This window comes from Aegilops tauschii, chromosome 3 (assembly GCF_002575655.3).
Source record: "Aegilops tauschii subsp. strangulata cultivar AL8/78 chromosome 3, Aet v6.0, whole genome shotgun sequence".
Lineage (NCBI taxonomy): Eukaryota > Viridiplantae > Streptophyta > Magnoliopsida > Poales > Poaceae > Aegilops > Aegilops tauschii.
In genome coordinates this window covers 362,586,589-362,874,946 of record NC_053037.3, presented here as the reverse complement: position 1 = coordinate 362,874,946, position 288,358 = coordinate 362,586,589, and the positions used below count along the sequence as shown (strand labels likewise).

At 45.3% G+C, this 288,358-nt stretch overlaps 3 protein-coding genes across 5 annotated transcripts in view; 1 reads left to right on the top strand and 2 right to left on the bottom strand.

Moving 5' to 3' along the window:
* The window catches only part of LOC109763890 (casein kinase 1-like protein 2), a 4,968-nt gene extending 2,507 nt beyond the window's left edge, over positions 1 to 2,461 (top strand). Inside the window, exons 8-15 of one of the 2 annotated variants that reach the window (XM_020322759.4) lie at positions 60 to 123; positions 204 to 288; positions 375 to 501; positions 698 to 780; positions 870 to 930; positions 1,149 to 1,285; positions 1,714 to 1,963; positions 2,106 to 2,461. In XM_020322759.4, coding sequence (XP_020178348.1) covers positions 60 to 123; positions 204 to 288; positions 375 to 501; positions 698 to 780; positions 870 to 930; positions 1,149 to 1,285; positions 1,714 to 1,963; positions 2,106 to 2,128 — 830 coding nt within the window. In that variant the 3' untranslated portion in view covers positions 2,129 to 2,461. Of the gene's footprint in view, positions 1 to 59; positions 124 to 203; positions 289 to 374; positions 502 to 697; positions 781 to 869; positions 931 to 1,148; positions 1,286 to 1,713 lie in introns of both variants that reach the window. The other variant, XM_020322758.4, reaches the window with a different exon arrangement.
* A 671-nt stretch (positions 2,462 to 3,132) lies between these two features.
* Positions 3,133 to 5,535, bottom strand: LOC109763887 (probable cytokinin riboside 5'-monophosphate phosphoribohydrolase LOGL1). Its single transcript, XM_020322754.4, has 7 exons — positions 5,225 to 5,535; positions 5,026 to 5,123; positions 4,895 to 4,925; positions 4,001 to 4,100; positions 3,828 to 3,898; positions 3,526 to 3,669; positions 3,133 to 3,409 (listed from the first exon to the last, which is right to left on the bottom strand). The coding sequence occupies exons 1-7, from the start codon at positions 5,351 to 5,353 to the stop codon at positions 3,302 to 3,304; spliced, it is 681 nt and encodes a 226-aa protein (XP_020178343.1). The 5' UTR covers positions 5,354 to 5,535; the 3' UTR covers positions 3,133 to 3,301.
* Positions 5,536 to 164,315: 158,780 nt separating this feature from the next.
* Positions 164,316 to 166,793, bottom strand: LOC109763888 (protein IQ-DOMAIN 6). Of its 2 annotated transcripts, none has more exons than XM_020322755.4 (4): positions 166,326 to 166,793; positions 166,009 to 166,236; positions 165,239 to 165,388; positions 164,316 to 165,155 (listed from the first exon to the last, which is right to left on the bottom strand). In XM_020322755.4, the coding sequence occupies exons 1-4, from the start codon at positions 166,623 to 166,625 to the stop codon at positions 164,502 to 164,504; spliced, it is 1,332 nt and encodes a 443-aa protein (XP_020178344.1). In that variant the 5' UTR covers positions 166,626 to 166,793; the 3' UTR covers positions 164,316 to 164,501. The 2 variants fall into 2 exon arrangements, with proteins under 2 accessions (XP_020178344.1, XP_020178345.1); XM_020322756.3 differs by having other exon boundaries at positions 165,275 to 165,388; positions 166,326 to 166,787.
* Positions 166,794 to 288,358: the final 121,565 nt, after the last annotated feature.

Here is a 288,358-nt window from a genome sequence, read left to right as displayed (position 1 = left end):
TTGCTCTGCGTATCTTGTTTTCTGACTATTTACTTCTATTCTTTTTTTGTGTTGGTCAGAACAAAGTCGAAGAGATGACTTGGAATCTCTTGGATATGTACTTATGTACTTCCTACGGGGAAGGTTGGTTTATTTTCTGGATTCTTATTGTGTGCCACACAAGATATATCAATGAATCAGATGTAACATTGTTTTCTTTTCAGCCTTCCTTGGCAAGGTCTGAAAGCAGGAACGAAGAAGCAAAAGTATGAGAAGATCAGTGAGAAAAAAGTTGCAACATCAATTGAGGTACTTGGTAGTTATGATGTCTCTACTGGTTGTTGGCACTCCACCCTGTATATCATGTTGGTTATAATGTTCTCATTCTATTTCAGGCTCTGTGTCGTGGGTATCCTACTGAGTTCACATCATATTTCCATTATTGCCGCTCGCTTCGGTTTGATGACAAGCCTGATTATTCCTACCTTAAGCGACTGTTCCGTGACCTCTTTATCCGCGAAGGTTTGATTTTGTTTTCATTCTTGAAGAGGATTAGTAAATATCGTTTTCCTTTTCATACTTGAATCTATGAGATATTAACTTGCCCCCTCCATACTTCATGGAAACCTGTTGCATTCTGTGTATTATTGAAGTGCCAACATCTAAAATGCTTTGAAGGTTACAGGCGGATGGTTGATATCAGAATAATGCCTTGCAGGTTTTCAGTTTGACTATGTATTTGACTGGACAATACTGAAGTACCAGCAATCTCAAATTGCTAGTGCCCCGCCTCGTGTTGCAGTAAGTCTTTCGTGCACTCACCAACCAAATATGTGTATTTTTACGTAGCCATCCATGTGAAATTGTGATGTCTTACATATATTTTACAGGGCCATGGTGCAGGACCTTCTGGGTTGACACCACCTGTATTGCAGAATGATAGTCAATCTGGTAATTGGTTTATTTTGATCGTTCCTCGTTCCTCGTTCTTTACGAGTATTACTATTACTGTTTTCAGGCAATATTGATGAGTAATTGGCTTATAATGAAGTTGCCAAAAAGTTCCTTTGCTTCTATGGCTAATTTGAACCAGATTGGATTTCTATAGTGGAACAATGAATTGTATGACCTTCTTAGCCATGTTTATTTATCCATTTGTTATGATGTAGGTGCTGTTGAAGGGAGGATTAGTGGTTGGTCAGCAATGGACCGACGTCGTGCCCCACCCCCCATTGCAAGCGTGGGGACTTCAAATAAGCAGAAAGCCCCTGTAGGAAATGATGCTCCTATTTCTAAAGACCCTGCGGTGTGTACTCTCCCCATTTCCCTTTGTCGTATAGGACTTGGATATTGTGATTGGAAGATTAGGGCGCCAGACACTGTTTTTCAATTTCTAGTGCAAGAGAGGAACAATGTGCTCACTAGTCAAATTTTCTTAGTCAACCTTGCATTCATGACTTGTTCTTATAAACTGGTGCTCTTATTTGCAGAAGTACTTCCAGCTTTGTGCAAGTGTCATGTAGGCTTGTATTATCACTCTGTAATCTTTGTATCTCTTGTTTTTCAGTTGGTTGTGAATGTTCTGTTTTCCTCGTCGAGGACTCCAATCATAATTTTTTATTTTCTTGTATCTGGGCATCATGATTCATAATCTGCAATGTGGAAATTTAAAACACCAAAACCGTTGCTCATTGTTTCAAGCTTCTTACTCTGGCTGTTGTTGCTGTTGTTTAGATATCCGGCTCGAATTTTTTGGGGCGGTCAAGTGGATCGTCAAGGAGAGCTGCTGTTTCAAGTAGCCGGGATGCTGTGGCAAGTGACACTTTTGAGCCTTCACGATCACGCACGACTGATGCAAGCCCTGGTGCATTCCGTAGAACCTCAGGTGCTCAGAGAAGCCCACCGGTTGATTCTGCAGAACCACAGCGTTCCTCTTCGGCTCGGCATTCATCTAACCCGAAGAACTACGAGTCTGCCCTCAAAGGTATTGAAGGTCTTAATTTCGATGGCGATGAGAGGGCTCAGTACTAGTAGCACTGAGAAAACGATTCTACTTCTACGTGTGCTGTGTATAAATTATAATCTGAAGATAAGCACAGCATTTCCTGTTGAGTTTTGGATCACAGGAGATGTTACGAGGAGGATGTGAAGTGCTATTGCCAGATGATGGTGGTGGTCTTCTGGACACGGTAAATAAGTGGTCAGCCCGAGGCACAAGGAATGTAGCTCTCATAATTTAATGTGATTGGGGTGGTTCTGTAAATGTCTTTAATCTTTATAGTTTTTTATGTGGCGCTTGTGAGTCTGTTGTATTATTTCTATTCCTTCCGGTGCACCTTGTCCAGTTGCCATTGTCTTGGCACAGCCAAGTGCAGCTTGTAGGACTTTGTCTTTGGAAACTGGAACTTGACCATGTAGAATTTTTTCGAACAAATTTGGCTGGTAACGTTTCCTGACTATTAATGTGCCTTCAAGGAACAAATGTCGTGTGGCCTTTTAGAAATATTTTCTGTAAGGTGATAAATTTATTTTAATGTCTGCCGTGCATGTTTTTGCACTTCGGTTTGATTGCAAACCCATAAGTATGCATGTTTGTTTTTTGGCCTGTTTGGGATGGAAATTTTTGTGGTTGATGTTGTTGCATGAGTTGAGATGTTCTCTTTGGAACTGTTGTATTGCAGACCCCGCCCTTCATTTAGCAACGCGGGGATGTGTCCTAATTGACCAAATTTGGTGGATAAGAACACTGAAAGCAGTGCAGGCGCAGCAGCCCAGGCAGCCGACATAGTACTGCAAGGGAACATGTACAGCCACATGTCTCAACTGGGTGCCTGCAGGTGTCAGGAAACGCATGCCTAACGGGCGGTGGGACCGTGGGAGCCATGGCCAGGGACCACATCGAGCCTATGTGGAGAGGCTGGCCATCGGGCCATGGTTGAACATGCCATTATTGACAAGATGGTTGTGAAAGGAACTTGTAGATTAATGATGTTCCGTCAGCCCGTTATTAACGTCATTCCTGGCGGTACTGATGCTAGCAAGATGCATGCACAATCATTCATTCACACCCAAGAAAACGACTGCCCGATCGGTTCACTTCACCAGAGTTCTGACGTTGGTGGTTATCAGTCAGCATTTGCTCACGCCGCTGCATTCATTCCGATACACAATCTTAGGCTTCTTCGCCAGACCAAGTCGCAGTCCAACGTACAGGGTTACATGAAAGGCAACCAACAACGGAAAACCACAACACACTACGATTATTGCAATTGCAATCCCAGTGGCCAGTTGAGCAACCAGGGACGACGACGCCTGCCACACATCAGCACGATGCCTCCTCCTCTGGCTCCGGCGCAGCTTTCCCGTAGCCCAGCTCGGTCATCTCCCAGCTCGTCCGCGACGCCACCTCCCGGTGTGAACGGGTGTATTGCTGAGCACAATCGAGAGAATCATTCAACACAATAACAATGCTGTTTGTCAACGAGGCCAGGCGTTTTAAACTCAAGGACGCGTATTAAAGTGTAGTGGGCAGTGAGGTCAGTTCACCTCCATTTTCGTCAGCAGTTCGTGGGCAGTTGGCGCCGACACGATTATCTGCCTGCAATCGGCCTTAATAAAACCTTCTGCCGCGCCCTTGTCGAACAGCGCGAGTAACGGATCATAGTACCCGTCGACGTTTAGCAAGCCAACCTGTTCAAGTCAATCATCAGTGCGCCTGGATTATTAGTTTTTTATATGAAGAGCACGGTGTCTGTAGCAGACTCTCATTTGTCAACTGCCATAGCCCACAATGCACTCATTCAAGGCTATGGCAATGTATTACTAGTACTAGGAGTCATAATACTCACTGGTTTGTCATGGATTCCGAGCTGCGACCATGTGATCATCTCTAACAACTCCTCCATTGTTCCATACCCTCCTGGTGTCCACAAAGTAATAATCATGTAAGCATTGTCAGGTTGACGCATTAGCCCATTCAAAAAGGGTCAGGGAAGAACATGTAGAATCGGGTCGTGCATACCCGGGAGAGCAATGAACGCATCGGCTTGTCGCGCCATCTCAGCTTTCCTCTCATGCATGTCAGAGACTATCTTTACTTCTCCAACACTTGCACCAGATATCTGAAACACAAGTTTTTGTGTTTCATTACGCAAAGAAATGAAATAGGCTACATATACATCATTTTCAGATTTCTCCTATCACCATCCTACAAAGTTGAGAGATGTTTGGACAGTAGCACTTCCACATCAATTCAATATATACATACTATAGGCATAATGGTGCAATTCAAACTCCACTGCTTGCGTACTTTTCTCACTCAACTTGTGACGACCGACCTCATGGCAGGCAAATTGAACACTATTATTACATCCACCGAGCGGCCAACTTTACAACTCCAAGTTGTACCGCCCAAAAGTCCAAGCTGACGGTTCATTTTTGCGTGTATGGAAATTGGAAACAGGCCTGAAACGGACGGTCGGGAATTTCAGCCCTATTCTAGTCCAATTCCTCAATGATCACATACCTATTTGTAACCCCACAAGCAAAGGTGAATCGGTCTGGACCCAACAGAAAACGGGAATCAAATGGTGAGTGGGTGACCAACAGAGATAGATAGCACTAGTATATATTTGCTAGGTGATCGCGAAAAGTCGTGAGACCGACAGGTGGGGCCAAACAAAAGGATAGGATTCAGATGGCCCATCCATCGGCAAGTGTTCCGAAATTCCGTGCCAAATTTCTAGGCAGAGAGACGAGTCGTGCGGCTACTACTTCACTGCGTAGCAGAAACTTATTTCTCTCTCTAACGAACCGATTAGGCAATTAACAATGACGTATCAATCTGTATTTCTACGCATATATACGCATAATAAGAACAATAAGAAAACCTAGAAGGAAAGAGATTGGTACGCACCTCAAGGGGCATGAGTGCTCTTGGAATCACCCTGTAAAACAATCGAACGGATAGATACATACCCCATTAGGAAGGTTGCAGAGTACTACTACTATATAAGGGACTGTAAACAGAGGCGGCCGGCGAGGTACCCGAGGACGCGGCAGCCGCCATCCAGAACCGTCTGGGCGATCAGGCCCATCAAGCCGATGCTGCCGCCGCCATAGACCAGATCGACCCCCCTCGTCACCTGCAAGGAAAGGAAATCCCACCGTGAACGTCGGATTCTGGGGCGCCCGGCCGCCCGGGAACAGGGCGCGCGCAGCCTCGGCATTCCAGCGCATTACTCACCAGCCCCTGGCCGAGCTCGAGCGCCGCGTCGCCGAACACCGCGCGATTGCCGGAGTTGCTGCCGCAGAAGACGCAGATCCTGCCGAACTTCCTCGGTGGCGCGGGCGCGGCCGCGGTGGTGTCGCCCATGGCCTGGCTTGTTTCCTCTCGGGTCCGGGGCGGGAGGATGGGGTTAAGAGCCGTCGTGGAGGAGGAGAGGAGAGGAGAGGGAGGTGTTTGGGTTCGGCTCGTTCTTCTACCCGGTGCCGTGTGTTATCTCTCGTATCGTATCTGGGGGAGAAGCTTCAAATGAAGGCGGCATTAAGGATTCTGACGCGACTGTCCTTTTATTATGTCGTGATCAATTTGGTGGGTCATTCGAGCGGCCCATGTTGCGCCAGAAGAGCCCAAGTGTCCGATGGCTTTCCTTTTGCAGTTTGACCCTCTCAATCTACGTCACATAGCAACGAAGCCCTTTTAATTGGGAAAATGGTCTATTCCAAGGTGGCGTGCTCTGTTGAAGATCACAATTCCTTACTTTCCTGGCATGTTTTTTTCCCGATGTAATTACGCACGATGTTAACATTCTGTGATAAAAAAAAGGGTGTGCACGATGACCTTGACCTTGTGCAATGACAAAAATGCCAATTCGACATTTATGGAGTAGGTTAGGTCTTTTCTCTTTTGAAAAGCACCGATTACAATGCAGGCACACACGCACACCCTCACACCAACACGCAAGAACTGGGTTGAAGTTGCGGGGTTTTAAGATTGACAAATTCGTCACGGGCGCCTCGTCATCAATGGAAACATCGCTTCTCATTGAAAGAAATAATCCGCATTAATAAAACACCAAAACGTCAATTTGGGGTTTGATCTGTCGTGGACTGAGGATATAATAGTCCTCTTAACCATCCAATCACTAGTTTGTTGACCTAATCCTATGTTAGAAAGACGTTGAGGCTTACATTAACTTTGCACTATAATTTAATCGAAGAAATTGTAGAAGACTAAACTTGTACAAGCTAGGCTAACCTCGAAGGTTTTTAAAAGCTACTCCCTCCATCCCACAATATAAGATCGTTTTTTAAATCATGTTAGCTTGAAAGATGATCTTATATTGTGGGACGAAGGGAGTACATGAAGCATACACCCTAATGCATGATAATCGAGTATTATTGAAGACATTGTGGCCATGTGTACACCTGTTCAGATTTATTGAACTGTTGTTTTGACGCCGTAGTATCTGGAAAAAAACAACAAGAGCAAGGTAGTACTAACAGTCGTGATTCTGTTATGCGATTGTACTACTTTTTTAGATACTCTCTCTCTCTCTCTCTCTCTCTCTCTCTCTCTCTCTCTCCTAAACTATGATGCATATTTGTTTTAGAACTCAATATTAGTAAGGTTGGATGGTTGGATCAAGTTCATAGGCAAAATTATGTACATTTATAATATCAAAATAAGTATCATTAGATATACCACGAAACATGTATTGTATTATATTGTATTTATTTGGTATAACTAGTGTTGATTTTCTCTCAATAAAATTGGCCAAACTTAAAAAAAATTAACTTTGAAAATACATATACACATACATTTTTTATTATCAAAAAACCGCTTTTTAGTGTTTCAACCGATGCGTGTGGAACCATGTTCCAAAAATTCCTGCCTGAGAAGCCGGACGCTTGTTGCGCCTTCGCACTAAAAAATAATGTAGAAGAAAAAGGAGTATTTGTCGAGGTTTTAGTTCAGAACAAGTATTAAAAAGTATTTTTATTTCAAAATACTTGTCATGGTTTTAGTTCACAACCAATATTTTGGTACTGATCCTAAAAAAAACAATTTTTTGGAACTGACGTGGTAGAAGAAAAAAAAAGCTTAGAGAAAGCGGCAGTTCACACTGTAAAGATAAGACCCTAGACCTGTTCACGCAAAATTTGCTTTGTTTGGAAGATCTAGTTATACTATAAATGAACCCGTGGGGTGGTTGAAACAGATGCGAAAAGATTTCCTTTGCAAGATTCGAACTTTTGAACACGCCAAACAGGTGCTGTGTGCTGAACTGCTGAGCTATGTGACTACATCACCTGTCGTGGCGATGGAGTTGTGTGTGCCGAGTCTGCTTAGAGCAACTCTACCAGACCCCGAAAAAAACCCCGACCCGCAAAATAACCATCAAAATGCGGGTCGGCGCGGAAAATCCCGCCCGAACAGACGCAGCAAACGCGGTCGGCCCGTAATTTTTTTTGAGGTGCGCGGTAAAATCTCGGCCCAAACCGTGAATACGCGGGTTTCCTCCTCGCCCCTGCGGTGCCTCGTATCTCAGTGAAGCGGTTAGCGGGAGGGACATTTCAGTCCGCGCGCCTTTCCCCATCTCCTTCGCCGCCGCCCGCCTTTGGTTCCGCCCGTCTGCCGCCGGCGATTCCGGCCAAATCTGCGGGCGGAATCGCGCCGCGGGGGCGCCCCCACCCTCCAGCACCGATAAGCTGCACCGCCCCCCGATCCGGCGAGAAGAGCCGCCCCTCGTCGCTGTCGCCGCCGGGGATCGACCGCCGTCGAGCCCGCCCCTCGTTGCCGCCCGGGATCACCCGCCACACGAGCCGCCGATTAGTGTTTGTTTTGTGCTTTGTGACGAGCGGTATGCCTAGTTGATTGACGCGGCGTGTGATTCTTGTCCATGTAGAAGGAATTGAGCCCATGCGAGAAGTTCTTGCTCTCCGATTCGTCCGATTTGGACGACTCGGATGTTGAGACGATGCTTGCGACCTCTCGGCAACAGACATTAGTGATGGCACTTGCAGATGGTATATACCCTCCTTGGTGCACCTTTGTCAAGAGCATCAAAGATCCCAAAACTAGAAAACATTGTGAATTCGCAAGGGTGCAAGAGGCAGCCCGAAAAGACATTGAAAGAGCATTCGGGGTTTTGTCTAGGTTTGCCATTGTTCGTGGTCCTGCTCGTTTTTGGGACAAGAGGACCTTGAAAAATATCATGACATGCTGTGTTATCCTTCACAATATGATTCTCGAAGATTAAGACGAATGAACTTGGAGTTCTTCTACGACAATGTGGGTAGTCATGTCAAACCAGCTAGAGACCCTAACCTCATTAGAGCTTTTCTTAAGACCTACAAAGAGATTGAAAATGCAAACACCCACTTTCAACTTCAGGAGGATCTCATTGAGCACCATTGGCAAAGGGCTGGACAGTAACAAACTCAAAATTTCTATTCATTTGTATTTGTATTCGGGACAAGTTTTGTATTGCATTATTTAGTTTGCTTTGGTGATTTGAATAATTATTTTTAATCTGGATGATTGTTGTATTATGTTGGTATTGAATAATTATTTAGTTTGCTTCCGTGATTTGAATAATTATTTTGTAGTGTGGATGTTTGTTTTATTTTTGTGCTATGGATTTGATATTTGTGGGCTGGTGGGATGCGGGATGCAGTGGCGCAAGAGCAGACCCCGCAAAGCCGACCCGTAAAAAAGTATATTCCATGAATATCCTTTTATACGGGTCCATTTGGGGGGTCTGCCTCTGCGTCCGTCCGCGCCGGCCCGGAAAGCCGTTTTTCCGCGAACTGCAAACGCGTTTTGCGGGCCGGCAGGATGCGGGGTCTGCTAGAGTTGCTCTTAATTAGAGCATCTATAACTACATATGGCAAATCCGACCTCTCAAACGCCGCGGACAGTGATCGGGAACACCAAATTTGCCGTCCTACATCCGCGTATCTCATATCCGGCGTCTCATATCCATACTACCCATGCACGCGTTGATCTATCCTATGTGATCAGACGACGGACAACAAAATTGAGTTGTAAAGGAACACAAGATCAGCTGCAAATGGACATAAACATACCTCACCACATCCAAAAGATCACAGGTCATCTACGGAAAAGTTCATAAACTTCTACAACTAAAACGATATAAACATCGAGGAAGAGGGGGCTGGAATCACCACTTCCTTGCCGGGCCTTTGCCCTTCCGGTCGCCGGCGCAGCTGTAGGTGTCGGAGCCTGGTGGAGGGTCTTGGTCGTCAGACGACGAGGTGCCGCTGTCGCCGCCGTCAGAGTCGGAGAGGACAATGAGCCCCTTCATCCGACAGACCCCCTGTCCTGCTCCCGCTTCAACCTTGCCACCCGAGCCTTCTCCGCCGTTGCCTCCTTTGCCTCGCGCTCCGACTGCTCAATGTCTAGCCGGAGCGCCTTGGCGTTCTTCCGTCGGAGGCGGCGAGCGTCCGTCTCCGCCGTCGTGAGGGAGCAATGGTACACCCATGCGAGGAGACACGCGTCCTTGTCGGTGTCCGGCTCCGTCCCGCGGCGGCGGCGGGCGAATTGCTCCACCGCCTCCCTGTCCCGTGCACGCTGCCTCTCGCGGCGCGCGGTGCGTGCCTCCGACTTTGAAGTGCGCGGGCGAGCCGGAGGCGCGGGCACATGCACCTAGCGCTGGCCGCGTGCAGGAGCGGACGTCGGGGGAAGGAGACGACGCGGGGTCGACGCGGACTATGCTGACCGGGCGTTGCTGCGCGCGGGCCGGGAGGGTCCAGCAGCGTCCGCGCTGCGCCGGCGCGGGAGGTGCGGCAACGCTCTAGATCCGAAGCTGCCGCCGGTCTTGACCTTGGACCGCTCCAACGCAATGCGGAGGGCCATCTCGTCCTCGTAGTCGAGCTCCGAGTCGGAGTCGCTACCGGAGCTGCTCATGGTGGTGGATGGTATCGGAATCGGAGAGGGAGAGGAGTGGACGAACGGAGCCAGAGAGGGAGAGAGTGAGCTAGGGTTTGAGCTCGCCGCCCGGATTGGGGTTTTTTGTGGGGTCCATGGTGGGCCGGACTTGTCAGGCGGACGTGCTCGGGCATGCCCGGGCTGCCCCATAACTGCCCTATATTTGGGTTGGATATGAGGGGTGCCGGCCAGCCCGAGCGTTTGACGCCGGTTTGAGAGGTCCGGTTGGGTTGAATTTTTGTGACCGGGCAGTGACCGGACGGCCTGCCCGGGCGTTGGAGACGGGTATGAGAGCATCTACAGCCGGACTTGGCAAATCCGGCCCCTCAAACGCCCGCGGCTGTGCCCGGGCGCGTCCGCGGGCACTGATCGGGCACTCCTCAAAAAATGCAATCCACATTCGGACACCTCAATTACCATATCTCAAATCCATACAAACTCATGCAACTACATCGACGCACACACATCGTCCGGCTACTCCATCACACTACACTAAACATGCCATTGGACTACCAAAATTTGGCATGTTTGGCTATGATGGAGTTCATCTACGGCTGCCCTTTCCCTTCCCGGCGCCCTTGCCGTCCTTCCCATGGAAGTACCGGTCGAAGACTGTAAGTGCATCTAGTGCCCCTTAGTGATTTTGGTGTATTGAAGACTTATAGGTTATATAAGTCTGAGGAGTTTGATATTTACAGAGAAAGTCGACCCCTAAAAATGAATGTCTTCGACTGAAGACTTTGGATTTCTGAAGACTTTGAAAGTGAAGAAATTGGTGTGCACTTGAAGACTTGGTATTCATACGAGGAACATGAAGCGTGAAGACTTTTGTTTTCGTAGTTTCATTTTCTCTTTCTTGAGTCATAGGAAACACCGTACTGTTAAAGGGGGTCGAGGAAATACTAAGGAAAAATTTCCAAGTGATGCTCAACTCAAAATCCTACACCTACCAATCCCTTCGAGTGAAGCCATTGGAAATCTCATACAGTTCAGTCAATTTCTTCAGTGACAGAGACAAAGCTCTTCTGGTCTCTGAGGAATTTGTTCTGACTGAGGAGTTAGGAATTCGCCAGTGCGGGTTGCCTACAAGTAAGGAACATGATAGCCCTGAGGAATTTGATAGTCAAATTTCCAACCATTGCTGTGCTACATGCAAGCTGTCCCAAAATATCTTATCCACCTAACGGTCATATCATTGAAGGGCATTTATGTCTTATCATGTCGGGCTGCTCCCTAGGCTATAAATAGCCGCCCCTACAACCACTAGCTGGTTGGATGCTCCAAGGGAAACTGACACTTGTCATTTGAGAGCATCCCATCCTCCGAGGACTTTGAGCGAAAATCATCAAGTGAGGAAAACCCAAACCACCTACAGACCCAAAGTGATTGAGCATCACTGAAGAGATTGATCCTGCGTGGATCCGACGCTTGTTACCTTTGAAGACTGTGCATCTTCCAGACGGTTAGGCGTCATGGTCTAGAGCATCCAAGATGAAATTGTGGATCGCTGAGTGACCGAGTTTGTGAAGGTTTGGAAGTCACCTGAAGACTTACCACGAGTGATTGGGCGAGGTCTGTGTGACCTTAGCTCAAGGAGAATATGGTGAGGACTGTGTGTCCTCATGTTTAAATACCTAGCCGCTCCAACCAGACGTACAACTATCACAACAGTTGGAACTGGTCTACCAAATCATTGTCTTCACCAAGCCTACTGGTTCTATTTCCTCAACTCTTTCATTTCCTCATTACTGTGTTGTGTGCTTGTTCATATCTGTTCGAAGACTTTGACTGAAGACTTTCTCAATTTCCTCAGTTCAATTTCTTCAGTCTGTTTGTCTTCATCCTGTTTATCCTGTGTTTACGCTTTCTGTACTCTGTATGTGTTTTCATTTCATCATGATGATCATGCTTATGCTCTGATTATGTCTGCATCTGAGTACTTATTCCGCTGCAAGTAGTTCTTCTCTTAGGAATTTCCTCACCCTGAAATTCCTCAGTGAAGAATTCATAAAATCGCCTATTCACACCCCTCTAGTCGACTTAACGCACTTTCAATTGGTATCAGAGAAAGGTACTCCCTTGTTCTGTGTGATTTTGGTTTAACCGCCTAGAGTTTTAGTTATGTCGACCGCAGGTATGATCAAGGTCTCTGCTAGGTGTCCTACCTTCGATGGGACGGACTACCCCTACTGGAAGAATAAGATGCGAATGCATCTTGAGGCAATTGACAACAATCTCTGGTATGTTGTGGAAAATGGTGTTCCCTCTGTCACACCTTCTGTGAATGCTGCTGATGTGAAGAGATTCAAGCAACTCGATTCTCAAGCGAAGAACATCATATGTGGCCATCTGAGTAAAGGACAGCATGGCAAAGTGAGTGCTTTGGAAACTGCTAAGCTTATCTGGGATAGGCTGTCTAAAGTAAATGAAGGAGTCTCGACACAGCGTGACTCTCGAGTTGACGTTCTTCGCAATCTCTTCAACCGCTTCAAAAGACTCGACAATGAAAATTTTCAGCAAACCTTCGATCGCCTCACTGACATCTCAAATGAGCTTCAAGCACTTGGTGCCACCGACATCACCGACCATGAGGTGGTGAAGAAATTGCTGAGATCGCTTGATTCCTCATTTGACACTCTGGCACTGATGATACAAGAACGTGGAGATTACAAGGCACTTGATCCCACTGATATCCTCGAGAGGCTAAACACTCATGAGTTCCAGCTTGCTGAGAAGAGAGATCTCTATGGTTCGAGCTATGGTAGATCACGCGCCCTGAAGGCCAAGGCAGTCTCTGAATCTGAAGGTGAAGATTCTGGTAGCAGCCTTGGCGATCCTGAAGAACTGAGCCAGGAGCTAGCATTGCTCATGAAGAAATTTCAGAAATTCTCAAGGCATGGTCGCTTTGGAAAATCCTCAAGGAATGATGATTCCTCACCCCGTGACTACAAGAAGAGGCTATGCCACAAATGCAAGAAACCTGGTCACTACATTCAAGATTGTCCTCAGTGGGAAAAGGAATCAAAGAAGAAGAAATACAAGGATTACAGTTCTGATGACTCAAAGAAGAAGAAGAAATCTTAAAAGTCTTCATCATCAAAATCCTCAAAGTCTTCATCTCACAAGAAGAGCAGCTCTAAGAAGGCTCGGGCATTCATTGGCAAGGAAATGGACTCTGAAGCCGAATCTGAGGAACATGAGGAAGAGGAGCCATCTGAGGAGTCAGAATCTCGTGTGGCGAGCCTAGCCCTCGCTACTGCGTTCGTCAGCAAGTCCATCTTTAACACTGAAGAAAATGGCTTCCACAACAAGGCTGATGACGCTGATGACTACGGTCCCACCTATTGCTTCATGGCAAAGGGTGCCAAGCTACTCAAATATCCCTCCTCTGAATTAAGTGAGGATGAATCTGATGAAAACCTCAAGCCTAGCTACTCTAAACTTGCTAAGATTGCTGTGAAACAACAAAAGGCTTTTGAAAAGGTTCAAAACATGCTAGACAAAAGTGATGATATGTTGGGTGAAGAAATGGATCACACTAAAACTTTGACTGAAAATCTTCAGAGACTTCAGACTAAGTTTGACAACCTTCAAAGTCATCATGACACTCTCTTATCTGAATGAGAAGCTTTCTTATGAATTTCTTAAAAGAAAGCAAGATCTTGAAAAGCTAAGGGTGAGTTATGAAGATCTTCAGAAGGAGCGTGATTCATTACTAGCTCAACAAATCAGCGCTGCTCAGGAAGAATTTATTCCTCCATGTTTGAAGTGCATTGAACGTGAATCTGCTAATTCTTCACTTGAATGTTCAAATGCTTCTACTGCTACAAATTCTTCACCTGTCTCTGCTATCACTAATTCCTCATCTGAGGATATTGCTAGTATCACTGACGATGCAAGGCTGAAGGAATTGTATATGACAGGCATGTACAAAAGCCTCAAAGGGCATCAGGCTCTTTGTGATGTGCTTAAAAAGCAGATCCTCAACAGGAACCCTAGGAAAGAGGGTATTGCCTTTGAGAGGAAACTCAATGCTGATGGAACATACTGGAAGCCTGAGTAGTACCCCAAAACCTCATGGGTTGCTGCAAATGTAGATCCATCTACTCTATCTGGCTTTACATGTGAATCTCCTCATTCTTCTGATGAGTCATTTGACTCAAACTATAAACTGTTCAAAAATCAGAATGGTGAAGTATTTGCTAGGTATGTTGGCACTAACTGCAGGAACGGTTCTCCTATGAAGAAAATCTGGGTTCCCAAAAGGTGCCTTGAAAGTCTTCAGGTGAATGTCATCATGACACCAACCTGTGAAGAATAGGAACCCCAGATCAAATTCTTCATATGGACCAAATGTTGGGGAACGTAGTAATTTCAAAAAATTCCTACGCACACACAGGATCATGGTGATGCATAGCGACGAGAGGGAAGAGTGTGTCCACGTACCCTCATAGACCGAAAGCGGAAGCGTTAGCACAACGCAGTTGATGTAGTCGTACGTCTTCACGATTCGACCGATCCAAGTACCGAACGTACGGCACCTCCGAGTTCAGCACACGTTCAGCTTGATGACGTCCCGCGAACTCCGATCCAGCAGAGCTTCACGGGATAGTTTCGTCAGCATGACGGCGTGATGACGGTGATGATGATGCTACCGACGCAGGGCTTCACCTAAGCACCGCTACGATACAATCGAGGTGGATTATGGTGGAGGGGGGCACCGCACACGGCCTGGAACAATCAACTTGTGTGTCTTTGGGTGCCCTCCGCCCCCGTATATAAAGGAGCAAGGGGGGAGGCCGGCCAGCCTTGGTGCACCCCAAGGAGAGGAGGAATCCTCTTCCTACTAGGAAGAGGATTCATACTTTCCTAGTCCAACTAGGAAGAGGGAAGGGGGAAGGAAAGAGAGGGAGAGGGAGAGGGAAAGAGGGGCCGCGCCCCCTCCCCTATTCCAATTCGGACTCCTCATGGGAGGGGGCGCGCCACCTCCTGGGCTGCTGCCCTCTTTCTCCCCTCAGGCCCACTAAGGCCCAATACGTCCCCGGGGGGTTCCCGTAACCCCTCCGGCACTCCGGTTTTCTCCGAAATCACTCAGAACACTTCCGGTGTCTGAATATAGTCGTCCAATATATCGATCTTTACGTCTCGACCATTTCGAGACTCTTCGTCATGTCTGTGATCATATCTGGGACTCCGAACTACCTTCGGTACATCAAAAACAAAAACTCATAATACCGATCATCACCGAACTTTAAGCGTGCGGACCCTACGGGTTTGAGAACTATGTAGACATGACCGAGACACGTCTCCGGTCAATAACCAATAGCGGAACCTGGATGCTCATATTGGCTCCCACATATTCTATGAAGATCTTTATCGGTCAAACCACATAACAACATACGTTGTTCCCTTTGTCATCGGTATGTTACTTGCCCGAGGTTCGATCGTCGGTATCTCAATACCTAGTTCAATCTCGTTACCGGCAAGTCTCTTTACTTGTTCTGTAATACATCATCCCGCAACTAACTCATTAGTTACAATGCTTGCAATGCTTATAGTGATGTGTATTACCGAGTGGGCCCAGAGATACCTCTCCGACAATCGGAGTGACAAATCCTAATCTCGAAATATGCCAACTCAACAAGTACCTTCGGAGACACCTGTAGAGCACCTTTATAATCACCCAGTTATGTTGTGACATTTGGTAGCACACAAAGTGTTCCTCCGGTAAACGGGAGTTGCATAATCTTATAGTCATAGGAACATGTATAAGTCATGAAGAAAGCAATAGCAACATACTAAACGATCAAGTGCTAAGCTAACGGAATGGGTCAAGTCAATCACATCATTCTCCTAATGATGTGATCCCATTAATCAAATGACAACTCATGTCTATGGCTAGGAAACATAACCATCTTTGATCAACGAGCTAGTCAAGTAGAGGCATACTAGTGACACTCTGTTTGTCTATGTATTCACACATGTATCATGTTTCCGGTTAATACAACTCTAGCATGAATAATAAACATTTATCATGATATAAGGAAATAAATAATAACTTTATTATTGCCTCTAGGGCATATTTCCTTCAGTCTCCCACTTGCACTAGAGTCAATAATCTAGATTACACAGTAATGATTCTAACACCCATGGAGCCTTGGTGCTGATCATGTTTTGCTCGTGGAAGAGGCTTAGTCAATGGGTCTGCAACATTCAGATCCATATGTATCTTGCAAATCTCTATGTCTCCCACCTGGACTTGATCCCGGATGGAGTTGAAGCGTCTCTTGATGTGTTTGGTTCTCTTGTGAAATCTGGATTCCTTTGCCAAGGCAATTGCACCAGTATTGTCACAAAAGATTTTCATTGGACCCGATGCACTAGGTATGACACCTAGATCGGATATGAACTCCTTCATCAAGACTCCTTCATTCGCTACTTCTGAAGCAGCAATGTACTCCGCTACACACGTAGATCCTGCCACGACGCTTTCTTTAGAACTGCTCCAACTGACAGCTCCACCGTTCAATATAAATACGTATCCGGTTTGCGATTTAGAATCGTCCGGATCAGTGTCAAAGCTTGCATCAACGTAACCATTTATGATGAGCTCTTTGTCACCTCCATAAACGAGAAACATATCCTTAGTCCTTTTCAGGTATTTCAGGATGTTCTTGACCGCTATCAAGTGATCCACTCCTGGATTACTTTGGTACCTCCCTGCTAAACTAATAGCAAGGCACACATCAGGTCTGGTACACAGCATTGCATACATGATAGAGCCTATGGCTGAAGCATAGGGAACATCTTTCATTTTCTCTCTATCTTCTGCAGTGGTCGGGCATTGAGTCTTACTCAACTTCACACCTTGTAACACAGGAAAGAACCCTTTCTTTGCCTGATCCATTTTGAACTTCTTCAAAACTTTGTCAAGGTATGTGCTTTGTGAAAGTCCAATTAAGCGTCTTGATCTATCTCTATAGATCTTGATGCCCAATATGTAAGCAGCTTCACCGAGGTCTTTCATTGAAAAACTCTTATTCAAGTATCCTTTTATGCTATCCAGAAATTCTACATCATTTCCAATCTACAATATGTCATCCACATATAATATTAGAAATGCTAGAGAGCTTCCACTCACTTTCTTGTAAATACAGGCTTCTCCAAAAGTCTGTATAAAACCATATGCTTTGATCACACTATCAAAAATTTTATTCCAACTCCGAGAGGCTTGCACCAGTCCATAAATGGATCGCTGGAGCTTGCACACTTTGTTAGCACCCTTTGGATCGATAAAACCTTCAGGTTGCATCATATACAACTCTTCTTCCAAAAATCCATTCAGGAATGCAGTCTTTACATCCATTTGCCAAATTTCATAATCATAAAATGCGGCAATTGCTAACATGATTCGGACGGACTTAAGCATCGCTACGGGTGAGAATGTCTCATCGTAGTCAACTCCTTGAACTTGTCGAAAACCTTTCGCAACCAGTCGAGCTTTGTAGACAGTAACATTACCATCAGCGTATGTCTTCTTCTTGAAGATCCATTTATTTTCGATGGCTTGCCGATCATCCGGCAAGTCAACCAAAGTCCATACTTTGTTCTCATACATGGATCCCATCTCAGATTTCATGGCCTCAAGCCATTTTGCGGAAGCTGGGCTCATCATTGCTTCCTCATAGTTCGTAGTTTCGTCATGGTCTAGTAACATGACCTCCAGAACAGGATTACCGTACCACTCTAGTGCGGATCTTACTCTGGATGACCTACGAGGTTCGGTAGTAACTTGATCTGAAGTTATATGATCATCATCATTTACTTCCTCACTAATCGGTGTAGGTGTCACAGGAACCGGTTTCTGTGATGAACTACTTTCCAATAAGGGAGCAGGTACAGTTACCTCATCAAGTTCTACTTTCCTCCCACTCACTTCTTTCGAGAGAAACTCCTTCTCTAGAAAGGATCCAAATTTAGCAACAAAAGTCTTTCCTTCGGATCTGTGATAGCAGGTGCACCCAACAGTCTCCTTTGGGTATCCTATGAAGACACATTTCTCCGATTTGGGTTCGAGCTTATCAGGTTGAAGCTTTTTCACATAAGCATCGCAGCCCCAAACTTTAAGAAATGACAACTTTGGTTTCTTGCCAAACTATAGTTCATAAGGCGTCGTCTCAATGGATTTAGATGGTGCCCTATTTAACGTGAATGCAGCCGTCTCTAAAGCATAACCCCAAAATGATAGCGGTAAATCAGTAAGAGACATCATAGATCGCACCATATCTAGTAAAGTACGATAACGACGTTCGGACACACCATTACGCTGTGGTGTTCCGGTTGGCGTGAGTTGCGAAACTATTCCGCATTGTTTCAAATGAAGACCAAACTCGTAACTCAAATATTCTCCTCCACGATCAGATCGTAGAAACTTTATTTTCTTGTTACGATGATTTTCTACTTCACTCTGAAATTCTTTGAACTTTTCAAATGTTTCAGACTTATGTTTCACTAAGTAGATATACCCATATCTGCTCAAATCATCTGTGAAGGTGAGAAAATAACGATACCCGCCGCGAGCCTCAACATTCATTGGACCACATACATCAGTATGTATGATTTCCAACAAATCTGTTGCTCGCTCCATAGTTCTGGAGAACGGCGTTTTAGTCATCTTGCCAATGAGGCATGGTTCGCAAGTACCAAGTGATTCATAATCAAGTGATTCCAAAAGTCCATCGGAATGGAGTTTCTTCATGCGCTTTACACCAATATGACCTAAACGGCAGTGCCACAAATAAGTTGCACTATCATTATCAACTCTGCATCTTTTGGCTTCAATATTATGAATATGTGTATCACTACTATCGAGATTTAATATAAATAGACCACTCCTCAAGGGTGCATGACCATAAAAGATATTACTCATATAAATAGAACAACCATTATTCTCTGATTTAAATGAATAGCCGTCTTGCATCAAACAAGATCCAGATATAATGTTCATGCTCAACGTTGGCACCAAATAACAATTATTTAGGTCTAAAACTAATCCCGAAAGTAGATGTAGAGGTAGCGTGCCGACCGCGATCACATCGACTTTGGAACCATTTCCCACGCGCATCGTCACCTCGTCCTTAGCCAATCCTCGCTTAATCCATAGCCCCTGTTTCGAGTTGCAAATATTAGCAACAGAACGAGTATCAAATACCCAGGTGCTACTGCGAGCATTAGTAAGGTACACATCAATAACATGTATATCACAGATACCTTTGTTCACCTTGCCATCCTTCTTATCCGCCAAATACTTGGGGCAGTTCCGCTTCCAGTGACCAGTTTGCTTGCAGTAGAAGCACTCAGTCTCAGGCTTAGGTCCAGATTTGGGTTTCTTCTCCTGAACAGCAACTTGTTTGCCATTCTTCTTGAAGTTCCCCTTCTTCTTCCCTTTGTCCTTTTTCTTGAAACTGGTGGTCTTGTTGACCATCAACACTTGATGTCCCTTCTTGATTTCTACCACCGCAGCCTTTAGCATCGCGAAGAGCTCGGGAATCATCTTATCCATCCCTTGCATATTATAGTTCATCACAAAGCTCTTGTAGCTTGGTGGCAGTGATTGAAGAATTATGTCAATAACACTATCATCCGGAAGATTAACTCCCAATTGAATCAAGTGATTATTATACCCAGACATTTTGAGTATATGTTCACTGACAGAACTATTCTCCTCCATCTTGCAGCTGTAGAACTTATTGGAGACTTCATATCTCTCAGTCCGGGCATTTGCTTGAAATATTAACTTCAACTCCTGGAACATCTCATATGCTCCATGACGTTCAAAACGTCGTTGAAGTCCCGGTTCTAAGCCGTAAAGCATGGCACACTGAATTATCGATTAGTCATCAGCTTTGCTTTGCCAGACATTCACAACATCTGGTTCAGCTCCTGCAGCAGGTTTGGCACCTAGCGGTGCTTCCAGGACGTAATTCTTCTGTGCAGCAATGAGGATAATCCTCAAGTTACGGACCCAGTCCGTGTAATTGCTACCATCATATTTCAACTTTCCTTTCTCAAGGAACGCATTAAAATTCAACGGAACAACAGCACGGGCCATCTATCTACAACAACATAGACATGCAAAATACTATCAGGTACTAAGTTCATGATAAATTAAAGTTCAGTTAATCAAATTATTAAAGAACTCCCACTTAGATAGACATCCCTCTAATTATCTAAGTGATCACGTGATCCATATCAACTAAACCATGTCCGATCATCACGTGAGATGGAGTAGTTTTCAATGTTGAACATCACTATGTTGATCATATCTTCTATATGATGCACGCTCGACCTTTCGGTCTCAGTGTTCCGAGGCCATATCTGCATATGCTAGGCTTGTCAAGTTTAACCTGAGTATTCCGCGTGTGCAAAACTGTCTTGCACCCGTTGTATTTGAACGTAGAGCTTATCACACCCGATCATCACGTGGTGTCTCAGCACGAAGAACTTTAGCAACGGTGCATACTCAGGGAGAACACTTATACCTTGAAATTTAGTGAGAGATCATCTGATAATGCTACCGTCGAACTAAGAAAAATAAGATGCATAAAATATAAACATCACATGCAATCAATATAAGTGATATGATATGGCCATCATCATCTTGTGCTTGTGATCTCCATCTCCGAAGCACCGTCATGATCACCATCATCACCGGCGCGACACCTTGATCTCCATCGTAGCATTGTTGTCGTATCGCCAACTATTGCTTCTACGACTATCGCTACCGCTTAGTGATAAAGTAAAGCATTACAGGGCGATTGCATTGCATACAATAAAGCGACAACCATATGGCTCCTGCCAGTTGCCAATAACTCGGTTACAAAACATGATCATCTCATACAATAAAATATATCATCATGTCTTGACCATATCACATCACAACATGCCGTGCAAAAACAAGTTAGACGTCCTCTACTTTGTTGTTGCAAGTTTTACGTGGCTGCTACGGGCTGAGCAAGAATCGTTCTTACTTACGCATCAAAACCACAATGATAGTTCGTCAAGTTAGTGCTGTTTTAACCTTCTCAAGGACCGGGCGTAGCCACACTCGGTTCAACTAAAGTTGGAGAAACTGACACCCGCCAGCCACTTGTGTGCAAGGCATGTCGGTAGAACCAGTCTCGCGTAAGCGTACGCGTAATGTCGGTCCGGGCCGCTTCATCCAACAATACCGCCGAACCAAAGTATGACATGCTGGTAAGCAGTATGACTTGTATCACCCACAACTCACTTGTGTTCTACTCGTGCATATAACATCTACGCATAAAACCTGGCTTGGATGCCACTGTTGGGGAACGTAGTAATTTCAAAAAAATTCCTACACACACACAGGATCATGGTGATGCATATCAACGAGAGGGGAGAGTGTGTCCACGTACCCTCGTAGACCGAAAGCGGAAGTGTTAGCACAACTCGGATTATGTAGTCGTACGTCTTCATGATCCGACGATCCAAGTACCGAACGTACGGCACCTCCGAGTTCAGCACACGTTCAGCTCGATGACGTCCCGCGAACTCTGATCCAGCAGAGCTTCATGGGAGAGTTTCGTCAGCACGACGGCGTGATGACGGTGATGATGATGCTACCGACACAGGGCTTCACCTAAGCACCGCTACGATATAATCGAGGTGGATTATGGTGGAGGGGGGCACCGCACACGGCCTGGAACAATCAACTTGTGTGTCTTTGGGTGCCCCCCACCCCCGTATATAAAGGAGCAAGGGGGGAGGCCGGCCAGCCTTGGTGTGCCCCAAGGAGAGGAGGAATCCTCTTCCTACTAGGAAGAGGATTCATCCTTTCCTAGTCCAACTAGGAAGAGGGAAGGGGGAAGGAAAGAGAGGGAGAGGGAGAGGGAAAGAGGGGCCGCGCCCCCTCCCCTAGTCCAATTCGGACTCCTCGTGGGAGGGGCTGCGCCACCTCCTGGGCTGCTGCCCTCTCTCTCCCCTCAGGCCCACTAAGGCCCAATACTTCCCCGGGGGGTTCCCGTAACCCCTCCGGCACTCCGGTTTTCTCCGAAATCACTCGGAACACTTCCGGTGTCCGAATATAGTCGTCCAATATATCGATCTTTATGTCTCGACCATTTCGAGACTCCTCGTCATGTCCGTGATCATATCCGGGACTCCAAACTACCTTCGGTACATCAAAACACAAAAACTCATAATACCGATTGTCACCGAACTTTAAGCGTGCGGACCCTACGGGTTCGAGAACTATGTAGACATGACCGAGACACGTCTCCGGTCAATAACCAATAGCGGAACCTGGATGCTCATATTGGCTCCCACATATTCTACGAAGATCTTTATCGGTCAAGCCGCATAACAACATACGTTGTTCCCTTTGTCATCGGTATGTTACTTGCCCGAGGTTCGATCGTCGGTATCTCAATACCTAGTTCAATATCGTTACCGGCAAGTCTCTTTACTCGTTCCGTAATACATCATCCCGCAACTAACTCATTAGTTACAATGCTTGCAAGGCTTATAGTGATGTGTATTACCGAGTGGGCCCAGAGATACCTCTCCGACAATCGGAGTGACAAATCCTAATCTCAAAATCGCCAACTCAACAAGTACCTTCGGAGACACCTGTAGAGCACCTTTATAATCACTCAGTTACGTTGTGACGTTTGGTAGCACACAAAGTGTTCCTCCGGTAAACGGGAGTTGCATAATCTCATAGTCATAGGAACATGTATAAGTCATGAAGAAAGCAATAACAACATACTAAACGATCAAGTGCTAATCTAACGGAATGGGTCAAGTCAATCACATCATTCTCCTAATGATGTGATCCCATTAATCAAATGACAACTCATGTCTATGGCTAGGAAACATAACCATCTTTGATCAACGAGCTAGTCAAGTAGAGGCATACTAGGGACACTCTGTTTGTCTATGTATTCACACATGTATCATGTTTCCGGTTAATACAATTCTAGCATGAATAATAAACATTTATGATGATATAAGGAAATAAATAATAACTTTATTATTGCCTCTAGGGCATATTTCCTTCACTAAATTCTTCATATGGATCCAAGTCCTCATATGGACCAAATTCCTCATGTGGATCAAATTCCTCAAGAGGATCAAAGTCCTCACATGAATATCATCATGCTAACACTTCTGCCTCGCAGGGATGATCTAAGGGCTATGAATATGAGCATTATTCTTCAAATCATTATGTTCATAAGTCCTTGAAGAATTTCTCTACTTATTCATATGCTTATCCTAACTCCTCCTATGTGAAACGAAGTGGACTGGCTTCTATGCCACCTTTCTCTTATGGAGCTCGCAGAATGATGAACTCTTTGCCACCCCTTCAGATGTGGGTGGTGAAGAAAAAGAACTAATCTCTTATGCAGGGTCAGGTCTCCAGACGTACTTAAACGTCTGAAGAATTTGCTGGAGACCTGAATTTGCCTGAAAGGACGCAGGCTAATCATGAAGAAATGAATCCTCATTTCTCACGTCCTCATACCGCTTTATTTGTTCTATTGATCTGATGAAATTGATGTCATATTCTTCACTAATGAAGTATATGAGTTCGTAAGTTGCACTAATTCATATGCAGGATGATCTACCCAAAGCCACTGAGTGGGTCCTCGATAGTGGATGTACGAATCACATGACTGGTGACAAGAATCTATTGATGGATTTTCCCTTATCTCCATCACATCTGAAGCATATCATGTTCGTTGACAAAGGCAAAAGCAAGGTATTGGGTCTAGGTAAGGTTGCGATCTCAAAGGATCGACACATGGACAAAGTCATGCTTGTCGAGTCCTTAGGATACAACCTCATGTCAGTCTCAATGCTTTGTGATCTTTATATGGTTGTTATCTTTGGCAAGTATCGTTGTGTTGTGATCATGGAAGTTGACAATTACAAAGTCTTTGAAGGCTTTAGGAGAGGAGATCTGTATATTGTTGATTTCTCTACAGGACCACAACCAGCTATATGTCTACTTGCAAAAGCTTCAGAAGGCTGGCTATGGCATCGATGACTTGGTCATGCTGGCATGAGGAATTTGCACACGTTCGCGAAGAAGAAGCATGTCATTGGCATTGAGAATGTCAAATTCCTCAAGGATCACTTGTGCGGAGCCTGTGAAGCTGGAAAGATGACCAAGGCCAAGCATCCAGCAAAGACTATCAGGACTACCACTCGACCATTTGAATTACTTCACATGAATCTCTTTGGTCCTAACCATTACTCTGCATTCACTAATGAAGCATCTCTATATGGCTTAGTTATTGTTGATGATTACTCTCGTTACACATGGGTGCATATTGTCACTTACAAACGTGAAGTGCAGAAAGTCTTCAAACGATTTTCCTCGAGGGCTTCAACCAACTTTGGTGTGAAGATAAAGCACATCAGAAGTGACAATAGAACTGAGTTCAAGAATACTAGTCTTCATGACTATCTTGATGAACTTGGTATTACTCATGAGTTATCTGCTCCTTATACTCCTCAGCAGAATGGCGTCGTGGAGCGCAAGAACAGGACTCTTGTTGAGATGGCTCGCACTATGCTTGATGAATACAAGACGCCTTGTCATTTCTGGATTGAGGCAATTGATACTGTGTGCCACATCATCAACAGGGTATATCTTCACAAATTCTTCAAGAAGACTGCATATGAACTCCTCACTGACAAGAAACCCAATGTGAGTTATTTCAAAGTCTTTGGTGCTAAATGTTGGATTAGAGATCCTCATCACAATTCTAAATTTGCACCGAAAGCACATGAGGGTTTTATGCTTGGTTACGGAAAGGACTCACACACCTACAGAGTCTTCAACAACATTCACCACAAAGTTGTGGAAACTGTAGATGTGCAGTTCGATGAAACTAATGGCTCACAAAGAGAGCACCTACCTCCTGAGCTAGATGAACAGTCACCTGAGGAATCCATCAAGTTCAAGGCCACTGAGGATGTCATTCCTACCAAAGAATCTGCTGAAGAAGTCATTCCAGAACGTGAAGAACATCACGCTGATGCACCTGAGAAAAATGGTGCTGATGAAAATGCTGATCCAATTCCTCGACGACAACCCGCTCATCCTCGCGTTGCAAATGAAGTGTAGATTGAGAAAATCATTAGCGACATCAACATACCAGGTCCTCTCACACGCTCAAAAGCTTCACATTTATCTAACTTTTGTGGGCACTTTGCTTTCATCTCTATCACAGAGCCCACTAAGGTAGATGAAGCATTTCTGGAGCCTGAGTGGATTCAAGCTATGCAAGAGGAATTACATCAATTCGAGCTCAACAACGTCTGGGAACTGGTCAAACGTCCAGATCACCGCAAGCACAATATCATTGGCACAAAGTGGATCTACCGCAACAAGCAAGATGAAAATGGCCTTGTGGTGAGGAATAAGGCACGGCTTGTAGCTCAAGGCTACACACAGGTTGAAGGAATTGATTTTGATGAAACTTTTGCACCTGTTGCTAGACTTGAGGCTATTCGCACATTACTTGCTTATGCTAACCATCATGATATTATCTTATATCAAATGGATGTGAAAAGTGCATTCCTCAATGGTAAGCTTGAGGAAGAAGTATATGTTGCTCAACCCCTAGGTTTTGAAGATCCAAAGCATCCTGACAAGGTCTTCAGACTCAATAAGGCCCTCTATGGCATCAAGCAGGCCCCTCGGGCGTGGTATGATACTTTGAAGGAATTCCTCATGAAGAAAGGCTTCAAACCTAGTTCACTTGACCCAACTCTTTTCACTAAATCCTATGATGGTGAATTGTTTGTGTGCCAAATATATGTTGATGATACCATTTTTGGCTGTACTGACCAACTTTACAGTGATGAATTTGCCTATATGATGAGTGAAGAATATCAAATGTCTATGATGGGAGAATTGAAATTCTTCTTAGGTCTTCAAATTCGTCAACAGCGCAATGGCATATTCATATCTCAGGAGAAATACCTCAAGGATGTACTGAGGAAGTTCGGCATGCAAGATTGCAAAGGACTCAAAATCCCTATGCCCACAAATGGCCATCTATGCACTGATGAAAATGGTATTGACTTCGATCAAAAGGTATACCGCTCCATGATTGGTTCTTTATTGTATTTATGTGCATCTAGACCAGATATTATGCTTAGTGTTTGCATGTGTGCCCGATTTCAAGCTACACCGAAGGAATCACACCATAAGGCTGTGAAGCATATTCTTCGATATCTAGCTCACACACCAACACTTGGATTATGGTATCCCAAGGGCTCGGCTTTTGATCTCATTGGATATTCAGACTCTGACTATGCTGGTGATTGTGTGGACCGCAAGTCAACATCAGGCACATGCCATTTCCTCGGACGATCCTTGGTCCGTTGGTCCTCGAAGAAACAGAACTGCCTATCACTGTCTACTGCTGAAGCTGAGTACATCGTTGCTGGTTCTTGCTGTGCTCAATTGCTATGGATGAAGCAAACCCTCAAGGACTATGACGTCAACATGAAGAATGTGCCTTTCTACTGTGACAATGAGAGTGCTATCAAGATTGCTCATAACCCAGTTCAGCACTCGAAGACAAAGCACATCCAGATTCGTCATCATTTTCTTCGTGATCATGTGTTGAAGGGCGACATCTCTATTGAGCATGTGAAGACTGAAGAACAGCTAGCCGATATCTTCACAAAGCCCTTGGATGAGAAGAGATTTAGCAAGTTGCGGTGTGATCTAAATATCCTAGAATCTTCGAATGTCCTTTGAAAAGGACACACATCCTAACACTTATGCAAAATTGATGACTTAGATGTGCAACACACGAAGGGACATTTTTCTTCAATCAATGAAGACTAGCCCTCTAAGTGTGAAGAAATTAATGAAGAATTTGATTCTCAGAACCCTACGACAATTGTACGCGGTGTCTGAAATCATCATTCTTGTACGGTGGGTCACGCCACCACCAAAAGTTGAAAATCTTCAATTTGAATTTTTCTTCATTTTTGAATTTCCTCAGTTGTTCAATTTCTTCAAATTTTAGATGTCTTCACTCCTTCCGTTGTTGTTCTTCATTGGCTTCTACAGCATTCACTTATATATGAGTTTATGTCCTCTACAACATTCACTTATAGCTATTTATTCAAGTTGCCTTTTCTGCTAAGTGAATGTGATCGGACCCTTCCCCCTCTATGCTAAACTCAACCCAGTCTATTCACAAATTCTTCATGTGCGTTCTATTTGAATCTCGTTCAAAATCTTCACAGTGTCCTTGTCAGCTGAAGATTCTGCGAACGAAACTTTAAAATTATCTTATCTGAATTTTCGGCTTTTGCCGCTCAAACCGTTCCACATTCCATGATGGATTTATCTATTCACCCACGATTTCACACGATCGTCACCTCTCAGTACGTGGGTGACACATGTCATGCGAATGAGAAGGGTCAGGGGCACGTTCGTCTAATTTCCTCGGGCAAGCAGTTTTTCACCTCGGCTATAAATACCCCTCCCTTCCTATCTTCGTTTTTACTCCGCTCGACCTCGCTCCCTCACTAAAGCTCTCAAAACCTAGCGCCGCCGCTACTTCTATTGTCGCCGGTGAGGAAGAGCTTCACTGCCTCGACCTTGTCGCCGTCGTACTCGCGCCGGCCGCAGATTTCTTTACTCCGCCGCCGCCGTAGCTGTCTTCCTCTGCCAAGTTAGGGCGTGGAAGACCTGAACTGACGAACTTCTAAATCTACACTTCACAGTTCGTCGTGGTCTTTGTCAAGGGTAATTAAAAGTTACTTTTACTGCCCTTGTTGATTTTGATGTTTTCTACAAAACTTCAAAAGGTGTTTATTCTTCAAATCTTCACACACTAAACACCTCACACATCTGTTCTTGATCTGTTTCCCTAAGCAACATTTTTCTTCAAGATTCCAAATTCTTCGCAACTATATTCTGTTCACAGGTACACATGTCCGCTGCTGAATCACTAGGTTCTCATCAACTTAACTCATTTGCAGCGTTCCTCAAAGAAAAGTTGCACACCTCTTCAGAGAATTCTATCATTAAAATTCCTCAGCTGAAGAAAATGGCTGACGGCAAGAAACCTCAGAAGGGAGGAAAGAAATTGGAAGTCAACACAGCGTTTGAAATCCCTGAGGATATCTATGATGAATATTGCACTCTTGATGAGGCCAAACATGGCAAGGAGACCAAGAATGAGCGCAAAGTGCGCATACAAAGGATAGAGAGGAGATGGGCCAGAGAATGGGGGGAGTACAAATATGTCACTCCTAAGTACATGAAGAAATTAGCTCTTCACCCTCCATGCCCAGGACCTCCATTGGCACCAGGCCAAGAAGCTGATCCTACTAGCCTCAAGCGTGGTGAGGACTATCATGATGAATGGGCTAAACGGCAAGCCAATCTAGCCAAAGTGGCTAAGGAAGCAGTGAGGAAATTCAATGAAGACTCTGCTGCTGCTACCACTGCTGAGGCCTCTGCTAGCAAGCCTAAGAAGGCCATGCCCAAGAATCCTGCACACAAGCCCAATGCCTCTGCTTCAATGCCCTCACGGCCAAGCTCCTCAGCAATGCCCGCATGGCCCAGCTCTTCAAAGCCCTCACGGCCAATTCCTCAAGCTGCTCCAGCTCCTCAAGTTCCAAAGAACTCAGCTCCTCCTTCCAAATCCTCAGCACCTGCGCATCACGCCTCGTGCCAAAGGACAACTGGCATCTCTATTGCCTCAGGAGCCTCTGCAAGTTCTTCAGCTCCTCCGCACTCCTCAACAGACCCCACTCTGCTGAAGACAAAGGCCACTGCTGGACGAAGTTCTCGACCAAGTCCTCACAAGAAGCAGGTCGCCTTCCAAGTACCGTCTGATGACGACGAAGCTGATGATGAAGAACTCGCTGAAATCATCAGAGATAGGCAGCACAGGCCCGCTAGAGCCAAAGGCAGTAATGTGCCATTGATGCTGGATCCAAAGTTGATCCTCGACTTCACCGACTTGTGGTATAAGGACCCCAACACACCTCTGCCTGAGATGAACCTCACTCCTGGTCAAAGTCATGTGTTGATTGCCTTCATCGATGAAGAGAAATGGAAGTAGGAATAGGGGAGGAAGGTGAAGAAAGCACAGTACAAGAAAGAGCGCTTTCTGAAGCAAAATGTTTTGAAGCTTTCACCTGAAGAACTTGTAGCTCTGCAATCAGAGATCAAGAAATTAAATGATGAATTTGATCGCTACTATGCTGACTGGCTTGGAGCCAAGGTCAGATTTGTAAAGCTAACTGAGAAATTCACTACCAATGTTGTAGCCCCAACGCACATTGAAATTCTTAGGCTGAAGCATCTGCCCAGCCTACAGAAGAACATGCCAGCATCGCTGATGAAAATCAGGTTGCTGATGAAACTGCTAGTACCAGGGCTGCTGAAGAGATTCCAGCCGCTAATGAAACTGCTAGTACCAGGGCTGCTGAAGAGATTCCAGCCGCTGATGAAACTGCCAGGGTAACCACTAGTGTTACGCCTGAAGAACAAGTCAGGTCAGCTGAAGCTTCAACCGCTGTGCCTGAAGCAACTGACCATGCCAGGACAACTGCATCAGTTGTGCTTGAAGAAAATGAACCAATTTCCTCTGCTCCTCCTGCACCTACACCAAGTCCAATTCTTCCTTCTACATCAGATGCGAAGAAGACCAAGGATGCGGAGCGTGCAGCTGTGAAGAAAAGGAAAGCATCAACTTCATCAAAATCTTCAGCTCCTAAGAAGATGAAGAAATTGACAAGCTCTTTTGAGAATCCAATTGATGCTATTCCAGTCTCATGCATGCCATCAAAGGAACTCATTCCCTTTGGTGAAGACTATGCGATCCCAAGCGGATCCGATGAAGATATTCCTTCTGCTGCTATTTCAGAGCAGTTGGATGAAGAAATTGAAGTGGATATAATCCCTTCAACCCCAGGTATCTCATTGCCCGTGCCTCAGTTCATAGCTGAAGAGGCAGGCGTTGAAGAAATGAGTGAAGAAGATGAGGATGTGGACATTGGGAGCACGACACCAGTGATGAATGATGACTTTTGGGAAAGCCAGCACCCCAATTCTCCCTTGTTCACTCCTCTGCAACAAGTTCCTCAGTCCCCAGTGCTTACTGAAGTTCAAATGGGCTCTACCGAACCTCACTCCACTCCTCCCATTCATGAAGAGATTCCAGTCACTAGTGCTGATGAAATTGCTGCTGAAGAATTGAAGACCCAGGCTACAACTGAAGAAGAAACTGAAATTCCTCAGCCTGTGGATCCTGAGATTGTGATTCCTGAGGTTGTGATGCAATTGACAGACACTCCTCAGCCCAAGCCAACGGATCCTTTCTCAAAGAAGCAAAAATTCAAGGCTGATGACTTCTTTCACGAGCACGTGTTCTTCACGGATTACAGCCCATATGACTCTGCTCGTCTTAGAAGGAAGCGTTTCTGGACTGCCAGCCAAGCCAACTTCTATTCTTCACTGCTTTTCAACAAAGACAAAGTCTTTGACCATGAGCATATTCCTCACGTGGACATGGAATCACTGCCTTGCTTCGCGCCAATCCTCAGTTTTCTTCATGACGCTGGACTGCTCAACTTTTGCACTGATATTGTTGATTGGAATGAAGAGCTCATTCTTCAGTTCTATGCAACGCTGCACATCACAGGAAATGCTAAAGATGTGAACTCTTGGGTGTTGGATTGGATGACAGAGAATACTCATTACAAAGCACCGGCCTCTAAATTGCTTCATGCCCTGCTTGTCAGTCCTCCCCTTGAAGGTGCTCGTTGTATATACCATGAACCTGAGCTTACAGATCATTACATGCAAGTGTTTATGAAGTCACTGAAGCCCGGTCAAGCCCCAAGGACCAAATTCCTCGTCAAGGAATTGATGTATGTGCCTAGAACTGTCTATCGCATTCTGTCGAAGACATTGAGTCCAATCAAAGGCCACGACTCGAATGATGAAGAAGTCGTTGGCATCATGAAGAATCTGCTATTCAATATCATGCATGGCATTCTGGTCAACTACCATGATTTCTTCACGAGGACTCTGGCAAATGTTGCATTATCTCCATTTGAGTTGAAGCCTTATGCTCCTTGGATTATGAGATTCCTCAGAACAAGGTCTTCACTCAACTACAAGGCTGATTTTTAAAATCATCTCAACTACTTGCCCCCCATTGAAGTCCTCAAACGGACATATTCCTCAGCCGATGAAAAGGGCAAGGTCACTGCTGTTATTGATGAAGGCACTCGTCCATTGGATGGTCAATTCCGCAAAGCTGCATCCTACTCCACCAATGATGACTCTGCCACTCATGACTCTGCCGCCAATGCTTCCAAGCAAAATCCTCAAGGCACAGCTCCAAGGGTGATGACTGATCGTAAGCTTCTCCTCAGTCTTCACCAGAAGGTCGATCGCAACCACAAATGGGTTAAGCGTCAGTTTGGTTCTATTCTTCACAACATGAATGCTACACACAATGCAGTGAAGAAAAACCACTACTACCTCCATGAAGTCTTCGGTCACACCTGGGCTATTCTGTCTCATCTCTATGGTGAAGAAGATCTGAAGCAAATGGGTCTCAAGCAGGACTTTGACTGGTCTCAGCCATCGGCGAAGAAATACAAGAAAGTCAAAGTTCCCTCCTTGGTGGCCAGCTCATATTCTTCATCACGCGACATGGATGAGCATGAAGATTTGGACGACACTGCGGCAGGCCCTACTACAACAACCGACCCCAACAATGCTGGCACTCCTCCATCAACATGATATTCTTCAGGGGCGTTAGTCCTCATTTTTCGACCCTTTTGGTCATTCGATGACAAAGGGGGAGAAATTTCAGTTAGTCTTCAAGCGGGTCTCTCTATATGGGCATTTTTTTTGCTAAGTTACAACTCTCGTTCTTTTGAAAACTTTGTTGGATCGAGTTGTAAACTTAAACCCGATGGTGGTGTGATACTCTTGCTGTGTTCCCCTGCATGCTTATTCCTCATATATGTTAATGCACGCATGCTGAATTACATCAGTCTCCATATTTCATCATGCATTTCAAATTCTTTATATCATATGTTAAATGCGTGTATGAATTACAAGATATAGGGGGAGATCTCCATGATTCTACTCTTCAAGTGTGCATTGCTTCAAAAGCAAATCCCTCACTATGCACATCTTTAGGGGGAGTTCTTCTATATCTTGCAATTAAATTCCTCAATATTAGTATTTACACTCCATATGTTTTATCCCCGTTGAAAACTTAACCTATATTGTCATGAATCACCAAAAAGGGGGAGATTGTAAGTGCATCTAGTGCCCCTTAGTGATTTTGGTGTATTGAAGACTTATAGGTTAAGGAACTAATGTGTTTGTGAGTGTACATAGGTCTATAAGTCTATGAGGAGTTTGATATTTACAGAGAAAGTCGACCCGTAAAATGAATGTCTTCGACTGAAGACTTTGGATTTCTGAAGACTTTGAAAGTGAAAAAATTGGTGTGCACCTGAAGACTTGGTATTCATGCGAGGAATATGAAGCGTGAAGACTTTTGTTTTCGTAGTTTCATTTTCTCTTTCTTGAGTCAGAGGAAACACCGTACTGTTAAAGGGGGTCGAGGAAATACTAAGGTAAAATTTCCAAGTGATACTGAACTCAAAATCCTACACCTACCAATCCCTTCGAGTGAAGCCGTTGGAAATCTCATACAGTTCAGTCAATTTCTTCAGTGACAAAGACGAAGCTCTTCTGGTCTCTGAGGAATTTGTTCTGACTGAATTCACTAGTGCGGATTTCCTACAAGTGAGGAACATGATAGCCCTGAGAAATTTGATAATCAAATTTCCGACCGTTGCTGTGCTACGTGCCAGCTGTCCCAAAATATCTTATCCACCTAACGGTCATATCATTGAAGGGCATTTATGTCTTATCATGTCAGGCTGCTCCCTAGGCTATAAATATCCACCCCCTACAACCACTAGCTGGTTGGTTGCTCCAAGAGAAACTGACACTTGCCATTTGAGAGCATCCCATCCTTCGAGGACTTTGAGCGAAAATCATCAAGTGAGGAAAACCCAAACCCAAACACCTACAAACCCAAAGTGATTGAGCATCACTGAAGAGATTGATCCTGCATGGATCCGACGCTTGTTACCTTTGAAGAAAGTGCATCTTCCAGACGGTTAGGCGTCATGGTCTAGAGAATCCAAGAGGAAATTGTGGATCGCTGAGTGACCGAGTTTGTGAAGGTTTGGAAGTCACCTGAAGACTTACCACGAGTGATTCGGCGAGGTCTGTGTGACCTTAGCTCAAGGAGAATACGGTGAGGACTGTGTGTCCGGGACTGTGTGTCCTCAGGTTTAAATACCTAGCCGCTCCAACCAGACATACAACTGTCACAGCAGTTCGAACTGGACTACCAAATCATTGTCTTCACCAAGCCTACTGGTTCTATTTCCTCAACTCTTTCATTTCCTCATTACTGTGTTGTGTGCTTGTTCATATCTGTTCGAAGACTTTGACTGAAGACTTCCTCAATTTCCTCAGTTCAATTTCTTCAGTCTGTTTGTCTTCATCCTGTTTATCCTGTGTTTACGCTTTCTGTACTCTCTTTGTGTTTTCATTTCATCATGATGATCATGCTTATGCTCTGATTATGTCTGCATCTGAGTACTTATTCCGCTGCAAGTAGTTCTTCTCTTAGGAATTTCCTCACCCTGAAATTCCTCAGTGAAGAATTAACAAAAATCGCCTATTCACCCCCCTCTAGTCGACTTAACTCACTTTCAAAGACGCAGTACGGATCGAGCTGGATCTGCTCATCGCAGAGCTGTCCTCCTTCTCCTCCTTTGGTGACAGTCCGACCATGGCACGGACCGCCCGATTCCTCTCACGGGCGAGGGCGCGCGTGTTCTTCCGCTGCCGTTTCTTCACAATGCAGGCGCAGATGGCTTCCTCCTCTGCGGCCGCCCACGCCGCCGCTTCGTCTGCCTCGACCACCGCCATTTCCGTCGCGTGACGGGCCCTTATCCTCTTCTTCCCACGGCGGGCCGTCCGTTCACGGGGGACTCATACTCTGCCCGACCGGTGATGGGGAAGGAGAGGTGTTCCGGCCGGGACCGCGAGTATCCAGCACTAGAGGCCCCGAGCGCCTGGTGAGCCGACGCTATGGCGTCGCAGCGGACGGGTACGTCCGTCGGCCGGGCACTGTCCTCCCGGGAGCGGCGGAGTGCAATGCGGGCTGCCATTGCCTCCTCCAACCCACATGGGATGACACCCAGTCGACAGATCCGGATTGGTCGGAGTCCGATCCGCTGCCTGCCATGGCGGAGAAGGTCGCAAACCGCTGGAGGTGAGCTCGGGTGGCAGAGGGGAGTGGGGTGAAGTGGCTAGGGTTTGGTCCGACGAGAGGATGGGGACGAATATAAGTGGGGTCAGGTGGGCAAGCATGGGCCGGGTCCGACATGGTGGACGTGCCCGGGCGCCCCCATATCTGCCCCATATTTGGGTTGGATATGGGGGGTGCCGGTCAGCCCGGGCGTTCGAGGTGCCCGTGTGGGTCCAAATTTCATGACCGGGCGGCCTATCCGGGCGTTTGAGACGGGTTTGAGGGGTCCGGTTGTAGATGCTCTGAGAGACCCGGTTGTAGATGCTCTTACATGCCATAGTGCCACACCCGGGGCACTACTATTTCCGGTCCGAAAACCTTCTCCCGCCGTCCAACTCCAGAACGCTTCACGCATTCACGTCAGATGTAACTACCATCCGTCTACTCGCATTCATGCCGACGCGGCGACTGAGAAGCCAACTCAGACTGCCTGCATTCACATTTCCGTCGTTCCGCCTGCTTGGACTATTTAAAGTCGGTTGACCACACCCAAAACCATACCATTGAGCCCCTTCTTTCACCGTTCGACCAACCCAAGTTTGCTTCTGCATCTCAATTGTCGTAATGGTTGTCTTCGCGACCTCATGGTTCAAGCAGCTGTCGTCGGGGCGTCACGCCGCAGACGTCTGGTGGGCTAACCTTTGAGCTCTCCGGATCCGAGCTCGAAGTAGGAGTAGGGCGACCCGATGGCCATGGTGGAGGTTGCTGAGGAGAAAGAGGTTCCCATGGCGGAGGATGAGGTGATCCATGCCGTCCTGGTGTCCACATTTTGACTATTGCAGCTTGCAGGTGGGGCAGCAATACAACCTGACGCTCCTGGAGGAGCACCGATTGGAGGAGGCTCATCTAGATGTGCAACACGTGTCTACACTTGCCATCACGGCAATGGGTGAGGCGTACCCAGACATCGTTGATGTGAACCGGTAGGTACTCGCGTTCGTACATCATCCCCACATGGTCTGCTGCAAGCGCTAGCAGACCCATGTGAATGAAGCACGACACGTCCGATTGTTCAAGGAGCTGGAGGCCAACGATGATGAGGCGCCGGAGCAACACGATGACAATGCCAATGAAGCACACACTGCCAACTCCTCCTCGGTCGCGCTGGCCCCTAACCACTACAAGGCTGGACTGTGTGGCACGGGGGTCATCGACCTCACCTCCGACGACGGTGAGGACTAGACTAGAATTTTTAAAGTTGTTTTAAGGGCCTTTTACTATGTAAAATCTAATACCAAAATCAATGAAAAAACTCGGTGTCCGTGGAATTTTGATGACTGGTTGGGTGGACTTTGCCTGACCAACTGTCAGCGAACACGTCTAGTCGTGTTTATGGACATTTGGTGATGTCTATTTATGACACATTTGGTTGCTCACATTAACCTTAGTCAGGCCCGCGCGGGAAGAATTTGAGTTGTTTGGTTGGTTGGGTTGCATCCAAAAGCTGGCACGCACGAACCTTAAAGCACCTCTGGGCCTGGCTTTGGAGAACGCCGAATTGATCATTTTTCTAGAGTTAGGCCCGAGCACCGCAACCCGAGGCACGTGGGCATGGGCGGTTGCACGCTTGTAGGCGGCGTTGAGGCGTCACGTTGTTTCCCGAAACCATGACCGTCACCTTCCTTCCCTCACCGCTCTCTCTCCCCTCTTCCCCACTCACATCGGTAGTGGCGAGCACCTGAGCAACAGAGCGCAAGGCGATCCTAGGCGGCAGCAACCACCGGACCGGCCAACGCAACGCAATGGCGGTAAGCCCTTACCCCCTCCTCTCTCTTGATTTACTGCATTCAATTCATGGTAGATTTGATTTTTGGACACGGTTCAAGCGTTAGGGAGGAGATTAAATACAACGGGGTTGGGATTGGTTTGGGGGAAACACAGCCGATGAATCCTAGAATCCATTGGTTTTGCACTGATGTATTCTAGGGTTCACTGGGTCAGGAATTAGCATCATAAACTCCTCCTCCGTCACCTTTACCACAATGTCTGCCTCCTTCTACACATCTTTGATGTTGGTGAAGTTCGAGCACACTTCCATGGTGTTCTCGAACTTGGTGCTGCTACCAAGCGAGCACCCGAGGAAGAAAGCCCTCCATCCAATGCCCCAGGGGAAGAGGTTGGGCATGGGATTCATGGCAATGGAGAGGTGGTGAAACAGAGAGGTGGAAGAGGAGAGATAGAGAGGGTTTAAGTGCGGGGGGTGGGTAAGCAGAGTGGGTAAATATACAAGCTGAAAGATTGTGGATGTCGCCTAGAGAGGGTGTGTGAATGGGCGCTTTAAAATAACTATGGTTTAGGCCTGAACAAAATGCGGAGTAAAACTAGCGTTTTATTTTTCAAGCACAAAACCTAAAACAACTAGGCTCACCTATGTGCACCAACAACTTATGCTAAGCAAGATAAATAACTAAGTGATAGCAAGATATATAACATGAAACACTATGGCTATCACAAAGTAAAATGCATAAGTAAAGGGCTCGGGTAAGAGATAACCGATGCATGCAGAGACGATCATGTATCCCGAAGTTCACACCCTTGTGGATGCTAATCTCCGTTTGGAGCGGTGTGGAGGCTCAATGCTCCCCGAGAAGCCACTAGGGCCACCATAATCTCCTCACGGCCTCGCACAATGCAAGATGTCATGATTCCACTAAGGCACCCTTGAGGGCGGTCACCGAACCCGTACAATTGGCAACCCTTGGGGGCGGTCACTGGTACCCGTACACTTTGGCAACCCTTGAGGGCAGTCACCCAAACCCTACAAATCGCTCGAGGCAATCTCCACAACTTAATTGGAGACCCCGACGCTTGCCCGGAGCTTTATACCACAATGATTGACCTTCGTAACACCACCAACCGTCTAGGGCGCCCAAGCACCCAAGAGGAACAAGCTCTAGGGTACCAAGCACCCAAGAGGAACAAGCTCTAGGGTACCAAGCACCCAAGAGTAACGAGCTTCTCAACTTCACTTCCACGTATCACCGTGGAGAACTCAAACCGATGCAACTAATGCAATGACAAGAACACACGAAGTGGTCAAGTCCTTCACTCGCAAATCCCACCACCACCACAAAAGCCATGGAGGAATATGAGAGGAAGAACAAGGAGAACACCAAGAACTCCAATATCTGGATCCAAGGGGTTCCCCTCACATAGAGGAGAAAGTGATTGGTGAAAATGTGGATGTATATATCCTCTCTCTTTTCCCTCAAAAACTAGCAATAATCATTGGAGGGATTTAGAGATAGCAAGCTCAAAGAAGGTCAACCATAGGGGCAAAACACGAGCTCAAAAGATAGGGACTGATACGTCGCCTACGTATCTATAATTTTTTATTGTTCCATGCTATTATAGTATCAATCTAGGATGTTTATAATGCAATTATATATCATTTTTTATGACTAACCTATTAACGTAGTGCCCAGTGCCAGTTGCTGTTTTTTTTTGCTTTTTCTAGCTTTTCAGGAAATCAGTACCAAACGGAGTCCAAACACTATGAAGCTTTTTGATGATTTTTCTGGACCAGAAGGGACCCTAAAAGCTTCGGGAGAATACATGAAGTGCCATGAGGCAGCAATAAGCCTGCCAGGCGTGCCCGGGGGGAGGGGCAGGCTTCACTACAAAAAGAATACACATCCGTGACATTTTGGGCCGAACGAATTTTTTTTCTGTCATACATATGACACTTCTATGACGATAATTGTGACAAAACCCGGTATCATCATAGATGTGGTGGGTTCCTACTTCTATGACAAAATATAATGACAGAAAATGGGCTTTTCATCCTGGGCGGGCCGGAGACGCAGCTGCATGACATTCTTTGGGCCGTCCATGACGAAAAAACCGTGGTAGAAGCGAGGGCGAGGAAAATTTTGGGGAGTTCCCGGTTACGGTGGGAGGTCGGGGGCCGAGCGATGCGCGTTTCTCTCGTACACGTACACGTGTGTGCGAGGCGTTGGCTCTAACTGAACCCGAGCGAGGCGTTAGGCTCTAACTGAACCCGAGCGATTGCACTGCAGGCTACGCGTTACTGAACCCGAGCGATCGATCGATGGCTGTTAACTGAACCCGATCGAGCGATTCCTTCGCTACTACTGCTAACTGAAGCTGATCGATGCTGCCTCTGGATGAACGGTGAGCATTGCTGGGGGGGTTTGGATGAACAGTTCCCGGTGGGGGTGGATGAACAGGACCCCGTGGTGTTGCCTCTGGATGAACATGACCCGATCGATCGAGCCGGTTGGGGCTGGATGAACAGGACCCCGTGGAGGGCAGGATGAACAGGACCACCCCGTGGAGGGCAGAATGAACAGTAGACGGTGGAGGGCTAGATGAACAGTAGCCCGTGAGGGGTGGTTGAACAGGAGCCCGTGGAGAGGGCTGGTTGAACAGTAGCCGGTGGAGTAGCGCGTGGTGGAGGCTGGATGAACAGGAGCCCGTGGATGAACAGTCACAGGTGGAGGCTGGAGGAGATCGACAGTGGATGAACAGTAGCCCATGGAGGCTGGAGGGGGTCAACGATGGAGATGAACAGTATCCCGTGGAGTCCCGTTTTGCAGTACGCCACACCCCTCCCGATGAACAGGACCCCCATTTCGACCGTAGCGCTCCAACACAAGTCTGTTTCCTCCGTTTTGCGGTACGCCACACTCCTCCCGATCAACAGGACCCCCGTTTCGACCATAGGAGGTCCGTTTCCTCCGTTTTGCGGTATGCCAAACCCCTCCCGATGAACAGGATCCCGTTTCAAACGTGGCCGGTCGAACACAAGGCCGTTTCCTCCGTTCTGCGGTACGCCAGGCCTCGTTTCCATCGGCTGTTCCGTCCAAGCCCTCCCGATGAACACGACGACACATTCCGTTCCGACCCAGCCGGTTGGCTCCCCATGAACACGACGACGACGCTGTTTCTCCGTTCTGACCCAACCATGTACACGAGCCTTGGCCGTACGTATGCGCGAGTAGGCGTTCGAGACCCTGCCCGTATGTATGTACGTGGCCGTATTTTCTTTCTTGCACACTGGCCGTTGTACGTACGTGTACATGCTACGTGCGCGCCTCTACTACGACACGTGCGCGCCTCTACATCCACCAGTATATATGTACGTACACGTTCGCGACCAGAATGACAACGCTACGTACGCTTCGACCAGGTGGATCCCGACTGTTAGGCACTTCCTTGCCTGCGAAGATGTAGCTGGTGGGTCCAAGCAGTCAGGGGGGCGAATCGTTGTTTTTGCCCGGACGCACTTCCTTGCGTGCGAAGATGTAGCTGGTGGGTCCCAGCAGTCAGGGGGAAACGTTTTTTTCGCGAAATACAGTGGGCCGTCCGATGGGTCCCAACTATCAGGTGGAGGAATCATTATTTTCCGCGCAATAAGGAGGCACTTCCTTGCTGCGGCCGTGGACCCAGCTGTCAGCCTCTCCTTGTACAGTCCACGTCCGATGGAAGTCGTTCCTTGACCACGTTGACCACGCCGCGCCAAGAGCACCAGGGCGATGGACGATGGCCAGGCCTAGGGAGGGGACGATGGGGAGCCGGGGAAGACGCGGCAGTGGAAGCCCGCGCGGAGAGGAGTACGAGGGTTCACTGGTTCGGCTGCGGTGTGAGGCTGCCGTCGCCGCAGGGCCTGGCCAGCGGTGGGAATAGTAGGGAGCGGTGAGGCCTCCGCGGCAGCACAGTGTTGGGAAACGTAGTAATTTCAAAAAATTTCCTACGCACACGCAAGATCATGGTGATGCATAGCAAACGAGAGGGGAGAGTGTTGTCCACGTACCCTCGTAGACCGACAGCGGAAGCGTTATCACAACGCGGTTGATGTAGTCGTATGTCTTCACGATCCGACCGATCAAGTACCGAACGCACGGCACCTCCGAAGTTCTACACACGTTCAGCTCGATGACGTCCCTCGAACTCCGATTCAGCCGAGTGTTGAGGGAGAGTTTCGTCAGCACGACGGTGTGGTGACGATGATGATGTTCCACCGACGCAGGGCTTCGCCTAAGCTCCGCGACGGTATTATCGAGGTGTAATCTGGTGGAGGGGGGCACCGCACACGGCTAAAATATCGTATATCAAGTGTGTCTAGAGGTGCCCCCTGCCCCCGTATATAAAGGAGCAAGGGGGAGGCCGGCTGCCTATGGGCGCGCCAAGGAGAGGGGGGGGGAGTCCTCCTCCTAGTAGGAGTAGGACTCCCCTTTCCTAGTCCTACTAGGAAAAGAAGGGGGGAAGGAAAGAGAGGGAGAGGGAGAGGGAAAGGGGGCTGCGCCCCCCTCTCCTAGTCCAACTAGGACTCCTCCTGGGAGGGGGCGCACCACCTCCTGGCTGCTGCCCTCTCTCTCCCCTCAAGGCCCACTAAGGCCCAATACTTCCCCGGGGGGTTCCGGTAACCCTCCGGCACTCCGGTTTAATCCGAAACTTCTCCGGAACACTTTCGGTGTCCGAATATAGTCGTCCAATATATCAATCTTTACGTCTCGACCATTTCGAGACTCCTCGTCATGTCCGTGATCACATCGGGGACTCCGAACAACCTTCGGTACATCAAAACATATAAACTCATAATAAAACTGTCATCGTAACTTTAAGCGTGCGGACCCTTTGGGTTCGAGAACTATGTAGACATGACCGAGACACCTCTCCGGTCAATAACCAATAGCGGGACCTGGATGCCCATATTGGCTCCCACATATTCTACGTAGATCTTTATCGGTCAGACCGCATAACAACATACGTTGTTCCCTTTGTCATCGGTATGTTACTTGCCCGAGATTCGATCGTCGGTATCTCGATACCTAGTTCAATCTCGTTACCGGCAAGTCTCTTTACTCGTTTCGTAATACATCATCCCGCAACTAACTCATTAGTCACAATGCTTGCAAGGCTTATAGTGATGTGCATTACCGAGTGGGCCCAGAGATACCTCTCCGACAATCGGAGTGACAAATCCTAATATCGAAATACGCCAACCCAACAAGTACCTTTGGAGACACCTGTAGAGCACCTTTATAATCACCCAGTTACGTTGTGACGTTTGGTAGAACACAAAGTGTTCCTCCGGTAAACGGGAGTTGCATAATCTCATAGTCATAGGAACATGTATAAGTCATGAAGCAATAGCAACATACTAAATGATCGGGTGCTAAGCTAACGTAATGGGTCATGTCAATCACGTCATTCTCCTAATGAGGTGATCCCGTTAATCAAATGACAACTCATGTCTATGGCTAGGAAACATAACCATCTTTGATTAACGAGCTAGTCAAGCAGAGGCATACTAGTGACACTCTGTTTGTCTATGTATTCACACATGTATTATGTTTCCGGTTAATACAATTCTAGCATGAATAATAAACATTTATCATGATATAAGGAAATATATAATACTTTATTATTGCCTCTAGGGCATATTTCCTTCAGTCTCCCACTTGTACTAGAGTCAATAATCTAGTTCACATCGCCATGTGATTTAACATCAATAATTCACATCACCATGTGATTAACACCCATAGTTCACATCTCTATGTGACTAACACTCAAATGGTTTACTAGAGTCAATAATCTAGTTCACATCGCTATGTGATTAACACCCAAAGAGTACTAAGGTGTGATCATGTTTTGATTGTGAGATAATTTTAGCCAACGGGTCTGTCACATTCAGATCCGTAAGTATTTTGCAGATCTCTATGTCTACAATGCTCTGCACGGAGCTACTCTAGCTAATTGCTCCCACTTTCAATATGTATCTAGACCGAGACTTTAGAGTCATCTAGATTAGTGTCAAAACATGCATCGACGTAACCCTTTACGACGAACCTTTTGTCACTTCCATAATCGAGAAACATTTCCTTATTCCACTAAGGATAATTTTGACCGCTGTCCAGTGATCTACTCCTAGTTCACTATTGTACTCCCTTGCCAAAATCAGTGTAGGGTATACAATAGATTTGGTACACAACATGGCATACTTTATAGAACCTATGGCCAAGGCATAGGGAATGACTTTCATTCTCTTTCTATCTTCTGCCGTGGTCGGGCTTTGAGTCTTACTCAATTTCATACCTTGTAACACAGGCAAGAACTCTTTCTTTGACTGTTGTATTTTGAACTACTTCAAAATCTTGTTAAGGTATGTACTCATTGAAAAAACTTATCAAGCGTCTTGATCTATCTCTATAGATCTTGATGCTCAATATGTAAGCAGCTTCACCGAGGTCTTTCTTTGAAAAACTCCTTTCAAACACTCCTTTATGCTTTGCAGAATAATTCTACATTATTTCCGATCAACAATATGTCATTCACATATACTTATCAGAAATGCTGTAGTGCTCCCACTCACTTTCTTGTAAATACAGGCTTCACCGCAAGTCTGTATAAAACTATATCCTTTGATCAACTTATCAAAGTGTATATTCCAACTCCGAGATGCTTGCACCAGTCCATAGATGGATCGCTGGAGCTTGCATATTTTGTGAGCACCTTTAGGATTGACAAAACCTTCTGGTTGCATCATATACAACTCTTCTTTAATAAATCCATTAAGGAATGCAGTTTTGTTTATCCATTTGCCAGATTTCATAAAATGCGGCAATTGCTAACATGATTTGGACAGACTTAAGCATAGATACGAGTGAGAAACTATCATCGTAGTCAACACCTTGAACTTGTCGAAAACCTTTTTGCGACAATTCTAGCTTTGTAGACAGTAACACTACTATCATTGTCTGTCTTCCTCTTGAAGATCCATTTAATCTCAATGGCTCGCCGATCATTGGGCAAGTCAACTAAAGTCCATACTTTGTTCTTCATACATGGATCTCATCTCAGATTTCATGGCCTCAAGCCATTTCCCGGAATCTGGGCTCATCATCGCTTCCTCATAGTTCGTAGGTTCGTCATGGTCAAATAACATGACCTCCAGAACAGGATTACCGTACCACTCTGGTGTGGATCTCACTCTGGTTTACCTACGAGGTTTGGTAGTAACTTGATCTGAAGTTACATGATCATCATCCTTAACTTCCTCACTAATTGGTGTAGGAGTCACAGGAACAGATTTTTGTGATGAACTACTTTCCAATAAGGGAGCAGGTACAGTTACCTCATCAAGTTCTACTTTCCTCCCACTCACTTCTTTCGAGAGAAACTCCTTCTCTAGAAAGGATCCATACTAAGCAACGACTGTCTTGCCTTCGGATCTGTGATAGAAGGTGTACCCAACTGTCTCCTTTGGGTATCCTATGAAGACACATTTCTCCGATTTGGGTTTGAGCTTATCAGGATGAAACTTTTTCACATAAGCATCACAACCCCAAACTTTAAGAAACGACAACTTTGGTTTCTTGCCAAACCACAGTTCATAAGGCGTCGTCTCAACGGATTTTGATGGTGCCCTATTTAACGTGAATGTAGCTGTCTCTAATGCATAACCCCAAAACGATAGTGGTAAATTGGTAAGAGACATCATAGATTGCACTATATCCAATAAAGTACGGTTATGACGTTCGGACACACCATTACGCTGTGGTGTTCCGGGTGGCGTGAGTTGCGAAACTATTCCGCATTGTTTCAAATGTAGACCAAACTCGTAACTCAAATATTCTCCTCCACGATCAGATCGTAGGAATTTTATTTTCTTGTTACGATGATTTTCAACTTCACTCTGAAATTCTTTGAACTTTTCAAATGTTTCAGACTTATGTTTCATTAAGTAGATATACCCATATCTGCTCAAATCATGTGTGAAGGTGAGAAAATAACGATATCCGCCACGAGCCTCAATATTCATCGGACCACACACATCTGTATGTATGATTTCCAACAAATCTGTTGCTCTCTCCATAGTTCCGGAGAACGGTGTTTTAGTCATCTTGCCCATGAGGCACGGTTCGCAAGCATCAAGTGATTCATAATCAAGTGATTCCAAAATCCCATCAGTATGGAGTTTCTTCATGCGCTTTACACCAATATGACCTAAACGGCAGTGCCACAAATAAGTTGCACTATCATCATTAACTTTGCATCTTTTGGCTTCATTATTATGAATATGTGTATCACTACGATCGAGATCCAACAAACCATTTTCGTTGGTGTGTATGACCATAGAAGGTTTTTTATTCATGTAAACAGAACAACAATTGTTCTCTAACTTAAATGAATAACCGTATTGCAATAAACATGATCAAATCATATTCATGCTCAACGCAAACACCAAATAACACTTATTTAGTTTCAACACTAATCCCGAAAGTGTAGGGAGTGTGCGATGATGATCATATCAATCTTGGAACTACTTCGAACACACATCGTCACCTCGCCTTTTACTAGTCTCTGTTTATTCTGCAACTCCCGTTTTCGAGTTACTACTCTTTAGCAACTGAACCAGTATCAAATACTAAGGGGTTGCTATAAACACTAGTAAGTACACATCAATAACATGTATATCCAATATACTTTTGTTCACTTTGCCATCCTTCTTATCCACCAAATACTTGGGGCAGTTTCGCCTCCAGTGACCAGTCCCTTTGTAGTAGAAGCACTTAGTCTCAGGCTTAAGTACAGACTTGGGCTTCTTCACTTGAGTAGCAACTTGCTTGCCGTTCTTTTTGAAGTTCCCCTTCTTCCCTTTGCCCTTTTCTTGAAACTAGTGATCTCGTCAACCATCAACACTTGATGTTTTTCTTGATTTCTACCTTCGTCGATTTCAGCATCACGAAGAGCTCGGGAATTACTTTCGTCATCCCTTGCATACTATAGTTCATCACGAAGTTCTACTAACTTGGTGATGGTGACTAGAGAATTCTGTCAATCACTATTTTATCTGGAAGATTAACTCCCACTTGATTCAAGCGATTGTAGTACCCAGACAATCTGAGCACATGCTCACTAGTTGAGCGATTCTCCTCCATCTTTTAGCTATAGAACTTGTTGGAGATTTCATATCTCTCAACTCGGGTATTTGCTTGAAATATTAACTTCAACTCCTGGAACATCTCATATGGTCCATGACGTTCAAAACGTCTTTGAAGTCCCGATTCTAAGCCGTTAAGCATGGTGCACTAAACTATCAAGTAGTCATCATATTGAGCTAGCCAAACGTTCATAACGTCTGCATCTGCTCCTGCAATAGGTCTGTCACCTAGCGGTGCATTAAGGACATAATTCTTCTGTGCAGCAATGAGGATAATCCTCAGATCACGGATCCAATCCGCATCTTTGCTACTAACATCTTTCAACATAATTTTTCTCTAGGAACATATCAATAATAAACATAGGGAAGCAACACCGCGAGCTATTGATCTACAACATAATTTGCAAAATACTATCAGGACTAAGTTCATGATAAATTTAAGTTCAATTAATCATATTACTTAAGAACTCCCACTTAGATAGACATCCCTCTAATCATCTAAGTGATTACGTGATCCAAAGCAACTAAACCATGTCCGATTAACACGTGAGATGGAGTAGTTTCAATGGTGAACATCACTATGTTGATCATATCTACTATATGATTCACGCTCGACCTTTCGGTCTCCGTGTTCCGAGGCCATATCTGTACATATGCTAGGCTCGTCAAGTTTAACCTGAGTATTCCGCGTGTGCAACTGTTTTGCACCCGTTGTATTTGAACGTAGAGCCTATCACACCCGATTAACACGTGGTGTCTCAGCACGAAGAACTTTCGCAACGGTGCATACTCAGGGAGAACACTTTTGTCTTGAAATTTTAGTGAGAGTTCATCTTATAATGCTACCGTCAATCAAAGCAAGATAAGATGCATAAAGGATTAACATCACATGCAATCAATATATGATATGGCCATCATCATCTTGTGCTTGTGATCTCCATCTCCGAAGCACCGTGCTCGTGATCTCCATCTCCGAGGCACCGTCATGATCACCATCGTCACCGGCTCGACACCTTGATCTCCATCGTAGTATCATTGTCGTCTCGCCAACTTATTGCTTTTACGACTATCGCTACCGCTTAGTGATAAAGTAAAACTATTACATGGCGATTGCATCTCATACAATAAAGCGACAACCATATGGCTCCTGCCAGTTGCCGGTAACTCGGTTACAAAACATGATCATCTCATACAACACATTATATCACATCATGTCTTGACCATATCACATCATAACATGCCCTGCAAAAACAAGTTAGACGTCCTCTACTTTGTTGTTGCATGTTTTACGTGGCTGCTACGGGCTTAGCAAGAACCGTTCTTACCTACGCATCAAAACCACAAAGATAGTTTGTCAAGTTGGTGCTATTTTAACCTTCGCAAGGACCGGGCGTAGCCACACTCGGTTCAACTAAAGTGAGAGAGACAGACACCCGCCAGTCACCTTTAAGCAACGAGTGCTCCGAACGGTGAAACCAGTCTCGCGTAAGCGTACGCGTAATGTCGGTCCGGGCCGCTTCATCTCACAATACCGCTGAACCAAAGTATGACATGCTGGTAAGCAGTATGACTTATATCCCCCACAACTCACTTGTGTTCTACTCGTGCATAGCATCAACGCATAAAACCAGGCTCTGATACCACTGTTGGGAAACGTAGTAATTTCAAAAAAAATCCTACGCACACGCAAGATCATGGTGATGCATAGCAAACGAGAGGGGAGAGTGTTGTCCACGTACCCTCGTGGACCGACAGCGGAAGCGTTATCACAACGCGGTTGATGTAGTCGTACGTCTTCACGATCCGACCGATCAAGTACCGAACGCACGACACCTCCGAAGTTCTACACACGTTCAGCTCGATGACGTCCCTCGATCTCCGATCCAGCCGAGTGTTGAGGGAGAGTTTCGTCAGCACGACGGCGTGGTGACGATGATGATGTTCCACCGACGCAGGGCTTCGCCTAAGCTCCGCGACGGTATTATCGAGGTGTAATCTGGTGGAGGGGGGCACCGCACACGGCTAAAATATCGTATATCAAGTGTGTCTAGAGGTGCCCCCCTGCCCCCGTATATAAAGGAGCAAGGGGGAGGCCGGCTGCCTATGGGCGCGCCAAGGAGAGGGGGGGAGTCCTCCTCCTAGTAGGAGTAGGACTCCCCTTTCCTAGTCCTACTAGGAAAAGAAGGGGGGAAGGAAAGAGAGGGAGAGGGAGAGGGAGAGGGAAAGGGGGCTGCGCCCCCCTCTCCTAGTCCAACTAGGACTCCTCCTGGGAGGGGGCGCACCACCTCCTGGCTGCTGCCCTCTCTCTCCCCTCAAGGCCCACTAAGGCCCAATACTTCCCCGGGGGGTTCCGGTAACCCTCCGGCACTCCGGTTTAATCCGAAACTTCTCCGGAACACTTCCGGTGTCCGAATATAGTCGTCCAATATATCAATCTTTACGTCTCGACCATTTCGAGACTCCTCGTCATGTCCGTGATCACATCCGGGACTCCGAACAACCTTCGGTACATCAAAACATATAAACTCATAATAAAACTGTCATCGTAACTTTAAGCGTGCGGACCCTTTGGGTTCGAGAACTATGTAGACATGACCGAGACACCTCTCCGGTCAATAACCAATAGCGGGACCTGGATGCCCATATTGGCTCCCACATATTCTACGAAGATCTTTATCGGTCAGACCGCATAACAACATACGTTGTTCCCTTTGTCATCGGTATGTTACTTGCCCGAGATTCGATCGTCGGTATCTCGATACCTAGTTCAATCTCGTTACCGGCAAGTCTCTTTACTCGTTCCGTAATACATCATCCCGCAACTAACTCATTAGTCACAATGCTTGCAAGGCTTATAGTGATGTGCATTACCGAGTGGGCCCAGAGATACCTCTCCGACAATCGGAGTGACAAATCCTAATCTCGAAATACGCCAACCCAACAAGTACCTTTGGAGACACCTGTAGAGCACCTTTATAATCACCCAGTTACGTTGTGACGTTTGGTAGCACACAAAGTGTTCCTCCGGTAAACGGGAGTTGCATAATCTCATAGTCATAGGAACATGTATAAGTCATGAAGAAAGCAATAGCAACATACTAAACGATCGGGTGCTAAGCTAACGTAATGGGTCATGTCAATCACGTCATTCTCCTAATGAGGTGATCCCGTTAATCAAATGACAACTCATGTCTATGGCTAGGAAACATAACCATCTTTGATTAACGAGCTAGTCAAGCAGAGGCATACTAGTGACACTCTGTTTGTCTATGTATTCACACATGTATTATGTTTCCGGTTAATACAATTCTAGCATGAATAATAAACATTTATCAAGATATAAGGAAATATATAATACTTTATTATTGCCTCTAGGGCATATTTCCTTCACACAGCCGGCCACGGGAGGCAGGAGCATGCGGCACGACCGGCGCTGCTTTGGGCGGCTGGAGCAAGAAGACCAGAGGTTGAAGAAGCACTACGGCCGTTGGATGGACATCGTGCGGTCACTGGAGCTAGAATCGTTCATATTGACTAAAGTTGACAAAGGCCCCCGTCCCAGTCAACTTAGTAGGCTCACAAGTCAGCCTCCCACCATGGTGGGTCCCAGCTAGTAGGGGGAGTATTCATTTTTTGTGTGCGTAATAAGGAGGCACTTCCTTGCGTGCGAAGATATAGCTGGTGGGTCCGAGCTATCAGCGACGGTAACGTTTTTTTCGTGAAATACAGTGGCCCCTTCGGTGGGTCCCTGATGTGAGGTGGAGGAATCATTATTTTGCGCGTAATAAGGAGGCATTTCCTTGCGTGCGGCCGTGGACCCAGCTGTCGGCCTCTCCACGTACAGTCCACTTCAGATGCATGTCGGTCGTTGACCACGTTGACCAGGCCGCGCCGAGAGCACCAGGGTGGTGGACGACGGCGAGGCCTAGGAAGGGAATGACACGGAGGCAGGGAAGACTCAGCAGTTGTTTCCCACGCGGAGGGGAGTACGACTGTACGAGGGTTTACTGGTTCGTCTGCCGTCGCCGGAGAATAACAGCAGGTGTGGGTGAGTAGAGGGATGGCTAGGCCAACGATGGGAGTACGGTGGGGCGGTGAGGCCTGCGCGGCAGCACAGCCGGTCGCGGGGAGGAGGGAGCAGGCAGTCCCGCCGGCGCTTGTTTGAGCGGCTGGAGCAGGAAGAGCAGAGATTGAAGAAGCACGACGGCCGTTGGATGGCCATCCAACCGTCACTGCTTGTGCGTCAACCTTTTTTAGGAAAGCCTCAAATCTGTGGAAAACAGCATACGGCCCATCTGCCATTATTTCTAATAATTAACAGCCCATTTGCTAATTCTGAAGGTTTCTTTTGGAGCCCATATTCTTTTTGTTAGCATTACAGCCCATATTGTGGCCACGGTTAAAAAATTATATGAAATGTTGCATATTTCGGTGGGGTCCGAACTGTTTTTAATCCCGAAATTTCGAGTCACATTCAAACTGATTTTAAAAATAAATGTATATCAATATAAAATCCAACAAATTGTCCATGCATAAAAATTAATGCAATTTAAAATCTTGAAATGAAAAAAAAGAAATTTGAAAGTAATTGCCGGTTTGATGTGTTTTAAAAATGTACAACCCATTTCTCATTACTGATAGGCCATTTTCTCGTCTAGCCGAATGAAGCTCTCCTCGTCTTGAAAGATTTGCAGACCAATAGGCCTGACAAAGCGACTTACTTGGCAAATCACAAAAAAACTGGGCTAGCCATTTTCAGAAAGAAAAAAAAACTACTGGGCTTGTCTGTGGTAAACATAAAAGAGAAGGCTGTCTAGACATGCTAGAGTGCCCCGCACAGCCCAGTTGACACCCTGCTTCCGTCTCAAAAAAAAATTAGATAAATGCCACAACAAATATGGCGATTCATAAAAATGCCACTGCAATTTCCAAACTTTGAAAAATGCCACTACAATTTTTGCAAACTTTGGAAAACGCCACTGCAATTTGCAAACTTTGAAAAACGCCACTCCAGACTTCGAAAAATGCCACTGGGGATGGCATGAAATGGCATTTTTCAAAGTTTGGAAATTGCAATGGCATTTCTTAGAAACACCAGATTTGGAGTGGCATTTATCAAATTAACCCAAAACAAAAATAACTGGGCGAGCTGCTGGGTCCCTGATGTCAGCCGCTCGTTGTGCAACTCTCTCATTTATTGACTACGTTGACAATGGCATGGGACCCAGATGTCAGAAATCCATTACGAGGAGCCATTTTTTATTGGATTGAAATAAGGAGGCACTTTGCTTGCGTACTGCCATGACCTTGGCGGGTCCTTGCTGTCATCCTCTCCAGGTACAATCATCTCCTGGTTGTGTATGCATCAACTTGGTAGGCCCACAAGTCAGCCTCTAAACCCGTGGAGGACAAATACAACCCATTTAAAAAAATAACAGCCCATTCCATATGCTCAAACGGAAAGTTCAACATTCAGAGCAAAGTAACAGGTCTGATCCACATATAGAGTACTGAACTTCCACGTTGACAACCATCATAGCCAAGTTAACTATCTACTTCCACTAATACTCTAGTAGCGTACAAGTACTAACTTACTCTTAGCTAACTAGACGATGCCGGCCGCCATCTGCGGTACACGCTAAATGCCGGCACCGGCGTCCTCCGCCTCGCCTCGGACTTGCCAGAGGTGCGATAGGGCGCGTTGCTCGCGCGCGTTGGCCCTTTCCATGCCGGCGTGGTCCACCGAAGCTTCGGCTTCTAAGCGGGAAACCCACTTGACGAGCTGGTAGTAAAAATCAGCGCCGCAAACGCGTGCGTGCCCGACAGCCTCCAGGGCTATTTGCCGGGCGCCGACCTCCATGTAGTCGGCCCACATGCGGGCGCTCTGCTCGCGACTCAAAGCGTCGGTGCGCTGCTGCTCCATGTCCCGCTGGCGGCGCAAATCGGCGATACGCTGCTCATCCGCCAAGCGGTCGCGCTCCAACAACTCCTGCTCCTCCGCCAGGCGGTCGCACTCCAACAAGTCCTCGATCTCCGCATTGCCATCTAAAGACCGATAGAATGCCTCCTCCCTCCGTCTGCCTTCCGGTGAAAAACCGAACACTAGTTCCGGCGGTGACCGCCTCCGGCCACGCCTATCACGGATGGGCGGGGGCATGGCGGACGTGGCGAGAGCGAGGATAAGTGGCGAGCAACGTCGGGCCGGTGGGGGCTTATGAGGATAGGGCGAGTTGGGTCACGGTGCCACCATAGAAGGCCGAGAAACAGTACTTATAAGCGGCAGGTAGCGCGACGGTCATCGAAATTCAATGCATAATGAAGCAGGCATGGCTTAGCGCGCCAGCTTGCCGTGGAAAACTAGAGAAACTGAAATTCTGACTGTGCCGTCCCGTCCCGTCCGTGCTGGGTCGCACGCCGGCCTTACGGTCAAACAAGTGCACTCGAATCATCTCCCTCCTTGTCAATAATGATTCCACGGATTTAAAAGGCCCACAACAATTAAAGCACATCTTTTTTCGCATCAGTTAGCTGCCTTAATTACGGCCGGCTGCACGCGGGCACTCAAAATCGCTCGCAGCCAGTACGCGGAGCAGCATGCAACGAGTCGCAGCCGAGGGCATTAATTGATGAACTTTAGCTGGGAGATAAGGCATTTGCGAACATTTTTGCTAGCAGTTTCTTCAGATTCGCATGGCATTTTCTTCAGAGCAGCTTGTCAGCTTCTTCAGAGGTAGGCATTTCTATTCAAAAAACTGCCACTTCGGATCTTGCGTCGCAACTAAAATAGCCAGGAGCGCATTAGTAGGCTAGCTAGTGATCGATCGGTAACTTGTAAACACTGAGCGAACAGATATAAGGAACCGTTAATGCATCTCAATGATTCACAGATCATATACAAATATGTAGCTCCAAAAGCAAAGATCAGCCACAACTAAAACCAACTAGTACGATTCCCATACATAAGATCAACATGTTAATGCATCTCAATGATTCACAGATCATATACAAATATGTAGCTCCAAAAGCAAAGATCTAGAAAAAACATATGTTCTTCCTACTAACATGGATGCTTCTCTTGGCCAACAATCAGTACAAACTGATTGACAAATTTGTTTGTGAAGTCTACAATTCCTCTTGCAAACGTAAGTGGTTTCAACAACAGCTGGAACCATGGAAATGAACCACACATGATGGAGGAACATTCACTGCAATATGATTTGGTCTTCTCTTGATCACACGGCGAGACTATTTTCGGAATACAAACTTTAACTTAGGCAAAATGATGCCCATTGTATAATCAGACCAAAGCAATGAAGCACCTAGTGTTGGCCAAAAAATTGCTATCCCAATCTTGATAATCGATCAAACATAAAAACTTGATCGAACGAATCAAGAGAACAGCCGGAGGAGGAGGTGCCCACTCTTAACCTTTCCTCTTGTCTTCATAAATTTTTGTGCAGTTTAACCAAAATAAAATGACATCAGCGCCTTGGCATTTTGGTGACACTGTACAAAAAAAATTAACTTATCTCATGAAAGTGAGGTATGTAATCTATAAGCATTAACAGTGCAAAAATCTGAAGGTAGTAACAAGTTTCATCGTTGGTATACTGGCTGTGCAACATCATTAGAATGCCTTAGTTGAAAAATCTTTAATACATCCACAATCAACAGCTAACCCTGAAATAATCCAGTGACATTAAATGGCATTGCTTAAATTTATCGGTGGCATTAGACTGAGTGCGGCATTAGTTAAATGTGGCATCACTTTAGCAGTAGCATTGCTTGACTTGACTGCTGGCGTTATACTAAGAGCAAAAAACTTAGACTAAGAGCATGCGAGGCCCATTCGGACAGTGGGCGCACCAGTACGATGTGCCTCCACGGATGCATAGAGTGGTGAGGGAGGTATGGCTGTCCAGAGCAACAAATATCCAGGCAGCATATGTGGATTACGTCCCATTTTTGTTATGTTTAGCCACCTTTTTCCTATGTGAGGACAACAAACCGATCGACCTGGTCATTCTCTATTGCGTTGTCATGCCTTTCTACCCTTCTTCAACCAAGAGACACGAGACTCGTTCCTTAGCTACTGATTTCCCCTTCTCAACCCAGATGCGGGTTCGATGCCTACTCTCTTGGACAGTACGGTCTCCCTTCCTTTCCTTATTCAACCCAAACATGGATTAGTCTGCATGAAGTAGGGTTTCCTTTAATAGTGAAATTAAGGTTTTCATCTGCGTGACCAGCAGAGCAGAGGATAGCAAATTGGGAAGATGGTGGAGTGGAAAAACATCCACATGCAGCGACATGGTAGATGGGGCAATAGAACAAGGGTATGGTTCGAAAAGAGGTAGCATACCTGAGGGTCGGCGGGAAGTGGCTTCGCTCGTGGTCATCGTCCTCCACACGCACTACGACAGCGAGCTTGGGGACGGAGGCCATCCCGCGCGGGCGCTAGGTCTGAGAGGACGGCCTTGTCGTCAGTGTGTGACCTCGCTCGCCGACGACGAGTGCGTCAACACTGCACGTCCTTTTCTTCCCCGGCGGATCTGTGACCACAGGTGAGGAGGGAGAGAGAGGTCGTCTTTTTTAGATCTGGAGAGAGGGTGATAGTGTGAGAAGCAAGTGGGCAGCCCTTAGCAAGAAAGCTCTGAAGCTCCAGCCTATATATCTTTTTTATACTACTAGTACTAGAGGTGGAGTAGTGGTAGAGTAGTTTATATTTTCTCTGCAAACAGTACCAGTTAGTCGTGCTTCAAAACTGAACGACATGCCATTAAAAAAATAAAGTAGATAAATAATGCGAACCTCGGGCCAACGCGGCCAGATCGCATTTTGCACGAGAAATTACACACGATGTTTCGTTGACATGTGGTCCCGTTCCAACATGTCAGTGAGACGACGGTGAGTCCTTTTGTACAATTTCCGAAAGGACGTGTAGGCCGGGGCGCCTCTTCGTGTACCGTGGCAAACTGGCAACCGTCCACCGACTCTTCGCCTTTCCCTCTCGATTTGGAACTGCTGTTGCACGCTCTTCCTCCCTCCTCCATTTGCCTTCACCCTTCCTTCTGCCATTGTTCGATCGTCTTCTCCATGGAGGGAACAAGCCGGAAACGACCCTGTTATTCTTGCCCCGATCTGAAAGATGACGTGGTGGGGGAACTCATTGATCGGTGCGACGTCATCACCTCGGCTAGCATGGCAGGTTCGTTCAAGCCCATTCTCGACTCAACTAATAACATCATTACAAGGAACCCAAGTGTAACGCCCACGATGCGGCTATATCTCCCACGTGTCGAGGCACGACTTAGAGGCATAACCGCATAGTGGTTTTGTCGCAAGAAGGGTCATCTTCACACAATCCCATGTAATGAACAAGAATGGGATAAAGAGTTGGCTTACAATCGCCACTTCACACAATACATAAATATAATTCATACATCATCCAAGATACACACATATAGACCGACTACGGTCAAAATCCAGATGAAAATAAGATAACCCCAAATGCTAGATCCCCGATCGTCCCAACTGGGCTCCACTACTGATCATCAGGAAAAGACACATAGTAACGACCACGTTCCTCGTCGAACTCCCACTTGAGATCGACCCCATCATCTGCACTGGCATCGTCGGCACCTGCAACTGTTTTGGTAGAATCTGTGAGTCACGAGGACTCAGCAATCTCACACCCGCGAGATCAAGACTATTTAAGCTAGTAGGAAATGATGGAGTAATGAGGTGGAGCTGCAGCGGCAATAAGCATATATGGTGGCTAACATACGCAAATGAGAGCGAGGAGAGAAGCAACGGAACGGTCGTCATCTAGCAATGACCAAGAAGGGATCCTGAACTCCTACTTACGTCATACATAACTCAGACCGTGTTCACTTCCCGGACTACGCCGAGAAGAGACCATCACGGCTACACACGCAGTTGATGTATTTTAACTGGGTCAAGTGACAAGTTTTCTACAACCGGACATTAACAAATTCCCATCTGCCTCATAACCGCGGGCACGGCTTTCGAAAGATAATACCCTGCAGGGGTGTCCCAACTTAGCCCATCATAAGCTCTCACGGTCAACGAAGGATAAACCTTCTCCCGAAAAGACCCGATCAGTCTCGGAATCCCGGTCTACAAGACATTTCGACAATGGTAAAACAAAACCAGCAAAGACGCCCGAATATGCCGACAAATCCCGATAGGAGCTGCACATATCTCGTTCTCAGGGCACACTGGATGAACACTACGTACAGCTAAAACCAATCCTCGAGTTTCCCCAAGGTGGCGCTGTAAGTGGCTCTAGTTTGGACCAGCACTCAGAGGAACACTGGCCCGGGGGTTTAAATAAAGATGACCCTCGGGCTCGCGAAAACCCGGGGGAAAAGGCTTAGGTGGAAAATGGTAAAACCAAGGTTGGGCCTTGCTGGAGGAGTTTTATTCAAGGCGATCTGTCAAGGGGGTCCCATAAATCACCCGACCGTGTAAGGAACGCAAACTCAAGGAACATAATCCCGGTATAACAGTAACTAGGGCGGCAAGAGTGGAACAAAACACCAGGCATAAGGCGAGCCTTCCACCCTTTACCAAATATATATATGCATTAATTAAATAAGAGATATTGTGATATCCCAACAATCCATGTTCCAACATGGAACCAACTTCAACTTCACCTGCAACTAGCAACGCTATAAGAAGGGCTGAGCAAAAGCGGTAACTTAGCCAAACAACGGTTTGCTAGGAAAGGATGGTTAGGGGCTGACATGGCAAAATGGGAGACATGATATAGCAAGTGGTAGGCAGCGCATCATGGCAATAGAGCGAACAACTAGCAAAGCAAAGATAGAAGTGATTGCGAGGGGTGGTCATCTTGCCTGCAAGGTTCTCAGAGTTGTCGAAAGCTTGATCCTCGTAAGCGTACTCAACAGGTTCCTCGTTCACGAACTCGTCTTCCGGCTCTACCCAAGACAAGAACACAAACAAACGGAACCACAATCAACCACGAGAAATGCACAAGCAACATGATGCAAAACATGTATGATATGCAAGATATGATATGCGATGCATATGCGTGCTTCGGAAGGAAAATGATGAACAAGGCAGTAACTTGGCAAATCAAGCATGCCACTGGAAAGATGAGATGATTTTGGTCGAAATCGATATAAAGATCACCGGAAACGGATCCACGGTTTGCAAATGGCAAGCAAAACAAGAATGACACGAATCTGCAATTAACAGCATGATAGCACTGAAAATGCAACAAGTAACAATGCTACAGCACTCCAACATAGCAACAAAGCATATGAAAGTAATCTACAGGAGATGCTTGACAAAAGATGAACACTGAGCTACGGCTAGATCACAACATATCAAGCTCAAACAAGCATGGCAAAAGTGCAAAAGATAACAGGTTCACAGACTTGGTGAAAAACTGGACATGGCAGAAAACAGCATCAGGTAGCAATGTTCAGAGCACGAAATCAACATGCTACAGGAACTTAACATGGCAAAACAAGGCATGGAAGTATTCTACTAAAAGCACATGAAAAAAGTCACTTACTGACCATAAGCCAAAAAGGACCAGAAGATATGATGGCAACCTTGTAAAAATAGCAAGTTTCGTTATCAGGTTTCAGACTTGGCAGAAAACAGAGCATGGCAGAAACAATAATATGTAGGCATGTTGGTGAGCTTGATGCGGTCACCACAAAGCAATTCATGACAAAACAAGCATACCTACAGAAAGATGGCATGTTTATGAAGCTAACCATGGCAAGAACAAATGCATAGCATGTATGGATCAACTACAATAAGCTTGGCAAAATTGCATATCATGATAAGAATCTGCCAGAAATATTTTATAGCAAAAGTAGAGAAAGAATGAGTCATGCTATGGCACTCCATAAATGCAAACAAGGGCAGGCATGGATCAATTACAACTACAGCTACAAAATATCCTTACTGAACATCTCCAAAATATGCATGGATCTCTCTGTAGCATCAAGTTTACATGGCAACAAAATAACAGCAGACAAAGACAGAGAAATCACTAAGTCCCTGAAATCAGAAACATTATGGAGCCCACTTTGCATGCTTGTGCTAGTCACCACAGAGATCACAAAAATACATGGCATACACCACTGGAAAGATGGCATGGCATACTTCAAAACACATGTAGAGCTCATGCCCATAAGATGCACAGATTAAATGATACAAAAATGACAAATCTCCAAGTTCTGTTAAGAATCTCCAAGTTCTGTTAAGAACCAGCAGATAACAGCAACTAGCCCTCTTGCAACAGATATTTGGGCATCAAGATGACCTCTAATGAACATGGTGCAATTGAACAAAATGAATAGCACCACGAGACGAACAATTTGACATATTACACGCGCGAATCAGAGCTACATGCAAGAAGTTATGCAAAGAGGAACAGGGGCATATACTGTGAAATGTCAAAGACTTGGAGAAATTTAGGGTTTCGGGAAAGTCAACCGTAGGCTGTTCTCAGATCCGATCGAGCTCGAGCTCCTTTGACGGCGACGGCGCGACCACCGGAGAAGAGGACGGCGAGGCGACAGGCCGGAGGAGAGGAGGAGGGAGGCCGGGGCGCGGGACGCGGTGGCGCACGGCGGCGGGGCCCCCGAGAGGCGCGGCGGCGGCAGTGGGCGAGCTCGCCGGTGAGCGGTCGCCGGCGCGGCGGCGGGACGGCGGCGGGTCGCGCGGAGGCGGCGGGAGGAAGGAGACGGCGGGGCGCTCGGGGCCGGGAGGCGACGGCGCGGGCCGGGAGGGCCGGCGCTGGGCCCTCGCGGGCTTCGGCGGCGCGCGGGGTACGGGGCGACGTGGCGGCGCGAGAGTGGCTGGAGGCGGCGGCGGCTTTGTCCGGCCGGCGTACGGACACGTCCGGCGCGGCGCGAGGGATTTTTCTTGGGTTTGACTGCGTTTCGTTTTCGGGAGGGGATGCTCTTTTATAGCTAGAGGGAGCTAGGAGGCTCCAAATGAGGTGCGGTTTTCGCCCACACGATCGTGATCGAACGACCTAGAGCATGGAAGAGAGTTTGGTGGGTTTTGGCTGGTTTTTAGGGGGGTTTTGCTGCACACACAAATGGACTTTGCGGATGCCCGGTTAACCGTTGGAGTACCAAACGACCTCCAAATGGAACGAAACTTGACCGGTGGTCTCCGGGTGGTATACTAAGGCCACTTGACAAGCCTCGGTCCATTCCGAGAATGTTTGACACCCGCACACGAAAGAAAACAAGAGGGGTGCACCGGAGGAGATAGGAGCGCCAGATTGCAAAACGGACAACGGGGAAAATGCTTGGATGCAAGAGACGAACACGTATGCAAATGCAATGCACATGATGACATGATATGATATGCATGACATGAACAAAATGCAAAACGAAAGACAAAACCCGACCACGAAGGGAATATCATAACACATAGCCGAAAATGGCAAGAGTCGGAGCTACGAATATGGCAAGTTACATGCGGGGTGTTACACCAAGGGTCCAGGAGCGGTTTGGTCTCCCTTATCTTCTTCGCTATAAGCCTGCTTGCATGGGCGCGGACGACGGAGGCCTCGCCTTGTGCAAGTTGATGCCGCTTGATAATGATACGTGTGATGTCAAGATGCCATCGCTTAAGGGTAAGTCCTGGGCTGGCACAAATGGAGATTGGGTTATTTATATTGGGTACAATTGCGACTGGGAACTTGTGAATGTGTACACTCGTCAGCGGATTCCACTTCCAAAAATCTCCGAGTGCCCTGAGGTTGAGCACACAGATGATCTACGCACGTTCAAATACGATCATGGTGACTGTCGTCTACTGAAGATAGCAATTTGTCGAGTTCCCAACCGCTCTTGGAATTACAAGAACTGTCAAGTTGTTGCTATCTTCGACAAGCTTGTTGCCGTCCTTCATGGTTCGACTGGATGGATATTGCTCAAAAATCAGTTTCTATACACGGATGTGTACTGTGATGCAATTGAATACGAGGATCTTGTGTTTGCTGCCACCACTCGTGGAACTGTTTTTGCATGGGATCCTCGTAGTTTTGGTACGTTTGTCGTCCACCGTAATTATAATTGTTTCATCCACATGCATGCGGGTTAGCAAGTTTCCCTTTACTAATTAACCTTCTTCTTGTGTTTCCAAGGTCCTGTGAACATTCCACCACCTATACTTGAAAAAAATTATAAGCAAGGGGGAGATGAGGATGGTGATGATCACGAGCATGAGGAGGAGCAGAACTTATATACTCAGTGGCGCCTGGCAACTAATTCCGATGGATCACCTCTTCTTGTCTGTATACAGTGCACTCAGACTGTTACTACTGAGGAAGCAGGTGTTGTCTCCCATGGTCGCCCTCTCCTGACCTATTCCAACACCCGTTGTATGGTATTCAGGACGGGTACTAGTGTGCTAGCGCAAACACCTTCTCCCTGGTTCAGTATTGATAGTCTTGGAACAAACACGCTCTTCCTTGGACCAAACTATCCAATGATGGTGAAAGGCGATCCAGCTGATGTTGACACAACGTTACTACCATTTATGAGAAGCAACTGTATCTATACCTCGGACATTTCGGTGGTTCCCTACCCTGGTCCTGATATATGCCGCTTCAGCCTGGATGATCAGTCATGCGTTGCTCTCGATATTGACAATAGCTGGCCCTTCCTAGAGCACCTATGGTTCAAAGCAAGCGTTTCCAACGCCGAGGATTGGTTGAGTTGAAGTTCATTTCATTGCTTGTTATTTGTTGTGTGATGAAAACTTTAGTATTTGCTAGAATGTTTTGTTGGAAATAATCTATAATCCAACATGTATCCTCGTTGTCGTTGTGTGGTTGATGACTTGTTGTATTTAATGAATGGTACATTTCAGTTGCGAATGCATGTCATAGACTCAATTTATGAATGGTTTTCGAGTCACTTCTTGGAGTGTGAGTACCGTAGTAGTATAGCCAGCATCCGGTTAGTATATGAAGTTGCCACATCACATAGAGCCAACCTAATATTGGAGTATGCTAGCCCTCCACCGGCGTGCCGCTTCATATGGCGGAGGAAGTGAGAGGTCGCGTCACCTTGTGTCCAGATCTGAGATGCCACGTGTACCAGATGAATGACTCCAAGTTCGACCACCGTCATGTTAGGTGCGAGCCCAGGAACACTGTTGGAGAGACCCCCCTCATAATTTTCCTACATTGGTCATTTGATTCATATGATAGAATGCTATAGGATTTTTTCCCTATGTAATCATATTTTAATTGGCAATCTAGCATCCACTCCAACTTTTGTTTCACTTCCTTTGTTCCTACGAAGAGAGTACTTGCTCTAAATGATGTGCCGCTGCAAGAGCCGCCTATATTTATTAACCATGCTCTAAAAAGGTGGACCAGCTTTGGCTATAGTAGTACTGTACTAGGTTAGTAGGTGACCTTCGCTTGGCTCTTCTTCTCTTCTAGAAGTCGAACAATAATGATGGTACTACAGTAGTACTTCTGGCAATCTGACACCAAATGAACTGCTGCACGTCCACCGCTTGTAAGCAAAAGTTTCTCCTCGTGCTGCGAGCCACCGCGCACGCGTTGGCGAGGGAGAAGGCGTAGTAAGCAAGCTTCTCGTCGTTCTGCGAGTTGACGGGACACGTCAAAGTTATTTATTAGTACTCTCTTCAAAAAGGGCCGACCATGTCCATGGCTACCATCCCGTGCTCTGTCATTGAGTACATGCACTATTCACATATCCTTTTTTCATCATTGATTTTTTGGTACATGGAAATACATCACCAAAATTTTGACTAGAAAAGCAAGACCAAAGAAAACAAGAACCACAAGAATACATTTTAGAAGATATCCAACTTCCATAACTGCTCCTGTAAGTTGGATTAGTGCCTTCTCGATGCATTCATTGTTGATCTGCGGAGGCTTGATCTTGCGTGCTTCTTTCTTCTTCGAGTGTAAAGAAGTAGACGTGTCTAGCCTCTATTCTATCAACAAGTGCACTAGTCTCATCTCTAGCCTCTATGCTAGCTAAAAGTGCTAGAACATCTACTAAATTGTGCTCTATCAATATATCATTGTACTCTTCTTCCCAATACCAAAACTTGCATCCATTCTACACAATAAAATTTTAAGTTAGCACAACTAGTCTAATCCGAGAGCACAACCGAAGATTTGGTCGAGTTCTTCCTCCTTTTGCCGACACGTGGGACATCCAGCATCCAGGTCGTGTCATGCAAGAAAATAGAGTGGTAGGTGAAGCTACATGATGTGCATCTTGGGTTAAACTGTAAATAGAATCTTACTACTCTTGAGTAACTCCAAAAGCGGCCATCGAAGATCTTTATTGGTTTTGTTTTTCATCACCAGCACGTCGAGGTGAAAGATGTGCAGGTTCAGTGGGTCCTCTTGCGTTTTCACTGACATGTGGGACCGCATATGAGCAAACAGACGATGGGCTCCGCGCGTCTGCTGGCTGGCTGAGAAGAGAGATAGAGGAGGGCCGAGCACGGACTCCAGGAAATTTGTTCTACGTACTCGATATAGTGGAGTAACCAGCACCTCGATATGGTGGGGTGGCATGGGCCATAACTAGCATTCATGTCTAGCAGTACGGCACACGCCACCCACACGAGTCCCATCCGACACCAATTTTCTTGGAGTCCGTGCTAGCTACAGCCATCTCTTCTCCCTCCTGTTTTCTCAGCCATCGCGCGGTGGGCGGGGTGGGGGTTTGCCGATAGTCGGTTTGCTCAACTGCGGTCCCACTTGTAAGTGAAAATGCAACACAACACGCATTCCCCATTGAGCGGCATGCCGGACAAACCGTGTGGGAGTGCGACGCGAACACGGCAGGCTTTTCCTTTTGAACTTGTAACTTGTAAAATTTGGTTCTGCTCCATGGGGCGACCGATAGATAGAAATAACGATTTTCCCTAGAGTAATGAGAAGTTTGGTTCTGGCACAGTTCATGCATGGAGTACGTAGGAAAATTATGAAGTTGATGCGAAAGGTAAGATAATTACTAGTAGTACCATATACTACTACATGGATTTGACGGAAAGATAAAGATACATACGGATCCATCAACGACATCCTCACGCCCTAGTGCACCGGGTCACCAACCGACGTGTGAGGAGCAGCGGCGTTGGCGGCAAGCTCAACGTGCTTCTAAACAATGCCGTCCAAGGTTGCCCTGCGGTCCAAGAAGGCCAGCGTCCTATCGTCCTCCTCTTGCATGTAGTAGTCCTTGTGGACGATTTGCGCGTAGACGTGGGTGATTATGTCGATGGTGTCTTGCTGCGCCAGGCGCTGCGCGACGAGCGCGACCTCGAGGCGGACATTCTCCGGCGCGACGGTGGGCAGTCGCAGGGCCACCAGTGCGTCGAAGAGGTTGTCACCATAGAGGCTGTTGAGGGTGGCAGGCATCACAGAGCCTGGCCGCATGGGCTGGAGGCGTACGTCAAGGTCGTCCGCGAGCTTCTTGACGACGGTGAACTTGTCGAGGAAGCCGACGAGGACCTCGTCGAACAAGGAGACGAAGCTGTCGTCCAAGCGGCCCCTCGCCCTGGCGGCCTCAAGCACTACCTGGAGACATTCCTCGGTGCCAGGATGCAGGCCGACGTCGTGGACCATCTGGCACAGCCGGCTGATGCTCGCGCTCATCGCCTCCATGGGTCTAGCTTCTAGTCAACTGATCTTGCGATTGGAGTGATCACTCTTGCCCTTAGGTGCGTAGGTGCGTAGGATTTAGTAGATTGGACTGGCGGGAGCCTTTATATGAGAAGTCCAGACCATGTTGAATTCACGTGCGCGTTGGCCATCTACTCCTCGCCCCTCTACTGCACCTGCCTTTGGCTGTATGACAGGTTGGCCAGCCACCCGTTGGACCCACGAGTCATACACCCAAAGGCAGGTGCACTAAGAATACGGCGAGTCCTTTTGTACAATTTCCGAAAGGACGTGTAGGCCGGGGCGCCTCTTCGTGTACCATGCAAACTGGCAACCGTCCACCGACTCTTCGCCTTTCCCTCTCGATTTGGAACTGTTGTCGCACGGTTGATCGTATTTGAACGTACGTAGATCATCTGTGTGCTCAACCTCAGGGCACTCTACACCGTCGAGGCGTAGACGTGGATGTGCAGGCCGACGGTTTCTTGCATGGCGAGGCGCTGCGCGGCGAGCGCGGCCTCGAGGTGCACATTCTTCGTCGCGACCTCCGGCACCTGCAGGGCCACCAGGGCTTGAAAGAGTTCGTCACCATGGAGGCCGATGAGGGTGGCAGGCAATGAGGAGCCTGGGCGCGCGGGCTGGAGCAGTACGACAAGGACGTCCGCGCGCTTCTTGACGGCGGTGAACTTGCGGATGGAGTTGACCATCATGTCGTCCATGCGAGAGGCGAAGCCGGCGTTGGCGAGGGCTATGATGCCTGCGGTCGCCAGCACCGTCTGGAAACGCTGCGCGGTGCGGGGCTGCAGGCCGGCGCCTTGGATGATTTGGCACAGCCGACTGCCGCTCGCGTCCATCGCCTCCATAGGTGCTTGTGGCTTCTGGTCACTTGGTCTTGGATTGGAGTGAGCAGTGTTGGCAGAGACTTGGGAGTAGATGGATTGGAGTGGTGGGGCGCCTTTATTATATGAGAGTCCAAACTCTGTTGCATTCACATCGTGCTGGCTCTATTCTGCTTCTCCAATAATTCTCTCTGCATGTAATTGAGGATGCATCATTGACCGTTCAATGTCTCGGGAACCGCTACCCTCTCCCTCCTTGGCATTCAAGCACCTATGGACCCGTCGACGACGAGGTGCCTATGGTGACTTCGTAAATTTCAAGATGATAGTGCCGTGCGTGTGTGCGTTCATAGGGGTGAGTGTATGCGCGTGTATATGAGCGCTTGCGTCTGTACTGTGTAAAAAAACGTAAATGCGTGTCAAAAAGAGACTAGTCAGTATACTCAATATTATGCACCTCGGAGAGGAAAACGATAGAACTAGTACGTATTTATTTACGGTGCAGATTCACTCATTTTGCTCCATATGTACTCCGTCTCGGTGTAGTCTAGTCACTTGTTGAAATCTCTAGAAGGGCAAATACTCCTTTCTGGTTTACAAGGCTATACTAGCAAGTAGTTGTACATACTAGTACAATAGTGGGCTCACATAGCAATTTTGTCTCATGCAAGAGCCTGGCTATATGCGTGCTCCAATGTTCGCAACTGCAACATTCGGTTTGCGCTTGGCTCTTCGCCTCTTCGAGAAGACGAAAAATGATGTTACTACTACTGCTTCTACAGTGTCGAATCCATTGCTGCATGTCCGTCCACCGCGAGCGGGACGGATAGCTTGTTGTAGATGTACTACTAAGCAAAAGCCTGTCCTCGTTTGCGAGCAACCGCGTGCATGGGTGAGGGAGAAGGCGTGTAGTAAAATCAAGCTTCTCCTCGTTGTACGAGTTGACGCGACACATCATAGCACTGGCCCCACATGCTTGCCTCTAAACTTGGCTGCAAGACCCGCAGTGTACAATATATTTGCTGCAACCTCTAACATTTACCCACCACAAATTAAAATATATGTGGCCGTATGCATCGTTCTGATGCAGAGGCCGGGGAGTCCCCCCTTTTCGAAAAAAACAAATTAAAATATATATTCCTGTCTTGACCAGATGAGCGTGCAAACTACAATCACCAGGGTGTTAGGTAGGGCCAGAAGACTATTTTTTTTTAAACTTCGAGACGGCCACATAGCATGGAGCCAACCCCAACGATTTTAAGCTTACAGGCACGATACACGCTATCCTAGACTACTCTACACATGAAACTGCCACACGAGCGTCCGGGCTGCGCTTGGCTCTTCGCCTCTTCGGGAAGTCGAACAATGATGGAGTACTACTGCACTGGAGGAGTACTACAGTACGCTTCTGGCCATCTGACACCGATTGAACTGCTGCATGTCCACCGCGTGCGGGAGGGAGAGCGTGTAGCGAAAGCTTCTCCTAGTCTTGCCAGCCACCACGCTCATGGGCGAGGGAGGGATGCTCCTGCCTTTGCGTGTATGACAGGTGGGCCCGACAGGTGTGTGGACAACCTGTCATACAGCCAAAGGCAGGTGCAGTTAAGTCCGCGAGGGAGAGGATAATCAAACTTCTCGTTGATGTACGAGTTGACGCGACACATCAAAGCACTACACTAGATATATTTCAATAATTTGTGTTTACCGATGCATTAATTACAACGCATGCATGCATGCCGTGACTCTCCTTTTGATACTTGCATGTGTTGATTTAATGCACCTTGAAGTAGTATAAAATATGTGACGGTAAAGCTTTGTAATACCCCGGCCCAAGTCGAGAGATGGTTGTGCACGAGGAGGGCGAGATCATGCAGACCGAACAGGACCCGACGATGGAGCTCTCTAAGGTCTCGATGGACCTCACCGTGCTCCACTGCCCCTTGTGCCTCCGCCCCTTGACGCCTCCAGTGTATGAGGTTCGAATACACCTCGTCCGTTCGGCTGATTGAGCAAGGTGCAGGTTTCTTGATTGATGTGCTGTTCGATTGATTTCTGCAGTGCAAGGGAGGGCACCTGGCCTGCGCGGACTGCCGCGTCCTTATATATTCATCAGTCTTGCTATAAGTCGCAGTAGATGCTATATAGGTCCGTTGGATCTTACATCAAGATCCGTGCTTTCAGATTTTCTTTTTTCTCTCTTAAATCTCAGTCGAGTGAGACATAGCCACGCCATTAAACAGAGGCTCGGGCGCCATTAATGGAGACCTTGGGAGAGAGGTGGACGACAGATGGAGGTCAAAGGGCTCTCCTCCCGATAAGCACACGTAGGGGTCTGATCGCACGCCTCTCGTACTCAAATAGCTACCCTGCACGGCGCCTCCTAGCTAATAAAAAATGGGGACGCGTGGCGGCACGTAAATGGTACTAGTAAGTAGAACGCCCACAGTTTCAATAATACTTGTGTTTCCGATTGTAACGTGACAGCACTTGTTCCAAAATGACTTTGTTGATTGTTAATGTGTGCGCCTTCCCAAATCGGACTGCAAATGTACCACAGCATGTTGGTGCCATGTCATGTCACCAAGCCAAGTTTCATTATTTTCATGCGTGTTTTGGATTTACAGGAATTAAAAAACTAAGTTTCTCAATGTTTCCAACCCAGCCACGACGCCCAGAATTTTGAATTTCATTCCCATTTCTCGCATGGAACCTAGAAATTTACCCGAGGACACACATGTGATTTTTCAACCAACTTTGGTGCACTGGAACATGTGCTTGTATTTCAAATTTGAATTATGCACACAAAGGTGACACGTTCCCTCCCAGAACCACGAGCCTTCTTGAGAGAAGCTCCGATTTGCAAGAAGCTTATACCAAAATTTGTTCCTATTCGGCCAATTTTTTTTACCACGGCATGGTACTACCATGACATGACACCATGCCAAGTTTCATGATTTTAAAACCAAGTTTCTCAATGTTCTCGATGGAGCCACGATGCCCAGATGTTTGAATTTTATTCTCATTTTTTGCATGGGACCTACTCCCTCCTTCCATCTATATAGGGCCTAATGTGTTTTTCAAGACAGCCTTTGACTATTGACAAGATTAATAGCACATGAGATGTATACTATGAAAATTATATTATTGGAAGCTCCTTTGACATACAAATTTGAAGGTATGCTTTGTGTAAGTTGCATGTCATATATTATTGCTCTAATGTTTGGTCAAAGTTAGCCTCGAAAAACGCATTAGGACCTATATAGATGGAAGGAGGGAGTAGAAATTCACCCGAGGACACAAATGTGATTTTTCAACCAACTTTGGTGCATGGGAGCATGTGCTTGTAGTTAAAATTTGAATTATGCACATTAAATGACCAAAAACTCAATTAATGTGTAAATAAGGCCAAACGAAGCCGGAATAATTCCAAAATTTAACACGGCACTCATGTAGTTCTATGTTGCCTTTGTAAATAAACTCAAGGGGGACAACGTATATCGTTTCGCACTCAAAGGTGGCACGTTCCCTCTCAGAACCACGAGCCTTCTTGAGAGAAGCTTCGGTTTGCAAGAAGCCTATACCAAAATCTGTTCCTATTCGGCCAATTTTTTTACCACAACATGGTAGTACCATGACATGACATCCATGCCAAGTTTCATGATTTTCAGACGTGTTTTGGATTTACAAGAATTTTAAAACGAAGTTTCTCAATGTTCTCGGCCGAGCCACGATGTCCAGATGTTTTAATTTTATTCTCATTTCTTGCATGGGACCTAGAAATTCACCCGAGGACACAAATGTGATTTTTCAACCAACTTTGGTGCACGAGAGCATGTGCTTGTAGTTCAAATTTGACTTATGCACATGAAATGACCAGAAACTCAATTAATGTATAAAAAACGACAAACGAACCCGGAATAATTCCAAAATTTAACAGGGCACTAATGTAGTTCTATGTTGCCTTTGTTAAGAAACTCAAGGGGGGGGCAGCGTATATCGTTTCACACTCAAAGGTGGCACGTTCCCTCTTAGAACCACGAGCTTCCAAATCGGCCCAATTTTTTACCACAACATGTTAGTGCCATGACATGACACCATGCCAAGTTTCATGATTTCCAGGCGAGTTTTGGATTTACATGAATTTAAAATCAAAGTTTCTCGATGTTCTCGGCCGAGTCATGACGCCCAGATGTTTGAATTTCATTCTCATTTCTTCCATGGGACCTAGAAATTCAACCAAGGACACACATGTGATTTTTCAACCCACTTTGGTGCACCGGAGCATGTGCATGCAATTCATATTTAGATTATGCACATTAAAAGTCCAGAAACTCAATCAATGTATTAACGGAGATCGATCGGCATCCATGCATATGTGTAGGAGAGGAATAAGGTTGGGAGAGAGATAGGGCTAGAGTGTTGGAGGGGGTGGTAGTGGAGTTGCTTCTAACAAATGGTGGGATAGGCTTGCTAGACAAACGGAGGGCACGCCTGCAATATCAATAAGAGAGGAGATGGCTGCTTGTTGTCTGTGCACGTGCGTGTGAGAGACGGGTCAGGAGGCATGCACGAATGATGAGGGGGGACGATGTGGCTGTGGTAAGCAGACGTAACTACATAGGAAGATCAATCGCCCTTTGTTAGAGAAAGGAGAGACATAACTTGTGAGGTACGTCGATCGATGGGGGGGTAGTTAAAGTCGATCTAGGTATATGTTGGGAGATCGATCGGTATACATGCATGTGTGTGTTAGAAGCAAATGAGGCACGAGGAGAAGGATAGAGAGAGAGAGATGCATGTAGGAGGTGGTACGAGAGGCATACTATATCGAGGGGGGAGGAGTGTGCGAGTACGAGAACGATGAAAAGAGTGGTGGGAGTGAGGCATGGACGGTGACAAGAGAAGAGGGGAAGCTTGTGTTTGTGCTAGGCACACCTGGCTAGAGAGGCATATCGATCGATGTGTGCCGTAAAGAAGGAGCTGGGGGGCCTACACACACCGTGGGTGAACGACCTAAAGTGAAAATACGAATTTGCGCGATGGAGCTAGAGAATGCTGAGGGAGGGTGAGAGGGATGCGGGCGTGTGCATGCACATGAGAAAGTTAGCGCTAGCTACAAAGATAAGAGGGTTGTGTGGGTGTAAAAGACGAATAGAGATCATATATACTTCATTATAAAAAGCGAATTCGGATATTTGAAGAATTTATCATAGTGTTTCAAACCGACGCATGTGTGAATATATATAACGGTGATACACATGGTGTGGTTATGAACATGTTATACTACATTTAATATATTTTATCTCTACTCTTATAAAAAACGGAGTTGTTGATGATGGTGTGCCTGCCATCCTGCATTATAGGCCGTCCGATTTATATCTGGCGGATAGCAAGGAAACTATGATGGTTGAAGTTGGCAACAATCATGATTGTAGATTCTTATTGAAATAGAGAAACGAATTCAAATTTAGTTCGAATTGCAGCGGTAGTATAGACATTTGGAATGCACTAAAATGTTGGTATGAGTAGGTTACATGCATTATACAGCAAGCGAAAAAATTAATCGGATATAACATGGACTCATACTCCCTCCTTCCATCTATATAGGGCATAATGAGATTTTTAAGACCGCCTTTGACTATTGACAAGATTAATAGTACATGACATGCACAATGTGAAAATTATATCATTGAAAGAACCTTTCACAGACGAATTTAACAGTGTGCTTTGTGTAAGTTGCATGTCATATATCATTGCTCTAATATTTGGTCAAAGTTAGCATCGAAAAACGCATTAGGCCCTATATAGATGGAAGGAGGGAGTAGCTTTGAATAGCATTTGTATAGTAAAACGGGGCAAGACTCTCTCTTTGTGTGGTATGAATAGTTTTATTTTTTTCGTTTTCTTTTTGGTTGAGGGAAGTGCGAATTGATTTGGTACGTACAAGTACAATATTACTACACGTTAGGCTTGTCCCTAAAATTCAACCCGCGTCTTGTTATATCCCGAAAATTCAGATATCGTGCTCCCAAAACTGGCGCCTTCACAACCCGTGCCTTGCTATCTCGAAATTACAACGCGCGCGAAAACTCCCTCCAGCTGCCAAATCCCGACACGCGAAATCCCCTTCTAACCCTGAGCCGAAAGGGCCGCTAGTTCAAATCGGTGGGGGGTACTTTTGTAACACACCCTACATTTTGGACAAGCGCGTACCTAAGTCATGCTTCACCCCCTCCCATCGCCCCCTTTTCGCCATTCGAAATCCCAGGCCGCCATAACCTCTCCGCTCCAGCCGCGAAACCCCACCCTCCTCCGTCCGCCACGTCACCGCTGCCCAGCCGGAGCCTCTTCCCCGACGACGTCGTCCACCGCAACAGCTCGACGTCCCTCGTCCACCTCCCCGGATGAGGATCCGTCGTCCATCTCGCCGTCCCGCTGGTTCAGCCGCCCCGTCCTCCACCTCCAAGGACCTGCTCGGACGATCGCCTCGTCTATCGCGGCTGCTCCATCCCCACAGCGCCTCCTTAACCTGCTCCACCGGAACCGCAACATCCTCACCGACTCCTCGGACGAAGCCGAGGCCTACTCGGCGCCACCAAAGAGGTTGTGCACTCATCGCATCGCACCTTCTCCTTAACTCAACCTCCCGGCGCCGACGGTACTCCATCCTGCACCCCCATGGAGCGGCTACCTTGAAGCCGGCGCCGCGGGCGACATCTCCACGACAGCTCTCCCCCAGTGCGAGGCCCCTTCGGCGGCGGCGTCCATACCAGCCGGATCTGCTGCTGCTGCTCCGGCTCTCGCTCGCTTGCTCGCGCTGCTGCTGCTGCTCGGACTCTCGCTCGATCGCTCGCTCGCCCAGTTGCTGCTGCTGCTCCCCCCCTCGCTCGTGCTGCTGCTCTGCTCCGATTAAGCCACACTTCAGTCGACTGAATCGACTTTTGGGTCAGTCGATTTTCAGGGGTTGGGGGGGGCTCGCCGGAGTTAAGGAAGAACCACCCGCAGCGGGGATGGGGGCTCGCCGGAGAGGTACCCCACTATCTATATTAGGGTTCAGGGTGGGGGGGCGGGGGGGCTAGAGGGCTGGCCGGGGCGGCGGTGGCGAGTTGTTTCGGGGCGGCGAGGCGGTGCTGGGGCCGGCGGTTCGGCCGGTGGTGGTTGGCGGCTCAGGGGGGTGCAGGTTGAAGATGAACTGCAAGCCCTCCCTAAACTACATGTCAAGTGCCTCTCTGCTACCATTGCGTTCAGTTTTGACAGTAGCATTCAGATTCCACAGTAAATTTCAGTTTCGACAGTTAAGTTCGGAGTCAACAGTTTTTACCTCATCTGTTGTAGTCAGGTGGATTTTGGTGATGTTAATTTTACATCCATTTTACATCATCTATTGGAGATGCTATTAGAATCCCACTTGAGATTGACGATGCCTGTCTTGTGCTGCTTCAGCCTTGACGTCTTACGGCTCACCGGAGCTGCTCCAACGACAGAACGGTCCATCACAACAGAGCAGTGCCCTGGACGCCGTCTACAGATTCCTCAGATCTTCCTCCACACCTCCGGCAGCCACCTCTGCCTCAACTGCTTCAGCGACCAACCCAATGATGCTGAGGTCGACACGGCTACAACAAAGAGGTTGTACACTTGTTGCATCACTTATTACTATACATTCACGTCGATCCATTAGGGCTATTTTGGTTCAACAGAAAAACGTCGATCCACTGGTTGTTACCATCACTCTAAATTTCTGCATGCTCTCCTTACATAATCTCACCATATTTTTTTCATATGCATGTCAGATATTGTACACAGTCATGCTGAACATGTAGAGAAAAAGAGAAGAGTTTTGCGCGGCAATACAATGTCATGCAGACATCGCTCCATGGTGGGTTCAATGGCAAACCCTCCCCACCCCTCTCCAGATTGTAATCCAGAGGAAGATATCTGTTCTGAGGCGGATTCAGACGCCGCTGACCACTCCTATTTACCCCCAAGGTGTTTGCTCTACCTTGGCATGATGATGTTAGTCATATCATGCATATGTTGCCTTGCAGTGCCTACTTTTGACATCATATATGTCATCTGCTTAGTTTAGACATGTTCTGTAATGCCACCTGTTTAGTTTCTATATCATATATGGAAATTGTGCAGTCTCATGTCTTTTAGCCAGGCATAATATATGTGAAATGTGCAATGCCATCCTGTTTAACCAGGCATCATATATTTGAATGATATCTTGCCCATCCTTTTCTTCATTACATTTCCATTTGTCGACAATGTTTGTACATTAAACTACTCTTCCTGTGAATCAGCCATTTGGGTGGGAGATGGAAAAATCTGGAGTGAAAACAAGGCCTTCAGAGCAGACAGTGCTACCTGTCGAAGCAGATCTCTTGTTGGGTCCTGATAGCTCCTCAGAGATGGATTCAGAGACAGATGACCAGTCCTATTCCCCCACCGAGGTGTATGCTCTAACTTGGCACGGTTATACTGCTCATATCATGCATACGGTGTCTTGCATTGCGTAGTTTAGACATCATATACACAATATTCAACACCATGTTCTTAGTTCAGACATCATATCGAATGCCCTCTGTTTAGCATATAAATCACATATGTGAATTAAATGATGCGATCCTGATTACTTAGATAACATGTAGGTGAATTATGTCAAGCGATCTTGTTTAGTTATTCATCATATCTTTGAATTATGTTATGCTATGCTATCCAGTTTAGATAGACATCATATATGTGAAATTATGTCATGCTATCCGTTTTAGTTAAACAATATACATGTCAACTATTTCATGCCCTCTTTTTTCTACACTATCTATTGCATCTGTCTCTCATACAATGTCTGTACATTCAACTATGTTTCCTGTTTATCATCCATTTGAATTGGAGCGGGTGATGCCAGTATCTAGCGGACTAAAAACACGGTCTTCAAATAAAACAGTGCTACCTCTTGGTGGAGATAGCACCCCGGTTGTACATTCACAAGAACCAGCCCTACCACACATAACCCAAACTCTCGCAGATTGTACCCCTACTGCGATGGACAGAGAACCAGCTTCACCCAATCTAAACCCAACCCCAGCCGATAGTAACCCAGTTCCTGTTGACACAACACCATCTCCACCACAAAGCTCCCAAACAAGAGCAGTTAGTAAGGCAGCTCCAGTGCCCAAAGGGCCAGTACTATCACGTCGAACCCCAACTCCACCAGTTAGTACGCCTATTCCTGTGGAGGAAGCACAACTAGCTAGTCGTAGTTTAGCATCTATCGCATTTGATGTTGTTAAATCATATGTGCGTATCTTCCCATCTTGGAAATATTATACTGAAGATGAAGGAAAATGCCAGTTGCAGGTGTTTGTCCAGGAGTTAAGTGTAAGTAATGTTATTCATGGCAATTACTTTGCTTCGTCCCATACATCCTACCTCCATGATGGTTATAATACGGCAAATTTTCCCATTTTTCTCTATAGAGAAGGACCAATTTGGAAACTCAGGATGATGTAACCTGTGCTAATACCTCTGCTATCTTCAAGAATGCTTGGTGGCAGTATCGGAATTACCTGAAGAAAACGTACTTCACCGGCAAAGAAACTCATCAAATTCCCTTACGTTCTCCTGAGACACATTTACTGGACGATGACTGGGAACACCTTGTTCTGTACTGGTCCCGAACCAAGAATGTGGTAAGGTCTATGAGCTCATTTTCTATTTTTAAGTATTATATTCTTGTGTCTTACTGTACTCTGTTCATGTAGAACAAGTGCCTAAACCTGAAGAACAACTGTTCTAATTTAAGATTCCATTGCTATCATAGTTCATAAAAGCGCTAGGCGTTAATTGTGCGTTTTGCCACCGCCTTGCGCTTTACTGACCAAAGCGCATGCTTATGCGCAGTTATGCACAGATTATGCGTAGTTATGCGCAATGCGTTTTGCCAACGCCTAGAGCCTAGGCGCGCTTAAGCGCTCGCTTAGGCGCGCCTTTTTTAACTATGATTGCTTTGCTCTTGTATCACTGTATTTACTCATACAAACTTATTTTTAAATTGAAGGATCCAATCGAAACTCCAATGGCACAGCAGGTATGTTCACGCATGTTTCTTTAACAGGTTTGCTCTTATCAATAGCTCTGTTGATTTCAATTTCAATTGTGTATACAGTTGACTTTCATATCATGCACATTACTAGCATCACAACAGAGCCAATAGTGTTGTTGTACATGTAGACCCGTGGTACCCATCTGAAATCTTGTTGTGCCGTGTAGTTTCCCACGCTTTGTATTCTTTCACTGCTGCTTTGTCTTGAACTGATATGATTTGAACCGTGTCTCTATTTTGATTTGGCAAGACAATGTAGTGACCATAGGACATAGATATATGTTTGTTTGATGCTTTTATTATGTACTAGTACTTGGCAATAGAAGACTTGGTAGTTTAATCCTGTCCACCTTACTAATGAACTGGTTCACCGAAATGAGTTTCATATACTAGTACATGCTAAACTTGTTATGTGTCTGCTTGTTTCTTCTTTAGAATGCTGACAGAATATTGGGGAAGAGTGCCTTATTAAGCAATGGTAAAGGAAGTAATGCAGATAAGGTTCAGGATAGTGACACATCCTTGTTGGTCTCCAACAGAGCTGATAAAACAACTAAGGAAGACTATCTTGAAGACAGCGAGACAACCCCAAAGTCCTGTCTTGGTTTAGTGTTCGAGTTACTGGCCACTACCGCTTGCACAAGCAATTCAAACTCACTGTCTGAATCAGTTCGGTTTCTTGAGTCTCAACTACAAGCTGAAAGACATCGATCAGCTGTGCTGCGCCAAGAAGTGGAAGGACTGCTGAAGTCCCTGGAGCATTCAGATGCATACTTTCTGGTGCAACAGCAAGCGTTGGAGGATTTTAGCGCCAAACAGGACAAAGCTAATCAGCTTGCTAAGCTTATTGCCAGCATGGTGGATACCCAGGATAACGTTTCTTGAGCTCTTCTGAAGTTGTTTCAGTTATGCTCTTGTTTTGCTGCCGCGTTTATTTGCACTGGTGGCCAATTTTGACGGCCAGTGTATGTAATGTGCTGCTTTGTTCCCTATATTTGCACTGGTGGCGAACTTTGATGCCCAGTGGATGTAATATGTGTAATAGCGGTAATAGGCTAGCGTTAATTGCTTGCTTATTTATTTCCTTATTGTCACTGCAGTTCTTTTTCTGTTTTTTTCTAGTGGCCACAATAGCCTATTTTTGGGAACTTGGCCAAAATAATCGTGGCAACACACGGACTGTGGTAACCATGGGCCTCCTGCAGGCCGTATGATCCATGGGCCTTCGTCCGGCCGTAGGATCCATCGGCCTTCTATACGGGCCTTAGGGTCCATGGGCCTTCTACGGGCCGTAGGGTCCATGGGCCTTCTACGGGCCGTACGATCCATGGGCCTTCTACGGGCCGTACTATCCATGGGCCTCATACGGGCCGTAGGATCCATGGGCCTTCTACGGGGCGCATCATCATTTCGCCAATCATGGGCCATACTATTCGTGGACCATAATGGGCCGTTAATAGGCCATATTTGATAACTCTATGAAAACAGCCCAACGGGTTTTTTTACATGAAAACGGCCCAACGTATTAACGGTCCGCAAACGGGCCGACTGTAACGACGGGCTGAATTTGGCCCACAAGCAGAAAATGACAGTAATGGCCGTATGTAACCGAATGCTGCAAATGAGCCCAAGAATCAATGGGCCCTGAGAAAGCCGAAAGAGAACTTGGGCTGGAAACGGCCCAATGGAATAACGAGCCGTTAATGGGTATAAAGGGATACACTGTTCATTACGGACCAGTTTCACCACGGGCCGTTAATGGGCCAAGAGTTACAAAGGTCCTCATATGGGCCGAAAGAAGTCATGGGCCACACATGGCCAGAAGTTAAAACGGGCTGAATCATATTGGACGGCCCAGATGACGCTACTGGGCCTAATTCGGATAGGGCGTAACGGGCCCTGGGTTAGTGGGCTGTAAATGGGCTATATGCGAACAGGTCGTTAACAGGCTTTCCGTGGGCCGGCCCGCCACCTTTTGACCAAGTCAAACGGGCCGGCCTTTTCACAGGAATGGGCCTCTGTTTGGCCGTGCCATGTGTCGCCGTATCATAGGCGCCTTCGGTACAATGAGCGGATGACATCTGTCCCAACGGTGAGCCGACACGTGTTTCCTCCAGCCAATGATGATTTTACACATGGAAAATCCCCATTGGTTGGGGCTGTTAACGGGTTATCGGATCCAAAACCCGACCCGATAGCTTAACGGCGTTCCGTTACGGTGGATGCCACGTGTCGGTCACCCTTGACGAAAGCACTTCTGTGACGCGCAATTTATCATCATGGAAGTGGACACTTCCGTGATGATAATTTTGGTAATGTCATGGAACACTTCTACGACAGCACAGGTATGACTATCTTGATTCTGTCATAAATTTGTCATGGATGTACATGCATGACAAAAAAGTGACCTACTGTGACAAACACGTATCATCACGGAAGTGTATTTTTTTTGTAGTGCTTGTGGGCCCCTCGTGGAACCTCCTGACCTAATTCCAGCTCTATAAATTCCCAAATATTCCCAATACATCAGAGAGCCACCCGAAACACTTTCTTTTTTGCCGTCGCAAGTTTCTGTTCTTTCGAGATCCCATCTGGAGGCCTTCTCCGATACTCTGCCGGAGGGGGAATCGATCACGGAGGGCTTCTACATCATCCTTGCTACCCTTCCGAAGATGGTGAGTAGTTTACCAGAGACCTACGGGTCCATAGCTAGTTTACCTTGATGCAATTTATTTACTTTTTGTGTGTGTTTTGTTTATCTATCTACCATTATCAGACTTGATCCTTGTGATTAACCGCCAAGGGATTGACAACCCCTTGTTTGCATTGGGTGCAAGTATTTGTTCTTTTGTGTGTATGTGTTGTTCACGAGGTCTTTTGTGGTTCTGCTACTAGATTGATAACCTTGGTTCTTAACTGAGGGAAATACTTATGTCTATAGTACTGCATCATCCTCTCCTCTTCGAGGAAATCTCAACACAACTCAGAAGTAGTAGGGACCATTGGGGAAGAAGGCGCCCTTAAATAGCCCTCCTGGATCCAACCGTTATCCCCACAAGTCGTGCTCAAGTGGTACTACCACTTAGCACGGTCAAAATAGCCCAACGAGACAGAAAAAGTTATGTCAGGGAGTTACTACTTCTTATAAGAGGTACTACTGCTCAGGGAGGTAGTACCACTTATAAGAGGTACTGCCACTCAGGGAGGTACTACTGCTTATAAGAGGTACTACCGCTTATAAGAGGTAATACCGCCCTCTACTACCATGAGATACGTGACGAGTTCCAGAAACATAAATATGAGTGGAAGTAGCTACCCGATAGCACTGTTTATAAGCGGTACTACTGCTCTATTGCTGCTCTACTACCGCTCGGGGAGCAGTACTACCGCTTAGAGCTGAAAAACTGCCCTGGCAAAACACAAGGATGCTCCAATACTAAAACTACTGCAAACGGACTCATCAGCAAACTCAAGCTTGTTGCATAGAAGACTTCAAGTACTCTCCAACAACGACTGGACAAATTATGAACTAGCAATGGAGAAGAAGTGCCAATAAAATAAGGAAGAGGACCTTCCCCAATCATGAACCGGCAAACTCTCCAACACCGAAAACTCAAAGATGAAGCATATGAACTTCGTTTTCGATGAGCTTGAGTTTGATAAGAAGACAAACACAAACTCTAAAACCTCACAAAGAGAAGAGTCAAATAAGAATAAAGAAAGATAATGCAAGGATGCAATGATTTGAGCTCTCTTCGAACGATACGATCAAGCTACTTACTTGTGAGCTCCCCTTGATAGTACGGTAATTGATCCTATAATCCGGTCGCCCAACTACCGCCATGAGACCGCTAAAATAGAAAACTTGTCCTATCAAGGGCAAACCTTAGCCTTGCACATAGTCCACTTGAGCTACATGATGACGATCTTGACTTCTTTAAGTTGGATCACCTTTCTTGATTGTGTTGTCTTGATGAAGACTAGTTGATTGCTCCCCTCATACTCCACTATGGGTGAGCAAATCTTTAGCTTCAAGCATGATCTCTTCGTGATGCTCCATTGGAACTTGCACATTGCAATCTTGATGATGATCACAACTTGATGTAATCCTCCATGGGTTGTATGAGATCTTACTCTTGATGCAAGCCCATGGAAACATACCTAACCCCACACAGAACTCTCACGTAGACCATGGGTTAGTACCAAAAGCGTAATGGATAATGCTTACCATACCATGGGATCACTTGATCCCTCTCAGTATATCTTGTACGCTTTGTGTGTTGATCAACTTGATTCACTCTTCGACTTAGTCTTGATCAACCTTGTATCATGTCTTCTCCAAGACCAATCTATGGATAATTCCTTGAATAGCACCTTGGTCATCACATAATCTCCTTGAAACCAACAAATGGACATCAAGAAAAGTCTATGGACAAATCCTATGAATATAACTCAAGGCAATCATTAGTCCATAAAGATTGTCATCAATTACCAAAATCACACATGGGGGAACCATGCTCTTTCAATCTCCCCCATTTTGGTAATTGATTACACTCACTTTCAAGAGAGTTTATATAAGGAATTAAGCATCACCATGCGAAGTAACAACCTCTAATGCATGAGCATGAAATGCAAATGCTTAGGAACAAAATCGAAGCATGCAACAAAACTCTCAAAACTTCTCCCCCATTTACATCGATTGCCAAAATGGGTGAAAAAATTAGAAGGCCAGTATAATATGTGTTCCTCCATAAAGTGTGTATTTCTAAAAATATGAGTGGAATAAAATACACATATCCACATATAAATAGTAGGAGGAAGACAAACTATACTGAGGAACCAAAAGATTGCAAAAGAACGATATGTTACAAAGACATACCAAAGAGTGAAGCAAGCAATTGAAAGAAACGAATTGAACCAATCAATCAAATGATCCTACGAGCCACATAATTAAAAGATATTATGATATGAGCATATGATACATCTCCAACGCATCTATAATTTTTGATTGTTCCATGCTGTTATATTATCATTCTTGGATGTTTTATAATCATTTTATATCATTTTTGGGACTAACCTATTGACATAGTGCCAAGTGCCAGTTGCTGTTTTTTCCATGTTTTTTACATCACAGGAAATCAATATCAAACGGAGTCCAAACACCGCGAAACTTTTTGTGGATTTTTTATGGACCAGATGACCACCAATGGGCAAGAGCAGCACCTGGTGGGTGCGCCTGGGGGCCCAGGCGCGCCCAGGTGGGTTGTGCCCACCTCGGTGGCCTCCCGCACCCCCTCTTTACCCTATTAATTCCCAAATATTCTGAAAACCCTTGGGGTTAACCTAGATCAGAAGTTCCGCCGCCGCAAGGCTCTGTAGCCACCGAAAAGCAATCTAGGACCCGTTCCGGCACCCTGCCGGAGGGCGGAATCATCTCCGGTGGCCATCTTCATCATCCCGGCGGCCACCGCGATGAGGAGGGAGTAGTCCACCCTCGAGGTTGAGGGTTTGTACCAGTAGGTATGTGTTTAATCTCTCTCTCTCTCTCGTGTTCTTGAGATGTCACGATCCTGATGTATCGTGGGCTTTGTTAATATTGTCGGATCATATGGTGTCTTCCCCTCTCTATCTTGTTGTGATGAAGTGAGTTTTTCCCTTTGAGATTTCATTGTTATCAGATTGAATACTTTTATGGATTTGAGAGCACTTGATATATGTGTTGCATATGAATACTCGTGGTGACAATGGGGTATCATATTGATTCACTTGATGTATGTTTTGGCATTCAACTCGCGGATTCTCGAGGTGACATTGGGGTAATCTATGCATAGGGGTTGATGCACGTTCTTGTCTTTGTTTCTCCAGTAGAAATCTTGGGGCACTCTTTGAAGTTCTTTGTGTTGGATTGAATATTATGAATTTCAATTTGCTTTGGTGTGATTTTAGTACGAACTCTTGGTTAGATCGATCAGAAAGAATAGCTTGGTGTTATTTTAGTAGAACTCTAGGATAGATTGATCGGAAAGAATAGCTTTGAGGTGGTTTCGTACCCTACAAACAATTCCGTCTTATGTTCTCCGCTAGATAGGAACTTTGGAGTGATTCTTCATTGCACGTTGAGGGATGGTTATATGATCCAATTATATTAGCATTGTTGAGAGATTGCACTAGCGAAAGTACGGACCCTAGGCCTCATTTTCAAGCATTGCAATACCGTTTTTGTGCCTGTTTACTATTTTCTACCTTGCTATTTTATTTATTCAGATTATAAAAATATATTTCTACCATCCATATTACACTTTTATCACCATCTCTTCGCCGAACTACTGCACCTATACAATTTTCCATTGTATTGGGTGTGTTGGGGACACAAGAGATTTCTTGTATTTAGTAGCAGGATCGTTTGAGAGAGACCATCTTCATCCTACGCCTCCCACGGATTGATAAACCTTAGGTCATCCACTTGAGGGAAAATTGCTACTGTCCTACAAAACTCTGCGCTTGGAGGCCCAACACGTGTCTACAAGAATAAAGTTGTGTAGTAGACATCAAGCTCATTTCTGGCGCCGTTGTCGGGGAGGTGAGTACTTGAAGGTATATCTTTAGATTTTGCAATGGAATCTCTTAGTTTCTTGTTTTATCACTAGTTTGGTTTATAAAAGAAAACTAAAAAAATATGGAATTGAGGTTGCATCATATTATTCATCTTTATAATGTATTTCGTGAAAATGATGGAAAGGAAAATTGTGCTCAATTGATAGAAGAATAATTCAATAGAATGTTTGGTATAAATAATGAGCATGATTACAATGTTCTTAGTATGAATTTTTTGAATATCCATGATGCTAATGATATGCAAAGCCATAAGCTTGGGGATGCTATGTTTGATGAATATGATATTTTTTGTCCCCCAAGATTTGATGTGCAAATTTGTTATAATGATTGCATGCCTCCTATTTATGATGATTATATTCATGAAAGTGGATTTGGAGAGGTCATGACTTTATTTAGTGATGAAGACAACAAAGTTGCTATCTATGATGATTATGGTGAGGACATGTATGCTATAAAGAATAATGATAACCATGAAACTTGTCATCATGATTTTAATTTTCAATACCTTGATAGTTATTTTGTTGAGTTTGCTCCCACTACTATTCATGATAATAAATTTGTTTATGTGGCGAGTAATAAAAATTCTATGCTTGTGGATCGTGAAAATAATGTTTTATGTGATAGTTATATTGTTGAATTCATTCATGATGCTACTGAAAATTACTATGAGAGAGGAACATATGCTTTTACAAATTGCAATAATATCAAGTTCCCTCTCTATGTATTGAAAGTTATAAGTTGCACTTGTTTTGCCTTCCTATGCTAGTTGATTCTTGTTCCCAAAAATTGTTAGCTCACAAAATCCTTATGCATAGGAAGTATGTTAGGCTTAAATGTTCTTGCCATGTGATTCATGATGCTCTCTTTATGTTTCAATTCTTATCTTTTATGCGAGCATCATTGAAATCATCATGCCTAGATTAAAAGGCATAAAAGAAAAGCGCTTCTTGGGAGACAACCGAACACTTTTACCTACTGTTTTTTGTGTGTTCACATGATTATGCTACTATAGTAATCGTGTTTTATAGTTTTTATTTCAATAAAGTGCCAAGTAAAGGCTTTGGGATAGTGTGGATGATAGTTGACTTGATTCTGTGCAAAAACAGAAAAATTTGTTTCCCGAGACAGAATTGTTTAAATTCACTAGAGCATCGAAAAATTCTGATTTTTTACAGCTGATTGATATACAAATTGTCTGCGTTGTCCTATGTTTTCAGAATTTTTGGAGTTGCATAAGTATGACTAATATTCAGATCTTTACGTACTGTTCTGTTTTTGTCAGATTCTGTTTTCAATGCATAGTTTGCTTGTTTTCTAGTTTCTATGGCTTATATTGCTCAATATAAATTGTGGAAATGATGAGGTACACTAGGCATTGTGTGAGAAAAATTATGAATATTGTCTTTGACAGTACCAAAGTGAATGGTTTGTCTTTATCATACTAATCCATCTCACGAAGTTCCGTTAAGTTTTGTGTGATTGAAGTTTTCAAGTTTTGGGTGAGATGTCGATATGAGGAGAATAAGGAGTGACAAGACCCTAAGCTTGGGGATGCCCAAGGCACCCAAAGGTAATATTCAAGGAAGATCCAAGCAACTAAGCTTGGGGATACCCCAGAAGGCATCCCCTCTTTTGTCTCCAACATTTTTGGTAACCTCACTTGGAGCTATGTTTTCATTCGTCACATGATATGTGTTTTGATTGGAGCATCAATTTATTTTGTTAGGATTTTCTTGCTGTTATTTAGAATAATGTTTTGCATCTTTTATTTCAATAAAATTGGCATTGATAGCCTTTACTATGCTTATTTTACAAGTCTACATGCTAGAAAGAAAAGAATATGAGATGACATGTTAGGCAACATTCCACATAAAAAATTCTGTTTTTATCATCTACCTACTCGAGGACGAGCAGGAATTAAGCTTGGCGATGCTGATACGTGTCCAACGTATCTATAATTTTTGATTGTTCCATGTTGTTATATTATCATTCTTGGATGTCTTATAATCATTTTATAGTCATTTTTTGGGACTAACCTATTGACATAGTGCCAAGTGCCAATTGCTGTTTTTTGCATGTTCTTTACATCGCAGGAAATCAATATCAAACGGAGTGCAAACACTGCGAAAATTTTTGTGGATTTTTTATGGACCAGAAGACCACCAATGGGACAGAGCAGCACCTCGGGGATTCCCTGAGGGGGGGAAACCCACCAGGGAGCGCCTGGGGGGCCAGGCGCGCCCAGGTGGGTTGTGCCCACCTCGGTGGCCTCCCGCACCCCCTCTTTACCCTATAAATTCCCAAATATTCCGAAAACCCTCAGGGTTAACCTAGATCAGAAGTTCCGCTGCCGCAATGCTTTGTAGCCACCAAAAACCAATCTAAACCCCATTCCGGCACCCTGCCGGAGGGGGGAATACATCTCCGGTGGCCATCTTCATCATCCCGGCGGCCACCACAATGAGGAGGGAGTAGTCCACCCCGGGGCTGAGGGTTTGTACAAGTAGCTATGTGTTTAATCTCTCTCTCTCTCTCTCTCTCGTGTTCTTGAGATGTCACAATCTTGATGTATCGCAGGCTTTGTTAATATAGTCGGATCATATGGTGTTTTCCCCTCTCTATCTTGTTGTGATGAATTGAGTTTTTTCCTTTGAGATTTCGTTGTTATCGGATTGAATACTTTTATGTATTTGAGAGCACTTGATATATGTCTTGCATATGAATACTCGTGGTGATGATGGGGTATCATATTGATTCACTTGATGTATGTTTTGGCATTCAACTCGCGGATTCCCGAGGTGACATTGGGGTAATCTATGCATAGGGGTTGATGCACGTTCTTGTCTTTGTTTCTCCGGTAGAAATCTTGGGGCACTCTTTGAAGTTCTTTGTGTTGGATTGAATATTACGAATCTGAATTGCGTTGGTGTTATTTTAGTACGAACTCTTGGTTATATCAATCGGAAAGAATGGCTTGGTGTTATTTTAGTACGAACTCTAGGATAGATTGATCGGAAAGAATAGCTTAAAAAATAAGCTGCCTCCTCCCCAGCTTATTCCATAAGCTGCCTATGTTATTCATTGGGGCTTCTAAAATAGTTATGGGGTAACTAATTCAGAAGTCTCAACAAATTTTATGAGCGGCTTATATTTTAAGCTGGCGAGAGGCAGCTTATTTTTTAAGCCGCCTAAAAGAACTGGCCCTAAAAGACAATCCTTTCAATGTTGTTAGGGACTACGTGCATATATTCCCATCATGGGAAGATTATAGTGAAGACAAACACCATTTTTCACATCTTCCTGTCCCACTTAAGTGTAAGTGCTATTATTCATGGTGATTATTTTCCTGTTTTCTGCTGATTGAACACATCAATGATTTACATTACATTGTTGTAAGTAGGCGAGGGTCAATCTGGATAGTCATGACAATCAAAGCTTGCTTGTGCTTTTGAAGGAAGCATTGCAGTAGTATCGGTGTTACCTGAGGAAATCACACTTTGATGGCAAGTCTATAAACGAATTTCCGGTGAAGTCTCATGTGCTAAATTTATAAGGCATCGAATGGAAAAACCTTGTTATGCACTGGTCTCGTTCCCATGATGAGGTATTGCCTATTATATCACATGACAAGTTGAACTTCTACTTTTACGCATGTGCCTACGGATCTTTTTTTGCAGGAAATCTGCTCGAAGAAGAATTCCGGTTTGAAAAGGACGACAGGATATCGCAAATATGCTGCCCGCTGCTTTGCTATTGTTAGTACCTGTTGTCCTGTATCACTGTACTTGTATTCATACCTGGTTCATTATGTGACAACAGTATACATGATAGCTTGCTTATCCATTGTCCGCTCCAAATTATCTGGTCTTTATGAATGGTTACACTAGTGTAAAATATATCCAATGCAAATGAAAAAGTTTAGCTCTGCATTGTTCTTCTAATTACCTGCTGTCCTTTATCAATGTACTTATATTGATAGCTGGTTGTTCATGTACCATCACTCTGCAGCTTATTTTCCTTTTCTCTCCATTTTCTACACATCAGATCTATATTTACTCTTACCATAAGCTTGGATAACACCGATGGTACTGAAGAAGTTTAGCTCTGCATTGCTCTTGGCTGTACCTTTTGCCTGTATCGCTGTGTTACATTTATAGCTACTTGGTCATGTAGCATTACTCTTCATCTTATCTTAAATATTCTCCATTTTTTCTTATATTATCACATCTATATTTACTCTTAACAAAATGTAGAATAAAGGCAATGCTTATGAAGAAGATTTTGTGGTAAAATTCTTTAATTGCCCCCATCAACATGGACAAGGGCTTTATAGAGCCGGTCTTCACCACTAATGTAAGTTTGTCCTTCTCAAGCCTTCAAACTTTGTTGTGTATATTTGGTTAGGCATGACTGCAACACCTGTTTATTTTTTGTGCTTGCATCAAATTGCATGTTTAAAGTTTATTATGTAGTTCATAAACAAAAGTTTGTCCTTCTCAATTTAAGTTTTTAGTTGTACAACCAAGTTCCTTCTTCATACCAAGTAAATTAAACTATACAGAGCAAGTGATCTTCTTTTGCACCACATGTATGCTTCTGTTCTTGATCTGTAATCCAGTGGTGTGGTGAACCTACCCACTACAGCACAATGTCATATTCTGCAATGTCTTAACTATGAACAATGTCATATCATTCTACTATTATTTAAATCGTCTCTTTATCTGCCTATCTGAAATGGGATAAATTGACAGCACACTAACCATTGATACTTATGAGTTCTTGATCTGTAATCTAGTGGTGTCGTGAAGCTGCCAACTCCTTCACAATGTCATTTCCTGGCATGTCTTAACCTGAACAATACCATATTGTGTTGATGCTATTTTAAAATGTGTCACTTTATTCGTCAATAAGAAATGTGATGAATTTTCAGCACTGATACTTATATGTGCAAAACCTGTCATTTGTCTGCTTGTTTCTCTTTCAGAGTGAGGAAGATATAAGCGTCAAACAAGCGCAGTCTCATCAGCTTGCTCAGCTGCTTGCGCCGCAGCTCCCAAGTAGGGCTAACCTTTCTTGGACTCTATTGAAGTGATGTCGGTTTTGTATATTATTTTGTCGGCGTGTTTATTTGCACTGGTGGTGATCTTTGATGCCCAATGTATGTAATCTGCTGTCTGCTTGTGCTTTATTATCATAGTGGCAAACTTTGATGCCCAGTGGATGTAATATGCTGTAATTTATTTATTGTATAGTCTAGGTTTTTTCTTATTCACGATGCTGCAGTTATTTTACTGTATATATATCCTGTCTTCGCTCCATGAAAAGTAAACCGGCCAAACCGTAAAATTACGGTACATAGCCGAGTCGTCATGCAAATCACTATGTATGGGCCGCATCATGGGCCCAGTCATTTTGGTCTGTTAACAGGCCTAAATGTAAACTGGCCCACTAGTAGTATCGGGCCTTTAATAGGCCGAGTAAACCGCCGGTCCTATTTTTGCAAGAAAATTTAATGGGCTTTTAGTAGGCTGAAAAGTAGGTTGGGCCTGAAATGTGCCGAACAGCTCACGGGCCGACAGCAGGACGAATTAGACCCCGGCCCATGATTGTGCCAATAACAATACGGGCCGTTAGCAGGCCAAAATTGTCTCGGTCCTTGTTTGGCCCAATCAGATTATCGGTTGTGAGCAGGCCGGATGCAAAGCGGGCCATAGTTGGGCCCAACTATATGACGGGCTTTTAACAGGCCGAAATAAATATAGGCCGAAATGTTAAACGGGCCTTTAATAGGCCAAAACTAATATCAGACCATATTACTAAATGGGCCTTTAGCAAACAGAAATCCTAACCGGCCCTCAAGTGGGCCCAAAACCACAGCGTCCAGTTGACGGGCCGAATCTGATATAGGCCATAATTTAACCCAAAGGCTCTTAAAGGGCCGGATCTGATATGGGTCATAATATGGCCCAGAACGTGGTAGGCTATTAACGGGTTGGATCTCATATGGGCCCTTATTAGGCCCAGAACATGGCACATTGTTAATGGACCAGATCAAATATGGGCCGACATTTGGCCCAAAACATGGCAGCCTGTTAACGGGCCGGCCCACTAGTGTCTTCAAAATCTTGTGGGCCTTTAGCTGGGCCGACCAATTATGGTCTGCAAAATCTTGTGGGCCTTTAGCTGGGCCGGCCCATTATGGTCTGCAAAATCTTGTGGGCCTTTAGTTGGGCCGTCCCATTTAATCTTTATGGGCCACTTTTCGGCCGGTCCACATGTCAACATATCATAGGCGCATCTCGCCCATTGGATGAGTGACATCTGTGCCAACGCGGAGCTGACACGTGGTTCCGTCGGCCAATGAGAATTTTACACGTGGAAAATCGCCATTGGTCGTGGCTGTTAGCGGGTTATCGGATCCAAAACCGGACCCGATAACTTAACGGCGACCCGTTACGGTGGATGCCACATGTTGGTTACCCTTGATGAAAGCACTTCGATGACGCGCCATTTATCGTCAGGGAAGTGGACACTTCCGTGATGATAATTTTGGTAATGTCATGGAACACTTCTACGACAGCACAGGTACGACTATCTTGATTATGTCATAAAATCGTCATGGATGTACATGCATGACAAAAATCGTGACCTACTATGACAAACACGTATCATCACGGAAGTGTTTTTTTGTAGTGATCATTATCATTGCTAGGTTGAGCATCAACATGAACATCATCATTAACATTATCACTAGGTTCATGTTCATCACCAGATTGTGTCTCGGCATCAGAAATAGAAAAATCATTTGGATTCTCACGTGTGTCTACAACAAGTTCATTAGAATCATGCAAAGTCCTATCAGTTTTCTTTATCCTCTTTGAAGGACTAGGTGCATCAGTATTAATTCTCCAAGAATCTTGTTCAATTCTCTTAGGATGGCCCTCAGGATACGAAGGTTCCTGAGTCATTTTACCACCTCTAGTCATAACTCTAACAGCATTATCATTCACCTTATTATTCATCTCATTAAGTAAATCATTTTGTGCCTTGAGAACTTGTTCTACTTGAGTTTTTTTACCATGGAAGCATGTTTACTAATAATTTTGAGATCATTAATAGTTCTACACATGTAGTCACCCAAGCAGTCAAGCATATAAGCATTACATTTCAATTGTCCACTAACATATGCATTGAAGTTTACTTGTTTAACAATAGAGTTATCAAATTCATCCAAGCATTGACTAGCAGACTTATTATAAGGAATATCACCTTCATCAAATCTATAGAGATAATTTACCTCTACTACCTGTGTCAGAGTATTACGACCATGTATATCTTCAATAGGTGGTAAATTCTTAACATCTTCAGCCTTTATACCTTTTTCTTTCATAGATTTCTTTGCCTCTTGCATATCTTCAGGACTAAGAAATAGAATACCTCTTTTATTCGGAGTTGGCTTAGGATGTGGTTCGGGAAGTGTCCAATCATTATCATTACTCAGTATGTTATTCAATAATACTTTATCTTGTTCAACAGTTTGTTCCCTGAAAACACAACCAGCACAATTATCTAGGTGGCCCCTAGAAACATCGGTTAGTCCATTACAAAAGATATCAAGTATTTCATTTTTCTTGAGAGGATGATCAGGCAAAGCATTAAGTAATTGGAGAAGACTCCCCCAAGCTTGTGGGAGACTCTCTTCTCCAATTTGCACAAAGTTAAATATTTCCTGTAAAGCAGCTTTTTCTTATGAGCGGGATTTTTTTCCAGAGAAGTAATATATCATATTCTGGGGACTGCGCACACAACCAGGAGCAAGAAAATTAAACCATAACTTAGCATCACCCTTTAAAGAGAAAATAAACAACTTGGTAAGGTGTGCCACAACAATTTCAGATTCATAACCATGGAAAGGATCAGATTCAACCAAAGTAATTAACTCACGGTCGATAGAGAATTCATAATCCTTATCAGTAACAAAGATAGGTGAAGTAGCAAACTTAGGATCATATTACATTCTAACGTTCAAAATTTTTCTTTCCACTTGCATAGTAATTTCTTAAGATCACCTCTATCCTTACAAGAAAGAAAGTCCCTAGCTACCTCTCCATCCATAACATAGCCCTCAGGTATAACATGCAATTCATATCTATGAGAGCTAGGTCTATCAGGTGTTTGAGAGTGTTCAGTTTCAATGATTTCATCAGTTTTAGCATTCTCAATATCTTTAGCTCTAGCAAGTTGTTCATCAAGAAATTCACCCAGTGGCATAGTATTATCAAGCAAAGCAGTAGTATCATCATAAGCATCATGCATATCAGAAGTAGCATCATCAATTACTTGCGACATATCAGAATTAATAGCAGGTGGTGGTGTCGCAAGCTTACTCAAAACAAAAGGTGAATCAAGTGGAGACCTAGATGGCAGTTCCTTACCTCCCCTCGTAGTAGAGGGAAAAATCTTGATTTTGTTATCTTTGAGATTTCTCATAATGATAAATAGATATAAATCCCAAGTGACTCAGAGAATAGAGCTATGCTCCCCGGCAACGACGCTAGAAAAAGGTCTTGATAACCCGCAAGTATAGGGGATCGCAACAGTTTTCGAGGGTAGAGTATTCAACCCAAATTTATTGATTCGACACAAGGGGAGCCAAACAATATTCACGAGTATTAGCAGCTGAGTTGTCAATTCAACCACACCTGAAAGACTTGATATCTGCAGCAAAGTTTTTAGTAGCAAATTAGTATGGAAGTAACGGTGACAAAAGTAACAGTAGTAGTTTTGTAGTGTGATTGTAACAGTAGCAATGCAAAGTAACTTAGAAAAGATCAATATGTGAAAAGCTCGTAGGCATCGGATCAGTGATGGATAATTATGTTAGATGGCATTCATCATGCAATAGTTATAACCTAGGGTGACACAGAACTAGCTCCAATTCATCAATATAATGTAGGCATGTATTCTGTATATAGTCATACATGCTTATGGAAAAGAACTTGCATGACATATTTTGTCCTACCCTCCCGTGGCAGCGGGGTCCTAATGGAAACTAAGGGATATTAAGGCCTCCTTTTAATAGAGAACCGGAACAAAGCATTAGCACTTAGTGAATACATGAACTCCTCAAACTACGGTAATCACTGGAAAGAATCCCAATTATTGTCACCTTGTAGGTATGCGGATCATGACTCGTAATAAGTGTCTACAACTTGCAAGATAGGATCAAGAACACAAATATATTCATGAGAACATAATAGGTTCAGATTTGAAATCATGGCACTAGGGCCCTAATGACAAGCATTAAGCATAGCAAAGTCATAGCAACATCAATCTCAGAACATAGTGGATACTAGGGATCAAACCCTAACAAAACTAATTCAATTACATGATAAATCTCATCCAACCCATCATCGTCCAGCAAGCCTATGATGGAATTACTCACTCTCGGTAGTGAGCATCATGAAATTGGTGATGGAGGAAGGTTGGTGCTGATGATGGCGATGAATCCCCCTCTCCGGATCCCCGAACGGACTCCAGATCTGCCCTCCCGATGAAGAACAGGAGGTGGCGGCGGCTCCGTATCGTAAAACGCGATGAATCCTTCTCTCTGATTTTTTTTCTCCCTGAATAGGGATATATAGAGTTGGAGTTGAGGTCGGAGGAGGTCCAGGGGGCCCACAAGCCCTCTAGGCGCGAACCAAGGGGACGCCCCCCAGGCTTGTGGCCTCTGGGTGAACCCCCTCTGGATAATTATTGCGCCAGTATTTTTTATATATTCCAAAAATATTCTCCATAAATTTTCAGGTCAATCCGAGAACTTTTATTTCTGCACAAAAATAACCCCATGGAAATTCTGCTGAAAACATCGGCAGTCCGGGTTAGTTCCATTCAAATCATGCAAATTAGAGTCCAAAACAAGGGCGAAAGAGTTTGGAAAAGTAGATACGATGGAGACGTGTCATACCGCAACAATCTTAACAAGAGCCAAATAAGATCCAACAAGAGATAATTAATGGATTATTTTGAATTTTGAATTTCTCATGAGAAGATATACCACATAGAGACTAGATAATCTTCTAATATCAATACTAGGTGGTATTCCTCATGTACACACATTTATAGGATCGTGAAGTGCACAAAGCGCATCACTCCCCTAAAATGGGATGTTCCATTAATCTCGCACAAGAGCCCACTAAGATACAAACAATATGCAAAAAAGTCTCAACACAAAAATCACACGTACGATGTGCAAACCAACATATACATTTTTTATTTCTCATAATAAGATATTGGAAGCACAACATATACAAACGCATGCAAGGAACAAAAACCAAAACATGCAAAGGGGCAAGTAACTTTCAATGTAAACAATTTAAGTACAAGTTACCGCAAGTGGGCACATTGGATATAAGATAGAAACTTGGTAATCCAAATGACTTGGATTTAGACTAAATGAATGATGAAGACCCCTTAATTCTTCATAATGAAGCCAAGTCTCCAATGCCCTCCAACAACACCTATGATCAAGTTTGAGCTTGTTGGTCCCCAACCAAGTTGGGTCCTAAGAGGTTAGTCACAATAGGCTTGGCTACCCAAATGGTTCTTTTCTTGACACCACTTTGAGTACCAACAAACTTGGCAAAGACATTGCCAACCTTATCCTTCCCAAGAGAATAAATATCATCAATTAGAATAGGGTTGGATGAGGTACCATTTGTGCATGAAGAAGCGACGTGACCTTTCTCATGACATAAGTAGCAACGTCCACTCATCACTTTCTTCTCACTTGATTTTTCAACTTGAGAAGCATTAACTTGAGTCTTCTTGGGAAGTGGCCTTTCTTCAACATGTGATTGAGCATGATATTGAACTTGTGGCCACTTCCCTTGTTCCTTGTCACTATGAGGCTTCTTCTTCAATGGGCAAGAACTAACATGATGCCCTTCAATCTTGCACTTGATGTTGGGACCTATGGTAGGGTGCGTCGACTGCAAATTAAAAAAATTCCTACACGCAGAACAACCTGGAACATGCCACGGGAATGGATCACAGATCGTTACCACTAGACACGCAGTGTCATGCAGCGGAAGAGAGTTGGGGAAACGTGTCCGGAGTCATCTCCTCCTCGTCCGATCTCCCTTGAATACCCAGTCATCGGCTCCGACGTATAGGTTCGCCGGAGCGGCACAAGTGCACCGCCTCTAACGGTATCCATGAGTGCAGAAGGAACACCGTGTGGCGGAATGCTAGGTCCGATCACATAGTCGACGGCGAGTAGAGGTGGCTATTCGCAACACATGCAAAACCTAGTGACGATGCCGAAGTGATCAACCAAATGAGTGTGCCACACCTCCACTATATATAGGCATTCGTTGTGGGCTCAACACTTGGGCCTCAAACGGATCCTGAAGCCCAAAGTTTGTTCGGTCTCGATCCGAGTCCGAGTAGGATCACATCTGACTCGTGGAATCGGTTCTGGCCTCACATGTTCCTTCCCTTAAGCGCGCGACCCCTTAGGTTCAAGTCGTCTTGGTCACAAGTCGGATCACCTCCGACCTGCTCAGAATTAGTAGCGGTCTCTATCAAGACGTGGCAACCACCAAGTAGATAATGAAGCTGGTTGGTGAACCTGTACAACATGTCACACTTTTGTTCCCTTTGCCACATGATATATGTTGTCGGGCTCAAGGTGAGTCTGTCATCCTTGTGCTAGCCCGACCTCTTTCTCGTTCCAGTGATGTTGACCACAAACCAGATTATCTCATAATCCTGATCGCATGGCCATGCTTATCTTGGTCGGATCACACGAGGGGCCCAGAGTATATCTCTCCTTATCGGAGGGGCCAATCCCAACTTGCTTGACCATGTCTCGCATCATGGGTCTAGACAAGACCGAAACCTACCTTTGTAACTACCCAGTCATGGAGTAGCGTTTGGTCGGTCCAAGGCAGGTCTGTCACCATCCCGAATACATGCGTCAGCTCAGGTCCTAGGACATAGAACATTCTTTGAACTAGAGACTCACAGATGACATATCGCTGCATCTCATGGTTGGGTCTGTCCGACTCAGACCTTATCTCGACTCGGATCCGACTATGTCGCATCCAGCCAGATCCTTCTGAGTCCATATTATCCGGCTAGCATCCAATGCTCCATGACTAGTGAGACCGAGCCATCCACCATGTCATATGCTAGTCTGGTCGGTTGCGCATCCACGCATCCCTTTCGACTAGGGACCTTTTAGGACGGTCATCATACATTATATTGTCCCACAAACAAGTCACATACTTGTTGATACACATCAATGATAATGTGCAAGCTCTATATTTATTCTTAAACACATAAGAAATATCATCATATATGATTGCCTCTAGGGCATATCTCCAACACTTGAAGCAAACAATCTTGGCTGAATTCTTGACTTGTTCTTGGCCCTTCTTCTTGTTGCTCTTGGACTTCTTATTCTTATTATTGGAGTTGAATCCAAGTCCACTTTTGTCATTGGGAGATTTTTGCACACTCAAGATATTGTTGAGTGTGTACTTCCCTTCATGAATCTTTTCCAAGCCTTTTTTCAAGGAAGTGACTTGGGCCTTGAGCTCTTTGATTTGCTCTACATGGTTAGTCTCAACACATGTACTAGAGGAAGTATAAGCTTCATCGTTCGAGCAAAAAGGCAAGGAAAGTAATTCATCACAAGATGTAGCAACATTACGAGTAGATGAATTACGAGGACTAACACATGTCAATATAGCATTCTGACTTGTAGTAGTGCTAGTATCCACATGAGGCTCACTATATGTTAACTTAGTAATCATAGCCTCATGATCTATCTTTAGCCCATTATCGGATACTAGAATATCATCATGAGAGCTTGTGAGCTTTACAAGAGGAGAAGGCAACTTGGGAAGCTCTTTTCAATATGAAGCTTTAAGTTGAGCATGATACTCGGTGAGTTCACTGAGCTCACTCTTAATGACCCTTGAGCCATTTTCGAGGTGCTCAAAGTCCTCAAGGAGTTTAACATTTGCAACTTCAAGCTTATCATTTTTAGTTTTGAAATCATTGGCCACCTCAAGGGCTCTATCACTGGATTCCTTTATTTTAGATAATTCTACAGCAAAGGTCTCCTCAAGAGATTCCTTGGTGGTTTTTTCAAGTTCAAGAGATTGAGAGAGGTCCGCGATCTCATTAGAGTAATCACACTCATGACCTTCCATTTTATCAATGGTGACCTCATGCTCCTCGAGATGAGATTCGGACTCCTCAATGTATTTGTTGCCCTCAATAGCAATAGACATTATTTCCATGAAGTTGGAACGAGCAATTTATTCTTATGAAGAGATTTAAAAATGATTTCCCCTTAATTTTTAAGGAGGCGACATTATCAGTCTCTTCATCATTATCCACATCCTCATCATCATCAGCATCATCATCAAGAGATATATTGGGATCCAAAGTACGAGATACCTTTGAATCCTTAGCCATATGGCAAAAGTGAGAAACAATAGATGATGATGTTGGATCCCGTGAAGCACCAAGACCACATCTTGCTTAATGGAGTGTTGAGTTTCCTCTACATTGTTAGCACAACAACTCGAGGAAATAGATACATTTTTATCATGGCAACAAGACATAGCAAGCATATCATCACGAGATTTGGTCAAGCAATTTCTACATGATATGCATGGAAAATCAACACAAGCATGGGAAACATGTAAGGTGCTCAAACTGTTAAAGTCCAAAGATGGAGCATTGTAATAATATTGTGATGAGGGATCATCAACGATAAGCACACTATCATCATTGCAATGACCAACACTATTCACCATATCATTACCTTGTGGCAAACCACATGTAGGTCAAGTAGAAGAAGTTGAGAACACAACACAGCTGGAGGTGGAGGGAGAACAATCATCCCCACAAATCTTGGAGACGCCATATTTATGTTGAAGCTTTGTCCACAACTCATGAGCATCCCGGGACGGCACGAGTTAAAATATAACTAGATTGCTCAAAGCATTTAAAAGAACATTAGAAGATTGAGCATTGAGATAAGAGTTTTTATCATCCTCTAAAGATATGTTTTGAGGAACCTTTGGAGGAGAAAAACCCATATATACAATTCATTCTAAATTTGGGTCCATGGCCCTAAAGAGATTAAGCATGCGAATTACCCAAACATCAAAATTTGTGCCACCGAAACTAAGACTGTTAGAGAATCCTAATCCCCTAGTCGACATCTTTACTCTGTAGGTGGTTAAGCCCAGTAATGAGAGACGAGGATCTAATACCAATTGAAAGATCATGGATGTTGCGTCACTACTGCAGGATGCTGCTAACTCACACTACGATTAGAGACCCTTTGACGAAACTGTGTGCGATGCATTAATCACAAACAAGGATGTAAAAAACCATCAAAAAAGGTGCAAAACGTTTGCGATGGCGGAGCCATCAAACACGGTTCGGAATTTAGTTGCGTGTGCGATGCAGGGCACACGGTTAACCCGTTCGAACTGTTTGCGATGAGGCAGAACAACAGAAACGGGCAGCCATATCAATGTGTGTGCGATATATGGCATATAGTTTGCTCTGATGAAATGTTTGCTATTAGGGAGTGCAACAGAAATGGTTAGCCAGATCAAGGTGTGTGCGATATATGGCATACAGTTCACTCGGACGAACTATTTTCGATTAGGGAACACTACAGAAACGGTTCTACTTAACAAGATGTGTGTGATACATGGCAAACAACCGACTCGGATGAACTGTTTGCGATGAGCAATTACAACACAGACGGTTAATACAGTTAGTTCGTGTGCGATTCTGTGTGTACAAAAAACTTTGAAAAATGCAAACTAGTTGCTTGCGGTGGCTAGGAGTATCGCACACGATGCATCTGCGAGTACTCATGTGCAATGATTAGTAAGTTACACATATGTTTCCTTATGTTAACACTTGTGTGATAAATAACACGTGGCACCGGATACGGTATTCGGGTTGTGTGTGTGCTCCACTTAGTCTTCCCGCGCTCCAGCGAATGCTTCCTGCGCTCCACTTGGGTGAATTGTAAAATCCACGCCTCTTCCCTCATCGGTTTCCCGCCACCAGCTAATGGATTGCTGCATATAACCCAGGCAACAACACACCGTCGCGACACCCTGCGCAGATCTAGTCCTCACCCATCTACCATTAGTTATTCCAAGCATGCCAGGCAATGACCAAAGCTTCGACGTTGACGCCTACCTGCATTACATCTTCAGCAAGGAGAACGAGCCGGAGCAGGTCGGGAAGCAAGAGCTTCATTGGCCGGTGCAGGCACCATGGCCCATCGGCAGCAATATCGGCGTGACAGTCCTTGGGAGCACAATCGACATATTGCAGAGGAGGTGTGATGAGCAGTTTGCCATGCACCATGCAAAAGATCCAGAGCTGCTCGGCGGCATGATCGACAACCCACCCGAAGAGCCGCCGTCACCAGTGCTCATCGAAAGCCTGATACCCCGCAAGGAATGGGCAGAGGACTTCTGCGATTCAGTCAAGACACAGGCAGCCTGCGGCTTCATCATTGCCCACGGCGGCCGTGTCAACCTCGATCCCGATGATGTGTTGGCCAGGCTCGAGCGCATCCTTGGCGGAGTTGACGTCCCTGACGAAGTAGAACATCGCCAACGTGATATCTTGAGGATGCAGGTGATGGACGGAATTTGCTACTAGGCCAGAGACATGGAAATGGAGCGGTTCTGTGGAGTTGTCATGCGCGTGATTGCACGCTATCAAGCTCTTCTGGAAGAGGCCCAGCAGCCCCAAGAGCCTCCCAGCGCCAGCAGCTCCGTAGGCGGAGGCGGGTCGGGACACTTGGAGTGAACGGCCGCAAGGGTGCTATGCTAATCATGGAGTCCGAGAAAACCATCGTCGGAAGGCCACAAGCTCAGCCTTTTAGCCTATATTTTATTATAATTGTATGCATATGTAGGTCGTGAGTGTTCTGGGCCTTGCCACATGTGGCATTTTAAATTATCCTGAATATGTAAGACAATTATTAAGAATTATTAACCGTTTCCATTGTAAATTTGCCTCAATGGCGAGTAGAGCGCGCGCAGGGACGCCAGAGCGGAGCGCGCCGCGGTCACCTCAATGGTGAGCAAAATGCGCGGACAGACGTGAGCAGAGCGCGCCGCGGCCGCCTCAACAGCGAGCAACCATGTGGTCAACCTTCTGCCATCAATAAATTTTGACCTTGTTTCTCGTCACATTGCAGATTACAATGCAATAAGTAATTGCAAATCTTTCACACCTATCAAACTAATATGTGTTCACACTTAGCACCGGGCTATAAAAACTACCCACTCGAAAATTACTTCACAGTTCCTCTCCTCATCACCCACAAAACTGGTCTTTCCTATCAAGTCGTTCCGCCATGACCGGTAGGAGGAATTTCGGGTGGACATATAACCAGGCAGCAAAGACCAAGGCCGCGGAAGCACTAGAGAGGTCCCGTCGTGAAGCCGCAGCTGCAGCAGAGATGTCCCGGCGCGCCGTGGAGCCCTCGAACATGCTCTCATGGGCACGTGAGGGCTCTCACAAGCGCACTCGCCGCGTTGGCGATCGCGACGAGCTGGCGTTGCTGAAGTCCTGGGCTGGCGAAGACGACATTCTCGCTGGCCTCATTAAGCAGCAGGTGTTGGTTGACGGCTTGATGAAGCTGCTCGAGATCAGCGATGCCTCGGTTGACAGGGCGACCGGCCTCGTCGAGCAACTCATGGGTGACAATGCGAAGCTCCTCAAGGCGCTCGCCGAGAAGGAGGAGGAGGCCGCCGGCTGGAAGATGCTGCATGAGCAGAGCAGTGCCTCGGGGATGACGCTGACAACGGTCGTCGAGGAACTGATGGGTGACTTGAGGAAGCTCCGGCTCGAGCGCGAGCAGGAGGTGGAGGAATCCGTGGCTGCTTTCAAGCAAAGTCGTGAGGAATTGAAGAAGGACATGGAGGATGTCGTCGCCCGGTGATCCATCGACGAGTAGAGACAGTAGCGATCCAGATCGTTGTCTGTGATTTCCTTCTTCTCGGACTTGTCACCTGTGGCATTTTAAATTTCCGGAATATGTAGGACAATTATTATCTGCACCATTGTAAATTTTTCGTCGTATTATCCGTTGTCATTTTATTTGTGGTCGTATTATCCGTTTCCCTATGTGGAAATTTAAATTAGGCTGGAATACAAGTTTAAAACACGAAAAAAGCAAATGCTGCCATGGGATCACAAGAAAACACCCTCCATCCAGTGCTTTAATTAATCCATTAATGGAGAAGTTGTGAGCGAGGCGGGCGGCGGCTGGTGCATGGAGGTCAAAGAGCTCGCTTCCCGGTGAGCATGGGCTACCTTGCTGCTCACACGTGTCCCGTCGAGCCTGCGAGGTGGACAGGATGCATGCGTCTCGTGGAGCCTGCGCGGCGGACTGCTCGCACGCGTCCCATCGAGCCTGCACGGCGGACTTCTCGCGCTCGTCCCGTCTAATCAAACAGCTGCACGCACGCCATCGAGTATGGTTAAATTTCGACACGGTTAATATAATACAACCATTTGCGATATTAACGTGTCAACTTTTTGTTTCAAAAAGGACTTCGTTGGCTACTAATGTGTGCGCCTCTTCTCAAACTGGAAGATTTTTTTTACCACGGCATATATATGCCATGTCATGAAACCATACCAAGTTTCATGTTTTTTGGGTGAGTTTTTGATTTACTGGGATTTAAAAACCGAGATTCTCAATGTTTCAGGACGACGACAAGTTTGTAATTCATTCCCATTCCTTAAATAAGACCTAAACATGCACCCAATGACACATGTACGATTTCCCACCCATTTTGCTTCACTGGAGCATGTGCTTGTAGTTCAAATTTGAATTATGGACTACATTAAATGCATAGAAAACTTAATTAGTAATATATACAATGGCCAAACGAACCCTGAACAGTTTCAAATTTCAGCACGACACTCCTGTTATTCTATGTTGCATGTAGAAAACAAAGTTCAAGGCGAGAAGAGGCACTGATTATCGTTTCGCCCACAAGAGGGGCATGTTCCCCTACCGGAACCACGAGGGTTGCGACAGGCTCCGGTTTGTAAGAGGCTTGTAATATAGCTTCGCCCAAATTGGAGAATTATATGTACCATGTAGTGTCACCATGCCAAGTTTCATGATTTCCTGGTGAGTTTTGGATTTACAGAGATTTAAAAACCGAGATTCGCAATGTTTGTGGCCAAGCCAGGACAGCGAGACAGTTGAATTCGTTCCATGGGATCTAAACATGCACCCCAAGGAAACATGTACATTTTTCTACCATTTTGGTGCACTGGAGCATGTATTTGTAGTCTGGATTTGAATTATGGACATTAAATGCCTAGAAAACTCAATTAATGAATAAAAAAGGTCAAACGAACCCTGAAAAATTTCAAAGTTCAGCGCGAATCTCCCGTTGTTCCGTGTTGCGTGTAGAAGAAAATACGAGGCTAGAAGAGGGAGCAATTATCGTTTGGCCCACAAGGGGACACGTTTCCCTATCGAAACCACGAGGGTTCTTGCGACAGGCTCCGGTTTGTAAGAGGTTTGTAATAAAGCTTGGCCCAAATTGGCAATGTTTTTACCACGACATATATGTGCCATGACGTGACACCATGCCACCTTTGATGACTTTCTGGTGAGTTTTGGATTTATGGGGATTTAAAAACTGAGATTTGAAATGTTTGAGGACGAGCCAGGACACCGGTACGGTTGTAATTCGTTCCCATTCCTGGCATGGGACCTAAACATGCACCCAAGGACACATGTATAATTTTTCTATCCATTTTGGTGAACTGGAGCATGTATTTGTAGTTCATATTTGAATTATGGACATTAAATGCCTAGGTAACTCAATTAGTGTATAAAAAGGCCAAACGAACCATGAATAAGTTTAAATTTCAGCACAGATATCCGGTCGTTCCATGTTGCCTGTAGAAGAAAATACAAGGCGAAAAGAGGTAGTGATTATGTTTCGCCCACAAGGGGAACACGTTTCCCTATCGGAACCACAAGGCTTCTTTGAGAGAAGCTCCGGTTTGTAAGAGGTTTGTAATAAAGCTTGGCCCAAGTTGGACAATGTTTTTACCATGACATATATGTGCCATGACGTGACACCATGCCACCTTTGATGACTTTTTGGTGAGTTTAGGATTTACGGGGATTTAAAAACCGAGATTCCAAATGTTTGAGGACGAGCCAGGACGTCGGTACGGTTGTAATTTGTTCCCATTCCTGGCATGGGACCTAAACATGCACCCAAGGACACATGTATAAATTTTCTAGCCATTTTGGTGAAGTGGAGCATGTATTTGAAGTTCAGATTTGAATTATGGACAATAAATTCCTAGGAAACTCAATTAGTGTATAAAAAGGCCAAACGAACCCTGAATAAGTTTAAATTTTAGCACGGATATCTTGTCGTTCCATGTTGCCCATAGAAGAAAATACAAGGTGAAAAGAGGCAATGATTACGTTTCGCCCACAAGGGGGACACGTTTCCCTATCGGAACCACGAGGCTTCTTTGAGAGAAGCTCCGGTTTGTAAGAGGCTTGTAATAAAACTTGTGCCAAAATGGACGAAAAAAATTCCTCGACATATATGTGCCATGTTGTGACACCATGCCAAGTTTCACGATTTTCGGGTGAGTTTTGGATTTACGGGGATTTAAAAACCGAGATTCTTCTCACGAAATGTTTTCAAATAGCACACGGTTCACTCACGAAAGTCATGTGCCTACGAAACCATGGCCGATGCCCCCCTCCCCCCTTGCTGCGCGCGCGATCTGAGTCGTGCATTCTGATTGGACATAACCCAAACCCCACGGATCGTACGTGTGCACCGTTGGATGCTCCCAGATCGAACGGCAACCCTGAGCCCTTTCGACAGCACATGCAGTACATGGGTAAGCACTGTGCGCATGCGTCGTGCTAGCTCACGCTTCCTTCTCTACTAGGTTTTCTAAACAAGCTACCATTTCTTGCCACTCCTCTCATCGGTTTCCCGCCTCTTCTCCCATCGTTTTCCCGCTACCAGTGTCAGTGCTCATTGAAGGCTAGCGGTGACACCCCGGCCATGTAAATATCCCACACAGTTTCTAAAAGCACAAATGTGTGTGATAGGAGGGAGTAGGTCTCATAGGGTGACCAGCGTCAAACGCCTTAATGGCAAGGAGGCAATTCTTATCAGCAAGGGGCGGCTTCCCATCCGCTAGGCTAGTCGAATAGAACACAAAAGTTAAGCGTGCTCGGGCTAGAGTAGTCTAAGGATGGGTGACCCGGTGGGAAGTTGCATATCTCTAGCTTCATTTAAATGCCATGACACGGTCATTATGGAGATATAATATATCTCTATAGTGACTTATCATGGCAATTATATAAACCTTGGGATCCTTGTTTTGCTAATTTGTAGACTATGTTTTTATGGGTTATTTTTTTCTTTAAAAAATTAAAGAATGATTGACTTGACCTGTCATGGCAATTATATAAACCTACTATGTTTTTATGGTTTATTTTTGCTCTAAAAATTAAAGAATGATTGCATGCAGGGTATAGGGGGCAGGGTGTTCTTCTCGAGCCTGTCTCCCTTGTGCGGCTTATAGATGCGACACATTTCTGTGGGCTCCTTGAGGTATATATACTATCCTTTATCGACAATTAGGGGGGCCCACACAATCTATCCCCTTGACCCAACAACGAGAGAAGGGTTTGACCATGATGGTTTCCTATTGATACTAGTAAGGTACATGTGCATTGCACGCATGAGATTTGGTAACCAAATTATGAATAAATACCACACTATAGCATGTAAACTTTAAGTCATACATGCATGATGTAGATGTTCGTTTAATTCTTATAGTTCATCTCATCCAAAATCAATTAGTTTTATAAAAAATCTATTTTAAGATTCATGGAATTGTGCATTGTAAAGCATAAAGTAAAAACAAAAAGTGACAATTCATTTAGAAAAAAAAGTTTGGGCAATTAAGATATGGAAGATTCTAGAACAAAGGAGAAGTGCTTGTGTTTTGAGGTTTGTGCATTATGCTTAAGTTCAATCATGGAGTCTTCTAGATTGTACATGTGGCAGAATCTGGTGGAATGTAGATGATATCCAACGGCCAGTAGTGCTCGGATTTGCCATCTCTGTACCGTCGGATTGGTTATCCAACGACCAACTTTCAAAGTTATTGGCACACTATATGGGGGTATAGATATAGATGTGTCCCATGCTAGACCAAATAAAGTTTGAGCGCATGCGTGGGATGACCCCCCCCCCCCCCCCCCCCCGCCTCGAAGTTGGGAAACCGACATCGTACGTATTGAACCGGGCTTGGAGTCGGGTACGGTGTTCGGTTTGTAATGTAGTTGGTGGCCCATCGAAGTTGTGCATTCGGGATTTAAACACATCACACACCACCGTACCCATACATATTTTGGGGCCGCGTGCAGTGTATATGGGGTCTTCTAATCGACCACGTCTCCCCTGTGTAGTTTTTTTGTGACGACACGCATATCTGTGGGCTCCCCGAGTGTATATATATCAGCCCTTTGAACGATAATGAGGGGTATGTGTTAGCCATGAATGGATTCCTCCTAGTTTGTGTTAGGGCCGGTCACCGTCACATGTCGCTCAACCAAAGCTCGAGCTCATGCGTTGTCAGGATTCCCCCCCACATGCTCGGATTGCTGGGTTTGACCTACATCATACCCTGCGTATCTCGTCCTTAACTACCTTGCCTTCATGGTTGTTGTCTATATCGAGAGGTAGGCACCACATCTAAATTGTACATTATTCTATATTGAAAACACACATCACCCCTTCCCAACGTACATCATTTTGGGCTGCATGCAAGAGGTGCTCGTTTTGTGGTCCCTCTCGTGCAATTTTTATGATGGTTCAATCTATTGGGCCAAGCGGTTTATCGACAACAATAGCTGTCGTTTGACCAAACGATAGATTCATTGGTCCGTCTTATGGTAGGTCATGGCGACATGCATGTATGACCAAAGTATCGATCATTACGTGCATCCGCCCCGCTGACACGAAGTGGGAGGTGGTGGGCCAAGCATCCTAGCTAGCTATGACATTATGTCATTATAGTTATATCCAAGGGTGCTTTAGGGTTTGTGAGGCAGGTGCCACCAAAGTTATGCATTGTGTATTTAAAGTTTTAAACATCCCCAATATTCCTACATATATTTGGCCACTTTCAGGTGGTTCTTGACTTCTGGCCCCTCTCATCGATCTTCGACGACGCGCCCAACCGTGGGCCCGTGCAGTCAAAGTTGTGCATTGGAATTTTGAACATCACAGACCACCCTTTTCACTCATATATATTTGGGCCACATGCTGGTGTGGCTATCTTCTGACCCTCTCTAACTTTTTTTGCTGCAAAGACTCCGATAACGCTCAACGGACACGGGTATAATATCTTAACCGTGTGCGATACAAGTGCGTTGTGAATCACCACGCCTGCGCAAGCGCAAGCAAAGGTGGAGGTACTGGCTCAACCGTGTGCGATGCAAGTGCGCTGTAAATCACCACGACCGCGCAAGCGCGACCAATGGGTAGAGGTACTAGCTTAAACATGTGCGATGCAAGTGCGCTGTAAAAGCACCACCTGTGCAAGGTAAAGGCGGGTAAGTTTATTTGGAAATTAGGACGAACCGTGTGTGATAGACCAGCTAGCTAGACATATAAAAATAAACAACCCGCCTTGAGCATTGCAAAAATCGGCGGTTCCGCCACTTTTCCTTATTATCATACACGCATATTGTTATTGGACCGTAAGCGATCTTGGGCACTCCCGCCCCGCATCAATTCCTTTACCCAAATTTTAGTAGCCGCCGTACTTCAACCATCACCCACACTACTCCAGCACCGACCTTATAGTAAAATTGCAGTAGCCGAGGCATTTGAACTATCGCCCTCCCTCGTCCACCACCATCTCCACCCACCATTACTAAAAATTTCAGTGGTCGCGGCATATCCTCAAAACCCTCCCTCCACGACCCCTCCATAGTCCCCCACCCGCCCCCTCCCCCCTCGAACCCTAGCTCGCGGCCGCCGCCGGCGCCGCTGGCAACCCCTGCCGGTCTGCCCGTTCCTCCTAGCTTAGATAATAAAGTTCAGGTTACCCAGCGATTCCCATACCGTCACCCCACTCCCCTGAGTTTTCAGATGAGGCAGGCGGTGTCCCTCCCCGCCAGATCCACATCCCCTGCTCCAGAATGTCACAGCCTAAGCTCGACCACATATCCCGGGGAGCCCGACGAGCGTTCAGCCAAGAAGAGGTTTATCATGGCCTCTCCGGCAGACGTTGGTGAGGCACTACTGTAGGATGGTCCAAACACGGCACTACGATCAGAGACCCTTCGACGAAACTGTGTGCGATGCCATAATCACAAACGGTGGTGTAAAAAAACCGTCAAAAAAGGTGCAAAACGTTTGCGATGACAGATGCATCAAACACGGTTCAGAATTTAGTTGCGTGTGCGATGCAGGGCACACGGTTCAGCTCAATGAACTATTTGTGATGAGGAGGCACAAAAGAAACGGGAAGCCAGATGAAGGCGTGTGCGATATACAACATACAGTTCACTGGGATGAACTGTGTGTGATTAGGCAACACAATGGAAACGGTTCAACTGAACAAGATGTGTGTGATACGCGGCAAACAGGTCCGTAATCTGAAATGTGTGCGAAGACCAATAATAACACACACGATTGCTGCTAATAAGTCGTGTGAATTGCTCAGTCTACAGTAGAATAACACACACACACACACACACACACACACACACACATATATAACTGAAATAAACATCCAATTACATAAGTGACTATACAGATCATTCACACACACCTCAATAAACAATTACATGCATTCTAAAGTAGGAGAAACGATCGTCTAGTCATCTACTTCTCATGACGCTCCCGCCACTGCTATATGGCTCGATCCCTCGTCTGGGTCAGGAAGAAGACAGTTCCTCATGTCAACGATCCGCCTGTACATCTCGTAGCTTGTGTACGCGTCCATGGCCGCGTACTTGACATGTTGTTCATGCAGTCTATTATGCCACACACTATGCCAGGCGTTCTTGTCCTTATTGCTCTCTTGCTTCATCTTCGCGTAGTAGGGGTCGATGATGGCCGAGGCGAGGCCAACCAGGGAGTTCAGTTTGCTTTTTTGGTGCCCCATACCTTGTAGTGGTGCTGGATGTTGACAAGATTCGGGCATTTCAAGTCCGAAACCTTGAGCGCTTTTAGATTGTTGGTGGTGTCCACCGTAGCGAAACAGTAGTCGGAGCTCTTGATAAACCTGGAGAAATGCTTGCAAGGCCTTGTGGCAAGGTGGAAGTGGTAGACGAGGACGTTATATCGCACGCACAACTGGGCGACGGCAACCTTCTGATCATGCCCGGCACGACCGATGGTGTACTCGAGGTCGAAGCCGACCACTCGGTACTTGTCCTCGGCAAGGAGCTGCTCCATAGTTTGGATGGAGATCTCCACTGAGACCAGATCATTCATGTACACCACCGAGAGGGCCTTCCCCCTCATGTGGGTGTCCACTACGTGATGTGTGGTGAACTGCCCACCGTTGTCGTCCTTGGCCGCTGGGAGCGCCATTGGATCCACGGGGAGCGCCATTGGAACCGCTGATGTCCTCTCTGTATGTGTCCTCGTGGGTGTGCTTATTGTGACGTGTGAGACGAGAGATGAAGGTAAATGCCCGCAGGAATAAAAGGGGGCCGGGCGGCGTGGATTCTCGGCGCGTCCACATGGCAGTTTTTGCAGCGGGTAACTGCATCGTCGCGCCGCGCCCGGCGCAATCGCTTGCACACGAACGTGCGTGATCATGCGCCGGCCCAAAACACTGGTAGCGCGCGTGGAGGGACGAGGGCAGAGCACCCGGAGGGACGCGAGCAGAGCGCGTCGCGGCCGCCTGAACCGCAAGCAACCACACGCATGGAGCAGTTGAACACGCAGCAAATGGTCGCCTACAAGCGGGCCAACTGCTGCGTCGCTGCGTAGAGAGCGGCCATGTGGTACCACCTCCGTCTAGTCTATAGTCTCCTTTATATTCCGTGCCATACTTTGCCCTCAAATTTAACCAAAAAATGTTAATGCATGTTTAAAAAATTATATAATTGGAAACTATGTTCAAATACAAATCCAACTATATAATATTTGGCGACATGCATTCGTATTTTATTAGTTAAATCATAATTATAAACCTGGACGGTGGTATAGTAGGTAATTAAATCGCAAACGTTTTTTATTAACCGTATGTGTACGTGGCCGTTTGTCCTCCTCTCGCACGTCTTGTCACCCCGCTGCCGCAGACAGCTTACAATGCAAGCTTGCGCAGCGCGCGGGGGCGTTCTTTTTGCCAAACGGTGGCGCCAATGAATCGTCGGTGAGCCCGTTCCCGCGCAACCTCGCAGGTTCCCACTCAAGCTTCCCGCCCGACTCGGTGAAATGCCCCAAATCCCGATGCTATTCGGCCTGCTATAAAAACCCTCACGGCCGGCGAGTCCTGCGTCGCATTTTCCCCTCCATCCCTGTAGCTTATCTCATCTGCTTCTCCCACATTCACCAATGGCACCGGTCCCTCGTCGTCGCTCAGCTACTCCGCCGTCATCAGAGGACAGCTCTAGCTGGGAGGCTACACCGCAGCGGCGGCGCAGTCCCCGGCGTAGTGTAGTGCACGTGGCGTCCCTGTTGGGTGTGCGCGGAACACACACCACACGCTCCGCCGCCGGTGCCCATCGGCAGCTGTTGCCGGCCGCTGTTGACGCCACACCACCGTAGAAAGCCAGGGCCATCGCCCGCTCCGCCGCCGTGGCCCGAAGGCGGGAGCTGGCCGTCGTGGCCGCCACCCCACTGCCGGCCACTGTGGCCATCACCCGCTCCGCCACCGCGGCCCGAAGGCGGGAGGTGGTAGTCGTGGCCGCCACCCCGTCGTCGGCCGCCGTGGCCTCCAACCCACCGTCGACCGTCAGGGTCATCACCTGCTCCGCCACCGCCGCCCGAAGGCGGGAGGCGGAGGTGGATGCCCGCACGTGCGACAGCGACCTTGCGCGCTACACCGAGTTCCTGCGGGAGGAGCAGGAGCGCCTCGTCGAGAACGCAAAGAGCCTTACCGCCGCAGTGGCAGCGCCACACGCCGCCTCAGAGGCGAGGAATCAGGAGATCTACGAGGAGAACCACCGCTTCGAGAGGGGTCATCTGGAGCGGCAGAGGGCGTTCGAGGCGAGCGTCGCTGAAGCTGCATTAGCGGCAGGCACCGCATTGCGGTTGCCCAGCTCGTTGGTAGGCTCCTCCTCCTCCGCCTCTTACCGAGTGCGCTCGGCAGAGGAGAGGCAGCCGGAAGTAGTACAAAGCCCCTCCGCAGTAGTAGTAGTATTTAGGGGCTATTTTGTTCAGTTCATCTGACTATAGTTGTGGTGGAACTGTACAACGTACTTAAAATTAGCTAGTATATATAGTTGAACTAGCTATTTCAGTACATGGTTGGCAACAATTGGGGAAAAGTTTGGTCGGTTCAGCTGTCGAGTTGAACTGTTTGTATAAATTAAGAACGACTGCTTAATCTATGAATGAAATCTATGCTTAATTACTGAATTTTAATTGCAAAAATTAGATGCTGCTAGTGATTTTTGGCTTCATATTTTGACAAATCGCAGTGTTACAAGGATTGACAAATCTTACCAAATTGTTTGTACATGGTTCCACACGGGTCATCCAGAACAACCGTTTGCGTTGAAGGGATGCAAAAATCCTGCGCTGCTCTCACTTTGCATATGGGTGTTCTATCTAAAACTTTTGCGATCAAGAGCTGCAGAAATTCAACTCGGCACATTTTCTCTTGGCTTCCTGGGGAAGATGTCGGTTTGCATAGGGGGTTCTAACTAAAACGTTTGCGATGAGTGTTTTATATTTAAAAAGCGAATTAAACTGCGGCTTGGGTGCCATTAATAGAGAGAATGCGAGCAAGGTGGGCGGCCTTGGAAGTCAAAGGGCTCGCTTCCGAGTGAGCCTGCGCAGCGTACAGCTCGCACGCTTCTTGGTGAGCCTACGCACTCAAGGACAGCTTGCACGCCTCTCGGTTAGCCTGAGCACCGGACGACACTCGCACGCCTCCCGTTTAGTCAAGGTCAAGCAGCTATCTGCACGGCACCTCCTACAGTCATTAAAACCAAGACACGTGGCGTCACGTGAATGGTTAACAGAATTTTGGATTTACTAGAATTTAAAAACCAGGCATCTCAATGTTTTGCCGGCAATCAACGGTGCCCTGGTGTTTGAAATTCATTCCCATTTCTTGCATGGGACCTAAGCATGCACCCAAGGACACATATTTGATTTTTCAACCAATTTATATGCACTGGAGCATGTGCATGTAGTTCAAATTTGAATTATGCACATAAATGCATTGAAAACTCAGTTAATGCATAAAAATGTCCAAACGAACCCCGAAAAATCACAAAAATTCACACAACACTCCTGTTGTTCTATGTTGACACGAGAAAAAAAATTGAAAGCAATAAGAGGCAATGGATATTGTTTCGTCCATAAAGGTGGGACGTTCCCTACCAAAAACCATCATGCTTGTTGTGAGAAGCTCCGGTTTGTGAGAAGCATATACCCAAACCTGCCCCAAATGGGACAAAATTTGTACCACGGCATGTTGATGCCGCTCCATGATAGCATGCCAAGTTTCATGAATTTCAGACGAGTTTTGGATTTACTAGAATTTAAAAACCAGGCATCTCAATGTTTTGCCAGCAATCAACGGTGCCCCGGTGTTTCAAATTCATTCCCATTTCTTGCATGGGACCTAAGCATGCACCCAAGGACACAGATTTGATTTTTCAACCAATTCATATGCACTGGAGCATGTGCATGTAGTTCAAATTTGAATTATGCACATAAAATGCATTGAAAACTCGGTTAATGCATAAAAATGTCCAAACGAATCCTGAAAAATCATAAAAAAATCACACAAAACTCCTGTTGTTCTATGTCGACACGAGAAAAATATTTGAAAGCAATAAGAGGCAATGGATATCGTTTCGTCCATAAAGGTGGGACGTTCCCTACCGGAAACCATCATGCTTGTTGTTAGAAGCTCTCGTTTGTGAGAAGCATATACCCAAACCTGCCCCAAATGGGACAAAATTTGTACCACGGCATGTTGATGCCGCTCCATGATAGCATACCAAGTTTGATGAATTTCAGACGAGTTTTGGATTTCCTAGAATTTAAAAACGAGGCATCTCAATGTTTTGCCGGCAATCAACGGTGCCCCGGTGTTTGAAATTCATTCCCATTTCTTGCGTGGGACCTAAGCATGCACCCAAGGACACAGATTTGATTTTTCAACCAATTTATATGCCCTGGAGCATGTGCATGTAGTTCAAATTTGAATTATGCACATAAAATGCATTGAAAACTCAGTTAACGCATAAAAATGTCCAAACGAACCCCAAAAAATCACAAAAATTCACACAACACTCCTATTGTTCTATGTTGACACGAGAAAAAAATTTGAAAGCAATAGGAGGCAATGGATATTGTTTCGTCCCCAAAGGTGGGACGTTCCCTACCGAAAACCATCATGCTTGTTGTGAGAAGCTCCGGTTTGTGAGAAGCATATACCCAAACCTGCCCCAAATGGGATAAAATTTGTACCACGGCATGTTGATGCCGCTCCATGATAGCATGCCAAGTTTCATGAATTTCAGACGAGTTTTGGATTTACTAGAATTTAAAAACCAGGTATCTCAATGTTTTGCCGGCAATCAACGGTGCCTCGGTGTTTGAAATTCATTCGCATTTCTTGCATGGGACCTAAGCATGCACCCAAGGACGCAGATTTGATTTTCCAATCAATTTATATGCACTAGAGCATGTGCATGTAGTTCAAATTTGAATTATGCACATAAAATGCATTGAAAACTCAGTTAATGCATAAAAATGTCCAAACGAACCCCGAAAAATCATAAAAAATCACACAAAACTCCTGTTGTTCTATGTTGACACGAGAAAAAAAATTGAAAGCAATAAGAGGCAATGGATATCGTTTCGTCCACAAAGGTGGGACGTTCCCTACCGCAAACCATCATGCTTGTTGTTAGAAGCTCCGGTTTGTGAGAAGCATATACCCAAACCTGCCACAAATGGGACAAAATTTGTACCACGGCATGTTGATGCCGCTCGATGATAGCATGCCAAGTTTCATGAATTTCAGACGAGTTTTGGATTTACTAGAATTTAAAAACCAGGCATCTCAATGTTTTGCCGGCAATCAACGGTGCCCCGGTGTTTGAAATTCATTCCCATTTCTTGCATGGGACCTAAGCATGCACCCAAGGACACATATTTGATTTTTCAACCAATTTATATGCAGTTGAGCATGTGCATGTAGTTCAAATTTGAATTATGCACATAAAATGCATTGAAAACTCAGTTAATGCATACAAATGTCCAAACGAACCCCAAAAATCACAAAAAATCACACAACACTCATGTTGTTCTATGTTGACACAAGAAAAAAATTTGAAAGCAATAGGAGGCAATGGATATCGTTCCGTCCCCAAAGGTGGGACGTTCCCTACCGAAAACCATCATGCTTGTTGTGAGAAGCTCCGGTTTGTGAGAAGCATATACCCAAACCTGCCCCAAATGGGATAAATTTGTACCATGGCATGTTGATGCCGCTCCATGATGGCATGCCAAGTTTCATGAATTTCGGACGAGTTTTGGATTTACTAGAATTTAAAAACCAGGCATCTCAATGTTTTGCCGGCAATCAACGGTGCCTCGGTGTTTGAAATTCATTCCCATTTCTTGCATGGGACCTAAGCATGCACCGAAGGACACAGATTTGATTTTTCAACCAATTTATATGCACTGGAGCATGTGCATGTAGTTCAAATTTAAATTATGCACATAAAATGCATTGAAAACCCAGTTAATGCATAAAAATGTCCAAACGAACCCTGAAAAATCACAAAAAATCACACAACACTCCCGTTGTTCTATGTTGACACGAGAAAAAAATTTGAAAGCAATAAGAGGCAATGGATATCGTTTCGTCCACAAAGGTGGGACGTCCCCTACCGAAAACCATCATGCTTGTTGTGAGAAGCTCCGGATTGTGAGAAGCATATACCCAAACCTGCCCCAAATGGGACAAAATTTGTACCACGACATGTTGATGCCGGTCCATGATAGCATGCCAAGTTTCATGAATTTCAGATGAGTTTTGGATTTACTAGAATTTAAAAACCAGACATCTCAATGTTTTGCCGGCAATCATCGGTGCCCTGGTGTTTGAAATTCATTCCGATTTCTTGCATGGGACCTAAGCATGCACCCAAGGACACAGATTTGATTTTTCAACCAATTTATATGCACAGGAGCATGCGCATGTAGTTCAAATTTGAATTGTTCACCTGAAATGGCTAGAAAACCAATTTAATGTATAAAATGTTCAAACGAACCCTGAATAATTCTAATTCTTTTACGACACACATATAGTTGAATGTTCACTTCAGATAAAAGGTCTAGCAATTGAACCACCGTCCATTGCCGCTATGACCCCATTATGTAATTCAAATCAGAATGAAAAATCAAGTAGATCGCACACAGTTTATTATCAGCAACCGTGTGAGATGTAGTACAAAATATCTTGGAGCACCGTCAGTGTATAGTACACCTATGGCTTACATGAGAAGGTGCGTCGGCTACAGTCCACAGACGGCGTCTCAAGCACACTAGCTCACTCTCCAAATACCATTTCGCTGTTCAATCGCCGCCGGTGAAAGATGGGCACGTGGACCCGCGTCGTGAGGGCAACTTCGGTGGCCCACTCTGGCGAGAGCGCGGCTGTAGCCGCCATGCGCGTGCTAAAAAGGTGCATGAGCGCGGCCGCAATTTGTGACCGGGCGACAAAGGCAGCCCAAACGGCCGTTGTTGCTTCTCAGGTGGCGGCAGCAACATCTGCCTCGGGGATAGCAACTGGTGAGAGCGGCACAACAGTTGTCCGTTCCGCAGCGGCGGCCTTAGCCCCGATGGAGGCCGCCCACGACCATGTCGAGGCCGTCCACGCCTAGCTCCTGGCGGTCATCGCACAAATCGAACGAAGCTTCTCCGACAACAGTCGGCAACCCACGGCCGAAGAGCTGGCAATCGCCGAGAGCGTTCGAGCAGCCGTCCATTCCTCCGCCGCATACCTTGCGACGACGGAGCCCGTCCAAGCCCGGATCACGTCCGCCCACGCCCAGCTCGTGGCGGCCTTTTCCAAAGAGATGGCGGACGCGGATGGCGAGATGCTTGCCGAGTATGGTGCGGTGGATGCCATGGAGCCCCTTCCCCAGGAGACCGTCGGGCGCGAGCTGGACATGGAGGCGGCGGCGGAGATCGACGAGCACCAGCCGTAGTAGTACTCTATGTTTTGTTTAATTAAGAGCGCCGGTCTTTAATTTGTTAGAGTAATGTTTAGGTCAGCTCGCTCTGTTTAATTGCTGAACTTGCTCAATTAAGAAGGTTGGGTGTGCTGTAGTCTCCTTTGTGTACCCAAATTATGCAATGACGTGGATGACCATTGTAACCATGGAAATTCGAACCAAAACTTTTGACATTCAAACTCATCACACACGGGTTAAGCTATCTGAATCGTTTGTGATGTCCACATATCGTACACAGTTCTGAATAAGGCATCATGTCTGATGACACTTTGCGCGCTAGTTTTTTGGCTGAAGCGATTCCAAATTTTCGGCTTCCACGGAAATATCTACCTCCCTGCCCCATCCCCCTTACTAAAAGCCACATTTCCCCTCTTTCCACCTTCCTTTCCAAGTTGAAACCTTCACTCCTTGCTTGCAGCGCCGCCGCCTCCTCGCCGGCGACCCTCCTTCACGTTGCTCGGCCTCCTCTATCCAGGCAGGTAATCCACACCCGACCCCCATCCTCCTCCTCCTCCTTCCACATCCCACATGCATGCCCCGACCGCCAGCGTGAGCGCGACACCTTCCACCCAAATCACCGACCCCTCCACCAAATAAGCGCCGGCCTAAGCCATGGTGCACACAGTATAGCCAGGACCTCAAGGAGCATTTGGCAGCGGAGAAGCAAATCGCGGCCGCACGCGCGGATGAGGTCGCGATGGCTGCCATTCGTGCCGACCCCCAGATCTTGGAGGAGCACCTTGCCAATTGCTAGCTACGCCGGTTAAGCATGCTCGGTTTACCCCTTGCGCGTGCTGCTCCTGCCTTTCCTTCACAAAATCTAGTGAATTGTGCTATCTAATTTCACCATGCAATCTGTTGCTCTAGTGTATATGTTCTATATGTCGTGCAGTGTGGTGCTCACTTATTAACTGTTTTGTTAATTAGTTATCGTCTTCAGTTAACTGTTTGGTTCAATTCTGCAAATGTGATGTTCAATTCTTCAGGCTGCAATTTTGTATTGTCTTCCATGTGAGAAATAAATCGAATTTATCTTTACAAAATTGTGGGTGCATTAAATTATAGTATACCATGTGAGGAATAAATTGAATTTCGCTGTAGTAAATACATGAGAAACAAATACAATTGCTGCAATTGGCTGTAGTTAACTGTTTGGTTAACTCTGTGATCTTCTATTAGGAGTATGTTATATTGTGCAATGTGGTGCTCAGTTAATGTTTGGTTCATTTGTTGTGGTGTTTAGTTAACTGCTTGGTTCAATGTTATATTGTGCAGTGTGGTGCTCAGTTAATGTTTGGTTCATTTCTTGTGGTGTTTAGCTAACTGCTTGGTTCAATTCTATAATGCGATGTCCAATTGTCCTGGGTAGAATTTTGTATTGTTGTGCATGTGAGGAATAAATCGGATTTGGCTGCACTTAATACATGAGAAACATATACAAGTGCTATATTTCCTAGTTCTTAATCATGCTTGGTTTGGGTAAATGGGTTTTCCGTGTGGCTTCAATTAATTTGATGAATCTGCAATGTGCTTATTTTTCATCAACATATTTTACTGATAGCATGCGAACCCTTAACCTGATGACTAACTACCTTATATGTGTTGCAGGGAAACAATGGGAAGCACTGATGTTTACGATCGAGGTTAGCACGTGCATGGTTCATTGTCTAATAGCACATTATTATGCAATTGTAGGAACCATTCTAATATTTTGGTTTTTAACAATTTGGTCTTGCACATGTAGGTCCTGCTGTCAGAGGTTTTGACCCACTGTTTGACGCTTTTTGCATATGGGGAAATGAGTTGTCCATGAATATCAATCAAATCAAGAAAATCAGAAAGATTGTTAGGATAAAGAAATTAGTGACAAAAAACAACAAGATCTTTGTCTGCACAATGAAGAAGACATCAGTTCACTACAAGATGGTACTAACTATTATACCTTGCCTTTTTTATTCCTTTGCCCCATTTCCAATATAGAGAAGATATTTATGCACATCCTTGTTTTCAGGCCTTTCCAAAGCAGTTCACTGATGATTACCTCTCAAACCACCTCTATGGTCAGGAGGCAAGGAAGGTTTTCATACAACACCCACGGTTCAATATTGAAGTGTTCCTGAAGAGTTCGAAGGACGGACGGTCAATCATGCACAGGCACTAGCCTAAAGTTGCAAAGACCTTCAACATGAATGAAGGCTCAATATTCGCCTTCCGCTTCAGCAGTTTTCCAGATGAGATGCATCTGTCTATATATCGTCTATGATGCTAATTTCGAAAGGTTCTACATGTTGCATGTGGAACTTGCTGCTACTGCAGTTGTGTAATGGGGTAGCTGAGTGCTGAAGCTACATCATGTTGTACTCTGATGTATTTCAATTATGAAATTCCGCTTCCTTAATATGGAAATGAAATATATTGTGTGCTTAATATGAATGTCAATTAGATTAATAAATGGATTATTAATAATAGGGCAATTAGCCTGCTAATGGCGAATTAGCCTGCTAATTGGGTTTTGATATTGCAAACGGATGTTGAAAAAATACCGTGGGCGATGACCCTCGGGCAACGCACACAGTTTCTAGGAATAAACCGTGTTGGATCAATGAACAATCACACACGGCTTTCTCTTGAAAACTGTTTGCGTTAGGCCACCTTGCGCAAACGTTTACCACATAAAAATTGTGTGTCGTGGACAGTCTTTGTGACACAGTTTCTTCTACGGACTACATTCAATAACGCAAACGATTTAACGGGAAAAATTGTGTGTGATGTACCTGTGAACGGAAACGTTTTCCTTGGAGCGACTGTGTGGGATGTGCATATGAATGGAAACGTTTAGCGGCGACTGACTGTGTGGGATGGACTTGCGACCGGAAACAATTTCACCGTATAATTGTATTTTTTTAGCTCTACTGTACGTATTTCCATATTTGAGTGCTCTTCGGTCGCACATGACCTCATTTTGCCGAACGTGTGTGTGCCAGGAGGGCATATCCCCGACGGTTTCTGGGTCGTGTGGGAAGGACCCCCCTATCGCCCACACTCACTTGGCGACGGTTCCAAATGCTACCGCAGAAAGGGGTAAAAAAACTGTTTGTTTAAGACCGACGCGCACCAGTGAGGTGGCCGCCGTTCGCCCCGACCTGTCGATCCTGGAGCAACACGTCGCCGCGGAAGTCGGCGAAGACATTGACTACGTTGCCATGCCGAAGGCTTCATGTCAGCGGGCTAGCGTATTACTGTATCTCGGGAAAGCTGGCTACGACATCAAGCTCGTCCACAGTGAAAGCTTCACGCGGGCCATGTCATAGGTTAAGTGGTCCATCCCCAACCTCTCTGGTTCAACCACCGTCGATCTCTTCGACGGCCCTGCCACTGATCTCCTCTACCAAGCGGTCAAGGATTTGCGATCTTTATATGCCATCGAGCCCATTTTGTCATTTCTGAAGGACACGTTCTACGGCGGTGGCTTGGGATCCTCAATTGCCAAGTCAGATCTCATCGACCACGACCACGACCACGAGGAGGGCACCCACGAAGGTTCTTCCAAGGTGAAACAGCCCATCTGTGACATCAGAGAGCGCACCATGGGTCTGTGCTCTTCCAACTGGAAGGATCCCATCCATGAAATGTGAGGCAACATCCTATCAACTAATCTTACCTTTTCTAGCTTGCCAACCCGTACCCTTTGTTGTAGTAGCATTTGACGTGCGGTGCTTTAACTGTGCCGTGTCTAATTATTTCAGTTATGCAAAAATGTATTGTTCAATAGGGCTATGTGATGTTTAAGTATGAATTGTCCACTTCAGTTTCACGAATGGCTATATTTGGTTGTTTATAGTGAGCAGATGCCTTGTTTATCTGTATTTGGTTGTTAGGTTGGTTGGAGCGAGCATATTTGCGAGCAGATGCCTTGTTTATATGTATTTGGTTCTTAGTTTGGTTGCAGTGAGCATTTGTCCAGTTATTAAGCAGATGCATTGTTTATCTGTATTTGGTTGTTAGGTTGCTTTTTTTAGCATTTGTCCAGTTATCAAGCAGATGCCTTGTTTATCTGTATCTGCTTGTTAGGTTGGTTGCAGTGACCATCTGTCCAGTTTTCAAGCATATGCCCTATTTATCTGTATTTGCTTGTTAGGTTGGTTGCGGTGAGACTGTGTCCAGTTTTCAATGGCTATATTTGGTTGTTATACTGGTCATTTATGCCTTGTTTATTTCAGTCATTCACAATGTGTTGTTCATTATGTGCAAGTCGGAACTGTGCCGCTCGAATACATCAATACAAGTTTGAACGGCTATATTTGGTTCTAGTTATTCCTGGTGTAGTTAACACATGCCCTTTATTTCAGTTTTACACATTTATCCAGTGTGATGTTTAAGCATTACCTACGTTCTATTCATTTTGAACAATACCAGTTTGAATTGCAATATTTGATGGCTATTAAGCCTGCTGTCGGTAACATTGCCTTCCATTTTATATCTGCTTTAACAGCATGCTAAAACCAACACATTCAAGCTATCATTTGGAGATGATGTTGTTTACCTTTGCTATATTTGTTTGATGTTAAGGTTGTTGTACTTATCATGCCTTTCCACTACTTATGCAGGACAACAACGGGAGTGGCCACCATTTTCCGCCGAGGTTAGCTTCATCCCTCGGCTTGTACTCCCCCCGTCGTTCCATAATGTAGTGCATATAGATCCAGGCCTGGACACTTGTTAGCTTCTAATATTGACTTGTTGCTTGTAGGTACATATGCCCTTGGCAAGGATCCACGCATCGACCCTTTTTGCGTATGGAGCACTGAGATATTCATGAACAAGCATCAAGTGAGGAAGCTGGTAAGGATTATTAGCAAAAAGATACGAATGGTGGCAAGCAAATTATTTGTTTATGCTCTATCCAACACAACAGTGAGTTGTAGGATGGTAATTACAAACTCTACAACCTTCTCTTTTTACTGCCCATAATGAGTTGTTAGACAACAATGTCTGAATCTTTTTCGTTCGCAGTGGTTCCCGAAGTAGTTCACTCAAGATTACCTCGCAAAGTACATGATTGGTGGACACACAATGAAGGTTAAAGTATTTCATCCAGACTACAATGAGCATCGAGAGGTCGTAATGAAGATAGTGAAGGATGGACAGGAAGCCATCACAAGGGGTTGGCCTAGAGTCGTGCGCGCATTATGCATGGAGGAGGGCACAATATGGGCATTCCGCTTCACCTTCTCCAACAACCAGAATGTCTTTCGCCTCTCTCTTTACAATATTTAGTACAACTATGGTTCATCATTCTTTACTTGGTGCTTCTGTATTTCTTCAGTATATGTACTTGTGCATCGAATTATGCATTCATGGTTGAACCTATATTTGTAATAAACATGGTTGGATATGAAATAAGTGATTGCCTACTTTCAAATTCAAAACATGTGATTTTTAAATTAAGGATTAATTAGGTATTACACTGCACACAGTTTGCGAAAGCGAAACGTCTGCGATAGACGTGGAGATCAGAAACATTTCTAGGATCCACTACATGCGCGATCAATCTCCACTGCACACAAGACATCCTCTTGAAAACTGTTTGCGTTAAGCCACCTTGTGCAAAGGTTTACCACATAAAAACTGTGTGTGATGGACACACTTTGCCACACAATTTCTTCTACGCACCGTGTGTGATGCATTCAATAACGCAAACGACAAAATTGTTAATATCGTGTGCAATGGCAATGCTATCACAAATGATTTAACGGGGAAAATTGTGTGTGACGTACCTGTGAATGGAAACGTTTTCCTTGGAGCGACTGTGTGGGATGTACATACGAACGGAAACGTTTAGCGGGGACTGACTGTGTGGGATGTACTTGCGAACGAAAACAATTCCACCTAAATAATTGTATTTTTTTAGTTGTACTGTATGTATTACCGTATTTGAGCACTCGCCGGTGGCACATGACCTCATTTTGCCGAGCGTGTGTGCCAGGAGGGCATATCCCCGACGGTTTCGTGTGGGAAGGACCCCCCAATCACCCACACTCACTTGGCGACGGTTCCAAACGCCATCGCGGAAAGGGGTTAAAAACCGTTTGTATAGCACCGATGCGTACCAGTGCGTAGAGGGGGGTGAATAGGCGCTTTAAAATAATTACGGTTTAGGCTTGAACAAAATGCGGAATAGAAGTAGTCTTTAATTTGTCAAGCACAAAACCTAAAACAACTAGGCTCACTGATACGTCTCCAACATATCTATATTTTTTTATTGTTCCATGCTATTATATTATCATTCTTGGATGTTTTACAATCATTTTATATCATTTTTTGGTACTAACCTATTGACATAGTGCCCAGTGCCAGTTGTTGTTTTCTGCATTTTTTTACATCGCAGGAAATCAATATCAAACAGAGTCCAAACGCAGCGAAACTTTTTGTGGATTTTTTTGGACCAGAAGACATCCAGTGGGCCGGAGAATCACCTGGGGGTGCCCGAGGGGGGCACAACCCACCAGGGCCAGGTGGGTTGTGCCCACCTCGATGGCCTCCCGAACCGCCTCTTTGCTCTATAAATACCCCAATATTCCAGAAACCCTAGGGGAGTCGACGAAAATCAATTCCAGCCGCCGCAAGTTCCAGAACCACCAGATCCAATCTAGACACCATCACGGAGGGGTTCATCATGTCCATTGGTGCCTCTCCGATGATGCGTGAGTAGTTCTTTGTAGACCTACGGGTCCGCAGTTAGTAGCTAGATGGCTTCCTCTCTCTCTCTTTTGATTCTCAATACAATGGTCTCTTGGAGATCCATATGATGTAACTCTTTTTTGCGATGTGTTTGTTGGGATCCGATGAACTTTGAGTTTATGATCAGATCTATCTTTTTCTCCATGAAAGTTATTTGGGTCTTCTTTCATCTCTTATATGCATGATTGCTTATAGCCTCGTATTTCTTCTCCGATATTTGGGTTTTGTTTGGCCAACTTGATCTATTTATCTTGCAATGGGAAGAGGTGCCTTGTGATGGGTTCGATCTTATGGTGCTTGATCCCAGTGACAGAAGGGGAACCGACACGTATGTATCATTGCTATTAAGGATAACAAGATGAGGTCTATTTCTACATAAATAGATCTTGTCTACATCATGTCATCGTTCTTATTGCATTCCTCCGTTTCTCCATGAACTTAATACACTAGATGCATGCTAGATAGCGGTCGATGTGTGGAGTAATAGTAGTAGATGCAGGTAGGAGTCGGTCTAGTAATCTTGGACGTGATGCCTATATAATGATCATTGCCTGGATATCGTCATGATTATTTGAAGTTCTATCAATTGCCCAATAGTAATTCGTTTACCCACAGTTTGCTATTTTTCTCGAGAGAAGCCACTAGTGAAATCTACGGCCCCCGGGTCTCTTCCTTATTATATTTGCCTTTGCGATCTATTTTTATTTGCTTTTATTTTCAGATCTATTAAACCAAAAATACAAAAATACCTTGCTATAATTTATTCTTATGTATTTTATCTCACGTTCCCGCGATCCAATCTATCATATTCTACTTGCCAATTTTTGGCGCCGTTACCCGAAAGGGATTGACAACCCCTTTAACACGTCGGGTTGCGAGTATTTGTTATTTGTGTGCAGGTGCCATTCACGTAGTGTTGCGTGGTTCTCCTACTGGTTCGATAACCTTGGCCTCATCACTGAGGGAAATACCTACCATCGTTGTGCTGCATCATCCCTTCCTCTTTGGGGAGATACCGACGTAGTTCTAGCAGACGTCAAAAGGAATTTCTGGCGCCGTTGCCGGGGTGAAGTCATCAACATCTACCAGGTTCCTAATCACAAATCTCATCTCCTTGCAATTTACATCATTTGCCATTTGCCTCTCGTTTTCCTCTCCCCCACTTCACAAAAATTTGCCGTTTTATTCACGCTCTTTTTCGTTCACCGTTTTCTTGCCGGATCTGTTTTTGAGTGCAATCTTGTTGCGTAGTCACAACGACTCAAGAGAACACCAAGTTGTGTGACTTCTCCAATACCAACAACAATGATTTTATTGGCACTCTGATTGCTCCTCCCGCCACTAGTGCGGAGTCTTGTGATATTAATATCGCTTTGCTGAATCTTGTTATGAAAGATCAATTTTCTGGTACTCCTAATGAGGATGCCGCATCCCATCTTAACACATTCGTGGAATTATGCGATATGCAAAAGAAAAAAGATGTGGACAATGATGCTGTGAAGACGAAATTATTTCCGTTTTCTTTGCGAGATCATGCAAAAAATTGGTTTTCTTCGTTGCCTCGCAATAGTATTGATTCTTGGAATAAGTGCAAAGGTGCTTTTATTACTAAGTATTTTCCGCCCGCAAAAATTATTTCCCTTAGAACCCAGATCATGAATTTCAAGCAACTTGAACATGAGCATGTTGCACAATCTTGGGAAAGGATGAAAATGATGCTAAGGAATTGCCCAACTCATGGGTAAAATCTTTCGATGATCATACAATTTTTTTACGCGGGGTTGAATTTTGTTTCTCGTAATCTTTTAGATTCCACCGCAGGTGGTACTTTTATGGAAATTACTTTGGGTGAAGCCACCAAATTGCTTGATGATATTATGGCAAATTATTCACAATGGCATACAGAAAGAGCTCCTACTAGTAAATAAGTTAATTCGGTTGAAGAAATTTCTTCTTTGAGTGAAAAAGTTGATGCTCTTATGAAATTGGTTGCTAATAAAAGTGCTCCTATTGATTTTAATGATATGCCTTTGTCTTCTTTGATTAAGCAAAATAGTGATGCCATAGATGTGAATTTTATCTCGCTAAACAATTTCAATAACAATGCTTATAGAGGTAATTTTAATCATAGGCCTTTTCCTAGTAATTCCTCTAATAATTATGGTAATTCCTATGGTAATCCTTCTTATAATAACAATAGGAACACCTCTGATCTTGAGAATAATATTAAAGAATTTATCAACACTCAAAAAGTTTTCAATGCTACAATGGAAGAAAAGTTGAATAAGATTGATGATTTGTCTAGAAGTGTTGATATAATTTCTCATGATGTAGAAAATCTCAAGATGAAAATTTCTGTGCCTAAGGTTGAGGAATCAATTAAAGCTCTTTACGTTTCTATGGATGAAATAAGAAAGGAACCGCTATGCTTAGAGCTAGAAGAGAACTTTTAGAAAAGCGCTTTCTAGTGATTGCTTTCATAAAAGTGATGAAGATCATAAAGTGATCGGTGTTTCTTCTATTGATTCCTTGTTTAGAAAAATTAAGATTGATGAAAAAGGGACTGAAGAAGAGTCAACTTTAGCTAGAAGGCGTCCTGATAATTCAGAGGGTCAAAATCTTGTTGAGAAAATTGATAAAAGTGGGTTTGAAGAGGTCAAAACTTTAACTAGTGATGTGCCCACTCTTTTGGATTACAAAGACTTTAATTATGAAAGTTGCTCTTTGATTGATTGTATTTCTTTGTTGCAATCCATGATAAATTCACCCCATGCCTATGAACAAAATAAAGCTTTTACTAAACATATTGTTGATGCTTTGATGAAAGCTTTGGAAGAAAAGTTGGAATTAGAAGTTTCAATTTCTAGAAAATTACATGATGAATGGGAACCTACTATCAAAGTCAAGATAAAAAATTATGAGTGTTTTGCTTTATGTGACTTGGGTGCCAGTGTTTCTACAATTCCGAAGTCTTTATGTGATGTGCTTGGTCTTACCGATATTGAAGAATGTTCTTTAAATTTGCACTTGGCAGATTCTACTATTAAAAAGCCAATGGGAAGAATTAATGATGTTCTTATTCTTGCAAATAGGAATTATGTGCCCATAGGTTTTATTGTTCTTGATATTCATTGCAATCCGTCTTGTCAATTATTCTTGGTAGACCATTTTTACGCACTGTTGGTGCCATGATTGATATGAAAGAAGGCAATATTAAATTTCAATTTCCACTAAGGAAGGTATGGAACACTTCCCTGGAACAAGAATTAGGCCACCATATAAATCAATCATGAGGGCATCTTATGGATCTCGAAATAAAGATGACAATACTTAGATCCTTGTTTTATGCCTAGTTAGGGGCGTAAAACGATAGCGCTTGTTGGGAGGCAACCCAATGAATAAAATTTATTTTTGTCTTTTGCTTTCTGTTCTTGAGTGTTTGCACAATTATGCTATTGTTATGATTGTGTATTTTGTGTTTTAGTTAGTGTTTGTGCCAAGCAAAGCCTTTAGGATCTTCTTGGGTGATAGTTGCTTTGATCTTGCTGAAAAATAGAAACTTTTGCGTACAAAGTTACAATTTTTAAAAATCACAGAAGCGACAAAAACTTCGGAATTTTTTACAGTAGATTGATATACAAATTGCTCAGGTTGTCCTAATTTTTCAAACATTTTGGAGTTACAGAGATGTTCGAAATATCCAGATTGCTACAGACTCTTCTATTTTTGACAGATTCTGTTTTCTTTGCATTGTGTGCTTGTTTTGATGATTCTATGGTTTTCTTTGAAGAGTTTTTGCCATAGAAAAGTTGGAATACAGTAGATATAATGCAAGAATAAAATATGAATGGGTTGCAACAGTACTTATAGTAGTGATTTGCTTTCTTATACTAACGGATCTCACGAAGGTTTTGTTGAGCTTTGTGTGATTGAAGTTTTCAAGTTTTGGGTGACATTACGATGGATGAAGGAATAAGGAGTAAGAAGAGCCTAAGCTTGGGGATGCCCATGGAATCCCAAGCTATTATCCAAAGAAAAGCAAGCAACTAAGCTTGGGGATGCCTGAGTGGTACCCCTCTTTCTTCTAACGACCATCGGTATTTTACTCGAAGCTATATTTTTATTTGTCACATACTATGAGTTTTGCTTGGAGCGTCTTGTATGATATGAGTTTTTTGCTTGTTTTGCTTTTTGTTTTAAGTCATGAATCCTTGCTGGACACACCTATTTGAGAGAGCCAAAATTATGCCATGACTTGTTAGAATTGCTCTCTATGCTTCACTTAAATCTTTATGAGCTATGGAATGGCTCTAGTGTTTCACTTATATCTTTTTTAGCACGGTGTGCTTTAGTATTTTCGAAGAAATGCTCTCTTGCTTCACTTAGATTTATTTGAGAGTTAGTAATTTTTTTAAGAAATTCTCTCTTGCTTCACTTAAATTAATTTGAGATAAAGAAATATTATACTCATGATCTTCACTTATATTTGTTTGAGCTTATCAAAAGCAACACATGAAACTAGTCCCAAAGTGATATATCCAAGGAGGATATAATAAAAACTTTCATGAAGATCATTGGACAAAATAAAGTTGATTCCTTGTAATAGTTTTGAGATATGGATATGTGATATGTGGGTCATGTTGATGAGTAATTATGCTTTAGTAAGAATATTGGTGTTAAGGTTTGTGATTCCCTATGCAAGCACGAAAGTCAATAGTTATGCAATGAAATTACTTCCTACTTGTGGTGCATTATTCGATGTTAATTATGATCAATGCTCGCTTATGAGATTTTATCTTTCTTGGTTGGTCGCTTCTCAATCTGTTGCTAGCCTTCATTTTGCACTAAGTATGATCACTACTTGTGCACCCAGAATCCTTTAAACCAGTTTTGCCACATGAGTCCATCATACCTACCTATATGCGGTATTATTTTGCCATTCTAAGCAAATTTGTATGTGCCATCTCTAATTTTCAAAATAAACTTCTCTTTTGTGTGCTCGTACCACTCATGAACCGGTAGGGGGTGGCTAATATATTTCCATGCTAGATATGTTATTCTCACGATTAGTGTTTATTCACTTGTCATTGCACGAGAGTAAGGCAAAAGTATTAGGGATGCCCAGTCCCGAAATGAAAAATGAATTTACTTTATGTTGTCAAATAATAAATTCCTTGGAAAGTGTTGGTATGGAAGGCACCCATGGATACGGCTAGCCATGGAAAGTGAAAGTATGGTTGAAAAGGGAATAAACTTTAATTTCTGTTTGGGAACCGCCTATGATATATCTAGCATGGAAAGTATTGGGAACTACTCGATCATTCTCATTGACAGGAAAAGCATGCCTCCCAAAATGTTTTATCTATATCTTTTTCGCTTTGAGCTCTGGCACCTCTACAAATCCCTACTTCCCTCCGCGAAGGGCCTTTATTTTACTTCACGCAATTTTTATTTTTAATTTGAGTCTCCATCTTATCTTATAAAGCACCAACTAAGGGGCACTATGATCGTACTTCAACATTGGGTGTAGCTAATATGCGAGTGTGTTTCATGAATGGATCAATGATTCAGCATGATGGGCTAGGGATAACTTATTTTAGCGTTGATATTTTGAAAGACATGGTTGCTTGTTGATATGCTTGAGTATTTAAGTCCTCATGTCAAAACTAGACTATTGCTTTGAACCATACAAAAGTCCAAATGTCCATGCTACAAAGAAAACAATATGTGATGAACATGTTAGGCAGCATTCCACATCAAAAATTCTGTATTTATCATTTACCTACTCGAGGACGAAAAGGAATTAAGCTTGGGGATGCTGATACGTCTCCAACGTATCTATAATTTTTTATTGTTCCATGGTGTTATATTATCATTCTTGGATGTTTTACAATCATTTTATAGTCATTTTATATCTTTTTTTGGTACTAACCTATTGACATAGTGCCCAGTGCCAGTTGTTGTTTTCTGCATTTTTTACATCGCAGGAAATCAATATCAAACGAAGTCATAACGCAACGAAACTTTTTGTGGATTTTTTTGGACCAGAAGACATCCAGTGGGCCGGAGAAGCACCTCGGGGGTGCCCCGAGGGGGCACAACACACCAGGGCGCGCTTGGAGGCCCAGGCGTGCCCAGGTGGGTTATGTTGTAGCGACCAGACCTCAAATGGCCTGTGCTGCTGTGCACCAGTGTCATCCCTGGATCAGTAATGCTGACACGCACAGTACAAATGGAGGATTTATAACAGAGTAGCAATCACACACTTATTACATCGAATACCTCCAAAGAGATAAGTATGATAAGCATGGCTTAAGGCCATCTAACAACGATAACAGCGGAAGACTTGGAAGATAAGTGAGTCCATCAACTCCAGCGGCATCACTGAGTATAAGACCACGACCTAAGGCACCTTACTCGTCGTCAGAAAAGTCTGCAACATGAAACGTTGCAGCCCGAAAACGGGTCAGCACATAGAATATGCTGGCAAAGTAACACATAGAGAGCAATGAACAAAATAGTGCTATACTATATGCATATATGGCTGGTGGAAAAGCTCTATGCCAATTTTATCCTACTGCAAAGGAATAACTTTTATTTAACTTTCATGGTGGTTGAAACATTGAGAAGGTACCTCCAACTCAATCCCAATTAAGTAACATCATTAACCCAACAAGATTAATTAAAAGTATCACGGTGATGAGATTCAAATGATAATCCAGATACTAGATACTCAAGTTGTCCATAACCAGGGACACGGCTAATCATGATCAGTTTGTACACTCTGCAGAGGTTTGTGCACTTTTCCCCACAAGACTCGATCGCCTCCGCTTGATTCTCGCACTACATGATGTTTGAGAAACGGATGACCGAGACACAGTCTTTCAGAAACAATCACTCTTTACTCTGGATGGACCGGTACACCTACTTTCCCCTACATCTGCTAGTCCACCTCTTCAAGAGATCATGTAACCTACTCAGCTATGCTAGAGCCCATAATAGCTTGTGGCTGCACACGGAAGTTTCTAGCATGAATAATCTTATGATCCCTTTGAGCCTGGGTGGCGGACCTTATACATACAGACAACACTGGGTTCTCCAGGTGCCTCAATCCACCCAGATGTGAGTTTTAGTTGCCACCTTAAGTTGAACCATTATTAACAATCTCACATCTGTCATGAATATCTCTCAAACCCAATCCACGTCTACGCATAGCATGGCATTGATAAAAGCAACGTAGAAGTAACTCCCAAGGGTTTGATAATTAAAACAGGTAATAGGTACTACCTCAACTACTTCCCAATACCCACAGTTTAATTAGATCCTAATCATGCAAGTGTTTGAGGAAAACAGATCTAATGCAATAAAACTGGGTATGAACGGGGTATGATCAAAGTGTTACTTGCCTTGCTGATGATCCGCAAAACCTAGCGAGTCGAAGTAACAAGCGGCACACTCCGGGTACTCTATCGCAGACAAACAAGCATACAATCAGTACTCAGCTAATGCACAGGTAAAACTCAAATGAAAGATCCAACCAGAAAGTTCAACTTAAGAACTCCGGTTTGCAAAAAGAATCAACTCGAAAGAAGCAACGAAAGTCAAACGGCGAAAGAAAGAAACTTCGTTTGCTAATCTGGATCTAGGTCAAATTTTACTGTAGCAAAAACTTGTTTGAGTAGGTTAAACGGAAAGAGAATTTCGAGACGAAACTCTAGGCGCTTGAATCACCTGATTCCGATAAACGAGCGAGAAGTTAAACAGATTCGAAAATTCGATCAGAAATCGAATCTGAGAAAATAACGAGAAAATCCGACGAAAAAGAAAAACGGACGAACGGTTAAATAACGGACGTTCGTTAACAGAGAAAAACCGACGAACGCGTTCGTTAAAACGAACGGTTCGGTGAACGCTCGCGAAATAAGAAAACCGAAAAAAAACCGATCTAGGGTTTTTTTTTAAAAAAACAAAAGGTTTTTTTTACATAAGTTCCGCGGAAAATATTGCGTAGAAAATTAAATAAAACTCAGAAAAATATGAAATAAATTTTCCCCGGCTAGTTAGAAAATCTAGAATAGGGTGAACATTTTTAAAATCAAAAATAAATATTTTGAAAACATGCAATATTTTAATGCAATAAAAATTGCAAATAAAATCCAAATAAATTTCAAATAATGATTTGAACATTTTTCCTCCAGTATTTCAATTGTTTTGGAGAAGTCATATTTTCTCCTCTCGTTTATATAAAATGAAATATTTTTCCGGAGAGAAAAATAATTAAAACCACAATCCTTGTTGGAAAAATTAATTGAAAAGAAATTCGGGAAAATCCCCAACTCTCTCCGAGGGTCCTTGAGTTGCTTAGGATTTATCGAGGATTTGTCAAAATGCAATAAAACATGATATGCAAATGGTGATCTATGTATAACATTCCAAATTGAAAATTTGGGATGTTACAGTTATGCCCACCTCGGTGGCCTCCCGAACCGCCTCTTTGCTCTATAAATACCCCAATATTCCAGAAACCCTAGGGGAGTCGAAGAAAATTAATTCCAGCCGCCGCAAGTTCCAGAACCACCAGATCCAATCTAGACACCATGATGAAGGGTTCATCATGTCCATTGGTGCCTCTCCGATGATGCGTGAGTAGTTCTTTGTTGACCTACGGGTCCGTAGTAAGTAGCTAGATGGCTTCCACTCTCTCTCTTTTGATTCTCAATACGATGGTCTCTTGGAGATCCATATGATGTAACTCTTTTTTGTGGTGTGTTTGTTGGGATCCGATGAACTTTGAGTTTATGATCAGATCTATCTTTTTATCCATGAAAGTTATTTGATTCTTCTTTGATCTCCTATATGCATGATTGCTTATAGCCTCGTATTTCTTCTCCGATATTTGGGTTTTGTTTGGCCAACTTGATCCATTTATCTTGCAATGGGAAGAGGTGCTTTGTGATGGGTTCGATCTTATGGTGCTTGATCCCAGTGACAGAAGGGGAACCGACACGTATGTATCATTGCTATTAAGGATAACAAGATGGGGTCTATTTCTACATAAATAGATCTTGTCTACATCATGTCATCGTTCTTATTGCATTACTCCGTTTCTCCATAAACTTAATACACTAAATGCATGCTGGATGGCGGTCGATGTGTGGAGTAATAGTAGTAGATGCAGGCAGGAGTCGGTCTACTAATCTTGGACGTGATGCCTATATAATGATCATTGCCTGGATATCATCACGATTATTTGAAGTTCTATCAATTGCCCAACAGTAACTCGTTTACCCACCATTTGCTATTTTTCTCGAGAGAACCTACTAGTGAAATCTAGGGCCCCGGGTCTCTTCCTTATTATATTTTCCTTTGCGATTTATTTTTATTTGCTTTTATTTTCAGATCTATTAAACCAAAAATACCATGCTGCAATCTATTCTTATTTATTTTATCTCGCGTTCCCGCGATCCAATCTATCATATTTTTATGCCGTCTACTTGCCAATTTCTTGCGCCGCTACCCGAAAGGGATTGACAACCCCTTTAACACGTCGGGTTGCGAGTATTTGTTATTTGTGTGCAGGTGTCATTCATGTAGTTTTGCGTGGTTCTCCTACTAGTTCGATAACCTTGGTCTCATCACTGAGGGAAATACCTACCGTCGCTGTGTTGCATCATCCCTTCCTCTTTCGGGAAATACCGACATAGTTCTAGCAGACATCACTCAGCTGTGTGCACCAACAACTTATGCTAAGCAAGATAAACAACCAAGTGATAGCAAGATATATAACATTGAACACTGGCTATCACAAAGTAAAGTGCATAAGTAAAGGGCCCGAGCAAGAGATAACTTAGGCAGGCAGAGACGATGATGTATCCCGAAGTTCACACCCTTGCGGATGCTAATCTCCGTTTGGAGCGGTGTGGAGGCACAATGCTCCCAAAGAAGCCACTAGGGCCACTGTAATCTCCTCACGCCCTCGCACAATGCAAGACGTCGTGATTCCACTAAGGGACCCTTGCGGGTGGTCACTGAACCTGTACAATTGGCAACCCTTGGGGGCGGTCACCGGTACCTGTACACTTTGGCAACCCTTGGGGGCGGTCACTGGAACCCATAAAAATCGCTCGAGGCAATCTCCACAACTTAATTGGAGACCTTAATGCTTGCCCGGAGCTTTACACCACAATGATTGAGCTCCGTAGCACCACCAACCATCTAGGGCACCCAAGCACCCAAGAGGAACAAGCTCTAGGGTACCAAGGACCCAAGAGTAACAAGCTTCTCAACTTCACTTCCACGTATCACTGTGGAGAACTCAAAACGTTGCAACTAATGCAATGGCAAGAACACATGAAGTGGTCAAGTACCTCACCCCCAAATCCCACCACAACAACAAAAGCTATGGAGGAATATGAGAGAAGAACAAGGAGAACACCAAGAAGTCCAAAATTTAGATCCAACGGGTTCCCCTCACAGAGAGGAGAAAGTGATTGGTGGAAACGTGAATCTAGATCTCCTCTCTCTTTTCCCTCAAAAACTACCAAGAATCATTGGAGGGATTGAGAGATAGCAAGCTCAAAGAAGGTCAACAATGGGGGCAAAACACGATCTCAAAAGATGGGGACCATTAGGGAAGAAGGCCCCCTTAAATAGGCCCCTTCGAATCCAACCGTTATGCCCACAAGTCGTGCTCAAGCGGTACTACCGCTCAGGGAAGTGGTACTACCGCTTAGCATGGTCAAAACAGCCCAATGAGACAGAAAAAGTTCTTCCAGAGAGGTACTACCGCTTATAGAGGTACTACCACTCTCTACTACCGCGAAATAGTGACGGGTTCCAGAAGCATAAATATGAGCGGAAGTAGCAGCGGAAGTAGTTGGCCGCTTATAGGAGGTACTACCGCTCGGAAAGCAGTACTACCGCTTAGAGCTGAAAAACTGCCCAAGCAAAACAGAAGGATGCTCCAATACTCAAACTACTATAACTACTGCAAACGGGCTCCGAAATCAGCAAACTCAAGCTTGTTGGATAGAAGACGACAAGTACTATCCAACAGCGACTAGAAAAATTATGAACTAGCAATGGAGAAAAAATGCCAATAGGATAAGGAAGAGGACTTTCCCCCAACATGAACCTACAAACTCTCCAACACCGAAAACTCAAAGATGAAGCATGTGAACTCCATTTTCAATGAGCTTGAGTTTGACAAGTAAACGAATACAAACTCTAAAACCTCACAAAGAGAATAGTCAAATGAGAACCAAGAAATATGATGCAAGGATGCAATGGTTTGAGCTCTCTACGAACGATATGATCAAACTACTTACTCGTGAGCCCCCCTTGATAGTATGACAATCAATCCTATAAGCAAGTCTCCCAACTACCACCATGAGACCGGTAAAATAGAAAAGCTATCCTATCAAGGGCAAAACTTAGCCTTGCACATAGTCCACTTGAGATAGATGATGAAGATCTTGACTTCCTCAAGTTGGATCACCTTTATTGATTGCGTTGGCTCGATGAAGACTAGTTGATTACTCCCCCATACTCCACTATGGGTGAGTGATACGTCTCCAACATATCTATAATTTTTAATTGTTCCATGCTATTGTAATATCTATCTTAGATGTTTTATATGCATTAATATGCTATTTTATATTATTTTTGGGACTAACCTATTAACCTAGAGCCCAGTGCTAGTTTCTGTTTTTCCTTGTTTTTGAGTTTTACAGAAAAGGAATATCAAACGGAGTCCAAACGAGCTAAAAAATTACGGTGATTTTTTATGGACCAGAAGAAGCCCCCAAAGCACAAGAGTTGGGCCAGAAGACTCCCGAGTCAACGACAAGGGTGGAGGGCGCGCCCACCCCCCTAGGGCGCACCCCTATCTTGTCGCTGCCTCGTGGACCCCCTGACTTGAAACCAATGCCAAAAATTCCTATAAATCCAAAAACCCCCAGAAAGAAACCTAGATCGGGAGTTTCGCCACCGCAAGCCTCTGTAGCCACGAAAAACCAATCGGGAGCCCGTTCCAGCACCTTGCCGGAGGGGGAAACAATCACCGTGGCCATCTTCATCATCTCGGCGCTCTCCATGATGAGGTGGGAGTAGTTCTCCCTCGGGGCTGAGGGTATGTACCAGTAGCTATGTGTTTGATCTCTCTCTCTCGTGTCCTTGATTTGGCATGATCTTGATGTACCGCGAGCTTTGTTACTATAGTTGAATCATATGGTGTTTCTCCCCCTCTACCTTCTTGTGATGAATTGAGTTTTACCTTTGAGATTTCACTATTATCGGATTGAAAACTATTATGGATTTGAGAACACTTGATGTATGTCTTGCGTGGGATACCTGTGGTGACAATGGGGTGTTCTATTGATTCACTTGATGTATGTTTTGGCACTCAACTCACGGATTCCCGAGGTGACATTGGGGTAACCTATGCATAGGGGTTGATGCACGTTTTCGTCCTTGTTTCTCCGGTAGAAATCTTGGGGCACTCTTTGAAGTTCTTTGTGTTGGATTGAATATTATGAATCTGAAGTTGTTTGATGCATATCATATGATTGGCCCACGGATACTTGTGGTGACATTGGAGTATCTAGGTGACATTAGGGTTGATTGATGTGTGTCATATGGTGTTATTTTACTACGAACTCCAGGGCTGTTTGTGACACTTATAGTAATAGCTCAATGGATTGATCGGAAAGAATAACTTTGAGGTGGTTTCATTTCCTACAAGCAATTTCATCTTACGTTCTCCGCGATAGGAACTTTGGAGTAACTTTTGTCGCACATTGAGGGATTGCCATATGATCTAATTATGTTATCATTGTTGACAGAACTTGCACTAGTGAAAGTATGAACCCTAGGCCTTGTTTCCAAGCATTGCAATACCGTTGTTTCTCCGTTTTATTACTTGCTACCTTGTTGTTTTTATATTTTCATATTACAAAAACCTATATCTACCATCCATGTTACACTTGTATCACCATCCCTTCGCCGAACTAGTGCACCTATACAATTTACCATTGTATTGGGTGTGTTGGGGACACAAGAGACTCTTTGTTATTTGGTTGCAGGGTTGTTTGAGAGAGACCATCTTCATCCTACGCCTCCCACGGATTGATAAACCTTAAGTCATCCACTTGAGGGAAATTTGCTACTGTGCTACAAAACTCTGCACTTGGAGGCCCAACAACGTCTACAAGGATAAAGTTGTGTAGTAGACATCAAGCTCTTTTCTGGCGCCGTTGCCGGGGAGGTTAGTGCTTGGAGGTATATCTTTAGATCTTGCAATCGAATCTTTTAGTTTCTTGTTTTATCACTAGTTTAGTTTATAAAAAGAAAAGTACAAAAAATGAATTGAGGTTGCCTCATATGCTTCATCTTTTTAATGTCTTTCGTGAAAATGATGGGAAGGAAAATTGTGCTCAAGTGCTAGAGGAAGAAGTCAATAAAATGTTTGGCACTAAATATTGGATTGATTAGCATGATTGCAATGTTGTTAGTATGAATTCTTTGAATATCCATGATGCTAATGATATGCAAAGCCATAAGCTTGGGGATACTATGTTTGATGAAGATGGTATTTTTTTGTCCCCCAAGTTATGATGAGGAAATTTATTATGATGATAGAATGCCTCCTATTTATGATGATTATATTGATGAAAGTGGGTTTGGAAGAGTGTCAACTCTAGGTAATGATCCCACTATTTTCTAGGGTGTGGAATCTTTTCACAATATTGATATAAGTGGATTTGGAGAGGTCATGACTTTATTTAATGATGATTCCACTATCTCGGAAGAGGTTCCAATTGATTATGAGAACAAAGTTGCTATCTATGATGATTATTGTGATGACATGTATGCTATAAAGAATAATGATAACCATGAAACTTGTCATCATGATTTTAATTTTCAATTGGATGATGCCTCACATGATAGTTATTTTGTTGAGTTTGCTCCCACTATTCCGAAGGAGAAGAATTTTGCTTATGTGGAGAGTAGTAAAAATTATATGCTTGTGCATCATGAGAATAATGCTTTATGTGATGGTTATATTGTTGAATTCATTCATGATTCTAATGAAAATTAGCATAAGAGAGGAACATATGCTTTTACATATTGCAATAATATCAAGTTCCCTCTCTATATGTTGAAAGCTTTGAAGTTTTGCTTATTTTGCCTTCCTATGCTAGTTGATTCTTGTTCCCATAAGTTGCTTGTTCACAAAATACCTATGCATAGGAAGTGGGTTAGGCTTAAATGTGCTAGTCATATTCTTCATGATGCTCGCATTATGTTTCAATTCTTATCTTTTATGTGAGCATCATTGAAATCATCATGCCTAGCTAAAAATGCATTAAAGAAAAGCGCTTGTTGGGAGACAACCCAATACTTATACCAACTATTTTTGTGTGTTCACATGATTAAGCTACTGTAGTAATCATGTTTTATAGCTTGTGTTTCAATAAAGTGCCAAGTAAGACCTTTGGGATGGTCTATGGTGATAGTTGATTTGATCTTGCTGAAAAACAGAAACTTTGGCGTCCAGTTGCAGAATTTTGAAAATTCACTGGAGCGTCATAAAATTCTGATTTTTTTACAAAAGATTGATATACAAATTGCCTCTGTTGTCCTAATTTTTTATAATTTTTGGAGTTACAGAATTATGGAAAGTTTCCAGATTACTACAGACTGTTCTGTTTTTGACAGATTCTGTTTTTTATGTGTTATTTGTTTATTTTGATGAATCTATGAGTAGTATTGGAAGGGTATGAACCATGGAGAAGTTGTAATACATTAGATACAACACCAATATAAATTTAGAATGAGTTCATAACAGTATCTAAGTGGTGATTTGCTTTATTATACTAACGGAGCTTATGAGTTTTCTGTTAAGTTTTGTGTTGTGAAGTTTTTAAGTTTTGGGTAAAGTTTTGATGGACTACGGAATAAGGAGTGGCAAGAGCCTAAGCTTGGGGATCCCCAAGGCACCCCAAGGTAATATTCAAGGACAACCAAGAGCCTAAGCTTGGGGATCCCCAAGGTAATATTCAAGGACAACCAAGAGCCTAAGCTTGGGGATGCCCCGGATGGCATCCCCTCTTTCGTCTTCGTTCATCAGTAACCTTACTTGGAGCTATATATTTTATCCACCACATGATATGAGTTTTTCTTGGAGCGTCATTTTATTTTATTAGGATTTGCTTGCTGTTATTTAGAGTAACGTTTTCCATCTTTTATTTCAATAAAAAGGTCAAGTATAGCCTTTACCATGCTTATTTTGCAAGTCTATATGTTGCTGTTTGAAAACAGAAAGTTTAATATTATGTTTTGAATATTGGTGTAGTCAGAACACGATAAAATCTTGAAATTTTTACACAATGATTAACAACAAATTATCTACAGTGTGGTATTTTCAGAAGTTTTGGAGTTAAAGAAGTATGATTCCTCTTGCATTCTTTACAGATTATCCTGTTTAGACAGATTGCTGTTATGATTGCATATGTTTGCTTGTTTAATGATTCTATTTGAGGATATGAGTGTTAAATATGCAGAGGCATTTAGTATGCAATGTCAAATTATAATTTTGGTGATTTTCTATAGTAGAGAATGATAAGGTTTAGCATGGATTTATACTACCTTATCTCACGAGTTCTTGTTGAGTTTTGTGTGGATGAAGTTTTTAAGAATTAGGGAAACCGTGATATCAGAGGAATTAAGGAGACACAAAAGCTCAACCTTGGGGATGCCCAAGGCATCCCTAGTTAATATTCCAAGAAGTCTCAAGCATCTAATCTTGGGGATGCCCCGGTAGGCATCCCACCTTTCTTCTTCAACAACTATTGGTCAGTTTTGGTTGAGCCTAAGTTTTTGATTCTTCACATGATATGTGCTATCCTTGCAATGTCATTTTTTTTGTTTTGCTTGCTGTTTGAATAAAGTACTTAAGATCTGAAATTTTATTTATGAGAAGGAGTCTTCACCTAGTTACATAATTATTCGACTACTCATTGATCTTCACTTATATCTTTTGGAGTAGTTTGTCATTCGCTCTAGTGCTTCACTTATATCTTTTTAGAGAACGACAGTGGTTTTATTTTGAAGAAATTGATGAACTCTCATGCTTCACTTATATTATTTTGAGAGTCTTTAAACAACATGGTAATTTTCTTAGGTTATGAATTTAGTCCTAATATGATGGGCATCCAAGAGGGATATAATAAAAACTTTCATATTAAGTGCATTGAATACTATGAGAAGTTTGATTCCTTATGATTGTTTTGAGATATAAAGATGGTGATATTAGAGTCATGCTAGTGAGTAATTGTGGATTGTAAAAATACTTGTGTTAAAGTTTGTGATTCCCATAGCATGCACGTATGGTGAACCGGTATGTAACGAAGTTGGAGCATGATTTATTTATTGATTGTCTTCCTTATGAGTGGCAGTCGGGGACGAGCGATGGTATTTTCCTACCAATCTATCCTCCTAGGAGCATGCTCGTAGTACTTTGTTTAAATGACTAATATATTTTTGCAATAAGTATGTGAGTTCTTTATGACTAATGTTGAGTCCATGGATTATACGCACTCTCACCCTTCCACCACTACTAGCTTCTCTAGTACCACGCTGATAGAGGCGAGGGTCCCGGTCTTTCGATGAGATGATAACTATCAATTTGGTGGAGACGACTTTGACGATCCGACTACAAACGTGCACGACGTTGCGCCTTAGCAATCGCTAAACCAACTCCGAGAGGTTATTGACCACGCCGCAGCACAATCAACCTGACCACGAAGGTCTATTCCTGCAAGCAATCGAAGAACAAGCAAGAATATGATAATGCAATCTGAATATTGCGAATATAGATGAAGTATAGATAAAGGTGGGGATCCGTAAGCGGTCTTGGTCTGGTCGTTGGACACAAACGAAGTACACGAAGTTGCAATGGCTAACTTTTAACTAAACAAATCCCAAGGAAAAGGCTACTAGATGGATCTACTTATATAGGAGCAAGGGGTGGCGGCCAAGGAGGTGGGAGGACGTCCCAAGTCAGCCTAAAACCAACCCTAGGTCGTACAAGGCTCATGGGCCCAAGTGAAGGTGATACAACACCTTTGGACTTGTTGTTTGACTCGGATTCTGCTGCAGCGTCAGATTGTTTCGTCCATATCTCAACGCTCCGGATTAATTTAAAGGTGAATCCAATTGGGTTGGAAAGAGGACGAAATCTACTTTCCAACAAAAAAAGAATCACCCAATTCGGAGTCCGTATGAAAAAGTTGTTGGCGTTTTGAGTCAGGTATGTCTGTGTAGTCCGAATCTGAATCCAGAACGTGAGAGACTTGGACTCTATCTTCTCTTGGCCCAAAAGTGACGTGAGAGGACTTTTTGAACAGAACTTAAACTTCTCCTTTTGCCTTACCTTCATATGTGGATTGTACAAATGTCCCATACACCTGCAATTGGACAAAACACAAAAGTGTGTGAATTATTTTTGTTCTGGATAACATAAATAGATTATTGAATAGTTTGCAGTAGAAATCACCTGACAAATATGCATGTATGCAATATGTTTGGTCGTATCCAAGGTAGTCATGTCCTCATCATCCTCCCCTTCTTGAAAACAAATCCGTCCTCGGGGTTGCTTAATCTGAAATGTGGCTAACAAAAGAGACAAGGTGTACATGTTGTATATGTATATGTCATCCATTTTTACTTCCCTTGATTTTTGCACATATGACACATGTATACATGACTAACTTTCATAGATCATAAAATATAAAGCCAAAATATTATCATAAGTAGAAGGCATGAAAGTATTGCAACTCAGTTTGCACATATAAGTGAAGCTCTTATTCATATGAAAAGATTGACAATATTCATCATTAAACCATCCCAACATTGGTGAATAAACCTTACTTGCATCAAATTTACATGCTACAACATGCTTAAATAAACAAACATGCAATAAGTCATTTGACACAGAATCATCACCAAGATTAGAGGTCATATCAAAATGATTAAACATTGGTTCTTTTGCATCAACAGTTAATTCATTGGGTGCACTCAAAATTATTGGTATTTCAGTTGTTTGATCACATGACGCATTCATGACAGTAACATGATTCTCTAAAATAGGTGATGCGCTCAAATCAACAGGTAACTCAACACATGATGTATTCAAGTTAACTAGGCATGCATCATTCTCATGTGAAGTTATATCATCAATACCTTTACAGTTACCTTGTCGCAAAGATGTAGCTGATGTAGGTACGGATGATGGCAATGTACCATACTCTTGAGATGATGTCGCGCTCACAATCTGAGGTGTGGCTGCTCTAGTAGGTGCAACGGTGGAGGAACCAAGCGGTGGTGGTGAGCAAGAACTAGAATAGTAGTTGTTGTAGTCGCCCAATGCATCCTCCTGTAACTGTCTCTCAAAGGTACAAGCACGAACATACATACCAGTAATGCAACGAGGAATATACTGAAATCGGGCCTGAATATCATGGTTCAAACCACCCAAAAAACTATTCATTGTATCATCCTCAGATTCTTCTATGTCACAATGATGCATATAAGATTTGAACTCTTGGTAGTAAGCATGAACAGTGTTGTTGCCTTGTTTAAATTGTTCAAATTTGCGACGCAATTCACGACGATAGTAAGGAGGGAAAAATTGTTGTCTCATTACATTTTTCAAATCTTTCCAAGTTGTGGGTTGGTTATCAATGTTTTTTCTTACAATGCACACTCCACCAAACAGAAGCAAAACCAGTAAATGCTCTAGTGGCAGCTCGTACTCGCTCAAGTTCAGAAAAGTCATGGTGACTAAAAACTTGTTCTACTTCAAGCTCCCAAGCTAGATAAATAGCAGGATTAAATCTACCCTCAAATGACGGTAAAGAGATAACCTGACCATGTGCTTGTGTGTGTTGTCCCAACTCTCGTGATGGTGAAGATGTGTCCGTCGTCCAAGAACGTCTATCTCCGGAACCTGTCATGATTAGTAGAAACAAGAAACAAAATTCGAGAATAATGTTCCTATGAACCACTAGGATGTGGTTGTAAAGTGCTCACAGTAAAGCAAATATCAATATCTTACAAGTTCTTACCAAGCAGCAGGTAGTGACAGGCAACCAGCGGTGTCAAATAACTCTGAAGGTTGTGTAAAGCGATTGCCAGGGGAACGTACGTATACACGGTGCAGAAATATGTGGAGCTGGGTTGGCTATATATGGTAGCAAAATATTAGCAATAATCAATTCAGAGATGCAATGTTGAATAAACGCTCAACGACGGTACTGTGCTGGTCCTAGGCTAAACCGGGGTCGAGACGCGAGCCTAGAACACTAATGAGGTCACGGCGTAGCTCAACTAGCATCAATGAAGGATACTAAGTAGCTCTGGACAGCAAGATATAAGTGAAGATCACAACGGCAGTAAAGATAATGATGAAAAACAACTGCCAAGCAGGATATACAACAACTCTCTCTCCAACTTTCGTCTTGAAAAGTTTGAGCCAATTTTCTGATAACTTTTTTCAAAGAATGCTACTAACTCAAGCTTTCCAATCCAAAAAGAATCACTCAATTCCGAATTGATATGAGGAGTCAAATAATTCTGAAACTGGCCTGAAAAACTGGAATAAGTTGTGTCCGCGAACTTCGGAGGGCAAAACAGACCTATTTAGAAGATGATTTTTAGGTGTCAAATATTGAACTAGCCTCAGCAACTATTTAGATGCGGCTCGTCGCTAGCTTTCATTTGAGTACTCGCGGAGCCAAAACGGACTTCGTATGAGGAAGTTATGCCTGTTTTACTGAACAGTGCACAAAACAGATTCCAATCCGAATTCAACTACGAGATTGAGTCTAGATAGATCCGAGTTTTGTTTTTTTTCTCTTCTCCCTTTTTTTTCCTCACACTTTTTTTCTTTTTATTTCTCTCTTTTTTTCTCTGATTTTTTTTCTTTTTTTCTCTCTTTTTTTTCTCTGTCTTTTTTTCTCTCCATCTTTCCAAGACAAACTAGATAAGATGCAGATTGGATCAAGCGAAGATGTGAACGACCTCAACTATGATTGTGACAATGAACTATGGGTAGAACGTGGTGAAAATTGATGGATGGTGTGGTGGAGAGCGGAAGGGATAACGATGCAGCGGCGACGTGACTAATGTGAACAGAACTCGAAACTCTAAACGAACTAGACACTAAGACCAGCAACTCGACACGACGATGCAACCGATAATTCAATAATGCAAACAATGAAAAGAAAATTGCAAAGGCTCAGACTGGCTTGGACAAAATGATGAATAGATCTAACTTTTTTGTGGCTTTTTCTTGGACAATAGGTAAGAAAATAGATCTAATCTAGTAAAAACTGGAAATTCTCACCGAGCAACCTGAAAACTGATACCACTTGATAGAGGCGAGGGTCCCGATCTTTTGATGAGATGATAACTATCGATTTGGTGGAGACGACTTTGACGATCCGACTACAAACGTGCACGACGTTGCGCCTTAGCAATCGCTAAACCAACTCCGAGAGGTTATTGACCACGCCGCAGCACAATCAACCTGACCACGAAGGTCTATTCCTGCAAGCAATCGAAGAACAAGCAAGAATATGATAATGCAATCTGAATATTGCGAATATAGATGAAGTATTGATAAAGGTGGGGATCCGTAAGCGGTCTTGGTCTGGTCGTTGGACACAAACGAAGTACACGAAGTTGCAATGGCTAACTTTTAACTAAACAAATCCCAAGGAAAAAGCTACTAGATGGATCTACTTATATAGGAGCAAGGGGTGGCGGCCAAGGAGGTGGGAGGACGTCCCAAGTCAGCCTAAAACCAACCCTAGGTCGTACAAGGCTCATGGGCCCAAGTGGAGGTGATGCAACACCTTTGGACTTGTTGTTTGACTCGGATTCTGCTGCAGCGTCAGATTGTTTCGTCCATATCTCAACGCTCCGGATTAATTTAAAGGTGAATCCAATTGGGTTGGAAAGAGGACGAAATCTACTTTCCAACAAAAAAAGAATCACCCAATTCGGAGTCCGTATGAAAAAGTTGTTGGTGTTTTGAGTCAGGTATGTCTGTGTAGTCCGAATCTGAATCCAGAACGTGAGAGACTTGGACTCTATCTTCTCTTGGCCCAAAAGTGACGTGAGAGGACTTTTTGAACAGAACTTAAACTTCTCCTTTTGCCTTACCTTCATATGTGGATTGTACAAATGTCCCATACACCTGCAATTAGACAAAACACAAAAGTGTGTGAAGTATTTTTGTTCTGGATAACATAAATAGATTATTGAATAGTTTGCACTAGAAATCACCTGACAAATATGCATGTATGCAATATTTTTGGTCGTATCCAAGGTAGTCATGTCATCATCACACGCAACTTTCGCCGGTGCATTACACCCACCATTACCCTTCCTCGAAACAGCCACCATACCTACCTATTGTGGCATTTCCATAGTCATTCCGAGATATATTGCCATGCAACTTCCACTGTTCCATTTATTATAACACGCTTCATCATTGTTATATTGCTTTGCATGATCATGTAGTTGACATAGTATTTGTGGCAAAGCCACCATTCATAATTTTTATACATGTCACCCTTGAGTCATTGCACATCCCGGTACACCGCCGGAGGCATTCATATAGAGTCATATTTTGTTCTAAATATCGAGTTGTAATTCTTGAGTTGTAAGTAAATAAAAGTGTGATGATCTTAATTATTAGAGCATTGCCCCATGTGAGGAAAAATAAAAGAGGCCAAAGAAGCCAACAAAAAAAGAGGCCAAAGAAGCCAAACAAAAAAAATGAGAGAAAAGAGAGAAGGGGCAATGTTACTATCATTTTTCCACACTTGTGCTTCAAAGTAGCACCATGATCTTCATGATAGAGAGTCTCCTATGTTATCACTTTCATATACTAGTGGCATTTTTTTTCATTATAGAACTTGGCTTGTATAATCCAACGATGGGCTTCCTCGAATTGCCCTAGGTCTTCATGAGCAAGCAAGTTAGATGCACACCCACTTAGTTTCTTTTTTAGCTTTCATAAATTTATAGCTCTATTGCATCCGTTGCATGGCAATCCCTGCTCACTCACATTGATATCTATTGATGCGCATCTCCATAGCCCGTTGATATGCCTAGTTGATGTGAGACTATCTCCTTCTTTTTGTCTTCTCCACAACAACCATATTCTATTCTACCTATAGTGCTATGTTCATGGCTCACGCTCATGTATTGCGTGAAAGTTGAAAAGGTTTGAGAACATCAAAAGTATGAAACAATTACTTGGCTTGTCATCAGAGTTGTGCATGATTTGAATATTTTCTGTGATGAAGATGGAGCATAGCCAGACTATATGATTTTGTAGGGATAACTTTCTTTGGCCATGTTATTTTGAGAAGACATGATTGCCTTATTAGTATGCTTGAAGTATTATTGTTTTTATGTCAATATTAAACTTTTGTTTTAAATCTTATGGATCTGAATATTCTTGCCACAATAGCGAAGATTACATTGATAAATATGTTAGGTAGTATTCCACATCAAAAATTCTGTTTTTATCATTTACCTACTCGAGGACGAGCAGGAATTAAGCTTGGGGAAGCTTGATACGTCTCCAGCATATCAATAATTTTTTTATTGTTCCATGCTATTATATTATCTATATTGGATGTTTAATATGCATTAATATGCTATTTTATATTATTTTTGGGACTAACCTATTAACCTAGAGCCCAGTGCCAGTTTCTGTTTTTTCCTTGTTTTTGAGTTTTACAGAAAAGGAATATCAAACGGAGTCCAAACGAGCTGAAAATTTACGGTGATTTTTTATGGACCAGAAGAAGCCCCCGAAGCACAAGAGTTGGGCCAGAAGAGTCCCGAGTCAACGACAAGGGTGGAGGGCGCGCCCACCCCCCTAGGGCATGCCCCTTACCTTGTCGCTGCCTCATGGACCCCCCCCCCCCCCGACTTGAAACCGATGCAAAAAATTCATATAAATCCAGAAACCCCCAAAAAGAAACCTAGATTGGGAGTTCCATCACCGCAAGCGTCTGTACCATGAAAAACCAATCGGGAGCCTGTTCCGGCACCCTGCCGGAGGGGGAAACCATCACCGGTGGCCATCTTCATCATCCCAGCGCTCTCCATGACGAGGAGGGAGTACTTCACCCTCGGGGCTGAGGTTATGTACCAGTAGCTATGTGTTTGATCTCTCTCTCTCTCTCGTGTTCTTGATTTGGCACGATCTTGGTGTACCGCGATCTTTGTTGCTATAGTTGAATCATATGGTGTTTCTCCCCCTCTACCTTCTTGTGATGAATTGAGTTTTACCTTTGAGATTTCACTATTATCGGATTGAATACTATTATGGATTTGAGAACACTTGATGTATGTCTTGCGTGGGATACCCGTGGTGACAATGGGGTGTTCTATTGATTCACTTGATGTATGTTTCGGCACTCAACTCGCGGATTCCTAAGGTGACATTGGGGTAATCTATGCATAGGGGTTGATGCACGTTTTCGTCCTTGTTTCTCTGGTAGAAATCTTGGGGCACTCTTTGAAGTTCTTTGTGTTGGACTGAATATTATGAATCTGAAGTTGATTGATGCATATCATATGATTGACCCACGGATACTTGTGGTGACATTGGAGTATCTAGGTGACATTAGGGTTGATTGATGTGTGTCATATGGTGTTATTTTACTACGAACTCTAGGATTGTTTGTTATTTGGTTGCAGGGTTCTTTGAGAGAGACCATCTTCATGCTACGCTTCCCACGGATTGATAAACCTTAGGTCATCCGCTTGAGGTAAATTTGCTACTGTCCTACAAAACTCTGCACTTGGAGGCCCAACAACGTCTACAAGGATAAAGTTGCGTAGTAGACATCAGTGAGCAACTCTTTGGCACATCTTTACAATTCCGTTGTCACCAAATGGACGGCAAGCTTCAAGCATGATCTCTTCCTGACGCTCCACTTGAACTTGCACACCGCAATATTGATGACGATCACAACTTGATGTCATCGTCCATGGGTTGTATGAGATCTTCGTCTTGACGCAAGCCCATGGAAACATACCTAACCCCACATAGAACTCTCACGTAGACCATGGGTTAGTACACAAAGCGTAATGGACAATGCTTACCATACCATGGGATCACTTGATCCCTCTCGGTATATCTTGTAAGTTTGTGTGTTGATCAACTTGATTCACTCTTTGACTTAGTCTTGATCAACCTTGTATCATGTCTTCTCTATGACCAATCTATGGATAATTCCTTGAATAGAACCTTGGTCATCACATAATCTCATTGAAACCAACAAATGGACATCAAGAAAAGTCTATGGACAAATCCTACGAATATAACTCAAGGCAACCATTAGTCCATAGAGATTGTCATAAATTACCAAAACCACACATGGGGGCACCATGCTATTTCAGGAGCTTTGGATGATAGGAATGAATGTTGATCTTTGAACTTTGGGTTGTTCATAATGCAAATCGGCACGGAGGTGGCGGCGCCCGAAGAGAAGGGCAAGGAGGTTGTGCTGCCCTTGGACAAGGGCATGGAGGTCGTGTCTCTATTGGAGGACGACGTGGTGCTGCAGGAGTCCCCAACGACAAGCAGAGGAATTACGACCACTACCATGAGGAGGAAGGGATAACCCACTTCTGCAAGGTGATCCTTGCCCCGAAGCCGGAGTGCCAGCCTATGGATCTAGACTTCATGAAGCACTTCCCCGTCGTCCCTATGGATATAAGGATGAAGACAAACACCGGCTGCGCACGGAGGGTCACGGTCCGGGTGATCAACAATAGGGTTAACCTTGATCAGGGTTGGGGCCCCTTTGCCGCCGTTCACCAGAGCAGAAATGGATACATTGCGACCTTCAAGTTGTTGACTCCCGACACCCTGAAGGTGATCATCTTCAACGATGACAGCGTGGAGGTGGTCACCAAGTGCAAGAAGCATGATGACACCTTCGCTGTGAGCGTCTAGAGAACTCCTGTTGTCTAGTTTGGTTTTAAGACTATTATGTGGTGCTGGTTTGTTTAAAACTTATCGTAATATGTTGAACTTGTTTTTATGCGTGGCTAAGACTATTATGTGTGCCTGGTTTGGTCTGGCTGCTCTAGTTTGTTCTTATAGCTATTTATGTGTGCCTCTCGTAACCTCACCACCTTGGTGAGGACGTTAATAAATGATAGTGTTGCATGTAACCAAACAACCGTAGTTGTGTTTCCCCCAAATAAGCCCGCAACCAAACAGGATGCCTTCCTTTTTATCACATGCAGACTAGAAGGGATGCAAGCAACCAATCAACATGCAAATATTGGTCTTTGCCCTGCATTAGCTCAACTAGGCTGACCTGGGACAAGTATGCGGAGGAAAAAAAAGATGCGTTGGAGATGCCTTTCCCCTTATCCCTCGATAGGGCTCCTGATTCGCTACCCCCCGATCTCTCTCTGCCACCTGAGACTGATGGCATTCTCAGCAAATGACTTGACTCGGTCATGCCCGTGGAGCCGCAGTAAGCTCGTCCAGTCTCGGCTTAAGAGCATCTACAGCGGGGCGCCCCAAACCCGCATAAAACGCCTGGGTAGACGGCCAGGTCACTGACCGGTCACCAAAATGCGACCCAGACGGGCATCTCAAACGGGTCTCAAACGCCCGGACTATCCGGCGCCCCTCATATCCAGCCCAAATCTAGGGCGGATATGGGGCGGCCCGGGCGCGTCCCGCCACGTCTGCCCGGCCCACCCCGACCCCACTCCGTTCCCCCAAATATCCCCAATCCAAAAACCCTACCTCTCCCCGCTCTCGCTCCTTCTCTCCTCCTCCTCCTCCTCCTCTGATTTATCCGACTCGGTCCAGTTCACCGACTCTAGCGACCATGTCGAGCTCCGGCAAACCGCTCCAACTCTGACCTCGATGCCGACGAGGAGCTGGCCCCCCACATTGCCCTCAAGAGGTCGAAGGTGGACACGTGGGCAGTTCTGGATCTCCCGTCTTGCCTCTCTCCCGCCGGCGCAGCGAGGACGCAGGCGCTGGCACCTCCTGGCCCACGCGCAGCTCCGCGAGGGTTGTGCTGTCCGTGCCTCCCACATGCCATCCCTTGCCCCTGCCAGCTGTTGCTCCCCCATGTGGGCAGTGGTGGGCGCTTGTGACCTCCCAGCCGGCCCGGATGCGCATGCTGGAATTGAAGGCGCTCGCCGCCCGCCGCGAGAGGCAGCGAGCAAGGGAGAGGGACGCGGCGGAGCCTGGCGAGGACGAGCAACTCCTCGCTTGGGTCTACCGCTGGTCGCTTATGACGGCGGAGACGAACGCTCGGCGGCTCCGCCGGAAGAATGCCAAGGCACTCCGGCTTGCCATCGAGCAGTCCGAGCGTGAGGCCAAGGAGAAAGTGATGGAGGCGGCTCGGCTGGCGAAGCTCAAGCGACAGCAGGACCGTGCCGTCCGGCGGCTCAAAGGGCTCATCATCCTCTACTCCTCCTCCTCCGAAGTCGACGGCCGTAGAACCTCGTCCGACGGCTCGGACGATCCCCCACCAGCCGCCGACGCCTACAGCTGCGCCAGTGACCGGAAGGGGAAAGAGCCGGCAAGGAAGGGGTGAAGATCCACTTTCTTCACTTTAATTTATAGTTTTTAGATGTAGTTTAAACTTGTCAGTCGTGTTATGTGCATTGTGTGAACTGTAGTGATCTTTTGAAGATCCAATTGTGATCTTTTGGTGAATGGATTGTGCATTTATATGTTTGTTTTTATGTCCGTTCATGATCCGGGTAGTTTCTTTCGACGTTGCATGGTTTAGTATGAATATAGAGAATAGAATATGAGATGCGTGAATGTGAACAACGCAATTTAAAGACTTACTGGTCAGTGCCTGCGGACGCGACCGTGGGCGTTCGAGGGCCCGAACTTGCGGGTGTCCGGCTGTAGAAGCTCTAACATCGGCCATTTCGTTGTTGCCCGTACACATCCAGTCGTTGGCTGCATCGAGCTCTGCTAAAACTCTCCGATTGTCACGGAGCTGACTGACCACGACAACCCCTGACTCCTTGCTCCGTGCTCCGCAACCTGCCGAGCGCTCATCGCTCTCGCGAGAAAGGAAGAGACGCACAGCACTCGCTCCCCAGGAGAGGACTCCACCACTCCGGACACCATCATCCCCGCGCACACCATCGGCCACCGCTGACGCTGACACGGCGGTTCGGGTCCCCGACAGCGCCTGAGGCATACACACGATGGATACGCACGGCCCCGACGAAAGCGCGGCGAGCCTTTACCTTAGCCCTGTCGACGCTCCAAGGGACACGCATCATGGATGAAAAATTCTCCGGCCGGAGCGTCGCTGTCGTCGCGGGACCGGCGCCCTGCTCGGCACGACAGGGCCCGGCCGCACGATGCTGCCGCGCTCTTTCTCGTGAGCGCACGCACAGGCGACACATCACAATTCACACACGAGCCCACACCGCACGCCCCCAGCAGGTTGTACCTAATAATACGACTACTACTACCTGCGATGTCATGGGCGTTGCAACACACACACACACCAGGGAGTAGACACCACTAATCACTAATGCCTGCCTTGCTTGGTCTCTGGGGACACCTAGGGCTTTGTTTACTCTCCAGGGATTGTATGAGACGTTGCCATTGCCAACACATGGCGCACCACGCACCTTCCGGCAGATGGACTCGTAGCAGATCCTGAGTCCAGAATGGAAGATGCTCTCTGTCTCCTTGTCCCCCATGTGTTGTTAATCTCCAACTCCAACTCCAAGGGTTCTGCAGTAGTAGTAGATTAAGAGACGGGTAGCCACACCAGATAGCCTGCCGCAGATTCTCAGAAAAAGATAGCCTGCCCTTCAGCAGATGGGAAGCTTCTGATAAACACTCCGCGCCACGTTCTTGTAACCCCCTGCAGGATATGGCCGAATTGAAGGATGGTGTGCTGTGCGCCGGTCAAGTTTATTCAAGGACGGCGGCTATTAGCTCCGACAGTAGCAGATATACGCAGGTTTAATCAAAGGAGAATATCTGTTTTGCTGATCACTCATTCAAGTGGCACAAACAATTAAGGAGCATTTGGTGTGGACTTAATCCCTCCCATCCAAAAGGGTCATGTCCCGAACTATTTGTCTTAGTGTTAGATACTGTCTCCCCTTCGATTTATAAGGCTCAAGTAAAAAATCCCATCAACCAAGGTAGATGACGACTAGTGAAATATTTTTTATAATTTATAAAAGTAGTCAATTAATAACTCTACCTATGTTGTCGCAACATAGCCGGTTTCAAGCCCAGGTAAAGAATAAGGGTTGTGATAGGCTTGGCGAGTCAATGTCAAAACTTAGCCACTCTTATTGAGATGAAATCCAAAAGATTTTCGTCGGTGCGTAACTCTCTCAGCGACGCGCCACGTCGATACCCAGGCGTGGTGTCAAATAGGCAAGCGTCGGGCCATCACCCCCCCTCCCGCCCGGTGGCGCGTCGTATCTTGATCTGGATATGGTGACAAGTGAGCGAGGATCGGGTCGTCGCATCCTGAATGGTACACTACATCGGCGTCCGGATGTAGTGGAAAATGAGTAAGGGTATTCGCATTTGACTCGACGAGTGTGAAGGGTAAGGATGCTAGCCGAGCCTAGGAGGATCGACTTAGGTAGTTGGAACATAGGGTCCCTGACAGGGAAGCTCTGGGAGTTAGTTGATGTAGCTGTGAGGAGAAGTGTTGATATCCTTTGCGTTCAAGAAACCAAATGGAAGGGACAGAAGGCGAAGGAGGTGTAGGATACCGGCTTCATGATGTGGTACACGGGGACGTCTGCAAACAGAAATGGCGTAGGCATCTTGATCAACAAGAGCCTCAAGTATGGAGTGGTAGACGTCAAGAGACGTGGAGACCGGATTATGCTAGTCAAGCTGGTAGTTGGGGACTTAGTTTTCAATGTTATCAGTGCGTATGCCCCACAAGTAGGCCACAATGAGAACACCAAAAGAGAGTTATGAGAAGGCCTGGAGGACATGGTTCGGAGTGTGCCGATTGGTGATAAGCTCTTCATATTAGGAGACCTCAATGGCCACGTGGGTACATTTAACACATGTTTGAAGGGGTGCATGTGGGCTTTGGCTATGACATCGAGAATCAAGAAGGAGAAGATGCCTTAAGTTTTCCTCTAGCCTACGACATGGTCGTAGCTAACACCCTCTTTAAAAAAAAGAATCCTAGTGAAATTTAGTAGTGGTCAACACATTAGCCAGATTGATTTCATTCTCTTGAGAAGTGAAGATAAGCGTGCGTGCCTAGACTATAAGGTGATACCTGACGAGAGTGTTGTCCCTTAGCATAAGCTTGTAGTTGCTGACTTCCGCTTTCGGATTCGTGTCCAGTGGGAAAAGCGTGCCAAAGTCGCTAGAACGAAGTGGTAGAAACTCAAGGGGGAGGTAGCTCAGGCGTTCAAGGAGAGGCTCATTAAGAAAGGCCCTTGGGAGGAAGGAGGAGATGCGAAAAATATGTGAATGAAGGAGTTTGTAGAAGCGAAGCTAAAGATACCTAGTGGTGGAATTATGATGTCCAGAAGGCTATTAAGGAGAAGGATGATTGTTTCAGGTGCCTATACCTGGATAGGAGTGCAGACAACATAGAGAAGTACAAGATTGCGAAGAAGACCGCAAAGTGAGCTGTCAGTGAAGCAAGGGGTCGGGCGTATGAGGACTTCTACCAATGGTTAGACACGAAGGAAGGCGAAAGGGGCATCTATAAGATGGCCAAGATCCGAAAGAGGAAGACGAGGGATGTTAACCAAGTCAAATGCATCAAGGACGGAGCAAACCAACTCCTGGTGAAGGGGAAGGAGATTAAGCATAGATGGTGGGAGTACTTGTTCAATGGGAGAATGAGAGTTCTACCATTGAACTGGATGACTCCTTTGATGATATCAGCAGATGTTTTGTGCGGCAAATCCATGAGCCTGAGGTCAAGGAGGCTTTAAAAGGGATGAAAGAAGGCAAGGCCATGAGCCCTAATTGTATCCCCATTGAGGTGTGGAGAGGCCTCGGGGACATAGCGATAGTATGGCTAACCAAGCTTTTCAACCTCATTTTTCGGGCAAACAAGATGCCAGAAGAATGGAGATGGAGTATATTAGTACCAATCTTCAAAAACAAAAGGGATGTTCAGAGTTGTACCAATTACCATGGAATTAAGCTGATGAGCCATACAATGAAGTTATGGGAGCGAGTCATTGAGCACCTCTGAAAGGATCGATATAGTTGACTAGAGGGGGGTGAATAGGCAACTAACAATTTTTAGCTTTTCTTTACCAATTTAAACTTTGCATCAAAGTAGGTTGTCTAGATATGCAACTAGGTGAGCAACCTATATGATGCAACAACAATAAGCACACAAGCAAGCAAGGGATTTAACACACGTAAGCTTGCGAAAGTAAAGGGACGAGATAACCAAGAGTGGAGCCGGTGAAGACGAGGATGTGTTACCGATGTTCCTTCCTTTTGAGGGGAAGTATGTCTCCGTTGGAGCGGTGTGGAGGCACAATGCTCCCCAAGAAGCCACTAGGGCCACCGTATTCTCCTCACGCCCTCACACAATGCGAGATGCCGTGATTCCACTATTGGTGCCCTTGAAGGCGGCGACCGAACCTTTACAAACAAGGTTGGGGCAATCTCCACAACTCAATTGGAGGCTCCCAACGACTCCACGAAGCTTCACCACAATGGACTATGGCTCCGCGGTGACCTCAACCGTCTAAGGTGCTCAAGCACCCAAGAGTAACAAGATCCGCTAGGGATTAGTGGGGGGAATCAAATTTCTCTTGGTGGAAGTGTAGATCGGGGCCTTCTCAACCAATCCCGAGCAAATCAACAAGTTTGATTGGCTAGGGAGAGAGATCGGGCGAAAATGGAGCTTGGAGCAACAATGGAGCTTTTGGGGGAAGAGGTAAGTCAACTTTGGAGAAGAAGAACCCCTTATATAGTGGGGGGAACAATCCAACCGTTACCCCCCAAAACAGCCCCGCAGAGGGCGGTACTACTGCAGGAGGCAACGGTACTACCGCTGCGCCCAGCGGTACTGCCGCTCCCCCAGGCGGTACTGTCGTGCAGTCTAGAGGGCAGGAGAGAGAGAAGTGGAGAGGGACCTAGTGCGGTACTGCCGCGGTGGTTGGGCGGTACTACCGCTCATGAGCGGCACTACCGCTCTACTGCCGCTGCATAGTGCCGCACAATCCGACACGAGAGCGACCCCCTCGAGTTGACGCGGTAGGAGCTTGGTACGGCAGCGGTACTACGGCTGAGGACCCACCGGCGGTACTACCACTGCGGAGCGGTACTGCCGCCTGTGACTCCTAAGCGGTACTACCGCTGGGCACCGCGGTACTACCGCTGGGACCAGACGAAGCACAAATAAAGGGGAAAGAGCTCTCCATTGAAGCGGAAAGGCTCAGAGGGTGTGAGAAGGATGTGTACGTGTTGATTCCACCCTAGCCTTACCAAAGCGGACCCCCTCTTGATAGTACGGTGACTCCTACGTAACTAGTTCACCAAAATAGAAACGAAAGAGCTACACCGTCTTGAATAACACTCCGAGGGGAAAGAAATCGTCTCGTGCCAAGGATGAATCTCTGAAAAGCTCAAAGCACACGGTTAGTCCGCAAACATGTTGTCATCAATCACTAAAACTACGTCTAGAGAGATATGCCTCAACAATCTCCCCCTTTTTGGTGGATTGATGACAACCAGGGATTTGCACAAGGATATAACATGAAAGTAAAGATACTTAGAACTACAAAATATAGACGGGCTCCCACTGAATGTGTGCACCTAGTTAGAAGTGCCTTTGGAATGCAAGACACACACATTAGGATCAACACACCCCTATATTTTATAGTCCAACAACCTAAGCATAGGATACATGAGAGCAGGGTAAATAACCGGATAAACAAGCAACTCATAAGATACTAAATGACTACTAAAGTACTAGATAGACATAGATAAAGATAGGGTAGCATATGTCTCACACCATATGTCTGGAACTTAGGTCTCACTGGCACAAAACCAAACAAAGCAAATGGCGAGAAAACACACCGACACTACAAAGAAACGACGACACCACAAAGCACAAATCCCTAAGCTCTCTCCCCCTTTGGCATCGAGACACCAAAAGGGCAAAGAGCGTTGCTACGGATCCAGGTGAAAGAAAACTGAGGAGCACACTCATCACATCCTGGCAGGGTCATCCGCACTACCATCCTCAGGCGGAAACTGCTCGGTGTCGGAATCGGTCCACGGACAGTGCTGCTTAATTCACTCCTCCTCCTCAGTGATCTGGCCCTCAGAACCGCTGGCGATGGTCGCACCCAGCTGACGCATGAGCTCCTTGTGACCCCCCCTGGCCTTCTTCTCAGCCACATGAGTCATGTACTGACCATGAGACTCCATGCAGAAGAGCTTCTTCATCTTGCGCTTGAACTGCTTTGCCCAAGAGGGCTCTGTCCCAGAAGGCTCATAGTCCTCATCGGCCTCAGTCCCGCCCTCGGTCTCCATGTCAGCAGCAGTAGATGGACCCCCGGATTTAGGAGCTGGGGTGCCCCAATTGTCCTTCTTCCTCAGACGCTTGATCTCATGAGAAACCAATTCTCCAGTTTCCAGCATAACCTTGGGATAGACACGAGCCCAAGCCTTCTCAATGGGCAGCATGATGAACGGGCCATAGATTGGGCACTTGCGCTCAGAAATGGCACTAAGAAGTTCATACCACATAACATGAGAAATGTCCAGGGACTCGCCAATGTTTGCTTCCTTCTCATGCTGGCAGAAGAGAAGCATGTCCACGAGATAGGAGTGGACCATATCCAGATTCTCGATGCGAGGGAAGAGAGTCTCTCGAAAGACACGATGAAGGATGTCCAGAAAGGTAGACAGCTCATAGGTTTCCTTCTTAGTCACAGGGTTAACCTTCACAGAACAGTAGGGCCAGAGGGCTTGCTTGTGTGTGGAGTTTGCATTGCGGTGAGGGCGGAAGCCGACAGGAGTCTCAAGCCCGTGATCTTCCACCTCAAGTAACTCCATGAAGGCCTTCCACTTGACAGAAAGCAACTTGCCATTTGTCATCCAAGTCAGAGTCCTTTCTGCATCAGTCCCAAGATGGACAGTAGCATAGAATTGAGCCACCAAATCTGCATCAAAATCCCTGTTGAACTGCATGATCTTGAGAATGTTCAGCCGAGAACACATCTGAAGAGCTTCACCAAAGTACTCAGGATCCTTTTCCATGGCATCCGTGTCGATGGAGCGAACATCAACATAGAGATTCTTCTTGGCCTTGATCACATCAAAGAAGATGGCAAACTGAAAGCGGTTCCAGAACGGGCGGTTGACCAAATTGGGTTCTTGGGCTTCCGCATAGGGGTTGCGGCGACGCCTTTCCCAGAACTCCTTGGCAGTCAACTCAGTCACAGTCTTGCCCCTTGGCTTCGGCCTGTTGGCAGGTTTCTTCTGGAGTTGAGGCGGAGGAGGCGCACTGGAGGAAGCACCTACTGACTCAGAGGTGCGGTAGCGCTTAGATGTTGCACGTCCGGGGTTGACACGGCGGACTTGCTGCTCAGGATGTTCATCACCTGGTACCAAACACACGAACAGAAGAACCAACACGAAAGAAAGAGCATGAGCCTCCAAACAAAACAACATGGATCAAAAAGTGGTAGGAAAAGGATGGAATCGGACATGCAGCGGTAGTACCGCTGGCCATAAGCGGCAGTACCGCTCCACTCGGAGCGGTAGTTCCGCTCAAGACTCGGAACGGTGGTTCCCTACTATCGTGGTCAGATCCGGCACTACCGGGGATGCCAAATTCAAAAATAAACCTACCAAACCTTAATCCAAACAGTCTAGTTGCTTTCTCCAAACTACTCAAGCCTAGATTTAGCCAAAAATCGAGAGATGCAACCACTATTGCCCCAAGACACTAGATCTGAGAACTAGACAAAAAGAGAGGAGGAACGGGGGCAATACCGGCATCCATGGCAAGAGGACGGGGTGGGGATCGACTCCACCAAAGGGAATGGAGAGGGACGGCCCGGAGACGGCGGCCCGCCGGAGCCCTCCCGCGGTGAGGCGACGCTGGAGAGAAGAAGAGGAACGAGGGGGCGGTGCGAATGGGTACGGGAGAGACGAAACCTCTCCCCCGCCCCGACATAACCCCCTGGTCCCGCCCCCATGGTAGTACCGCTCGGGTGGGCGTTAGTACCGCTTGTCAACATAAGCAGTAGTACCGCGCACCACCGGTGGTAGTACCGCCCAGCGAGACTCAACGACTAGACAAAAAACTTGGCTCAAAAAGAATGGAAAAACACACAGCAAGAGGAGGAAACTAAGGCTAACAGAGAGAAAGAAAGGCAAGAGACAACAAGGACCAACCACAAGACACAACCTCTCCAAGGAGAGGGCGGTGGCCGGAGCCACCTATGTTTGAGTCAATTGGTATGGCACCGCGAAGAATTATCCTTGGGCCCATGACCAAAACTCGTCTTTGAAGCACAAGTACCATAAAAATGGCTAATGTGAAAGAGTTGATCAATTTATGCATAATGGGGGGAGGGAGAGTTCATTGAGAGAACAACACTCCCCCTATGTCCATGCCTACACCTAAACAAGATAACAAGTTGAGTATGGTGGGGTGTACAAGGGTTCAAGCAACATTGCTCAAATCAATGATATTTAGCTCATGCCTTAACTCGCGAAATCTTGCTTCATCCAAAGGCTTCGTGAAAATATCTGCAAGGATATCATGAGTGTTGACATAGTTGAGCTCGATCTCCCCTCGCCTAATATGATCCCAGATGAAGTGATACCGAATCTCAATATGCTTCGTCTTGAAGTGTTGCACTGGGTTGAGAGAGATCTTGATGGCACTTTCATTGTCACACCAAAGAGGCACTTTGTCACAAATGACACCGTAATTCTTTAAAGTTTGCCTCATCCATAAGAGTTGTGCACAACAACTACCGGCCGCCACATACTCTGCTTCGGTGGACGAGAGAGACACACAACTTTGCTTCTTGGAAGACCAACTCATCAAAGACCAACCAAGGAATTGGCACCCTCCGGAAGTGGACTTCCTATCCACTTTGTCTCCCGCCCAATCGGAGTCCGAATATCCTACAAGCTTGAAGTTTGCTCCTCTTGGGTACCATAAGCCAAAGTTTGGGGTATGAGCCAAATATCAAAAGATTCGCTTGACCGCCACAAAGTGGCTTTCCTTAGGTGCGGCTTGAAATCGTGCACAAATTCCCACACTCAACATGATATCCGGTCTAGATGCACAAAGGTAAAGCAAGGAGCCAATCATGGAGCGATATACCTTTTGATCCACCGCTTTACCATTGGGATCAATGTCAAGTTGGCACTTGGTGGGCATTGGAGTGGAAGCCGGCTTGACATCATTTAGCTTGAATCTCTTAAGCATGTCTTGAGTGTATTTGGCTTGGTTGATGAAGGTTCCTTATCTTCTTTGTTTCACTTCAAACCCGAGGAAGAACTTCAACTCTCCCATGGAAGACATCTTGAACTTTGAGGTCATGAGTGCGGCAAACTCCTCATTGAAAGCTTTGTTAGGGGAACCAAAGATAATATCATCAACATATAGTTGGCACACAAACAACTCCCCTTTGACCTTCTTAGTAAAAAGAGTGGGGTCGATTAGCCCAACTTCAAATCCTCGATCTTGTAACAACTCGGTAAGGTGATCATACCACGCGAGTGGGGCTTGTTTAAGGCCATAGAGTGCCTTATCGAGTTGATACACATGATCGGGAAAGTAGGGATCCTCGAACCTGGGGGGTTGCTTGACATACACCAACTCATTAATAGGACCACTAAGAAAAGCTTGCAACTTAAAGTTGTGATGAGAGGCATAAGCAATCAACAAACGAATGGATTCAAGGCGAGCAACGGGAGTAAAGGTTTCACCGTAGTCGATACCCTCGACTTGGGAGTAGCCTTGTGCCACCAATCTTGCCTTGTTGTGAACGATGGTCCCGTGAGCATCTTGCTTGTTCTTGAATATCCACTTGGTTCCAATGACATTGTGGTTCCCGGTTGGTCTTGGAACCAATCTCCACACCTTGTTGTACTCGAAGTTGTTGAGTTCTTCGTGCATGGCATTAAGCCAATCCGGATCTTCGAGTGCTTCATATACCTTTTGGGGTTCAACACAAGAGACAAACGCGTGATGTTCACAATAGTTTGCCAATTGTCTACGAGTGCTTACCCCCTTTTGAATGCTTCCAAGCATATTCTTCATGAGATGACCCTTGGTGGAGAGCTTGGAAGCAATCTTGGTGGCACGACGCTCCAATTCCTCCTCGGTGGTGAGTTGAGGAGCGGTCACTTGATCATCTTAATCGATGTCTTGAGATTGTTCTTGATCTTGAGCTTGCTTGGTGGAGAGAACTTGACCTTGGGCATCATGTGGTGGTTCATCACCACCTTGAGGATGATCTTGCCCTTGATTTTGTTCACTAGGTTGAGGGCCTTCACTATGTTCTTCGGAAGCGTGTGGGCCTTGGGTTGGTGATGGCTCCACTTGAGTGGAGCATTGTCCTTCTCCTTCGGACACAAGGGGTTCCTCAATGGGTAGGATAAATCCAACACCCATTCCTCTTATGGCTTGAGGAGGAATTTCATCACCTAAATCACAAGTGCCACTTTGCTCCACTTGGGAGCCGTTATTCTCATCAAACTCCACGTTACACGTCTCCTCAATAAGCCCCGTGGACTTATTGAGGACACGGTAAGCACGAGAGTTTGTAGCATAACCAACAAATATGCCCTCATAAGCTCTAGCCTCAAATTTAGACAAACGGACACCTTTCTTGAGAATGAAACACTTACACCCGAACACCCGGAAGTACTTGAGGTTGGGCTTGTTGCCGGTGAGTATCTCATATGGAGTCTTGTTCAAGCCTTTGCGGAGGTAGAGACGGTTAGATGCATGACACGCGGTGTTGATGGCTTCGGCCCAAAAGTTGTAGGGAGACTTGAACTCCGCCATCATGGTCCTTGCCACATCCATCAACGTCCGGTTCTTCCTCTCCGCTACACCATTTTGTTGAGGGGTATATGGTGCGGAATATTGATGCTTGATCCCCTCATCACTAAGAAACTCATCCAATGTGTAGTTCTTGAACTCGGTGCCGTTGTCACTTCTTATAGTCAAGATCTTTGCATTGTGTTGACGTTGCGCTTCATTTGCAAAGTCAATGACGGTTTGTTGGGTCTCGCTCTTCCTCTTGAAGAAATACACCCAAGTGTATCTTGAATAGTCATCCACGATCACCAAGCAATACTTCCTACCCCCAAGGCTATCAAAGGATGGAGGCCCAAAGAGATCCAAATGAAGGAGCTCCAAAGGCCTCTTCGAGTAAATGATAGTCGTGGGAGGGTGAGCCTTCTCATGTAGCTTTCCTTCGATACAAGCACTGCAAGCACGGTCTTTAGCAAAACTAACATTCGTTAGTCCACGGACATGGTCCCCCTTGAGAAGACTTTGCAAAGATCTCATATTGACATGGGCTAAACGGCGATGCCAAAGCCATCCCACGTCAACTTTAGCCATTAGGCATGTCGCGGTCTTAGTGGGTCGCTTCGAAAAGTTAATCACATATAGACCGTTCTCGACATGCCCAACAAAGGCTACTTTAAGAGTCTTGCTCCACAAGAGGGCCACGGTATCGATATCAAAGAAAGTGGCAAATCCCATGATTGCAAGTTGACGAACGGAAAGTAAATTGTATGCAAGGGACTCAACAAGCATGACTTTCTCGATCGTGAGATCATGAGAAATGACAACCTTGCCGAGTCCCAATACCTTAGAAGACGAGGCATCACCCCACTCGACATTGGTGGGCATAGATGGAATATTGTGCACGTCCACCACCAAGTCCTTGCTTCCGGTCATATGATTTGTAGCTCCACTATCGAGCAACCATGATCCCCCACCGGAAGCAAACACCTACAAGAGATCAATGCTTGGTTTTAGGTACCCATTTTGTGATGGGTCCTTTGATGTTAGTAACAAGGGTCTTAGGAACCCAAATAGACCATTCAATATACTCATGAGGAGAACCAACAAATTTGGCATAAACATGCCCATCACTAGCACGGCATAACACATAAGAAGGGTTAAAGTCGCCGGCTTTGTTGGGAGGGGTGGCATTGCCCTTCTTGACACCGCCACTCTTCGCATTGTTCTTCTTCTCCTTGGAAGCACCCTCTCCCTCCTTCACAAAAGTTTGCTTTAGAGGAGGAGGTCGTTTGGTCTTGTCATTCTTCTTCTTGTTCTTGGGCTTGGGTGCGAACCCAGTCCCCTCCTTGGCCACAACTTCCTTTTGATTTCTCAAAAGGTCGTTGAGGTTCTTCTCACCTTGTATGCATGACACAAGGCCTTTCTCAAGTTGCTCCTTCAACTTAGCATTCTCCTCAACAAGATGCACATGCTCACAACAAGGGTTAGTAGCATTTGCATTATCAATTAACACCATATGAGGAAAGGTGGCTTTCTCCTTGGTTAGCTTCACTTGGAGTTGATCATGAGACTCCTTGAGGCTAGCATGAGTACCTTTCAAGACTTTGTGAGCCTTGTCAAGTAAATCAAACTCCTCCTTGAGTCTAGCAAGGTCAACCCCAAGTTTGGCTTTCTCGGAATTGAGCACACGAGAAACAACAAGAGCATGATCAAGATCTTTCTTTATCTTAACATGATCATCGTTGTGTGACTCCTCAAGAGCCAAACGAAGACCACACTCTTTCTCAAGAGCATTGGAAAGATCTAAAATCTCGTCGGCATAGTCACGACTATGCCCTTCCATCTTAGAGATGGTATCTTCGTGAGCCTCAATCATGTCATTGGCTTCACCAAGTTGTTCCAAGAGGGCAACGAAGTGCTTCTTGGATTTACCCTTGAGTTTACCCATAAAGGTCTCAAACTCATTCTCCTCCACATTTGTTCCCTCATGTTCATCAATGCTATCCGTCAAAGGAGGATGATTAATGATGGTAGTTTTGATGTTGGGGGTTACCTTGTTGGTGGCTTTAGCCATGAGGCACTTGGCGGTGATGCTCTCATTGGGTGAGTCAAAGAGAGACACCCGTGGAGTCGTCGCAATTGCAACGGAGGCCATGGCAATCGACAGACCATCTTCATCATCATCATCATCCTCATTGTACTCTTCTTGAACCACCAATGCCTTGGGAGGAGTCTTCTTGGTGAAGTTGCTCTTGTTGGGAAAAGACTTGGCCTTGTCCTTTCGAATGAGCTTGCCACCATTGTCTTCCCTCTTCTCATAAGGGCACTCCGCAACAAAGTGGCTCGCATTGCCACAATTAAAGCAAGTCCTCACTCGTTGCTTGCCCTTTGCACCACTTGAATTGTTCTTGTTGAAGTTGGGCCTTGAGTTCTTCTTGCTCCAAAATTGCCTTGAAGCAAGAGCCATGTGTTCATGATAGGCATACTTCGTATCTTCGAGGTTGCTCTCCTCTTCTTCCTCTTCATCCTCTTCCTCCAAACTAACCTTGGCCTTCAGTGCAAGGTTGGGCTTCTTTACTCTTTGAGAGCGAAGAACCGCATTGTCGGCGGTCTTGTCCAAGATGCGCATAGCAACAAACTCATCCAACACTTCACTTGAGGACAGAGTGTGGAAGTCCGGTCTCTGACGAATGACGGAGGACATGGCTTTGTGGTATGGCATCATTGCCTTGAGGAATTTGCGCTTGATCCAATTATCATCCGTGTCCTTACTTCCATGATCTCGGAGTGAGACCGCGAGTTTGGTTACCCTCCGATATAGCTCACGAGGTTCTTCATCTTCTTTTATTGCAAACTCATCGGCTTCATCTTGCACCACTTCATAGTTGGAGCGTTGAATGCTTGCACTTCCCCGGTAGAGGGAAACCACTTGGTGCCAAGCATCTTTGGCCATGGAGTAGGGCCGGAGATGAGGAAGATCTTCGGGTGGGATTGCTTCTTGGATGATGAAGAGAGCATTCTCATTGAATTGATTATCCATGGCTTCTCTAGGAGTGAAGTCGCTTCGGTCATGCGGATAAAAACCTTCTTCAATGATTCTCCAAAGGTTAGTGTTCACATGATTTAAATGACGCTTAAAACGATAGACCCAAGAATCAAATTCCACATTCTTCTCAATCTTAGGGGCCGGGCCGGCATGATTCAAATGAGTGGAAGGAAGCGGTCCACCATAGACAAGTGGAGGTTCCACATGAGCAAAGATGCCGGTGCCATTTTTACCACTAGAAGAAGGAGCTTTCTCGCTAGTAGCTTCCCCCTTGTCGGAGGTAGCATCCGTCACCTTGTTAGCGGGATCACCCACTTTCAACGGTGCGGTGGAAAGTTTAAGCCCTTCTAAGAATTTATTAAACATGCTTTCGACCTCGATCGTCATGGAGCTTTTCAATGTGTCCAACGCCACATTGAATTCCTCACGAGAGACCGAGGTTCCCCCATCTCCCGTAGACGAGACCGGATTCGCACCGGAGTGCTCCTCCACACCGTCTACGACGTCAACCATACTCTTCGGACGGTAAATTCCTTAATCAAGAGACGAGGCTCTGATACCAATTGAAAGGATCGATATAGTTGACTAGAGGGGGGTGAATAGGCAACTAACAATTTTTAGCTTTTCTTTACCTAAACTTTGCATCAAAGTAGGTTGTCTAGATATGCAACTAGGTGAGCAACCTATATGATGCAACAACAACAAGCACACAAGCAAGCAAGGGATTTAACACACGTAAGCTTGCGAAAGTAAAGGGACGAAATAACCAAGAGTGGAGCCGGTGAAGACGAGGATGTGTTACCGAAGTTCCTTCCTTTTGAGGCGAAGTACGTCTTCGTTGGAGCGGTGTGGAGGCACAATGCTCCCCAAGAAGCCACTAGGGCCACCGTATTCTCCTCACGCTCTCACACAATGCGACATGCCGTGATTCCACTATTGGTGCCCTTGAAGGCGGCGACCGAACCTTTACAAACAAGGTTGGGGCAATCTCCACAACTCAATTGGAGGCTCCCAACGACACCACGAAGCTTCACCACAATGGACTATGGCTCCGCGGTGACCTCAACCGTCTAGGGTGCTCAAGCACCCAAGAGTAACAAGATCCGCTAGGGATTAGTGGGGGGAATCAAATTTCTCTTGGTGGAAGTGTAGATCGGGGCCTTCTCAACCAATCCCGAGCAAATCAACAAGTTTGATTGGCTAGGGAGAGAGATCGGGCGAAAATGGAGCTTGGAGCAACAATGGAGCTTTTGGGGGAAGAGGTAAGTCAACTTTGGAGAAGAAGACCCCCTTATATAGTGGGGGGAACAATCCAACTGTTACCCCCCAAAACAGCCCCGTAGAGGGCGGTACTACCGCAGGAGGCAACGGTACTACCGCTGCGCCTAGCGGTACTACCGCTCCCCCAGGCGGTACTGCCGTGCAATCTGTAGGGCAGGAGAGAGAGAAGTGGAGAGGGACCTAGTGCGGTACTGCCGCGGTGGTTGGGCGGTACTACCGCTCATGAGCGGCACTACCGCTCTACTGCCGCTGCATAGTGCCGCACAATCCGACACGAGAAGCGGCCCCCTCGAGTCGACGCGGTAGGAGCCTGGTACGGCAGCAGTACTACGGCTGAGGACCCACCGGCGGTACTACCACCGCGGAGCGGTACTGCCGCCTGTGACTCCTAAGCGGTACTACCGCTGGGCACCGCGGTACTACCGCTGGGACCAGACGAAGCACAAATAAAGGGGAAAGAGCTCTCCATTGAAGCGGAAAGGCTCAGAGGGTGTGAGAAGGATGTGTACGTGTTGATTCCACCCTAGCCTTACCAAAGCGGACCCCCTCTTGATAGTACGGTGACTCCTACGTAACTAGTTCACCAAAATAGAAACGAAAGAGCTACACCGTCTTGAATAACACTCCGAGGGGAAAGAAATCGTCTCGTGCCAAGGATGAATCTCTGAAAAGCTCAAAGCACACGATTAGTCCGCAAACATGTTGTCATCAATCACCAAAACTATGTCTAGAGATATATGCCTCAACAACCTCTTAAGAAGAATGACAAGCGTGAGAAAAAATCAGTTTGGTTTCATGCCTAGGAGGTCGACCATGAAAGACATTTTCTTGGTACGACAACTTATGGAGAGATATAGGGAGTAAAAGAAGGACCTGCATATGGTGTTCATTAACTTGGAGAAGGCCTATGGTAAGATACCGCGGAATGTCATGTGGTGGGCCTTGGAGAAACACAAAGTCCCAACAAAGTACATTACCCTCATCAAGGACATGTAGGATAATGTTGTGAAAAGTGTTCGAACAAGTGATGGCAACATTGATGATTTCCAGATTAAAATGGGACTGCACCAGGGGTCAACTTTGAGCCCTTATCTTTTTTTTGGTGATGGATGAGGCCACAAGGGATATACAAGGAGATATCCCATGGTGTATTCTCTTTGTGGATAATGTGGTGCTAGTAGACGATAGTCAGACGAGGGTCAATAGGAAGTTACAGTTATGGAGACAAACCTTGGAATCGAAAGGTTTTAGGCTTAGTAGAAATAATATCGAGTACATGAGGTGCGGTTCAGTACTACTACGCATGAGGTGGAGGATGAGGTTAGCCTTGATAGGCAGGTGGTGCCTCAGAAGGACACCTTCCGATATTTTGATGTCAATGTTGTGAAGGATGGGGGGATTGATGAAGGTGTGAACCATTGAATCAAACACGGATGTATGAAGTGGCGCCAAGCTTCTAGCATTCTCTGTGATAAGAGAGTGCCACAAAAGCTAAAAGGCAAGTTCTATAGGACGGCGTTTCGACCCGCAATGTTGTATGGCGCTGAGTGTTGGCCGACTAAAAGGCAACATATTCAATAGTTAGGTGTTCGAGATAGAGTTGTGGTAGCACCGATTGAAGAGAAGCTTGTCCAACATCGTCTGAGATGGTTTGGGCATATTCGGCGCAGGTCTTCAGAAGCTCCAGTGCATAGAGGACAGCTAAAGCGTGTTGATAATGTCAAGAGAGGTTGGGGTAGACCGAACTTGACATGGGAGGAGTCCGTAAAGAGAGATCTAAAGGATTAGAGTATCACCAAAGAACTAGCCATGGGCATGGGTGCATGGAAGCTTACTATCCAGTGCGAGAACCATGAGTTTGTCACGAAATCTTATGGGTTTCACCTCTAGCCTACCCCAACTTGTCTGAGACTAAAGGCTTTGTTGTTGTTGTTGTTGTTGTTGTAGCATAAGTTCTCAATTAATGTGCTCATTTTCCTTGAAAAATTGTGTTTACCAATGCATTAATTACGATGCATACATGGGTAGCCAATGAATGACCAAAAACATTTACATGCATTGATGAGTTTTCTCTTAGTCCTTGCATGAAACGGTCTAATACACCTCAAAATCTAAACATATGATGGGAAGAAATAAAACGAGACTTATAAAACGTAAAAACAGAAATTTTAAGATAAGCCCTATAAACCGGAAGGGAAATAGTACATACTTATCAAGACAAATCTAACACAAATAGTATGGGACGGAGGGAATATTTGACACCGTGAGAAATTTAGGTGAAAGAGGTAGGCAAGGATGAGATCTATGTGCAATATCCCAACGGCCAACCGTGCGGAATTTAGGTTGATGGAGGCCTTTGGAGAGTTGGAAGAGATGGACAAGGATGAGGCCGCGGAGAAAAAGATGAAAGCTTATGTTGAAATGTACAATAAACAACTTTTTTTGCAGACGGCCGTGGTGATCCGTGCTTTGTGGGCATCGACGGAAAGAAGGAGATGGACTTGGCTAAGATGAGTTCATCGATGTCCTTGGTTGCTCTTTACTTGATAACGCTAGTTCACGATTCTTGCATGGAGAGGTGGTGGCGAGTCTCATAGAGGATTAAATCTTTTCAGAGAGTCGTTTTGGTTGCACATGAGTTGTGTCTAGCGGTTTTGGGCCTCGTTGCTCTTGTGTATGGCTCAGGCGATGTTTCTTGATGTTAGCGTATGCGTGTTTGTCTAAATACTACCCCGAAAACTGTTTTAAAAAACTAGAGTTTTCTTGTCTTCAGTTTTTGTACTTTTGTTTTCGGCCGGTTATACTAAATTAACTGAGCAATTCCTGCCCTTGCCTCGGCAAGTTCTCGAAAAACTATACGAGTACTCTGTAATACACAAACTTCGTAAGACTGCAAATCACCTCTCCCAATTTCCTCCTGTATTACAGCACACCACAAACTGGCCGCCCTTTTTTTCGAAACGGAGGCAAAAGAATTGCCTCATCGATTAATTAAGAAGAAGAGAGTTGCCTAATTAATTTACGGAAAACTAGGCGATAACCGATACAAACAACCCAAAAGAGGGCTACTCACAGAACACAGCACCACGACCACATACACTGCCCACCCAATGCTCCTAACACACAACACTCACAACCCTCAGCACTTGGTGAGAACGTCGATGCAACGACTCAGAAGATCAAAGCCACGACGACAACACGAGAATGTGAGCACTATCCATCATGAAATCACGTATGCCTTCTCTTTACCGTCACACTTCTTGCGTTTGTTTCTCTTTGATTTCACCTTCACGAGGCAACCATCTGTCTTGCCGGATGTCGAGTGATCAGTCACCAAGCGGCTCTCAAAAGTCGGTGCCAACACACCACACGCATCCACATTCTTCAGATGCACATGTGACAAAGATGAATCATGTTCCTCACATGAGGTCGCCGACGAGTCCATCTTCATATTCTCCACTGACAGACTCATACAAAGCTCCCTAAGCTCAGGCATGATCTTCAACACCGGAGCCACGACAACGGCCATGGACTTGCCCTCAGTGGAAGACAATATAGGGGGCGAGGCAGGCATCGATGCTGAAACTGGCTGCCTTTTTGGCTTCTAAAGCACATACTACTAATTCTACATTCTTTGTTCTGTTTTGAAGGCCAATCATTTTTTTTTAAATCTACCAAAATAATTTGAGGCAAACAAGGTTGAAACTCCACCCAAAAAAAAGGTTGAAACTCAATATTTGCAGAGGGACTATAATGTTGTTCACATTTGCATGCCATCGAATTTCAAAATAAAATAAATAGAGTTCCAATCAAGAATTGGTAGCAAGTACGTCGGGCCTAGTATTGAGATTTGGTGCAGACAAATCTCAGTATACAATTCAAAATTGCTGCCGTTTGCAGTAAGGAGATATACACTCGACATGTTGTGAGTAGAACAAAGCAAGGAGCAGATGATTAGTCTCCAAATAAATGTACACTCAGATTACTTCTGTTGTTCAGTACTCAATTACCATCAATTCATTTCTGGCAATCCAGCCGAACTAGCAATAACCACTAACCATCCAGCCTAAGTGGCTAACTGCAGTTAAACCCCGAAGATTTTGTAATTCAGCAGACAGAACAACAGGTTCAACCTTTGGCTGGTTTCACATTTGTACACCATAAATATGGATATCAGAATAAGCAATGAGGCATTGAACTGACAAAATACGTACATGTTAGCACTAGTAGACCTCTAATATGGGAATAATCATAGGATTCACGTCCTAGAAGAAAGAATTAGACTGATCATCGTTCTCCTTGTCCATGCTTCTTCTAGTGCCTCGACCCTTCAGAGTTAAACCGTTCAACCTCTTTGAGGTCACCGAAACCTCGGAGCCGGCGGTGCTTTGAACATCTATTGAAGAGAATGCCCCCCTGCTGTAATTGTGTTTGTCAGCAGATCCTTGTCTTTGAAGTGGTGGCTTGTGAGTGCTAGAAGAACCACTCAGCCTTGCCTTGGCTGATTTGGTCAAGCCCATATAGCTCGGTGCACCACCCTGGCCACAGTCAGATCTCCTTTCTGATGTCGTGAAATGGTTACCGGTCATCTGAGTGACTGAAGATGTTGACGGAGCACTCTCGTCGCATACCGCGATTACCGAAGGAGGCTTTGCTGACACCCTAGTTGTGACATTGTTTCTTCTGATCTTGACTGAGCTTGCTTCAGAAAGCTTTGAGCTGACCTCGTTCATTTCGTCGATACTCTCTGAACAACGTGAGTTGGTCTGTTCGCTGTGTGATTGCTCCATAAGGCGACTCTCCCAAGGTTTTGTTGCCATCCACCCGTCCAAATAGCTCCACTGATTGCTCCTGTTAGTCCCATGATTCTTAAGAGAAACAGCAGGAGAGCTAGGTCTTCCATTGTGGTTTGAGTTCCGCTGCAAAAAGAAACACGACATCATGTCAAACAGGATGAAGAACTTGTTTTTTCTCTAAAAAAATGTCAAACAGGATGAAGAACCTGTTTATATGCCCAGACTATTCGAGCAGGATGTACCTGGTGAGAAAGAGCATACGCAATTGCCCTTTCTCTCTTGATTGCGCCCTCGCGTCTCATGTGTATCTTTGATCTGACATCATCCACAGTTCCTTGGCTATCACACCATCCTGTCTGCAATGTGAACAGTGCCAGCCAAACATGGAGATATCAGCAGGATCATCCAATACTCTCTTATCGTTTGCAGCAGCATCATATGATTATTAAGAATAGGATTGTGGAGGACTATATGCTAATTGTGCTAGTAGGTAATACACTCAAACAACACAAGTCGGCAAGCCTGACATGGCAAGAACAACTTTCAAAGATGCATTATTGGTAGCATCTCCGAAGGAAGGCACACCAAACAATGCCACTGCCCAGTGCGCACTATGATAACTCACTTGGACGATCATGGTCAATAGAAAACATTATCCCAAATCATTGCTTAAAATAAAGTGAGATAAATGTCCATATGGTCATATCAATCTTTCATCATGAAGAGGGCAATCCTACCGCAACCGCAGCAAGTCTCTATCTGGTGAAAGTAACACATCGCATTCGTTTCAGAAAACCAGAAAGTAGCACATCACATCAGCTGATTAAGTATACAATACCTAATTTTACTTTCTGACAGTATGGTTATCTATTTGCACAAGCAGACCAAGCACAGTGCATATATAAATATCATACTACTACGAAGTAGGAGTAGGAGTAGTATACAACATAATTAATCCTTGAACAAAAGTATATACCTCTGCTTCCTTGACGGGATCCGCGTGGCTGCTGTGGTCGTCGAGCGTATCCTGCGAGTCTCGGCCGTCAGCCGAGAGCCGCGTGCGCCGGTCTCTCGCCCGCGCCTGCACCCTGACGAGCGCCTGCATGCACTTGACCGTGACGGCCAGCTGCTTGCGCACGCGGCGGCCGCGCACCAGCGCCTGCAGCCGCACGATCCCCCGCAGCGCCCTCAGCGCCCTCCTGGCCTGCACGAGCACCCAAAAGAAGCGCGACGCTGAAGAAGCTGAAACTTTGCCGCCGGAATCGGATTGAGGGCGCGACGCGAGCGACCTACCAGGAAGCCGCGGAAGGCGGTCTGGATGCGGACGGCCGCCCACTCCTGCCTGATGACGCGGAAGTCCTTGGGCGGCGCGCGCACGACGGCCGCGACGACGGAGCTGAGCGCGTCGGCGGCGGCGGAGGACGTCTCGGAGACCTCCGAGGCGGCCGCCGACGCGGCGGCCCTCTGCCCGCCCGACGAACTCCGCCACAGGCGGCTCCACTTCCGGCCCTTCCCACCGGCGTGCCTCTCCTTCTCCGCCGCCGCCGGCTTGAGCCCGACCAGCGTCTTGATCCACTTCCCCGACGCGCCCATCGCGTTGTCTCTGGAACTGATGAGAAGAGAGGGCGCTAGTCCGTGAATGGGGAACGCGGCGGAACGGCCAAACGGGAGGATTTGACTTGTTGGGCGACGTGCGCTTAATTCGGTTGCGGTTTACGAGGCTGGGCAGGGAGAGCCGTTCGGGCGGTTCAAATTTTGAAATGGAGGACGAGCCCGAAGCCGGGAAAGCGGCCCGGGGTAAACGGGGCCCACGGTGTCGGGGCCACTCGTGGCCGTCTCGGACGCTGGCGCGTGGTCCCTCGCTGCGGAGCGACAAAGAGGCGCGCCATTCGCGGCGGACGCCGTCACGCGGACGCTTTCTGCAGCGGCCGTGCATGGGGCTTCGCGAAAGAAGGCGAGGGCGAGGGACGACTGGCCCGGGGACGCTGCCGCGTGGGCCAGAGCGCCAGTGTTGGCCGGAGGTGCGTGTCGGGACCCGGACCGTTGGAGGAACGCCCGGCTCGTGAGTTTGAACTCGTGGCGGCATATCTCTTCGTCGTTGCTTTCGCCTTTGCGAATGGCGACGACGGGGCGCGGCGCGCGTACGGATCTCGAAGTCGTAGCCCGGGCGGGGGATGCGGGCCCGTGTGTTGCAATTTTGTTGTGGTAAACTTTTTGCATCGACCCGTTGGCTGGGCAGTTGGGTAGTTGACAGCCCACCTAAGTTCAAGCTCCGGCTTTGACGTGTGGTGCTTATGGAGTTTCTTCTATAAATGAGGATTAGTCATGGGGTTGGTCTTATTTTTTTTCTTTTTTTTTTGAGTTTTTTATAAGGGCCTTTCTCTTCCCAAATGATGAAGCCCATTGAAGCCTACGATCACGAGAAGCCAGTGGGAACACCCGACGCTTGCCGTATTTACTAAAAAAGAAAACGGCGCTTGCCGTAACAACGAAGGAGGGTGGCACATCCGCCGTGATTGCTGGCGTGCATGTCCACATCGTCGAATCCATGGACAAATTGTTAGAAATAAATTGGCTTAATTTATTAACAATTTCTGAAATCTCAAAATGCCCTATGAAAAAAAGGCTAAAGTTTAGTCTAATACCGCTGGTTGAGAAAGAGTATGACCTCTTTATATAGTATGTTTTCTTCACCACACTAAATGGTGTGTTAAGAAAAGAAAGAGGAGATCACACATGCGCGCTCGCTCGCCTGACCAGGGTGGTGCGTAAATGCGACATGCGGGTCCTTATCCGGTGAGTTTGACTTGGGAACCAAGTCGGTTTGAGATCGTGATCATGACGCGATACCACCTCTGGTCCTCCTATATATACTGTTTACCGGCCTCGTCCAAAGACACACCAAAAAACCTAGGGTTTTGCCTCGTCTCGGAACTTGCGCCATCACCATAGTCTACTCCATCCCGAACATCGCGTGCGGGAGAGCAGGTCTCCGGAACCATTTGTCCTTGCGTGACTGCTCAAGTTCATCGTCACGGATCGTCTTCCGTCCAATTCGGGCGGTGCTACTCATCGTTGTCTTCATCGCCGTCAACAACAGATTGTCACCAACATCGTCATCAACAACGTCGCTTGTGCAGCAGGCCAGCAGCTAAAAAACAGTACGTCCATCATCTTATGTTCATGTCTCTCTATGTAGATGTTGTTCCGTTTGTGATGCTACTGTGCATGTTTTCCTGTTCATCTAGTTTGCTAGATTGTTGCATGCTATCCTCTGTTTTAGTCATGAATTATTTACTGGAATTAATCATGAATTTTCCTAATATTCCAGCAATCCAAAACCCTAAATGTAGGCAATTTCCTGAGTTAACTATGGCTAGATTCACCGATGCACTGAGGCCGAATAAGTTTGTTGGTGTGCACTTTAAGAGGTAGCAGGTGAAGTCCACGCTCTGGCTTACTGCTCAAAGTTTTCCATGTTAGTGTTGGTGCTCCAAAGCGAATTTCTGAGGAAAACCAGAGAAAGTTTGTGGGATGCATTCTGAATGTTCTTATTGACCGTCTGCGTGATGTGTACATGCACAAACAAGATAAAAAGACTGTTAAATTCGGTGCAAAAGATGCAGGCAGTGAACTGGATATCATGGAGAGTTTGCATGACTACAAGCTGGTGAATAACCGTCCTGTGATTGAACAAACTCATGAGATACAATGCATTGTGAAGGAACTGGAACTCCTTAAGTGTGTTCTACCTGATAAAGGCTGGGTGCATGATTGCAAAGTTGCCTCCTTCATGGAGGAATTTTGCCACAACTCTGAAACATAAGAGACAAGAGATATTCGTTGAAAAATCAGATTGCACCTCTTGATGTTAAAGATAAAGCTCGAGCTAAAGACACTACTGAGAAAGGAGGTGAGGTTCAACCTACCGCCAATATGATGCAAAGGTACCCATGGAACAAGAACAAAGGGACGAACAAGCCTGTCAAGACTGCTACCTTCAAGAAGAAGAAGTTTAACAAGGTTGCGCTAGAGTGCTACGCCTGTGGGAAGCCCGGACACTTTTCAAGGAATTCCCAGATCATGTAGACCGCAGAGGGAAAACGAGCTCCAAGGCTGTCAACATGGTGACGGCTAGCAATACTGATGGGTATGCTAATTTACCTATTGTTCTTTCTGTATTTCGATCATCTTCTTGGTGGATTGTTTTGGGTACTAACGCTCAGGTGTGTGCTGACGTCTCTTTGTTTACTTATTATCATGTCGCAAGGGATTCTTCCGTCCTAATGGGGAATGGGTCACATGCTTTTGTTCGTGGGATTGGCACGGTGGATCTGAAGTTCACTTCGAAAAGATCGTGCAACATGTCCCTACTATGAACAAGGATCTAGTAAGCGGCTCCCTTCTATGTCAAGATGGGTTTAAAGTAGTTCTAGAGTCAAAGAAAGTAATTGTGTCGATATTTGGACAGTTATAGGAAAATGTGATGGGTAGCATTGCATGAAAATCAAAAAAATTGCAATAAAACATCCAAGATCTAATCTAGGAGATGCATGGCAAAGAGAGGGGATTGTGTCTACATACCCTTGTAGACTGAAAGCAGAAGCGTATATAACGCGGTTGATGTAGTCGTACTCTTTGCGATCCAAACCAATCTAGTGCCCAACGGACGACACTCCGAGTTTAACACACGTGCAGCTTAGTGTCGTCTCCTCCTCCTTGATCCAGCAGGCGAAGGGGGATAAGTAGATGGGATCACAACCAGCACGACAGTGTGGTGGTGATTGATACGTCTCCAACGTATCTATAATTTTTGATTGTTCCATACTATTATATTATCTGTTTTGGATGTTTAATGGGCTTTATTATACACTTTTATATTATTTTTGGGACTAACCTACTAACCGGAGGCCCAGTCCAAATTGCTGTTTTTTTTGCCTATTTCAGTGATTTGCAAAAAAGAAATATCAAACGGAATGAAACCTTCGGAAGAGTTATTTTTGGAACAAACGTGATCCAGAGGACTTGGAGTGGACGTCAAGAAAGAAGCGAGGAGGCCACGAGGCAGGGAGGCGCGCCTGCCCCCTGGGCGCGCCCCAACCCTCGTGGGCCCCTCGCAGCTCCACCGACCTACTTCTTCCTCCTATATATATTCATATACCCCGAAAACATCCAGGAGCACAACGAAACCCTATTTCCACCGCCGCAACCTTCTGTACCCGTGAGATCCCATCTTGGGGCCTTTTCGGTGCTCCGCCAGAGGGGGCATCGATCACGGAGGGCTTCTACATCAACAACATAGCCTCTCCGATGATGTGTGAGTAGTTTACCTCAGACCTTCGGGTCCATAGTTATTAGCTATATGGCTTCTTCTCTCTCTTTGGATCTCAATACAAAGTTCTCCTCGATCTTCTTGGAGATCTATTTGATGTAATTCTTTTTGCGGTGTGTTTGTCGAGATCCGATGAATTGTGGGTTTATGATCAAGATTATATATGAACAATATTTGAATCTCCTCTAAATTCTTTTATGTATGATTGGTTATCTTTGCAAGTCTCTTCAAATTATCAGTTTGGTTTGGCCTACTAGATTGATCTTTCTTGCAATGGGAGAAGTGCTTAGCTTCGGGTTCAATCATGCGATGCTCGATCCCAGTGACAGAAGGGGAAACGACACGTATTGTATTGTTGCCATCGAGGATAAAAAGATGGGGTTTATATCATATTGCTTGAGTTTATCCCTCTACATCATGTCATCTTGCCTAATGCGTTACTCTGTTCTTATGAACTTAATACTCTAGATGCATGCTGGATAGCGGTCGATGTGTGGAGTAATAGTAGTAGATGCAGAATCGTTTCGGTCTACTTGTCGCGGACGTGATGCCTATATACATGATCATGCCTAGATATTCTCATAACTATGCACTATTCTATCAATTGCTCGACAGTAATTTGTTCACCCACCGTAATATTTATGCTATCTTGAGAGAAGCCACTAGTGAAACCTATGGCCCCCGGGTCTATTTTCCATCATATTAATCTCCCGTCAACTAGCTATTTCTGTCGCCGTTTATTTTGCAATCTTTACTTGTCAATCTATACAATAAAAATACCAAAAATATTTATCTTATTATCTCTATCAGATCTCACTTTTGCAAGTGGCCGTAAAGGGATTGACAACCCCTTTATCGCGTTGGTTGCAAGGTTCTTATTTGTTTGTGCAGGTACGAGGGATTTGCGTGTAGCCTCCTACTGGATTGATACCTTGGTTCTCAAAAACTGAGGGAAATACTTACGCTACTTTGCTGCATCACCCTTTCCTCTTCAAGGGACAACCAACGCAGTGCTCGAGAGGTAGCAAGAAGGATTTCTGGCGCCGTTGCCTAGGAGTCCATTACATTATTTGCCATTTGCCTCTCGTTTTCCTCTCCCCCACTTCACCCTTGCCGTTTTATTCGCCTCCTTCCCATTGTTTTTCTTGCGCCATTGGCAAATTGAAAAGGGCTAAGGGTTCTCTCCAAGGTTCTAATACTTTGGATAGTCCCTCTGTCCTCTCTAAGCTCATAAATAATGATGCTATGGAAAGGCCTACCGGGGTTATCAATGAGAGTTTGAATAATTTTGATGAAAATGATCCCGGAATTTTTCGTTATTTACTTGATGAGTCTTTGAAAGATGCTTGGGACAGGCTATTAAGGATCCGAGCTAGCTATGTGCCCCAATATCAAATTGAGATATGCCTAAAAAGCTTTTATGTTGGCTTGCCCTCTTCGTTCAAGCAAGTTTTAGATTCTATTTTTGAAGAAGGTTTCCTTGAAGGGGATCCCACAGATACCTATGAAAAGATGAAAACTATATTTGGGCACCCCATGAGTGAGAGGGTTGAATCCACTTCTCTTTTGTGCTTTTACCAAAATGAAATTATCAAAGAGATGAAGGCTAGTTTAGATGCAAATTTCTGTAACGTGCTTAAACTTTCTTCATCCATTAATGGCCACGTGCTTTCTCAAAATAGAAAGATAAACGCTATAGATAAGAATTTTTCTCTTTTCTTTCCCAACACCAAAGATGGTAATACCTAGATCTATCCTTGCCTTTATGCCTAGCTAGGGGCGTTAAACGATAGCGCTTGTTGGGAGGCAACCCAATTTTATTTTTGTTCCTTGCTTTTTATTTCTATTTAGTAATAAATATTTGATCTAGCCTCTGGTTAGATGTGGTTTTATGTTTTAATTAGTGTTTGCGCCAAGTAAAACCTATAGGATCTTCTTGGATGATAGTTATTTGATCTTGCTGAAAAAGTCAGAAACTTTCTGCCTACGAAAACAATTGTTAAAAATCACCAAAACGTGATAAAATACTGATTCCAATTGCAGTAGATCAATAAACAAATTATCTAGGTCGTCCTATTTTGGTATATTTTTCTGAGTTACAGAAGTTTGCGTTACATACAGATTACTACAGACTGTTCTGTTTTTGACAGATTCTGTTTTTCATATGTTGTTTGCTTATTTTGATGAATCTGTGGCTAGTATCGGAGGTTATGAACCATAGAGAAGTTGGAATACAGTAGTTTTAACACCAATATAAATAAAGAATGAGTTCATTACAGCACCTTCAAGTGGTGGTTTGTTTTATTTCTCTAACGGAGCTCATGAGATTTTCTGTTGAGTTTTGTGTTATGAAGTTTTCAAGTTTTTGGGTAAAAATTTGATGGATTATGGAACAAGGAGCGGCAAGAGCCTAAGCTTGGGGATGCCCAAGGCACCCCAAGGTAAAATCCAAGGACAACCAAAAGCCTAAGCTTGGGGATGCCCCGGAAGGCATCCCCTCTTTCGTCTTCGTCCATCGGTAACTTTACTTGATGCTATATTTTTATTCACCACATGATATGTGTTTTGCTTGGAGCGTCTTGTATGATTTGAGTATTTGCTTTTTAATTTACCACAATCATCCTTGCTGTACACACCTTTTGGGAGAGACACACATGAATCGGAATTTATTAGAATACTCTATGTGCTTCACTTATATCTTTTGAGCTAAATAGTTTTGCTCTAGTGCTTCACTTATATCTTTTAGAGCACGGCGGTGGTTTTATTTTATAGAAATAATTGATCTCTCATGCTTCACTTATATTATTTTGAGAGTCTTTTAGAACAGCATGGTAATTTTCTTTGGTTAAAATTTTAGTCCTAAAGTGATGAGCATCCAAGATATGTATAATAAAAACTATCATATAAAGTGCATTGAATACTATGAGAAGTTTGATACTTGATAATTGTTTTGAGATATGAAGATGGTGATATTAGATTCATGCTAGTTGAGTAGTTGTGGATTTGAGAAATACTTGTCCTAAAGTTTGTGATTCTCGTAGCATTGCACGTATGGTGAACCGTTATGTGATGAAGTCGGAGCATGATTTATTTATTGATTGTCTTCCTTATGAGTGGCGGTCGGGGACGAGCGATGGTCTTTTCCTACCAATCTACCCCCCTAGGAGCATGCACGTAGTACTTCGTTTCCATAACTAATAGATTTTTGCAATAAGTATGTGAGTTCTTTATGACTAATGTTGAGTCCATGGATTATATGCACTCTCACCCTTCCACCATTGCTAGCCTCTCTAATACCGCGCACCTCTCGCCGTTATCATACACCCACCATATACCTTCCTCAAAACAGCCACCATACCTACCTATTATGGCATTTCCATAGCCATTCCGAGATATATTGCCATGCAACTTACCACCGTTCCGTTTATTATGACACGCTTCATCATTGTCATATTGCTTTGCATGATCATGTAGTTGACATCGTATTCGTGGCAAAGCCACCATTCATAATTCTTTCATACATGTCACTCTTGATTCATTGTGTATCCCGGTACCCCGCCGGAGGCATTCACATAGAGTCATATTTTGTTCTAAGTATTGAGTTGTAAGTAAATAAAAGTGTGACGATCATCATTATTAGAGCATTGTCCCATGTGAGGAAAGGATGATGGAGACTATAATTCCCCCACAAGTCGGGATGAGACTCCGGACTAAAAATAAAAAGAAAAGAGGGCATAAAAAAAAGAGAAGAAGGCCCAAAAAAATATGAGAGGAAAAGAGAGAAGGGACAATGTTACCATCCTTTTACCACACTTGTGCTTCAAAGTAGCACCATGATCTTCATGATAGAGAGTCTCCTATGTTGTCACTTTCATATGCTAGTGGGAAGTTTTACATTATAGAACTTGGCTTGTATATTCCAATGATGGGCTTCCTAAAAAATGCCCTAGGTCTTCGTGAGCAAGCGAGTTGGATGCACCCCCACTTAGTTTCTTTTGTTGAGCTTTCATACACTTATAGCTCTAGTGCATCCGTTGCATGGCAATCCCTACTCACTCACATTGATATCTATTAATGGGCATCTCCATAGCCCGTTGATACGCCTAGTTGATGTGAGACTATCTTCTCCTTTTTGTCTTCTCCACAACCACCATTCTATTCCACGTATAGTGCTATGTCCATGGCTCACGCTCATGTATTGCATGAAGATTGAAAAGGTTTAAGAACATCAAAAGTATGAAACAATTGCTTGGCTTGTCATCGGGGTTGTGCATGATTAAATACTTTGTGTGAGGAAGATAGAGCATAGCCAGACTATATGATTTTGTAGGGATAACTTTCTTTGGCCATGTTATTTTGAGAAGACATGATTGCTTTGTTAGTATGCTTGAAGTATTATTATTTTTATGTCAATATTAAACTTTTGTCTTGAATCTTTCGGATCTGAACATTCATGCCACAATAAAGAAAATTACATTGAATTATGCTAGGTAGCATTCCACATCAAAAATTCTGTTTTTATCATTTACCTACTCGAGGACGAGCAGGAATTAAGCTTGGGGATGCTTGATACATCTCCAACGTATCTATAATTTTTTGATTGTTCCATGCTATTATATTATCTGTTTTGGATGTTTAATGGGCTTTATTATACACTTTTATATTATTTTTGGGACTAACCTACTAATCGGAGGCCCAGTCCAAATTGCTGTTTTTTTTGCCTATTTCAGTGTTCCGCAGAAAAGGAATATCAAACAGAATTCAAACGGAATGAAACCTTCGGGAGAGTTATTTTTGGAACAAACGTGATCCAGAGGACTTGGAGTGGACGTCAAGAAAGAAGCGAGGAGGCCACGAGGCAGGGAAGCGTGCCCCCACCCTCGTGGGCCCCTGGCAGCTCCACCGACCTACTTCTTCCTCCTATATATATCCATATACCCCGAAAACATCCAGGAGCACCACAAAACCCTATTTCCACTGCCGCAACCTTCTGTACCCGTGAGATCCCATCTTGGGGCCTTTTTTGGCGCTCCGCCGGAGGGGCATCGATCACGGAGGGCTTCTACATCAACACCATAGCCTCTCCGATGATGTGTGAGTAGTTTACATCAGACCTTCGGGTCCATAGTTATTAGCTATATGGCTTCTTCTCTCTCTTTGGATCTCAATACAAAGTTCTCCTCGATCTTCTTGGATATCTATTCGATGTAATTCTTTTTGCGGTGTGTTTGTCGAGATCTGATGAATTGTGGGTTTATGATCAAGATTATCTATGAACAATATTTGAATCTCCTCTGAATTCTTTTATGTATGATTGGTTATCTTTGCAAGTCTCTTCGAATTATCAGTTTGGTTTGGCCTACTAGATTGATCTTTCTTGCAATGGGAGAAGCGCTTAGCTTTGGGTTCAATCATGCGGTGCTCGACCCCAGTGACAGAAGGAGAAATGACACGTATTGTATTGTTGCCATCGAGGATAAAAAGATGGGGTTTATATCATATTGCTTGAGTTTATCCCTCTACATCATGTCATCTTGCCTAATGCGTTACTCTGTTCTTATGAACTTAATACTCTAGATGCATGCTGGATAGTGGTCGATGTGTGGAGTAATAGTAGTAGATGCAGAATCGTTTCGGTCTACTTGTCGCGGACGTGATGCCTATATACATGATCATGCCTAGATATTCTCATAACTATGCACTATTCTATCAATTGCTCGACAGTAATTTGTTCACCCACTGTAATATTTATGTTATCTTGAGAGAAGCCACTAGTGAAACCTATGGCCCCCGGGTCTATTTTCCATCATATTAATCTCCCGTCAACTAGCTATTTCTGTCGCCGTTTATTTTGGAATCTTTACTTTTCAATCTATACAATAAAAATACCAAAAATATTTATCTTATTATCTCTATCAGATCTCACTTTTGCAAGTGGCCGTGAAGGGATTGACAACCCCTTTATCGCGTTGGTTGCAAGGTTCTTATTTGTTTGTGCAGGTACGAGGGATTTGCGTGTAGCCTCCTACTGGATTGATACCTTGGTTCTCAAAAACTGAGGGAAATACTTATGCTACTTTGCTGCATCACCCTTTCCTCTTCAAGGGAAAACCAACGCCGTGCTCGAGAGGTACCAGTGATGGTGGTGGTGGAGTACCGATATGGCTTCGCTAAGCAAAACCAGAACGAGGAGAAGCAAGAGATGGGGAGGGCTACGGCTAAGCAAAGGGATGAGCCCCTACCCTTGCGCCTCCACCCTTTATATAGGGGTGAGGGAGGGCCGGCCAGCCTTCCTCTATGGGAGGGGGCAACGGCCAGGGAGAGACTTGGCTCCTAAGACAGGTGGAGGCCTCCCTGCCCTTAGGGTCCCCCCAGGCGCATGGGCCTTAGGGGGGCTGGTGCGCCTAGCCCAAGTAGGCCAGCGCCCCCCTACAGCCCATGCACGCCCCTGGGGCTGGTGAAAACCACTGTTAGACTTTCTGGACCCCTCCGGCAACTTCCCGGTACAATACCGAAAAAATGAACCTTTTTCTTGAACCCCAACAACAATTTCCATATATGAATCTTTACCTCCGGACCATTCCAAAGCTCCTCATTATGTCCCGGATCCCATCCGGGACTCCGAACAACCTTCAGTTACCAACATTAATTATCCCAATACTACTGTAGTGCCATCGAACGTTAAGCCCGCGACCCTACGGGTTCGAGAATCATGTAGACATGACCAATACTCCTCTTCGGTCAATAACCAATAGCCGGACCAAGATGAAGGATATATGCCCTAGAGGCAATAATAAAGTTGTTATTTTATATTTCCTTATTCATGATAAATTTTTATTATTCATGCTAGAATTGTATTGATCGAAAACTTAAATACATGTGTGAGTACATAAACAAATATTGTGTCCCTAGTGAGCCTCTACAAGACTAGCTCCTTGATCAAAGATGGTTAAGGTTTCCTAACCATAGACAAGACCCATCAGTTAGCTTAGCATATTGATCGTTAAGTTTATTGCTATTGCTTTCTTAATGCCAAATACATATTCCTTCAACTATGAGATTATGCAACTCCCAGGTACAGAAGGAATACCTTGTGTGCTATCAAACGTCACAACGTGAGTGGGTGATTATAAAGATGCTCTAGAGGTATGTCCGAAGGTGTTTGTTGAGTTGGCATAGATCGAGATTAGGATTTGTCACTCCGTGTGTCGGAGAGGTATCTCTGGGCCCTCTCGGTAATACACAACATAAGAAGCCTTGCAAGCAAAGTGGCTGAGTTAGTTGCAAGATGATGTATTATGGAACGAGTAAAGAGACTTGCCGGTAACAAGATTGAACTAGGTATGAAGATACCGACGATCGAATCTCGGGCACGTAACATACCGATGGACAAAGGGAATTACGTATATTATCATAAGGTTCGACCGATAAAGATCTTCGTAGAATATGTAGGAGCAAATATGAGCATCTAGGTTCTGCTACTGGTTATTGACCGGAGAGGTGTCTCGGTCATGTCCACTTAGTTCTCGAACCCGTAGGGTCCGCACGCTTAACGTTCGTTGACGATATAGTGTTATATGAGTTATATGATTTGGTGACCGAATGTAGTTCGGAGTCCCAGATGAGATCACAGACATGGCGAGGAGGTTTGAAATGGTCCAGAGGTAAAAGATTGATATATAGGACGATGATATTTGGACACCGGAAGAGTTTCGGAGTGCACCGGGTAGTCAACGGTGCACCGGAAGGGGTTCCGGACACCCCCGGGAGGTCTATGGGCCTAATGGGCCAAGGGGAGAGACACACCAGCCCACAAGGGGGTTGGCGCGCCCCTATCCCTGGCCGCCGGCCCTAGGGAAGGAAAGGGGGAGTGCTAGCCCCTCCTGCCTTCCCCTCCACATGGGAGAAAGGAAAGGGGGGGGCGCCACCCTCCCGTGCCTTTCCCCGCTCACCTAGAAAGGAAAGGGGGCGGCTTTGGGAGGACCCCAAGTAGGATTCTTCCTACTTGGGGGCCCTCCTTGGCTACTACTCGCTCCCCCACCTATATATATGTGGGAGGGGGTGCCACACAAAACCATGACAAATTGCTTAGCCGTGTGCGGCGCCCCCCACCACAGTTTCGTCCCTCGGTCATATTTTCGTAGTGCTTATGCGAAGCCCTGCGGAGATAGCTTCACCATCACCATCACCATGCCGTCGTGCTGCCGGAACTCATCCACTACTTCGTCGTCTTGCTGGATCAAGAAGGCGAGGACCTCACCGAGCTGAACATGTGCTGAACGCGGAGGTGTCATATGTTCGGTACTCGATCGGTTGGATCGCGAATAAGTTCGACTACATCAACCGCGTTACTAAACGCTTCCGCTTACGGTCTACGAGGGTACGTAGACACACTCTCCCCTCTCGTTGCTATGCATCTCCATGGATAAATCTTGCGTGTGCGTAGAACTTTTTTTTGTTTTCCATGCAACATTTCCCAACAGTGGCATCCGAGCTTGGTCTATGCGTAGATGATATGCACGAGTAGAACACAAAGAGTTGTGTTTGGTGATACTCATACTAGGTTACCACCAACGTCTTGTATTGATTCGGCGGTATTATGGGATGAAGCGGCCCGGACCAATCTTACATGTCCACGCACATCAGACCGGTTGCACCGACTGACATGCTACTAGTTTTGCATAAAGGTGGTTGGTGGGTGTCTGTTTCTCCTACTTTAGTTGAATCAAATTTGACTATAGCCGGTCCTTGAAGAAGGTTAAAACAACAAACTTGATAAATCACTGTTGTGGTTTTTGTGTAGTTAACAACGGTTCTTGCTAGAAGCCCATAGCAGCCACGTAAAACTTGCAACAACAAAGTAAAGGACATCTAACTTTGTTTTTGTAGGGCATGTTGTGATATGATATGGTCAAGATATGATGTGATATATGTTGATGTATTAGATGATCATGTTTTGTAATATCGACAACGGGCAGGAGCCTTAGGGTTGTCTCTTAATTATTGTATGAAGTGCAAGTGCCATGTAATTGCTTTACTCTATCGCTATGCGTTAGCAATAGTTGTAGAAGCAATAGTTGGCGAGACGACCCCGGCGCAATGATGGAGATCAAGGTGTCGAGCCGGTGACGATGGAGATCATGACGATGCTTTGTGAAAGAAATATGCCCTAGAGGCAATAATAAAGTTGTTATTTATATTTCCTTATATCATGATAAATGTTTATTATTCATGCTAGAATTGTATTAACCGGAAACTTAGTACATGTGTGAATACATAGACAAACAGAGTGTCCCTAGTATGCCTCTACTAGACTAGCTCGTTAATCAAAGATGGTTAAGTTTCCTAGCCATAGACATGTGTTGTCATTTGATGAACGGGATCACATCATTAGAGAATGATGTGATGGACAAAACCCATCCGTTAGCTTAGCACTATGATCGTTTAGTTTATTGCTATTGCTTTCCTCATGACTTATACATGTTCCTATGACTATGAGATTATGCAACTCTCGAATACCGGAGGAACACTTAGTGTGCTATCAAACGTCACAACGTAACTGGGTGATTATAAAGATGCTCTACAGGTGTCTCCGATGGTGTTTGTTGAGTTGGGATAGATCGAGATTAGGATTTGTCACTCCGATTATCGGAGAGGTATCTCTGGGCCCTCTCGATAATGCACATCACTATAAGCCTTGCAAGCAATGTGACTAATGAGTTAGTTGCGGGATGATGCATTACGGAATGAGTAAAGAGACTTGCCAGTAACGAGATTGAACTAGGTATGGTGGTACCGACGATCGAATCTCGGGCAAGTAACATCACTACAAAAAAATACACTTCCGTGATGATACGTGTTTGTCACAGTAGGTCACGTTTTCTGTCATGCATGTACATCCATGACAACTTTATGACAGAATCAAGATAGTCATACCTGTGCTGTCGTAGAAGTGTTCCATGACATTACCAAAATTATCATCACGGAAGTGTCCACTTCCATGACGATAAATTGCGCGTCATAGAAGTGCTTTCGTCAAGGGTGACCGACACATGGCATCCACCGTAACGGGACGCCGTTAAGCTATCGGGTCCGGTTTTGGATCCGATAACCCGCTAACAGCCACGACCAATGCCGATTTTCCACGTGTAAAATTCTCATTGGCTGACGGAACCACGTGTCAACTCCGCGTTGGCACAGGTGTCACTCATCCAACGGGCGAGATGCGCCTATGATACGTTGACACGTGGACCGGCCCAAAAGTGGCCCATAAAGATTAAATGGGCCGGCCCAACTAAAGGCCCACAAGATTTAGCGGGCCAAAATGGGCCGGCCCAGCTAAAGGCCCACAAGATTTTGCAGACCATAATGGGCCGGCCCAGCTAAAGGCCCACAAGATTTTGCAGACCATAATGGGCGGGCCCGGCTAAAGGCCCACAAGATTTTGAGGACACTAACAGGCTGGCCCGTTAACAAGCTGCCATGTTTTGGGCCAAATGCCGACCCATATTTCATCCGGTCCATAAACAGCCTGCCACGTTCCGGGCCCAATAAAGGCCCATATGAGATCCGGCCCGTTAAAAGCCTACCACGTTCTGGGCCAAATTACGGCCCAGATCAGATCCGGCCCTTTAAGAGGCTTTGGACTAAATTATGGCCCATATCAGATTCGGCCCGTCAACTAAACTCTATGCTTTTGGGCCCACTTGCTAAAGGCCCATTTAGTAATTCGGCCTGATATTAGTTGCTGCCTGTTAAAGGCATGTTTAACATTTCGGCCCTATATTTATTTTGGCCTGTTAAAAGCCCGTCATATAGTTGGGCCTAACTACGGCCCGGTTTGCATCCGGCCTGCTCACAGCCGATAATCTGATTGGGCCAAACAAGGACCGAGACAATTTTGGCCTGCTAACGACCCGTGATGTGTTTGGCACAATCATGGGCCGGGGTCTATTTCGGCCTGCTGCCGGCCCGTGAGCTGTTCGGAATGTTTCAGGCCCAACCCACTTTTCAGCCTCCTAAAAGCCCATTGAGTTTTCTTGCGAAAATAGGGCCGCCGGTTTACTCGGCCTATTAGAGGCCCAAATCTACTAGTGGGCCAGTTTACATTTAGGCCTGTTAACGGACCGATTATGTAGTGATTAGCATGATGGCCTGATTATGTATCGTAATTTTACGGTTTGGCCGATTTACTGCGAAGACAAGATATATACATAGTAAAATAACTACAGCATCGTGAATAAGAAAAAACCTAGACTATACAATAAAGAAATTACAGCATATTACATCCACTAGGCATCGAAGTTCGCCACTATGATAATAAAGCAGAAGCAGACAGCAGATTACATACACTGGGCATCAAAGATCGCCACCAGTGCAAATAAACACGCCGACAAAATAATATACAAAACCGACAACACTTCAATAGAGTTCAAGAAAGGTTAGCCCTGCTTGGGAGCTGCAGCGCAAGCAACTGAGCAAGCTGATGAGACGGTGCTTGTTTGACACTTATATCCTCCTCACTCTGAAAGATAAGCAAGGAGACAAATGACAGGTTTTGCACATATAAGTATCAGTGCTGACAATTCATCACATTTCTTACTGACGAATAAAGTGACATAGTTTAAAATAGCATTAACACAATATGGTATTGTTCAGGTTAAGACATGGCAGGAAATGACATTGTGAAGGAGTTGGCAGCTTCACGACACCACTGGATTACAGATCAAGAACTCATAAGTATCAATGGTTAGTGTGTTGTAAATTTATCCCATTTCAGATTGGCAAATAAAGAGACGGTTTAAATAATAGTAGAATGATATGACATTGTTCATAGTTAAGACATTGCAGAATATGACATTGTGCTGTAGTGGGTAGGTTCACCACACCACTGATTACGGATCAAGAACAGAAGCATACATGCAGTGCAAAAGAAGATCACTTTCTCTGTATAGTTTAATTTACATGGTATGAAGAAGGAACTTGGTTGTACAACTGAAAACTTAAATTGAGAAGGACAAACTCTTGTTTATGAACTACATAATAAACTTTAAACATGCAATTTGATGCAAACACCAAAAATAAACAGTTGTTGCAGTCATGCCTAACCAAATATACACAACAAAGTTTGAAGGCTTGAGAAGGACAAACTTACATTATTGGTGAAGACAGGCTCTATAAAGCCCTTGTCCATGCTGATGGGGGGGGGGGCAATTCAAGAAGTTTACACAGAATATTCTTCATAAGCATTGCCTTTATTCTACATTTTGTTAAGAGTAAATATAGATGTGATAATATAAGAAAAAATGGAGAATATTTAAGATAAGATGAAGAGTGATGCTACATGACCAAGTAGCTATAAATGTAAGTACCGTGATACAGGCAAAAGGTACAGCCAAGAGCAATGCAGAGCTAAACTTCTTCAGGACCATTGGTGTTATCCAACCTTATGGTAAGAGTAAATATAGATCTCATGCGTAGAAAATGGAGGGCAAAGGAAAATAAAGTTGTAGAGTGATGGTACATAAACAACTACCTGTCAATATAAGTACACTGATAAAGGACAGCAGGTATTTACAAGAACAATGCAGAGCTAAAAAATTTCATTGTCATTGGATATATTCTACACTAATGTAACCATTCATACAGATCAGATAATTTGGAGCGAACAATTGATAAGCAAGCTATCATGCATACTGCTGACACATAATGAACCAGGTATGGATGCAAGTACAGTGATACAGGACAACAGGTACTAACAAGGGAAAAGCAGCGGACAACATATTTGCGATATCTTGTCGTTCTTTTCAAATCGGAATTCTTCTTCAAGCTGATTTCCTGCAAAAAAGATCCGTAAGGCACATGCAAAAAAGTAGAAGTTCAAATTGTCATGTGATATCATAGACAGTACCTCATCCTGGGAACGAGACCAGTGCATAACAAGGTTTTTCCATTCAATGTCTTCTAAATTTAGCACAGGATACTTCACCGGAACTTCAATTATAGACTTGCCATCGAATTGTGATTTCCTTAGGTAACACCGATACTATTGCAATGCTTCCTTGAAAAGCGCAAGCAAGATTTGCTCATCATGACTATCCAGATTGACCCTCGCCTACTTACAACAACGTAATGTAAATCATTGATGTGTTTAGTCAACAGAAAACAGGAAAATAATGTAGCAACCAGACCTCAGACGGTCAAGTCTCTGTGCATCAGTGTCATCCCTGGATCAGTAATGCTGACACGCACAGTACTCGAAGGATTTATAACAGAGTAGCAATCACCCACTTATTACATCGAATGTCTCAAAAGAGAACTTAATACAATAAATATGGCTTAAGGCCATCTAAAAACGATAACAGCGGAAGACTTGGAAGATAAGCGAGTCCATCAACTCCAACGGCATCACTGAGTATAGAACCACGACCTAAGGCACCTTAATCGTCATCTGAAAAGTCTGCAACATGAAACGTTGCAGCCCGAAAACGGGTCAGCACATGGAATATGCTGGCAATGTAACACATAGAGAGTAATGAACGGAATAATGCTATACTACATGCATATTTGGCTGGTGGAAAGCTCTATGGTTACAGTTTTGCGAAAAGCCAATTTTTCCCTACTGCAAAGGAATAAATTTTATTTACTATCTTGGTGGTTGTTAAACATTGAGAATGGGTGACACCATCTCAATCCCAATTAAGTTTCAACATTAATCCCAACAAAATTAATTAAAGTAACATGATGAGATTCACATGATAATCCAAGTACTAGATACTGAAGTTGTTCATAACCGGGGACACGGCTAACCATGATTAGTTTATACACTCTGCAGAGGTTTGCGCACTTTTCCCCACAAGACTCGATCTCCTCCGTTGGGATTCTCGCACTACATGATGTTTGAGAAACGGATGACCGAGACATAGTCTTTCAGAAGCGTTTGCACCTTACGATCGGGTAGACAATACCACCTACAACCCCTACATCTGCTAGTCTACCACTGTAAGAGTTCACACAACTTAATCAACTATTCTAGAGCCCATAATAGCTTGTGGCTGCACACGGAAGTTTCTATCATGAATAATCTCATGATCCCTTTGAGCCTGGGTGGCGGTCCATAAAAAAACAGGCAATCGCTGGAATACCCAGGTGCCTCAATCCACCCAGATGTGTGTTTAAGTAGCCACCTTAAATTGAACCTTTAATTAACAATCTCACATCTGTCATGGATACACTCACCCAATCCACATCTACTAGCATAGCATAGCAATATAAGCAAACGTAGAAGTAACTCCCAAGGGTTTGGTAATAAACAGGGCAATAGGTTCTACCTCATCAGCTACTTCCCAACCCACAATTTAATCAGATCCTAATCATGCAATTGTTTGAGGATTGATCTAATGCAATAAAACTGGGTATGAAAAGAGGTATGATCAAAGTGTTACTTGCCTTGCTGATGATCCGTGAAACCTAGGGATTCGAAGTAGCAAGCGGCGCACTCCGGGTACTCTATCGCAAACAAACAAGCATACAATAAGTACTCGTCTAATGCACAGGTAAAACTCAAATAAGAGATCTAACCAGAAAGTTCAACTTAAGAACTCCGGTTTGCAAAAAGAATCAAATCAAACGAAGCAACAAAAGTCAAACGGCGAAAGAAACAAGCTTCATTTACTAATCTGGACCTAAGTCAAATTTTACAGTAGCAAAAACTTGTTTGAGTTGGTTAAACAGAAAGAGGGTTTCGAGACAAAACTCTAGGCGCTTGAATCGCCTGATTCCGATAAACGAGCGAAAAGTTATACTAGAACGAAAAACAGATCAGAAATCGCGATCAGAAATAATCGCGGAAAATCTGAGAAAAAGAAAAAACGGACGAACAGGCTAACAAACGAAATTTCGCTGTCTGCGAAAAAAAAGCGAAAACCGTTCGTTAAAACGAACGTACGGATGAACGTCCGCGAAATAAACGAAACAAAAAAAAAACAGATCTAGTTTTTTTTAACAAAAGCGAACGAAAAACCGGCGGAAAAACCGTACGGTTTTCTCGAGGAAAACCGCCGGCGGCGGGGGCGGCGGGGTCCGGCGGGCGGCGGCGGGGTCCGGCGGGACGGGGCGCGGCGTCCGGCGGGTCGGCGGCGGCGGCGGGGCCCGGCGGTGGCGGCGCCCGACGGCGGCGGTTAGGGTTGGCGCGTGGCTCGGGTGGGCTGACGGGCTCGGGGCGGCGCCTTATAAAGGCCCGACCAGGCGGAGTCCTGGCCGAACACGGCCCAAAGTCGGTTCGCGTTTTTTTAAATAATTTCACGCAGAAAAAAAATTAAAATAAATACTAAACGGACTCCAAAAATCCCGAAATAAATTTCCCTCGACTTCTAAAATCAAGCCGGACAAGATGAACATTTATTTGAGGCCTAAATGCAATTTTGAAAAACGCGTATTTTTCCTAAATTCAAATAAAATAGCGAAAAACTCCAAAATAAAATCTTATTTGATTTTTTATTAAATCCTCAATATTCCTTTATTTTGGGAAAGTCATTTTATTCCCTCTCTCTTATTTTTAAAATTGGAATAATTGATGATTAAATAAATAAAATCAAATGATCCTTTTTTCAAAATTCGAGAAAACTCAAATATGAAAATAAGAAATCCCCAACTCTCTCCGTGGGTCCTTGAGTTGCGTAGAATTTCTAGGATCTAGCCAAAATGCAATAAAATATGATATGCAATGATGATCTAATGTATAACATTCCGAATTGAAAATTTGGGATGTTACAAACCTACCCCCTTAAGATGAATCTCGCCCTCGAGATTCGGGTTGGCTAGAAAATAGGTGAGGGTGGTCCTTCCGTAGATCTTCCTCTCGCTCCCAGGTGGCTTCATCCTCAGTATGGTGGCTCCACTGAACTTTGCAAAACTTGATAACCTTGATGCGCGTGACTCGACTGGCATATTCGAGAATCTTGACTGGTTTCTCCTCATAAGTCAAATCACTATCCAACTGAATTGCTTCCAGTGGTACTGTATCTCTCAGTGGTATATCAGCCATCTCTGCGTGGCACTTCTTCAACTGGGAAACGTGGAACACATCGTGAACTCTTGACAATCCTTCGGGTAATTCCAACTTGTAGGCAACTTCTCCCATACGCTCCAAAACTTTGTATGGTCCTACAAATCGTGGCGCTAACTTTCCCTTAACTCCAAAGCGCTTAACTCCTCGAAGTGGAGATACTCGAAGATAAACTCGGTCTCCGGCTTCATAAACTGTCTCCTTACGTTTTTAATCCGCATAGCTCTTCTGCCTGGACTGGGCTACCTTGAGCCTATCGCGAATCAACTTCACCTTCTGTTCAGATTCTTTAATCAAGTCTGGTCCAAACAACTGGCGGTCTCCAACTTCGTCCCATAACAATGGTGTTCTACACCTCCTTCCTTACAAAGCTTCGAAAGGGGCCATCTTCAAACTGGATTGATAACTGTTGTTGTAAGAAAACTCTACATACGGCAAATTGTCATCCCAACTGGATCCATAATCTAGCGCACAAGCTCTCAGCATGTCCTCGAAAATCTGATTGACTCTTTCGGTCTGTCCATCTGTCTGTGGATGAAAGGCTGTACTGAATTCTAACCTGGTACCCAAAGTTTCATGTAACTGATGCCAGAACTTTGAGGTAAACTGGGTTCCTCTATCTGATACAATGCTCCTCGGAACTCCATGCAGACATATGATTCTGGTCATATAAATCTTTGCCAACTTAGCACTGGTGTAAGTGGTCTTCACTGGGATGAAATGAGCTACTTTCGTCAAACGATCGACTACAACCCATATTGAGTCATAGCCTGAACGAGTCTTGGGCAATCCCGTGATAAAATCCATGCCTAGCTTATCCCAGTTCCATTCGGGTATTGGCAATGGTTGTAGCAATCCTGCTGGCTTCTGATGCTCGGCCTTCACTCTCTAACATACATCACAAACTGCTACATACTCCGCAATATCCTTCTTCATTCCGGTCCAGCAGAAAGTATCCTTCAAATCCAAATACATCTTGGTATTTCCTGGGTGAATCGAATACGACGAGTCATGAGCCTCCTGCAGAATCAACTTCCCGATCTCTGGGTCATTAGGCACATAAACGCAGTCCTCAAACCATAAGGTATCGTGCTCGTCCTCACGAAATCCCTTGGCTTTTCCTTTGCTCATCCTTTCCTTTATTCCGGGAATCTCCTTGTCTGTCTTCTGAGCTTCTCTGATCTTATCCATCAGAGTAGACTGTATCTCCAATGCTGCAACATAGCCTCTCGGAACTATTTCCAAACATAGCTCGCGAAGATCCTCAGCTAATTCCTTCGATAACTCTCTGGTCATGAGTGTGTTGACATGGCTCTTGCGGCTCAACGCATCTGCTACTACGTTAGCCTTTCCGGGGTGATAATGCAATCTCATATCATAATCCTTTATGAGCTCCAACCATCTCCTTTGCCTGAGGTTCAACTCCTTCTGCGTGAAGATGTATTTCAAACTCTTGTGATCCGTGTACACCTCACAGTGGTTTTCGATGAGAAAATGTCTCCATGTCTTCAACGCATGTACTACGGCTGCTAACTCCAAATCATGCGTAACGTAATTCATCTCATGGGGTTTAAGCTGTCGTGAAGCATATGAAACAACTCTTCCTTCCTGCATAAGCACTGCTCCAAGTCCTCGACGAGAAGCATCGCAGTATACTTCATAATCCTTGCGCTGATCTGGCAGAATCAACACTGGTGATGTAACCAAACATTTCTTCAACTCTTGGAAACTAGCTTCACATTCCTCAGTCCAGTTGAACTGGGTGTCCTTCTTCAACAGCTCCATCATGGGCTTAGCAATCCTCGAGAAATTTTCAATGAATCTCCAGTAGTATCCTGCAAGTCCAAGAAAACTCCGGATCTCTCCAACTGATGTGGGTGATTCCCAGTTTGTCACAGTGTCAACTTTGGTGGGGTCTACTGCTATTCCTTCTCCGGATATAACATGTCCGAGGAATCCAACTTCCTTCAACCAAAACTCATATTTGCTGAACTTGGCGTATAACTGATGTTCTCTGAGCTTCTCAAGTACCAAACGCAAATGTTCCTTATGCTCCTCTTCATTCTTGGAGTAGACCAAAATATCATCAATGAACACCACGACGAACTTATCCAGAAACTCCATAAACACCTTGTTCATCAGGTTCATGAAATAGGCAGGTGCGTTAGTCAGACCAAATGACATAACAGTATACTCGTACAACCCATACCTGGTGGTAAAAGCCGTCTTAGGTATATCCTGCTCTCGAATCTTCAACTGATGGTATCCTGACCGCAGATTGATCTTGGAAAATACCTTAGCTCCTTGTAAGCGGTCAAACAGATCATTGATCATCAGCAGTGGGTACTTGTTTTTGATGGTCACTTCATTCAGTCCTCGATAATCAACAACCATCCTTGACGATCCATCCTTCTTCTCCACTAGAAGCACTGGCGATCCCCAAGGTGAAGAACTAGGGCGAATATAGCCTTTATCCAACAACTCCTTAATCTGCTTCTTAATCTCCTCCAAATCCTTTGCGGGCATCCTGTACGGTCTCTTAGATATTGGCCCTGTGCCTGGCAAAAGCTCAATCAAAAACTCAATGTCTCTATCCGGTGGCATGCCTGGCAACTCCTCTGGAAATACGTCAGGGAAATCCTTCACCACTGGTACTTCCTCCTGTACAACTCCTGATAAAGAATTCACCTGAGTCCTCTTCGGCACATGCTGGGATACATACTTGATCCTTCTTCCTTCTGGGGTGGTAAGCAAAATTGAGTTACTAGCGCATTCAATGTTCCCTTCATACTTCGATAACCAATCCATGCCTAATATCACATCCAGTCCTTGCGATTCCAATACTATTAGGTCCGAGGGAAACACGTAGTTACCAATCCTTAATGGTAACCGATCACACCATAGACTAGCCATGTACTCTGCTCCTGGCTCTGATACCATCTTGTAGCGACCAGACCTCAGACGGTCAAGTCTCTGTGCATCAGTGTCATCCCTGGATCAGTAATGCTGACACGCACAGTACTCGAAGGATTTATAACAGAGTAGCAATCACACACTTATTACATCGAATGTCTCAAAAGAGAACTTAATACAATAAATATGGCTTAAGGCCATCTAAAAACGATAACAGCGAAAGACTTGGAAGATAAGCGAGTCCATCAACTCCAACGACATCACTGAGTATAGAACCACGACCTAAGGCACCTTACTCGTCGTCTGAAAAGTCTGCAACATGAAACGTTGCAGCCCGAAAACGGGTCAGCACATGGAATATGCTGGCAATGTAACACATAGAGAGTAATGAACAGAATAATGCTATACTACATGCATATTTGGCTGGTGGAAAGCTCTATGGTTACAGTTTTGCGAAAAGCCAATTTTTCCCTACTGCAAAGGAATAAATTTTATTTACTATCTTGGTGGTTGTTAAACATTGAGAATGGGTGACACCATCTCAATCCCAATTAAGTTTCAACATTAATCCCAACAAAATTAATTAAAGTAACATGATGAGATTCACAGATAATCCAAGTACTAGATACTCAAGTTGTCCATAACCGGGGACACGGCTAACCATGATTAGTTTATACACTCTGCAGAGGTTTGCGCACTTTTCCCCACAAGACTCGATCTCCTCCGTTGGGATTCTCGCACTACATGATGTTTGAGAAACGGATGACCGAGACATAGTCTTTCAGAAGCGTTTGCACCTTACGATCGGGTAGACAGTACCACCTACAACCCCTACATCTGCTAGTCTACCACTGTAAGAGTTCACACAACTTAATCAACTATGCTAGAGCCCATAATAGCTTGTGGCTGCATACAGAAGTTTCTAGCATGAATAATCTCATGATCCCTTTGAGCCTGGGTGGCGGTCCATCAAAAAAACAGGCAATCGCTGGAATACCCATGTGCCTCAATCCACCCAGATGTGTGTTTAAGTAGCCACCTTAAATTGAACCTTTAATTAACAATCTCACATCTGTCATGGATACACTCACCCAATCCACATCTACTAGCATAGCATAGCAATATAAGCAAACGTAGAAGTAACTCCCAAGGGTTTGGTAATAAACAAGGCAATAGGTTCTACCTCATCAGCTACTTCCCAACCCACAATTTAATCAGATCCTAATCATGCAATTGTTTGAGGATTGATCTAATGCAATAAAACTGGGTATGAAAAGAGGTATGATCAAAGTGTTACTTGCCTTGCTGATGATCCGTGAAACCTAGGGATTCGAAGTAGCAAGCGGCGCACTCCGGGTACTCTATCACAAACAAACAAGCATACAATAAGTACTCATCTAATGCACAGGTAAGACTCAAATAAGATATCTAACCAGAAAGTTCAACTTAAGAACTCCGGTTTGCAAAAAGAATCAAATCAAACGAAGGAACGAAAGTCAAACGGCGAAAGAAACAAGTTTCGTTTACTAATCTGGACCTAAGTCAAATTTTACAGTAGCAAAAACTTGTTTGAGTTGGTTAAACAGAAAGAGGGTTTCGAGACGAAACTCTAGGCGCATGAATCGCCTGATTCCGATAAACGAGCGAAAAGTTATATTAGAACGAAAACATATTGGAAATCGCGATCAGAAATAATCGCGGAAAATCCGAGAAAAAGAAAAACGGACGAATAGGCTAACGAACGAACGTTCGCTGTCTGCGAAAAAAACGAAAACCGTTCGTTAAAACGAACGTACGGACGAACGTCCGCTAAATAAACGAAACCGAAAAAAAACAGATCTAGGTTTTTTTTAACAAAACCGAACGAAAAACCGGCGAAAAAACCGTATGGTTTTCTCGAGGAAAACCGCCGGCGGCGGGGGCGGTGGCTACCTCCGGCGTGGGGCGGCGGGGTCCGGCGGGACGGGGCGTCGGCGTCCGGCGGGTCGGCAGCGGCGGCTCCTACGTCGGGCGGCGGCGGCTCGGGCGGCGGGGCCCGGTGGCGGCGGTGGCGGTTAGGGTTAGGGTTGGCGTGGGGCTCGGGTGGGCTGACGGGCTCGGGGCGGCGCCTTATAAAGGCCCCGCCAGGCGGAGTCCTGGCCGAACACGGCCCAAAGTCGGTTCGCGTTTTTTTAAATAATTTCGCGCAGAAAAACAATTTAAAGAAATACTAAACGGACTCCAAAAATCCCGAAATAAATTTTCCCCGACTTCTAAAATCAAGCCGGAGAAGATGAACATTTATTTGGGGCCTTACTGCAATTTTGAAAAACGCGTATTTTTCCTAAATTCAAATTAAATAGCGAAAAACTCCAAAATAAAATCTTATTTGATTTTTTATTAAATCCTCAATATTCCTTTATTTTGGGAAAATCATTTTATTCCCTCTCTCTTATTTTTAAAATTGGAATAATTGATGATAAAATAAATAAAATCAAATGATCCTATTTTCAAAATTCGAGAAAACTCAAATATGAAAATAATGAAATCCCCAACTCTCTCCGTGGGTCCTTGAGTTGCGTAGAATTTCTAGGATCTAGCCAAAATGCAATAAAATATGCTATGCAATGATGATCTAATGTATAACATTCCAAATTGAAAATTTGGGATGTTACAAATAATCACCATGAATAATAGCACTTACACGTAAGTGGGACAGGAAGATGTGAAAATGGTGTTTGTCTTCACTATAATCTTCCCATGATGGGAATATATGCACGTAGTCCCTAACAACATTGAAAGCATTGTATTTTAAACTGGGAATAACTGGAATGGGGTTCCAATCTGCAGGAATTGGCCGTCTCTGCAGTTGGGATAGGACTTCGGCCGGTGGACTTGCTGTACTTTTTGCTGGAGTGGGATTTTTCTGTGGTACGGCTGGTGCTATGGCAACTGAAATCGGCATACCTTTTGCTGGAGTGTAGGTCCTGTGTGGTGGGGCTAGTGGTGTGGCCAATGAAGTATGGGTACAGTCTGCTGGAATCGGTCCTACGTTTTGTGTCACTGGTTGTACAGCCAATATAAGTGGGGTGTTGTCTGATTTCTCTGGCACCACCACGTTTTTCAAGGACTTTGCGGGTGCTCCTTCAGGTTCGGCAATCACCCTCTTCCTTTTTGATGTCTGATGCACAAGAACAACATTTGAGTGGAAAAACATGGTATGATGACAGATGGAATATGTATTGATAATGGATGGGCATGTCATCTTGATATATATAATGAGTAAACTAAGCAGATGATGGTGCAACAAAGTAGAAGAAATGCAAGACAACATATGCAAGATACGCGCAATCAATAAAACCTTGCCAAATTAGAACAGGCACCTTGATGGGTGAACAGGACAGGCCATCTGCCTTTGACTCCTCGAGGTTAGAATAGTCATTAGGATCATATTCTGAACAAGAATCTACAGGTGGGGAGCGTATGAGTCTCATTGGATCCAGAATGGCACTCAATGCCTTGGTGCCAATTTTGTAAGTCGTTGCAGTGTTCCACAATATTCTTCTGATGCGCGGATTCTGATATTCACTGTAATTACGTATAATATCTGAGAACCATGAAAACATAAATAGTAGTGAGATTGTCTTTGTAATGCAGAGGATATTCTAATATAGGGGCGCCCCTGTAAACCCTTGTGTGCTATCACTGGATTCTGATGAGAGAGCTCATGTGTGCTGTAATATGGTGGGTGCATTAATATAATCTGGCACAAGTACACAAAAAATAGGTTCCAGAAGTAAGGATAGTTGGCAGATGATAGGTTCATAATATACTGTATAGAGAGTTTATTGCCAAAGCCTGATAACAAGAGCACACAGCAACTAGGCAGATCGTAGTGTACATAAATGGGGTACACCATAACCACGATATATAAATCGGGAAAGTGGAACTGGCTGGAAAATACGGTGTTGTATTGCTGCTACTAATTGAAACCCTATCGATTACGGGCCAGCTCTATCAGCTGTTGACTGCAGATGTCCCTGCTCCCCTTTTGGACATGGAAAATATTGTACGTACTAAATACAAAATAACAAAAGAGGAACATGTTAAAGAACAAAAGAGGAAGCATATTCTTGAGGTTTCGCTGCATTGCATACAATGTTGGTTGCCCACTCATGATGAATCACAGCGCCCAAAGAAATGCAATTCCATGCTGTCTTTCTATATGTGGCTACATGCATTTGGAAAATAAAGTGGGAGCATTACCTGACCAATTAAACATGTGTCTGTTAACTAATATCAGTATCATATCACAATTCGTATTTGAAGAAGTAAGCTTTGGACTTATGATTGGTGTGTTGTTTAGCTTCAAGAGTGGACTGCCGCTAGTGCGACACATAGCAGCTACACAGATCATAGTGTAGATATAACGGGAAAACCGTAAGCATCAGGAGTAAAATCAGTAAAGTGCAACTTGCTGGAATATATGTGCTAGTATTGCCGGTACAGCTAAAAAGGCTTCGGATACCAGCTCTCTTCGGTTGAAGGTGCGGTACTGTTAATATCAGTGTAACTCTCAAAGGCGACAGAACTCCCTGTATTTCCTTGCTAATCTTATAGGATTGAGGTGGGCAGGCCACTACAAATCCTATTCCCATGTTTACAAAATCCTACGAATCAAAGAGGCCCGAAGAGTTCAAAGTGTCCATCACAACCGACCGTATAGACCACTACACTGCAAATGCCCCTGCTCATCTTCACTACAAGGAACATACTGTACTACTATCATACTCCCTCCGTTCCAAAATATAAGTCTTTGTAGAGATTTCCACTATGAATCACATACAGATGTATACAGATACATTTTAGAGTGTAGATTCACTCATTTTGCTCCATATGTAGTCCATGGTGGAATCTATACAAAGACTTGTATTTAGGAACGGAGAGAGTACTTATTAAAAAGAACGAAAGAGGAACATGCTAAAGAAGAGCAAGCAGATTTTGGATAATAAAATGTTCGTTGCGCAGTGCCCACACATGATGAACCAGAGCGCATTAAGAATGCAACTCCCTGCTGTCTCTCTATATGTGGTGCACGTGCTTTTCGAAAGTAAAATAGGAACATTAGCTGACCAATTAAACGCTATCTGTTTTAGTAATATCAGCATCATATCAGATTCGTATTTGAGCAACAAGTTTGGAATTATGAGTGGCACGTTGTTTAGCTTGATGGATTCAGGAGCAGTGCTAAGCAAGTACGATGATGGTACTGAATATAAAGGCATGTCTGCATGCAAGTCGCATGACTTTTGTCATTTGGGTCAGTCGACCATTTCAGGCGGTTGGATGAAGATCCTACGTCTCCTAACCCTTCTTCTTCCTCGTCTCTGATTCTTCCCATACAGAACACCGCACGGGCCGCCGGCCGAACCACCGGCCCCGACCCCCCGCCCTCCCCTGAACCGCCACCCCCACCCCCCACGCCCGCCCCCACCCGCATCGAGTTTTCTTCGTTCAGCGACGCCCCACCACTGCCCCCACAACCACCGTCCCCACACGAGCCCCTTCATTCGCACCGGCAAACTCCGACGAGCTCTGAAAAATCGACTGACCAAATTTTGAAATTTAGTCTACTGTCATTTAACTAGTGTGGAATATAAAAGGGGGAAACCATAAGCATTGCGAGTATAGTGTTGAGCGTGCCATGTCAGATCTGAAGGTGCAAACCGGACAAAGGCAACTTCGCAACCAATGTTTGCTTTCAACTAGCAAGTAAGTGATGGACAAGAAATCGGAGTAAAGCAGTGGTGATCTATTTTCTTGCTGCGATAAATAAGTTGAGCAGATACGAAAGAGTACCGCCTCTGGTACGGCGCCGTGTATGCATCTGCTGAGAATTTGACGCTGCTGCGGTAGCGATGGCTGTCGGTGGTGTGGAAGCCGATCTAGGAGGGTAGACGGTGGCGGTGGGGCGCGATGGACGAGACGATCGTAGGAGCGGCGCCGGCAAGGTGGACAACGGCGGGGATGAAGCGAGAGGACGGGATGCAAGGATCCCGGTCCGGAGCCGCGGATGAGAGAGGTCGATCTCTTGTAATGGACAACGGCATCGGGGTATCAGTTCCGACATGGTGGAGGAGGACGGCGGTGTATGGGGTGGCGGACGGAGGAGGCTGGGGTGGAGAGGCTGTTTTGGCGCCCATGGAGTACGAATGGGGAAATGGAGGGAGAGAGGAAGGCGGGAACCATGTCTTCAGGGCGCGCTTGTCCCAAATGTGAGGAAATTTACAAACTTAGCCCCCGTTCAAAATTTCCTACATCACAACAATATTAGTCGGTTGGGGATAGGACGGTAATCTCGCATACACCGAATATTTGCCGACGAGAGTTTGTTTTTGGCGCCCACCGTGTATGAATCGTGGAGGGAGTTGATTTCGGCCGAGGAGACACTGTGTTTTAGCGCCCACCGTGCATGAATTCGGGTGAGAGGCGGTTATGTCACGTTTGAGTGAAATTACAAACCTACCCCTATCGAAACCTATAGAAATCAAGCCGATAGGCTTTGCGTGTCAGGGATAGGCAGTAATTTCCATCTCTCAGATTTTGGTTTCGGGCGGTTACTGCGACTTTCCCCGCTTCGTTCAAATTTGTGCAGAGCAAGAGTGCACGTTTACCATGCCAACTCAATTCAAATCCAGTTTGTATTCTATTTTTGTTCGGCCAGGATCCATTTGCGATTCGAATAAAATTCTATATACATCATTTTTTTATATATACTTTCAAAAGCACAACAAAGAATTCTGCTCCTTTGTATGTATATAATATGATTTACAAATACAATGATCTCAAAATCATAAGGTTGAATTCAAAAAAATTTAAACCAAATTATGTTCTACTAAAATGTATGGATCGGTAATATCTACATATTAAATAACATAGATGCGCGTGAATTCATATGAGTATGCATGTTTGATAGATCAATTTTGGTTCGAGTATGAATTACATGTATCATCATCTCGAATTCAAATATTTAAATCCCTTTTATGTTGACTCCTTTCACGCCCATCTCTCTGGCATGCTCCTTCATGTAGCTATCATTCTCTTTTCTCCAGCTCACCCACACGCTCGCTTCATGTTTCTCCTATCTTTGCAAACATGGTCTCTCGACGTCTCCCTTGAGAAGTATAACACTCTCCCTATCATTATACGTTACACGGTTTTCATTATCTCTCACGTCTCTACCGTTCTCTGGTATCAATAGGTACCTAAGCTTTCTTTTTCACCGCCACACACACAGTCTCACTCGGCTTTCACTTTGTCTTTCTCTCTACGGGGTTCTCTCTCACACCCTATATGTCTCTAGATATAACTCCTACCACTAAAATTACTCTCTCCTGCAGACACAACATTTGTTGCGGTCTCCTTTCCGTCTCCATCCCAGTTATAAATTGAGATTATTCATTTGTTTACCGATCAGACAAACTCCCCCCGCTCTCTCTCTCTCACACACAGCTCCTGCTTCCACTCCCCTTCCCGACTATCGTCTCTCTCTCACACACACAAAACTCTCACTTTCGCACCCCCGACTCGTATTTTTCTCACATCATTGATCGACTAGCCTCCAGATAGGTTTATACACCCGCACACTCGTGCTTCCACTATCGCGTACATGTCTCTCTCGTGCTCCTTGTATCTATGTAGATTTTTCGTCCCTTCTTGAGACACGCCCTCTCGATCGTGCACACACACACTATTGCCTCATTTTAAGCTGATACCTCTCGCACACACACTCTTTGTGTCTTTGTCACATGCACTCCGTCCTCCTCCTCTCTCCCTCTCTCTCTCACACACACAACACACACACACACATCGGCTTTTTGCAACAACTAGCAAGATGCCCATGTGTTGCACGGAACATCAAGATGCATTTGTATGAGTAGTTTATCTTGTGGGAGAAAAGGATGAACGAGGGAAGGCCTTATTTGCAAATGTGTAGAGGGGTGTGGGTATCTTTTTGCAAAATTGCCATAGTTTCCTTCCAATCCATCAGATATAAATCGGACGGCCTATATAGCAGGATGGCAGGCACACCATTATCACCAACTCTGTTTTTTATCTTGAACTTTTATAAAAATCATAGTCGGTGATGATGGTGTGCCTGCCATCCTGCAATATAGGCCGTCCGATCTATATCTAACGGATAGGAAGGAAACTATGGAAATTTACCCGCACTCCTCTCCACATTTGCAGATAAGGCCTTCCCTCGTCCATCCTTTTCTCCCACAAGATCTTGATGTTCCGTGCAACGAATGGGCATCTTGCTAGTAAGAATAGAAATTAGAGATACACCACTTCTCGAATCTTGAAACCAACAACATTCCTCCCTTATCTCATCAAAACTGCCAAAGGAATATATTTTGAGTGAAACATAAGATATTTTTAGTGATACACGTATTTCAAAACTAGACTCTTTTGTCTATCAAATCGATGACTATGTATTAATCTACTTTGATCGTGTGGCAACGCATTGGCACATTGCTAGTAGTTATTACTACTGTATAATTTTTTGGACACCAGACAAACAGTGTAGTACATATACGAAGAGAAGAGGCGCACGCACGCAGTCGGTCTCTCGCTGTCTCGCACGCATGAGAGTTACGTAAAAACCCTAGGTGCACGATTGCTGCATGCCCGGGTACCGGGTACGTGGTGGAGCGCACCTTTGTAGGAATAGTCAGCTCGCGTGATAATTTGATCCGTAGGAGTTGATTGTCGGGACCACAGGTGAACGACCTGGAGGCGGTGGCTCACCAGTTGCCATAGATCGAGTAGCCACATTTAAAATACCATTTTTAGCGGGGTAAGAGTTCCGATTTTCAAGGGCGCATTATAAGTACTTAAGTAGTTTTTAGAACGATTGGTATGGAGCGAAAATGGAATTCATAACTACTACCTCCTTGGTGTATGGTTGTATGGGTTTATGTTGCGAGATGTTTAACCTGGTAGTTCTAGGGCAACTATGGTTTAGATGTTGGTTTTCAGTAATGAAAATCGGAAGGGGGAAACCCTTCTTTGATAAAAAAAACTACTACCTCCGTCTTGATTTACTAGTCCCCATCGTATTTTGGGTCAAAGTTTGTCCACGAATTTTACTTGTAAAATGTGAATGGAAAACGAGATTTTGTTATACCCAAACATAAAAGGACTGGAGGGAGTGATTGCTCTGACACGGACGCAACCTCTCATAGCACAAGCATTGAACCGGCACGCCGGCCAAGAGGGCCCCACTCGCTGCAGGCCAGGCTGAACACGCCTCCTCGCCACATGCAACCGGCTTCAGACTGCCCCGCCTGCCTCCATTGAATCCGCGCGTGTGCCGGCAACACGTCCTTCCGCGAGCCAGCTGGCATTTTAGAACACAACATCGATGGCTGGCTCCTCTCGTCCGCTCGCTATTTAAACGAGGCCAGACGCTTGGCAAGAACCCCACCACACCGCTGCTCCCCATATCCTCCTTGCGCCATTTTCTCCACACTCTCCATAGCATCCGGTGAGTAGGAAGACGAGTTCTCCGGCATAAAAGCCGGCTGGGTGCCCCGACAAGCCAGGCAACTCGCGGCCCCACCTCCCTCCCCGCCCCAGGCCGTCAGTACGATGGGCGAGGCTGTAGGTGGGCAAGTGGAGGAGGAAGACGCCGCTCCAAGCTGGCCCCTGGTGCATCAACTCGGCGCTCCAAGCCTACTCGCAGAGGAGTGGCCAGTTGCTGCATGCTGGCACACGGGGGACCACGGCGTCCAGTGCACCGTGGTTGGCCGCGCCATCCGACGCAAACGTTGGTGGAACCGCAGCATGCTGGCGGAGGTGGCCAACACATTTGCGGCCATCGCCGACACCGAGGAATAGTAGACCACGGGAGCCGCCGCCGCTCTGAACCCACGAATGCTACGACCACCGCGTCGCCGGCATAGACACCCGATGTGTTGCCAGGTTTGGCTCAAAACATCATGGACCCCAGCCACGGCCGGCATTAGAAATTATACCTGCTTCCAGAAGTTATTCGCGATTAGTCAAAAAATGACCAAAATATAATTAATTATGCATGGTCTTGACTTGTTGTGCTCGCACTGGTAGTAGGAACTAGAGGTTTTTCTTTATTTATAACTCTCCTCACATTTTTTTGGCTTTCAAGTGAATCATGGTCGTGGACATTATCTATGAATGTGCAGATATCTGTGAACATGAGTTTGATGTGGAAGTTGAACTTGGAATGTTGGGCTTGCGCGTGAACTATACCATGTCCAATGCTTCGTCTATTATTGTTTGGAAAGTAATTGCTGTTATTACATGACCCAAAAAAATTTATTTTGTGCCACATCAGTAGATGCACGGACATCACAACAGGCATGCTAACTGGATAAACATTTGAACCTAGCTATTATGTAGGAAAATTTGTATTGACAACAGTTTTAGATAGCAGGAGACGCCTAGCCTGCTCTGCCTCTGCTAGCTTCTTTCTGGCTTCTTCCATCTCTTCTTTGGCTTGGGTGAAGAGAGCATCTGATTGCTCTTTTCGCTTCTTCAGGAACTCAGCTACATTCTCAAGGGTTGCTGCACACTTTCTTTCAGCCTTTACTAGAGCCACGAGGACACGAACAGTTGACAACTCCACCTGGCTTGTCTGTAATCCAGCATCATCTGGGAATTTGCACCTTGTGTCTAATCCAGCATCATTAGGGAACTGGCACCTTGTGTGCAATCCAGCCTTATTTTGGAAACATGATCTCGAGGTTGACCATACTTCCCTCCTCGCAGGAACTGCATCCTGACATGAAGTTACTTCTTTTTTAGATCAATACTCAGAGCAACCCAGATCCATTTAGTAGAAGCCAGATAAACAGGACTCGGAGAAGTGAATTCAAAAGGAAAAATATAAAAACAGACTAAAAGGTGAGAACACCCACTTCCTACATCAAGCTAAAAACGAAAGCACTAGGATGATTAAGACTCTTCTTATTACACATCGAAGAACACGAGGCTAAGAGAAACAGAAACTACAACATATACACATCGAAGAACATGAGGCTAGAGAGTAGAGACATAGATAGTTCTCAGCATAGATATAGCATAGATAGATTAAAAAATAGATAGTTCAGCTACTCCACGTCATCCGACTCCTCCTCGGTGATGTCCTCCTCCGACGTCTCAATCTAGGCGTGAAGATACCGATCGTCGTCGGATTCCCAGGGCGACGCTGCTCCTAGCCTCATGTTGAATTGAGCGTCAGCTTTTCACGTACGCTTGTCCTCGCGATAGGTGGCTCGCTCCGCCCTCCTCTTCTCCCTCTCCGCCCTCCTTTGAGCGTAGAAGTCGCGCTCGTTGATGATGTCCTGCGGGAAGCGTTGGCGCCACAACGCCATGGCTCCCACCTCCGGTTGTGGCGACGATCCTCGTCGGTGATAAGCCGCGGCAGAGGCGCAAGCTCCTGCGCCCGATCCCGCGTCGGCACGTTGGGGAAGTTCAATGTTCTATGAGGCCACCGGAGGCGCCATGCCGCCGTGTCATACGCGCGGGCGGCCTCGTTGGCGCTGTCGAAATTGCCGAGGCCGAGGCGCATCCCGCGGAACCGGATCTCGGCAGAGAAGCCACCGGAGGGGCGCGCGCGGACGCCGCGGTATCCCCAAGTTTCCCGGCGACGCGACGGCACGGTGGCGCAGCAGCGGTGAGGCGAGAAAGAGCGGGGAGAGAGCGGCGGCCAGGCGCAGAGCGGTGGCGAGGCACATAGCAGGGAGAGAGCGGTGGGAGGGCGGTGGATTTTATAAAGCGCGCCGGACGCCGCGCGCCAAAACTAGCACGCGCCCGGCCGCTTTTTCCCGCGCGCGCGCGATCCTTTCCCGATGTCCTTGCTATCTCCACTCTCTTCTCTACTGTTATATTTATTTTATATTTAATATTTATCTCTACTCTCTTCTCTACTGTTATATTTATTTTATATTTAATATTTATCTCTACTTCTCTACTCTCTACTCTTTTTTTCTACTTTTGTTCTTATAAAAAACAGAGTTGGTGATGATGGTGTGCCTGCCATCCTGCAATATAGGATGTCCGATTCATATCCGACAGATAGGAAGGAAACTATGGCAATTTTGCAGAAAGATACCCACACCCCTCTCCAGATTTGCAAATAAGGCCTTCCCTCGTTCATCCTTTTCTCCTACAAGATAAACTACTCATACAAATGCCTCTTGATGTTCCATGCAACGCATGGGCATCTTGCTAGTTTTAAAAACTTTTCATCATTTGCCACACTACTGGTTGCAGATGAAGAACCTACCCAAGCACAGCGCGATACAGGAGTGACACACAGTTACAAGCTGATATTCTGTTGGACAATGGAGGCTATAACCAATTACTTTTATGGGAACAATAGCAACCAGGAAATTTGAAGGGTAGGTATGAACAGAATTAGAACTGCACGTGTACTACTAAGTGATTCAATACACACATTACCAGTCGAGGAGGAGAACGATGGTCGCGGCGGCCTCTGTGCATCATGGTCGGCAACGGGAGTCAGTTCATTGTCCACGACGGTGGTGCTTTTGCGCTTGGCGTCGGCTTCCGGGAAGCAGATCTTGGACCGTGGAAGACGGTGCCGGGAAGATGCTCAGTGTACGATGACGACGGTGTACCGGCTCCAGTGCGGCGTATGAGGTCGTTGATGAGGCAGATGCACTGCGGTGGACGAGTGCGCCGATGGAGAAGGGGAGGAGCACGAAGGCTGCGGTGCCGTGGAGAAGTCTATTTTGGTGTGGGGATAGAAAATGGGGAGTACTCAGGTGTACTACTCTGGGTGCCGGGGTGGGGTTGGCTGGGTAGGGTGAAACTGAAGTTACGAAACAGGCCCCTACCAATTATAATCCGTAGACCTGTTCCGAAGTTTATGATAGTAACTTCGCACTGCTCGAATTAGGGTCGCGGGAGATTTTTCCCGCCGACCACAAAATTTTGTGACACTGAACTCCCCGTGTGGCGTGTTGGGTGATTGGGCTAAGCAACTAGCGAGTAGTACTAGTAACTACTAGTACTCCCTCCGATTTTATTAACTGCATATTAGGTTTGACCGAAGTCAAACTTCCTAAAGTTTGACCAAGTTTAAAGAAAAATATAAACATTTACCATAACAAATATGTATGATGTGAAAGTACACTCAATAATGAATCTAATGGTATTTATTTGTTATTGTATATGTTAATTTTTGTTTGTTATAAAATTTCTGAGAGTTTACAAAACTTGACTTTGACCAATGCTAATACGCAGACTTAAATAAAAACAGAGGGAGTACACATTTGCTTTCTTAGTTTGTAGTGAATTAATCATTTGTTGTAATTGTGAAATAAATATATTAGGCTATTGACTTCAAATGTAATGGTCTATACAATTCAATAGTTACCATCATTGTTGAAATCCAAGATGTATACGAGGTATATAGTACTTCACAATATGCTCAAACTCACATAATCCCAATCAAATGAGAATCTAAATGCATTTCATAGTTATTACTTTGTAGGATGCAACAAAACCAACCATAACTCTACATCATCCATTATAAATGCAACATTTTGAACACATCCCAATGTGTGAATGAAACATGTAGAGAGAGCTTGCGAAGCTGGAGCAGATAGGGCGGTAAAGATTGTGTGTATGTGGACAAGGGAGTAGGAGACAAACCTAACGCGCGCGCGAGAGAGAGAGATAGATAGAGATAGAGAGAAAGAGAGAGGAAGAAGTTAGGTCTGTGAGATAGATGGAGACATGTAATATATGTGAGATGTGTGTGCATCCGGATTATGTAGACGTGGAAGGAGAAGAGACAACAGGTTTGATGAGAGAGCTGGAAAAACATGGACGAGAGGGGAAGGATCTCTTGGGTTGAGGGATTGATAATTTTGTGTGGGAGAGAGAGGGATTGGTATTTTTGTGCGGGAGAGAGGGGGGAGGAGTCAATCAGCCGTCGTCACATCATCCTGCTTCCAAATGGCCCCGCATTCTCTAGTGCAGTGTGGTCGCCGTCTTTGATCTCCTCGATGCCCTCTTTGAAGGTTGAGGTGTTGTGCATGCTCGGGTGCAGAGAAGCACAAGCGAGAGTGGTCGCCATATAGCCTTGGATGGGGATGAATTGTGTGCTCGGGTGAGGGGGAGTGTGTGTGAGGTGTGTGTGCGTGTGTGTGTGTGTGTGTGTGTGTGTGTGTCAGGTATTGAGAGAAATCAAACGTATGGAGAGAATGTTTGTGTATGTGACGGAAAGCTACATGCTAAATAGGGTTTTCACGAAGAGATTGGGCGTGCAAGATAGAGAGCGATGTGCGGGCCTTGAGGTGGGCAGGGCCGGGTGAGGGTGTCGAAATGTGTGCGTTGATGCATGTGTTACATGCGATCGTGCGAGGGACGGACAAATCGAGAGAGATGGTTGTTGTGTTATGGATGCTCCTCTCTTTCTCTCTCTCACACACAAGTACAAATAGAAGACCGTTCTCTCATGTATACACAACGTATCGGCATCTGTCTATGTCTCACTCATGCATGATCATTTGCACATTCACACCTCTCTATGTTTCTATCACACGCACACCGTCTCCACATTGCCCTTCCGCCACAACACACATATGGACACATACACACGTTCTCTCTGAGTCACACACACAAATCAGTATTAAAAAAAACTAGGGCGCACCTAAAACGTCCAAATCCAAATAAACACAAAGTGGAGCTAAATTCAAATATATGGAAATATTGTAGCGTCAAGAACTTTTCCAGGGAAAAAAAGTTGAGTAATATTCGGGGATTGTTTTCACACACACAAAAAGGTTCGGTGGATGTCCTTCGAGCGCGACACGGTGACGCACCGTTCGGTCGACCGCGCGGCCGCGATTCACGTGCTTGCACAGGATTCTGTATCGTGGCTGTGGTAACTAATATAAGCGCTACCTCAGTATAATGTTTACGTGTACTAGTACGGTTTTCTTTTAAGTTTGACCAACCCTATATAAAACTAAACTAAGCTCCCATACGCACACTCATCAATATGCCGCTGCTGCCGTGCACATGTCGGCGCCCGCCTGCTCCGGCCAACCATTTCTCGCCCATCACCGTCGTGTCGCCGCCATCCCTGTACCATGAAGCCGAAGGCTCGCCCGCTCACGTTGTCTGCAATCCCTCCTTGCGATGCTGCCGTGCTGCCAAGCACGCGAGCAGCTGGTGGAGCCGCGTCTATGAACGCAGCGTACGAAGAGGAGGACGATCGCGTGCTCCAGCATGCTGGCGAGGAGGAACTAGCGTGTCATTGTCGTCTCTGCCCGCACGGAGGAGGCGCGCATGGTGGCTGTCGCGGCGGAAGCCGGTCGCACCCACGCCGAGCCCGCAAACCGGGTGCGGACGTGGAATCTACCTTCGAGACCCTGAATGCCACGTGGATCCTGCAATCTGAAGGAGCAATTTGGGTCAGTCGACTCTTGTGAGCCGTTGGATGCAACATGGATGGCTAGAAGGGCTTCTTCAACCTCAGAAATTGATGCACTGTTCATATTCTCAGCCCGCCACACGCCTAACCGCCTGCCGCCGCCGCCCCGCCCTCCCCTGAACTGCCTGCCACCGCCATGCTCCCCCACCCCCGCCATCCGTTTAACCCGTGGCACGATCCATTTTTTCTGGCGAACTGCATTCCACACCCAGCACTCATAAGATAGATCATGGGCACCCTGCCACCCTAATATAGATACTGGGGTAGCTTCTCTACCGTCTTCTTCCTTCGCTCCGTCAAACTTCTTTCACAAATCGACAGACCCAAATTATAGTACCAGTACGAATGTATCAAGTACAGTAGGAACACGAAGATATGAGCAGTAGTACCAACTGCAAGAAGAACAATAGTAAGACATAGTACTAGTACTACTGTACGTACTAAAGAGTTCAAATAACGAGAAAGAACATAAAGTTCAAATAACGAGAAAGAACATAAACATAGTTCTGCTGGGGGCTCAGCACAACACACCCCTGAAATAAAACTAAGCAACTAGTCCGCTTGACACTGTAGTAGAACCAGCATGAGTGACGGCACTGCCACCTTACTCGGAGTCCGAGTCCACGTCCTCGTCCCTCTTCCTCTTCCTGTTCGCCGCCACTTCTTTGCTTGAACCGGACACTGGGCTCTGCTTCTTCATCCAACCCTTGTAGATATTTAAACAAAGGTAGGCATCCATTGCCGCGTACAGGATGTGATCTTCATCTATTGTCTTCGACTCCCATGCAAGATGAAACTCGTGGTGAGGTTTCTTCAGTTTAGTGTACGAAGTATCAATCATGGCTGCTGCCAGGGTCAGCATTGAAGGCTGAGAGGAGGACACTAGGCTTGCCTTCTGGAGATCGAAGGGCTGGCCTACAATGAGGCCTATCCGACCCAGGACATCCCTGTCGTTCCTAAAGTCTACAGTAATGAATTTCACTCTTTCGTCCTTGAGGAAGTTCTTAGAATCCTGGCACTCAATGTCGGCATGGCATATGTGGTAGACCAAGCACATGTTATGTACGCAAACCTAGATCACGGCGGGCTTCTTCTTCTCTGCCTCCTTTAGAATCTTCTCGCTTTCCAGGACTATGGTGTCCTCAACATCTAGCCCAGCGACCCACTCATCCTTTGAACTGTTGAACATGCGCAGGAAGCGAGCAAGGCATGCTTTCACCGTCGCAGATCCACGGGTGTAGATGACGATGAACTCATCGCCGGTGATGGCTCTAACCTGGTACTCAACGGCGACCATGGAGATTTGGGAGGCCATGGATTTTGGTGGAGGGTTAGGAGAAGTTGAACTGGTGTAATGTGAAAGGACGGGACGACTGGGAGCGAACTATTGTAAGGTAGAAGACGGGGACAAGGGGGGTGTGCGAACGGCGTGGGGTTGTTGGCTTGCCCGATGGATAAACGGCTGCAAGCCCCCAAAGAGTTCTCGAGTACTATGCGGGACCCACTAGATGTCATGTCTACTAGACCCATATCGTAGGCCTGATGGTATAGCTCCTGCCTGTTCGCACGCCATGTCGGCGCGTGGATGTAACTTCACTTAATTCCCTCAACCGTCGCGCCTCCCATGACCTTCTCCTCCCTCGCGCGGTCGCGCCCTTTGAAACTTCGACCGGCTTTAAATGAGCAATTTTTTTGCCTACTCCGCATGCATGATACTCCCTTTGGTCCTTTTTACTTCCGTCAACCGTTTGCAAAGTTTTTGACCAAATTTATACTAAAAATATCAATATCTACAATACTGATTATAATGAGTATAAAAACTACGTTTTATAATGAGTATAAAAATATTGATTTGACATTGTGAATGTTGATGTACAATTTTCTATAAGTTTGGTCAAAGTAGAGGTACATTGACTTCAGACAAAACTTAAATGCACAATGCAGACTAGTTCCTCCGTCCAGGTGTGTGCCATGTCCTATCTAGTCAACACAACAAGGTTAGCTATTAGAGTACCACTACCTCCCTTCTAGTTTAAAGGGCTCGATTCAAAAAATTCACCTACTCTTACCAAGATAGAGGCGGTGGAATAGTTTTTGTAGTGGTTTCTAGAGTCTGGACTCCATCTTCAGGAACCTTCGCCGCCGCCGGCAAGAATGCAAGGAGATGAACCACAAAGGAAATGAGGCTGGAATGAGTAGTTCCGTATTATATATAGTGGCAGATGTGGGTAAATATCTGCTATACAGTACCTCCGGTGGCAAGGCCATGTCTCTATGCACACACATCTCAGCCGTTGGTTCCAAGTAGATCGAAAGGCTCACGTTGTCCAGAGGCAGACATACCATCACCACCAACTGAGATTTTTGTAGGAGTGGTCATGCTATGCATGTGGTGTAATTAATGCATCGGTTTACAATTTTTTTTGAGAAAAACGAGAGTACTAATTAAGTACTTTTGCAAACTACGGAATTAATTCCACCATTCATCATCTACCTTGGTTGAAGAGATTTTCAAATTAAGCCCTATAAACCGGAAAGGAGGGAGTACCACATTACCACCACTATGGCCAGCCTTAATCATCGCATGCAATAATTTAGTGCACCTTGAAATCTGAACGCCTGCTTGACTATCCTTCTTCCTCCAGCAGTCCCACCACTCCACCCTGTGTGGAAAAAATCTGCATGCATGACTCTCCTCCCCCGCGCTCGTCCAATCCATTGTGACCAGCAATATTTCCACCCCTCCCCTCACCCGTAATTTACTCCAACAAATATGCCCATGTAGCTGCTTCAGTTACTTAACTGTAGGTGCATTGGGTCACTGACATGTGGGCCCAACAGGCATCTGGCCCACATGTCAGTGACGCAGCTGGACCTGCAGTTAAGTCAGTGAAGCTCAGTCCATATATTACGTGGGTGTGCCATTGCTCACTATAAATACTGCGCCTCCCATGGCATTCGGAAGAACGCTCACATTCATCGCTATCTCCTCCTCCTCCCTCTCACGTCGGCCACCATGGAATCCCCCCTCCCAAGCCCTAGGCGCCCCTCGCTGCACCGCGCGGACGGTCACGCGTCGCCGTTCTGTTCCTCGCCGCCACTAGTCGAGGAGGACGCGTTGCCATTCCGTTCCTCGCCGCCACTAGTCGAGGAGGACGCGTCGGCATTCCGCTCCTCGCCGCGATGCGTCGAGGTGGATGCGTCGGCGTTCCCAATCTTGCCAGCACGCGCGTCGGAGGACGCATTGGCTCCCCGCTACGAGGAGAACGCCGTGCCACCCGCCGAGCCCCCCAGCCTTGAGGAGCTTTGGAAAGAAATGAATGTCGCCTTGTGGGAGGCTTTGCCTCTGGCAGACCGCGCCAAAATAGAGGCGGAGAAGAAGGTCGAGGAAGAGAAGCGCGCCGCGGGGCAAGTTGCCTAGTAGGCCTATGTCGCGTCCGAGAGAGTTAGGCAATTGGCTCTTTGGCAGAAGGCTCGTGCGAGGGTTGTGAGGGTGGCGGAGGATGCCCGTGCCAAAGCCTTGAGTGCAGTCGGGCCCAAGCGCCTCATCTACACTTGGCGGTACGTGGAATGGGTACACGCTTCCAACGAGGCTGAGGAAGAGGCGTTGTGTCAGCGCGCTGGGAAACGGCCGCGCACCAGGGCACTCGTGGCGCGCCGCAAGAGCTCCTGCGAGTGCCGTGGCTTTTATTAGGAATATAATTTAGTTTCGTAAGGCGATCTCATTAGTTTTGGGACGCAAATGATAAATCCCGAACGTTCGGGAATTATTAGCGTCTTTAATTAGGTATGTAAAAGTATACATGTTTGAGAAGTAAACAAAACGCATGAAACACACATTAATTGGAGACAGTTAGCGAGGAATGCATACATTGGATTTCAACATAAAGTGGTTTCAAATATTTGAAAATCCAAATTAAGATGGATACAGCCTTATGAATCTGAGATCATGCCATTTGTAAACCATATTTATGTATAAAGGGTGTTGTGCTTTTGAAAGTATATATAAGAAAATGACGTATATAGAATTTTATTCCAATCGAAAATGGATCCTGCCCGAACAAAAATAGAATACAAACTGGATTCGAATTGAGTTGGCACGGTAAACGTGCAGTCTTGCTCTGCAAAAATTTGAACGAAGTGGGGAAAGTCACAGTAACCGCCCGAAACCAAAATCTGCGAGATGGAAATTACTGCCTATCCCTGACACGCAAAGCCTATCGGCTCGATTTCTATAGGTTTCAATAGGGGTAGGTTTGTAATTTCACTCAAACGTGATATAACCACCTCTCACCCGGATTCATACAAGGTGGGCGCCAAAACACAGTGTCTCCTCGGCCGAAATCGACTCCCTCCCCGATTCATACACGGTGGGAGCCAAAACAAACTCTCGTCGGCAAATATTCATTGTATGCGAGATTACTGTCCTATCCCCAACTGACTAATATTGTTGTGATGTAGGAAATTTTAAACGGGGGCTAAGTTTGTAAATTTCCTCGCATTTGAGACAAGCGGGCCCTGAAGACATGGGTCCCCCCTTCCTCTCTGCCTCCATTTCCCCATTCGTACTCTGTGGGCACCAAAACACCCTCTCCACCCCAGCCTCCTCCATCCGCCACCCCATCCACCGCCATCCTCCTCCACCATGCCGGAGCTGATACCCCGACGCCGTCGTCCATTACAAGAGATTGACCTCTCTCATCCATGGCTTCGGACCGGGATCCTTGCATCCCGTCCTCTCGCTTCATCCCCGCCGACATCCAGCTTGCCGGCGCTGCTCCTACGAACGTCTCATCCACCACGCCCCGCTGCCACTGTCTACCCTCCTAGATCTGCTTCCACGCAACCGACAGCCATCGCTACCGCGGCCCGTCAAATTCTCAGCAGATGCATACACGGTGCCGCACCAGAGGCGATACTCTTTCGTATCTACTCAACTTATTTATCGCAGCAAGAAAATAGATCGCCACTACTTTACTCTGATTTCTTGTCCATCATTTACTTGTTAGTTTAAAGCAAACATTGGTTGCGAAGTTGCCTTTGTCCGGTTTGCACCTTCAGATCCGCCATGGCACGCTCAACACTATACTTGCAATGCTTATGGTTTTCCCCTTTTATATTCCACAGTAGTTAAATGACAATAGACTAAATTTCAAAATTGGGTCAGTCGATTTTTGAGAGCTCGCCGGGGTTCGCTGGTGTAAAGGAAGGGGCTCGGGTAGGGACGGTGGTGGGGCCTCACCGAACGAAGAAAACTCGACGCGGGTGGGGGCGGGGGCGGGGGTGGGGGTGGCGGAGGAACACAGGCGGTGGGAGCGATTCAGGGGAGGGGGGAGGGTCGGGGCCGGTGGTTCGGCTGGCGGCCCGTGCGATGTTCTGTATGGGAAGAATCAGAGACGAGGAAGAAGAAGGGTTAGGAGACGTAGGATCTTCATCCAACCGCCTGAAATGGTCGACTGACCCAAATGACAAAAGTCATGCGACTTGCATGTAGACATGCCTTTATATTCAGTACCATCATCGTAGCTACTTAGCACTGCTCCTGAATTCATCAAGCTAAACAACGTGCCACTCATAATTTGCTCAAATATGAATCTGATATGATGCTGATATTACTAAAACAGAGTTTAATTGGCCAGCTAATGTTCCTTCTTTACTTTCGAAAAACACGTGCACCACATATAGAGACAACAGGGAGTTGCATTCTTAATGCGCTCTGGTTCATCATGTGTAGGCACTGTGCAACGAACATTTTATTATCCAAAATATGCTTGCTCTTCTTTAGCATGTTCCTCTTCCGTTCTTCTTTAATAAGTACTCTCTCCGTTACTAAATACAAGTCTTTGTATAGTGTCCACCATGGACTACATATGGAGCAAAATGAGTGAATCTACACTCTAAAATGTATCTGTATACATCTGTATGTGATCCATAGTGGAAATCTCTACAAAGACTTATATTTTGGTACGGAGGGAGTATGATAGTAGTACAGTATGTTCCTCGTAGTGAAGATGAGCAGGGACATTTGAAGTGTAGAGGTCTATACGGTCGGTTGTGATGGACACTTTGAACTCTTCGGGCCTCTTTGATTCGTAGGATTTTGTAAACATAGGAATAGGAATTGTAGTGGCCTGCCCACTTGAATCCTATAAGATTAGCAAGGAAATGCGGGGAGCTATGTCGCCTTTGAGAGTTACACTGATATTAATAGTACCGCACCTTCAGTTGAAGAGAGCTGGTATCCGAAGCCTTTCTAGCCGTACCGGCAATACTAGCACATATATTCCAGCAAGTTCCACTTTGCTAATTTTACTCGTGATGCTTAGGGTTTTCCCATTATATCTACACTACGATCTGCGTAGGTGCTTTGTGTCCAACTAGCAGCTGTTCACCCTTTAAAGCTAAATAACACACCAATCATACGTCCTAAGGTTCTTCAAATATGAATGTGATATGATACTAACATTAGCTAACAGACACGCATTTAATTGGTAGCTAATGCTCCCAATCGAGTTTCCAAATGCATGTGGCCACATATAGAGAGACATCGTGGAATTGCTTTTCTTTGGGCGCTCTGATTCATCATGGGTGGGCAACCAACATTGTATAGAAAGAAGGGGAATCTCAATAATATGCTTCCTCTTCTGTTCTTTAACATGTTCCTCTTCTGCTCTTCTTTAGTAAGCATAGTATGTTACTTGTCAGGACGGGGAGCAGGGACATCTGCAGTCGACAACTCTATGGGCCGGTTCTGCTAAATGATATCGCACTTCGAGTTGGTCTACCATAATACCCTGGAAATGGTGGGAGCCGCGCGGTCTTTGATAGACTAAACTGATAGTAACAGCTGTGCGCCTTCAGATGAATAGAGCTGGCCTGTAGGTGATCTATAGGCTGCATATTAGTAGTGGCAAAACCCTGTGTTTTCCAGCCAGTCCCGCTTTCCCAATTTATTTATGGTGGTTATGGTGTACCCCTATTATCTACACTATGATCTGCCTACTGGCTATGCGCTCTCGTTATCATTGTTTGGAAATAAACTTTCTATTCGGTATATTATGAACCTATCATCTGCCAACCATCCTTACATCTGGCCCCCCTAACTGGGAGCCTATTCTTTTGTGTAGTTGTGCGAGATTATATTAATCTACTCACCATATTACAACACACATGGGCTCTCTCATCAGAATCCAGTGATAGCACACAAGGGTTTACAGGGAGCCTCTATTATATTACAATATTCTCTGCATTACAAAGATAATCTCACTACTATTTGTGTTTTCATGCTTTACAGATATTGTACGTAATCACAATGAATATAAGAATGCGCACATCAGAAGAATATTGCGGAATAGTTCAATGGGTAACAAACTTGGCATCAAGTGATTGAGGTCCATTGTGGATGCATTGAAACCCACATCCTCCCGACCTATAGACTCATATTCAGAATATGATCCTAATGACTATTCTGAGCTCAAGGAGTCAAAGGCAGATGGACTATCCTATTCACCCAATAAGGTGCCTGTTCTAATTTGGCAAGGTTTTATTGGTTGCACTATCTTGCATAAGGTGTCTTGCATTTCTTTTGCTTCGTTGCACCGCCATCTGCTTAGTTTACTCATGATATATGTGAAGATGCCATGCCCATCCATTATCAACACCTATTCCATTTGTCGTCATACCATGTTTTTCCATTCAAATACTATTCTTGTGTTTCAGACATCCAAAAGGAAGAGGGTGATTGCAGAACCTGAAGGAGTACAAGCAAAGTCCTTGAAAAAGGTGGTGCTATCGGAGAAATCACATAGCACCCGACGTATATTGGCGATAGAACCAGCGTCGCAAAACCTAGGATATCGCAACTATGCTGGTCGCTGCTTTGCTCTTGTGAGTACCTATTGTCCTATCGCTGTCCTTACATTCATACCTGGTGGATTATGTGACATCATTGTGCATTATAGCTTGCTTATCCACTGTTCGCTCCAAATTATCAGATCTATATTAATGCTTAAATTAATGTAGAATAAACCCAATGCCTATGAAGAAATTTAGTTCTGCATTGTTCTTGTAAGTATCTGCTGTCCTTCATCACTCTACTTATATTTGTCAGCTAGTTCTTCATGTACACTTTGCAGCTTATTTTCCCTTGTCCTCCATTTTTCTACACATCAGATCTACATTTACTCTTGCCAAAATATTGAATAAAACCAATGTTACTGAAGAAGTTTAGCTCCGCATTGCTCTTGTCAGTGCCTTCTTCCTGTATGCTGTATTTACATTTGTACTATGCGTCTTAAGTTAAATAATCGTCGTTTGTTCCATTTTCACATCTATATTTACTCTTAACAAAATGTAGAATAAAGGCAATACTCTTGCAGAAGAGTGTGCGGTAAACTTCTTGAATTTCCCCCCATCAATATGGACAAGGCCTTTATAGAGCCTGTCTTCACTACTAATGTAAGTTTGTCCTCCTCGAGCCTTCAGACTTAATTGTGTATATTTGGATAGCTATGAGTGCAAATGCTATTTATTTTTGTCGTCTGCATCAAGTTGCTTGTTCAAAGTTTATAAAGTAGAAGTACATTAATATAAGTTTGTCCTTCTCAATGTCAGTCTTTAGTTGTACAATCTAGTTCCTTATTCGTACCATGTAAATTAAACTAAACATAGCAAGTTATCTTCTTTAGCACTATGTGTATGCTTGTGTTCTTGATCTGTAATCCAGTGGTGTGGTGAGACTACCAATAACAGCACAATGTCATATCCTGCTATGTCTCAGCTATGAACAATGCCATATTATATTAATGTTATTTAAATCGTGTCTCTTTATTTACCAATCTGAAATGGCATAAATTGACAGTACACTCAGCATTCATGCTTATACGTTGTTTAGAACTACATCTATGCTTGTGTTCTTGATCTGTAATCCAGTGGTCTGGTGAAGCTGGCCGCTCCTGCACAATGCCATTTCCTACCGTCTTAACTATGAACAATGCCTATTATGTTAATGCTATTTTAAACCGTGTCTCTTTATTTATGACAAAGAAATGAGATGAATTGACAATGTTGATGCTTATATGTGCAAAACCGGTTATCTACCTACTTGTTTCTCTTTCAGGGTGACAACACTGCTGCTAGGAAGAACTGCCACAATGATAGTGAGACGAACCCATTGTTTGTCCCTCTAACACATATTCCAGAGGAGAAGGCAACACATCTTGAGGGTAGGGATACAACAACGAAGTCACATCTTGATGTAGTGCCAAACTTACTCAGTGACACAAGCTCGATGAAGTCACCGCCTGAATCTGTTCGACTTCTTCAGTCTGAAATTCAAGCAGAAATACATGCTTCCGCTCAAATCCGACTGGAACTCCAATCTCTATGCAAGATTAACCGTAAATACATGACGTTTATTGATGCTATGCAGCTTAAGTTGGTGGATATGAGAGCCAAAGAAGCGCAGTCTCATCAGGTTGCTAAGCTGCTTGCGCTGCAGCTCCTGGGCCGGGCTAACCTTTCTTGAACTGTGTTGAAGTCCGGTCGGTTCTGTCTATTATTTTGTCCGCTTGTTAACTTCCACTGGTGGTGACCTGCCCAGTTTATGTAATCTACTGTCTGGTTGCCCTTTATTATCACTATCCACGAACTTTGATGCCGAGGGGATGTAATATGCTGTAATTTCTTTGTTGTATAGTCTAGGTTTATTCTTGGTCGGTATGCTGTAATTTAGGCCGGAAGGTTCAGTGGACACTACAAAAAATACACTTCCGTGATGATACGTGTTTGTCACAGTAGGTCACATTTTCTGTCATGCATGTACATCCATGACAATTTTATGACAGAATCAAGATAGTCATACCTGTGCTATCGTAGAAGTGTTCCATGACATTACCAAAATTATCATCACGGAAGTGTCCACTTCCATGACGATAAATCGCGCGTCATAGAAGTGCTTTCGTCAAGGGGACCGACACGTGGCATCCACCATAATGGGTCGCCGTTAAGCTATCGGGTCCGGTTTTGGATCCGATAACCCGTTAACAGCCCAGACCAATGGGAATTTTCCACATGTAAAATTCTGATTGGCCGGAGGAAACACGTGTTAGCTCGTTAGTGAGTCAGATAGGCGCCTATGATATGTCGACACGTGCGACGGCCCACCACTGGCCCATTTAGCTTATAAAGGCCGGCCCGTTTGACTTGGTCAAAAGTTCACGGGCTGGCCCATGAAAAGCCTATTAACGGTCTCTTCGCAAATAGCCCATTTTACGGCCCGGTAACTCACGACCCGTTAGGGCCTACCCGAAATCGGCCCAACAACGTCATGTGGGCCGTCGAATATAACACCAGCCCATTTCACTTTCGGCCCATGTATGGCCCACGACGTCTTTTGGGCCATATGAGGCCTTCGTATCTTTAGGCCCTTTAGAGGCCCACGGTGACTCTAGCCCATAATGAATAGTAAATTTCTTTATACCCGTTAACGGCCCATGATTCACATGGGCCGTTTCCAGCCCATGTTAGCTTTCGGCCTACTGACGGCCCATACATTCTTGGGCTCCTTTCCGGCCCTCGATTAGTTCCGGCCCATTACTGGCCTGTTCCCCTAATGGGCCAAATTCGGCCCATGGCAAGAGTCGGCCCGTTTCTGGCCTATTAACCTGTTGCGCCGTTTCCAGCCCGTCCTATATTCTGGCTCATTAATGACCCGTTATGCCTATGACAGAATTAAGCCTTTGCTGTCCTCCGGCCTGTTAACGGCCCGTTACCGTGCTGGGTCGATTCCAATTGCGTCCATTTACGGCCCATGTAGACCCATTTATTCGACGGCCCGAGGCCCACCGATTCTAAGGCCCTGTTGGAGGCCCATTTATCGACAACCCGTAGGAGGCCCATGGATCCTACGGCCCGTAGCAGGGTCAAGGTTACCACGGTCCGTATATGGCCCATGGTTGTTGCGGCCACTAGCAAACTAGGTAAAAAGAAGACTAGGAAATAGATAAGCCCGAAACTAACACTAGGCTATTAAGGCGATTGCACATATTACATCCACTGGGCATCAAAGATCGCCACCAGTGCAAATATAGGGAACACCCTACACTATACAAAAATGGCTTTCTGTTTTCTTCAGCCGATGGATGCACGTTAAGAACAAATTTTGTAGCGTAACAAAACAAATTGCAACTATAAAACAAAAGGAAAGTTGGCATAGAAGTTAACAGTCTGGCAGATAAATGCACCACCAGAAGCTCAGACGCTCAGTTCATTTGACCTGACTGTTACGTTTTCATGCTGTATTGTCCGATGGAGCACCATAACCTTTGCCTTCATTTCTCCTAGGCTCCTGAACAACATAGCAAATGTCTGATAGTCTGGTTTCAAAACCATGCATATCTTGACGACATGGAACAATGTCTGTCCTTGTTTCACAAAGGGTCTCTGTTAGGGAATGGACTTGTGTCTGGAGCGCAGATATAACATTGTTTTGAGCTTGCATATCTTGATCATGAGGTAGTTTGGACGAGATTGCCTTAAGAACCAACCCAGTATTACGCAGGAACATGCTTTTGGCACTGTTAGTGGACAGGTACTGACCCACTGCAGCAAGAGCTGACATTGCGGTTATAGTTGCCTCGCCACCTTCAGAAGGTGGCGGTTCCACCATTTTTTCCATGGCTTGCTGAAAAGTTGAGTTTTTACATTAGTAGTACCTGAACTGAAGATATTAAGGAGGCGGCAAAACCAAACAAAATAGCTTTGGTCTATATACAGAACTTATTCTGGTGAACCCATGTAAAATATTAGTTGTATTTTACTGCAAAGTACATAATAAAACCAGGTTCCAAACATATGACCATGTACCATGGCTAATGTATTGTCTATTTCTTTACATTGTATTGACAGCTAAGGATAAAGATACAAAGTTTATAATACGGTAAGCATAGTATGACATCATTCATATCACAAAACAACTGAGAACAGACAAACAAGCAATTGTAACATTGTGTGGGCAAGTCCAGCACGGAACTAGATTACAGGTCAAGATCAAATGAACATCACTCCTCTCTTTTAAACCTCGTAAGGTGCAATGATACGCTAAGACGATTGTGTATAAAATTGAAATGAGTAATAGACATTGGCTGCAAACCATGCAGTTCAAGGCACGAGTCAGAGTAAGTAGTAGTTAAAAGGCATGAGGATTAAGGACTTACAACAGCGGCTTTGACTGGTGTAGTCATGCCCTTCGTCTTGCTGGTGTGACAGTCCTTGAAGATTTCCACAACACTTGGTTCAGGTACTTTTTGGTCCTTGCGGGCTTTCCTCTGCATTTGGAACAAGTCAATATAGATCTGATAATATGGTAAAAGGAAAAGAGTGAAACAGCAGCTAATTACAAGAGCCTCGTAGTGTGCAATATAGCTACAAGATCCTGTCGTCTGTTGGTATTTCACTTTCGTACGGTTGGCCTTGTTCTTTGAACAGTTCACCTACAAGAAATAGATTTGTGCGGCACATGCGTAAATAGGACTTCAACATGTGATCTGATCACACATATATATAATGTACCTGATAATTCGAATCAGACCAGTGTTTAACGAGGCCTCTCCAGTCTTCATCCGATATATTTTCCACTGGAGATGTTTGGGCAAGTTCACTGTTAGCCATGCCTTCAAAGTGAGTTTTCCTCAAGTTATACCGATATTGTCGCAGAGCAGACTTGAAAACATGGGTGCAAGCTTGTCTGGTTGCATCATCTTGGCTATCCAACTTGAACCTCATCTATTGAAAATTATGGGAGTCTCATTATCAGCAACCTAGAAAGTATGGGACAGAGCAAGACGATATTACTAGTTTCCATACATAACCATACTTACAGATAAATGGTCGAGGAAGGTGTTGAACTAGGTTTCGTCTTTGTCATTCCTGTACTAAATCCATGTTGGGAGGATACATACATGACACCTCACGGCAATCCCTGCCTCTGATACTAATTTGGCTGACTCTGTAGCATCACGTGGCCTTTTTAAACCTGCCTCAAAACGGATCTCCATTCTTCCTCCTCTAGATTTAGTTAACCTATTGAGCATTATCCCTGATGTTTGTTTCCTCTTGCGCCTAGGTGCTAGTCCAACAATGAACATAAGAAGGGTTAGTGTACATCAAACTGTGAGACTACATATAAAGAAGCATGCAACTGTAACTTGACTCCAGCAACTACCTTTTTCCTATTGAAGCTCACAAAGTTCATCTGATCTTGCCAACTCATCTTGTGTCAAGAGTGCTTCAGAAGTAGTGTCAGGTGGCAAGGGAGCTTGGGAACGTGCTGCTAGCTGAGTTGACCAACGAGTAAATCATGCAGCTGGTGGTACTGTGGAAGGTGTCGCAACAACTAGGGCTGTCTCTCCTTGTTTGGTGGCAGCTATTTGTTTCTGTTTGGCTTGTTCTGCAGCTTGTGTAGCACGGGATACCCTGTTTGTACAATTTTCCGCTGGACTTTGACCTTCCATTGCACCATCAGTACCAGCAGAATCTGTAGGATTCTTCCGCTTCCCTTTGCCTGTCAATCTGTGTTGCTTCCTCTTTCTCTGGGCCATGTTAAGTCAAGCCGACAAGAAAAACGAATAACAATTTAGTTCTTCAGAACAAATTGATGTGTGATATAGACGAACTGAACTTTGATGTTAGACAACCACATGATAGGAGGATGTAATATGTACAAAAAATAGGACGGCATGAGATAACCAGAACTATGATGTGTAAACTAAGCAGAAGACATTTCACTAAATTAGAAGCAATGCAATGGAAGGTAGACACCATATGAAAGATGCTACAAATATCACTCTGCCAAGTTAACGATGTCTCATCATAAATGACATTTAAACAAATGAGAAGCCGTACAAGAAATAAATCATATGCAAGATGCAAACAACATCACACTACCAAGTTAAAGGTCTCTCGTCATTAGTGCCATTGCATATTCACATCATTGCATATTCACAGCTTATGATGTGTAAACTAAGGAGAAGGCATTTCAACAAATTAGAAGCAATGAAAGATAGACACCATATGAAAGATGCAACGAATATCACTCTGCCAAGTTAAAATTGTCTCGTCATAAGTGTCATTTCAACAAATTAGATGTAGTACAAGCTAGAAAAGAATGCGAGATGTAACCTATATCACACTCCCAAGTTAAACGTGTCTTATGATAAGTGATTGTTGCAGGTTACACAATAGTGGTACTTTGATGTAAGAACATGGCGTGATAGATAGATAGATATTGTATGTTCTAGAAACAGGAACACGTGTCTTATTCACAAGTATAATGTGTAAAGTAAGCAGATGGAATTCAACAAAATTAGAAGCAATACAAGCTAGACATCATACATAACATGCAACCACATATAATAGTGCCAAGTTAGAGGGAGCACATGTGATGGTACACTAGGGGAGACGTGCTCATCATCAACACAGCTACGTTGAGTGTTTATGCATGTGTTGTCTTGGAAATCATCTTGGGGGGATGGAGGAGTAGAATCTGTAGAGGCCCTTAGTTTGGAAGGAACGCCTTTATCTACTGCCTTGCTAACTTCCTTCTGCTTTATTGATTTTGAATTGTCAAGTAAAACCGACAAGAAAAAGCAATAAAATTTACTCTTCAGAACTCATTCGTGCATTACTACTTTGCTGTAAGGCAAACACATGATACCAGGATGGAATAATACGAAAAACAGGACGACATGGCATATTCACAACTGTTTGTGTAAACTAAGCAGAAACCATTTCAACAAATAAGAAGCAATGCAAGCTAGACACCACATGAAAGATGCAACCAATATGACTCTGCCAAGTTAAAAGCGTCCCATCATGAATGGCATTTCAACAAATTAGAAGCTGTGCATGCTATAAATCATATGAAAGATGCAACTAATATCACACTTCATATACTAAAGGTGTCTCGTCATATTGATTGATGCGGGATACAAAAAAACAATAGTTTCATGTAAGGACATGCTTAATAGACACATGTACTGTGTACTAAAAACAGGAAGGCATGTCACATTAACATGTATAATGTATAAACTAAGCAGAATAGCACATGCAATCTAACCAGATTAGAATAATTACAATCTAGACACCATATGCAACATGCAACCACATATCACGTTGCCAAGTTAGAGCAAGCACCTGCGATGCTAGTGTAGGGGAAATGCGGTAATCAACTATAGAGCTACATTCACTATCTTCATCTAGCCTTGTTGTTTCTTGAGAATCATGTGGGGAGGCTGACGCTGCATTCTTTAAATGAGGATCTTTTCTCATAGTAGTCCACTGGCCTGACTGCCTCATCATAAGTGATTGACGAGGGATACACAAGAACATTAGTTTGATGTAAGAACATGGTTAATAGACAGATGTACTAGTATGTACCAAAAATAGGAAGGCATGTCATATTCAAAGGTATAGTGTGTAAGCTAAGCAGATGCAATTTAACCAAATTGGAAGCAATACAAGCTAGACATCCGGCTGGAGTGGTGAGCATGATCATCTAGGACCTGAGAGCCTGGTGGGAGGCGGGCTGCTTTGCCACCATCGTGGCTTTTTAGTTGGCTTCCAGGTGATGCATGTCTGTGCTGGGATTGTCACTAGCTCGGCCAGTGCCCTAACTAGCTATTTGACTTCTGGTGCTCCCGGGATGGTGGTTCATGTAAAAAATATCTTTCCTTATCTTAATAAAGACCGACTTTAGCCTTTCGAATACAAGCTAGACACCATATGCAACATGCAACCACATATGACACCACGAAGTTAAAGCAGGCACCTGGGATGGTGGTTCATTGGGAGCGAGATTGTCAACTCCAAAGCTACGTTTACCATCTCCATTTGCTGACACTACACCCTTTAAAGTGATGAAGCGTGTCTGGCCTACCCGCGTACAAAGCTGGAGCAACTTCTCTCTTTTCTTTTTTGCTTCTGTGAAGGCAGAGTCTGAAATACCCTTGCATAAAAACACAATAGTGAGAGTATGGGTGAAGTGTGTGCAGAACTAGTGCACTGTAAAAGTAGCAGATACCAGGTGGCTGAAAAATAAATGACAGGAGACATATGATAGCTCTACAACATTGCATGGCAAACAAAATTAGATTCTACTCCGTATGATTTTGTAATATATGAGCACAGGAAATGCAGGTACTCCTCCAGCACACCACCACATGTGGTCCTATCAAGATAACAGTCAACTAAAAATAAATAGGTCAGTCGATATTTTTATGAACCGTTCGATCTATAAGGAACAGGCAGATGGCCTTCGTCTACCTCCCGCCAGTCACTGTTGACGATCTTTCTCGAACCGCCAGCGACCACCGGCCCTGACCCTTGCCTCCGCTGCCCCGCCCTCCCCTCGACCTCACACCACCGCCGTGCTTGGCAGCACCCCCAGGCCATCCCTTTAATCCCGGCCGATCTCCAGATCGGGCGCCAATAGCTCTAGGCCCCACACGCCCCTAAGATAAACACCGATGCGTTGCTTCCCCATCGTAATAGGCGGACTAGCGCCTGTTACGCCGGGGAATGCTTTCGTTAATTGGGAATCAACTGACTAGGAATTGAAATCCAGGGGGGCGACAGACCTCTAGCTAAGTTGAGATAGTATATGAGGAGAAACCTTGTGCATCGCGAGTTAGTAGGAACATCTAGTATCAAGAAGAAGCGGTCAACTAATGTCTTCTGTGGGATGAATACCATGCAAGCAGACACGTAAGATTTGCACGAATAAGGGAAGAGGAGTACCATTTCCGGTTGCCAGTGTGGTCACCTCCATATGTCGCGCCGATCTTCTTCTTTTTGCCGGGGAAACCGATGTTTTGGAGGAGGGTGCAGGCTTGGATGAACCCATGGCCAAATTGTTGACTGTGTTGCCGTGGCCATATGTCGGCGGAGGGGAAGCAGATCCGAGGCGGCGAAGGACGGCGTAGCAAGAACAGCTCTGGTGCGGTGGACGGTGGCGACGTTGGAGCAGCAGCGGTGTGGCGCAGGACGGCGTGGTTGAACTGGCTCGGGTACGGACGGCTCGACCTCGGCTTCAACTACTAGCCGTGGAGGGCGTTGCGGTTGAGGTTGCGGTGGACGATGACGTCGGGGTATCGGCTCCGGCGTGATGGCGGAGGGCGGCGGTTGATGGGTGGGATGGGGTGGCTAACGGAGGACGCCGGGGTTTCGCGACTGGTGGAGAGGTAGTTTTGGCGCCCACGGAGTACAAATGGGGAATCAGATGGGGGGGGGGATGGGGGGCTAAGGGAGAACCATCACTACTGCAGGATGCTGCTAATGTGACACTACGATCAGAGACCCTTCGAGAAACCGTGTGTGATGCAATAATCGCAAACGGTGCTGTACGGAAACCGTCAGATATGATGCAAAACGTTTGCGATGGAGGATGCATCAAACACGGTTCAGATTTTAGTTGCGTGTGCGATTCAGGCCACACAGTTAACCCGTTCGAACTGTTTGCGATGAGGCAGAACAACAGAAATGGGCAGCCATATCAATGTGTGTGCGATATACGGCATACAGTTCGCTCCGATGAACCGTTTGCTATTAGGGAGTGCAACATAAACGATTAGCCAGATCAAGGTGTGTGTGATACAGGGCATACGGTTCACTCGGACGAACTGTTTTCGATTAGCGAACACAACAGAAACGGTTCAACTTAACAAGATGTGTGTGATACGTGGCAAACAGCCGAATCGGATGAACTATTTGCGATGAGAAATTACAACACAGACGGTTAATACAGTTAGTTCGTGTGCGATTTTGTGTGTACAAAAAACTTTGAAATATGCAAACTAGTTGCGTGCGATGGCTAGGAATATCGCACACGATGCGTCTGCGTGTACTCGTGTGCAATGATTAGTAAGTTACACATACGTTTCCTTATGTTAACACTTGTGTGATAAATGACAGATGGCACCGGATACGGTATTCGGGTTGTGTGTGTGCTCCACTTAGTCTTCCCGCGCTCCACATGGATGAATTGTAAAATCCATGCCTATTCCCTCACCGGTTTCCCGCCACCAGCTAATGGCTTGCTGCATATAACCCAGGCGGCAACGCACCGCCGCGACACTCTGCGAAGATCTAGTCCTCACCCATCTACCATTAGTTATTCCAAGCATGCCAGGTAACGACCAAAGCTTCGACGTCGACGCACGTGCGTTACATCTTCAGTGAGGAGAACGAGCCGGAGCAGGTCAGGGAGCAAGAGCTTCATCGGCTGATGCAGGCACCATGGCCCATCGGCAGCGATATCAGCGTCACAGTCCTTGGGAGCACAATCGACATATTGCAGAGGAGGTGTGATGAGCAGTTTGCCATCCACCGTGCAAAATATCCAGAGCTGCTCGGCGGCATGATCGACGACCCACCCGAAGAGCCGCCGTCAGCAGTGCTCATCGAGAGCCTGATGCCCCGCAAGGAATGGGTAGAGGACCTCTGCGATTCAGTCAAGATAAAGGCAGCCTACGGCTTCATCATTGCCCGCGGCGGCCGTGTCAACCTCGATCCCGATGATGTGGTGGCCAGGCTCAAGCGCATCCTTGGCGGAGTTCACATCCCCGACGAAGTAGAACATCGCGAACATGATATCTTGAGGATGCAGGTGATCGGCGGAATTTGCTACCAGGCCAAAGACATGGAAATGGAGCGGTTCTGCGGAGTTGTCATGCGCGCGATTGCACGCTGTCAAGCTCTTCTAGAAGAGGCCCAGCAGCCCCAAGAGCCTCCCAGCGCCAGCAGCTCTGTAGGCGGAGGCGGGTCGGGACACTCGGAGTGAACGGCCACATGGGTGCTATTCTGATCATGGAGTCTGAGAAGACCATCCTCGGAAGGCCGCCAGCTCAGCCTTTTAGCTTATATTTTATTATAATTGTATGCATATGTAGGTCGTGAGTGTTCTGGGCCTTGCCGCATTTGGCATTTTAAATTATCCTGAATATGCAAGACAATTATTAAGAATTATTAACAGTTGCCATTGTAACTTTGCATCAACGGCGAGCAGAGCGCGCGTAGGGACACCAAAGCAGAGCGCGCCGCAACCGCCTCAACGGCGAGCAACGACGTGGTCAACCTTCTACCATCAATAAATTTTGACCTTGTTTCTCGTCACATTATTGATTACAACGCAATAAGTATAATTGCAAATCTGTTCACACCTATCAAACTAATATGTGTTCACACTTAGCACCGGGCTATAAAAACTAACCACTCGGAAATTACTTCACAGTTCCTCTCCTCATCACCCACAAAACTGGTTTTGTCTGTCAAGGCGTTCCGCCATGACCGGTAGGAGGAGTTTAGGGTGGACATAACCAGGAAGCAAAGACCGAGGGCGCGGAAGCACTAGAGAGGTCCCGCTGTGAAGCCGCAGCCGCAGCAGAGATGTCCCGGCGCGCCGCGAAGCCCTCAAACGAGCTCTCACGGGCACGCGATGGCTCTCACAAGCGCATTCGCGGCGTCGGCCATCGCGACGAGTCGTTGTTCCTGAAGTCCTTCGCCGGTGACGACGACATTCTCGCTAGCGTCACTATTCAGCAGGAGCTGGTCGACGACTTGATGAAACTGCTCAAGATCGGTGATGCCTCAGTTGACAAGGCGACTGGCCTCATCGAGCAACTCATGAATGACAATGCGAAGCTCCTCAAGTTGGTCGCCGAGAAGGAGGAGGAGGCCGCTGGCTGGAAGATGCTGCATGAGCAGAGCTGTGCCTCGGAGATGACGCTGAAAGCGGTTGTCGAGGAACTAATGGGTGGCATGAGGAAGCTCCGGATCGAGCGCGAGCAGGAGGTGGAGGAATCTGTGGCTGGTTTCAAGCAAAGTCGTGAGGAATTGAAGAAGGAGCTGCAGGATTTTGCTGCCCAGCGATCCATCGACGAGTATAGACAGTAGCGACCTAGATCATTGTCTGCAATTTCCTTCTTCTCTTGCCCCCGTGTCTTCCGGGCTTTGCTGCATGTGGCATTTTAAATTATCCGGAATATGTAAGACAATTATTATGTGCGGCATTGTAAATTTGTCTCGTATTATCCGTTGCCATTTTATTTGTGGTCGTATTATCCGTTGCCCTATGTGGCAATTTAAATTAGGGCGAAATACTAGTTGAAAACACGAACAAAGCAAGTGCTGCCATGGGATCACAAGCAAACACCCACCGTCCAGGTGCTTTAATTAACCCATTAATGGAGAAGTTGTGAGCGAGGCGGGCGATGGCTGGTGCATGAAGGTTAAAGAGCTCGCTTCTCGGTGAGCATGGGCGGCCTTGCTGCTCGCACGTGTCCCGTCGAGCCTGCGAGGTGGACAGGATGCACGCGTCCCATCAAGCCTGCGCGGCGGGCTGCTCGTACGCGTCCCGTCGATCCTGCACGGCGGACTTCTCGCGCTCGTCCCGTCTAATCAAACAGCTGCACGCACGCCACCGAGTATGGTTAAATTTCGATATGGTAAATATAATACAACCGTTTGCGATATTAAAGTGTCAGCCTTTTGTTTCAAAAAGGACTTCGTTGGCTACTAATTTGTGCGCCTCTTCTCAAACTGGACGATATTTTTTACCACGGCATATATGTGCCATGTCATGAAACCATGCCAAGTTTCATGTTTTTTGGGTGACTTTTTTATTTACTGGGATTTAAAAACTGAGATTCTCATTGTTTCAGGACGACGACAAGTTTGTAATTCATTCTCATTCCTTAAATGAGACCTAAACATGCACCCAATGACACATGTACGATTTCCCACCCATTTTGCTTCACTGGAGCATGTGGTTGTAGTTCAAATTTGAATTATGGACTACATTAAATGCATAGAAAACTTAGTAATTAGTAATATATATACAATGGCCAAACGAACCCTGAACAGTTTCAAATTTTAGCCCGACACTCCTGTTATTCTATGTTGCCTGTAGAAAACAAAGTTCAAGGCGAGAAGAGGCATCGATTATCGTTTCGCCCACAAGAGGGGCAGAAAACAGAGCATGTCATTAACAGAAATATGAAGGCATCTTTCTGAGCTTGATTCACTCATCACAAAGCAATGCATGACAAAAAAAGCATACCTACTGCAAGATGGCATGTTTATGAAGCTAACCATAGCAAGAGCAAGTTCATAGCATGTATGGATCAACTACAACAACCTTGGCAAAATTGAATATCATGTTAACAATCTGCCAGGAATATTTTATAGCAAAAGTAGAGCAAGATTAAGACATGCTAGGGCACTCCATAATTGCAAACAGGGGCATGGATGGATAGAGCACAACTATATCTACAAAACATCCTTACTGAACATACTCAAAATACGCATGGATCTCACTGTGGACACATGGATACATGGCAACAAAATAACAGCAGTAACAGACTTGTGCTAGTCACCACATAGATCACAAAAATACATGGCATACACCTCTGTAAAGATGGCATGGCATAGATCAAAACACCTGTAGAGCTCATTCCCATAAGATGCACACATCAAATGCAACAAAAATAACAAAACATCAAGTTCTGAGAAGTAACAGCAGTAAACATCATATAGCACTCTTGCACCAGAGATTTGGGCATCAAGATGGACTCAAACGAGCATGGCGCAATGGAACAAAATGAAGAGCATCTCGTGGCGAACATTTCGATATATCATGCACGCAAAACGGAGCAGTACGCAATGAGATATGATGCGATGAACAATGCAACATATTATGATAACTACGGGACTGCAGAAAACGAGGGGGAAAAAAGTCAACCTCTCCAGATCGGATCGGGCACGGAACCCGAGGTTCGCCGAGGTTCGAGGACGGGCAGCCGGATTTGGAGGAAGGAGAGGGCGGAGACCGGCCGGGAGGAGGTGCGGTGAGGGAGAGGAGGCGGCGGCGGACGGCGCGACAGCGGCGGGGTCGGCGACGGCGGGCTCGGGGGCGCGGCGCTGGCGGAGATCCGGGCGACGCCGGCGAGGCTCGAGGCGGTGGCGGCGGGATCCCGCACGGGCGCGGCGACGGGCGCGGAGTGGAGGCGGGGCGCGGGGCGACGGGGAGGCGATTCGCGGGCCGGGAGGGCTCCGCCTGGGCCCCGGCGGCGGAGAGGGGAATTTGCTAGGGTTTCATCCGGGATTTTGGACGGGGAGGGTATATTTATAGGTAGAGGGAGCTAGGAGACTCCAAATGGAGTGCGGTTTTCGCCCACACGATTGTGATCGAACGACCGAGAGCATGGAGGTGACTTAGATGGGTTATTGGGCTGTTTGGAGGGGGGTTTGGCTGCAACACACAAAAGCCCTTTGCGGTTACCCGGTTAACCGTTGGAGCACCAAACGACCTCCAAATGGAACGAAACTTGACAGGTGGTCTACCGGTGGTATACCAAGGCCACTTGACAAACCTCGGTCCATTCCGAGAACTTTTAACACCCGCTCACGAAAAGAGACAAGAAGGGGTGCGCCGGTGCATGTGGGAGTGCCGGATTGCAAAATGGACAACGGGGAAAATGCTCAGATGCATGAGACGAACACGTATGCAAATGAAATGCACATGATGACATGATATGAAAAAAATGCAAAATGAAAGACAAAACCCGACCACGAAGGGAATATCATAACACATAGCCGAAAATGGCAAGAGTTGGAGTTACAAATATGGAAAGTTACATCCGGGGTGTTACATACACATGTATAATTTTTCTAGCCATTTTGGTGAACTGGAGCACGTATTTGTAGTTCAGATTTGAACTATGGACATTAAATGCCTAGGGAAATTAATTAGTGTATAAAAAGGCCAAACGAACCCTGAATAAGTTTAAATTTTAGCACGGATATCCTGTCATTCCATGTTGTCCGTAGAAGAAAATACAAGGTGAAAAGAGGCAGTGATTACGTTTCCCCCACAAGGGGGACATGTTTCCCTATCGGAACCATGAGGCTTCTTTGAGAGAAGCTCCGGTTTGTAAGAGGCTTGTAATAAAACTTGCGCCACAATGGACGGAAAAAATTCCTCGACATATAAGTGCGATGTCGTGACACCATGACAGGTTTCATGATTTTCAGCTTAGTTTTCGATTTACGGGGATTTAAAAACCGAGATTCTTCTCACGAAATGTTTTCAAATAGCACACGGTTCCCTCACGAAAGCGATATTCAATGAAAACTTCGTGGAAACCATATTTTAAAGTTTCATAGAAATCTGAAAAAATTGTGGGATGATAGGAAGGTGATGTTTTATTGCGACACAAAATTTCAAGTTGAAAAACATTACCAGATGTGAGCTATGAAAAAGACAAATTCCGCCCTGAATAGTGATATTACTATTCGGCACTATTCAACACTGATTTTGTCTTTTTCATAGCTCACATCTCTTAATGTGTTTCAACTTGAAATTTTGTGTGCCAATAAAACATCATCCTCTTAACATCCCCCATTTTTTTGAAACTTCAAAACATTTTTTTCTCGTGGTTTTCACCGGTTTCCACCGAATGTTGGTTTTCACCGGTTTCCACCAAATGTTGGTTTTCACCGGTTTCCACCGATCTAAGTCCTGCGTTCTGACTGACCAGAACACAAACCCCACGGATCGTACGTGTGCACCGTTGGATGCTCCCAGATCGAACAGCAACCCTGAGCCCTTTCGACAGCACATGCAGTACATGGGTTAGCACTTTGCGCATGCGTCGTGTAGCTCACGCTTCCTTCTCTACTAGTAGGTTTTCATTCAAAACAGGCTACCGTTTCTCGCCACTCCTCTCATCGGTTTCCCGCCTCTTCTCCCAGATATGCATGATGTAGATGTTCGTTTAATTCTTATAGTTCATCTCATCCAAAATCAATTAGTTTTGTAAATAAACTATTTTAAGATTCATGGAATTGTGCATTGTAAAGGTAAAAATAAGAAGTGACAATTCATTTAGAAAAAAGAAGGTTTGGGCAATTAAGATATGGAAGATTCTAGAGAACAAAGGAGAAGTGCTTGTGTTTTGAGGTTTGTGCATTATGCTTAAGTTCAACCATGGAGTCTTCTAGATTGTACATGTGGCAGAATTTGGCGGAATGTAGATGATATCCAATGGCCAGTAGTGCTCGGATTTGCCATCTCTGTACCATCGCATTGGCTTCATCCAACGAGCAACTTCCATAGTTATTCGCACACTATACATGTGTATGGATGTATAGATGTGTCCCATGCTAGAAAAAATAAAGTTTGAGCGCATGCGTGGGACCCCCCCCCCCCCCCCCCCCCGCTGTCGCTTCGAAGTTGTGAAACTGACATCATAGGTATTGAACCAGGCTTGGAGTCGGGTAAGGTGTTCGGTTTGTAATGTACTTGGTGTGGCCCATCAAAATTGTGCATTTGGGATTTAAACACATCATACACCATCGTACCCCATACATATTTTCAGGCCGCATGCAGTGTATACGGGGTCTTCTGATCGACCACGTCTCCCTTGTGCGGTCTTTTGTAACGACATGGATATCTGTGGGCTCCCCGAGTGTATATATATCATCCGTTTGACCGATAATAAGGGGTATGTGTTGGCCATGAATGGATTCCTCCTCGTTCATGTTATGGCCGGTCACCGTCAAATGTCGGTCAACCAAAGCTCGAGGTCATGCGTTGTCAGGATTCCCTCCCATATGCTCGGATTGCTGGGTTCAACCTACATCAAACCCTGCATATATATCTCGTCCTTAACTACCTTGCCTTCATGGTTGTTGTCTGTATCGAGAGGTAGGCACCACATCTAAATTGTACATTATTATATATTCAAAACACACATCACCCCTTCCCAACGTACATCATTTTGGGCCACATGCAAGAGGTGCTGGTTTTGTGGTCCCTCTCGTGCTATGTTTATGATGTCATTTGACCAAACGAAAGATTCATTGGTCCGTCTTATGGTAGGTCATGGCGACATGCATGTATGACCAAAGTATCGATCATTACGTGCATCCGCCCCGCTGACACAAAGTGGGAGGTGGTGGGCCAAGCATCCTAGCTAGGTATGACATTATGTCATTATATATATCCTAGCTAGGTGGTTGTTAGGGTGCTTTCGGGTTTGCGAGGCAGGTGCCACCAAAGTTATGCATTGTGTATTTAAAGTTTTAAACATCCCCAATATTCGTACATATATTTGGCCACTTCCAGGTGGTTCTTGACTTCTGGCCGCTCTCGTGGATCTTCAATGACGCGCCCAACTGTGGGCCCGCGGGGTCAAAGTTGTGCATTGGAATTTTGAACATCACATACCACCCTTTTCACTCATATATATTTGGGCCACATGCTGGTGTGGCTGTCTTTTGACCCTCCCTAACGTTATTTTTTGCTGCAAAGACTCTGATGATCCTCAACGGACACGGGGTATAATATCTTAACCGTGTGCGATACAAGTGCGATGTGAATCACCACGACCGCGCAAGCGCAAGCAAATTAAGGTGGAGGTACTGGCTCAACCGTGTGCGATGCAAGTGCGCTGAAATCACCATGACCGCGCAAGCGCGAGCAAAGGGTAGAGGTACTGGCGCAACCGTGTGCGATGCAAGTGCGCTGAAATCACCACGACCGCGCAAGCGCGAGCAAAGGGTGGAGGTACTGGCTTAACCGTGTGCGATGCAAGTGCGTTGTAAAACCACCACCTGTGGAAGCTAAAGGCGGGTAAGTTTATTTGGAAATTAGGACGAACCATGTGCGATAGACCAGCTAGGTACAAATATAAAAAACAAACTACCTGCCATTAGCGTTGCAAAAATCAGAGGATCAGTGGCACTTTTCCTTATTATCATACACACATATGTTATTGGACCGTGCGCGGTCTTGGGCACTGCCGCCCCGCATCAATTCCTTTACCCAAATTTTAGTAGCCGCCGTACTTCAACCGTCGCCCACACTCCTCCAGCACCGACCTTATATTAAAATTGCAGTAGGCGAGGCATTTGAACCATCGCCCTCCCTCGTCCACCACCATCTCGACCCACCATTACTAAAATTTTCAGTAGCCACGGCGTATCATCAAAAATCCCCCCTCCACAGTCCCCCATCCGCCCCCTCCCCCTTCGAACCCTAGCTCGCGGCCGCCGCCGGCGCCGCCGCCAACCCTGCCGATCTGCCCGTTCCTCCTAGCTTAGATAATAAAGTTCAGGTTATCCAGCGATTCCCTTACCGTCACCCCACTCCCCTGAGTTTTTAGATGAGGCCTGCGGTGTCCCTCCCCGCCAGATCCACATCCCCTGCTCCAGAATGTCGGAGCCTAAGCTCGACCACGTATCCTGAGGAGCCCGACGAGCGTTCGGCCAAGAAGAGGTTTATCATGGCCTCTTCGGTGGACGTTGGCGAGGTGGCCGCCATTCGCCCCGACCTGTCGATCCCGGAGCAACACGTCGCCGCGGAAGTCGGCGAAGACGTTCACTACCACTACAAAAAAATACACTTCCGTGATGATACGTGTTTGTCACAGTAGGTCACGTTTTTTGTCATGCATGTACATCCATGACAAATTTATGACAGAATCAAGATAGTCATACCTGTGCTGTCATAGAAGTGTTCCATGACATTACCAAAATTATCATCACGGAAGTGTCCACTTCCATGACGATAAATCACGCGTCACAAAAGTGCTTTCATCAAGGGTGACCGACACGTGGCATCCACCGTAACGGAACACCGTTAAGCTATCGGGTCCGGTTTTGGATCCGATAACCCGTTAACAGCCCCGACCAATGGGGATTTTCCACGTGTAAAATCATCATTGGCTGGAGGAAACACATGTCAGCTCCGTGTTGGCACAGGTGTCACTCATCCAATGGGCGAGATGCGCCTATGATATGTTAACACGTGGACCGGCCCAAAAGTGGCCCATAAAGTTTAAATGGGCCGGCCCAACTAAAGGCCCACTAGATTTTGCGTACCATAATGGGCCGGCCCAGCTAAAGGCCCACAAGATTTTGCGGGCCATAATGGGCCGGCCCAGGTAAAGGCCCACAAGATTTTTGCGGGCCATAATGGGCCGGCCCAGGTGAAAGCCCACAAGATTTTTGTGGACCATAATGGGCCAGCCCAGCTAAAGGCCCACGAGATTTCGCCAACATTAATGGGCCGGCCCAGCTGTAGGCCCACAAGATTTTAAGGACCCTAGTAGGCCGGCCCATTAACTGGCTGCCATGTTTTGGGCCAAATGCCGGCCCATATTTGATCCGGCCCATTAATGGCCTGCCACATTCCGGGCCTAATAATGGCCCATATGAGATCCGGCCCGTTAAAAGCCTACCACGTTTTGGGCCAAATTACGGCCCATATCAGGTCCGGCCCTTTAAGAGGATTGGGCTAAATTATGACCCATATCAGATTCGGCCCGTCAACTGCACGCTATGCTTTTGGGCCCACTTGCTAAAGGCCCATTTAGTAATTCGGCGTGATATTAGTTTCGGCCTGTTAAGGGCCCGTTTAACATTTTGGCCCTATATTAATTTCGGCCTGTTAAAAGCACGTCATATAGTTGGGCCTAACTATGGCCCGGTTTGCATCCGGCCTGCTCGCAGCCGATAATCTGATTGGTCCAAACAAGGACCGAGACAATTTTGTCCCATGGGCCGGGGTCTATTTCGGCCTGCTGCCGGCCCGTGAGCTGTCCGGCATGTTTCAGGCCCAACCTACTTTTCAGCCTCCTAAAGGCCCATTGAGTTTTCTTGGGAAAATAGGGCCAGCGGTTTACTCAGCCTATTAAAGGCCCGAATCTACTAGTGGTCCAGTTTACATTTAGGCCTGTTAACGGACCAAGATGACGGGGCCCATGATGCGGATCATACATGGTGATTTGCATGACGACCCGATTATGTACTGTAATTTTACGGTTTGGCCGGTTTACTGCGAAGACATGATATATATACAGTAAAGTAATTGCAGCAGCGCTTCAATAGAGCTCAAGAAAGGTTAGCCCTGCTCGGGAGCTGCAGCGCAAGCAGCTGAGCAAGCTGGTTAGACTGCACTTGTTTGACACTTATACCCTCCTCACTCTGAAAGATAAACAAGCAGACAGATGATAGGTTTTGCACATATAAGTATCAATGCTTACAATTCATCACATTTCTTACTGATGAATAAAGTGACATAGTTTAAAATAGCATTAACACAATATGGTATTGTTCAGGTCAAAGACATGGCAGGAAATGACATTGTGAAGGAGTTAGCAGCTTCATGACACCACTGGATTACAGATCAAGAACTCATAAGTATCAATGGTTAGTGTGCTGTCAATTTATCCCATTTCAGATTGGAAAAATAAGATCACTTGCTCTGTATAGTTTAATTTACATGGTATGAAGAAGGAACTTGGTTGTACAACTGAAAACTTAAATTGAGAAGGACAAACTTTTGTTTATGAACTGGAGTACATAATAAACTTTAAACATGCAATTTGATGCAAACACAAAAAATAAACAGCTGTTACAGTCATGCCTAACCAAATATACACAACAAAGTTTGAAGGCTTGAGAAGGACAAACTTACGTTATTGGTGAAGGCAGGCTCTATAAAGCCCTTGTAAATGCTGATGGGGGGGGGGCAATTCAAGAAGTTTACCACAGAATCTTCTTCATAAGCATTGCCTTTATTCTACATTTTGTTAAGAGTAAATATAGATGTGACAATATAAGAAAAAATGGAGAATATTTAAGATAAGATGAAGAGTGATGCTACATAACCAAGTAGCTATAAATGTAAGAACAGTGATACAGGCAAAAGGTACATCCAAGAGCAATGCAGAGCTAAACTTCTTCAGGACCATCGATGTTATCCAACTTTATGGTAAGAGTAAATATAGATCTAATGCGTAGAAAATGGAGGGCAAAGGAAAATAAGCTATAGAGTGACAGTACATAAACAACTACCTGTCAATATAAGTACACTGATAAAGGACAGCAGGTACTTACAAGAACAATGCAGAGCTAAAAAAATTCATTGTCATTGGATATATTCTACACTAATGTAACCATTCATACAGATCAGATAATTTGGAGCGAACAATTGATAAGCGAGCTATCGTGCATACTGCTGTCACATAATGAACCAGGTATGTATGCAAGTACAGTGATACAGGACAACAGGTACTAACAAGAGCAAAGCAGCGGGCAGCATATTTGCGATATCCTGTCGTTCTTTTCAAACCAGAATTCTTTTTCGAGCAGATTTCCTGCAAAAAAGATCCGTAAGCCACATGCGGAAAAGTAGAAGTTCAAATTGTCATGTGATATCATAGACAATACCTCATCCTCGGAATGAGACCAGTGCATAACAAGGTTTTTCCATTCAATGTCTTCTAAATTTAGCACAGGAGACTCCACCAGAAATTCGTTTATAGACTTGCCATCAAATTGTGATTTCCTCAAGTAACACCAATACTGCTGCAATGCTTCCTTGAAAAGCGCAAGCAAGCTTTGCTCGTCATGACTATCCAGATTGACCCTCGCCTACTTACAACAATGTAATGTAAATCATTGATGTGTTCAATCAGCAGAAAACAGGAAAATAATCACCATGAATAATAGCACTTACACGTAAGTGGGACAGGAAGATGTGAAAATGGTGTTTGTCTTCACTATAATCTTCCAATGATGGGAATATATGCATGTAGTCCCTAACAACATTGAAAGCATTGTATTTTAAACTGGGAATAACTGGAATGGGGTTCCAATCTGCAGGAATTGGCCGTCTCTGCAGTTGGGATAGGTCTTCGGCCGGTGGACTTGTTGTACTTTTTGCTGGAGTGGGATTTTTCCGTGGTACGGCTGGTGCTATGGCAACTGAAATCGGCATACCTTTTGCTGGAGTGCAGGTTCTGTGTGGCGGGGCTAGTGGTGTGGCCAGTGAAGTATGGGTACAGTCTGCTGGAGTCGGTCCTACGTTTTGTGTCACTGGTTGTACAACCAATATAAGTGGGGTGCTGTCTGATTTCTCCGGCACAACCACGTTTTTCAAGGACTTTGCTGGTGCTCCTTCAGGTTCGGCAATCACCCTCTTCCTTTTTGATGTCTGATGCACAAGAACAACATTTGAGTGGAAAAACATGGTATGATGACAGATGGAATATGTATTGATAATGGATGGGCATGGCATCTCGACATATGTGATGAGTAAACTAAGCAGATGGCGGTGCAACAAAGTAGAAGAAATGCAAGACAACATATGCAAGATAAGCGCAATCAATAAAATATTGCCAAATTAGAGCAGGCACCTTGATGGGTGAACATGACAGGCCATCTGCCTTTGATTCCTCGAGGTTAGAATAGTCATTAGGATCATATTCTGAACAAGAATCTATAGGTGGGGAGCGTATGAGTTTCATTGCATCCAGAATGGCACTCAATGGCTTGGTGCCAATTTTGTAAGTCATTGCAGTGTTCCACAATATTCTTTTGATGCGCGGATTCTGATATTCACTGTAATTACGTATAATATCTGAGAACCATGAAAACATAAATAGTTGTGAGATTATCTTTGTAATGCAGAGGATATTCTAATATAGGGGTGCACCTGTAAACACTTGTGTGCTATCACTGGATTCTGATGAGAGAGCTCATGTGTGCTGTAATATGGTGCATGCATTTATATAATCTGGCACAAGTACACAAAAAATAGGCTCCAGAAGTAAGGATAGTTGGCAGATGATAGGTTCAAAATATACTGTAAAGAGAGTTTATCGCCAAACCATGATAACAAGAGCACACAGCAACTAGGCAGATCATAGTGTACATAAAAGGGGTACACCATAACCACGATATATAAATCGGGAAAGTGGAACTGGCTTGAAAATACGGTGTTGTATTGCCGCTAGTAATTGAAAGCCTATCGATCAAGTACATGCCAGCTCTATCAGTTGTTGACTGCAGATGTCCCTGCTCCCCTTCCTGACAAAGAACATACTGTACGTACTAAATACAGAATAAAAAAAGAGGAACATGTTAAAGAACAGAAGAGGAAGCATATTCTTGAGGTTCCGCTTAATTGCATACAATGTTGGTTGCCCACTCATGATGAATCACAGCGCCCAAAGAAATGCAATTCCATGCTGTCTCTCTATATGTGGCAATTTTGAACAAGAGTCATTAGGATCACATTCTGAACAAGAGTCAACAGGTGGGGAGCGTATGAGTTTCATTGCATCCAGAATGGCACTCAATGCCTTGGTGCCAATTTTGTAAGTCATTGCGGTGTTTAGCTTCAAGAGTGGACTGCTGCTAGTGCGACACAAAGCAGCTACACATATCATAGTGTAGATATAACAGGAAAACCATAAGCATCAGAGTAAAATCAGCAAAGTGGAACTTGCTGGAATATATGAGCTAGTATTGCTGGTACGGCTAGAAAGGCTTCGGATACCAGCTCTCTTCAACTGAAGGTGCGGTACTGTTAATATCAGTGTAACTCTCAAAGGCGACATAGCTCCCCGCATTTCCTTGCTATTCTTATAGGATTCAAGTGGGCAGGCCACTACAAATCCTATTCCCATGTTTACAAAATCCTACGAATCAAAGAGGCCCGACGAGTTCAAAGTGTCCATACCAACCGACCGTATAGACCTCTACACTGCAAATGTCCTTGCTCATCTTCACTACAAGGAATATACTGTACTACTATCATACTCCCTCCGTTCCAAAATATAAGTCTTGGTAGAGAATTCCACTATGGATCACATACAGATGTATCCAGATACATTTTAGAGTGTAGATTCACTCATTTTGCTCCATATGTAGTCCATGGTGAAATCTATACAAAGACTTGTATTTAGGAACGGAGAGAGTACTTATTAAAGAAGAACGGAAGAGGAACATGGTAAAGAAGAGCAAGCAGATTTTGGATAATAAAATGTTCGTTGCATAGTGCCCACACATGATGAACCAGAGCGCCTTAAGAAAGCAACTCCCTGCTGTCTCTCTATATGTGGTGCACGTGCTTTTTTGAAAGTAAAGTAGGAACATTAGCTGACCAATTAAATGTTATCTGTTTTAGTAATATCAGCATCATATCAGATTCGTACTTGAGCAACAAGTTTGGAATTATGAGTGGCACGTTGTTTAGCTTGATGGATTCAGGAGCAGTGCTAAGCAGGTACGATGATGGTACTGAATATAAAGGCATGTATGCGTTTGGGTCAGTCGACCATTTCAGGCGGTTGGATGAAGATCCTACGTCTCCTAACCCTTCTTCTTCCTCGTCTTTGATTCTTCCCATACAGAACACCGCACGGGCCGCCAGCCGGACCATCGCCCCACCGCCTGTGTTCCTCCGCCACCCCCACCCCCACCCCGCCCCCACCTGCGTCAAGTTTTCTTTGTTCGGCGAGGCCCCACCACCGCCTCCCCTATGACGCCCTCGATTCAATCGTACACTAATCATACACGCAAATGTGTACGATCAAGATCAAGGACTCATGGGAAGATATCACAACACAAGTCTAGACACAAATTAAAATAATACAAGCTTTATATTACAAGCTAGGGGCCTCGAGGGCTCGAATACATAAGCTCGAAAACACAAGAGTCAGCGGAAGCAACAATATCTGAGCACAGACATCAGTTAGACAAGTTTGCCTTAAGAAGGCTAGCACAAAAGCATCTATGATCGAAAAGGCAAGGCCTCCTGCCAGGGAGCCTCCTAACTACTCCTGGTCGTCGTCGGTCTCCACGTAGTAGTAGGCATTGGCGGTGGCATCTGGCTCCTGGGCTCCGACATCTGGTTGCATCAACCGGAAAGAAGAAATGGGGAAAAACGGGTAGCAAAGCAACCGTGAGTACTCATCCAAAGTACTCGCAAGAAAGGATCTACACTACATATGCAACATTATCAAAGGAAGGCTGTATATGTGGACTGGGCTGCAGAAATGCTAGAATAGAGAGAAGGCCTAGTCCTATCGAAGACTAGCATCTTCAGCATCTTGCAGCATCAGAAGAGATAAGAGTAGCATAAAGTAATGTAGTAGTAGTGTTATCAACCTCGGCCAGAGATCCTTTCTCGACTCCCTGCGAGAAAGCAATCCCAGAGCCATACTATCCAGTTATCATCACAATCCATTACTCATCACAAGTATCCAGTTCTAGTTGTGTCGATCGGGATACAACTCCAAGTGTCCGTTACCGTAGGACATGCTATCGATAGATGTTTTCTTCCTTGCAGGGGTTTACCAACTTACCCACCACGCTCGATTAACTCCGGCCGGACACACTTTCCTGGGTCATGCCCGGCCTCGGCCAAACAATACGCCGCAACCCGACCTAGGATTAATAGAGAGGTCAGCACGCCTGACTAAACCTATGCCCCCAGGGGTCATGGGCCATCTCCCCGGGAACTCCTGCATGTTGCGAGGGCGGCCGGTGAGCAGACCTAGCAACCTCCTTAAAAAGGTACGAGCTTACCAGTCCAACCCGGCGCGCGCCGCTCAGTCGCTGACGTCTATTAAGATTCGGCTGATGCATACAACGCAGAACGCCCATACTATGCCCACGTGATGGTTAGCGCTATCAGGCCAGAGGCCCCTCGGATCAAATATCCAAATCGTAGTGGATTAGGAGCACGCGGTAACAAGTAGAGACTCAGCAAAGATGTGACCCCGTTGCCCCATCTCGAGGACTTGCGGCAAGGGCTAGGAATGCCCGGCCACGCCTCGTAATTATCTCGCGGGCACCCTCCAGGTCAACCCGTCTCCACATCACTCGCGGGTACCCCTCAGGGTCGACCCGCCCTTCCAAGTAACAGTTGTAAAGTCCAAGTATCCGTGTGTCCAAACGTCAAGGGGAAAACCCGAGGAATCACCCCCCGTGAATTCCACTCGATGTAATCATCAAGGTGAACGTAAGAGGAACCACCCCCGAGGTTCACACTTGAGGGGTTGCACGACAGAGTCGTATCGGAAGTGGTTAAGGCGGAATCACCCCCGATGACCACGACCGAATAGCTACACTACAGGGTTAACATCAGAAGTGTTGTAGAGGTCTCACCCTCGGCACTCAATAGTAACCCAGTAGTGTCGAGCAACTAGGGGGAAAGTGATGTGCGGTGTCGGGGCCTGGTCTTCGATCCCGTTGATCGGGTCTTCAATGATGAAGCAGGGGCAACAAGGACAAGGTGGGGGTCACTGATGGATCAATAACCAACCTATACTAAGCAGTTTAGGATAAGCAGGTAAGGTACAATGAGCAGGTTACAAAAGCAGGCTATGCATCAGAATAGGAGCAAACAATAATAGTAGCAAAATCTAATGCAAGCATGAGAGAATGGAATGGGCGATATCGGAATGATCAAAGGGGGGCTTGCCTGGAAGCTCCGCTGAAAGGGAAGGGGTCGTCTTCGGCGTAGTCGATCACATGGGCATCAGCAGCGGTCTCGGGGTCTATCGGAGAAGGAGAGGGGGAAGAAACAGTAAATATAAGGCACACAGATGCATGACATGACAATAAGCAACACTAGGCGTGTTCTAACGTAGTGCTACATGATACCGACGAAGGGGGATAACATCCGAGGATGCATTCCCGGCATTAGGCGGATTCCGGACAAAGGAAAAGAGGGCGAAAGTTCCAAGTTCAGCATGCTAGGGGCATGTGACAGATGAACGGACCACGTATTCGGATTCGTTGGATTTTTCTGAGCAACTTTCATGTAGAAAACATTTTCATCCGAGTTAAGGTTTAATTTCTATTAATTTTCAAAGATTTAAACATCTTCTAGAATTTCCTAGATTTACTATTAAATCGAATCAAAAACAGAATATACATTTTAAACTCAGCAGGGGCTAGCCACGGTCAATGACATGTGGGGCCAGGGGGCTGGGTTGACTGGTCAAACCTGGGTAGTGGGGCCCACGTGTTATTCTCACAGATTAAGTATTTTCTTTTTAAAGAGATAATTAGAAGTGGGGTCTGCCGGTTATTGACTGGGGGAGTACTTAAATTAGTTTATATCTAATCTATGTTAATGGCCTTGGGCCCATGGGTCAGTAGCTTGGGGGGTTAGTTTAGGGGGGTTAGTCCCACTAACCAAAACAAGGGATTGCCGGCTCGGCTAGCGCACACAGTCGCTCCAGAGGAGCACCGGCGACGGCCAGCCCGTAGCTCGCCGGGGGGGGGGGGGGAGCAGGGCGCGGCCCTGGTTGCGGCGCGGCATGGCGAGGGGGGTAGCAGCGCGGCGCGTGGCGCTGCTGGACACCGGCCGTAGCAGCAGCAGCTTACGGCAACAGCGGTGACAGCGGGTGCGGGGGCGACGGGCGCGTGGGCGGAGCGGCAGGGCGCGGTGAGCGCGACGGGCGGAGCGCGTAGGCTCGGCGAGCATGGCTGGTGCAGGCGCGTGCGCCGACGTGGTGGCGCTCGGGACGACGGAGAGAGAGGGGAGATGGAGGGGGGTGGTGCGCTCACGGCCGTTGCCGAGTAGGGGGGTCGGCGAGGCTCGTAGGAGCCGGCGTGGAGGAGGACGGGGACGATCCGGCGAGGTGGGGAGGTCCGGCGACGGCGTGGCATTGGTTGGCGGCGTCTTGGTTACTGCGAGGGGGCTCCGAGCGGCGGCGGCGTCGTTGCCGAGCCCCAGTTCCAAATCAGGGACAGAGGGGACGAGGCGGCGTGCGGACGGGCGTCGGGGGCGAGGTGAGGCAGCGATGGCGACGGGCGCCCTGGGCGCGGGAGGGCGTCCAGATCGAGTGGGGCAGGGGGTCGTGCGAGAGAGGGGATCGTGGGGGATGGGGGAAGTGGATCGGGGGTCAAGAGGAGTGGGGGCTTCTGCTAGATATTTCGGGCGCATGGGAGGGGGATAAGGGAGGACGGACAGGGCCGGCCTGGTTGGTCCAGAGGCTAGCTAGGCTAAGGCCCACGGGGGAGGGGAGGCCCTTTTTTCTTTATCCTTTGTTTTTATACTGTTTTCTTTTAACAGCCTCCATTTGCATTTAGTTAAGCCACCGAATGACTTTGCAAATATGTGGAGGTGGACAAAACAAATACTAGGAAAAATTGAGCCCCGCCACAAAAGTTTGGGAGGCTTTTGAAATAGTTTGCCACTTTTATAATTTAAAAAGGCATTTAATCTATTGTTTTAGCCACTTTCTTTAATTGGTTTAGGCCATTTAAACACCTTGCAAAATGTTGGTTCACCACCAATATTTGTTATGGATGATTTGCCACCGGATGAACATTTTAGATTTCATGACTGACAAATATGAATTTTTGACTTTAGATTGGATTTGAATTTGAATTGTGATTTGGATCAAGTGAAGATTAGCAACAGTAATAGGATGACATGGCACCATTAGCAGAAGGTTACTGTAGCTAAATTATCCGGACGTCACAATTCTCCTCCACTACAAGAAATCTCGTCCCGAGATTTAAGGGGTGGAGTAAGGGGGAAAGTCTCGGGAAGGACGGAGCTGAACAAAAGATAGGTACGCGGGGACTATGTCAGTGAACATGGCATAGAGGCATCTCTCGAGTTGAAATTCAAGAAAGTCATCAAGAGAAAGGTGAGGTGCATTAAGGAGCTTCAACCCGGTAGACAATCGTTCGTTGCCTGAAACAGAGGGTGAAAGAGGTTCGGAGCTATGGGAATAAGTATTGTGTCTGATAACAGAATAGATTGTCTCTCGGAAGGTGGCTCGTGATTTACATACGAAGCCAAGCGCATAAGATACTTTGGCATCAAGGTTGTAAAGGAGAGTCAGGCTTCGATCCTGTGGAACTGTGGGTTATGGGCCCGCCATGTGGGTTAAAAAGTAGGAAGGGTGCTGACATCTTGCACGGTCATGATAGCAAGGCATGTTAGAGGATAGCCTGTCAGTTATGTTGGCAACGACGTTGGTACCAAGGGCGAGGGACGAAGAGAACCATTTTGCTGCTCGTTGAAACGAGGCGGACCAATAGGCAAAGTTCTCGTCCATCGGTGGTTACCGGAATGTCATCAAAAATAGTAACAGGGTCTTATTGACACAGTTGGGCACCGAGGTGCTTACTTAAGCAGGGATTTATTACTGCTTAGAACATAAAATTTATAATAGAGGTTAATCAAACCAACGGAAAGGAAAATGTGTCCATCAAACTTAACAGACCAATGGAAAGGAAAATGTGGCTCATACAAGAATTGGGAGTATATCCTTCCCAAAGAAAAGCGGAGCATGATATACATGATAGGACATTAAGTGCAAAAGCATTTAAATAAGGGGCGAGCGAAGAATTAGGATATTACCCATACAACGGTGTTTGGATAATAGATCAAGAAGCATTTAGCACTTCGCTTCAAATGTTCGTGTTGATATTCGGAATACCACAGTCATGCTTCGAGATAGCACCGATATGGTGTTTCAGTTAAGGATTGGGTCTATAGAGAATGATGTGATGGAGTATCAGTCCAATGAGAATTCACAAGAGGTAGTGCAATGATACAATATCCTTGAGATAACAGGGGGCAATACTCGAGGTAGATCAAAATAGAGGTTGGACAGATGAAATGATCTGCAGAAGACAAGTATTTTAATTTGTCCGGGAAATGGAATCAAGGAGAAAATATGGTCGGAACCACGATTGCAAAGAATCGATTTAAAGATGCAAGATGAGCTTATACCAAGGGAACATTTGATTATAAGAGAAGCTTCCATGATAAGATCTACATCGTGTCTATGGGCATGAACACAAAGGTTCAAGGTCGACTCCCACTTCTTCAATGCATAACCTTCCAGCCACTTCTCGCTTTCGATGAAGTTGTAGTGTTGAAATTATATCTGGTAAAACACCAGAAGAGTATGACTCGGGAAAACTCTCGGGTTCACCCAGATTAGAGGAGGCATAGGTCCAACCCATCAGGGCATCTTAGGAACATATATCACCAACTTCAAAACTAGTTAACACCAGCTCGAAAGTAGAGCATGGTTGACAATAAGCAGAGGAAACAATTTACCGAAGGCAATATGTATCAGGGGAAAATTCACAAGGTGATAGAATATGAAGGACACTGTTAGATAAAATCCAACAAAGGACCTGGCGATTCACGACGGAGTTGATGTGAGTATCAGTATTCAACCAGAAGAATAAGAAATGCAAGGGCGCCGGTTTATGGTAACATCTGAATAATTCGATGCTTAAATACAAGAAGATTTGATTTCTAGATCGGTGTATCAGAATCAGATGCTCCGATCGAAGATGGATAGGTTGAACAGACTTAGAGGCACACTGATCGAATCTTGATTGGGCAAGAACCAGCTCATATCCGGAATGATGTCTGAGCTGGAAACAAAATTCCTATGGATCAATTGATGATTGCGAGTAGTCGCACATACGTTGAATTCATAGGAACGGAATGACAAACACAAAGGTTTTTAATCAATATTTCTAGACATATGGAATTAACAATAATACAAGCAGGCAAGGTGAATCAAAAGTAAAAGGCTGTGGAGGATTTTGGGGGGATCAGATAGCATTTCAAAGTATTTTGGAAAGCACGTGAACAACTGGGGAGGAACGGACCCCGGGTAAGTAAATTATCCATAGTGCGAAAAGAAGCTGCCAATCATAAGGCACAAAGGATTCTCGGAACAACGGAGAGTGTTAGGGGTAACTTGTAACAACAAGAGCAACTGGGGATGAAGGTACAGACGGCAAGGATGTTATCCATGGGGACTTATCGGTGGTCAGGAACTGCAAAGCAGTGGGCACATGGTCTCGGGAAACATCGAGGAGTATCCGCAGAATCTTCTGGCGAAGCAAGCGATCATCGATAATGTTGGGGCTCTCCGGGAGGAAGTGGGTACGAGAGCCTAATGTCAGAGTTAGTAAAATGTTTAACCCGAATAGACGAGAGATCAGAGTCCCAGAGTATAGACAAGGAATAAAAGATCCTAATACCACCCAATGGCGACATGGGCCCGTAAGCCACACAGCCAAGTTAGTAAAACAATTTTGGACGACTAGATTCAACTTCGGCCAAGGAGTTGGAAAGGGGGCTACCTACAGGCAGTCGGCTCTGATACCAACTTGTGACGCCCTCAATTCAATCATACACTAATCATACACGCAAATGTGTACGATCAAGATCAAGGACTCACGGGAAGATATGACACCACAACTCTAGACACAAATTAAAATAATACAAGCTTTATATTACAAGCCAGGGGCCTCGAGGGCTCAAATACATAAGCTCGAAAACACAAGAGTCAGCGGAAGCAACAATATCTGAGCACAGACATCAGTTAGACAATTTTGCGTTAAGAAGGCTAGCACAAAAGCATCTACGATCGAAAAGGCACGGCCTCCTGCCTGGGAGCCTCCTAACTACTCCTGGTCGTCGTCGGTCTCCACGTAGTAGTAGGTATCGGCGGTGGGATCTGGCTCCTGGGCTCCGACATCTGGTTGCATCAACCGGAAAGAAGAAAGGGGGAAAAGGGGTAGCAAAGCAACCGTGAGTACTCATCCAAAGTACTCGCAAGCAAGGATCTACACTACATATGCAACATTATCAAAGGAAGGCTGTATATGTGGACTGGGCTGCAGAAATGCAAGAATAGAGAGAAGGCCTAGTCCTATCGAAGACTAGCATCTTCAGCATCTTCAAGCATCTTGCAGCATCAGAAGATATAAGAGTAGCATAAAGTAAAGTAGTAGTAGTGTTATCAACCTCGGCCAGAGATCCTTTCTCGACTCCCTGCGAGAAAGCAATCCCAGAGCCATACTATCCAGTTATCATCACAATCCATTACTCATCACAAGTATCCAGTTCTAGTTGTATTGATCGGGATACAACTCCAAGTGTCCGTTCCTGTAGGACAGGCTATCGATAGATGTTTTCTTCCCTACAGGCGTGCACCAACTTACCCACCACGCTCGATTAACTCCGGCCGGACACACTTTCCTGGGTCATGCCCGGCCTCGGCCAAACAATACGCCGCAACCCGACCTAGGCTTAATAGAGAGGTCAGCACGCCGGACTAAACCTATGCCCCCAGGGGTCATGGGCCATCTCCCCGGGAACTCCTGCACGTTGCGAGGGCGGCCGGTGAGCAGACCTAGCTACCTCCTTAAAAAGGTAGGAGCTTACCAGTCCAACCAGGCGCGCGCCACTCAGTCGCTGACGTCTATTAAGATTCGGCTGATGCATACGACGCAGAACACCCATACTATGCCCACGTGATGGTTAGTGCTATCAGGCCAGAGGCCCCTCGGATCAAATATCCAAATCGTAGTGGATTAGGAGCACGCGGTAACAAGCAGAGACTCACGAAAGATGTGACCCCTTTGCCCCGTCTCGAGGACTTGCGACAAGGGCTAGGAATGCCCGGCCACGCCTCGTAATTATCTCGCGGGCACCCTCCAGGTCAACCTGTCTCCACATCACTCGTGGGTACCCCTTAGGGTCGACACGCCCTTCCAAGTAACAATTGTAAAGTCCAAGTATCCGTGTGTCCAAACATCAAGGGGAAAACCCGAGGAATCACCTCCAGTGAATTCCACTCGAGATGTAATCATCAAGGTGAACGTAAGAGGAACCACCCCCGAGGTTCACACTTGAGGGGTTGCATGACAGAGTCATATCGGAAGTGGTTAAGGCGGAATCACCCCCGATGACCACGACCGAATAGCTACACTACAGGGTTAACATCAGAAGTGATGTAGAGGTCTCACCCTCGGCACTCGATAGTAACCCAGTAGTGTCGAGCAACTAAGGGGAAAGTGATGTGCGGTGTTGGGGCCTGGTCTTCGATCCCGTTGATCGGGTCTTCAATGATGAAGCAGGGGCAACAAGGACAAGGTGGGGGTCACTGATGGATCAATAACCAACCTATACTAAGCAGTTTAGGATAAGCATGTAAGGTACAACGAGCAGGTTACAAAAGCAGGCTATGCATCAAAATAGGAGCAAACAATAACAGTAGCAAAATCTAATGCAAGCATGAGAGAATGGAATGGGCGATATCGAAATGATCAAAGGGGGGGCTTGCCTGAAAGCTCCGCTGAAAGGGAAGGGGTCGTCGTCGACATAGTCGATCACATGGGCATCAGCAGCAGTCTCGGGGTCTATCGGAGAAGGAGAGGGGGAAGAAACAGTAAATATAAGGCACACAGATGCATGGCATGGCAATAAGCAGCACTAGGCGTGTTCTAACGTAGTGCTACACGATACCGACGAAGGGGGATAACATCTGAGGATGAATTCCCGGCATTAGGCGGATTCCGGACAAAGGAAAAGAGGGGGAAAGTTCCAAGTTCAGCATGCTAGGGGCATGTGACAGATGAACGGACCACGTATTCGGATTCGTTGGATTTTTTTGAGCAACTTTCATGTAGAAAACATTTTCATCCGAGTTACGGTTTAATATCTATTAATTTTCAAAGATTTAAACATCTTCTAGAATTTCCTAGATTTACTATTAAATCGAATTAAAAACAGAATATACACTTTAAACTCAGCAGGGGCTAGCCACGGTCAATGACATGTGGGGCCAGGGGCTGGGTTGACCCAGTCAATTAGTCCAGTCACAGTTGACTAGTCAACTGTTGATTGGTCAAACCTGGGTAGTGGGGCCCACGTGTCATTCTCACAGATTAAGTATTTTCTTTTTAAAGAGATAATTAGAAGTGGGGTCTGCCAGTTATTGACCGGGGGGAGTACTTAAATTAGTTTATATCTAATCTAAGTTAATGGCCTTGGGCCCATGGGTCAGTAGGAGTGGGGGGTTAGTTTAGGAGGGGTTAGTCCCACTAACCAAAACAAGGGAGGGCCGGCTGGGCTAGCGCGCACAGTCGCTCCAGAGGAGCGCCGGCGACAGCCAGCCCGTAGCTCGCCGGGGGGGAGCAGGGCGCAGCCCTGGCAGCGCGGCGTGGCGAGGGGGGCAGCAGCGCGGCGCGTGGTGCTGCTGGACGGCGGCCGTAGCAGCAGCAGCTTGCGGCAGCAGCTGCGACAGCGGGTGCGGGGGCGATGGGCGCGTGGGCGGAGCGGCAGGGCGCGGTGAGCGCGACGGGCGGAGCGCGTAGGCGCGGCGAGCATGGCCGGTGCAGGCGCGTGCGCCGACGTGGTGGCGCTCGGGACGACGGAGAGAGAGGGGAGATGGAGGGGGGTTGGTGCGCTTACGGCCGTCGCCGAGTAGGCGGGTCGGCGAGGCTCGTAGGAGCCGGCGTGGAGGAGGACGGGGACGATCCGGCGAGGGGGGAGGTCCGGCGACGGCGTGGCGTCGGTTGGCGGCGTCTTGGTTCCTGTGAGGGGGCTCCGAGCGGCGGCGGCGGCATGGCCGAGCCCCAGTTCCAAATCAGTGGCGAGGGGACGAGGCGGCGCGCGGACGGGCGTCGGGGGCGAGGTGAGGCAGCGATGGTGATGGGCGCCCTAGGCGCGGGAGGGCGTCCAGAGCGAGCGGGGCAGGGGATCGTGCGAGAGAGGGGATCGTGGGGGATGGGGGAAGTGGATCGGGGGTCAGGAGGAGTGGGGGCTTCTGCTAGATATTTCGGGTGCATGGGAGGGGGATAAGGGAGGACGGAGTGGGCCGGCCTGGTTGGTCCAGAGGCCAGCTGGACTGAGGCCCACAGGGGAGGGGAGGCCCTTTTCTCTTTATCCTTTGTTTTTTATACCGTTTTCTTTTAACAACCTCCATTTGAAGTTAGTTAAGCCACCCAATGACTTTGCAAATATGTGGAGGTGGACAAAACAAATACTAGGAAAAATTGAGCCCTGCCACAAAAGTTTGGGAGGCTTTTGAAATAGTTTGCCACTTTTATAATTTAAAAAGGCATTTAATCTATTGTTTTAGCCACTTCTTTAATTGGTTTAGGCCATTTAAACACCTTGCAAAATGTTGGTTCACCACCAATATTTGTTATGGATGATTTGCCACCAGATGAACATTTTAGATTTCATGACTGACAAATATGAATTTTTGACTTTAGATTGGATTTGAATTTGAATTGTGATTTGGATCAAGTGAAGATTAGCAACAGTAACATGATGACATGGCACCATTAGCAGAAGGTTACTGTAGCTTAATTATCCGGGCGTCACACCCCCCAACCAAAGTCCCCACCCGAGCCCCTTCATTCGCACCGGCGAACTCCCGCGAGCTCTGAAAAACCGACTGACCCAATTTTGAAATTTAGTCTACTGTGATTTAACTAGTGTGGAATATAAAAGGGGAAAACCATAATCATTGGGAGTATAGTGTTGAGCGTGCCATGGCGGATCTGAAGGTGAAAACCGGACAAAGGCAACTTCGCAACCAATGTTTGCTCTCAACTAGCAAGTAAGAGATGGACAAGAAATCAGAGTAAAGCAGTGGCGATCTATTTTCTTTCTGCGATAAATAAGTTGAGCAGATATGAAAGAGTACCGCCTCTGGTGCGGCGCCGTGTATGCATCTGCTCAGAATTTGCAGTGCTGCGGTAGCAATGGCTGTCGGTGGCGTGGAAGCAGATCTAGGAGGGTAGACGGTGGTGGCGGGGCACGGTGGACGAGACGGTCGTAGGAGCGGCGCCGGCAAGGTGGACGACGGTGGGGATGAAGCGAGAGGACGGGATGCAAGGATCCCGGTCCGAAGCCGTGGATCAGAGAGGTCGATCTCTTGTAATGGACGGCGGCGTCGGGGTATCAGCTCTGGCATGATGGAGGAGGATGGCGGTGGATGGGGTGGCGGACGGAGGAGGCTGGGGTGGAGAGGGTGTTTTGGCGCCCACGGAGTACGAATGGGTAAATGGAGGTGGAGAGGAAGGGGGAACCATGTCTTCAGGGCGCGCTTGTCTCAAATGCGAGGAAATTTACAAACTTAGCCCCCGTTTCAAATTTCCTACATCACAACAATATTAGTCGGTTGGGGATAGGACGATAATCTCGCATACACCGAATATTTGCCGACGAGAGTTTGCTTTTGGCGCCCACCGTGTATGAATCGGGGAGGGAGTCGATTTTGGCCGAGGACACACTATGTTTTGGCGCCCACTGTGCATGAATCCGGGTGAGAGGCGGTTATGTCACGTTTGAGTGAAATTACAAACCTACCCCTATCAAAACCTACAGAAATCGAGCAGATAGGCTTTGCGTGGCAGGGATAGGCAGTAGTAATTTCCATCTCGCAGATTTTGGTTTCGGGCGGTTACTGCGACTTTCCCCGCTTCGTTCAAATTTTGTAGAGTGCACGTGTACCGTGCCAACTCAATTCGAATCCCGTTTGTATTCTATTTTTTTCGGGCGGGATCCATTTTCGATTGGAATAAGATTCTATATACATCATTTCTTTATATATACTTTCAAAAGCACAACACCCTTTATACATAAATATGGTTTACAAATGGCATGATCTCAGATTCATAAGGTTGTATCCATCAATTTGGATTTTCAAATATTTGAAACCACTTTATGTTGAAATCCAATGTATGCATTCCTCGCTAACTGTCTCCAACTAATGTGTGTTTCATGCGGGTTTTTTTACTTCTCAAACATCTATAATGTGTTTCACACACACAACATATAGTGTATCCCATTTAGACATTAATTACATATAAACCATGCATTGTTTCTAATTAAAGAATCTATGGATCACCAATATTGATAAACTATATAACATTACACGTGTCCCCAAATTCAAATGAATATGCATGTTTGATACACCAATTTGCGTTATGATATATCAATGTCGTGATCTCCTGTTTAGATATTTGAATCCCATTTAATCCAGATATTCGTCTCATATAACTATCACTCATGCTTATATAGGACTATCTCTCTAGACCTATATGTGTTCATCGCCTCTCGGTTATTCCTGTATGTCGACAATGATCTTTTATCTTCGTAACACGGTACTCTCTCCCTCGACCTTCATCACTCTATCTCTCTCTAAGTATATCTTGCTCCCTGCTATGTGTCTCTAACTATGATTCTCCATGTGGAATCTCTTTCTCTCACACAAACACAAAACTTTGTCTTCCGGGGTCTCATTTCTCTCTACTGTTCCCCTGTGTGCCACTCGCACACCCCTAATACAGAGATGTCTTTCGCTCCTTAGGTATGAGAACCTACGACTCTTCCTCTTAAATATCTCTTTCTCACACACAAACACAAACTCTTGTCTCACAGGGTCTCATATTTCTCCACTGTTCTCTTGCATGTTGCTCACACACACTGTCTCTCCCTAGAGATATCTTGCGTTCCCTCATATGTTTCTCTATCTATCACTCTCGTTTTGAAATATCTTTCTCTCTCGCACACACAAAACTCCGTCTATCGGGATCTCATTTCTCTCCGATATTTGTTTGTATGTGAGTCACATGCACCCTTTCTTCATCTCTCTCACACCCACACCCATAACTCAGCCTTCTGATCCACTCGACTCCTATCTCTAAAGCACACTAGCTAGCATCTTTATCTTTCTATTTATCTGTTTCTCCATCAACCTTCTTTCATTTATAGGTTGATATCTTTTGCACAATCTTTGTGCCTCACTCCCTTTGCTCGCCATAGATGCATGCTCCAGCCCACGCCACTATCTCTTAAAGACAAAAACACATGCTCAATTGTCGGGCCTTCTTCCCTGCATTCTCGCATGCATGCATATTGTCATACCGATCCGTCTCTCCCATGTTGTTGATCTTAGCTTATGACTTATGTCTTCTTTCTTTAATCTCGATCATGCGTGCGCGCGCACACACACACATCCCACGGATACATGTATACCTCTCACACATGCACGTTGAAGGTCTCTATGTCTCCATACGTAGTTAATTACCCTCAACCCTAACGCCACATCGAATCGTTCTCTTCTTGTGTGCACATAACTTCCGCCTGGATGGGTAAAACACACACTCACACTTAACAATCTCCTTGTAGCTACCCCCTCTCACTCTTCCCCTATATCCCCAAAACCAATAAGACCATTCCTTCGTTTAATTCCCGCCTACATGCACCATCGATATATAGTAGTCTTCCTTGGTGTCTCTCGAACAAACACGTTCTCTCGATGTCGACTACTCTCACGCGCACACACCTTCTCTTCCCTCTCTACGAGCATTTTCTCTCTCGCACCCTATCGTTGGTGGCCTCTGCCATACACATCACCTCTCTATGATGAAGCCATGCACACTTAGATTACATCCGCCACCGAGGACCCCGCGACACACACACACACACACCCACACAAACACAGCGCGCGCGCGCACCCCCCCCCCACACACAGTAAGACTCCATCACACACACACACTAAGACTCCATCTCTCTTCCCCCCCCACACACACGGAGACTCCATCTCACACACACATGCTCTAGGCGGAGCATTTGTTCCTACCACCCTTCATCCACCCTTACCCGTATGATAAACAATCACCTTAATTTACTTGTATAACATGGACAAATTCCACTTTACTTTAGTAGTTAGCAAACTTATCATTTGTACCCTTATAAAAAACCGAGTTGGCGATGATGGTGTGCCTGCCATCTTGTAATATAGACCGTCTGATCTATATCTGACGGATAGAAAGCAAACTATGATAATTTTACAAAAGATAGCCGCACCTCTCTCCACATCCTTATCTCCCACACCTCATTTCTGAGCAATTAAAAAAGAAAGTCTCCGGAAGAATCAAGCATGGTGGCCGCTGCCGCCTGCCGGCGCCGTCCATCCCCATGCCTCCGCCCATTCCGACCACGAGTCACCACCACGCTCCACTGCTCCTCACCTTATCTCACATCTTTCATTTTTTCGATGACATTCTCGAGATACCAGTTTTCCGATAAAATTCTCGAAATATCATTTGTTTTTACACATGGGATTACTCCGGCATGGGTAAATCACAACATGTGTTTTGTAAAAAAATGCATATTGATGTTACATGCAATGCATGAGCATATTGCTTGTAATTATATAACGCAAATCACGAGCAGGAAGTGACATTTTTTTTACACAACCACGTTAACATGGCCACGTAAATCACTAGCTAAAGTAAATACCATTATACTTATATCCCGATGCAAAAGGTTGAGTACATGTCCGAAGAGTAGAGTCGCACACACGCACTCTGTCTCTTAGAATCTCTCTCACACACACACCAGTTACGTGACGCCCACTTAAGCAGACACGTATGTTACAATTTGTGCACCCGCGGGTACACGTGATGTTGCGCATTTATTTAAGCCAGACGGCGAACCCAAACAGTAGCTGCATTCATTCTCCTCCCGCCACCTCTTCTCTGGTCGCCGTCGCCCGGTAGCCATGGCCCGGCCAAAGGTAACAACATACGCCATACTCCCGCCGGAGCGGCTGTTTAATCTGGAAATTTTAGTGGTCATGCATGCATCTTTTTGTGCTAGCACTCCTATATAAGGGTTGACCGGTCGCTTCCCGCGGACGTGCGCGGGCGGTGGAAGAGGAAGGAGAAGGGAAGCGGGCTGTGGAGTAACTTTTTTACCACAATTTCTTAGGAAACTGAGTGCAATAATTGAGTAGTTTTGCAAACTACCAGTATTACACATGAAACGGTTCAAAACCTATACTCCCTTGCCAGCGCGCGCTTCCCGTGTGAAACAGTCAGCGTTGCCCTGGAGCGTCAGTGCCGCATTAATGCCCGGCCAGAGCGGAGGCGACCTATCACTGGCGTCGGCTTTGAAGCGGCGCGACGGCCGAGAGACCGCCGCTTCCCGGTGCACCGACTGCTCCGCGTCGAGGCTGGCCATCGACCGAGGTGATGCCCCCCTTCTGTTCCGCACTCTAATCTGGTGCATGACACGTATTACGTCAACCCGGATGCTCCTGGCTGTCCCACATGTCGGCGAAGTAGTACGTAGTAGTAAGAAGAAGCAAAGAATCATGCAGTATAAGTCTTTCTAGAGATTCCAACAAGTGACTAGACTACACCGCGTGCAGTATCTCAAATCTCAAATCTCAAATCTCCCTTCCGGTTTATAGGGCTCAAATCTCAAATCTCATCAACCAAGGCATTTTGCGATTGGAGGAATGTATCTCGTACTTTACAAAACTACCCTAATTAAACTCATGCATCAATTACGTAGTTCTCTCATTTTCCTCTCCGCCTTGGTCGCGGTGCACAATATTGACCTCTCCTATATGACTAGCCGCTCTATCTACATGCGGGACATCAAAGCATCCGGGCCCGCGTGCCATCCACCAAATCACAGCGAGGCACCGGTCACCCCGGTGTGGCCATCATGACCCGTCATATCACAAAACCCACACCTTTACCAGTAGTGGTAAAGTGGCCTCGAAGTCGGACTGGACGAAGCAACCATCATTTCACTGGAACGCTCGTTGAAGCCCTTTCTCCCCTTTCTTGAGGAAAACCTCACTACAGGCTACTCACTTCTGCCATTTTTCTTCTGTACCGACGAAGGAAAGGTGGACGAACCAGTGATGCTGCTATATTTTCATTCCAAGAATCTTCTTTTTGCGAAGCACCGACCGATTCTCGCAGCCTATTATTTCCCTGTTTTCATTGCGATTGTGGTTTGCTTTCGATTTCTTTTTGTTTGTCAGTTCATTGATGGATCCTGGAGCACTAGGCAAAGAGTTGCTGGCGGACAACCCACTAGAGACAACGATCTCCAGGAAGCGAGCACCGACCAACGAGTTGACCATGTTGGCGGGCCAACCCATGGAGACGAAGAACTCCAAGAAACAAGCACTGGCCAAAGAGTTGACGGCGTTAGACGAACTCCTCAAAGAAAGTTGGAAGAACAGCAAGGACCCAACCGTGCCTACCCCAGAAACTCTGATGGCCACCTTTGCGAGGCTCAAGGCCGAGTTTTAGGAGATAGTCGCCGTTGAGAAGCAGTATTCCCCTGGCAAGGTGATGGCCCCCATCGAGGACGAGGAGATGGCCCCCGAAGGGATGGGATCCCCCGGTGAGCTGCACAAGGTAAAAAATAATGGCTTATTACCGAAAGTTGTGGTTTTTCATTATTTGCAATGTGCTTGCTAATATGTTAGGGTTGTGCAGGTGCCGGTGGATGTCCTTGATGATTCCAATATCGCGGCCCGTCCTGTGGACAACGCCCAGAGATCGTTTTCAATGTCGCGGTCCGTCCTGTTGGCATCGCCCCGGAGATCGATTCTGATGTCGCTGTCCATCCAGTGGACATCGCCCCAGAGATCGATTCCGATGTCGAGGTCAGTCCTGTGGACATCGCCCCAGAGATCGATTCCCATGCCGCTGTCCGTGCTGTGGTCATTGTCCGAGAGATCGATGACAAGAAATAGTTAGTCGCGCTAATCCTTCAGGGTAGTTTGCATTGCCCTGTGTTTAATTACCAGAACGATGCGTGTTATCAAACCATCTTAGGGCTAGTGCACTGTCTTGTGTGGGCGGTACTTGCTACTTTTGTTTGATAGTGAATCATGCGAACCCTCTCCGAGTTATGGAAACAGATGTATCCTCACCAGCTTTTGATGTAATATATGGCATGCTTAGATGTAAGTTTGAACTGTTTATCATATCAGCAGGGCTTATTTGATGATTCTTGGTGTTAGTAGGCTAGCTACAGTGCGAGCTATAGTACTTGCAAAACACTCACCGAAGAGAAATGTTGGGGCTGATGAGCTCGTGGTATGCTTATACTGATCCGTCGTCGGTCGGCCAATAGCCCAAGCTCCTAAAATTGTAGGCTTAGCGATCGATCAGACAATAGTCGGCACAGATACATTCAGGCCTCATTTGGTTCATAGGTTAGGAAAATCGTAGCGGAAGTACAGAGACGTACAACACAAAATCATAGCAGTACAGAGACGTCCCTCCATTTCAAAATAGATGAGTCAACTTTGTACTACTAACTTTGAAACGGAGGGAGTACAGATCCTAGACGGGCTAGTTTGGCCTAGTGGGTTTTAGTGATATGACGTGGTACAGTGCCGTCCAGTCTTCGCGTGTGGTAGCAGTACTGCGGGTAGAGTAAGTTTTCTTGAAGAAGCGGAATTCAACGAAGTCATGAAAGTTCCTTCGTCCGACTAACTTACAGTGGGAAAGGTTGAGCCTGCGCTACGACCGGGGTGGACCAGGATAATTTTGTGCATGGCAGGTGGACCAGGATGGTCGACGTCCCACATGTCGGCGAATGAAAGTATTCTTTCCGATATAGTGGACGAGCAACAAGTATTCATTGTTTATTTTTGATGAAACCTATTGTCTCCAGTGTTACGACGGAGGAGTGTGAAACACGGCAGCCCAGTGAACTTGGCATGTGCACCACTCCCTCCTTCCTCATGTAATACTACCATAGTGTTGACTATAAGGTTACAACTTTTTCTCACTTTCTCTCTATATATTTCCTCTCAAATGTTTTTTTACCTTTTTTTAGACACAATTGTTTTTTATGCCTCTTTTTTTAGAATTAGTTTTTTTATACCTAGGAGCACGTGTAGAGACGAGCTCCTGCAGATCCCACTCCTTGACTTTGTCAATGCCTCTCTCTCCTCCACATAAGCGGGCTTGCCGAGAAGACAAGAGATGATCTCTTAGCACAATATGTTTCACCATGTTTTTAGGAATAACTAGTTATTGAAGATAAGGCTAAGAGATGATCCATTGTACACATGTTTTTTGTCATCTCTAAATTACATGCAAGACTTATGATAAGACTATCTTATCAACCATTGTACATGCACTTTATAGCCCAGAATTTTACTGGTACTACTTGCTATGAATGCGGGCAGCTGGCCTCTGAGGGGGGAGCGCGCGCGGGGAGGTGGTGGGGAGGGGAAGGGGTTCTGGTGGGCCAGGGCGGTAAGAAGCGGGCTTGGAAGCGGTGCGGACTCCCGCATGGCCCACCTCACATTATCACCACATATTTCTTGGAGTCTGTGCATGACGGGCGGGCGATCTCTTCTCCCTCCCCCGTCTCTCTCCTCTCAGCCGACGCCCGCTGAGTGATTAGATTTCGGCTATCGACGGTTTATTCAATTGCAGTCCCACATGTCAGTGAAAATGCAAGACAACGCGTGTGCCCTCTGGTGAGCGGCGTGCGAGCCGGACTGTCGGGGGTGCGACGTGAACGCGATGCATACGAGTTGTAAGTGTGCCGCCTTTTCCTTTTGAACTTGCAAAGCGTAACATTTTCGTGCGATCGATTGATAGAAATCCAGAACAAAATGACGAGGGCGGTGCTTTCCCGCGCGTTAGGCGGGCTAGTTTGAGTGATATGACGTGCTACAGTGCCGTCCACTTGATCCATTTTTATGTAAGCAAGAGTCTACACTCTTACGTGGGAGGAGTGCGAAACACGGCAGATCTGATTTTGATCGAGGGATAACTGTTCCCTGCGAAATAATGGAGCACTGTTAGCGATTATAGCATGATAGTTGGGGCATCTCCAGCGCTGGCCCTCAAATTTACACCGGCATCTGTCTGAGGACACTGGCGGATGCCATCCAATGGTGCCCGCATACCTTTCGACAACTATATGAACTAACCGGATGAAATTCGTGCAAACAAAGCAGTTTTCAAATTGACCGGATGAAATTCATTACATTTCGAGAACTTTTCCTATAAACTGGACGAAATTCATTACATATTTCTCACAAACCGTACTAAAACCTACTGTAAACCTAATCTAAACGATCGCCAGGCCCCGGCCACCATGTCCGGCCATGAACCCGAGAAAGCCGGCCATTGCCTTTGCCTCCTCCTTATCCGCCTCGATAACCTCCTCCTCCGGAGCACAAGGTTATGTAGATTTCCGCCTCCACGTCGCCGTCAAGCGGCTAATCGGCCGACGATTTTTATCCTACCAAGCTTGGCGTCGACTGAGTGGAGGAGCGGTGGCCTTCTTGGGACCAGAGCGGTGGCGACCTATCGTGTACTACTCTTCCTCGCTGCCAGCTGCACCCGCGCACGTGCGCCGGCTTCATGGTCGTGGCGGCGGAGGGCGGCCGGGGGGAGCCGGCGATCTCCTTCGTCTGCTCCTGCGAGAGTACGTCCAAGAGAGCTTTGGAGCGTGCCCGGAGCGGAGCCACCGATGTCCTTCATCTGCTCCTGCGACAGGACGTCCAAGAGAGCTTTGGAGTGCCCGGAGGCCATGGTTGGAGTGGTGCCAACAGAAGGAAGGGACCGGAGGAGAATGAGTGTGGGTCTTTGGCTATGGCTGGGAGCTGGGGCTCAAGTTAATATAGCGGGCGAATGGCAATGAGCCGCGGCAGACGGATGGACGGCTGGCACCAGAGTAGGTTCGTCGGTAGCCGTGGTGTCATTAACGCGAAGCAGTCGCTTGCACCGGGATGCTGCGCGGGTGGCGCTCTCTCGGCCGTCGCGCTGCTGCAATGCCGGCGCGAGTGAGAGGTCGCGTCGAGCGTGAATGCGGATGCTGCTTCAGTGACTTAACCGCAGGTGCGTTGTCTCACTGACATGTGGGCCCAACGGGCATCAGGCCCGCATGTCAGTGACACACCAACTGCACCTACAGTTAAGGCCGGTGAAAGCGGCATTGACGTTCTGGAGAGACAGTGATCGTTTCAGGCGGGAAGCGCGCGCTAGCGATGGAAGGGGTTTCGGTAGGCCAGGGCGGTCAGACGCTGGCGTGGTGGTAAAATGTGAACTCATGGATGACGAGCCTTTGAAGCGTATGCGGCACGTATTGACAACCAGGCGTCCATGCAACCGCTCTTGTCGCCAGCTAGCATTCGACGACCACCATTAGACACCACACAACCATACATAACTTACGAATAATGGACGAATCGATCAGACACACACTCGTGTGCAGTGGCACTATGATCGGTTGCTCACGATAGTACATACTCCGCACCATAGTACCCACTCTAGCTAGGCTGTTTTATAGATTGTCGTTGCGATGGACGATATACATGAGCAAGGCGCCGAGTCACGAGTATGACCGTTGGTGTTGAGCCAGGTGAATACATGCTCGGTGTTCGCGGAGGCCTCTAGCAAACGTCTAAACAGTAATGTCACATACGCATAATTTTGGTTTTTATTTCTTTCTCCACTAACAGGTAGGCCCGCATAAATAGATAGATAAAGAACACGAGCTGATGAGGCGCATGCGGTCTATTTGACTGGTCAACCAGACAAATACGAAGCTATACGCTGAGCCAGTGACAGTATAATCACCATATCTCGTATACAATGATCAAAGTGAGCTATCAAGACAAGTTCAATGACTGCCAATGCATTTTACTCGGTAATAAATGACCAGGATTGAAGGGGAATCCAAATTTCCTCCGTCTTCTGTCCTTGAGCTCTTGACAAACCAATGCACTTTACGGTTGTCCGGCCACTCCACCCCAGAGCTGTCACCAAGCGTTGTTCATGCCACCGCGCCACACACTACCCGGTAAGGAAGTGATGGCATCCCGCCGCGCCGAGTTCCTCGCTGCCCATGACCGCACACAGAATGGTAGGCAAGCGGTGGCATCTCGCCGTGCCGAGTTCATCGCCGCTCGCGACCTCACACCTATGTGGGCGGAATTTGAAGCTGTCAAGGCCGAATGGGCGGTAGAGCAAGAGGCGGCCAAAGCCGCACAGAAGGAGCGGAAAAGTCAGAAAGCACTCAAGAAAAGAGAGGCCCACCGCCGCAAGAAAGAAGAGGACGCACGCGCTGCTGCAGAGAGGTCGGCGGAGATCCAAGCACGGTGGGGTGTCGCCGACAAAGCCGGGAAGGAGAACAACGGCGTCTGGCCAGCATGTGAGAAGTAGTAGTACTAGTAGTTAGTGTGTGTGTGTGTGTCTGTGTCGCCCGTACGTTTGTTTAATTAATTACGAGCATGTAACAGTACTACTAGTTACTACTGTAGTTTTTAGAGCAAATTACCAATACATTAGCCTAGACTCAATGGAAAAATTCCTATCCTATGCATCAAATGGCATATCTTTCTCTATAGGAATTGAGATGCATGTCGTCTCACTTCCTATGATTTTCATATTCCTATAAAATTCCTATCCTATGAACCAAAGGAGGCCTCTGCTGGAGTAATTACTGTAGCTAGCAGTACTGCTGGTACAGTAGTTTTCTTCAAGAAGCGGAATTCAAAGTCATGATGGTTCCTTCGTCCGAGCAACTTCACAGTGGGTAAGGTTGGGCCTGTGATTTGATGGCTCATTTGTAATTACTGCGGCGCGACGACTGGGGTGACTCTCCCTTGGAGTTCTGCAGGCATGGCAAGTGGACCAGGATGGTCGACGTCCCACATGTCGGCAAGCGGAAGTATTCTTTCCGATATCGAGGAGCAAGGAAACCGCGTGGTATAGTATCACTGGTGATTTATATTTATTTTTTATTTCTAATGAATGCTAGCGTTTCAACTCTTACGACGAAGGAGTGCCAAACACACGGCACGTGCTAGATGTCGCACACGTCAGCGAAAGGAGTGGGACATGAACAGCGTGGTAGAGCGTCTCCACTTTTGGGTCGGGGACCACATGTAGTAGTACTACTGTACTAGTGGTATGAACGATACAAAGTGCGACCCGGAGAGGAAGACACGTCTAGTTCGAAGGTCTCGGGGCATACACGTAAACAAATATAAAACCTAATATGTGCCTCCAATTAATATAGTTGTAGTAGAGTACTTAGTCACGTACTCCATAACATCACCGGGCATTGCGCATACAACATTTAGTGGTAGTAAGAGACAAATGCCTATATGCCACGCATGTTCATACTATTTGTGCCTTTCTACTTCACTTACTGCGCTACGTTACACAGGTTCGCACGTCCACTCCTGGGTACATGTCCGTCTCGTAGTTCCAGTCCCACGTGTTCTTCATATAGATGGAACGATCCTTGCATGACACGTGCACCTTGATGCTAGATGTGTCGCGTGTTGGCAAAAGGATGAACAAAGCTCACGTAAAAAAATAGAGTGGAAGAACATAGATTCCCGACGACCGAGAAGGAGCAAGGAACCTCGGGGTGGAGCGTCTGAACTCATAATATTTTATATTATTCAGAGATATAAAATCAACCAATCATCTCCACAGTGGACTCGAAGAGTACGAAACACGGCAGCCCAGTGTAGTTACATCATACTAGTACATGGCTAACCCACGCTATCACCATATTTCTTGGCTTTCGTGCGACACCTATCTCTAGTAATCCAGCAGCCCGTATCGCTTCTCCCTCCTCGTCTCTCTCAAAGGCCCTGTTTGGATACTCTAACTCAGTTAAAGGTTAGAGTTAGATTCTAATCCTGAACTAACCCTGAAGTAACTCTAGCGAAAGAGGTGTTTGGATGACAGGGTTAGATGGAGCGCGGATACGGCGAGGTGCCTTCATGGGCGGTGCGAGAGGGAGGGAGGGAGGGAGAGGACGAGAAGCTTCGAGGAAGTTGGGAGGGATCTACTGCGGGGAGAGCGAGAGAAAAATATGTTTTTAGTGTCCCGAGAAGAACTAACCCAAATAAGCACCTCTTGGGTGGGTTAGATTTTTTTGGGTTAGTTGAGTTCAAACTAACCCAAACTAACTCTAACACATGGATCCAAACAGTAACGCGCCGTCAAATCGCACATCCCGACCTTTCCAGCAGTAAGTAAGTTGAATCCGCTACTCCCTCACCCTCCTCGCCTCTCTGTCAAACCGCCTACACGAAAACTGCCACACATACTGCCTGGGAAAAGCCCCGCCCCCAACTTTTAACTACGCAAAAATAGTTCGAGCTTGTTCGTTCTATATAAATACTAGTACTGTATGTTTATTCACTCGTGGGGTTGTTCAATGAATGGAGGGCCGGGGAGCACAAGTGAACAATACTAGTATTAGTAGTAGTAAGTAGGAGTCGTACAGGTAGTCACCTTAAATAGAGAGTTTCTTTTCTTTAATGCCACGTACACAAATAAAAACGCTTGTTGTGGAGAGAAAAACATAATCACTCCACTATATATGTACGCAGGGGCCTGAGCGCTTGCTTTACTAGGGTTGCTCTCTTCATTCTCTCATCCTCTCCAGATATAAACAAGACAGCGGTAGCAACATTTTCTCTCTGCTCACCGTTGGTCACAGATCCGGGCGGATCCCTTCGGCTGGTGTGTGTAGAGGACTAGGTGCATCGTTCACGCGGTCATCGCCGGCGAGGGAGGAAACCCACAGCTGCCGGACGGGCCCGATCCTCTGCCCGTGTCGTTCTCTCCGACACAGCGCCGGCTCGGGAGGTCCTCCGACCCTTCTTCCTCCCTGTCGTATTGTCCGCAGATCCGACCTGCCGCCGCCGACATCCCGACGACCCTCAGGCATAAGTTCTTCGAAAGCGGCCTTGCTCTACTGCCCCAGCTCCCCACGTGTCTGCATGTGCATCTTTTTCTACTCCCATCAGCTCTTCCAAAGCCACCTAAATTTTTAGTATTATTAGAGGTAAAGCTACTTCATGCATTCGAATCTAGGGCTTTGTTCAAACAACGAAGAAAGGGGGGAAAGTTGTAGCATGAATCTAGGACTTGATTCAAAGAGGAAATAATATGGTGAAAGTAGTAGAGAATGGATACCAACCGGTCTCTTGGTTGAAAAGGGAGATAATGGGAAAACGCAGTACAAACTGGATAAGGAACAGATCTATTATTGGTTGAAAAAAGGATAGAAAATGGCGGCTGGTGGACAAGTCAACAGAGTATGTCCAGGATTAGATTTGGTTCCCTCGCATAGTAAAAGGTCTCCAGGATTAGAATTGCTGCCCTCACATAGTAAATGGTCTCAGGATTAGATTTGCTGCCCTCACATAGTAAAAGGTCTCCAGGATTAGATTTGCTGCCCTCACATAGTAAAAGGTCTCGAGGATTAGATTTGCTGCCCTCACATAGTACAAGGTCTCCAGGATTAGGTTTGCTGCCCTCACATAGTAAAAGGTCTCCAGGATTAGATTTGTTGCCCTCACATAGCATGAACAAACTCTGCATCACCACTTTATGCCTCCTTGTAGGTACATTGTGCTGATGCGTCCAGTGTCGCATGTACTTATACCAACCTTTCGTTGTTGTTAATGTAAGGGCGCATGTAAAATGAAGCGATCACACTGTTACCTTAGGGACATGTCTAACCAGTGTTATTGTTAATCTAATGCCTCCAGTGATAAGATGCAATTAAACTGTGTTACAAATGGCACTCTTGCTGTTTCCCCAGTATGATAAGTAAGTTGCTCCTTTACGCTGCTGAGTGTCCCGGTGTCCCCATGGTCCCATGCCCTTAAACAAACTCTTTAGCTGATGTTGATTTACTGTATCTGGTAAACAAGCAATGCCACCATTAAAGTAATCCCATATTTGAGGAATCTGATTGTTTATCGTAATGCTTCTGGTAACATGAAGCATTGCTAACGTTTTAAAATTTCTACTGTCCTTGCATGATTGCCATGAACATAATTAAGATGTTTCTTTTCATTTCGTATATGTTTCCTATATTCTTATTGACCAGGAACTGTTTACTTTCTATCTTTTTGTGCGGATAGGGATATCCATTTCACCTTATTGCTATTGTGACCTTTTGGTGAACTGCACAAAACACTTTTTTTGGAATGAGTGTCTTGTGCAGTTCAACTAAAATGTCACGTGGGCAACATCTCTCAATTTTGGTGGAATTGCACAAAATGGTGATTGGAGTTTCCAAAATCTCCGTCAAGTTCTGCTGGTAATCTCGTGCAACATTTTATTAGCCTTTGCAAGATGAGCCGTCACTGTCACCACAATGGTACTTTATTTTAGTGGAACTGCACAAAAGGATAAGAAAATTATAGTTGCACCTTACATGAGCCGGACAGCCAACCTTAATGTTCCTCAATTTTAGTGCAACTACTAAAGAAGAACCTGCCAGCTCACGAGAGCAAGTACTTCTTGCTAGCTGAATGATGCAATCTTTGCTTCATTTCAGGTGAACTGCAGAAAAAGGCGCATGAATTGAATCATGGAACTCCAGGCAGGCTTCATCCGAGTGGAGCTGCAGGTTGAGTAAAGGAGGCCGCTATTAAAGTGAAATCATGCTCTCCTGGTTTGTGTTGTGCAAACAGGAATACTCAACTACAGATGTTGTGATGGTCAAGAGCATTCGCCAAGTTCTTCGATTGTATGACATGGCTAGCCAACATGGATTTAATCCCGATATTCACTTTATCAAAAGGCTCGAATGGGTTGGTTCTGAATCTTGCAAGCTGGGAATCAATGAGATGTGTAGGCATCTTTGTTGTACTTATTATTTGAATCTTATTTGTTGGTTCTGAATCTTGCAAGCTGGGAATCAGTGAGATGTGTAGGCATCTTTGTTGTACTTATTATTTGGCTCTTATTTGTTGGTTCTGAATCTTGCAAGCTGGGAATCAATGAGATGTGTAGGCATCTTTGTTGTACTTATTATTTGGATCTTATTTGTTGGTTCTGAATCTTGCAAGCTGGGAAACACAGCATGATGATGCAGAGGACAACAACCATAACAAACAGTTCAAACTTGGTAGTATTATCTTCGTGAAAGTGCGACAAATGTGCTGATCGTGTGCGTCCTGAGAATAATAATTCTAATTGTTGTGCATGTTGATCCTGTGGCACTGATAGAACGAGCCAATGCATTGCTTGTTTTAAGTATAAATTTCTATTAAAGCTAATTAAATTTAAGTAAAGTGACCACTAACTCCTGTTATTACAGTACCAATACAGACCCGCTCTTGAACCGACGTGTGGCCGAAGTAGGTTTCTTAATGGAGGCGTTTGAATGCGCCGAGGGTGCATCTTCTGCCGGGCGTGCAGCGGACAAGGGAGGGGTAGTAACTGTTGTTGCCTGTACACACTCAGTTTACTGTTGAATCCAGTTCCCCAAGAGCTGAAAAACGAACTGCTGCCACCCCCTACACACTCGTTCACTTAAAGAGACTCCAATGGCGATCCGAGGGGTGAGCCTGCTGGATATGGACTTCAGCAAGGAGTTCCTCTTTGAGTTCGCCGTTCAGTCCTATGGCTGCACCAAGTTGAATGTGATGTACACCAATGATCCGGACTCGGTGAAGCTCTTCCTCGCCGAGTTCAAGCAGTACCTACAGGACGAGAAAGCACAAGGTTGCAGGACTAGACCTTGTGCCCATCCATTCGTCTCCTGACAGGGACCAGCGGATCGCCGTCGCCCAGGTATGTGTGCGGAACGAGGTTCTCATCTACCACTTCTGTAGGGCCATCAGAGGTTCTGGAGCATTTGCTCGTTTCATCGGCAGCGCCGACTGCACCTTCGCTACGGTGGAGAGAAGGAAGAACGCGACGATTCAGCCATCTGGTGCAACAAGCTTGTCGACATCCAGAAGCAATACAAGATCATCAGCAATGGGCAGGAGAAGGACTCCGTGGTTGACCTCGCCGAGACCATCATCGACCCCTGATACGCCAACATGAAAGAAGACAACGATACCAAGGACCTGAACACGTGGGAGGTACCTCTGAATCTAGCCTACATAACCTACGCGGCCAAGGACGCATACGCATGCTACGACATGTACAGGCAGATCTAGGACATGAGGGCGTGTCTACTTCCCGTAACCGACGAGTACACGGACAACCGCAGCGTCATGATCAAGCGTGCCAGGAAGGTCTAGATGTTGTACTTTATCTGTTTATAAGCACCTTTATCATCTGAGTGTTTCATGCATTAGCCTAAGTGTCGTAATTATCTGTTTTGTCCAAATATTTCTTTTAAGAACCCATTAACCTATTTGCTTTTTTAGTGGCTATTTGCATATGTATGTAACTAGTTCACTTGTCCGTTAAAAAAACTAGTTCACTCGGCTGTCGTGCTTTGAATCTCCTACCTCCCAACATATTCCCCTCCTCAGGTGGACCCAGCAGGTCTCGTACACAGACATATGGGACGAACCACCTATCCATTTGTATTTCTTTATTTTGTTCAATCTTTCGTCCTCTTCCTATACAGCTCAGTTCTATTTTTCGTTTTCATTAATCCTATATCTGAAATTTGAGTAATTCTAACATGCTCCCTCTTAACCCCTCTTTACACATGGGAGGTAAGAAGGTAAGAGTAAATAAAACCACTATTTAATCAAATCAATGGCTCAGATCTTGTGATAGCCTGATTTTTCCCTTTCTTTTTCTTCTGTTTTTCTGAGGTTTTTGCTTGAGTTTTCTTTTTCCGTGGCTTTGTGGTCTGGAAACTGAAGAAGATGCCCTGTTATTTGTTTCCAGAGTGGCTTGTCATTCCCAAACCCTTCCCTAGACCCTGTCATTTCCATCCTAGCCCAAATCCCAATATTCTTTTCATTGGAAATATTCCTTTTTTATTAAAGGAATAACTCAAATTGCCCTAAGTTGTGAAGCAACCCTTATTTCCATCACTCCTAAAATTCCCAAATAATTCTAATAAATTTTTTGGGTCATATCTTTCTCAAATATGGCAAAATATTTCATTTGTCATGTTTATCATCATGCTCAAATAATTCATTCCCTATTCTGCCCTAAATGGCACATTGTGAAGCAAGTGCTATTTTCCTTTTCCCAATTGACCTGAAACTCCTTGGACACCTTTTCCTCTCCATATCATTGCCACATGCCAAAGTGGAACCTCATTTGGTTAGTAACTATTTAATTATGATTTTCCAAAGTTTCTATCCAGAAAGAAGCTTTGTGAAGGAGGTGCAAGCTAGGCATATCCAAATGAGTTTCCCTTTTTCATGATCCCTCATATCATAATATCATAGCCCTCCACCAAAGTATAGCTCATGTCATGCCTCCATGAGAGATCATCTTCAATTCTTTGATTCTGTCCAAAATTTCAGTTTGTGAAGCAAGTATATTTTATCTTGCTCCATTATGGCGGCCAATTTTTCTAGGCCTTCTATTATCCATATAACCTACCTCCACCCATTTTGGGCATGGTTCATCAAGCCATTATTCCTCTAGAATTTTTGCAAGTTTCTGTACAGAAATGATGTTTGTGAAGCAAGTACCATTTTGGCTTGTCCATTTGGTATGATCTTTTTACAGCATCTTTATATGTCCATATCATGAGGATCTGCCAAGTTGCATCCCATTCCATAACACCATGTGAGTGCATCATCCAAATCTTGATTCTGGACCAATTTTGGGGTTACACAACTACTATATTATTTTGTGCTCCATTGTGCTCCAAAACCAACAGGATCATAGTCCTTCTTAAGCTAATCATCTCATTCAAATCCATTTGGCCTAAGCACTTCCCTGTTGATCACCAGTGCACGGTCAAATTTACTGCAGTAAACTTCAGGCGACGATTACCATTTAACCAGACCACTTTTCGCTGATCTACCACCTCAGTTGCAACCTCCCCTGGAAGAACTTACCCTTAGACAATAAGTTCCAGCCCACCGCCCCCGCTACATGCCAGTGCACGCGGTGACCGCGACAATGGCGTGCCTGTGCGCGCGCTCTGTGTGCAGTGACCGCGTCCAGTGGCTGTTTGTGCTGGACCCCCTCCTCCTCTCGTCGCCTTCGCGCGCGTGAGCGTGTCCAGCAGCTGGCCCGTGTCGTCGCCGTTCCCATGGACCCCTCTCCCCCTCCGTCCGTTTCCTCACCGACACTCACCGACGGTCGCCGCCGAACGCCCACGGGAGCACAGTGCCCCGACATGTTTTAATGGTGCTCGGCTTCTTCCTCTCCTCCCCGACGCCGTCTACCTCTCTGTGATCCCTGCATCAATAGCTCGTCGTGTTCCCGCGCCCTCCCGTGCTCGCTGGCCGTCACCAGAACCTCGGCCAGACGTGCCCGCCGTCACCCGAGCCCATCCCTCTCGCCCGCCTATATATAGGCCTCCCCCGAGCCGTTCGAGCTCACCCCCAGCCTCACACCACGCCCCGGATCCCGCCCAGCCTCTCGCCCAAGCTCCAGCGCCCCTCCTCGCTGCTCTAGGCCGCCATGGCCGCCGCGATGCTCCGGCTAAATTCGCCCGGAGTCGAGCCCCTCCCCTCCTTCTACCACCACCAGAGACCCACCTAGTCCCCCGCGAGCCTCCCCTGCATCTCTCCTTCTTCTCTGGTGGCCCCTTTTCAAAAGCTCACCGGCGCCCGAAGACCTCCGCCCGCCGGCCTCGAAGCAGCCAACGCTTCGGCCCTCCTAGCCGGCCGCAGATGGTCCCAGGTGATGCACCGTGCTCCGTTGAGCTCATCCATGGCCGGATCTCCTCGGGAGATGGCTGGAGTTGCCGGAACGAGCGCGGCGCCGGCGCCGGCGCCTCTCCTCGGCTCTGCATGCGGTGTCGGGGGAGAAGAAGGAGGCGGGAGGAGAGAGTCAACGCCCGCGGGCCCCGCGCGTCAGTGAGCCAGCCACCGGCCCTGCGCTTGCCAGCATGGATAAGTGGAGACGTACTCCTGTGGGTACGCTTTATCTTATCGAAGGCGTACTCCATTTCTTCTTTGGTCCAGAATGCGCTTTCCTCTCTGGAAAGTGTATTTTTGAGAAAGGCGCGTTTTATTTTTCCAGCCGAGGGCCTGTTTGTGATAATTTCATTACAGATAGGTCCCTTGCAGAAAAACCCTTATATCTTTTTACTCGTAACTCCAAATGAGGCGATTCCAAAGCCCACTTCTTCGTTTCATTGAGCCCGGTCTGTTGGTAACATTTTCAAGGTGTTTTAACATTCTGAAAATGACCATTTTGCCCTTATGCTTAATCATCCCCCTCCGAGAGAGAACGTTTTCTGGCGATTCTTTCCGCGATCGTCCTGCGCTACTTCCCGTTGTTTTCTTCATCCCCAGGAAAACCACACCCTCCATTTGCATGATTGCAATGCAGTGACATGGTTTATTTATTTAAACTTGTTTAAAATATTGTTCTAGCTACTTGTGATTTGTTCATGGAATTTCTCGGAGTATTGTTTTGATCTTGCTATTGCCATGATATTGCTTGGAGTTCTAGGACTTATATTTTGAGGATTAGTTGGATGACATGTGCCTTTGGATTCTTAGTGGCTATTATAGTTATTTTCATGATGGTATCTGGTATTATTTTGGAGTATTACTTTGGATATCATGTTGCCTTTGGATTATTAGTGGCTAGTGTTACTTTCATCATGATGCTAGATGATATTATGTTTTGGAGTATGATGATGGAGATGATGCTTGCATGTGGATCATAGTGGGATAGCAAGTTCTTAATATTTGAGTAGTAGTATTATTGTTCTTGGATTTATCATGATAGTAGTGTTATACTATCCTTGGAGTATCTTGGTATGATGTTCTGATGCTTGGATTATTGTTGGGTATGCAATGACTTGGATTATAGGTTGATGGATGATATCGGAGTATCAGTCATTACAGTTATATTTTTGGGGATAAATTCCGTCATTAAGTTGGTCAGGTGCCACCGAACCGGGCTTTCTCAAGTGCAACCATATTTGCCTTTATGGGAAGGCCCTAATGCGATGCTATTGTCGTGCCTCTCGCCGGTGCCTCCAACGAGGGAAGGTTATGTGCGCGCTACCCTGATCAGGTAGGCGGACATAAGCCTTGTGTGCCCGTAGTTGGATTTTGCGCGCGTGTGTCCCTGTGTGGGACAGTTTATGTTTTGGCCACGACGGTGGTCGTTGTGTCTTTGGTAGACACGGGGCCACCCAGGACTAGCCCAGTGGGGAGTGAGTCGGAGTGGCCGGGAGAGTGTCATGGCAGTAGATCGGTTTTGTCGGAACGTCGTTGGTCCACCCGAATGGGAGTGCGAGGCCATGGGTTCCGTGGTGTGAGTAAAGTGCGCTACCTCTGCAGAGTGTGTTTATTTAGTCTATCGATAGCCGTGTCCTCGGTCATGGGCATGGGTTCGTACTAGGTCACACCGTTCGATCAACACTCACATGACGGAATGACTTATAGGTGATTTATATGTTGATATTTTGAGCAGCGTAGATTGGCAGGATGTTGATGATGATGTTTGAGACCAAGTGTTGGTCATGGTAGTGATCGCCGGAAAGATCACCATTTGGTTTTGATCACGAGGTGATCAAGATGGTATATTGCTTGGCCGGTTAGCCAAGAGAGACATGGTTATGGAGATATGAGATGGTGATTTATTAGTATTGTATCAGCTTCATATCATGCTTAGTAGTTGCTTCATCATGGTAGTTGTTAATTAATTAACCTGTTAATGCTATGTTATTTTCTTGCCTTGATGTTTATGGTTGTTGTGAGCTTGAAAGTACATTCAATGTACTGACCTGGCGTGTCATGCCAGATTGCAGGTGATGCCATGATTGCTTGATTGTTTGTTGAGGTGTCCGTTCGTGCGAGCTAGATCGTGTCCCAGCCAGAGTCCCTGCGTAGTTGAGTTCACCACCTTCGTCGTTGTTCCGCTGCTAGAAGTATTCCGCTGCTACGAGTTGTTTCGCTGTTAACATAGAGCAAGTGTAGTATCGCAGGCGTAGTGTCTCCGTGCTGATGTGCTTCTTTGTAACATCAGACCCTTGTATTATTATTCTTGTAATAAGAGCTGATTTGTTCTATGCTAAACAGTGCCGTCTTCCAGAGACTTCTCCTTGATCTCTGGGCAGGAATACGGGGCGTTCTGGTTTCTCTGAGCCAGGGTGCCACAGGCTTGGTATCAGAGCAGGTCTGGCTGTAGGATGCCCTAGCCCGCGCGAATGTTAGAAAGCGGTAGTATAGACCCCAGTTGGTTTGTTGCACTTGATTGTTGCATTTGTTTGTCGCATAGCATGCATATAGATTATTATTTTGTCACTAACAGCTAATCTTGTGAGTGTAGGTGGCATCGTTTTCGGTCCACTGCCTGCACCCTCCTTCTTAGCATGTCTGCTCTTTGGTGTTCGGCGTCATCTCTATCCCAGCAGAGTGATGCCCTGGTACCCAGAGTTCCAGACACCAGTATGGAATTCTCAGGCGACTGCATTCAGATTGGGGGATATCTGATCATGTTACTAAGTGTCAAGTCTCCCTCAGCGTGCACTCCTCATAGCAGAAATGATCAAATCAGCAAGAAGATAAATTGTGTGCAAGGTTGACAGAATATTATCAAAGGTATGGCTCAGATACAAGTTTAGTTTTTCGTTGAGGATGATTTTGGAACCCGATGTACCTGGAAGCAAGCAAAACTATGGCATGTACTCAGAAAGGAGGATAGTCCTGCAAAACCCCATTTCATACGAGAAATAAATAACAAAAATATTAAGATGGTTATATATATGGAAATCGGTCCGCATATCACAATAAGAAGCTTCTGGTGTAAGCAACCCAATCTTCCCTCGCAAGATACCCGAGAAACTTCCAAGGCAAGATTCATCTATCTTCCTCAGTACGATACATGGATGATTTCCCGTACAAGGTACTCTGCCTTCTTTAGTAAGCAACCGCAAAAGCTTCCGGCATGAGGTACTGAGTCTTTCCCCAGCAAGGTCTTTAAGGGGGTAAGCTTCTGAAGCACGATACCTGATAAGTCTCCATCGTATCTATAATTTTTTATTGTTCCATGCCAATATTATGCAACTTTCATATACTTTTTGGCAACTTTTTATACTATTTTTGGGACTAACATATTGATCCAGTGCCAGTTCCTGTTTGTTGCATATTTTTGGTTTCGCAGAATATCCATATCAAACGGAATCCAAACGGGATAAAAACGGACAGAGCTTTTTGAATATCTGGAAAATCTGGGAGGAAGATCAACGCAAAATGGTGCCCGAGGTGGCCACGAGGCAGGGGGCGCGCCTGCCCCCCTAGGTGCGCCCCTAACCCTCGTGGTTCACCCGTAAGGCAGTTGTGCCCTTCTTCGGCTGCAAGAAAGCTAATTTTTGGTAAAAAATCACGGCGAAGGTTTCAGTCCAATCGGAGTTACGGATCTCCATATATACACGAAACGGTGAAAGGGTAGAAGGAGAGAACGCAGAAACAGAGAGAGACAGAGAGACAGATCCAATCTCGGAGGGGCTCTCGCCCCTCCCACGCCATGGAGGCCAAGGACCAGAGGGGAAACCCTTCTCCCGTTTAGGGAGGAGGTCAAGGAAGAAGAAGACGAAGGGGCCCCCTCTCCCCTTCTCTTCCGGTGGCGCCGGAACGCCACCGTGGCCATCATCATCACCGCAATCTTCACCAACAACTTCACCGCCATCATCACCAACTCTTCTCCCCTCTATGCAGCGGTGTAACCTCTCTCTTACCCGCTGTACTCTCTACTTAAACATGGTGCTCAACGCTATATATTATTTCCCATTGATGTATGGCTATCCTATGATGTTTGAGTAGATCCGTTTTGTCCTATGGGTTAATTGATGATCATGATTGGTTTGAGTTGCATGTTTTATTATTGGTGCTGTCCTATGGTGCTCTCCGTGTCGCGCAAGCGTGAGGGATCCCCGCTGTAGGGTTTGCAATATGTTCATGATTTGCTTATGGTGGGTGGCGTGAGTGACAGAAGCACAGACCCGAGTAAGTAGGTTGTTTGCGTATGGGATAAAGAGGACTTGATGCTTTAATGCTATGGTTGGGTTTTATCTTAATGATCTTTAGTAGTTGCAGATGCTTGCTAGAGTTCCAATCATAAGTGCATATGATCCAAGTAGAGAAAGTATGTTAGCTTATGCCTCTCCCTCAAATAAAATTGCAATAATGATTACCGGTCTAGTTATCGATTGCCTAGGGACAAATAACTTTCTCGTAACAAAAAGCTCCCTACTAAAACTAATTTAGTTGTGTCTTCATCTAAACAACCCCTAGCTTTTTATTTACGCTCTCTTTATATTCTTGCAAACCTATCCAAAAACACCTACAAAGTACTTCTAGTTTTATTCTTGTTTCCGGTAAAGCGAAAGTCAAGTGTGCGTAGAGTTGTATCGGTGGTCAATAGAACTTGAGGGAATATTTGTTCTACCTTTAGCTCCTCGTTGCGTTCGGCACTCTTACTTATCGAAAGAGGCTACAATTGATCCCCTATACTTGTGGGTTATCAAGACATTTTTCTGGCGCCGTTGCCGGGGAGCAATAGCGTGGGGTGAATATTCTCGTGTGTGCTTGTTTGCTCTATCACTAAGTATTTTTTATTTGCTGTTCTTAGTTGTTCTCTATCTTTAGTTATGGATATGGAACACGAAATACCAAAAAAATTAGGTGTACTTGCTACTCATGGAGATGAGGAACCTCCTAAAACCCTCGATGCTCATTATGTGACAGATATTATGTACTACTTTGATAATCCAGAGAAAACCCCATTCAATTTGGTAATGGGAGTAACGTTGGATCAACGTGAATACTTTAGGGATTATCACTTGACTCAAAAAGGGAAACTATTATGGGATCAAATTCATATGTTGAAGTGGTATGCTAGGCAACTATGCTTGAGATATGATTATACTTGTTGCTCTAGGATGGAGTCTCCACACCTTCAGTTTTCATGCAAATTTAATGATAATAAAACTTAGCTTCTTATGCTAATGGTATATATGATTACTATGATGTGGAACAAATAGAAGAATTTGTTGCTTTTATGGGTGCTTATGAAATTGAATCTATGTTTAAAGAGTTTGAAGATTTTGATGATCCTGTTTATAGACCTGAAAATTTAGCTATCCTCAAATATTGCTATGAGAATTATGAATACAATTCCGATATTAATGCACTTATTGAGAAAGTCTCCGCTGTCCAAGAAGAGACTAATATTTTGCAGGAATCTATGGAAGAAGAAGTTGATGAAACGGTGAGCTCATTGGATGAAAAAGATGAGGAGGATAGCGAAGAACAGAAGGAGGAAGAGCGGATTGATCACCCGTGCCCACCTTCTAATGAGAGTAACTCTTCAACTCATACATTGTTTAATTCCCCTCCGTGCTTACCGAAGGATGATTGCTATGATGACTGTTATGATCCCTTTGATTCTTTTGACATATCCCTTTTTGATGATGCTTGCTATACTTGTGGCTAAGATGCCAATATGAATTATGCTTATGGAGATGAACTTTCCATAGTTCCTTATGTTAAACATGAAATTGTTGCTATTGCACCCATGCATGATAGTCCTATTATCTTTTTGAATTCTCCCAACTACACTATATCGGAGAAGTTTGTGCTTATTAAGGATTATATTGATGGGTTGCGTTTTACTACCACACATGATGATTCTGATAGATATAATATGCAATAGCTTGCTGCTCCTACTTGCAATTATTATGAGAGAGGAACTACATCCCCACCTCTTTATATTTCCAACACGATAAAATTGCAAGAAACTGTTTATACTATGCATTGGCCTTTACTATGTGTGCATGAATTGTTCTTTTATGACATGCCGATGCATAGGAAGAGAGTTAGACTTCTTTGTTGCATGATATATGTTGCCTTGTGCCCATTACTAAATTACAAATCATTGTTAATTAAAATTGGCTTTGAGATACCTTGGGCTCCGGGTGGATCCATTACTTGAGCACTATATGCCTAGCTTAATGGCTTTAAAGAAAGCGCTGCCAGGGAAACAACCCGGAAGTTTTAGAGAGTCATTTATTTCTGTTGAGTGCTTTCATCTAGTTTAAAAACAACAAAAATAAATAGGGGAACCCAAAACTTTTTCAAAAAGAAAAGCGAAAGTGAGAAAGACAAGCATTGTTGATGTGGGAGCTAGCCTTGAACTTTGTTCATGCTCACGGGAACTTTGTGAATCTCGATTACAGAAACTTTTCAACAAAAATAATTATCCCCTTGTACAATTCCATTGTATTATAAAAATAATGTGCCAAGGTTTGCCTTTAGGATGTTTACAATGCTTGTTGGTTTGTACGGTGCAGGACAGAAACTTTGGCTGTAGTGCGCGATTTTACATTTTTTACTGGAACGTCAAATGGTTCTGATTCTTTTTGAACTGTCTTTATATACAAATTGTTTATTTTTACTAATTTTGGCAGAATTGTTAAAGGACCAGAAGTATGGTGAATGTTCAGATTATTACAGACTGTTCTGTTTTAGACAGATTCTGTTTTTGATGCATAGTTTGCTTGTTTTAATGAAACTATCAATTTATATCAGTGGATTAAGCCATGGAAAAGATATATTACAGTAGACACAATGCAAAAACAAAATATGAATTGGTTTGCAACAGTACTTAGAGTAGTGATTTGCTTTATTATACTAACGGATCTTACGAGTTTTCTGTTGAAGTTTTGTGTGGATGAAGTGTTCGATGATCGTGAAGGTCTCGATGTGAGAAGAAGGAAGAGAGGCAAGAGCTCAAGCTTGGGGATGACCAAGGCATGCCAAGTAAATATTCATGGAGACTCAAGCGTCTAAGCTTGGGGATGCCCCAGAAGGCATCCCATCTTTCTTCAACAAGTATCGGTATGTTTTCGGATTCGTTTCGTTCATGCGATATGTGCAAATCTTGGAGCGTCTTTGCTTTAGTTTTCATTTTTCTTTTATGCACCATGCTGGTATGAGATATTCCTTGGTTTATTTATAGAATGCTCTATGCACTTCACTTAAATCTTTTGAGTATGGCTTTATAGAATGCTTCATGTGCTTCACTTATATCATTTGAAGTTTGGATTGCCTGTTTCTCTTCACATGGACAACCGCCATTTGTAGAATGCTCTTTTGCTTCACTTATATTTGTTAGAGCGTGGGCATATCTTTTGTAGAAAGAATTAAACTCTCTTGCTTCACTTATATCTATTTAGAGAGATGACAGGAACTGGTCATTCACATGGTTAGTCATAAAATCCTACATAAACTTGTAGATCGCTGAATATGATATGTTTGATTCCTTGCAATAGTTTTGCGATATAAAGATGGTGATATTAGAGTCATGCTAGTGGGTGGTTGTGGATTGTAGAAATACTTGTGTTGAGGTTTGTGATTCCCGTAGCATGCACGTATGGTGAACCGTTATGTAACGAAGTTGGAGCATGAGGTATTTATTGATTGTCTTCCTTATGAGTGGCGGTCGGGGACGAGCGATGGTCTTTTCCTACCAATCTATCCCCCTAGGAGCATGCGCGTAGTACTTTGTTTCGATGACTAATAGATTTTTACAATAAGTATGTGAGTTCTTTATGACTAATGTTGAGTCCATGGATTATACGCACTCTCACCCTTCCATCATTGCTAGCCTCTTCGGTACCGCGCATTGCCCTTTCTCACCTAGAGAGTTGGTGCAAACTTCGCCGGTGCATCCAAACCCCGTGATACGATACGCTCTATCACACATAAGCCTCATTATATCTTCCTCAAAACAGCCACCATACCTACCTATCATGGCATTTCCATAGCCATTCCAAGATATATTGCCATGCAACTTCCATCATCATCATATACATGACTTGAGCATTTATTGTCATATTGCTTTGCATGATCGTAAGATAGCTAGCATGATGTTTTCATGGCTTGTCCATTTTTTGATGTCATTGCTACGCTAGATCATTGCACATCCCGGTACACCGCCGGAGGCATTCATATAGAGTCATATCTTTGTTCTAGTATCGAGTTGTAATATTGAGTTGTAAGTAAATAAAAGTGTGATGATCATCATTATTAGAGCATTGCCCCAGTGAGGAAAGGATGATGGATACAATGATTCCCCCACAAGTCGGGATGAGACTCTGGACGAAAAAAAAAAAAAAAGAGAAAGGCCAAAAAAAAGAGAAGGCCCAAAAAAATGAGAGAAAAAGAGAGAATGGGCAATGCTACTATCCTTTTACCACACTTGTGCTTCAAAGTAGCACCATGTTCTTCATATAGAGAGTCTCTTGAGTTATCACTTTCATATACTAGTGGGAATTTTCATGATAGAACTTGCCTTGTATATTCCAACGATGGGCTTCCTCAAATGCCCTAGGTCTTCATGAGCAAGAAAGTTGGATGCACACCCACTTAGTTTTAGTTTGAGCTTTCATATACTTATAGCTCTAGTGCATCCGTTGCATGGCAATCCCTACTCACTCACATTGATATCTATTGATGGGCATCTCCATAGCCCGTTGATACGCCTAGTTGATGTGAGACTATCTTCTCCTTTTTGTCTTCTCCACATAACCCCCATCATCATATTCTATTCCACCTATAGTGCTATGTCCATGGCTCACGCTCATGTATTGCGTGAAAGTTGAAAAGGTTTGAGAACGTCAAAAGTATGAAACAATTGCTTGGCTTGTCATCGGGGTTGTGCATGATGTGAATATTTTGTGTGGTGAAGATGGAGCATAGCCAGACTATATGATTTTGTAGGGATAACATTCTTAGGCCATGTTATTTTGAAAAGACATGATTGCTTTATTAGTAGGCTTGAAGTATTATTGTTTTTATGTCAAATGATAGACTATTGCTTTGAATCACTCGTGTCTTAATATTCATGCCATGATTAGATACATGATCAAGATTATGCTAGGTAGCATTCCACATAAAAAATTATCTTTTTTATCATTTACCTACTCGAGGACGAACAGGAATTAAGCTTGGGGATGCTCATACGTCTCCGTCGTATCTATAATTTTTGATTGTTCCATGCCAATATTATGCAACTTTCATATACTTTTTGGCAACTTTTTAAACTATTTTTGGGACTAACATATTGATCCAGTGCCCAGTGCCAGTTCCTGTTTGTTGCATGTTTTTGGTTTCGCAGAATATCCATATCAAACGGAATCCAAACGGGATAAAAACGGACGGAGCTTATTTTTGGAATATTTGGAAAATCTGGGAGAAAGATCAACGCGAAACGGTGCCCGAGGTGGCCACGAGGCAGGGGGCATGCCCCTGACCCTCGTGGTCTACCCGTAAGGCGGTTGATGCCCTTCTTCGGCCGCAAGAAAGCTAATTTTTGGTAAAAAATCACAACGAACGTTTCAGTCCAATCGGAGTTACGGATCTCAATATATACACGAAACGGTGAAAGGGCAGAAGGAGAGAACACAGAAACAGAGAGAGACAGAGAGACAGATCCAATCTCGGAGGGGCTCTCGCCCCTCCCACGCCATGGAGGCCAAGTACCAGAGGGGAAACCCTTCTCCCGTCTAGGGAGGAGGTCAAGGAAGAAGAAGACGAAGGGCCCCCTTCTCCCCTTCTCTTCCGGTGGCGCCGGAACGCCGCCGTGGCCATCATCATCACCGCAATCTTCACCAACAACTTCACCGCCATCATCACCAACTCTTCTCCCCTCTATGCAGCGGTGTAACCTCTCTCTTACCCGCTGTACTCTCTACTTAAACATGGTGCTCAATGCTATATATTATTTCCCAATGATGTATGGCTATCCTATGATGTTTGAGTAGATCCGTTTTGTTCTATGGGTTAATTGATGATCATGATTGGTTTGAGTTGCATGTTTTATTATTGGTGCTGTCCTATAGTGCTCTCCGTGTCACGCAAGCGTGAGGGATCCCCGCTGTAGGGTTTGCAATATGTTCATGATTTGCTTATGGTGGGTGGCGTGAGTGACAGAAGCACAAACCCGAGTAAGTAGGTTGTTTGTGTACGGGATAAAGAGGACTTGATGCTTTAATGCTATGGTTGGGTTTTACCTTAATGATCTTTAGTAGTTGCGGATGCTTGCTAGAGTTCCGATCATAAGTGCATATGATCCAAGTAGAGAAAGTATGTTAGCTTATGCCTCTCCCTCAAATAAAATTGCAATAATGATTACCGGTCTAGTTATCGATTGCCTAGGGACAAATAACTTTCTCGTAACAAAAAGCTCCCTACTAAAACTAATTTAGTTGTGTCTTCTTGTAAACAGCCCCTAGCTTTTTATTTACGCTCTATTTATATTCTTACAAACCTATCCAAAAACACCTACAAAGTACTTCTAGTTTTAATATTGTTTCCGATAAAGCGAACGTCAAGTGTGCGTAGAGTTGTATGGGTGGTCGATAGAACTTCAGGGAATATTTGTTCTACCTTTAGCTCCTCGTTGGGTTCGACACTCTTACTTATCGAAAGAGGCTACAATTGATCCCCTATACTTGTGGGTTATCAATACCCAGTCTTCTTCAGCAAGCTGTCCGATGAAAGTTTCGAGCACAAGCCAGCCAATCTTCTTAAGTAAGGCATTGGTACAAGGTAGTACGCTGTGAATTGACAGCATATGGCAGTGAATTCCAAGAATCCGATCCGCAACATTTTGGTCAGGAGCAAGAATCAGTCAGAATACACGTCTGTATCGGGAATCAGATTCTCATATATATGCGGTGAGGATACCACCAAGATCTTACAAGTCACTCGGATGAGGATCTGACAACCACGTGAGGATGGTTAAGAGAAGAAATCCAGTATACACCGCAGTGTGACAAAGGATTATGAGGATTGACGACATCAATGAGCTCAATACAAGTACCTGTGAACCTGGAAAATGATCCTGATGAGCCCTTGTCCCCTTTTTCTCCAATGACGGCACCGCGCCTGTGATCTAAGCTGTTCTTTTTTAGCTATCCGGGGTGGATGCCGATTTTTATTTTTCTCTTCAATGACTGTCACGAGTTTTGAGCTGCTTTTCGGCCGTCTCGTACAGCTGTTGAGTTTCTTTTTGTGACAGTAGCCCTATAGCTGCTTTTTGGCTATTTTAGGGAGCTGCCACCTTCTTCTTATCAACCCGGTCTCTGTTCTGAGCTGCTTTACGGCCGTTCTGAGCCGTGGTTGAGTTATTTCAGTAATGTCCCAGATCTGAGTTGTAAGGACCGTTCTGGTGGCTACTGATTTATTTGCCGATTTCTTGCAAAGGTTCGGATGATCATTTTTCCTGCGGTCAGAACTTGAGGGGCGTTGAACCTGCCATTTAATGGGGTACCCTGTCAGAAAAATGAGGATAAGCTACGATTGTCGAAAAATTGCACCGACAGTACCTATGGTGATACGAAGAAGCAATATGACCCAGCTCTTTCAGCCAAAGATCCATACCAAGTAAACAATAATGAAGGAGCAAGACCAGTGATGCAGGTATGAAAATTGTTGCAAGACCCGCGTGGTGCAGAACCACCATCAGTCAAGTCTGAGAATGTTATCATACAGGTCAAACTCTTATGCTAGCCATGACACGCGACAATCAAATATTTGGTACGGATCCGATACTCAAGACAGTGGAACCAGTTAAGATGATTCAGAAACTTCCGCGATAAGCCAGAATCTGTCAGGAAAGCGGATATGACCCAACTCACTGTTTGGAACGCGAAGGACCTGCATTTAGTGGAGAAACCCAATGCAAGGAGTTAGAGCTTGGGTGTCCACTAGAAAAATCTGATCACCAATTCATGAAAGATTGTCAGTGCCGGATGACACACCCAACGGAAATCACTCTTGGATTTGTGAGACCGACATATATTTCAGTCGTGAGAATCAATCACAGTCAGCTAAGTCAGCAGATCTAAAAAGAAATTGGAGCCTGTATAAGCATGAACAAGCAAGGTAAGATCTGTCAGAATATGGATATATTAAAGCAAACCACCCCAGGGCCAGTCAGATAAAAATTTAGTGGGAACAAAAATAAGAAAAAGGATACCCGAGTTGGAAACGGTTTCCTTAAGTCAGTATCTTCATACTTGTTACCTGAGCAACCAAATCTCGAGGACAAGAATTCGTGAAGGGGGTAAGGTTTGTGATAGCCTGATTTTTTTGCCCTTTCTTTTTCTTTTTTTTCTGAGGTTTTTGCTTGAGTTTTCTTTTTCCGTGGCTTTGTGGTCTGGAAACTCAAGAAGATGCCCTCTTCTTTGTTTCCAGAGTGGCTTGTCATTCCCAAACCCTTCCTTAGACCCTGTCATTTTCATCCTAGCCCAAACCCCAATGTTCTTTTCATTGGGAATATTCCTTTTCTATCAAAGGAATAACTCAAATTGCCCTAGGTTGTGAAGCAACCTTTATTTACATCACTCCTAAAATTCCCAAATAATTCTAATAAATTGTTTGGGTCATATCTTTCTCAAATATGGAAAAATATTTCATTTGTCATGTTTATCATCATGCTCAAATAATTCATTCCCTATTCTGCCCTAAATGGCACATTGTGAAGCAAGTGCTATTTTCCTTTTCCCGATTGACCTCAAACTCCTTGGAAACCTTTTCCTGTCCATAGAATTGCCATATGCCAAAATGCAACCTCATTTGCCTAGTAATTATTTAATTATGATTTTCCAAAGTTTCTATCCAGAAAGAAGCTTTGTGAAGGAGATGCAAGCTAGGCATATCCAAATGAGTTTCCCTTTTGCATGATCCCTCATATCATCATATCATAGCCCTCCACCAAAGTAGAGCTCATGTCATGCCTCCATGAGAGCTCATCTTCAATTCTTTGATTCTGTCCAAAATTTCAGTTTGTGAAGCAAGTATATTTTATCTTGCTCCATTATGCCTGCCAATTTTTCTAGGCCTTCAATTATCCATATAACCTACCTCTACCCATTTTGGGCATGGTTCATCAAGCCATTTTGCCTCTAGAATTTTTGCCAGTTTCTGTACAGAAATGATGTTTGTGAAGCAAGTACCATTTTGGATTGTCCATTTGGTATGATCTTTTTAGAGCATCTTTATATGTCCATATCATGAGGATTTGCCAAGTTGCATCCCATTCCATAACACCATGTGAGTGCATCATCCAAATCTTGATTCTGGACCAATTTTGGGGTTACACAGCAACTATATTAGTTTGTGCTCCATTGTGCTCCAAAACCTCCAGGATCATAGTCCTTCGTAAGCTAATCATCTCAGACAAATCCATTTGGCCTAAGCACTTCCTGTTGATCACCAGTGCATGGTCAAATTTAATGCAGTAAACTTCAGGCGACGATTACCATTTAACCAGACCACTTTTCACTGATCTACCACCTCAGTTGCAACCTCCCCTGGAAGAACTTACCCTTAGACAACAAGTTCCAGCCCATCTCTCCCGCTACATGCCAGTGCACGCGGTGACCGCGACAATGGCGTGCCTGTGCACACGATCTGTGTGCAGTGGCCGCGTCCAGTGGTTGTTTGTGCTGGACCCCTTCCTCCTCTCGTCGCCTTCGCGCGCGTGAGCGTGTCCAGCAGCTGGCCCGCGTCGTCGCCGTTCCCCTGGACCCCTCTCCCCCTCCGTCCGTTTCCTCACCGACGCTCGCCGCCGAACGCCCACGGGAGCACAGTGCCCCGACATGTTTTAATGGTGCTCGGCTTCTTCCTCTGCTCCCCGACGTCATCTAACTCTCCGTGATCCCTACATCAATGGCTTGTCGTGTTCCTATGCCCTCCCGTGCTCGCTGGCCGTTGCCAAAGCCTCGGCCAGACGTGCCCGGCAGCACCCGAGCCCATCCCTCTCGCCCGCCTATATATAGGCCTCCCCGAGCCGTTCGAGCTCACCCCCAGCCTCACACCACTCCCCGAATCCCGCCCAGCCTCTCGCCCAAGCTCCAGCGCCCCTCCTTGCTACTATAGGCCGCCATGGCCGCCGCGGTGCTCCAGCTAAATTCGCCCGGAGTCGAGCCCCTCCCCTCCTTCTACCACCACCAGAGACCCACCTAGTCCCCCGCGAGCCTCTCCTGCATCTCTCCTACTTCTCTAGTGGCCCCTTTCTGCAAGCTCACCGGCGCCCGAAGACCTCCGCCCGCCGGCCTCGAAGCAGCCAACGCTTCGGCCCTCCTAGCCGGCCGGAGATGGTCCCAGGTGATGCGCCGTGCTCCGCTGAGCTCATCCATGGCCGGATCTCCTCGGGAGATGGCCGGAGCTGCCGGAACGAGCGCTGGCGCCGGCGCCTCTCCTCGGCTCTGCGTGCGGTGTCGGGGGAGAAGAAGAAGGAGGCGGGAGGAGAGAGTCAACGCCCGCGGGCCCCGCGCGTTAGTGAGCCAACCACCGGCCCCGCGCTTGCTAGCGTGGATAAGTGGAGACGTACTCCTGTGGGTACGCTTTCTCTTATCGAAGGCGTACTCCATTTCTTCTTCGGTCCAGAATGCGCTTTCCTCTCTGGAAAGCGTATTTCTGAGAAAGGCGCGTTCCGTTTTTCCAGCCGAGGGCCTGTTTGTGATGATTTCATTACAGATAGGGCCCTGGCAGAAAAACCCTTATATCTTTTTTACTCGTAACTCCAAATGAGGTGATTCCAAAGCCCACTTCTTCCTTTTGTCAAGCCCGTTCTGTTGGTAACATTTTCAAGATGTTTTGACATTCTGAAAATGACCATTTTTCCCTTACGCCTAATCATCCCCCTCCGAGAGAGAACGTTTTCCGGCGATTCTTTCCGCGATCTTTCTGTGCTACTTCCCGTTGTTTTCTTCATCCCCAGGCAATCCACAGCCTCCATTTGCATGATTGCAATGCAGTGACATGGTTTCTTTATTTAAACTTGTTTAAAATATTGTTCTAGCTACTTGTTATTTGTTCATGGCATTTCTCGGAGTATTGTTTTGATCTTGTTATTGCCATGATATTGCTTGGAGTTTATATTTTGAGGATTAGTTGGATGACATGTGCCTTTGGATTCTTAGTGGCTATTATGATTATTTTCATGATGGTATCTGGTATTATTTTGGAGTATTACTTTGGATATCATGTTGCCTTTGGATTATTAGTGGCTAGTGTTACTTTCATCATGATGCTAGATGATATTATGTTTTGGAGTATGATGATGGAGATGATGCTTGCATGTGGATCATAGTGGGATAGCTAATTCTTGATATTTGAGTAGTAGTATTATTGTTCTTGGATTTATCATGATAGTAGTGTTATACTATCCTCGGAGTATCTTGGTATGATGTTATGATGCTTGGATTATTTGTTGGCTATGCTATGACTTGGATTATAGGTTGATAGATGATATCGGAGTATCAATCATTATAGTTATATTTTTGGGGATAAATTCCGTCATTAAGTTGGTCAAGTGCCACCGAACCGGGCTTTCTCAAGTGCAACCACATTTGCCTTTATGGGAAGGCCCTAATGCGATGCTATTGCCGTGCCTCTCGCCGGTGCCTCCAACGAGGGAAGGTTATGTGCGCGCTACCCTGATCAGGTAGGCGCAGATAAGCCTTGTGTGCCCGTAGTTGGATTTTGCGCGCGTGTGTCCCTGTGTGGGACAGTTTATGTTTTGGCCACGACGGTTGTCGTTGTGTCTTTGGTAGACACGGGGCCACCCAGGACTAGCCCAGTGGGGAGTGAGTCGGAGTGGCCGGGAGAGTGTAATGGCAGTAGATCGGTTTTGTCAGAACCCCTTGGTCCACCCGAATGGGAGTGCGAGGCCATGGGTTCCGTGGTGTGGGTAAAGTGTGCTACCTCTGCAGAGTGTGTTTATTTAATCTATCGATAGCCGCGTCCTCGGTCATGGGCATGGGTTCGTACTAGGTCACACCGTTCGATCAACACTCACATGACGGAATGACTTATAGGTGATTTATATGTTGATATTTTGAGCAGTGTAGATTGGCAGGATGTTGTAGATGATGTTTGAGACAAAGTGTTGGTCATGGTAGTGATCGCCAGAAAGATCACCGTTTGGTTTTGATCACGAGGTGATCAAGATGGTATATTGCTTGGCCGGTTAGCCAAGAGAGACATGGTTATGGAGATATGAGATGGTGATTTATTAGTATTGTATCAGCTTCATATCATGCTTAGTATTTGCTTCATCATGGTAGTTGTTAATTAATTAACCTGCTAATGCTATGTTATTTTCTTGCCTTGATGTTTATGGTTGTTGTGAGCTTGCAAGTACATTCAATGTACTGACCTGGCGTGTCATGCCAGATTGCAGGTGATGCCATGATTGCTTGATTGTTTGTTGAGGTGTCCGTTCGTGCGAGCTAGATCGTGTCCCAGCCAGAGTCCCTGCGGAGTGGAGTTCACCACCTTCGTCGTTGTTCCGCTGCTAGAAGTATTCCGCTGCTACGAGTTGTTTCGCTGCTAACATAGAGCAAGTGTAGTATCGCAGGCGTAGTATCGCCGTGCTGATGTGCTTCTTTGTAACATCAGACCCTTGTATTATTATTCTTGTAATAAGAGCTGATTTGTTCTATGCTAAGCAGTGCCGTATTCCAGAGACTTCTCCTCGATCTTTGGGCTGGAATACGGGGCGTTCCAGTTTCTCTGAGCCGGGGTGGCACAGGCTTGGTATCAGAGCAGGTCTGGCTATAGGATGCCCTAGCCCGCGCGAACGTTAGAAAGCGGTAGTATAGACCCCAGTTGGTTTGTTGCACTTGATTGTTGCATTTGTTTGTCGCATAGCATGCATATAGATTATTATTTTGTCACTAACAGTTAATCTTGTGAGTGTAGGTGGTATCGTTTTCTGTTCACCGCCTGGACCCTCCTTCTTAGCATGTCTGCTCTTTGGCGTTCGGCATCATTTCTGTCCCAGCAGAGTGATGCCCTGGTACCCAGAGTTCCAGACACCATTTGTAGGGGTTATGCTCAGGTATCGCGTATATTTTTCCACCACCCACCCATATTATTTCGGTGATAGACTTGTTTCTATCCCAAATCATGCCATCCATCTCGTCCCTCTGGCAACCCTTACTGATCTTGGTTATCAGAAAAGGGCAATGCCAGCGATTCTTGTTTTTCCACCGCTACCCTACCCAGTCATTCTATTCTTTGGACGTGTACGAATCCCTTTCGTACGTTTGATGATGATGTGGTCGTGACTTTTGTGTCTCACTACTTGATCGGCAAGTCCGTCCTCACCTGTGTATCCATCCAGATCCAGCCACTGTTCAGCCAGTGCTTGGTGTAGCTTCGGTTATGCCAACTCCTTCCACACATGGATATAATTTTCGTGCACACCGCCACGGGATATTAGACCGTAATACCGGAGTTTCCGCGCATTTGTGTGCTTAGGTGTGCATGCATATTATGGTGTGAGTAGCAGTAATATGTGATGATTGCTTGATTAATTATATTAGTAAGATGCTTGCGTGCTTTTGTTTTAGTCGTTTGTTTTGTTTCTTTCTTTGGGCCTTCAGTGACAAATTTTCCCCCTATTAAAGTTGCTCGTCAGCCGACACCGGACCCGAAGAGTGAGCAAGAAATGCATATATTTGGAAACTCAGCTAAACAGAATGGAATTGTCAGCAGACTGCAGTGAAATTGGAAATAGCTCGTCTGAATACAAAAGAAATCCAGGATGTAATGTCAGTATAAAGTTTGCATTAACGTGCACTCCTCACAACAGTATGGAATTCTCAGCCGACTGTATTCAGATTGGGGGATATCTGATCATGTTACTAAGTGTCAAGTCTCCCTCAGCGTGCACTCCTCATAGCAGAAATGATCAAATCAGCGAGAAGATAAATTGTGTGCAAGGTTGACAAAATATTATCAAAGGTATGGCTCAGATACAAGTTTAATTTTTTGTTGAGGATGATTTTGGAACCCGATGTACCTGGAAGCAAGCAAAAATATGGCATGTACTCAGAAAGGAGGATAGTCCTGCAAAACCCCGTTTCATACAAGAAATCAATAACAAAAATATTAAGATGGTTATATATGTGGAAATCGGTCCGCATATCACAATAAGAAGCTTCGGGTGTAAGCAACCCAATCTTCCCTCGCAAGATACCCGAGAAACTTCCAAGGCAAGATTCATCTATCTTCCTCAGTACGATACATGGATGATTTCCCGTACAAGGTACTCTGCCTTCTTCAGTAAGCAACCGCAAAAGCTTCTGGCATGAGGTACTGAGTCTTTCCCTAGCAAGGTCTTTAAGGGGGTAAGCTTCTGAAGCACGATACCCAGTCTTCTTCAGCAAGCTGTCCGATGAAAGTTTCGAGCACAAGCCAGCCAATCTTCCTCAGTAAGACAATTGTACAAGGTAGTACGTTGTGAATTGACAGCATATGGCAGTGAATTCCAAGAATCCGATCCGCAACATTTAGAAGCAAGAATCAGTCAGAATACACGTCTGTATCGGGAATCAGATTCTCATATATATGCGGTGAGCATACCACCAAGATCTTACAAGTCACTCGGATGAGGATCTGACAACCACGTGAGGATGGTTAAGAGAAGCAAGCTAGTATACATCGCAGTGTGACAAAGGATTATGAGGATTGACGACATCAATGAGCTCAATACAAGTACCTGTGAACCTGGAAAATGATCCTGATGAGCCCTTGTCCCCTTTTTCTCCAATGATGGCACCACGCCTGTGATCTAAGCTATTCTTTTTTAGCTATCCGGGGTGGATGCCGATTTTTATTTCTCTCTTCAACGACTGTCACGAGTTCTGAGCTGCTTTTCGGCCGTCTCGTACAGCTGTTGAGTTTCTTTTTGTGACAGTAGCCCTATAGCTGCTTTTTGGCTATTTTAGGGAGCTGCCACCTTCTTCTTATCAACCCGGTCTCATGTTCTGAGCTGCTTTTCGGCCGTTCTGAGCCGTGGTTGAGTTATTTCGGTAATGTTCCAGATCTGAGTTGTAAGGACCGTTCTGGTGGCTACTGATTTATTTGCCGATTTCTTGCAAAGGTTCGGATGATCATTTTTCCTGCGGTCAGAACTTGAGGGGTGTTGAACCTGCCATTTAATGGGGTACCCTGTCAGAAAAATGAGGATAAGCTACGATTGCCGAAAAATTGCACCGACAGTACCTATGGTGATACGAAGAAGCCATATGACCCAGCTCTTTCAGCCAAAGATCCATACAATGAAAACAATAATGAAGGAGCAAGACCAGTGATGCAGGTATGAAAATTGTTGCAAGACCCGCGTGGTGCAGAACCACCATCAGTCAAGTCTGAGAATATTATCATACAGGTCAAACTCTTATGCTAGCCACGACACGCGACAATCAAATATTTGGTACGGATCCGATACTCAAGACAGTGGAACCAGTTAAGATGATTCAGAAACTTCCGCGATAAGCCAGAATCTGTCAGGAAAGCGGATATGACCCAACTCACTGTTTGGAACCCGAAGGACCTGCATTTAGTGGAGAAACCCAATGCAAGGAGTTAGAGCTTGGGTGTCCACTAGAAAAATCTGATCACCAATTCATGAAAGATTGTCAGTGCCGGATGACACACCCAACGGAAATCACTCTTGGATTTGTGAGACCGACATATATTTCAGTCATGAGAATCAATCACAGTCAGCTAAGTCAGCAGATCTACAAAGAAATTGGAGCCTGTATAAGCATGAACAAGCAAGGTAAGATCTGTCAGAATATGGATATATTAAAGCAAACCACCCCAGGGCCAGTCAGATAAAAATTTAGTCGGAACAAAAATAAGAAAAAGGATACCCGAGTTAGAAACGGTTTCCTTAAGTCAGTATCTTCATACTTGTTACCTGAGCAACCAAATCTCGAGGACGAGATTTCTTTAAGGGGGTAAGGTTTGTGACAGCCTGATTTTCTTGCCCTTCCTTTTTCTTTTGCTTGAGTTTTCTTTTTTCGTGGCTTTGTGGTCTGGAAACTGAAGAAGATGCCCTCTTCTTTGTTTCCAGAGTGGCTTTTCATGCCGAAACCCTTCCCTAGACCCTGCCATTTTCATCCTAGCCCAAATCCCAATGTTCTTTTCATTGGGAATATTCCTTTTCTATTAAAGGAATAACTCAAATTGCCCTAGGTTGTGAAGCAACCTTTATTTCCATCACTCCTAAAATTCCCAAATAATTCTAATAAATTGTTTGGGTCATATCTTTCTCAAATATGGCAAAATATTTCATTTGTCATGTTTATGATCATGCTCAAATAATTCATTCCCTATTCTGCCCTAAATGGCACATTGTGAAGCAAGTGCTATTTTCCTTTTCCCGATTGACCTCAAACTCCTTGGAAATGTTTTCCTGTCCATAGCATTGCCATATGCCAAAATGCAACCTCATTTGCCTAGTAATTATTTAATTATGATTTTCCAAAGTTTCTATCCAGAAAGAAGCTTTGTGAAGGAGATGCAAGCTAGGCATATCCAAATGAGTTTCCATTTTGCATTATCCCTCATATCATCATATCATAGCCCTCCACCGAAGTAGAGCTCATGTCATGCCTCCATGAGAGCTCATCTTCAATTCTTTGATTCTGTCCAAAATTTCAGTTTGTGAAGCAGGTATATTTTATCTTGCTCCATTATGGCTACCAATTTTTCTAGGCCTTCTATCATCCATATAACCTACCTCCACCCATTTTGGGCACGGTTCATCAAGCCATTATTTCTCTAGAATTTTTGCAAGTTTCTGGACAGGAATGATGTTTGTGAAGCAAGTACCATTTTGGCTTGTCCATTTGGTATGATATTTTTACAGCATCTTTATATGTCCATATCATAAGGATTTGCCAAGTTGCATCCCATTCCATACACCATGTGAGTGCATCATCCAAATCTTGATTCTGGACCAATTTTGGGGTTACACAACAACTATATTAGTTTGTGCTCCATTGTGCTCAAAAACCTCCAGGATCATAGTCCTTCTTAAGCTAATCATCTCAGACAAATCCATTTGGCCCAAGCACTTCCCTGTTGATCACCAGTGCATGGTCAAATTTACTGCAGTAAACTTCAGGCGACGATTACCATTTAACCAGACCACTTTTCACTGATCTACCACCTGTGTTGGAACCTCCCCTGGAAGAACTTACCCTTAGACAACAAGTTCCAGCCCATCTCCCCCGTTACATGCCAGTGCACGCGGTGACCACGACAATGGCGTGCATGTGCACGCGCTCTGTGTGCAGTGGCCGCGTCCAGTGGCTGGTT

Coding starts and splice junctions, on each gene's coding strand:
- LOC109763887 (XM_020322754.4), bottom strand. CDS start 5,353: ATGGGCGACACCACCGCGGCCGCGCCCGCGCCACCGAGGAAGTTCGGC. Junction 4,926..5,025: donor GGCGGCTGCCGCGTCCTCGG/GTACCTCGCCGG, acceptor ATTGTTTTACAG/GGTGATTCCAAGAGCACTCA. Junction 4,101..4,894: donor GAGCACTCATGCCCCTTGAG/GTGCGTACCAAT, acceptor CTTGTGTTTCAG/ATATCTGGTGCAAGTGTTGG.
- LOC109763888 (XM_020322755.4), bottom strand. CDS start 166,625: ATGGGCGCGTCGGGGAAGTGGATCAAGACGCTGGTCGGGCTCAAGCCG. Junction 166,237..166,325: donor CCGCCTTCCGCGGCTTCCTG/GTAGGTCGCTCG, acceptor GTGCTCGTGCAG/GCCAGGAGGGCGCTGAGGGC. Junction 165,389..166,008: donor ATCCCGTCAAGGAAGCAGAG/GTATATACTTTT, acceptor TTCACATTGCAG/ACAGGATGGTGTGATAGCCA.